Below are 288,358 nucleotides of genomic sequence, written 5' to 3'. Positions count from 1 at the left end.
CGCCCAACATCAGTGCCCAACCTCACTAATGCTCTTGTGGCTGAATGCAAGAAGGTCCCCGCAGCAAGAAGGTTCCAACATCTAGTGGAAAGCCTTCCCAGAAGCGTGGAGGCTGTTATAGCAGCAAAAGAGGGACCAATTTCATTTTAATCCCCATGATTTTGGAATGAGATGTTCGACGAGCAGGTGTCCACATACTTTTGGTAATGTAGTGTATATTCACACCTCCAGTGAGTAGCCTGGCTGGTGTCTAGGGACTCTACACACTCTTAGAAAAAAATATTATTTGGCTGTCCCCATAGGAGAACCCATTTTGGTTCCAGGTAGCTCTTTTTGGTTCCAGGTAGAACCCTTTTGTGTTCCTTGTAGAACCCTCTGTGGAAAGGGGTCTACATGGAACCTAAAAGGGCTCTTCGAAGAGTTCTCCTATGGGAACATCCGAAGAACCCTTTTAGGTTCTAGATGGTGCCTTTTTTCTAAGAGTGTAGATGGCTTTTCTAAGGCCAAGTGGCCTGGCTGGTGTCTAGGGACTTTACAGATGGCTTCTCTAAGGCCAAGTGGCCTGGCTGGTGTCTAGGGACTTTACATATGGCTTTTCTAAGGCCAAGTGGCCTGGCTGGTGTCTAGGGACTTTACAGGTGGCTTCTCTAAGGCCAAGTGGCCTGGCTGGTGTCTAGGGACTTTACAGGTGGCTTCTCTAAGGCCAAGTGGCCTGGCTGGTGTCTAGGGACTTTACAGGTGGCTTCTCTAAGGCCAAGTGGCCTGGCTGGTGTCTAGGGACTTTACAGATGGCTACTCTAAGGCCAAGTCCTGTTGCAAAAGGAACCAACTTAAAGCAAACCTAACAAAACAAAGCACCAAAGCTGATGCACAAGCTAACCTGCAATGACTCACCAACTCTGTTCATTAATCGAACGTTAGATCAACACCAAGCAATATCTCATTTCAACTATCAGATTTGAGGCACACTTGGAAATGTATGTACTTCAACCAGACCAGTTGACATACTCTAGCAGACCAGCTGAAAAATATTTTCGTCTTTTCACAAGATTAATAGGAATGATTGTGTTCACCGCATGACATCATTTATTGTGATGGAAAAAGAGTGCAAAATGATACAACCTAATTCAAATAGAAATGATTGGGGAAAACATCTCAGCAACAGCACAGGTAGTGTGAGTGGTAAGATGATGACTTGTTATGAGATGCAAAACATTACACTAATCAGATACCAAAATTGCCACTTCAGATACAAATGTGTCACCAAGCAAGGAGGGCTATGTGTAGCTAAATGTAGCTCCATGTAGCTACCACAGAATGTTTGTTTTTAGTGACAACGGTAGTTTTACCATGATGGAGCACTCTGAACCAATTGGGAACGAGGGCTAAGAACTTTGCTTTACACTCAAAGATTCTCTCAGGAGAAAGAAGTGGCGTGTTGAATATCAAATTTGCCATCAACTGCTTCCATCTTTTCTATCTCCCTCTACTTTCCCTGAGACAACCCCGTCATGCCACTGGTCCTCCCTTCTTCCCCTCCTCCTCTCTTCTGCGCCTTCCTTCGCTCCACTGTGTTAGAAGAGTGGGGGTTGATTCTCGACATTAGACCACCTCCTCCTTGTTAGCCATGCGTCCAGAGTGACGCAGGTTCTCCCCGATCTGTTGTCATCATGGGAGATGATTGCTGAAACTGGCAATTAACACCCACTGGTCTATTCCACCTCTTCCACAGAGTAGCCATGCATCTCAGCATTTGACCTACGGGCCCTGGGTTTACACATTTTATACGTATCTAATATATCTTTCTTCCTTTTTTAAAAGATTGAAATTGTAATAAATTAACGATTGCATTAACCGTAAATGTCTATTAATTACATCTTATACACGATTGAAGCCTTACTAATGTTGAGTTTATGAGGGTTATTGCCTTTGTTTTTAATCGTCTTTTGGAATATTTATTTGAATTGAATGCGGCGAGAAAGGTTTTTATTTGAGCTGCTCTCCGAAGAATATTAGTCACAAGAGTTTGTGAAGTGGGGTGCGATAAAGAACTTGAGAGAGCGCAGTTGCGTTTCAGGAATGGGATGAAGGGGTGTCCACTGAGGATCGGACTCCCCCATTCAATCTGTGCAATCTCCAATAGGCTACACTGAGAAATAAATTGCTTTTTAAATAGATTGCTTAGCTCCTATCGGGGAGCCACTGATGTGGATACATTTCATGTCGCCTGTATTTAAACGAGCTGCAGTGAATTTGATAGTGCCCCATTATTAAAGATACTGGTAAGTAAGACTACTTGTTCTGTTGCTCCTCTTGACACCTGAAATGAATCCCCACGAAATGAAAGGGAAAATATTACCGTCACGTAAATAAAATAAAATAAAATACACTTCAAAATGTTCAGAGAGAAAAGTGTGTCTCTGAGAAGAGTATGGGTTATTAATCTAATGGTATTTGGTCTATAAGCTCAGCTCTGTATTTTATTAGAGTAAATAGACCTCAGGATAATATCTGAATATATGCCTGCACTCACTGTCTCCATCTCTGTGAGAGGCACAGGCAGGCAAACGGAAATGCAGCACATTTCCTATTGCAGCACATTTCTAATTGATTAATACTGCAGATCTTGTTTGAGGAAACCACATTATGTTCCTGGAGGAAGGGAGGGGAGGAAAGAGGATGGGGAGTCGTTACCATAATGCACTAGACTGGAGGGAGAAAAAAGGAAAGAAGAAAAAGATGTCTAAAGATCCTTTTCAGGATATGATTATACAATGACCATCATTATTTTCGTATCTTATATAATCCATTAAATATTGCCTCTGCCTTTAGAGCCATAACAATTTTAGACAATCCAATGAAATGACTAGAGGTCCTCCGTCTTATACAGTATATCCACCTGTAATGAAAATGCATATTTAATTAGAGGGAAGCCTTGTTCAAATGAACCACCACTGTTTCCTGTCATTAAAGTCCATATCCTTAATAGTGTGTTAAATAAATAATGAGAGAGAGAGAGAGGGAGAAAGAGAGAGAGAGAGAAAGAGAAAGAGAAAGAGAAAGAGAGAGAGAGAGAGAGAGAGAGAGAGAGAGAGAGAGAGAGAGAGAGAGAGAGAGAGAGAGAGAGAGAGAGAGAGAGAGAGAGAGAGAGAGAGAGAGAGAGAGAGGGAGGCCTGGCTAAAAACAGGCCTGACTAATATCTAGGTGGGTCCCAACGTCAAACCGCCAACTCTGCAGAAATAGTATGGACAGGACATTTTAGAGACAGAGAAACTCAATACAGTTCCCATTATGTAGCATCCAAATTAACTAGATCTCATACTTACCTAAATCACTAATGTTTGTTCTATGAATTTAATCTGACAACGCAATTCCAATAGTTAATGTGCAATGGTAATATAATATATCTCTGTACAATACATCGCTTACCATAATATAATGCATCCCTGATCATAATATAATACATCCCTGTTCATAATATAATATATCCCTGATCATAATATAATACATCCCTGATCATAAAACAATACATCCCTGATCATAATATAATACATCCCTGATCATAATATAATACTTCCCTGATCATAAAACAATGCATCCCTGATCATAATATAATACATGCTAATCATAAAACAATACATCCCTGACCATAATATAATGCATCCCTGATCATAATATAATACATCCCTGATCATAACACAATAAATCCCTGATCATAATATAACACATCCCTGATCAGAAAACAATACATCCCTGATCATAATATAATACATCCCTGATCATAATATATTACATGCCTCACCATAATACAGTACATCCCTGATCATACCATCAAATCTATCTTTGGGTATTTTGCATGTAAGACCATAAAGGAAGGGTTCTAATGGGTAGGGCCCTAGAAAGCATTACACGTTTGGCTCTAATGTGAGGTGTATACTGGGTAGGGCCCTAGAAAGCATTACACGTTTGGCTCTAATGTGAGGCGTATACTGGGTAGGGCCCTAGAAAGCATTACACGTTTGGCTCTAATGTGAGGTGTATACTGGGTAGGGCCCTAGAAAGCATTACACGTTTGGCTCTAATGTGAGGTGTATACTGGGTAGGGCCCTAGAAAGCATTACACGTTTGGCTCTAATGTGAGGTGTATACTGGGTAGGGCCCTAGAAAGCATTACGCGTTTGGCTCTAATGTGAGGCGTATACTGGGTAGGGCCCTAGAAAGCATTACACGTTTGGCTCTAATGTGAGGTGTATACTGGGTAGGGCCCTAGAAAGCATTACGCGTTTGGCTCTAATGTGAGGTGTATACTGGGTAGGGCCCTAGAAAGCATTACGCGTTTGGCTCTAATGTGAGGTGTATACTGGGTAGGGCCCTAGAAAGCATTACACGTTTGGCTCTAATGTGAGGCGTATACTGGGTAGGGCCCTAGAAAGCATTACGCGTTTGGCTCTAATGTGAGGCGTATACTGGGTAGGGCCCTAGAAAGCATTACACGTTTGGCTCTAATGTGAGGCGTATACTGGGTAGGGCCCTAGAAAGCATTACGCGTTTGGCTCTAATGTGAGGCGTATACTGGGTAGGGCCCTAGAAAGCATTACGCGTTTGGCTCTAATGTGAGGTGTATACTGGGTAGGGCCCTAGAAAGCATTACACGTTTGGCTCTAATGTGAGGCGTATACTGGGTAGGGCCCTAGAAAGCATTACGCGTTTGGCTCTAATGTGAGGTGTATACCGGGTAGGGCCCTAGAAAGCATTACACGTTTGGCTCTAATGTGAGGTGTGTACTCCAATTACCCTGCTTTAACAGGATTACAACAGATAAAACATACTAAGATGCCCTGCGGCTGGGTGAAGAAATGAAATAGGATGTAATAAGGTGATCTGGTGAAGGGTGATAAGAGGATCTAAACAGAATAGCAGCCAACAGTAGATCAGCTATCACTGAACAGGGAGCAGAGATGGGCTCTGTCTGAAGGACTGCAAGACAGCCCTGGGTTGATGTGATGTCAAGAATGTACATGAACAATGTTGTGTATCTTTTGTGAAATTTTATTTATAGAATAAGACACTTTTACAATACATGGGTCATTGGCATTGTCGTTTACATTGCAGCTGTGTTTGTGTAATACATTATCACTAAAATAATGATATGCTATGAATTAAACACATCTAAATTAAAAAGGAAATAATGTAAACTATCAGATAGATATTGGGTTTAATGTCATTGGATTTCCAATGTATATTACTGTAACATATTTAGTGAATTTAAAGGATGTTAATAATTTGTTATAACAACAAATGTAGTAATTCTTAAAGATGTATAAACGTCATATTTGTATGCAAGTATACTTTGTAGGAAAGCAGAACATTGCTAGAATATATGAAAAATAAAATGGATCAATTTATAATACTATTCTTGTAAATGAAGATGTGTTCAATAAAGTTCATGCTCAATTCACTGAATCTATACATTTGACTATTGGCTATGACATTCTTACTGTCTATCAGGATAATTGACATTGTCTACTAGTAATATCATGTAAACGTGACAAGAGAAAATCCCAAAAGCAGGCATAGGTAAAGAATGGTTCAGCAGCTGAATTGATCAGGACCACGTGATCATGGTTAGGTAAAGATCGTGTCAGCAGCAAGGGCCTGGTTTGTTTCAAAACAGAAAATACAGAGATTCATTGAAGCACAACATATTAGACATATGTCTACCACCCTCTCTTTCTCCATGTAGATGTATTTTTGGAAATCGTTTAGATCCACTACAGAAGGTGAAATACAAAGTACATTCTGATAGGATCTTTATCAGATATGTAGTTTCCATAGTGGTGAAATATGGGGTCAACCAAGCTTCTGGTGTTTATTTCATTTTCCTACCGATTCAAACAAAGATTCAGTGGGATTTCTATCATTATAAATAGATTAATACTTATCAAGCGAGCCAAGCAGTTAACATATAATTGTGTACTTTTAAATATCTGAAATGGTATTAGTACAGCTAGTTTAATTAATTTGTATGATAGTAATCAAGACCTTTTGTATAGCTGTTGATTTTTTTCATTATTCTTAAAAGACAAAGAATGCTTGTAAAAAAAAATATATATATAGATTTAAATATAAATACCATACATTTAGTCTTTTATGACATTTAATGGACAACATTTTTTTTCTGGGGGGGAATTTTGAGTGTGGCTCTATAAGTTAACTTGTTCCTACTATGGTGTTTAAATGGATTTTACATGGGTGTTAGGGTTCAGAATGCACCCTGCATCCAACCAGGGGGACTGACTGATACATATTCATGGCATATACTATACATATGATAACACGGAAAACCCGGTTATGGTCCATTTGAGCCTGTGGTAATTGTTATCGAGACCCACTCTCCTCCAATGCATAAATTGAGCTCTCGCTAGAGCGGTGGACATTTTGTTGTCTGGGCTCCGGTGTGGCAGCTCTTTCGTGTGGAAAACCCAACGCGATAAATGTCATTTCAAAATCAATTTGCATAAAAAAGGAGAAGGAGGAAAAGAGTGCTTGGTCTGGACGACTGATAATAAATAGACTCGAGAGATTTGCATGAGAGAGGACCAGGGCCATGCAGTCTAACCTCTGCTATAACTGCACAACAACACTATCCTGTTGTATCAGAAGCCTATGAAATACACACTCACTGTAGCATATCTACCACACAATACAAATACATAATGCAGCATGAATATATCCAAATACACTTTCATATACTGGACATGATAATGGTCAAATAAACATGTGACATCTGAAACATCTGTGACAAAACAACAACATCACAGTATAAAAATTATGAAAAGGGTGGGGGGGGGGGGGGGGGGGGGGTAAAAAAAAAAAAATGCAGACGAGAGTGGTTGGTCGACACTATCTCAAGACTGGACAGCACAATCATCACTGAAACAGATAGGCAGCCGGCAGTGCTCTGTCTCATTGCTTGATAAATGGGCCTGGATGTCAGTCAGTCTCTACGGTTTGTGTTTCTGTGTGCCAACTCCTCAGTATTAAAAGGAAACAGGTAGGGGGGTGCTTCGATCTGATCAATAGTCCTCAGCTGCAGACGAAGACAGACGAAGAAGAAGAAGAGGACTCTCCTCGACTACGCGTATTCTTAAGCAATAACAACGTGATCCGTATTATACACCCAAGAATACCCGTCACCGAAGAGAATCTTAAACACAGAGGCAATAATGGGAATCGCAAGCAAGCGTGACCGCATCGTCAAATTCCTCAGTCGATCCCAATGGAAAGCAACACAGAGAAAGACACTGTATCAACATAATTGATTGAAGACGCCTTGAAGCACAACACAAAGCCCCTTCAAAGGTTTTTCTGCAAATAGAAATGAACAACAGTGCATTTTTCAATCCAAAGCCAAAAGAACAAAGTGGTGTAAACTATCTTCTCTTCCAAGAGTCTGCATCTCTCTCTCTCACACACGCCAGTGGTCAAATAAATGGAGCTCCATAAGAGAGGAGAGGTAAAGGGGTGGTGTGTGGGGACGCTTGCCCCCTCAGCATGCTCTTACCTGGGCCAGAGGTGGTCTGAAGCCCTGCCCTCCTTGGAAGTCCTGGTGGTCCTGTCCTCCAGGAGCGATCCATAAGGAGGAAGAGATGTCCATTTTAGCCCTGTCCTGCTCTCTCTCTCTTTCGCTCTCACTCCACACCAGCATATCCACACATAATGAAACCTCCTGGAAACACAGAGATGTAGAGGTTAAGGGTCACAACCACAACCACCCATGGCCTTTTAAACCATCCATAACACCACAGCCCTAGTACATCCCATTAACATCCCACGGTCAACCCAACCCCCTCCTCCTAAAGAATCTGGTCAAATCAAACAAACTGAGAGAATGCCAGGAGGCAGGTATAAAACTGGACTATTTGAAGATGATTTTGTCCAGAATGTCAGACTAACAGAGACAACAGGGGTCGCTTGAGATTTTATTCCAAAACATACACCAACTATTCCTATATTTAATATAATAAATTAAATGACATCTTTGTAAGGAAAAATGAAATCTGCACAAATTTGCCAGAATCAAAATAATATCGTTCTTTAAATTATTCTGAATAAAATACATTTTGAAATGTGTTGATATAAGATGTGAGGTGTGTTATTGTGAAATGTTAATTCACCAAAGGCCCTGAATTTTTGAAGATAATTTTCCAAATTAAAGTAATAATTAAATGCCGCTATGAAGACATAAATAATGTATGATAAGTCAAAGCAATTTCATTCCAACCGACTCTAATTGATTTGCTCACATGAATGCAAATAGCAGGCTCCAACTAAGCCTATCCAAAATCATTCCATTGATTCGATGTAAAAAAAAAAAAAAAATTGATTCAAGATCTACAATTACTTCATTAATCGTTTTGTAAAAGAAAAAGACTTCATCTGCATCTCCACAACCTCCAGATTTATATTAAGAAACTGTTATTCCCGACTTCACCGTTCAAACCTTAAAAAATGTGTATGTCTGACAATTACATTATGCATGACAGCCAGGATGAAATTCATACCAGAACTAACGATGGAAAAAGGAAAGCATTTAGACAGTTAACCACTGGAATAATCAAAGCAACCAATTTGAAGATAAAAAAAATATATCATTACAATCCACTCTTGGTTGGACCTGATAGAAAACGCCCTAAAAAGATACAAAAAAACTGAAATTGGGAAATCACCCTACAGTACTTAGCTAAATCACCCTACAGCTATAGCTACTATTCCAAGACAAAATAAATCATGGACAAGACTAACTGGATAACACAGTGAAAACCATGCAGCAATTTGTTCAGTTTACCTAAACCACAATTTGTTCAGCTTACCTAAACCACAATTTCGCCCCCACACTGAGGAAAACAGGGTGATGGAGACAAACAGACAGAGAAAGAAAGAATGAAAGAAAGAATAAAAGACAGAACAAAAAAAGAAAGAGGGGGAAAGAGGTGCTTATCCTTCAGTGTCTCTCGTTCTCTCTTCTACCCAGCGGTTAGTCTAGGAAGCTGAGGCACGGGGCACAACAATAGCAGCTCTCCAGCATCCCCTCTCTCCTCTTAGGCTGGACCACTTCTCTCTGGTCTCTAAAGCAGCCTGAAAGACCCCCCCCCCCCCCCCCTGTGCTGTTGAGAGCTGGGACATACCCCCCACACACTAGCCTTTGTACCCCCCTCCCCCCACACACAAGCCCATATCCGGGTGGATAACCCCAACCATCCACCCCCATCAATCTACCCTCCAGCCCTATGGGTGTTTCCACCCATCTTAGATATACACAGAATAAACTTACCAGGATCATTGATTCACCTAGAGAAACTCGAACCAAGAGTTTTTTTTACGTAGAAATGATGCTCATCAAAGAATAGTAAGATACATTTTCACTAACAAATGGATATTCTGTGCTTTTTTCACACATTATTCAATGTTCTACTAGGTATCTTTGGCTTGAATCCCATTTTTCAGCTGATTTATTTCAATACTCACAGATGTATACCACTGTACTTAGACCCCCACACGTTGCAGGCAGAGATGAAAAGATGAGTAGGAGAGCAGAGGGAGAAGAAGAGTGAAAATCTGTGCAGATTATTTTTTCTGCTGTGGTCGGCCGGAGTATCTCTGGATGAATCTGTATTCTCTTCCTCACTCCTCCTCACCTCCCTCCTCCTCGTCCTCTTCGGTCTGAGAGGCTCTTGCCTCGCGCCTCCGCCAGATGAAACCCCCCTTACTTGCTGGACCCTTTTTCTGATTGCAATTTAATTGCGGGAGTCCCATGAATATGGTAATACCTCACACCACACGAGACGAATCCAATGAAAAAAAGAAAGCCACCAGACAGTCAAACACACCAATACACACAACGGGACGACAAAGCACACAAAAAAACAAACACCAAGAAAAATGAACACCAAACTCCTTTTGTATGTACAACAATTTTGTACACTGTTGGTCAGTATACAGCAGAGAGAAAAAAACATGTCTGCACCAAAAAAAAACAAGAAAATAAAAATTGATCACAATTTTTACTTCTTTTTGGGATGAAAAAAGAAGAAGAGGGAATTGTGGCATATCCACTTGTGTTGAAGCTCTTACCCTGTGAGTGTTGGTCCAGGCACAGCCTTCCACAGAGCTACTAGCCAGGCTGGTGTCTGATCCCCTGCCTCAGAGAAGACATGCCGTGATTGTAAGGTATATCACCTTGTTTTTGTGTTGTCCACAGTGGAGAGTGGTGGATTGCAATGGGGTTAGTAGCCTGCGCGTCGACCAGCAGCGTTTGTTCACAGGCAGGTGTTCCCCATGCGCAGGCAGCCCCCTCACAGTCCCAGCGTGTAGCAGTAGCGCCTAACGTGTCAGCCAGTCGGCCAGCCAGCCAGCCAGCCATGGGGTTGTGCAGGTGGATGAGGCTGCAGTAGCAGCAGCATCAGCAGCAGCAGCCTCTCAGGGAGGGACGATGCTCAACAACAGGATCAAACCTCCTCTTTGCACAGTTGTTGCTCGCCACAGCGAATGAACTTACAGCTAGAGAGCGAGAGGCAGAGAGAGACAGAGAGAGACATGGGAAAGAGAGAGGGATGGGAGAGAGTGACAGAGAGAGGAGAGACTGAGAGAGTGTGCGAGTGGTGTGATGTGTGTGTGAGAGAGAGAAAGGAGGAGAGAGAGAGGTAGAAAGAGGAGGGAGTGGAAGGAGAGGTGGGGTTAGAGAGGGAGAGAAAGGAGGAGGGAGTTTGAGAGAGGGGAGAAATCGCAGCAAACCCACAGCTACAAGTCTGTGGATTGACATTGGATCCTCTCTCCTGCTCAGAGGAAGGGAAAGGAGAGAATAATTAGATTTGAGCTTCACATATGGTTCCAGGAGGCAGGCAGTAAGTCGTGGTGGGTCGCGGATCTCAGGCACCTAATGGTGGATTAATTGAGGGACATCTGACATGCTGCACGCTCTATGGGCCCCACGTTGACTGGTTCCCAAATGGGGGTAGGGGGTGCACGAGGGGCCATGTAACCCCCTGGGGACCGCTGTTAGTACAATGAGCTGAAAAAATACCACCATGAAAATGGTTCTATGTACTGTGTTCTTTCCTTCTCCATCCCTGATCACCAGCATGTGTTGTTTGATATAAAAAAAGAGAGGGATGAAAAGAAGGTCATTTCTCTTTGAGTTGTAAAGATTCTAATTTAATTTCCTTCTGGGGAGATAAGTCAAATGTGTGTTACTGTCATCAGTTGAAGAGGAAAGGAAAGTATTAGAGACGTCCTCAGTGTGATGACGAGTCGCTCGATCTTATGAGAGAGAGAGAGAGAGAGAGAGAGAGAGAGAGAGAGAGAGAGAGAGAGAGAGAGAGAGAGAAACAGAGAGAGAGAGAGAAACAGAGAGAGAGAGAGAAACAGAGAGAGGGAGAGAGAGAGAGAGACAGGGGAGAAAAGACAGAGAGAGACCACAAGCCCAATGCATTTCCCTGGAATAAAGGAGAGAAAAAACAAACACACCTCATTTCTTTCAGACTGATGTAAGGTTGTCTTAACGCCAACAAGCCTTTTAACTTCCCGAAATGGGGCTGCCTTTTGAATTTCAATTACGAGGGCCTAAAATGATTTGAAGAGGGATTTTTTTTCTTGGTAATTGTCTGATCAGAGATGATTCCCTGGTGATCAAAGATAAGATCTGTAAACACTCAAGCTGATCAATGGAAAAGTACTTTTGATGTGACACTGTTCTTAATCTTCTCTCAAAGACAACTTTTCATGTACTTAAAGCTTTCCCATTGATTTAAATTTTCAAAAAAAGTTCTGTGTAATATTCACTGTTTTCAAAATCAGTAGCACGTATAAATTATTGTTATATTATACACCGAACCTTCATTCTTAGGTGAGTAAATAAAAAAATCCAGGTCCGTGGTCTTAATTTCGATGAATTCCCCTTAAGTAAATGTCACACACAAACAAACACACAAGCTTTAGCCTAACTCTACAAAAACTATTTGTGTGAGGCTAAAACATTTTCACCAATCTTAAAGATATGTGGAAAAATTATATAAGCATTATCTTCTAGTATGATTCTAATACAAAGCAGACAAAAGAATGAAATGGGCAGAGTTCCACTCAGAGCACAGCTCTTTACTGCCCCCTATTGATCCCTGTGGGTCTGGCATCACAGACCCAGCAGCACCAGGCTCTGCTCGTTGTTCTATGAAAGGATGTTTCATTCTGAAGGCATTCAGAATGACACATAAGAGCTGAATAACAAATAATTCTTCATGCGGCAAAGTCATTCAGAGAGACAAACAAACAGCACACAAATGAAACAAAGAAAAGGCATGCAGAAAGCTTTCTCTCCTACTGGAAAAGTAAGGAGTGGAAAGGAGAGATGAGGGGCAGATAGATCGAGAGAGAGAATGAGAGGGGCAGAGAGCGAGAGAGAGGGAAGGAGAGAGATGGTGAGGGCATAGACAGAAGGAAGGAGAAGGTTTGAGGTAAGAGTGACTTTTGAGATGGTTCATGGTGGAATGAGCGAGTCACATAATCAATTCAGATTTGAAGCGCTGCAAGGCCAAGTCTCTTCTCCGCACAAAGTGTCGCCTCACGTCCACAAAAAAAATCCATAAGGCACTTTTTTTTTTAACAAGGTCTCAGTGAATATGAGTGTGTATGGGTATACTGGGGGAATGTACAGGGTTAAATCCTGCTCTCTGTTGTTGTACTGAACCCCTTGTTTGCTCCAGTTGAGGTAATTGAAATGGACTGTTCTTCATCGATTAGGAAGATACTTATATAATGCTATACAAAAGGTAAGTCTGCTGGACCTTGGTGTATTTTCATACACAGCCTATACTGTTCAGAAATACCACTATACATACCAACTCAGTGGCCTTGTGTTTAGAGTGTACACCCTGAGATTGGAATGTAGGGGGTCATTTAGTGACTGTGGTGTAGTGGAGAGTAAATGCAAGTAAACACAGCTAACCAACTTTTTTGTGGAGGGGGTCCACCTTTTGCTGAAAAATTACATTGAAAATATATACTAACGTTAGGTGCTAGGTGCTATCTAAAACCTAAAAGGGCTCTTCGGCTGTCCCTGTATGACAACCCTTTGAAGAACACTTTTTGGTTCCAGGAAGAAGAACCCTTTTGAGTTCCATGTAGAACTCTTCCCACAGAGCGTTCTACATGGAACCCAAACGTGGTTCTCCTATGGGGACAGTTGAAATAACCCTTTTGGAACCCTTTTTTTTCTAAGAGTGTAGTTAGGAACGGCGATCAGAGTTTACCCACCTATTTGCTTTAGCACCACATTACCGGTCATTAGGCAACAACATCTACTATCGCAGTTAGTCAGTCCATCTCTATTTACTCTCTCTGATATATTATTAATAATACATATTAATAGATGACCTGTATTTACAGCTTACTATTACTACTTGCTTATGACCTACTCTATGAATTGTTACATTGCCACTTTTAGCACCTGTACAGATCCCCTGACTAGAAATTATATATTCAAATTTGATTCACTCAATTAATTCACCTCATGGATCATGCTAGATGCAAGGATGCTGGCCTGCCACTACTCATGCAAAGCATACTGTAGGGACTTGGCAGTGTTTTGATTTAACACCCAACATGAGCACAAATGCTACCAATGCGTATCGACACAGATAAACGGTTTGAAATTACTTACAAAGGACACATACAAACACCACACACACCCAGACACACACATCCAGGCCCACACACAGACACACACACATACAAACACCACACACACCCAGACACACACATCCAGGCCCACACACAGACACACACACACACACACACACACAGACACACACACACACCCAGACACACACATCCAGGCCCACACACAGACACACACACACACAGACACACACACACACACACACACAGTTAGTCAAATGTTTTTTTTTGTACTAGTCTTGTGGGGACTTCTGGTCCCCGCAAGTATAGTTAAACACGCCCACCCCCCCCCACCCCCCCCCCCCCCCCCCCCCCCCGGCCCCCCCCCACACACACACACACACACATCTGAACCATTGCAAGTCCGGTACATAGCCTTCGCTCCACATATTTAAACGGACACAAGGGATAGAGAGATGAGAAGACTATGCCGCAAAGGCTAAACACAATGCAGCTGCAACATAATGGCCTTACATTCATTCCATTGCATTATTAAAGAGAGAGAAAGAACGCCTCAGGCGATGGCTGAGGGGAGAGGCAACAATAAACAAGAGAAAATGCACACATTTGAAAACAGACACTTAGAACATTTACCAATGTAGCAGGTGAATATTCAGCCTGCAGTAGGTAGTGGGTATGATAACACGCTAGACATATAGGCCTAGATGATATTACCCCACAGATACCAGTGCAAAAGCCTCATGGCAACAAAACACTGGGTACGGCAATATTCTGCATAGCAACATCAACACACTCTGCACTGCACTCTATTTGTGCATCCCAAATGGCACCCTGGTCCCTATATACAGTGCATTCAGAAAGTATTCAGACCAGTTCATTTTTCCCAGATTTTGTTACGTTACAGCCTTATTCTCAAATGGATTCAATTGTTTGTTTCCCTCATCGAACACAATTTCCCTCATCTACACACAATAGCCTATAATGACAAATCAATAACAGGGTTCTATAACTGAAATTTCACATGTACAGTAGTATTCAGACCCTTTACTCATTACTTTGTTGAAGATACTTTGGCAGCGATTACAGCCTTGAGTCTTCTTGGGTATGACTCTACAAGCTTGGCACACCTGTATTTGGGGAGTTTCTCCCATTCTTCTCTGCAGATCCTCTCAAGCTCTGTCAGGCTGGATGGGGAGCGTCGCTGCACAGATATTCGATTGGGTAAAAGTCAGGGCTCTGGCTTGACCACTCAAGGACATTCAGAGACTTGTCCCAAAGCCATTCCTGCGTATTCTTGGCTGTGTGCTTAGGGTCATTGTCCTGTTGGAAGATGAACCTTCGCCCCAGTCTGAGGTCCTGAGCGCTCTGGAGGAGGTTTTCATCAAGGATCTCTCTGTACTTTGCTCCGTTCTTCTTTCCCTCGATCCTGACTAGTCTCCCAGTCCCTGCTGCAGAAAAACATCCCCACAGCATGATGCTTCACCGTAGGGATGGTGTTGGCCAGGTGAGGAGCAGTGCCTGGTTTCCTCCAGACGTGACGTTTGGCATTCAGGCCAAAGAGGATTTCAATCTTGGTTTCATCAGACCAGAGAATATTGTTTCTCATGGTCTGAGAGCCCTTTAGGTGTCTTTTGGCAAACTCCAAGCGGGCTGTCATGTGCCTTTTACAGAGGAGTGGCTTCCGTCTGGCCACTCTACCATAAAGGCCTGATTGGTGGAGCGCTGCAGAGATGGTTGTCCTTCTGGAAGGTTCTCATATCTCCACAGAGGAACTCTGGAGCTCTGTCAGAGTGACCATCAGGTTCTTGGTCACCTCCCTGACCAAGGCCCTTCTCCTTGATTCCTCAGTTTGGCCGGGCAGCCAGCTCTAGGAAGAGTCTTGGTGGTTCCAAACGTCTTCCATTTAAGAATGATGGAGGCCACTGTATACTTGGGGACCTTCAATGCAGCAGAAATATTTTGGTACCCTTCCCCAGATCTGTGCCTCGACACAATCCTGTCTCGGAGCTCGACGGACAATTCCTTCAACCTCATGGTTTGGTTTTTGATCTGACATGCGCTGTCAACTGTGGGACCTTATATAGACAGATATGTGCCTTTCAAAATCATGTCCAATCAATGGAATTTACCACAGGTGGACTCCAATCAAGTTGTAGAAACATCTCAAGGATGATCAATGGGAACAGGATGCACCTGAGCTCAATTTCCGAGTCTCATAGCAAAGGGTCTGAATACTTATGTAAATAAGATATTTACGTTTTTTATGTTTCATACATTTGTAAAAATTTTAAAGACCTGTTTTCGATTTGTCATTATGGGGTATTGTGTGTACATTAATGGCAAAACACATTTATTTAATCCATTTTAGAGTAAGGCTGTAACATAACAAAATGTGGAAAAAGGGAAGGGGTCTGAATATTTTCCGAACACACTGTATTGCATTACTTTTGACCAGGACCAAAAGTAGTGCACTTTGTAGGGAATATGGTGCCATTTGGGCTGCATCTCCCTCTGACCTTTGACCTGGAGAAGGAGAGCTCGATTAAGTCATGGCACATCTGGTGCCATAGAACGACATTAGACCTCAGCACACAGTTGTAGCAGGAAGCCAGCAATACATAGAAGAGGGTGTACTCACCTCGAGTAGTAGTTGGAGAGAGGAGAGAGACAGTCCTTTGTTTCTTATACCACTATTAAGTAGAACCAGGAGAAAATGTTTTTTCACACACAAACACACACACACAAATTAGGAATGTAAATTGGTGGCTCTCTCATGCAAATGATTTGCGAGTTATGAAAAGAGACTGGGAGACACTCCTCCCTCTTGATTAGATTACAGAGAATGTGAAGGCTTTTAATAGGGAAGACGGAGGAAAACCTCACAACCAAATACAGACAAATATTGCTTTTATTTGACTCAGTTTAGAATTCCCATGGTGAATCTGTGCCAAAGAATCCATTCTATTTTCAATTTTTTACCTCTCAGGTACGTCAAATAAAACCTCAAGAATCGAGTAGAATCTTTCCTTCAAAATGTCTCTGTCTGGCGTTGTAACCTATCAGTCGTGTTGTCTGACAGCGCCCAGTGACGGTCGTCAGGGCGAGCCAACCAATCTCATCCCCCGGTTCCGTCTGTCAATACTGACAAAGAAGAATTATGACGTGTCATCAGATATTTATGTCCAGAGAGCTTTAAGCATACAGGATTGTTCCATATTATTTGCGTCTACTGTCCATCAATTGACCCGTGGATTGACCCCTGCCAGCTGCCATAAGTCCTGCTGCCTCAGACATGTCGTAACTCTGGTGTCGCTGGGGCGATAATAGTCATAAATCATCAGCCATATAAAAGGCTCCAACCTGACGCCATACTTAGAGAGCCAGCCGCCACAGCAGAATAAGTATTTTGTGTGTTTGCGTGCGTGTGTGTACTGTGTTCCAGCCAAGTGCTCGGACCCAGCATAGAGAATATAGTATCATTGTAAAATGAGGCACACCACTGAGGAGACGTATGCATGCATTTCCTAATCATTCTGCCATTTTTACAGTCTCAGCTTGGCCTGTAGAAGGCCCTTCTCTGATTGATGCTATATTTTCTCTCTGTCTGGATGAGATGTTGTCTGAGTGAATGTGCTAATCAAGATTTGTGTCAGGGTGAGGTCAACCACAATGGCATGCTGTGTGTGTATGCGTGTGTGTGTGGTGTGTTCATGTTTGAGCATCCATGCAAAGATGTGTGTATTGGTTCTGTAGATACATGTGCATGAGTGTGTGAGTAGGGTTTTCATACATGCATAGGCACATATGTGGGATGTAAATATCTTCTTATGCATGGCTTAGCCGGAGTGAGAATATATTGCCTTGATTGGCATGCATTGCTATTGTATGGTTGTCATTGAATATTATTGCTAGAATTCTGCTTACAAAGAAGTTGTTTAGGCATTTTGAAAAGGTAAACCAAGGTTAACCATCAAATTGAGCTAACTAACCATAGCAAAGAGTTGCATCACCCAGTCAGTGTCTGCAATCTGCATTGTGTCGTCACTCTCTCCATGGCTCATTACTGCAGTACTGGAGTCAGACTTGTCAGCTATCATACTGTGTGAAACCCAGAAACCAGGGTGACATTATCTTAAGACGGACAAGCAAGAAATGAGCTCTGCCAACTCCATGTTGTAGATAGAGAGGTGTGCATTCCAAATGCCACCACAACATTATTTAGTGGACTACTTTTGACCAGACTCCATAAAAAGTAGTGCACTATATAGAGAATAGCGTGCCATTTGGGATGCGCTCAGGGTGTAACTCTAACTCTAGCTAGAACTTGTGAAGCTTCTTTGTATGGTTGTACTTCGTGACTCAGTTGTCAACTGGATTCAGGAGTCTGTCCCTGAAGATGAAATAACAGAAAACTCAACCTCACTCATTGGCTCTGATTGCTTAACACTAGAGTTAATTAACTGTCACAAACCCTGTCATTCTTTCGTTTCTTTATTTTTTGCTTTTTTTGTTGTTGCCCTGACTGCATGATTTCTGTCTTGTTATTTGTTGGCACATTTACTTGTCATGTTCATACCCATGAACGTTCACTTATCAATCGTGCAGGAAGAGGAAGGAAATGGAGTTGCAACCAATTTCTTGACACGTCTTTGATATGTGCTGGCGGTTGGGGTGACATGATACGGTGTCACCAAGCGAAGCGTGATCAGAGGCTTTCCGGGAAGGAAATCTACATCGAAAATATGTCTTAAACATTTCCAAAATATGTCTAAAACATGAAACTATCCCCTAGTATTAAGATTGAAATAAGTGAAATGGCAGCTGAGCACAAACTGAATGGCAGTCTTGAAATGCTTATATACTTTTATCAAATGTACATACAGTCGTGGCCAAAAGTTTTGAGAATGTCACAAATATTAATTTCCACAAAGTTTGCTGCTTCAGTGTCTTTAGATATTTTTGTCTGATTTTACTGTGGAATACGGAAGTATAATTACAAGCATTTCATAAGTGTCAAAGGCTTTTATTGACAATTACCTGAAGTTGATGCAAAGAGTCAATATTTGCAGTGTTGACCCTTCTTTTTCAAGACCTATGCAATCCGCCCTGGCATGCTGTCAATTAATTTCTGGGCCACATCCTGACTGATGGCAGCCCATTCTTGTATAATCAATGCTTGGAGTTTGTCAGAATTTGTAGGGTTTTGTTTTTCCACCTGCCTCTGAGAATTGGCCACACGTTCTCAATGGGATTAAGGTCTGGGGAGTTTCTTGGCCATGGACCCAAAATATCAATGTTTTGTTCCCCGAGCCACTTAGTTATCACTTTTGCCTTATGGCATGGTGCTCCATCATGCTGGAAAAGGCATTGTTCGTCACCAAACTGTTCCTGGATGGTTGGGAGAAGTTGCTCTCGGAGGATGTGTTGGTACCATTCTTTATTCACGGCTGTGATCTTAGGGAAAATTGTGAGTGAGCCCACTCCCTTGGCTGAGAAGCATCCCCACACATGAATGGTCTCAGGATGCTTTACTGTTGGCATGACACAGGACTGATGGTAGCGCTCACCTTGTCTTCTCCGGACAAGCTTTTTTCCGGATGCCCCAAACAATCGGAAAGGGGATTCATCAGAGAAAATGACTTTACCCCAGTCCTCAGAAGTCCAATCCCCGAACCTTTTGCAGAATATCAGTCTGTCCCTGATGTTTTTCCTGGAGAGAAGGTGCTTCTTTGCTGCCCTTCTTGACACCAGGCCATCCTACAAAAGTCTTCGCCTCACTGTGCGTGCAGATGCACTCACACCTGACTGCTGCCATTCCTGAGCAAGCTCTGTACTGGTGGTGCCCCGATCCCGCAGCTGAATCCACTTTAGGAGACGGTCCTGGCGCTTGCTGGATTTTCTTGGGCGCCCTGAAGCCTTCTTCACAACAATTGAACCGCTCTCCTTGAAGTTCTTGATGATCCGATAAATGGTTGATTTAGGTGCAATCTTACTGGCAGCAATATCCTTGCCTGTGAAGGCCTTTTTGCGCAAAGCAATGATGACGGCACGTGTTTCCTTGCAGGTAACCATGGTTGAAGCTTCCAGTCTGATATTCGAACTCAATCAGCATGACAGAGTGATCTCCAGCCTTGTCCTCATCAACACTCACACCTGTGTTAACGAGAGAATCACTGACATGATGTCAGCTGGTCCTTTTATGGCAGGGCTGAAATGCAGTGGAAATGTTTTTGGGGGATTCAGCTCATTTGCATGGCAAATAGGGACTTTCCAATTAATTGCAATTCATCTGATCACTCTTCATAACATTCTGGAGTATATGCAAATTGCCATCATACAAACTGAGGCAGCAGACTTTGTGAAAATTAATATTTGTGTCATTCTCAAAACTTTTTGCCACGACTGTACACATGGCATTTCACATGTCACCCCATATCACCCAACCATATTTTGGCCTACTGTTGGGTTTGGCTGTGCAGTCAATTCCCTGGAGGTAGCCTACCTAAGCATGCCAAAGAAATGCCAATAGCTGCTCTATCCACTTGAAATGAGACACTGAACAGTGCGGCAGCTTCTGCATTTGGACTGATGAGTTCACATCTCCCTCTGTGTCCCAAATGGCACCCTATTCCCTATATAGTGCACTACTTTTGACCAGGGCGCATAAGTAGTGCACTATGTAGGGAATAGGGTGCCATTTGGGATGCAAACCTATCTAACTTGTCCTATCTCTCCACTCTGCCGGAAAGATTGTGCAGACACAACATTCAAATCACAATGACCTAATTTGACATCATTATGTCATCCACTGTACTTGATTTGATAATTTGATCAGTATTAACTGTCTGTGGACTAATTAATACCTGCTCAGAGTACAGCCATGTGTAATCCAGCTATACAGTTTATCTCACCTGCACATATTGTCCCTCCCTGCTTGTATCTTGCTAGACTCTTCACATCAGTGTCTGTTTGAGTCTAATACCATTTTCACACTACTGAGTCAACTGAGGAGAAGGCATTTGAGCCAATACAGTATTGTATGGTTAGGTTCGGCACGATAGTGTGAACATGATTTTGTGGGCCATGGTATAACCTCTCTCCTAATTGATGCTGCGACTGTGAGGCACGGTGAATCACGGTGATGTCGGTGAGAGAGAGTGCATGTGACGGCATCTTACCGGAACACAGCTGTGACTCACCCAGATGATGGCTGACAGAAACATGGCACCCTGGAGGATTACACAGCCAGCCATCTCCACAACTCCTTGCCTGTCTGCCTGGTCTGCCTGTCTGCCTGCCTGTCTGCCTGCCTGTCTGTCTGCCTGCCTGCCTGCCTGTCTGTCTGTCTGTCTGTCTGTCTGTCTGCATGTCTGTGTGCCATCGGCCCTGCAATATACTACAGCAGCCCGCCTGTCTGCCTTTCTGTCTACTGGCTGTAACAAGTATTTCCATCCTAGACCTGCTCTGCGCCTTCCAACTTTATTAGGTACATTCTCACCTTCCTTTCTTTCTCAGTATTTCTGCCATATGAATATGTTGGATGTTGTAGATGTACTGTAAGTGTTTCAAGCCAATACAGGTACAAGTATCTTTAAAATGCAAATACCTTCTTCCTCTCTGTTACTTTCTGTCCAACACTCTTTATCTAGTACCTCAACTGACTTCCCTGCATGCAGTTTTATCATTTGCTGCAGATTGCGTTCCATCTGGCCTTGTATCACGTTATCCTTTCCTTTCCAACATCTCTTTACACTCTTTATTATAAGAGTCTGAGTCTATAAGGCAGCTGCATTTTAATGTCCACAGTGGATGGCAGAAGTATTTCAATGTCACTACAGCTGTATGCTACTGGTGAAAGGGAGAAAGAACACTGCAACTATATACAGTACCTTCTCTCTCTCTTTCTCTCTCGCTCTCTCCTCCCACTCTCGTTCTCTCATTTCTCTCTTTTTATCTCACAGCCTCTCTCTCCCAGCCCCTTTTCGCTAGTCGTGATTGATCCCCTTGTGTTTATCAACTCTAATTAAACATTTAGAGCCATGGGCTCCCTGTTGTTCAATGTAATTTCCTCTAAATTCAAAAGTGGAGCAGCCCGAGAAATCTTTATTATTGGCAATGAAGGCTTAGCGATAATGAGCGAATGGGATGAAACGCCCAGTTTACCGAGACTCCAGCAGGCACTGTCTGAGAGAGCACTGATGAGAGAGGGAGGAGAAGGAGGAGGGAGGTGGGGAAGGGAGGAGATGGGATAGGGAGGTGTGGAGATGTAGTGAAGGAAGACGAAAAGACGAGACACAGATATGACTCCCTTATCACTCAGAGAGAAGATCAGAGAGAGGTAGAGGCCAGGCAATGACACCCTAAAGACCAGGGAATATTTCCATTCATGCAAATATCACTACTCCATATGCCTCATATCAAGTCATTCACATATAGAATAACATTGCTTTTTTTCAGGCTAACAGTGTTACCCTGGTATGATGTGGTTATCAAGCAAACAACGAAAAACCTATGTCCAGATTAATGTAATCTGATTAAGGGGAGATGTTGTATGTAATATAAAACCTCAGAGTATCGCTCAGCTTTTGGGACCTTGTTGCAATCTCCTCCTGGGCCAGACAACACAGAACTATAAACCACTAAAAGTTTGGAAATTTGGAAAGGTGATAAATAACAATCAAAGTGTTATTTAATTCGTTGTAGATAATCTAGACAGCCATTTTCAACGTATGGTGGTTCTCCCCAGTCTCCAGACATAGCCGGCTGCAACTAACCTTACAAACAAGAGTAACAGAATACATTTTAAAGAGATATCCAATTTGTTAAGCAAACTTTAACAAACAATGTTATGGCCATTTTACTGGAACAGATCTGATGAATCATTCTAGGAAAAGACAGATTGTGACCCATCTCTTTGCATGTTGGTCTGTGCTATTAACCGGTATTAGACTGAAAACAATGGACACAATAATGAATAGAATATGTATCACAATAATACACACACACAAATATATACGCTATATATACACAAAAGTATGTGGATACACAAATCAAGTGAATGGATTCGGCTATTTCAGTAAGTGCTGTTAATGTGAATTGGAAACGTCTAGGGGCAACAACGGCTCAGACTGCGACGTGGTAGGCCACACAAGCTCACAGAACTGGATCACGGAGTGCTGAAGTGGGTAGTGTGTAAAAATCATCTCTCCTTGGTCGCAACACTCACTACGGAGTTCCAACCTGGCTCTGGAAGCAAAGTCAGCACAATAATTGTTCGTCGGGAGCTTCATGAAATGGTTTGCCTTGTGGCTGCTCGGCCATGGCTAAAATCAGCATGCACAATGCCAAGCGAGGCTAAAATCAGCATGCACAATGCCAAGCGTCGGCTGGAGTGGTGTAAAGCTTGTCGCCATAGGACTCTGGAGCAGAGGAAACACGTTCTCTGGAGTGATGAATCATGCTTTACCATCTGGCAGTACGAAGGATGAATCTGGGTTTAGCGGATGCCAGGAGGACTCTACCTGCCCGAATGCATAGTGCCAAATGTAAAGTGGTGGAGGAAAATATGGTCTGAGGCTGTTTTTCATGGCTTTCATTAGTTCCAGTGAAAGGAAGTCTTAACGCTACAGCATACAATTACATTTCAGACAATTCTGTACTTCAACTTTGTGGCAACAGTTTGGGGAAGGCCCTTTCCTGTTTCAGCATGACATTCCCCCCGTACACAAAGTGAGGTCCACATAGAAATGGTTTGTCGAGATGGGTGTGGAAGAACTTGACTGGCCTGCACAGAGCCCTGACCTCAACCCCATCGAACACCTTTAGGATCAATTGGAACACCGACTGCGAGCCAGGCCTAATCGCCCAACATCAGTGCACAACCTCACTAATGCTCATCGTTGAATAGAAGTCCCTGCAGCAATGTTCCAACATCTAGTGGAAAGCCTTCCCAGAAGAGTAGAGGCTGTTATAGCAGCAAAGGGGGAACCAACCTCATATTAATATACATGACTTTGGAATGAGATGTACGGTGAGCAGGTGTCCATATACTTTTGGTCATGTAGTGTATATACAATATATACTGTACCAGTCAAAAGTTTGGACACACCTACTCATTCAAGGGTTTTTCTTTATTTTACTATTTTCTACATTGTGGGATAATAGTAAAGACATCAAAACTATTAAATAACACATATGGAATCAATAGTAACCAAAAAAGTGTTAAACAAATCAAAATATATTTTATATTTCAGATTCTTCAAAAGTAGCCACCCTTTGCCTTGATGACAGCTTTGCAAACTCTTGGCATTCTCTCAACCAGCTTCATGAGGTAGTCACCTGGAATGCATTTAAATGAACAGATGTTCGTTAGCTAACGTTACGTGACGTGTGTACAACACTCGTTGAATATGGCCGGTGTCAGTAAACGTCTGCAAAAAAGCAATGAAATTGTTGCCAGCAGAGCTGGTTAGGCTGTTTTCATGTTATCCAGAGGTAAACAAATCATCGGACAGAGCGTCAAGTGTACACTCTGAGAGCGAAAGGAAGAGCTCGTCACTAGATACCAAAACATTCAAAGGCCATTTTCTCAAAAGTGAGTTTTCAACTTTCAAAGCAGAATTACTTATCCATTGTTCCTCAAATGCAGTGTATGATATACCATTTTGTAGCTCTGAGTATCTACTTTTATCCAATGTAAAAAAAACACCTTTTCACATTTTGCTACATAAGACCGAATCCAGGTGGTGAGTCACATTTGTTTTTCAACAAGACAATGACCCAAAACACACCTCCAGGCTGTGTAAGGGCTATTTGACCAAGAAAGAGAGTGCTGCATCAGATGACCTGGCCTCCACAATCACCGACCTCAACCCAATTGAGATTGTTTGGGATGAGTTGGACCCAAAGGAAAAGCTGCCAACAAGTGCTCAGCATATGTGGAAACTCCTTCAAGACTGTTGGAAAAACATTCCAGGTGACTACCTCATGAAGCTGGTTGAGACAATGCCAAGAGTTTACAAAGCTGTCGTCAAGGCAAAGGGTGGCTACTTTGAAGAATCTGAAATATTAAATATATTTGGATTTGTTTGACACTTTTTTGGTTATAACATGATTCCGTTTGATTTATTTCATAGTTTTGATGTCTTCACTATTATTCTACAATGTAGACAGTAGTACAAATAAAGAAAAACCCTTGAATGAGTAGGTGTGTCCAAACTTTTGACTGGTACTGTATATATTGTCAAACAATTTGCAAAACACTATAAGACTTCCCACTTGTATTCCTTCTGAGTAACGTTGAGATAGAAACACCATTAGTCCTACTGTATTCTGCTGTTATTACCATGGGGGCATTTTATCAAATGTATATGTGTGTCTGCAGCCAATTTAACAAATCCAAAACCCGAGTAGCCTCCTCCAGCCGTCTTCCCCTAGTATTCCCATTAATATTATTAAAGTCAATCTGTTGGTTGGAGGGGTTAGCAGAAGGATGAGCATCGGACTATCTGTCTGTATCTCTCCCAGTGTGGGGCCTAATGGCTCTGATTGGCCTCCAAATTAAATTTAGACAGGATATTACTGTTACATGAGCTCTTTTCAACAATGCCATTTCCTTTTGCTTACACAGTACATTACCCAGCTTTCTCAACGCTGCTCCCTGCTCTTCGGCGTCCTCTCACTCGCTCTCTCTTTCTCTCTCTCTCTCTCACTCCTTCTCTCTCTGCTAAAACAAAAACAGGTCCAGAGCAATCTTACAGCCTCATGAACAATGGTGCAATGATTGGTGATATGAAACCGTACTTAAGAGCATGTAAAATCTTATTCCTGTCGCAAAGCATGCTGAATTGATTTGAATTTGACGCATTTGCATCATTCAAACATGAAAATAATTATATTGTGGTAAGAAAGAAAATTCAGGAGGGGTGGAAATATGAGAGGAGAAAGAGGATGTCGTAGAATACACCAAATGTATTAAAATATACACTTGTTAATGAACGAGAGAGAGAATGAGAGAATGACAGTGATGGTGAATGAAACACACTTCATAGTTGCCAGGGTCCATTGTGATTGGTCCTGGTGCTGCACAGACAGAATACAAGTTGCCTAGGCGAACCAGCCCTTCGCCAGGCACCAGGTACTGACTGCATTAACAAATAGCATTCCTATTCAAGTCAACAGAAAGGTTTTCAATGACAGCACGCGGGACAAAAGGTCATGAGAAGGCTTTGCGCCGTTAATTAAGTAAAATTGGTGAATGTCAGATCCACAAAGGTCACCACTAATCTCCTCATATTGTCATTCCTTCCTAGCTCATACAATGTGGGTTGCCAGATAATATCATTCCTTCCTAGAGCATACCATGTGGGTTGCCAGATATTTCTCAATCCTTACTGCATCCTACAATGTAGTTGCCATGCAGGCTGGTCGATATCTACGTCCATGACTATTTAAAGATGAATGAAGCTAGAACAACTAAACCACCTGCAAGGCAAGGAAAGAAAGTCTTCTGCCGAGGCACCATCGTCTGTTAACAGTAATACATTCAGACATCATGGATACAGATAAGCACAGTACATTTGTTAAAGGGTATATCCTTTCTCATTATATCAAACCAACAAATGAAGTTCCTCTGTGAATTATACAGTCGTACGTTATCTATCTTTCTCCAGAACTGAAGATAGATCATCTCTATATTATTATTAATAACAAAAATAATACTGTCCAATTTCGTAGTCATATTCGTGAGAGTGAGAGACAGTCCTGGGACTACAGGGATAGGTGGTGATTGGTTAGTGATGGTGATGGTGATGTACGTTGGCATCCTGTTTGATTATTGAGCCCCTCAGGGGACGAGGTGACATCGTGAGCCACATGTAGTTTATAATGAGACACAGAGTAGCTCGTTACTGGGATCTGTTATTGATCATTATCCTTCTGGGCAACACTGGTTGCGTCCCAAATTGCACACTATTCAATAAATAGAGCATTACTTTTGATTACTGTACTACATAGGGATTAAGTTGCCATTTGGGACACAGCCACTGTAATTTCTTATAGGATAAGATTGCTTGCTTTCTCTCTCTTCAGAATGGTAACTATCTCCATGTCGGTCAAGTTAGCAGGAGGATTGGGTACAGTAGGTTACTTTTTAAATGTAATCTGTTACAGTTGATAGTTACTTGTCCAAAATTGTAATTAGTAACGTAACTTTTGGATTACCCAAACTCAGTAACATAATCTGATTACATTAAATTGCTTTTAGAATACTTTCCCCTTAAGATGCATTAGAAGGCAAAAATGTATGTTACCTACTGACCAATGTCTATTGCAGGATAAATCAATGTTAAAGTTTACATAGCTGGTCATATATGGATGTTCAACTTTACTTCATGAGTTGGTTATGTAGGCTTCTTCTAACCCATCGCTTTCTACTACTGTCCATATAATAATACGATTAAATGTTATCTTTACATTAAAAGCCAAAGTTTATCAGAATTCCAATCATTCCAATAAATGATCTTCTTGATCTTCAAGAGTAGGACTTGGAAATATGAAAGTACAGATAAGCCAAATTGTTTTCCCTGAGCATAACACCAAAAATGAAGGACTCATTACTACTCTGTGGTTTATGATTTTTTTGTCATGGAGGACTGATTGGGCTCATTGATTTGAGTTGAAAAATAAATATTGATCTTATGGAATGGCATGCTTTGAGCACTACTGAAAATGTATATTTACATGTGAAAAATTAATGCCATCTGCTGCATTTGCTATAAGCCTATTGTTTACCTTTTTTTTGGTAATAGTTTGATATCTTGACAATAGGCATCCCGTCAACTGGACAGTTGTAAATCATGCAGCGCTGTGTGTCACAATCGCAGATTTTAGAGAAACAACAAATATCGGTACAAAAATGTGTCTCATCGGCTGAAAGATTCAATTATTGTTAATATAACTGCACTGTCCAATTTGCAGTAGCTATTGCTGCGAAAAAATGCCATGCTATCGAGAGCTCCTAACAACATGGCATTCTCTCAAACAGCTTCACCTGGAACACTTTTCCAACAGTCTTGAAGAAGTTCCCACATATGCTGAGCACTTGTAGGCTGCTTTTTCTTCACTCTGCGGCCTAACTCATCCCAAACAATCTCAATTGGGTTGAGGTCGGGTGATTGTGGAGGCTAGGTCATCTGATGCAGCACTCCATCACTCTCCTTCTTGGTCAAATAGCCCTTACACAACCTGGAGGTGTTTTGGGTCATTGTCCTGTTGAAAATCAAATTATAGTCCCACTAAACGCAAACCAGATGGGATTTTGTATCGTTGCAGAATGCTGTGGTAGCCATGCTGGTTAAGTGTGCCTTGAATTAAAAATAAATCACAGACAGTATCACCAGCAAAGCACCCCGACACCATCACACCTCCTCCTCCATGTTTCACGGTGGAAACCACACATGCGGAGATCATCCGTTGACATACTCTGCTACTCACAAAGACACAGCGGTTGGAACCAAAAATCTCAAATTTGGACTCATCAGACCAAAGAACAGATTTCCACCGGTCTAATGTCCATTGTTCGTGTTTCTTGGTCTAAGCAAGTCTTTTCTTCTTATTGGTGTCCTTTAATAGTGGTTTCTTTGCAGCAATTCGACAATGAAGAATTGATTCACGCAGTTCCCTTCTGAATAGTTGATATTGAGTTGTGTCTGTCAGCATTTATTTGGGCTCCAATTTCTGAGGCTGGTAACTCTAATGAACTTATCCTCTGCAGCAGAGGTAATTCTGGGTCTTCCTTTCCTGTGGTGGTCGTCATTAGAGTAAGTTTCATCGTAGCGCTTGATGGTTTTTGCGACTGCACTTGAAGAAACTTTCAAAATGTTCCAGATTGGCTGACCTTCATGTCTTAAAGTAATGATGGACTGTCATTTATCTTTGCTTATTTGAGCTGTTCTTGCCATAATATGGACTTGGTCTTTTACCAAATAGGGCTATCTTCTGTATACCACCCCTACCTTCTCACAGCACAACTGATTGGCTGAAACGCATTAAGAAGGAAAGAAATTGAACAAATTAACTTTTAACAAGGCACATCTGTTCATTTAAATGCATTCCAGGTGACTACCTCATGAAGCTGGTTGAGAGAATGCCAAGAGTGTGCAAAGCTGTCATCAAGGCAAAGGGTGTCTGCTTTGAAGAATCTCAAATCTCAAATCTATTTTAGTTTTGATGTCTTCACTATTATTACACAATGTAGAAAATCGTTATAAAGTTTTTTTGAATGAGTAGTTGTGTCCACACTTTTGAATAAAGAAGTGAAGACACTTTATACATAAAGAATGTATACAGTGCATTCGGAAAGTATTCAGACCCCTTGACTTTTTCTTCCACATTTTGTTACGTTATAGCCTTATTCTAAAATGGATTACATTTAAAAAATCTATGTACAGATAATACACCATAATGTCAAAGTGAAAACAGGTTTGTAGATATGTTTGCACATTTATTAAATAAAAAAAACAGAAAAAGCTTATTTAAATGCATTTTCAGACCTTTCGCTATGAGACTTGAAATTGAGCTCAGGCGCATCCTGTTTCAATTGATCATCCTTGAGATGTTTCTACAACTTGATTGGAGTCCACCTGTGGTAAATTCAATTGATTGGACATGATTTGGAAAGGCACACACCTGTCTATATAAGGTCTCACAGTTGACAGTGCATGTCAGAGCAAAAACCAAGCCATGAGGTTGAAGGATTTGTTCGTAGAGGTCCGAGACAGGATTGTGTCGAGGCACAGATCTGGGGAAGGGTACCAAAGCGTTTCTGCGGCATTGAAGGTCCCCAAGAACACTGTGGCCTCCATCATTTTCAAATGGAAGACGTTTGGAACCACCAAGACTCTTCCTAGAGCTGGGTGCCCGGCCACACTGAGCAATCGGGGGAGAAGGGCTTTGGTCAGGGAGGTGACCAAGAACCCAATGGTCACTCTGGCAGAGCTCCAGCGTAACTCTGTGGAGATGGGAGACCCTTCCACCAATCAGACCTTTATGGTAGAGTGGCCAGATGGAAGCCACTTCTCAGTAAAAGGCACATGAAAGCCCGTTTGAAGTTTGCCAAAAGGCACCTAAAGGACTCAGACCATGAGAAACAAGATTCTCTGGTCTGATGAAACCAAGATTGAAATCCTCTTTTGTAGCCTACAAAAGCCTATTCCTGCTATTTTCCTGTGATCCTGTCACGCCTATTTTTATGTCTCTGTTTGGTTTGGTCAGGGTGTGATTTGGGGTGGGTATTCTATGTTCTTTACTTCTATTATTTGTATTTCTATGTTTTGGCCGGGTAGGGTTCTCAATCAGGGACAGCTGTCTATCGTTGTTTCTGATTGAGAACCATACTTAGGTAGCCCTTTTTCCCACCTGTCTTTGTGGGAGGTTGACTTTGTTTGTGGCACATAGCCCTTTAGCTTCACGGTTGTTTTGGATTGTTTATTGTTTTTGTCGGCGTCATATAAATAAAGGAATATGTACGCTCACCACTCTGCGCTTTTGTCTACTTCTGTTGACGGCCGTGACAGATCCATCAAATACATAGTGGTCTCTGACTTGTGGTCAGACTCGCTCAAGTGGAACTAGCTTAAACTTGCTCCGTTTTTCAATGCTGATTTCAATATATTTGAGAAAAGAGAGAAGTGTCAAATATTTTTTTTCACAAACATCCTTTCTGAATTTAAAAGTAATCCTTGAAGTATCATCTAGTTTTTCAAAAGTTACTGTAATATGATTACAATATTTTGCTGGTAACGTAACGGATTACAGTTTCCGTTTCTTGGGTAATCCCTTACATGCAACGGATTGCATGTAATCTGTTACTCTCCAACCCTGGTTAGCAGATACCAGTGTTTGAGCAATTAATCTAGGTGTAAATTCAGGAGTAACAGGAAGGAGCAGGTGACCTTTCAACTTCTCATTTGTTGTCTGGTGGCGGTATTATGATTCAAAAGTTCAAATCCAAATCAAGGAATTGCTGTTTGTTTGTAGGTGTTATAATTTGAGGATTCATACTGCCTTTGTCTTCTTTCTTCTTCCATTAAGTTTTAATGAGGGTCAGATGGACAGACAGACAAACAGACAGATATAGAGAGAATGTGTCCATGCTATAGTATTTTGTCAAAGACTTTCAATGTGTTCTCAGTCATATATTACCCCTGTATTAGTTGTGAGTGGAGTTGCATTGTATTGGTGGTGAGTGGGCTTGTATCGTCTTGGTGGTGAGTGGGGCTGTATTAGGTCTGAGAAGGTATTGTTGTGCTCGACAGCTGGGGGCCTGTGTAGCACTGTGCTGCCTCGGTTTCCTCTGTGCAGAGCGGAGTGTGCATTAACTCATCAGGAGATCTGACAATCACACAATGGCTGACTACCAGCTGCTGGCCACAACCTAACTGCTAGCTCCACACTTGTACAAACATACTTTACATTACAATCAAAACAAATGGATTCAGGAGTGTGTTTGCACTGCAGGGGTTTAATGTTGCATCCCTCCTGGTCTCATATTGTGGTTATTTATGTGGCCATGTCCTTGTCCACCACCCACACGTCCTCCTTCACATGTGTGTGTCGTCCCTGAGATTGTAGGTTTTCAGCATTGTCTGAATTCATTGAAATGCTCTTGCAGCATTGGAGCGCGATGCTACGTTACACATTCATATAGATGAACATGTTACTAGGTGTGGGCTCTCGTTAACAGTGCTTTGTGGTCGCCGACCAGCAAGGACAACGTAAGCTTACAAGACTTCGATTTCTCTTAAAGCCACACTACCAATGTCCTCTGATCAGTCAAACACAGCAGGAGAACACCAGCCAGCCTCCAACCAGTCTGTTGTCAACCCAAACCATTCTGGCGCATAATAGCAACACACAGAGGAGACCTCGTATAGTTGGATGGGCTGATGCTCAACAACAGCTTGGCCCTTCACTGCCTGTGGACGCCATCCCAGATCTGTATTCTCTTAAGCTACAATACAGTGAGAGAGAGAGGTTATTTACAATTATGCCCGTCTACAACCCCGGGGACAAGGCAAGTCAATGTGAACGAACTAACATCCTTTATGATCCTGGCCCACGTGTGTTGGTTGCAGTAATTTCAAAAAACGTGTTTTTCTCTCACTCAGCATTTAAGCATGCATTATTTAAGCAGGTGCCCCAATGTATTTTAATCATTAGACACATTTAACATTGAACAGGGCTCATTTCATTAATAACTGTCAGCAGGGAGAGTATTTCCTTTACTCCTGTGTACATTTGAGTCCAAGCTGTAATTGCTCATTATTGCAGCCAATGATTAGAGGCCCTTGCTCCCAGTACACTATAGGAACAGGAGGAATGTGGAGAAAAGAAAATGATTCGTACTGCATTGCAAATCTAATTTGGGGACAACAGTTCTCAAAACCAGGGAAGGAACTGAACACTGCATATGTTTCTGTGTTGATTAAGTCAGGTTTTTCAGGTCTTCAACATTCCATGACTCTGGTTTGCAGCGTACCAAGAGCTCATACATGACAGGAGAAGCTGACCACATCACCTCAGCCCTTAAATTGGAAACAGACAGAACCCGCATGGTAAAACTAGCTAAAGGTGATTTTGTTCTATGCCTTTAACACAGAGGAAAATAGGGAGAAAATCCTGTCTGTTTTTTTTTTAAGATAACAACATGTACACAAAGGCAAGCATTATTCTACTGGGAGTTAGAAACAGCTGTGATGTGTCTGCTGTTGGAAATGCTAGTTTTGGACAGTGAGTTTGGACGGTGTGTGTGTGTGTGTTTGTTTGGATGAGGTGTGTGTGAGCAAGATATTTATTCTCAGATGGGCTGCCAAACACTTTTCTGCCCTCCCACCTCCCACCTTCCTCTCCCTCTATCCGTTCATAAATAATGCACCGGGTGCTCTGCTCATCTCCATCCAAGACAGCACCAATGTTATGAAGTGCAAGTTAATGGATGAACTCATTTCAATAAACAGGAGTGGTGTTTAATGCGCACGGGCACTCTAATAGTGAAAACAACACTAATTAGACAGTATTAGTGGTGTGACAGGGGGTGAGGGTGAGAGGGGGACGATGGGTGTGGGGAGGGGTGAGGAGGATGAGGGGTACTCCAATCATCAGAGGAGGGGGGTGACAGAGGAGGGGGTGTCAGTGGAGAGAGGGGAGACATGGTACCCTCTCTGATAATGTTCTTCACCAACAGACAGAACTGGGTGCATCTCTCAAAGGGCTCTCATTTTCTCTTTCCCATTGATCGGCTCGTAGCGTACCCAACACCCGACAGGGACAAGACAGATAGGTGCAGCCCGCCATTGTCATAAAGTGCTTTGACCTCTCCGTCACTCCCGCAACACACAGAGAAGCACTCATACGATACACACAAACACACACACACAATACAATGTACACACACACACACAAGCCAGTGCAAGAACTAATGATATTGACCTCTCCATAAACTCTCATTGCTTTTTGATGAGGGGTTTGTTCAGAAAGCTAGCTTCTGTGATGTGGTCTCACTACGCTGGTCCTTATTTGCATTAGGACCATCCAGGTACTGTAGCCTGAGTAATGGCTTTGTGGTTCAGGAGCAACACACGTCTTTGATGTAGGAGATTCAATGAGCCTCTTCACAACATCATACCCTCACAGAGAAGACTTCTGGGCCCATTTAGGCCAGGGCCATGAAACACACATAAAAGTAAGAGAGTACCAAATAAGGCAGGGAAGAATACAGCCTTGGGTATTGTATTTTCTTCTAGCCCGGGGTCGACTACAACACACTCTCTTTCTCATTGGAATTCAATATTGTGCATGTGGGATGCAATAACAGTTATCATCAGTGTGTTTTAGGTCGATTTTAGAGAGGAACTATAATTGTAAATAAAACCTTAACAACTGATCCATAAATGACACAATCTCAATTGCACTCCACACTGCCCTCACCCACCTAGATAAAAGGAATACCTATGTGAGAATGCTGTTAATTGACTACAGCTCATCGTTCAACACTACTGTCCCCTCCAAGCTCGTTACCAAGCTTAGGACCCTGAGACTGAACACCTCCCTCTGCAAATGGGTCATGAACTTGCTGACGGGCCGACCCCAGATGGTGAGGGTAGGCACATTGACCCTCAACACGTGGGCTCCACAGGGGTGTGAACTTAGTCCCCTCCTGTACTCCCTGTTCAACTATGGCTGCGTGGCAACGCATGACTCCAACAACATCATCAAGTTTGCTGACGACGTTGGTAGTCCTGATCACCAGCTATGATGAGACAGCTAACAGGGAGGAGGTCAGTGACACAACAGTGTGATGCCAGGACAACAACCTCTCCCTCAACGTCAGTTATACCAAGATTTTCTTTTGGGAGAGGTTGTTCATGTTCAACTGTGGCTAAAGGGACAATTTGTATAAAAGCACTGAGGCCCCCAGCACATCCCCAGCCGCCCAGGACTAGCCCTAACCTCATCATCCCGTGCTTCTACACCTGCATTGCTTGCTGTTTGGGGTTTTAGGCTGGGCTTCTGTACAGCACTTTGTGACATCAGCTGATGTAATAAGGGCTTTATAAATACATTTGATCGATTGATTGATCACTAGGTCCAGTCCAGACTCAGACCAAGAGCCAGTCTTGTCTGTATCCTAATGCTATAGTGTCTTGACTTTGTGATCAGTTCATTGCAAGCCCCGAATGTCTTTAGATTAGGAGGCAGGTTATGTAGCATTTAAAAACTAGGAGATAGTTAAGGCAGGTTATGTAGCATTTCAAAGCTGGGAGAGAGTTAAGGCAGGCCCCAGTGGATGTGTTGGTGTCAGAGCACCCTGCACTAGATTAACATAACGGCGATGACATGCCGACACCAAGCCAACCTCAGGCCCTGTTCCTAGGGAGGCTAATTACACATCCACACACGCTCACGCTCACGCACACACACAGTTTAGATCAATACCTCTGAGAGAACTCTGCTACGCCACTACAAAATCCACCCAAATTACACACGGCTCTTTTCTCTTCCAAAAGCCTCATTAGGGAGAGTGAGGAAGTGTTATCATTGTTACTATCGGTGCCTCTCTCTCTCTCCTTATTCTCTCTTTCCGCTGTTTATAATCCCACCCAATTCACCCGTTGTCTTAGCCGTGGCCCTCCTCTCCTTCCTAATACGCTGCTTTAAATTTTAATGCTTTGGAGTTGACACTGGAGGGTTGGGGAGTTGGGACGGGCCCCATAAAGGCAGAGAGCAGGAGCCAGATGCCCATCATCAGTGCCCCCAGAAGGATGTGGAAGTATTACATTAGATGGTAAATCAACACCGGCCTTGTTAATTATTTAGGGAAACAAAGTGCTGCAGTCCTAGACACTCTGCTGTGAGCATGGCAATGTTTAATCCACATAATGTATCTGGAGGAAGAAGAAAGATAAGGTACTGTAGGGAAGGAGGGATAGCAGGAAAGAGGGAGCGAGAAAAGGGAGGTAGGAGCAGGAGGGAAGGGATATAGGGACAAAAGAATGGTAAGAGAGAGAAGGGTAATAGGGGGCAGGAGAGGAGTAACATGGGGTAAAAGGATGAAGTGAAAGAGGGAGTTGATCAATGAAATGGTAAAGAGGGAGAATAGAGTAGCGTGAGCTAGATGACAGGGAGGTACATGTAGGAGGCTAAAGACAGGGAAAAGAGAGATTTGAGCAAAATACGGTAGAAAAACAGTGGTAAGAGAAAGGATGGAAGGGATAGATACAATTTATGGAGGAGATGCATAAGAGAGCTTTGAAGGAGGAAAGAGAGAGACAAGATACGGTTGTTTTATGAGGGAGAGGGCGCATGCAAAGTGCAGTTAAACCTCTTCATAAAGCCACAAACCACAGAAGCCTTTCTTGTCTTTAATCCTACTATTGTGTTAAAAGCCCTCTATGTCTTGCTTCACTGAACACAGAAATGTAATTGGTAATATGTTTAACAGTCACTTTCATAACAGAGAAAACAAAGAAAACTATCATAATCAGACATTTTTGGATTTGCTATTCTTTACTGCTTTCTGTAGCGTAGCTACTTTATGTCTTAAAATAAGTTGGTTCGAGTTAGGTCAATTCTCTCAATCAGTTCTATGTCTCTGTGTGCTGTAAGAGGAATGCATAACTTACAAATACAGATAATGCTTCTCACTTCTGCAATATATTGAAGGAATCATATTTCGTGAAATCACACTACCGCATAGACATTACACCCAGAATGAAAATACTGGTACTGTGGAATAGATGACCACCATCATGCGTATCCCAATATGCAGAATCTAGTGTGTGTTAAATTAGAGCGAGAGAGAGAGAGGTGGAAAGACAATTTGCCTCACGGTCTAGAACATGACTAAATATAGGAAAGGACAAAGAGAGGTGTGCGGTGTAGAAGCCATATGCCTAATTATTGAAATCATTGCTCTCACTTTCTCTTTCTCCTTCACTCCCTTTCTCTCTCACTCTCTCTCTCTATCTTTCTCTCCCTCTATCTCTCCAGCCCTGTGTGTCTGGTTACATGTAGCTACAATCTGCCTTCTGTTGCCTGCATTCGTCTCGTCAACTCACTGTGACCCCTCCGTCTGTCTGCCACTTCAAATACGCCACACGCTAAAGTTTGGAGAGGAAAAATAAAACCATAGGGAAAAATGGTCTGTTGGGATAACTATTTACCATGCTGCATATCTATTATGCCAGTCAATGGTTTTTCTTTGTCTTTCAGAACTAGTTCACTGGTTTTGTTGTGATTTTGAATGGTGAGCTGCAATTTTAGTTATGGTTAATCTCTTTTTCTGTTATTTTCTTTTCGACATGCTTTTTCCAACCTGAACAATTCATTCTATAACCAATTTGACTGTCTACCTGATGCACTTCACGTGTAGGATAATTCTAAATAATTCCACATGGTGAGTGCTGCACTCTGGTGCATGTTAGGCTTTCTGTTATCTATCCAGTTCAGCCCTCAATCATTGCATTTGCTATTTTAATTTATCTTATTTCTGCCTGACTGATTAGTAATGCTGTTTTTGTTTGTTTCTTCGGGAGCCTTAATTAGATTTCACAGGTTAAAGGTCTAAGTATTGAAAGTTCAAGATAATTATTTTTATTTTAATTGGGGGGGGCTGTCGTTGTTTTTATTTCATTTTCAAAACTGAACAGATCAGAGCCTTTCATTGGTGTGTGTCCCTGCTATCTGTGTGTGTGATGGAGGGAGCTGAGGTGGCAGGTGTATGTGTGTGTGTGTGTTTTAGTCCTGCACTATGAATGGCCAAAACAATGTTTGAAAAGTTCCAAGAAAGGCAGACACAATTTTATTCACCTTTGATACAGGTCACGAGGGAAAGAACTGAAGAATAAGAAGCCTTATTTAGATGATTGGAATACAGCCACAGTCAGAATCATAGTGAAACTTGTGGAATGAGAGTAGTGCGCTGTGACTGATCATTTACATGACATAAGTATAAGATAGAAATGTTCATAATGACAACGATAGTCATGACACACTTACTGTATTGGACACCTGGCAGGAATATAGGAATTTAGATGTCTTCCCATTTAAAACACATTTAGATCCTCAATCGCCTGTAATGGTCCTCACCTGAATTCTGCGCACCATACAATAATGTAACCAGGTAAACAACGGGTGGAAAATGTGATAATCAGAATAAACAGAAACACAGATATGAAACAATGCTTGGAACAACAGTGTGCCCTCAGAAACAGAGCAGTCCCAATGGCTCCAATGAGGCTTCAATTGGAAAGTAAAGCTTTTTTAGCCGGAAATAGATTTTCTATTGTTCACTTCCCGCATTCGTCCATTTCTTATATATCTCTCTTCTTCTACCCCCTCTCTCTGTATTGTTTTATTTTTCTTTTCCCCCTCTATTTAATGCAACATGTTTGTAGCTGAGACAGAAGCAGAGTAATAGATTTAACATTAGCAGGAGGTTAGGGGAAAAGAAATAAGAGGAAGCAGAAAAATAAGAGTTTGGGCCTAATTGTCTGTAATGCTTTTTACGTTACCCATTTTAGGACAACAGAGAGAAAACAGCCGAGCAGATTTTTTCTAAAGACACTGGTCGGACACACTAATGGCCCTGACAGGGCGTAAATGCAATTTTAAAAAGCTGATCTATGTAAACCATTGTTGAGGAGGAGTTGTGTGTGTGTGTTTGTGCCAGTGTGTGTGTGTGCCAAGGTTATTATAGTAAACGAAAACTGAAACGAAAATGGAAACTAAAACTGAAAAAAACTATTTAGAAAACTCAAATAAAAATGAAAATAAAAAAAACATTTTAAAAACTAAAATTATACAGAAACTACTATCGTTGACTGCAAAAAAAGCTTGATTTTTTTTTGTTAAAATAAAATAAAAACCATCATAATTATTTTAAGTTTTAGTTAATTTAAGATTTTTTTCCAATGGGGGTTTTTGAGCTTATAAATCTGGCTGATAAATGCTGTCAGTAGATGCCGATGTTTCAAATAGGCCTATGGAGCCGTTCGCAATTCACACACCCACCAACTTGCTGACCAGTGACTGGGCCAAGTTTTAGCAGCTTGTGAAGTTGCCACAACGACGAACTTCAAACTGACAGCTAGTTAATGTCTGATGTGGTGCTGTGCCTTCTCAACCTTGATTCACACTTGAAGCCAACTACTGTTGCAAAACAATTGCATGCATATTGAATCCTCTGGCAGCAAACTTCAATCCAACCCCTGCAGCAGCTTGCCTGACGGAACCAAGTTTGTCTCCCGCACTTCGCTCAACAGAGATGGAGCCACTGAGTACGATTACATGCACACAATAATGCTATTATTGTGGATACTCATATTCATATAATAGTTTGATTAAAATGTTTACATGCTTTACAAGAAGAACGACTTCCTTAATAATCCTGTTTACATGTACACATCTGAAATCAGGCTACCTGATGGCCCTTTGATAAATGAAAAAATCAGCAATCAAAATAAACATGCGATCACAGCAACCATATTCTTTTTGGGAAGTTTGTATGTGAAAACTACATTTTTTAAATAATATATATGCACAATCTACACATAATACCCCATTAACACAAAGTAAAAACAGGTTTTTTGAAAATAGAAATACTTTATTTACATAAGTATTCCGACCCTTTGCTGTGTGACTCGAAATTGAGCTCAGGTGCATCCTGTTTCCATTTATCATCCCTAAGATGTTTCTACAACTTGATTGGAGTCCACCTGTGGTACATTCAATTGATTGGACATGATTTGGAAAGGCACACACCTGTCTATATAAGGTCCCACAGTTGACAGTGCATGTCAGAGCAAAAACCAAGGCATGAGGTTGGAGGAATTGTCTGTAGAGCTCTGAGACAGGATTGTGTCGAAGGACATTTTTGTAGCATTGAAGATCCACAAGAAAACAGTGGCCTACATCATTCTTAAACGGAAGAAGTTTGGATCCACCGAGTCTATTCCTAGAGCAGGCTGCCCAGCTAAACTGAGGAATCAGGGAGAAGGGCCTTGGTCAGGGAGGTGACCAAGAACCCAATGTTCACTCTGACAGAGATCCAGAGTTCCTCTGTGGAGATGGGAGAACCTTTCAGAAGGACAACCATCTCTGCAGCACTCAACCAATCAGGCCTTTATGGTAGGGTGGCCAGACGGAAGCCACTCCTCAGTAAATGACAGCCTGCACATGACAGCCTGCTTGGAGTTTGCCAAAAGGACCCTAAAGGGCTCTCAGCCCATGACAAAGAAGATTCTCTGGTCTGATGAAACCAATATTTAACTCTTTGGCCTGAATGTCAAGTGTCACGTTTGGAGGAAACCAGGCACTGCTCATCACCTGGCCAACACCATCCCTATGGATAAGCATGGTGGCAGCATCATGCTGTGGGGATGTTTTTCAGCGGAACTGGGAGACTAGTCAGGATTGAGGGAAAGATGAACGAAGCAAAGTACAGAGAGATCCTTGATGGAAACCTGCTCCAGAGCGCTCAGGACCTCAGACTGAAGTGAAGGTTTATCTCCCAACAGGACAATGACCCTAAGCACACAGCCAAGACACTTCAGGAGTGTCTTTGGGACAAGTCTCTGAATGTCCTTGAGTGGCCCAGCCAGAGCCCGAACTTGAACCCGATCGAACATCTCTGGAGAGACCTGAAAAAAACTGTGAAGCGAAGCTCTCAATCTAACCTGGCAGAGCTTGAGAGGATCTGCAGAGCAGAATGGGAGAAACTCCCAAATACATGTGTGCCAAGCTTGTAGCATCACACCCAAGAAGACTCAATGTTGTCATCCCTGCCTGCCAAAAGTGCTTCAACAAAGTACTGAGTAAAGAGTCTGAATGCTGATGTAAATGTGATATTTCTTAGTTTTTTTGCAAACATTTCTAAAAACCTGTTTTTGCTTGGTTGCTATGGGGTATTGTGTGTAGGTTGATGAGGCAAAAAAAAACAACAGTTTAATACATTTTAGAATAAGGCTGTAACGTACATAATGTGGAGAAAGTGAAGGGGTCTGATTACTTTCTGAGTGCGCTGTATATACAGTACCAGTTAAAAGTTGAGAGACAGCGACTCATTCCATGTTTTTTCTTTATTTCTACTATTTTCTACATTGTAGAATAATTGTGAAGACATTCAAACTATGAAATAAAAAATATGGAATCATGAAGTAACCAAAAAAGTGTTAAACAAATCAAAATGTATTTTAGATTTTAGAGTCTTCAAAGTGGCCACCCTTTGTCTTGATGACAGCTTTGCACACTCTTGGCATTTTCTCAACCTGCTGGAATGAGGAATGCTTTTCCAACAGTCTTGAAGGAGTTCTCACATATGCTGAGCACTTGTTGGCTGCATTTCCTTCACTCTGTGGCCAAACTCATCCCAAACAATCTCAATTGGGTTGAGGTCGGGTGATTGTGGAGGCCAGGTCATCTGATGCAGTACTCCATCAAATCAAATGAAATTGTATTTGTCACATGCGCCAAATACAACAGGTGAAATGTTTACTAACAAGCCCTTAACCATCAATGCCTAAAGAAGTTAAGAAAAATAAGTGTTAAGTAAAAATATGAATAAATATTAAAAAAATAAGTATCCTTGGTCAAATAGCCCTTACACAGCCTGGAAGTGTATTTTGGGTCATTGTCCTGTTGAAAAACAAATGATAGTCCCACTAAGCGCAAACCAGATGAAATGCGTATCGCCATAGAATGTTAGGGAAGCCATGCTGGTTAAGTGTGCCTTGAATTCTAAATAAATCACCAAGTGTCACCATTAAAGCACCCCCACACCATCACACACACCTCCTCCATGTTTCACGGTGGGAACAACACATGCGGAGATCATCCGTTTGTCAATACTGTGTCTCACAAAGACATGGAAGTTGGAACCATAAATCTCAAATTTGGACTCATCAGACCAGGCTAGCTTTTTCAAGCAGAAATTTGCATCCTGTAGCACAAACTCAAAAAAGTTCTGGGACACTGTAAAGTCCATGGAGAAAAAGAGCACCTCCTCCCAGCTGCCCATTGCACTGAGGCTAGGAAACACTGTTACCGCCGATAAATCCACCATAATTGAGAATTTCAATAAGCATTTTTCTACGGCTGGCCATGCTTTCCACCTGGCTACCCCTACCCCGGTCAACAGCCCTGCGCTCCCCACAGCAACTCGCCCAAACCTCCCCCACTTCTCCTTCACCCAAATCCAGATAGCTGATGTTCTGAAAGAGCTGCAAAATCTGGACCCCTACAAATCAGTCGGGCTAGATAATCTGGACCCTCTCTTTCTAAAATTATTTGCCGAAATTGTTGCAACCCCTATTACTAGCCTGTTCAACCTCTCTTTCGTATCATCTGAGATCCCCAAAGATTGGAAGGCTGCAGCGGTCATCCCCCTCTTCAAAGGGGGAGACACTCTAGACCCAGACTGCTACAGACCTAAATCTATCCTACCCTGCCTTTCTAAGGTCTTCGAGAGCCAAGTTAACAAACAGATTACCGACCACTTCGAATCCTACCGTACGTTCTCCGCTTTGCAATCTGGTTTCAGAGCTGGTCATGGGTGCATCTCAGCCACGCTCAAGGTCCTAAACAATATCATAACCGCCATCGATAAGAGACATTACTGTGCAGCCGTATTCATCGACCTGGCTAAGGCTTTCGACTCTGTCAATCACAACATTCTTATTTGCAGACTCAACAGCCTTGGTTTCTTAAATGATTGTATCGCCTGGTTCACCAACTACTTCTCTGATAGAGTTCAGTATGTCAAATCGTAGGGCCTGTTGTCCGGACCTCTGGCAGTCTCTATGGGGGTGCCGCAGGGTTCAATTCTCGGGCCGATTCTCTTCTCTGTATACATCAATGATGTCGCTCTTGCTGCTGGTGATTCTTTGATCCACCTCTACGCAGGCAACACCATTCTGTATATCTCTGGCCCTTCTTTTGCCACTGTGTTAACTAACCTCCAGATGAGCTTCAATGCCATACAACTCTCCTTCCGTGGCCTCCAACTGCTCTTAAATACAAGTAAAACTAAATGCATGCTCTTCAACCGATCGCTGCCCGCACCCACCCGCCCGTCCAGCATCACTACTCTGGACGATTCTGACATAGAATATGTGGACAACTACAAATAACTAGGTGTCTGGTTAGACTGTAAACTCTACTTCCAGACTCACATTAAACATCTCCAATCCAAAATTAAATCTAGAATCGGCTTCCTATTCCGCAACAAAGCATCCTTCACTCATGCTGCCAAACATACCCTCGTAAAACTGACTATCCTACCGATCAATGACTTCGGCGATGTCATTTACAAAATAGCCTCCAACACTCTACTCAACAAATTGGATGCAACAAAGTATATGAGGCTCAACAAAGCCTCATATACTACCCACCACTGCGACCTGTACACTCTCGTTGACTGGCCCTCGCTTCATACTCGTCGCCAAACCCACTAGCTCCAGGTCATCTACAAGTCTCTGCTAAGTAAATCACCGCCTTATCTCAGCTCACTGGTCACCATAGCAGCACCATAGTAGCACGCGCTCCAGCAGGTATATCTCATTGGTCACCCCCAAAGCCAATTCTTACTGTTCTCTGCTGCCAATGACTGGAACGAACTGCAAAAATCACTAAAGCTGGAGACTCTTACCTCCCTCACTAGCTTTAAGCACCAGCTGTCAGAGCAGCTCACAGATCACTGCACCTGTACATAGCTCATCTGTAAATAGCCCATCCAATCTACCTCATCCCAATACTGTATTTATTTATTTATCTTGCTCCTTTGCACCCCAGTATCTCTACTTGCACATTCATCTTCTGCACATTCTACCATTCCAGTGTTTAATTGCTATATTGTAGTTACTTCGCCACCACGGCCTATTTATTGCCTTACCTCTCTTATCCTACCTTATTTGCACATGCTGTATATAGATTTTTCTACTGTATTATTGATTGTATGTTTGTTTATTCCATGTGTAACTCTGCGTTGTATGTGTCAAACTGCTTTGCTTTAACTTGGCCAGTGTCACGCCCTGACCTTAGAGATCCTTTTATACTCTATTTGGTTAGGTCAGGGTGTGATTAGAGTGGGCATTCCAGTTTTTCGTTTTCTATGTTGGCCTGGTATGGTTCCCAATCAGAGGCAGTTGTCTATCGTTGTCTCTGATTGGGGATCATATTTAGGCAACTTTTTCCACCTGTTGTTTGTGGGATCTTGTTTTTGTGTAGTGCCTGTGAGCACTCCATTACTTCACGTTTCGTTTGTTTCTGTATTTGTTTTGGTGAGTTTCATTTATTAAAACATGTGGAACTCTACGAACGCTGAGCCTTAGTCCATTTATTCCAACGATCATGACAGAAGATCCCACCACCCACGGACCAAGCAGCGTTCCCAGGAGGAGCAGGGATCCTGGGCCTGGGTGGAAAGCCAGGAGTGGAGGACATCCTGGACATGGGACGAAATAATGTCAGGAGACAAAAGCCTGCCATGGAAGCAGGCGGAAGCAGCGAAGGAGGGACAGCAACGACACTGGGGTTCGCGGCCACGACGTAGGCCCAAGAAGCAGCCTCAAACATTTTTTGGGGGGGCGTCGGCGACGCTGAGGTGTGAGTCAGAGACCATGGAGGAAGCGATGGATAAATTGAGAGAGAGTGAACGGAGGGGTGAGATAGAGACCTTCGAGGAGTGGTTGGCGAAATGTGAAGAGAGTGAAGCGGAAGAGCTGTTGGTTTGGCTGGAGAGGCAAGACAGTCGCCCTGGGGAGCGTGTTAGCCATCCAATGCCACCTGTGTCAGCTCCCCGTATTCATCCTGAGGAGCGTGTCATCTGTCCGGTACCATCTGTGCCGGCTCCACGCACCAGGTCTCAAGTGCGCCTCCACAGCCCAATACGTCCTGTACCAGCTCTCTGCACTTGCTTTGAGGAGCGTGTTATCGTTCCGGTACAATGTGTGCCGGTTCTACGCACCGTGTCTCCAGTGCGCCTCCACAGCCCAGTACGTCCTGTGCCAGCTCCCCGCACTTGCCGTGCGAATGTTGTCATCTGTCCAGGACATGTTGTGCCAGCTCTACGCTCCAGACTTCCAGTGCGCCTCCACAGCCCAGTACATCCTGTGCCGGCTCCACGCACCAGGCCTCCTGTGCGTCTCCCCAGCCCGGTACTTCCTGTACCGGCTCCATGCTCCAGGCCTCCATGTCTGCACTCCCCAGCCCGGTACGTCCTGTGCCAGCACCACGCACCAGGCCTCCAGCGACGGTCTGCAATCCAGGGCCTCCAGCGACGGTCTGCAGTCCAGAGCCTCCAGCGACGGTCTGCGGTGCAGAGCCGCCAGCGACGGTCTGCAGTCCGGAGCCTTCAGCGACGGTTCCCAGTCCGGAGCCTCCAGCGACTGTTCCCAGTCCGGAGCCTCCAGCGACTGTTCCCAGTCCGGAGCCTCCAGCGAATGTTCCCAGTCCGGAGCCTCCAGTGATGATCTATGGGCCAAAGCCTCCAGTGATCCATGGCCCGGAGCCTCCAGTGATGATCGATGGCCCGGAGCCTCCAGTGATGATCCATGGCCGAAGCCTCCAGTGATGATCCATGTCCTGAAGCCTCCAGTGATGATCCATGGCCCGAAGCCTCCAGTGATGATCCATGGCCCGGAGCCTCCAGTGATGATCCATGGCCCGGAGCCTCCAGTGATGATCCATGGCCCGGAGCCTCCAGTGATGATCCATGGCCCGGAGCCTCCAGTGATGATCCATGGCCCGGAGCCTCCAGTGATGATCCATGGCCCGGAGCCTCCAATGATGATCCATGGTCCGAAACCTCCAGTGATGATCCACGGCCCGAAGCCTCCAGTGATAATCCATTGTGTTTTGCGGGTACTACTTAATAAAGCTGCCAGTTGAGGACTTCTGAGGCATCTGTTTCTCAAACTAGACCTCTTGCTCAGTTGTGCACCGGGGCCTCCCACTCCTCTTTCTATTCTGGTCAGAGACAGTTTGCGCTGAAGGGAGTAGTACAATGTCTCCACTGTATTTCTGATCAATTTGATGTTATGTTAATGGTCAAAATGTTTTCTTTCAAAAACAAGGACATTTCTAATTTTTTACTTTTGAACGGTATTGTATATATATATATATATATATATATATATATATATATATATATATATATATATATATATACAGTTGAAGTCGGAAGTTGACATACACCTTAGCCAAATACATTTCAACTCAGTTTTTCACAATTGCTGACATTTAATCCTAGTAAAAATTACCTGTCTTAGGTCAATTATGATCACCACTTTATTTTAAGAATGTGAAATATCAGAATAATAGTAGAGAGAATGATTTATTTCAGCTTTAATTTCTTTCATCACATTTCCAGTGGGTCAGAAGTGTACATACACTCAATTAGTATTTGGTAGCATTGCCTTTAAATTGTTTAACTTGGGTCAAACGTTTCAGGTAGCCTTCCACAAGCTTCCCACAATAAATTGTGTGAATTTTGGCCTATTCCTCCTGACAGAGCTGGTGTAACTGAGTCAGGTTTGTAGGCCTCTTGCTCGCACATGCTTTTTCAGTTCTGCCCACAAATTTTCTATAGGATTGAGGTCAGGGCTTTGTGATGGCCACTCCAATGCCTTGACTTTGTTGTCCTTAAGCCATTTTGCTACAACTTTGGAAGTATGCTTGGTGTCATTGTCCATTTGGAAGACCCATTTGCGACAAAGTTTTAACTTCCTGACTGATGTCTTGAGATGTTGCTTCAATATATCCACATAATTGTCCCACCTCATGATGCCATCTATTTTGTGAAGTGCACCAATCCCTCCTGCAGCAAAGCACCCCCACAACATGATGTTGCCACCCCCGTGCTTCACGGTTGGGATGGTGTTCTTCGGCCTGCAAGCCTCCCCCTATTTCCTCTAAACATAATGATGGTCATTATGGCCAAACAGTTCTATTTTTGTTTCATCAGACCAGAGTACATTTCTCCAAAAAGTACGATCTTTGTCTTCATGTGCACTTGCAGGCCGTAGTCTGGCTTTTTGATGGCGGTTTTTGAGCAGTACACGCTTCTTCCTTGCTGAGCGGCCTTTCAGATTATCTCGATATAGGACTCGTTTTTACTGTGGAAATAGATACTTTTGTACCTGTTTCCTCCAGCATCTTCACAAGGTCCTTTGCTGCTGTTCTGGGATTGATTTGCACTTTTCACACCAAATTACGTTCATCTCTAGGAAACAGAACGTGTCTCCTTCTTGAGTGTTATGACAACTTCGTGGTCCCATGGTGTTTATACTTGTGTACTATTGTTTGTACAGATAAACATGGTACCTTCAGGCATTTTGAAATTGTTCCCAAGGATGAACCAGACTTGTGGAGGTCTACAATTCTTTTTCTGAGTTCTTGGCTTATTTCTTTTTATTTTACCATGATGTCAAGAAAAGAGGCACTGAGTTTGAAGGTAGGCCTTGAAATACATCCACAGGTACATCCAAAAATTACTTGTGTCATGCACAAAGTAGATGTCCTAACCGACTTGCCAAAACTATAGTTTGTTAACAAGAAATGTGTGGAGTGGTTGAAAAACAAGTTTTAATGATTCCAATCTAAGTGTATGTAAACTTCTGACTTCAACTGTATATATATATATAGATATACATATTTTTCACACCAGATATAAACATACGAATAATACCTTACAGATGATCACAAACAACAACTACACCTCATCTGCTCAGACCCACATGCTCACACTTCCATCCCAAGTGCCTGAATTATTGTTTGCCTCATGGTCTTAAATTGTACCAATTTGTTTTTCCCGGTCGCCCATGCTATTTCAATAATAAATCAATACATTTTTCCATTGTGTTAATGATGGCGCATTGAATGATTTTCTACGTTTTAGTATACGTTTTTTCAAGATGAGTGATGAGAAGAGAATCATCCTGTCACGCCCTGACCTTAGAGATCCTTTTTATGTCTCTATTTTGGTTGGTCAGGGCGTGAGTTGGGATGGGCATTCTATGTTTTGTTCGGTGTGTTGTATTTCTATGTGTTTGGCCTGTATGGTTCCCAATCAGAGGCAGCTGTCAATCGTTGTCTCTGATTGAGAACCATACTTAGGTAGCCTGTTCCCACCTGTGCTTGTGGGTAGTTGTTTTCTGTTTTGTGTATTGCACCTTGTAGAACTGTTCATTTGTCGTTTTGTTGTTTTGTTCAAGTGTTTCGTATTTATTAAAAGTAATATGGACACTTACCACGCTGCACCTTGGTCCTCTTCTCCTTCTCCCGACGACGTTCGTAACACATCCAGCCCATTGGGTATCTGACTACACTCCTATATGCCATTTCTATAGGAAAACTACTTATAATATGCATACATTTCGGTGTTCCTTTCTTACTTCACTCGCGCTAAAGAGGGAGGCTCGCTTGGCTGGTGCTTGCAAATGCTCAGATCAAATACTCAGCTGGAACGCCGATTAAAGTGTTTACATTTTTAATAATTAAAAACATTGCTCAGAAAACCAGGTGTTTTAATCGGCGTATGCTTACTTAAATTTTGCGGCGATTACGATAAGCAGAGCAAGGTGTTTACATGACTATTGCATAATCTGCCTACTGCCATAATCAGTTTACCATTGAATTATTAGTGCGGATGTCAACTTACTTACTGATGAGGGAAGAAGTGTCTTTTGTACTTCAGCAAATCAGAGAGTACAGCTGTGGAGCAGCCGTATCACCTGCAAGATGCCAGCATGTTGAATCCAACAAGCATCTCGACCACAGTTCTTCAGAAATATAGCTTCCTCACATTAAATATTGTTTCTGAGGTCACTGTCCAGCCAGAAGGTCAACCTGGCAGGGTGTTAAGTGCCCTGTGTGAGCTGTGGAAATAGCTAGAAGAGGTAAAGGGGGGCATGTTTACAGAGTCACCTCTCCAGTTCTGGCAGGCAAGAATGGCTGTTAATCCAAAACTGTGCCCTAAGGCACTGGATCTGGTTTTTGCCCCTGCATCCCTAACGTTTGTGGAGAGAATATTCAGCCTATCATTAGGCTTGAGAAACCAAACAACTGCCTCTCTGGAACACAGAGTCTTCTTGAAGATAAACCGAAACCGATAAACCGTGTTTTTCAGAAGTACACACACACACAAACTGGCTTGAGGTGAACTGATAGATTTGTGAAGAAGTGTTGTATTGCTTATGTTTTTGCTGTTGTTACAGCTGTTTTTATTAAGCCTATTTGAAGGGGTTAGTCAGTGATACATGTTTAATATCGCATAACCATAACACGTCAAATGTGCCAGGACTTCATGTTTTGTTTTTTCTTATCTCTTGCTTTCAGATAAAGGTAAAGGTTCTTGATTCTTCTTACATATACTACTAAAGTTAAAAAAAAAGAAAAAAAGACAACATTGGATTCGTGTTAACATGGGCAAGAGAGTTTCCTTACACAATATTTATTGCACTAGTCTAGGCGCGTATTCTTTTTTAAAATCATTGTCACATTAAGATTGTTTTATAATTTAAACCTAACCAAACCTATGTCCTGGCCATGGAATTGTATGGAGTCCCCTAGTGGCCAAAAGCCTGTGTTAATATGGGCAGCGGCATTGAGAACTTTCGACATTTTGGTTAGTCAACTGGGCGGGACTTCCAACTTGATTTGCTGATCTTCCTGATGTCCCAGTTGGCATGCCCTAATGACCTGGTTGGACTCGTGAATTCCAGGAACTTTCAATAAATTCCCTGGTTTTCCAGAAATCCTGGTTGGATGCTTTTTGATTTCCTGCTTATTCCCTCATGATTCTGGGAATCCTCCAACTGCGATTTTATTGAAAGTTCCCAGAATTTTGCAACCCTTGTTATGTCTATCAAAGTCTATGGTCCTGGACATCACCTTATGTATTACTGCCCCCCAGTGGCAACAAGTTACATCCCCCACCCCCCCACCCCCCCAAAAAAACAGAAATGGCTGTTAGCCTCCCATGCACACATTCTGTCCCTAACACCCACACTAAAGCTGAAACTAAATAATATAAAAACGAAATAGAAATGCTTCTATCAAACTAAAAGTAAATAAAAACTAGTAAATCAAGTATGAAAACTAACTGAAACTAAACTGATTTTAAAATAAAAATATGAAATCGAATAAAAACTAAAAACAAATATTTAACTACAAAACTATAATAACCCTGGTGTGTGTGCTTACTAGTGTGTGTGAGTGTGCATGCCATTGTGTGTGTGTGTGTGTGTGTGTGTGTGTGTGTGTGTGTGTGTGTGTGTGTGTGTGTGTGTGTGTGTGTGTGTGTGTGTGTACGGAGGGTAATGCTAATCTAATTATTTACTGCTACTGATGGAGCTGCAGCTACCTCACTACTTGGACATGAGAGCTGTGTAGTGGGCACGCTTTGGGACAGGGCCAAGACGGGGACAATGGGGCATCTCTTAAGTCAGCAGTGGGCCAGTGGTGAATGGGGTGGTTGCCAGCCCAGCATAGGATGGTCGCCAGCCCAGCATAGTCAGGGGTTTGTCTTAAATGGCACACTACTTCCTTAACATAAGAGATCGCGCTCCAGCTATTGTTAACAAAGAGACACACCTCTTCCCCTCTCAGCTTACCCGAGGCTACGATCCGATCTTGATGATGCATGGAAAAGTCAGCGAGGTGTATATTATTAATGTCCTTGTTCACCTACGGCTCCCAGAAACATAGGCTATTTAAGTTCTTCAAGTCTTGTTGATAGGATATTCTCGAAAAAGGAGCTCGTCCAGTTTGTTCTCTAGTGATTCCACGTTCTCCAACAAAACAGAGGGCAATGGCGGTCTAGATGCTCGACCGACGCAGTGTAATCATGACGCCGCCTCGCTTGTCATTCTTTTGCCACCGCTTCCTCTTTCGAATCCTCTTTCTCTTTAGGCCCAGGTGGGGAAGGTAGGCAACATTACCTCCTCGACACTGATTCTCAAGATGGGGGCCCACAAGGGTGTGTCCTCTGTCCCCTCAGATATTCTCTGTATACCCATAACTGCGTGGCCTCACACAGTTCCAACTCCATCATCAAGTTCGCTGTCAACACAACAGTCGCAAGCCTGATTACCAACAATGACGAGACAGACTACAGGGAAGAAGTAGGCACTCTGACGGAGTGATGGCAGGTAAACAACCTCTCCTTCAACGTTAGAAAAACAAAGGAGTTGATTGTGGTCTTTCTGAGGAAACAGGCTGGACACACCCCCATCTACGGTGCTGCCATCAAAACAGTCAATAACTTCAAATTCCTCTGCATACACATCTCAGATAAGTGCAGCCGAACCCACCATTGGTTGCACGCTGCATGCCCTACAGGACACCTACAACACTAGGTGTCGGAGGAAGGGCAAGAAAATCATCAGTGACCCCAGCCACAAAAGACATGCCCTGTTCTCCCTAATTCAATCACTCAGATGCTTTGAAAGGCTGGTCATGGCTCACATCAACAACATCATCCCAGACACCCTGGACCAACTCCCATTCGCATACCGCCCCAACAGATCCACGGATGACGGAATCTCTATTGCTTTCCACACTGTCTTCCCCCACCTGGACAAGAGGAACACCTATGTGAGAATACTGTTCATTGACTACAGCTCAGCGTTCAACACCATAGCGCCAGCAAGACAAAGGAGCTGATCAGGGACTACAGGAAATGGAGGGCCGAGAATGCCCCCATCCACATTGACAGGGCTGTAGTGGAGCTGGTCGAGAGCTTCAAGTTCTTTGGTGTCTATATCACTATAAGGAATTAACATGGACCACAGGAGGCTGAAAAGATTTGGCATGGGCTCGCAGATCCTCAAAAAGTTCTACATCTGCACTATTGAGAGCATATTGACTGGCTGCATCACCGCTTGGTATGGCAACTGCTTTGTATCCGACCGCAAGGCGCTACAGAGGGTAAACGTATGGCCCAGCACATCACTGGGGTCGAGCTCCTTGCCTTCCAGAACCTCTATGCCAGGCAGTGTCAGAGGAATGCCCTAAAAATGGTCAAAGACACCAGCCACCAAAGTCATAGACTGTTCTCTCTGCTACCGCACGACAGGCGGTACCGATGCACTAAGTCTGGACCCAATAGGACCCTGAACAGCTTCTACCCCCAAGCAATAAACCTACTAAATAGTTAATCAAATAGCTACCCGGACAATCTGCATTGACCCTCTTTGCACTAACTCTTTTGACTCATCACAGATGCGGTTGCTACTGTTTAATATTTATCCCGTTGCCTAATCAATTTACCCCTACCTACAAGTACATACAGTTGAAGTCGAAAGTTTACATAGGCCGTAGCCAAATACATTCAAACTCAGTGTTTCACAATTCCTAACATTTAATCCTAGTAAAAATCCCCTGTCTTAGGTCAGTTAGGATCACCACTTTATTTTAAGAATGTGAAATGTCAGAATAATAGTAGAGAGAATTATTTATTTCAGCTTTAATTTCTTTCATCACAATCCAAGTGGGTCAGAAGTTTACATAGACTCAATTAGTATTTGGTAGCATTGCCTTTAAATTGTTTAACTTGGGTCAAACGTTTCAGGTAGCCTTCCACAAGCTTCCCACAATAAGTTGTGTGAATTTTGGCCTATTCCTCCTGACAGAGCTGGTGTAACTGAGTCAGGTTTGTAGGCCTCTTGCTCGCACATGCTTTTTCAGTTCTGCCCACAAATTTTCTATAGGTTTGAGGTCAGGGCTTTGTGATGGCCACTCCAATGCCTTGACTTTGTTGTGCTTAAGTCATTTTGCCACAACTTTGGAAGTATGCTTGGTGTCATTGTCCATTTGGAAGACCCATTTGCGACAAAGTTTTAACTTCCTGACTGATGTCTTGAGATGTTGCTTCAATATATCCACATAATTGTCCCACCTCATGATGCCATCTATTTTGTGAAGTGCACCAATCCCTCCTGCAGCAAAGCACCCCCACAACATGATGCTGCCACCCCCGTGCTTCACGGTTGGGATGGTGTACTTGTGTACTATTGTTTGTATAGATAAACATGGTACCTTCAGGCATTTTGAAATTGTTCCCAAGGATGAACCAGACTTGTGTAGGTCTACAATTGTTTTCTGAGGTCTTGGCTTATTTCTTTTTATTTTCACATGATGTCAAGAAAAGAGGCACTGAGTTTGAAGGTAGGCCTTGAAATACATCCACAGGTACACCTCCAATTGACTCAAATTATGTCAATTAGCCTATCAGAAGCTTCTAAAGCCATGGCATCATTTTCTAGAATTTTCCAAACTGTTTAAAGGCACAGTCAATTTAGTGTATGTAAACTTCTGACCCACTGTAATTGTGATACAGTGAATTATAAGTGAAATAATCTGTCTGTGAACAATTGTTGGAAAAATGACTTGTGTCATGCATGAAGTAGATGTCCTAACCGCCTTGCCAAAACCATAGTTTGTTAACAAGAAATTTGTGGAGTGGTTGAAAAACAAGTTTTAATGACTCCAACCTAAGTGTACGTAAACTTCCAACTTCAACTGTATCTACCTCAATTACCTCGTACCCCTGCACATCGGTACTGGTACGCCGTGTATATAGCCAAGTGATCTTTACTCATTGTGTATTTATTCCTCATGATATTATTTTTCTATATTTTCCTCTCTCGTAAGTAAGCATTTTACCTGTTGTTACAAAGCATGTAACAAATAAAACTAGATTTGGAATAGGTTGTCATTTGGGGTGCAGCCAGGATGTGTTTGTTTGACCGTCTCGTACTGTACAGTCACAGTGCCATGGAATGCCACTGGCATGATGGCATCTCTAGTATTAAGCACTCTTAAATGGTGATGGATGAAAATTAAATCTAGTATTAAGCACTTTCACCGTGTAATTTTATTAAGGTGCTTATTATGTATCTGCATTAGATAAGAGCCCAAGCATTCAATGTTATATTTTACTAAAACGTCACCATATTTTGCAAAGTTATTGAATCAACAAAGCATTATATTAATCCATTTTAGCAACTTTACTCTGGAAAAATAGTAACATACTGTAACGCAGCCTATTTCAAAAGCTCCTACACTTTTTGTCATCACGCCTCAAAAATACACATTCTTCACATGCATCTGGAAATCAATCAGCGATAAACAGACAAATTATATGAAATATAAAATGGCAGCCGCCAGTCAGATAATATGAATGTGCTGCCTGTATGTGCTCTAGATTCCACCCAACAAAACCCTGACCTTTGTAGAATCATTATAATACCTTCTAATCTGAATAGTTGCTGTGGATATGGCCTTCCTTTTCCTGCTTGGTGGAAAGGGTACGCAGGACGATAATGGAACCATTTCAAGGGCTTCCTGCCTCTCTCTCTGCCTGCATGTGGGAATTTATGCCCGTCGGGAATGAAATTGACACAATATTTGAGTGTCACCCAGCATCATTATCATGTACATTTCAAAATGTACAGATAAGAGAGAGAGAGAGAATATGCCTTTTTTCTCACTAGACCAATAGTAGTGTGTTGGTGTCATCATGCATTCTGCATGCAAACATTATGTTTTAAAGCTAAAGAGGCTGTTGTATGTAGTGACTACAGTCATGGCAATACTCCAGGCCATCATAGTAAGTAAGAATTTGTTCTTAATTAACCTGCCTGGAAAAATAAAGGTCAAATAAATACAATTAAATAAATAGTGTGTTGTTAAGAAAAAGGGGGAGAAGCTGTGATATGTTTTGCTGCATAAACCTACTATGAATTATTAACTTTCAAATTATCCATTAATTTGTATTGATCAACACAACTATTTGGGGATAGAATCGTAGCCTACATCTTGTGGCCATTGAAAACGATCATTGACACACTCCTTAAAATATTTTATCCCCGTGAAACGGACAATTTCAGGAGCCAGATCCAATTTCGTAATTATAATAACGTCCTGACACCTTGGAATCAGATAGCCAATGCCCCTCTCTCTCTGTATTGCTTTCAGTTTTGACACATAGCCTACCCCGGAGAAAAATAAAGAATATCCTTTGTGCAACAGTGACATCTTTTGGTTAAAAATATCCCTGCTTGGAGTTGTAGAGGATGTGTGAGGTCCAGGTCAACAAATCAGCAATATATTCTGTATTAGGCTACTACTGTACGCTTTTATTGAAAAACCAAATCTCTGATTTAGGCTACTACTGTACGCTTTTATTGAAAAACCAAATCTCTGATTTAGGCTACTACTGTACGCTTTTATTGAAAAACCAAATCTCTGATTTAAAGATAAATAACTTATCTTAGAGAAACAATAAACACCAACGCATCCAGTAGCCTAAGACTTTAAAATAAAAATGCTACCTGTATAATAATTGCAATGTACTTTCTATAGTAGCAATATTGTAATATTGTAATATCCATTCCAGCCTCATCTCGGGTAACGCAGGACTCAAATGTCGCGTGATTGTTCAACTGCTTTTTATGTTTAGGTATTCTGCCCACGGTTTCCGCGAGCTACCACAGCCACAAAGTCAAAATTGCCTATATCGTAAAAATGTATGAAAACAAAAATGAGTTTTGGGGTTATAATTTAAAGTTAGGGTTAGGTATAAGGTTAGCAGTGGGGTTAGGGTTAAAGTCACATTTTAAGAAAATACATTATAGAAATAGGCGGGGTTCATGACTTGGCTGTGGTAATTAGTCTCTGCCCACGAAAAAAAACTGCCATAAAAGACTATAGAAGTAAATCCATGGCTATTCAAATTAATGCTAGTCCTTATTCCTTCACACAGGTCACAGTCATCACATGTAGTCATACTCTCCTACCATGAACATCAAAGGCTACATTTTGTTGCTTCTTCTATTCATAACAGTGACACGTAGCTATGTCATATAACATTGATGTCACATACTTTTACAGATATTATCTGAGATGTCAGATATCCATATCCTGACCTATCCAATTCAACTCATCCGTGGCCAACCCTCTCCTTTCCAGTGGTACTTCCGTTTCTGCGCAGTAAATTGAATTCACTCAAATTCTGAAATTATACTGAGTTTCAGCAGCAGCAGCGACTGCTGATGATGTCCCCGTAGCCTACATTGTCGGTGTAAATCTGGGCAGCTATGAGTAGAACTATCGACGCTGTTGTGTCCCCCACCCAAACAAATACAATACCTGCCGACATCTCCGGACAGATGTTAGATCTAGACGAGGACGACGATTTAGAAGTTTTCAGCAAGGTAAAAACAACACTAGCCTACTAATGTGGAACGTACAGGGAAGTTTAGAAACTGAGTTGGCGCAGGGGGTTGAATGCGATATTTCTGTGCTACGTGGATAGATTACATTTGACACTCAGTGGTGAGTTAATCGTTCAGGGAATGTTGTATTGCTTTTGTAAATCCAATGAAGTTTAGGCAGGAAAGTGAATTGTTAGGGTACTTTCTTTCCACTTGGATAGTCAAATGTATCTCTTACCAGTTTAAATCACTGTATTTTACGTAGTCTACATCAATGCACCCCGACTGCATCTTAAAAGTATATTTTATATCAGACATTGGCTCGAAACAGTATTACCCTTTTGAATTCTCTGCTGATGTTATGTTTTTGTCAGTTTCAAAGGTCACTCGATCAGGCGCTGTCATGCAAATATCATTAGGACTAATGCCGCGTTCAAAAAACTATGAACTCGTAATAATACGAGGTCAAATCATGACGTGTGATCTTTAGCTCGGAAAGTCGGAACTCTAAAAGAGGCCCGAGTTCCCGAGTTGGATCACCGTTGAAATACATTTTTCCCAGGCGGAACTTTTTCCCCCCCTCCAGTTCCGAGTTGTTTTCAACGCAATGAAGTCGGAAGTCAGAGATTTCCGAGTTCCAAGTTCCCAGTTGTTTTGAACACTGCATACTTTATATTGTTGCCATACACAGAGGCGTCATGCACATAAGGGGAACGTGCCCCCTTAGATTAGTCCTGCACTTTAAAAAAAAAACATTTTGTTTCTCTGATACTACTAGCCACCTAGCAATTTTATGAAGTTGTCTTTAGCTAGCCCAGTAAGGTTCACAATCTCCCAAAGTTGTAACTAGCTACCATTTCAGGCAATCATTGAAGTTAGAGTAGCTCGCTTTTCTATCTTAGATGGCATGCCAATTACTAAATGCTAGTGCTGAACAATTAACTGAATGTTGGTTCTTTTTTTTAAACAACTAATTGACCAAAGTTCAATTATTTGGAATTTCATTTACTTTAGTTTTTTTGTGAACTCAATTTGCACATTGCGCTGCAGTTTCTCCAAAGCTAAATCAGATCAAGCCCAAACTGTCCGAACTTGAAGGGTGTTGTAGTTTCCAACTGGCTGAAGTTCTATATAGTTTAGTGCAGAAAATCTGGTAATTAACTACAAAGACCATAATCCATGCGTGCCTATTTGTCCGGTCTATTTATTTTACACCTATGTAAAAGACTGAAGAATGCCTGATCAAGAAGTATAGAAAGTGGTTGCTTCACAATGTATCTCTACCTGAAAATACATGATCGAAGTGATAAATCGTATTCAGCAGTCCTAAAAGTATGCCTTATTTACTTTGAAGAACTAATAAAATAGTGATTTTTATCAGACAGAATGGGCAGCAGCTCTATAGTGATGAGATGACTTGGAATTAAATAAGTCATTAAAAAAAATAGTAGTATACACAACCTGAAATATTTTATTAAAGTAATGTGAATAAATTATGGTTTATAAGTGATACACAGTAATGGGCAGTCACTACCATCATGGGACTTTTATTAATTGTTTTATTCTGTGTTACAGCATTCAACCTTCATAATGCATAGTGCATTTAATGTTAAAAAAGTTATTATTTTGTAATAATAGAACTGAAACCGAACCAACCTTTTGAACTCCCAAGTGGCGCAGCAGTCTAATGCACTGCATCTCTTTGCTAGAGGTGTCACTACAGACCCTGGTTCGATTCCAGGCTGTATCATAACCTGTCGTAATTGGGAGTCCCATAGGGCAGCGCACAATTGGCACAGTGTTCTCCGTGTTAGGGTTTGGCTGGTGTAGGTAGTCATCAATTTGTTCTTAACTGACTTAAGTGGTTTGGATTTGGCAGAACAAATTGATAAGGGAACACTCATTTGGGGCGGCAGGTAGCCTAGTGGTAAGAGCGTTGGGCCAGTAACCGAAAGGTTTCTGGATCGAATCCCTGAGCTGACAAGGTAAAAATCTGTGATTCTGCCCTGGAACAAGGCAGTTAACCCACTGTTCCACGGTAGGCTGTCATTGTAAATAAGAATGTTCTTAACTGACTTGCCTAGTTAAATAAAAGGTTACTTTTTTTTTTTACCTCTCAGCGATAACCCAGATTTTAGCAAAAATATAGAGAAGCATATTTTGTTTCTTAAAAAAAGAACCACCAGTCAGAGAGCTCAAGAGGTATGCTTAGATGTGCAGAAAAGTAAAAAAAAAAAATCTAATTAAGCATAATGATTATGACTGTATATTGCAGGAAAAGGGTGTTTCAGGTGTTTGAAAAAAGCAAAATTCTCCAATTTACAGACGTGGACCTAGACTAGAGGTCGACCGATTATGATTTTTCAACTCCGATACCGATTATTGGAGGACCAAAAAAACTGATAGATTAAATCGGCCAATTTAAAAAAATATATATGTATTTGTAATAATGACAATTACAACAACACTGAATTAACACTTATTTTAACTTAAAATAATACATCAATAAAATAAATTGTCTAAAATAAATAATGAAACATGTTCAATTTGGTTTTAATAATGCAAAAACAAAGTGTTGGAGAAGAAAGTAAAAGTGCAATATGTGCCATGTAATAAAGCTAACGTTTAAGTTACTTGCTCAGAACATGAGAACGTATGAAAGCTGGTGGTTCCTTTTTAACATGAGTCTTCAATATTCCCAGGTAAGAAGTTTTAGGTTGTAGTTATTATAGGACTATTTCTCTCTCTACCATTTGTATTTCATATATCTTAGAACATCCAATAGTCAAATAGGTACTTTAGTATTGCCAGCCTAATCTCGGGAGTTGATAGGCTTGAAGTCATAAACAGCGCAATGCTTGAAGCACAGCGAAGAGCTGCTGGCAAATGCACGAAAGTGCTGTTTGAATGAATGCTTACGAGCCTGCTGCTGTCTACCACCGCTCAGACTGCTCTATCAAATGATAGACTTAATTATAATATAATAACACACAGAAATACGAGCCTTAGGTCGTAATATGGTCAAATCCGGAAACAATCAGTTTGAAAACAAAATGTTTATTCTTTCAGTGAAATACGGAACCGTTCCATATTTTATCTAACGGGTGGCATCCATAAATCTAACTATTGCTGTTACATTGCACAACCTTCAATGTTATGTCATAATTATGTAAAATTCTGGCAAATGAATTACGGTCTTTGTTAGGAAGAAATGGTCTTCACACAGTTCGCAACGAGCCAGGCGGCCCAAACTGCTGCATATACCCTGACTCTGCTTGCACAGAATGCAAGAAAAGTGACAATTTCCCTAGTTAAAAGAAATTCATGTTAGCATGCAATATTAACTAAATATGCAGGTTTAAAAATATATACTTGTGTATTGATTTTAAGAAAGGCATTGATGTTTATGGTTAGGTACACAGTGCTTTTTTCACTATTGTTTGTTAAATCACCCGTTTGGCGAAGTAGGCTGTGATTCAATGACAAATTAACAGGCACCGCATTGATTATATGCAACGCAGGACAAGCTAGATAAACTAGTAATATCATCAACCATGTGTAGTTAACTAGTGATTATGTGAACATTGATTGTTTTTTATAAGATAAGTTTAATGCTAGCTAGCACCTTACCTTGGCTCCTTGCTGCACTCGCATAACAGGTAGTCAGCCTGCCATGCAGTCTCCTCGTGGAGCGCAATGTAATCGGCCATAATCGGTGTCCAAAAATGCTGATTATCGATTGTTATGAAAACTTGAAATCGGCCCTAATTGGCCATTCCAATTAATTGGTCGACCTCTAGCCTAGACTCCCTCCGGATCACACCCCCAGTTATCCTCACTTTTGTGCCCCCTCAGATTGTTGGTCTGCATGATGCCCCTGTTGTCTAATGTAGCAATATTTTTGATACTCTTGTCACATTTTGTTGCCAAATCTGACTGTTGCATGATCATTGCTGGATGAAAGTTGTGGCCGCCAAGATCACACAACTAAGTTAACAGGGTTTTTGAAGTTCATCTGTCAGACTAGCAGAAGAATCAGCCACATTTTGCAATGAACTTTCTGCCTTGCAGCAAGAAAGCCACTCATGGTGCCAACTAAGAAATTCCATGAGGCAACAGGGAATCAAATCAAGTGCATATTTGATCTAAATCGAATTAATGTTTATTTGTAGCTTATTCTTTTTGGAAGATCACAGAGAAAGCAGTTAAGAATGACATCGTTGTTGTTTCAGCTTGTGCTGTCCCCATTGTTCTGCAGTGCACATCGCAGCCAGGGGAGTAGCCTAGGCAGCAGGCTATGCATTCTGCTGACCACAGTAGCCTCTCAGTTCAGTGTTATTACAGGAAGCGTCATGAAAGGACAATGATAAAAGCGTGTCGTGCTGCTGCCTGTGAACAATGGCACATCACTTCAAGTCCGCTGAAACGTTTGCATGTTGTACATGGCCTGTCCATCATTTGAATATGACAGCGACATTACCACTGGTTGTTGACCTCGGATTGTGGAAAGACAAATCATTTGTAAATGATGCCATACTTCTTGACAAAGTTCAAGGACCATTAAATAAAACTGACAGTTGAAAGTTCCTTATCAGACATCACAAACAAACTTGGTAGGATAGTCTACAGGTAGGTAGGACTGTTAGCCATTTTATAGGATCTGAGGACATCAGATGATAAATGCATTAAACTTACCTGACCCATCAAATGTGATGAATGCACAAATTGTCACAAATGATATGCTTACTTGTCCCGGACCTGATTTGACCCCTCTCTCTCTCTTCCGCTTTCTGACCTGCTGTCTCGACCTGTGAATTGTTGTCTATGAAAAGCCAACTGACATTTACTCCTGAGGTGCTGACCTGTTGCACTCTGTATAAACACCATGAATATTATTTGACCCTGCTGGTCATCTATGAACATCTTGAGGAACGATCTGGCCTAAATGGCCATGTACTCTAATCTCCACCCGCCACTGCCAGAAGAGGACTGGCCACCCCTCAGCCTAGCTCCTGTCTGGGTTTCTCTCTAGGTTCCTGCCTTTCTAGGGAGTTTTTCCCAGCCACTGTGCTTCTACATCTTCATTGCTTACTCTTAGGGCTTTTAGGGTTTCTGTATAAGCACTTTGTGACAACTATTGACGTGAAAAGGGCTTTATAAAATACATTGAGAATGGTTGACCAAGCAGGCAATGAGAGAACTGAGTAGGGTGATAAGGGTTTTATTTTCTACTGAGTAAGAGAAATAAAAAAAACAGTGCATAAAGAGGGTACTTAAAGGTCTATAAATGAATTAAAGTAAAACTGTTCGAACACCTCAAATCAAAGTTTGTCACGTGCGCCGAATACAACAGGTGTAGAACTTAGTGAAATGCTTACTTACAGGCTCTAACCAATAGTGAAAAAAAGGTATTAGGTGAACAATAAGTAAAGAAGTAAAAAGACAGTGAAAAACAGTAGCGAGGCTATAAAAGTAGCGAGGCTACTTACATACATCGGTTAGTCAGGCTGATTGAGGTAGTATGTAGATATGGTTAAAGTGACTATGCATATAAGATGAACAGAGGGTAGCAGTAGCGTAAAGAGGGGTTGGCGGGTGGTGGGTGGCGGGACACAATGCAGATAGCCCGGTTAGCCAATGTGTGGGAGCACTGGTTGGTCGGGCCAATTGAGGTAGTCTGTACATAATGAATGTGTAGTTAAAGTGACTATGTATATATGATAAACAGAGTAGCAGCTGCATAAGAGGGGTTGGGGGGGGGCACACAATGCAAATGGTACGGGTAGCCATTTGATTACCTGTTCAGGAGTCTTATGGCTTGGGGGTAAAAACTGTTGAGAAGCCTTTGTCCTAGACTTGGCACTTCGGTACTGCTTGCTGTGTGGTAGTAGAGAGAACAGTTTGACTGGGGTGGCTGGGGTCTTTGACAATTTTTATGGCCTTCCTCTGACACCGCCTGGTGTAGGTTTAAAACAAACTAGAATGGTCCAAAGAGGGCACGACAAAGCCCATTCCCTCTCAGGAAACTAAAGATGGCAGGCAGCAGGTCCTGGATGGCAGGCAGCGTAGCCCCAGTGATGTACTGGGCTGTGCGCAATACCCTCTGTAGTGCCTTGCGGTCGGAGGCCGAGCAATTGCCGTACCACGCAGTGATGCAACCAGTCAGGATGCTTTCGATGTTGCAGCTGCAACAACCTTTTGAGGATCCCAGGACCCATGCCAAATCTTTAGTTTCCTGAGAGGGAATAGGCTTTGTCGTGCCCTCTTTGGACCATTCTAGTTTGTTGGTGATGTGGACACCAAGGAACTTGAAGCTCTCAACCTGCTCCACTACAGCCCTGTTGATGAGAATGGGTGTGTGCTCGGTCCTCCTTTTCCTGTAGTCCACAATCATCTCCTTAGTCTTGGTTATGTTGAGGGATAGGTTGTTATTCTGGCACCACCCAGCCAGGTCTCTGACCTCCTCCCTATAGGCTGTCTCGTCGTCGGCCTACCACTGTTGTGTCGTCTGCAAACTTAATGATGGTGTTGGAGTCGTCCCTGGCCATGCAGTTGTGGGTGAACAGGGAGTACAGGAGGGGACTGAGCACGCACCCCTGGGGGGCTCCAGTGTTGAGGATCAACGCAGCAGATGTGTTGCTACCTACCCTCACCACCTGGGGGCGGCCCGTCAGGAAGTCCAGGATCCAGTTGCAGAGGGAGGTGTTTAGTCCCAGGATCCTTAGCTTAGTGATGAGCTTTGAAGGTACTATGGTGTTGAACGCTGAGCTGTAGTCAATGAATAGCATTCTCACATAATTGTTCCTTTTGTCCAGGTGGGAAAGGGCAGTGTGGAGTGCAATAGAGATTGCATCATCTGTGGATCTGTTTGGGTGGTATACAAATTGGAGTGGGTCTAGTGTTTCTGGGATAATGGTGTTGATGTGAGCCATGACCAGCCTTTAAAAGCACTTCATGGCTACGGACGTGAGTGCTACGGGTCTGTAGTCATTTAGGCAGGTTGCCTTGTTGGTATTACAGTTGGCATTACAGACTCAATCAGGGACATGTTGAAAATATCAGTGAAGACACCTGCCAGTTGGTCAGCACATGCCCGGCGCACACGTCCTGGTAATCCGTCTGGCCCCGCAGCCTGTATGTTGACCTGTTTAACTTCTTATGGCTGCAATCCCGTTAACGGGATCGATATGACAACAGCCAGTGAAAGTGCAGGGCGCCAAATTCAAACAGAAATCTCATAATTAAAATTCCTCAAACATACATGTATTTTATACCATTTTTAAGGTAATCTTGTTGTTAATCCCACCAAAGTGTCCGATTTCAAATAGGCTTTTCAGCGAAAGCACCACAAACGATTGTTAGGTCACCACCAACTCACAGAAAAATTCAGCCATTTTTCCAGCCAAAGAGAGTCGTCACAAAAAGCACAAAGAGAAAATGAATCACTAACCTTTGATGATCTTCATCAGATGACACTCAGGACTTCTTGTTACACAATACATGTCTTGTTCGATTAAGTTCATATTTATATCTAAAAACCTACGTTTACATTGGCGCCATGTTCAGAAATGCCTCCAAAATATCAGGAGAAATTGCAGAGAGCCACGTCATAACAGAAATACTCATCATAAACTTTGATGAAAGATGCATGTTTTACATAGAATTAAAGATACACTTCTTCTTAATGCAACCGCTGTCAGATTTCAAAAAGCTTTACGGCAAAACACAATATTCAATAATCTGAAAACAGCGTTCAGCCACAAAAGCAGCCATACAGTTACTCGCCAAATTGTGCAGTCAACAAAACTCATAAAAAGCATTATAAATCTTCACTTACCTTTGCTGATCTTCGTCGAAATGCACCCCCAGGACTCCCACTTCCATAAGAAGTGTTTATTTTTTTTCGGTAATGTCCATCATTTATGTCCAAATAGCTATTTTTGTAGCGTGTTTGGTAAACGAATCCAACGTCAGGAAAGTGCGTTCACTAAAACCTGACAAATGTTCAAAAGTTCCGTAACAGTCAGTAGAAACATGTCAAACGATGTATTGATTCATCTTTAGAATGTTTTTAACATAAATCTTGAATAACGTTCCAACCGGAGAATTACATTGACTTCAGATGAGCGAAGGAACAGAGCTCCCTCGCATGGTCAAAATGGTCAGATCATGGCAGACCTGACTAATTCCCCTCTCATTCGGCCCCCTTCACAGTAGAGGCATCAGACAAGGTTCTACAGACTGTTGACATCTAGTGGAAGCCGTAGGAAGTGCAAACAGATCCATATCCTACTGTGTTTTCAATAGGCGATGAGTTAAATCGACCAACCTCAGATTTCTCACTTCCTGGTTGGATTTTTTCTCAGGTTTTTGCCTGCCATATTAGTTCTGTTATACTCACAGACATAATTCAAACAGTTTTAGAAACTTCAGTGTTTTCTATCCAATACTAATAACAATATGCATATATTAACACCTATGACTGAGGAGCAGGCCGTTTACTCTGGGCACCTTTCATCCAAGCTACTCAATACTGCCCCTGCAGCCATAAGAAGTTAAGTGTTACTCACGTCGGCTATTGAGAGCGTGATCACACAGTCATCCGGAAAGCTGATGCTCTCATGCATGCCTCAGTGTTGCTTTTCTCGAAGCGAGCATAGAAGTGATTTAGCTCGTCTAGTAGGCTCGTGTCACTGGGCAGCTCACGGCTGTGCTTCCCTTTATAGTCTGTAATAGTTTGCAAGCCCTGCCACATAAGATGAGCGTCGGAGCCGGTGTAGTATGATTCAATCTTAGCCCTGTATTGATGCTTTGCCTGTTTGATGGTTCATCACAGGGCATTTCTTGTAAGCTTCCGGGTTAGAGTCTCGCACCTTGAATGCGTCAGCTCTACCCTTTATCTGTGGGAATGTTGCCTGTAATCCATGGTTTCTGGTTGGGGTATGTACGTACAGTCACTGTGGGGACGACGTCCTCGATGCACTTATTGATAAAGCCAGTGACTGATGTGGTGTACTCCTCAATTCCATCGGAAGAATCCCGGAACATGTTCCAGTCTGTGATAGCAAAACAGTCCTGTAGTTTATCATCTGCTTCATCTGACCACTTTCTTATAGACCGAGTCACTGGTGGTTCCTGCTTTAATTTTTGCTTGTAAGCAGGAATCAGGAGGATAGAGTTGTGGTCGGATTTACCAAATGAAGGGCGAGGGAGAGCTTGTACATATCTCTGTGTGTGGAGTACAGGTGATCTAGAATGTTTTTCCCTCTAGTTGCACATTTAACATGTTGATTGAAATTTGGAAGAACTGATTTAAGTTTCCCTGCATTAAAGTCTCCGGCCACTATGAGCGCCGCCTCTTGGTGAGTTGTTTCCTGTTTGCTTATTTCCTTATACAGCTGACTGAGTGTGGTCTTAGTGCCAGCATCTGTCTGTGGTGGTAAATAAACAGCCGCGAAAAGTATAGCTGAAAACTCTCTAGGCAAGTAGTGTGGTCTGCAATTTATCACAATATACTCTACTACAGGCGAGCAAAATCTAGAGACTTCCTTAGATTTCGTGCACCAGCTGTTGTATACAAATATGCACAGACCCCCCCCCCCCCCCTCGTCTTACCGGAGTGTGCTGTTCTATCTTGCCGGTGCAGCGTATATCCCGCTAGCTGAATATCCATGTCGTCATTCAGCCACGATTCCGTGAAACATAGGATATTACAGTTTTTGATGTCCCGTTGGTAGGATATTTGTGATCGTACCTCGTCTAATTTTTTGTCCAATGACTGCACGTTGGTGAGTAATATTGACGGTAACGGCAGCTTTCCCACTTGCCTTCTGCGGATCCTCACGAGGCATCCCGCTCTGTGCCCTCTGTACCTGTGTTTCTTCCTCTTGCAAGTAACGGGGATGTTGGCCCTGTCGGGTGTTTGGAGAATGTCCTGTGCGTCTTGCTTGTTGAAGAAAGAAATCTTTGTCTAATCCGAGGTGAGTGATCGTTGTCCTGATATCCAGAAGCTCTTTTTTGCCGTAAGTTACGGTTGCAGAAACATTATGTACAAAATAAGTTACAAATAACACGGAAAGAAAAACACATAGTAGCACAATTGGTTGGGCGCCCGTAAAACTGCTGCCATTTCTTCCCCCGCCATTTTATCTCAAACATAGATAAATGTGTGAGGTCTGCGTGGCAGAACAGGCTCAACACACAGGGTTAACTCAAGCCATAATGTTAGAGCACAGAATATACAGGGAGGGCCAGTTCCAAATATCTGAGGCAGGTAGGCTACAAAGATGCAAATAAACGATCAAGGATCTGTTCTTAAATGTTTGAGCATAAATCAGATTTTAAGCATAATTATTATTATGATATGTTTTAAATATATGCATTTTGAATAGAAAATTCTAGCATAATGTTTTAAACTGGGGAACTCCATTTCCCCTATGCTGGACGGAGGTGGTATCACCTAACACGCCCCTCCATTTCAGGATAATTGGACTTGCCAATTGGCGGCATGCTCTCTAACAAGTGCACCTGGCCTCTGTGCTGCAGACAAGGCACCAGAAAAGAGCTGCAAAAACTCAAATGGTAAACTTAGAAATAATTGTTAGAATTAATATATGCAGCAATTCAAAAAAGGTGTGTCTTTGATATTTGAAATGGAAACCACATGTTGGGTCATTATTTGATTGGACACTAAATGTTTGGTGCAAGTTGATGTTAAAGTACAAGGGAAAGGGCTTTTTAGCTGTGAAGGTACATGTGGTCGTCGCATCACAAGATGGTGTTGTGTAACAGTCTTACACGATGTACTGCGTTTTGGTTCTGGGTTTCTCCAGATGATCTAAATCAGTTCAGCCCTTCATGATTTGCTTTTCTAGGATTCGACTCTTGCAGACGGGAATATGTTCAACGCCTCAATGCAGACATCCCCAGGCTCCATGGTCAACCAGTGTAAGTTTGAGGAGGACGAGGAGGGTGACTCTAAAGACATCTTCATTACTGTGGACAACCCAGAGAGTCATGTGACTGCCATTGAGACCTTCATCACCTACAGAGTTCTGACCAAGGTGAGGGGGGTGTGTAATGTACTGTATGTCCTCTAGAAATTGAATTGCATCGATTGTACAGTATATACTAGACTGTATTTGCCAATAGAATTGAGTTAATCTGGTCTTCACTGTGTTTCTCTCTCTCTCTCTCTCTCTGCCTGCCTCAGACCACACGGAGTGAGTTTGACAACTCGGAGTACGAAGTCCGCAGGCGCTACCAAGACTTCCTCTGGCTCAAAGGGAAACTGGAGGAGGCCCACTCAACTCTCATTGTTCATGTATGTAGTGTCTGACCTGTGAAGGAATTGAGAATTTGGTTAAACTCCATACTATCGATGCACTGTACATATTTCTGAGCTCCATTTTAATCTTCCTTCCTGTCCTCAGCCTCTGCCAGAGAAGTTTGTGGTGAAGGGGATGGTGGAGAGGTTCAATGGTGATTTCATCGCCACACGGAGGAAAGCTCTCCACAAGTTCCTTAATCGTATTGCTGATCACCCCATTCTGTCCTGCAGCGAAGACTTCAAAGTCTTCCTTAGTGCTCAGGCCTGGGTAAGCAAGCATATACCAACCGCATAGTTAAACGTGCACCAAACACATAATCCATAAAAGCTTTCAGAGCACACAAAAGACAGATGTTACGCAGTCCGACTACACACACACCTGCTACGTCAAGCTAGTCTAACGTGCACATGGTATAGTCACGATGCCCTACCACTAAACCTGATTAGCATACTAGTTTAATGCCTTGACTTTAACTCTGAATGAATGCCTCCCTTGTGTCCCAGTGTCTTTAGCATGTTTTCAGTTTACGGGATAGTTTATACATTTTGTTGTACCATTTAAAAAAACAAGCACCCAATTTGATAAAGACATACACGCACGCACATGAGTAAAATCATGGAGGATAACACACAATAAAGTCTGGGACTTACTCCCATTGTGGTCTTCTTGTAACAAGATGGCTAGGCAAGATCCAACACGGTTGAACACAGTGACAGCGAGATAATAAAACAAAAATATCGATCTCATTGCAGTTACATCATAGGGGTCATTCATATGGGCACAGAAGACATCAAACAGTTTTTTAAACTTTATTTTCGAAGCTGCCCAGAGAGGATGTTTTTATGGGCAGAGGGAACTCATTCCACTCTAAGGCTCCAGTATACAAGAAAGTAGCTTTCCAAGCACACCTGATCTGGTGCTGTGATTGTGTGTATCCCTAACACGGGGAAAGTAATCAGTTAGATGTTTGGGCGCTGTTCTTAAGACAATCAAGTTTAGCCAACGCATATTATACTCTAATGTCATAGGCCTTGGCCTCAATGAGAACAGGGATACCACCACTGGGTTGTAGTTTAGGTTGAAGGGTGTTTTTCCTCATCTCATCAGGCATTTGGTGTGCTGTTTGAGTTTGTGGAACATAACATTTAATCCAAGGTCAATGTGACATGGGAAGCCATTTCTGTAACTTGATGACAGTGGAATGTTCTAGTCTAGAGCACATGTTATTGTTACAATGAAAGGATAGGATACAGTATCTGTCTCTGACATACATCATTTGTCTATCAATATTATATATATCAATATTATGTACATCTCACTCCTTCCAATGTAAAGCATAAGTAAGATCAAGGAATATAATTAGCTGAAATCTGCCATACTACAGGATGGGACTTTGTCACTGATCATTGTTTTTTCTTAAGCCTTTATTTGACACTTGTTTGTGTTGGTGTGTGCATGCTTGTCTGTCCGTCTGTCCCTGTAGGAGCTGACAACCTATAAGAAGCAAGGACCGGGGTTCCTGAGCAGGATGGGGGAAACGGTGCGAGCGGTGGCTAACTCAGTCAGAGGGGTGAAGAACCGGCCAGAGGAGTTCACCGCCATCCAGGAGTACGTAGAGGATTTCAGCAACAAGATCAGCTCCCTGGACAAAGTCACCCAGAGGATCGTCAAAGAACAGAAAGGTAAGACCACATATAAACATACCAACTATAAACATACCAACTAACTAGTTTATACTATTATGGGTACGCACACTGAATTACATGTGAATGTAGTGTTTTCAATCAGACTTGTAAATCGCTCCATTTCAAACAGAGAATGATAGAGGACTCTTGATCTTTGTATCTGTCCCATTATGGTGTCTGTGACCGCACGGGCAGTGACATTGAGACAATCTCTATTTTGAAGTTGTACATTTTCTTCTACTTCTGAGTTGGTAAAAAACTGAAATGGTGCATACTGCCACCTGGAGTGTGTATGAACAGGTATAAAGCCAAGCGTGGCTATTTACAGCCACCTCCAGTTATGGAATATTTGCTCATTGTCATCCTTCATTAACCCATAGGAAGTTCCACCCAGTTGACTACTTCAAAATGGTGAAAGTCATCAATGCCACTGCCCATGCCAAAACAGAGTCCTCTATCTCTATGGTCTCAAAGGACCTGGAGGAGCTGAAGGGTAGGGCATTGTGGGTAGGGTAGTTGACAGTACATATCCCTGTTCATGTCTCAGAGTACCTTGAGGAGCTAAAGGAGTACGGGCCCACCTACACCCTGTGGTCGGGCTCGGAGGAGGAGCTAGCAGAGCAGTTGAAAGGTGTAGCCGGCTGCATAGAGAGGTGCTGTAAAGAGACAGAGGAACAGGTCGGCCATCTCTCAGACACCCTGGTGCCTGTTTTACACGAGTATGTCCTGTGTGCTGAGACACTCAAGGTAAGTCAGCTCCTCTGGCGTAAGAGACTAATTAATGGAAGTCGTTTAACCAGCTGTTAAGTGGCGGTTAGATGTCATTAAGAGGCCAAATGACAGCCAAGCACTGTGCAGTACTTGCTAAACCTGTAATGTTGATGAAATTCGAAGCCTTTCATGTTAACTTGCCCCCATCACCCACACATAATTACGTAGTCTACGTACATACACATACCTACTGTGTACATAATATCAAGCCTAATGCATATTTTTGTTGGATTTTCAGGAATAAGCCATGATCACCCCTAGATCATTTTATTTTATTTTTTTCTAGGCAGTATTGAGACGGAGGGATAACATTCAGGCTGAATTTGAGGCCAAGAATGAAACTCTGGCCACCAAGAAAGTTGACCGAGATGCAGTAAGTGCAATATTGACTTTTTATAAATGTAAGTAATTTAGCAGACGCTCTTATCCAGAGCAACTTTGTTAGTTATCTTAAGATGTATACACTAAGTGGGACAACCACATCTCAGTCATAGTAAGTCTGTTTTTCCTCACAGTAGCTATTAGCAAAATCAGTGCTGGGGGGATTCGAGTGTTAGTTTAGGAAAGGTATGTTTTTATTCTATAATATCTTATACGTACCTTCTATAAGCCATCAGACGGCCTACCTGATGCTTCAGTGCAATTTCCCAGAGATTAGGAGCAATAAAGCTGTGCTGCGTGAACTGCCTCCTCGTCACCTCTCATTTTAAATCAAGCTGTCTTAAGCCAGAGGAGGAGCTTTGGCGATATTGGAAAAGGCCTCCTCTGAGGATTATCTAAATATCTCCAGATAGTTCAGGATGTCCCTCTTGAGCTCCTGGCACACTTCAGGAAACTGGGTGGTAAATATTGTCTAATAAAGCCTTGATAATCGTTGCGTAATGAAAACTCCCACATCTATCGACGTCTTACATCGAAATGCCACTGACTGGTGGTAAGATCTGAGATGGATGGAGAATAAAGAACAGAAAGGGGTAGAGTGGACAGAACTGTTAAGGATCATTGCTGTTCCAGTCCTGTGGGTGTCCCTGGTTCCCTCCTAGCTTAGCAGTGACCTTTTTACCCTGAGATTTTAATTAGAGAGCTGGCTAAGAAATCACCTATGGATTTCCAACAAAGCACTGTAATAGTGTGTGTGAAACAATGGGATCTAGAGTTCTAGAACAATGAAGGACTGAGGATAAGGTTTACAGTACTTTGTGAATGAGTCAGAATGTCAAACTTACTGTATGCTTTTGTTGCAGGTCCCAGTGTTTCACCTAATAAACACAATAACTGAGTTGGAGCTCTATCATGTAGTTTCACCTGAAAAGGCTATATGCAAAATAAGATTAGGCTACATTCATGTGACAGTCTGACGTAGTATGCCACCCATAGTATGTCATATAAACAACTAGGCATATACAACATATGTTGACAACTTGAACTTTTTCTGTCATTATGTATAAGATAGTCGAAATGAGACGGGGTCTATTAGTGCGGTCATCATCTTGTACTTTACTGTTCTTATGCCACTGCTTATTAGCAGATCTGGGATCAGCTTCCCCAATCCTAACCTTAAGATTTTAGCTGAGAAAATGACAAAACTGAAGCAAGATCAGCATCTAAGGGCAACTTCACCATGCGGACATGAGCATTCCTTCCTGTTCCTGTTGTTGTGGCTTTTGCTCTGTGACATCCTGACCTTCCTGTGATGTGACTGGAGGAGTCTAGTGATCTAGGTTTTGTGTGGGGGAGCCTGCTGGGTAAAAACCCTGAAGAAGCCAGACATCAGAGGCAGGAGAGACTTGATGGGGAGATTGAAGAGGTACAGCATGCAACATGCAACTGTACTACACATTATGGGCTCACCAGCTTCTGCTTAACTTGGCTTTGTGTGGAGCTTTCCCTTTGCTGAATGGATATGGTTGAGATGTTAGCTATTTCAAAATGAGCAAAAATATGACACTAGAAAGTCAAATAAGCTAATTATTAACACAATTTAATTATTAACACAACTTAAAATGCTACCAACTATCGACTTGTCCATTCAAGCAAGCAGTGGTTGAGCAAGTCTCCCCTTTTTCTAACAGCTTGTTTGTGCTGTACATAGTTCCCTGGACAGTAGTTCTAGGTTATCCTGAACCTAACCACTAACACTTTGGCTGGGTTCGTTGGATGCTGTTTCTGGCCTAACTCATAGATAGTGCATTTAACACGGACTGGCTGTGGTTTGAAGCAGGATGCCATATTTCCATTTCCCAGCACAACAGGTCTGGAGAGAGGATGTATAGTGCTCTTCTCAAAGCCTTGCCACGGTGCATGTAACGGGGAAACGGCTGGACATAGATTACAATTTTATTTGAACCAATAGATGGCAGTGATGCTTCAGTCAAGAAACAAAACACAGAAAAAAAATGAAACGTCTTCAATTGTTCACTTTCCACCCAACTTATAATGATTTGAGAAGGGTAATCTGTTGGGTTGTAATTATGGAAAAGGTTAACATAAGTGTGTGTGTGCGTGCGACCCTGTGTGCGTGCGACCCTGTGTGCGTGCGACCCTGTGTGCGTGCGACCCTGTGTGCGTGCGACCCTGTGTGCGTGCGACCCTGTGTGCGTGCGACCCTGTGTGCGTGCGACCCTGTGTGCGTGCGACCCTGTGTGCGCGCGTGCGACCCTGTGTGCGCGCGTGCGACCCTGTGTGCGCGCGTGCGACCCTGTGTGCGCGCGTGCGACCCTGTGTGCGCGCGTGCGACCCTGTGTGCGCGCGTGCGACCCTGTGTGCGCGCGTGCGACCCTGTGTGCGCGCGTGCGACCCTGTGTGCGCGCGTGCGACCCTGTGTGCGCGCGTGCGACCCTGTGTGTGCGCGTGCGTGCATGGCCCTGTGTGTGACCCTGTGTGTGTGACCGTGTGTGCGTGTGACCCTGTTCCTAATGATGTGTCCACATTGCCACCTGGGAGATAAATGCTGGTCCAGACAGACTGAGACCGGGGTTAAAGGCTTAGCTGCTATCTCCCCAACCTCCCTCGTTACACCTGACAAGCTCTCCTAATCAACACACACACCCCGTAAAGTCTCGCATCGATCCCCTCTTAACAGGACCAGAGCAGGAGTGCCAACGCCGCACAACCCTTATCAGCTCCACCTGTCAATATCCACCTAGTCTCAAATGGAGCCATGCATATCTGAGCACTGCTAATTTGACAGCGAGGTCTCCCTCAGGACCCTGTGTCTTCTCCCTGTTTAGCTGATTAATTATTCAATCATTTCCTCTGTGTTTTCTGATAGACAGTTGTGTGTTTCAGGGCTACGGACTGAGACTGTTGTACTCTAGAGGAAGTGCTTGTTTAGAGGAGAGACTGAGGCATTGGGCTGGTTAGGTAGGACCATGAGAGAACTGATGAATCAATAACACTGCAGTAAACAGGACCATTGAGAGAGATGGCTCTCCAGAGGGGTGTATGTGTCACAAAGTAGCAGGAGCAGCAAAGTTGGCCAGCTAACTTTGATAAACATTTACTTGATCACAAAGCATTATTAGCTAACGTGGATAAACATTGATGTATAGTCTACCTTTTTGATTTGTTTTAAATGTCAACTGTCCAAACTGGATTAGTACGTTAGCCAGCTAACTTTGATAAACATTCACAAGTTTTGATCATTAGGCTAGATCACACGTGTGCACACATAACCATCGGATGTGCCAAATAATACACCACTAGCTTAAAGGTTTTCGTTTTTATGTCAATGAAATGACAAGACCTGTATTATCATTGGAAAGCCTGATTTGGGATCCAAGGAGGAAATAATCTCAATTAGCCTTGCCTATGAATCCGATTAAAACACTATGTTACATTTACTACTACTGCCTCTGCGTGGTGAGACTATTCACTGCTTCCATCAGACCAGAAGCTATTCATCAGCAGTTTTCAGGGGCACGGTGGCTGTGTCCGAATACCCATACTAGCGTACTACATACTTAAATTGCATACTACACTGAAAAATATAAACGCAACATGGAACGATTTCAAAGATTTTACTGAGTTACAGTTCATGTAAGGAAATCAGTTAATTGAAATAAATTCATTGGGCCCTAATCTATGGATTTCACATGATTGGGAATACAGATATGCATCCCTTGGTCACATATACCTTAAAGAAAGGTAGGGGTGTGGATCAGAAAACCAGTCAGTATCTGGTGTGATCACCATTTGCCTCATGCAGCGCAACACAACTCCTTCAGCATAGAGTTGATCAGGTGGTGTTTTTTTTCTCCTGTGGAATGTTGTCCCACTCCTCTTCAGTGGCTGTGCGAAGTTGCTGGATATTGATCCAGAGCATCCCAAACGTGCACCTGTGTAATGATCATGCTGTTTATTCAGCTCCTTGATATGCCACACCTATCAGGTGGATGGATTATCTGGCAAAGGAGAAATGCTCATTAACAGGGTTGTAAACAAATTTGTGCACAACATTTGAGGAAAAATAACCTTTTTGTTATTTTAAACTATACTGTTCAAAAATATAAACACAATATTTAAAGTGATGGTTTCATGAGCTGAAATAAAAAATATCATACATTTTCCATACGCACAAAAAGCTTATTTCTCATTTGTTGCACAAATTTGTAGTGAGCATTTCTCCTTTGCCAAGATAATCCATCCACTTGACAGGTGTGGCATATCAAGAAGTGGGATCGTCTCAATGGGGGTGTTGAGTACTTCTGTTGGTAATAAAGCCATTTTGTGGGGGGAAACTTATTCCGATTGGCTGGGCCTGGCTTCCCCGAGGGTGGGCCTATGCCCTCCAAGGCCCACCTATGAATGGGCAGGGGTGCAGCCATGTGAAATCCAAAGTTTAGGGCCTAATGAATTTATTTCAATTGACTGATGTCCTTATATGAACTGTTACTCAGTAAAAATCTTTGACATTATTGCGTTTTAATTTTGTTCAGTATATTTTGGATGCAAGTATGGGTATTCTGACATGGCCACTGTCTTTAAATATAACTGTCCCTGTCACGTGAGGTCTTTGGGTGAAGGTCTTCTTGCTTCAAGTGTATGTCCAGGTTGTTGATGTGAAGATGTGGTTGATGTGAAGGGATATTGCACTGTAATATGTCATGTTGGTAGGATGATGATAATGATTATGATTGTGTGTGTTAGTTGAAGGAGGAGATTGATAAACTGGAGGACCGTGTGGAATGGGCCAACAACGCTCTGAAGGGGGACTGGGGCCGATGGCAGAGGAGCATGAGAGGAGACCTCAAATCAGCCTTCTTCTCCACCGCAGAGAAGAACGTAGACTACTACGAGAAGGTGAGATACAAGATACTCTGACTGGTTAGTGGGATGGATAGATGGAGGGAGGGAAAGTTGGATTGAGCCACTTGATATGGGAGAGAGTTGGATAGATGAATCGAATAAGAAAGAGAAGCAGGGTTGGGGGTGTGACTGGTATAAGCAGAGTGGGAGTTGGGGGCGATGGAAGAGAATAAGAAAAAGGTAAATTAGAGAAATGGAGAAGCACTTGGAGAAAATGTGAGAGACTAAAACAATTGTGTGTCAGGGAGAGAGAACTCCCCTGACTGATTCATTTTGGGGAAATGAGAGACAAATCTACACAACTAAAGTTGTTAGTGGTAATTTACAATGTATCTTTTATAGATATTTTTGGGATGGATTTTAACTGTAAATCATTCAATGCAGTTTCAGCAGAAATATGGTTCTCTGTGCTGTGTATTTCTAGTCACTGTCTGGACAACTGCCAGTAGAGGGAAGTAGTACTTCATTTTTATTCACACTCACAAATTACTGTCTGTTTATAGAGGTTGTCAATGCAGATAATTCCAGAATAAATTGATGCTTCATCTTATGGATATCGTAAATAGTATGTGGACATCAGTTGCGGTCGGTGACGTTTAAAATGAGGGAGGACGATCATTTTATTTAATGAGCATGGCCTTATTTCTATTAGCATATTGGATGACTGATATTCATATTTCATTCACCCAGCTCTGTAACATTGATAGGTTTAGGCTACTACGTGATACTCAAATTTTCCTTATACCCATCATGAGGCTGCTACAACCTAGCCTATGAATGAAAGTTTACGATGTAGGTGCACAGGTCGAGAGAAATTTGAGTAATCAAGGTGACACATTCAATACCACCTTGCACAATCTTGCCTGCATCTGGCTGATCTAAGGTGTAATCATTAGTCCTACAGTTGTAAACGAGGACAAATTCAGTTATGTTTATCCCCATTTGCTTCCTTTAAAAAAAATGTTTTTAAACAGAATCGGCGGAATGAATACACCCCTGATCACACACAAAAAAAACAGGTCACTTTCATAGCAGCCACATGCAAACAGCATGATCCCTTTGTTCGTTGGATAATTCCTTCTCACATCTATGTGCTCTCCTCTCACCGGTTCCCTTCGGTTGTGGACTTCAGTGCACATTACAACCGCTGTCTGTGACGAGGCGAAAAAACCTTTCCAAACATATCATCACCGCTAACCACTACACACAGCCTACATCGTTGTCACCATATTAGCTAACGCGTTAGTAAACCCGCTACAATCATGCAGTACAGTTGACAAGCAGTTTAACAGTTACGCAATGGCGGGCCCCGGTGGCAATACATTTATTAAACCAGAAGCTTACCTTGGCATGAAAGAGCTCTAGTGTTGGATAGCCATTACCAGCTGGCTAACATAACATCCCTCTCTGTTTGAGCCAGGTGTTTGAGTAGGCTAAACTAGCTAGCTGCATTGGCTAGCTAAGTGAACAAAAAATATATAATAATATAGCTAGCTCTCTTTCTCTTGCATCTCCTTAATTTTTCAGTAATGAATTTAAACTATTGTCTTTCTCTTTGAGTCAACTACTCACCACATGTTATACACTGCAGTGCTAACTAGCTGTAGCTTATGCTTTCAGTACTAGATTAATTTACTGATCCTTTGATTGGGTGGACAACATGTCAGTTCATGCTGCATGAGCTCTGATAGGTTGGAGGACATCCTCCGGAAGTTGTCATAATTACTGTGTAAGTCTATGGAAACGGGTGAGAACCACGAGCCCACTAGGTTTTGTATTGAAGTCGATGTACTCGGAGGAGGACGGAAATTAGCTGTCATCCAGCTACACCATGGTGCTACCCTACAGAGTGCTGTTGTCATTGCAACAGTGTGGTTTAATCAATTGTTTGTTGATGTGAATATATTTAGTGTAGTTTTATCTGAAAAGTATCACTTTTTTAATTTTTCACTATAAAATATGTTTTATGAAATTCACTGGGGAGGATGGTCCTCCTCTGAGGAGCCTCCACTGATGGACATTGGTTAGTCGGCAACCCAAGATTTGAACTATCTAAAACAAAGCTAAATGTCAATGATGGTAAGGTTTAGGAATGTTTGTTTATTTGATCTAGCTAAAAGCTGAATTGCCGTATACAGACAATAATAAATATTTATTTAGAGGAAAATCAAGAGTGATGGATGAAGAGTTGATTGAAGCAGTTCGGGATGGAGTGGAGGGAGGGACGTCAATATTATCAGTGGAGGGAGCGTCACGGTAGCAGGCAGGGGATTCAGATGATCAGTCAGACACGGACAAGTACAGGAGCCTCAGCTATGAATCTTGCAGTCACCGACGTAATGCCTTTCCATGTATAGCCACTTGGCTCAGTTGATATGTAGCTTATCCTCCAATACCTCCGATGGGTATTCAGTACGGAGTCCTCTCATCTCCTCAACCTCGAGCCGTTTTCATGGCAATGTCCCAAACAGTCCCATTCACAGCTAAAACAAACTGGTTTCGCTATCAAGATGATCGGATTGTAATCTAAATATGGTGTTAAACAGTGGATGAGGGGGGGGGGGGGGGGGCGGAAGTACAATCCTAAAAAAAAACCTCAATGTTCAACATTTACACGAATGATCAACTTCTGGCTGTCGTTACGGCACCATTGTGATAAAAAAGAAGAGACGTGACAAGTAAAATGTGTAACTATCCTTTTGAACTATCGTTTTTTTCAAATTCCCATTTTAGATATGTATTTAATAAAGCAGACTGTACACAGGGTACATATACAACAGAATGGAAGCAAAAAAGAATGTTCTGTCATTTTGAAGGGTAATTTAAATATATCATTAGATTGTTACATGCATACAATAATGTAACATATCTAGTTAGACCACAGTTGGAGCCTATTCAACCACCACTCCACTCCTCTGGGCCTGATGACCAGTGGGCAAACTCCACATAGCCCTGGCCTCTTTAAAGAAATCAAATGGAAACAAATACAGCTTAAACCTCTCATGGATAACCAATGCAACTCCATAAGATAGGGGCTTACAGTAGCTATTAGAATTACTGTGTGAACACTTTCTCACAGACAGTTATTTTGACTAAATTGACTAACTATCTCTTGAATGGGTCTGATGCTGCTATCATGTTATTTTGTTTCCCTTCAATCCAGTTTGCAGTTCTAAATGGTGTGTTGTCAACACACACACCCAGGTTCCCTTGTTTTAATGATACAAATCCAGACATTCTTCTAAATTCCATCATGGATGAATATCCGTCTTCTCCGCTGTTTATGATTACAAAGTTAGCACCCATTGCTATGCATTCCGCTTGACCAACCCCACCTGTGTTCTTCTTGGAGGAGACATAACAGCTGGTGCCAATCTTCCACCATCTGTCCAGACAGGGATTCTCGCAGAACCTAAGCCTGATCTGTAGCTGGTCTCTCTCCGTAGTCGTGGCATTTAGACTATTCCTGAACTGATCTTTCTCGGTGGTCATCATTTTAAAACTATTCTGTAGCTGGTCTTTGTCTTTTGTCAGGTTGTTGTAACTGGTCTGTAGCTGGTCTCTCTGTAGAGTAATGACCAATGATGCCATAGTAGACACTGGCCTGTGATCCCAACCAGCAGAAGAGCAGACAGCAGCCCGAAGCACACTGCAGCATCTCCAAAGGGTCTCTTCCACCACTGAAATTTTTCTGAATGTTGAGCAACAACTCATTTTCTTGGAATGGGCATGAAGGCTCTTACATTGTCATACATTTGGCCATAAATGTCTGTATTCTTTATTGCAGTAGGTTCATAGTCTTTTCAATGATTCCGTCTGACATCTTTACAAACTTGTGTTCAACTACAGAAACGTGGACTGTTACTTCAGCTCTACTGTAGGTCTACATGCATGTCATCTCCCTGCCATGCTTCTGTGACTTATTGGAAGTGACACTGTTTTATCTGTCAACCACAGGACTGTGGCTACCACGTGACTCCCATTGGCCTTAGCTTCTAATAAACATGTTTGTTTCCCATAGTGCACATTTATTTTAAACTATTATGATGAAACTGAGACTCAGCGATATGATGTTGCCACAAGCAGCGCCACAGACATTGAGATGAGCGCAATGCAAAACTTTTCTCTCACATAGTCGCACAAATGATCTGTGGGATAGCTACGGGACCAAAACAAGTGGTGAAGTTTAGCCTTGCGCTTCAGTGGCAGGGCTCCAGACTGCGAACATTTAGTTGCAATTTGCGGCCCTTTGACTTGGCTGTGCGAGTAAAAAAAAATGTATTGGTCTCATCTGTGCGAGATGCACGTTCATTCACCTCACTCAAAACGTTCTATTTATTAGGAGGCTAAAACCATGATTTGGTCAAACAGTAAAGTACAACTCTCAATTTTGAGCTCAATGGCAGCTAGAGCGAGCAAAATGCGCATTGGCCATTGCGAGTGCATAGGCCTCATTGGGTGGTAGGTTACAACATTTGTTTGGACATTACTGTTAGATTAATACATGGCTACTAGCAGTGGGTATTATATTTAAAGTTGGTGATCTAGCTAATGCGTTTTGAGTTTCCTCATACTCAGGTGTTGAATTAGCCCCAAATAAATTGGCAGGCAAATGAACCTTTTATTGAATATATACAGTATATATTTTGAATCCCAACATAAAGATGATGAAACAACTAATTTCTTCAATACCATCTCAGCATATTGGCTGATAAATCCCAAAAGAATAGTATATTTTTTTTATTTACACATCAGCAGAGCAGAGAAAAATACTCCTCACCACCCCTAGCGCTCTGAATTTGAGTGATTACATTTCTCCAGACCATCCATCAGCTTCTTACCGAAAAAGCGTCAGGGAGAACACTTTTTTGTTTTGTTTAAACTTCTGATTGCAGCTTTAAGCATTGAAGTTATATTTTAGCAGATAGAACAAAATGGGACCCAGTGAATTTGTACATGCGTCACATTGAAGTTTAGAAGCTAAGGTTGATGGGAGTTGCGTGGTGGCTAGAGTCCTAATCGATTGACACTTTCTCATTCACTGTGGTTGACACTGTTGGCATGTTTTGACACCCTCAGCCTTCAAACAGGAGTCACATTTTAACTTCCCCTTTCTAACATGCTGCCGATGGCCAATAAGGGGTATAACTCTTTGAAGAGTTATGTACAAGTGTGTGGTAATGTACAATACCAGTCAAAAGTTTGGACAACCTACTCATTTAAGTGTTTTTCTTTATTTTTTACATTGTAGAATAATAGTGAAGACATCAACACTATGAAATAACTCATGGAATCATGTAGTAATCAACAAGTGTTATCTCAAATATATTTTGATTTTTTTTTCAAAATATCTTTGCCTTGACAGCTGTGCACTCTTGAAGTAGGTGTCCAAACGTTTGACTGGTACTGTATGTCTGCTTTTTTTCTCAGGGGTTCTTCACACTGTGTGAAACCATCTGGCAACTTTGTTTAAAGGGGAACTTATGGAGATTTTTTGTTGTAAATGCTGGCATGACATGCTTTAGATGGATACGGACACTTTTTAGGTGAAATGGTTTGGTATCGAAAGAAGTACCGCAGCAGCCCATGTTACAATGTTTGATGCTCATATTCATCATGTTAACTATGTAGCACTATGTAGCCTACAATTTAACCTTAAATACATTACAATTATGCACTCGTGTCTGACGCCAGCTATAAACGGAGAACTTGACTCCAAGTGAACAAGCCGACAACTCACCTTAGTGTATTAGAGATGACTTTCTTAGGTCGGTTCCTCTACAATCATCTTAAGGCCGTGGGGGTTTTATTTTGGGGTAAAATGGCTATACATAACAGGCAAAAAAAGCGAACATTTTGCTGCACGTTTTGTAACTTAACTGAGCTATCCATTTTAATAAACGTAAAGGAAGGTTTCGGGGAAGACCTTGTGTTTTAGTACGTCTGTGGTTACTTTCCAAAAAATAAAAATGAACCTCCCTGGGGGCTTCTGAAAAACACTCATCATGCTATTCGAGTCGCCCCAAGGCTGGGCTCAACAAACACAACCCGCTTAAGCATAGAGAGAGGGAGGTGGGAGAGAGGGCAGAGAGATTGAGAGAAAGTGAGCGAGGGACAGGTGGAGGACATAAGTGTGTTCTGTCTTAATCAGGTCTGTGAGGTCAGCCCAGAGTGTACAGTCAGACTATCTGTTCCAGGTAATTCTGATCGGTAGAGAACACATGTTCTAATACACCTCAATCCCATGAAAGAAAAAGTTATGGGGGAGGAGTGTACTGTATCATGTGATTCACAATGTAGCATCATTTATGAAGGACAATTCTACAAGTATTTTTGTTGTAAATGCGACAAAATCTGGGAAACGAATACAGCCATTACCTTGCTCTCTAACAAGGTGCGAATATTGAGGCGAAAAAGAATTGAAGAGACGACGGTCACACTTTATTTAGCTGGTCCGATTATAAATTCTCTACAGATGACATGTATTTAACGTCTACTGAACATTTACAAACCATCTACTTGGGACTATTCAAATAGTCTTACTGAGATGACGATTTGAAAGTAGTTTTTCTTGGCTGCACATCAGAAGTTTGCTGGTGTTGTATTTAGTTTTGTGTACTTGTAGGAATACAAGGCAGCATGCTAATTGATCTAGATCCTCTAGACTGAATATGAACATGGCTTCAAGTAACTCATCCTTTAATACCAGGGGTGCAACTTTGGTTTTAGAAGTGGGAGGATTATTATAAAAAATATCTAATTATCCAGTCGGATAAACACTCCAAACATCCTACCCGGCCGCTCGGAGATGTCCGCAAGGTCCGTTGCCTTGTTTTGTATCACATTCCAATTATAAAACTGGGGTGGACAAAAATGCAATTTCATAATGTGTAGGGTACACGTCCCCAGTGAAAGTTGCACCCCTGATTATTACCCTGCAAGAATGGAGTCTTGTCTAGGCAAGATCCATATCCGATAAGCCCATCGCTCATATGTTTTCTTGTATGGCCTGAAGGTAGCATCATTTGTTTAATGCAATATAGTGTGGGAAAAACCTCTTCCGTTGTGGGATACTTTGAGACCGAGTCCTCAGCTGCAATGGGTTTGTTGTGTAGCAGAAACAGAGGTAATTTGTCTTGATTGGTTCTTGCTGGCGAATTGGTGCACCAAGTAAAGACTCTCTGCATCCCAAATTGTCCTCTATTATACTTATAGTGCACTACTTTTGACGAGGATCAATAGGACTCTGATTAAAAGTAATGCCAGTCGGGACACGTCCTTTGTCAGGGATTGAAGTGGTGGGACTTGGGATATGCTGTTTCCAATTTATTCAGAGGCTGCATTCGTTGTAGCTGGGGATTTTAACAAGGGAAATGTAAGGAGAATTCTCCTGAAATTCCACCAACACATCTCTTGCCCAACTCATGGGCCATTGTTATTCTGCATTCTGAGACAGATACAACATGGACTGGTTGATTTAAAGTAGGGTAATGTGTTTAAAAAAACGAGTTGCAGTTTCTGAATGGTGGTGTCCATCTATTTGTTTTGCTGAATGTATGAATGACATGTTATTTCCGTGCCAGTTGGCAACCCATCCCTTATGGGATTAATTGACACATTAACAAACATTACAATAATTCTCTGTGATAATTTAGTAATAATTCTTCCGGTGTTCTGTGCATTGCACACCGCATAAATCAATGCATAATCGTAAATAAGGTTATCAAGCAATAATTATAACCCTAGAGCAGTAAAATTACATAGATAAATACAAAAACAAGTCTGACACAAAGAGATGGTTCAAGTGTGAGACAGGCCTACACACAATCTATAAACTGTACATGCTTTCCATTTGTATATTTTTATAATTTAATTATAGGTCTCCCATTTTCCTTTTATTCTAGGCTTTATCATAAAATTCCGCGAATGGAAATACACAATGGACAAACTATTTCAGTTTCTTCTCATGGCTCAGCCACATAATGCCAGGGTACATCTGTTGGGCTTTCTGGAATAAGAGCAAGTGTATATCGTGGTAGAAAAGGCAATAGAGGATAACATTTTATTTCCTTTTCTATTTCTTCGAGGTCACAATAGTTACATAGTCTTCACCATTATACCAACCTGTTTTGGAGTCAGGCCTAAACTCCCAACATCTGTCCCTGACCTCACTAATGCTCTTGTAGCTGAATGGAAACAAGTCCCGCAGCAATGTTCCAACTAGATGTCGACCGATTAATCGGCATGGCCGATTTCAAGTTTTCATAACAATCAGTAATTGGCCTTTTTGGACACTGATTATGGCCGATTACATTGCAATCCATGAGGAAACTGCATGGCAGGCTGACCACCTGTTACGCGAGTGCAGTGTCAAAAGGACCTTGTGGCTGCAATGAGTCAAGGTAAGTTGCTAGCAAGCATTAAACTTATCTTGTAAAAAAACACAATCAATCTTCACATAATCACTAGTTAACTACACATGGTCGATGATATTACGAGGTTAACTAGCTTGTCCTGCATTGCATATAATCAATGCGGTGCCTGTTTATTTGTCGAATCACAGCCTACTTCGCCAAACGGGTGATGATTTAACAAAAGCGCATTCGTGAAAAAAGCACATTCGTTGCACGAATGTACCTAACCATAAACATCAATGTCTTTCTTAAAATCAATACACAAGTATATATTTTTTAAACTTGCATATTTAGTTAAAATAAATGCATGTTAGCAGGCAATGTTAACTAGGGAAATTGTCACTTCTCTTGCGTTCAGTGCAAGTAGAGTCAGGGTATATGCAGCAGTTTGGGCCGCCTGGCTCGTTGCGAACTGTTTCTTCCTAACAAAGAACGTAATTAATTTGCCAGAATTTTACATAATTATGACGTAACATTGAAGGTTGTGCAATCTAACAGCAATACATAGACTTAGGTTGCCAACCGTTCAACAGGATACGGAATGATTCCGTATTTCACTGAAAGAATGAACGTTTTGTTTTTCCGAAATGATAGTTTCCGGAATTGACCATATTAATGACCAAAGGCTCGTATTTCTGTGTGTTTATTGTAATTAAGTCTATGATTTGATAGAGCAGTCTGACTGAGCGGTGGTAGGCAGCTGCAGGCTCGTAAGCATTCATTTAAACGGCACTTTACTGCGTTTGCGAACAGCTCTTAGCAATGCTTGAAGCACAGCGCTGTTTAAGCCTATCAACTCCCGAGATTAGGCTGGCAATACTGAAGTGCATATAAGAACATCCAATAGTCAAAGGTATATGAAATACAAATGGAATAGAGAGAAATAGTCTACGTGTCATAATTCCTCTAACTACAACCTAAAACTTAACTGGGAATATTGAACCACCAGCTTTCATATGTTCCCATGTTCTGAGCAAGGAACTTAAACGTTAGCTTTTTTTACATGGCACATATTGCACTTTTACTTCTCCAACACGGTTTTTGTGTTTAAACCCAACTCAACATGTTTCATTTTTTATTTGAGACTAAATAGATTTTATTTATGTATTATATGAAGTTAAAATAAAAGGGTTCATTCAGTATTGTTGTAATTGTCCGATTTTTTTATCGGTATCAGCTTTTTTTGGACCACCAATAATCAGTATCGGCGTTGGAGAATCATAATCAGTCAACCTCTAGTTCCAACATCTAGTGGAAAGCCTTCCTAGAAGAGTGGAGGCTGTTATAACAGCAAAGAGGGGAACAACTCCATATTAATGCCCATGATTTTGGAATTAAATGTTTCAGCTTTTGGCCATGTACAGTACTCCTAAAACAAAATCAAACAATACCACAAACATGCATCTAAATATATCCACGTCTACCAGAGGAGTTATTACAATTATCTCTTGCACACATTCAACCTTAATCAAACAAAAGGTTCTCACTTTGGGTTGATGATTCATCTCCAACACCCATTTCTTTTCATATTGCATCATCAGTTTTTTAATAGCACCTATGACTCCCTTATTTTGTTTTTTGTACAACTGTTCAGTCACTGTTGGAAAAGGTCGGACATTTCAGTGGCCCAGGCTCCCCCTATCGATAGATCCCATTAAAAACTTAGCTGGGTATTCTGGCAATTGGTATATCCAACAGTCTATTCCAAAGTCTCACCAAATGCCTTCCATCACAGCTCACAGGGTTCCCGGCCCATGTTCCCAGTTAAGGTGCAAACTTGTCGATACCTAAAAAATAACGTGCTGCTCTGTTTATAGATGTTTGTTTTTTAGATGCCTCTTAGCACCCCACATTCCTGCTGAAAAGTCCAGAACAGGACATGCATGTCTGATACAGTTTGGAATACGTGGCATGATCAATGTCTTTGAGTGTGTTTTTGTTGTCCCTACTACTCCAAGAGCTCTACTTGCTGAGTCGGCCAGGGCACATATAGAAAGGTCATATGTTCAACAAAATAAAGACCTAAATATTTATAATTGCTAGTAAACTCAAGAATTTCTTCACCAAAACCAAACCGAAAAGCACTTATCTTAGTACCTGGGTTTGTAAAATGCAATGTCTGTGTGGGTTTTCTGGTTGATCATTAGTCTCTATCTTTTCAACCAGTTGACTGTACATAATGCAGTATTTCTGCAGGTCATGTTCAGTTTCTGCCATCAAAATAATGTAATTAGCATGTAAGAGGATACTTAGCATTTCATCATATCTTACTCCAATATTTAACTAATTTATTTAGCTAAATCATTCATTAACATAGCAAACAGAGGCGGTGTTAAGGCGTCTCCTTGTTTTACACCTGAGTGTGGGAAACCAATCGGTAGCATATTCATGACGCTGGGACAATTGTGCGCCGCCTCATGGTTCTCTCGGTCGCGGCCGGCTGCGTTTTCAGGCAACGTCTTTTTATAAAATGATTCCTCAAAATATTCCATTTTTGTTATCTGAGAACAAACTAGCCATCCTTTTCTCCCACTCATGAACTACCTGTGTAATCAGAGTTCACCCTCCCCTGCTCTTCCCTGACTTCCATTGGAATTTTCTTATGTCGTTTTGGTCCTAACTTATTTATTTTGGTTCCAGAAGTGAATGTTTCTTGTCTGTATCTACTCAAGATGTAATAACTGCACTCTCTGATATCTGTTTGAATAGGCCAAGTCTTTTATCAAACACATGTTGTTTTTCTCAACTCATCATTCCAATGAGGCCTTGTTCGGCTTGTAAACTTTCCTGGACTTACCCTATCACCAGCAGTCTACCAGGTGACGCACACTCACACAAAACACACGTACACGCTATCTTACACACACACCCACATCCTTGCTATGGCACCGATAGACGTTGCATCTCTGCTTCTAGCTCCTAAACAATTTTGCAGTATTGTTTTTGTTTTTTCTTAGATTATTAGCCCAGAATGTTTTTTTTTCTATCATTACATATAGCCGGAAATCAGTTTTTACAAGCATTTCGCTACATGCGCAATAACATCAGCTAAATATGTGTATGCGACCAATACAATTAAATTTGATTTAACACCTCAGTCACAAACACGTACACACACACTCACAAATATTGTATTCCCGATGTGGCTCATAGTAATATTACTACTACTGTACTTTGTATTTAATTACACTGTTTCTACACACTGCATATTTATCTACTTGATTCTTGACATAGCTCACTAATATATCTACTGCTGTACGTATCATTCTTAGTATGTCTTGTGGAAATTATTTTCGGTGTACATAGTGCTTTCAGAAAGTATTCCCACCCCTTGACTTTTTCTTACTGCCTGAATTGCAAATGGATTAAGTTGAGATTTTGTCAATGGCTTACACACACTACGCCATAATGTTTATGGAAATGTTTCCAAATTTAAAAATAAAGCTGAATATTCTTGAGTCAAGTATTCAACCCCTTTGTTATGACATGCTTAAATAAGTTCAGGAGTAGAAATGTGCTTAACAATTCGCATCGGTTGCATGGACTCACTCTGTGTGCAATAACGGTGTTTAACAATGATTTTCAAGCACAGATTCAACAACACAGACCAGGCGGGTTTTCCAATTCCTCGCAAAGAAGGGCACCTATTGGTAGATGGGTGTGGGGAAAAAGCTTAATTACACCTAGTCACTACAAAGATACAGGAGTCCTTCCTAACCGCTCAGGGATTTCACCATGAGGCCAATGGTGGCTTTAAAATAGTTTGTCTGTATGAGAACTGAGGATGGATCAACAATATTGTAGTTTCTCCTGAATACTAACCTAAATAACAGTGAACAGAATGAAGCCTGAGAGGTATATGATTTGGAGTCTCATAGGGCGGCGCACAATTGCCCCAACATCGTCCGGGTTTGGCCGGGCTAGGCCGCCATTGTAAATAAGAATTTTTTTCTTAACTGACTTGCCTAGTTAAATAACAAAATTACCTGAACCATTTTTTTTTTATGAGTCAACCTATCAGGGTAGTTACAAACAGCACAGGAATTTAAATCAACATGTATTGATCACATCTTTACTAATGCTGCAGAAATGTGCTTGAACGCAGTATCCAGATCCATCAGATGTAGTGATCACAATATAGTAGCCATATCTAGGAAAACCAAAGTTCCAAAGGCTGGACCTAATATAGTGTATGAGGTCATTCAATAAGTTTTGTAGTGATTCCTATGTTATTGATGTAAAGAATGTCTGTTGGTCCGTGGGTTGCAATGAGGAGCAAACAGACACTGCATTTGACACATTTATGAAACTGCTTATTCCAGTTGCTAATAAGTATGCACCCATTAAGAAAATTATTATAACTGGTAAATCCCAGTGGATTGATGAGGAATTGAAAAGGTGTGTGGTTGAGAGGGATGAGACAAAAAGAATGGCAAAGAAGTCTGGCTGCACAACTGATTGGCAAACTTATTGCAAATTGAGAAATCACTTGACTAAACTGAATAAAAATAAGCAGAAACTACACTATGAAACTAAGATAAAGAATGATAGTAAAAAGCTTTGGAGCACCTTAAATAAAATTCTGGGAAATAAGGCAAACTCAGCTACATCATTAATTGAAACAGATGGCTCATTCATTACAAAAACTGATATTGCCAACTACTTTAGTGATTTTTTTCTTTTTTTTCTTTGGCAAGATTAGCAAATGTAGGCATAACATGCCAGCAACAAATGCTGACACTACACATCCAAGTATATCTGACCAAATGATGCATTGTCATTTTAAATTCCTAAAACTTAGTGTGGAAGAGGTGAACAAAAATATTGTATATCAACAATGATAGGCCACCAGGGTCTGACAACTTGAATGGAAAATTACTGCGGAAGATATTGGCACTCCTATTTGCTACCTCTTCAATTTTAGCCTACTAGAAAGTGTGTGCGCTCAGGCTTGGAGGGATGCAAGTCATTCCACTACCTAAGCATAGTAAAGCCCCCTTTTACTGGCTCAAATAGCCGACCAATCAGCCTGTTACCAACCCTTAGTAAACTTTTGGGAAAAATGGTTTGACCAGATACAATGCCATTTTACAGTAAACAAATTGACGACAAACTTTCAGCATGCTTATAGAGAAGGACGTTCAACAAGCACAGCACTTACACAAATGACTGGTTGGCTGAGAGAAATTGATAATGTCAAGATTGGGGGGGACTTTTGTTAGACTTCAGTGCTGCCTTTGACATTATCGATCATAGTCTGCTGCTGGCAACTTATGTGTTATGGCTTTACACCCTTTGCCATATTGTGGATAAAGAGTTACCTGTCTAGGAATTCCCCAAGGCAGCGGTCTAGGCCCATTTACTTTTTCAATCTTTACTAATGAATTGCCACTGGCTTTGAGGAAAACCAGAGTGCCTATGTATGCGGATGACTCAACACATGTCAGCTACTACAGTGACTGAAATGACTGCAAAAGTTAACAAATGGTTGCAGTTAGTTTTAGTGGTTGGCAAGGAATAAGGTAGTCCTAAATATTTCTAAAACTAATAGCATTGTATTTGGGACAAATCATTCACTAAACCCTAAATCTGAACTAAATCTTGTACTAAATAATGTGGAAATTGCGCAAGTTGAGGTGACTAAACTGCTTGGGGTTATGCTGTATTGTAAACTGTCATGGTCAAAGCATATTGATACAACAGTAGCTAAGATGGGGAGAAGTATGTCCATGATAAGGTGCTGCTCTACCTTCTTGACAGCACTTTCAACAAGGCAGGTCCTACAGGCCCTAGTTTGGTTTCACCTGGTCAAGTGCCACAAAAAAGGATTTAGGAAATGTTTTAATTGGGGCAGCACAGGTAGCCCTTGGATGTACACAGAGAGCTAATAATAATAATATGCATTTCAATCTCTACTGGCTCAAAGTGGAGGAGAGATTGACTTCATCATTGCTTGTATTTGGGAGAGGTATTGACATGTTGAATGCACCGAGCTGTCTGTTTGAACTACTGGCACACAGCTCGGACAACCATGCATACCCCACAAGACATGCCACCAGAGGTCTCTTCACAGTCCCCAAGTCCAGAACAGACTATGGAAGGCACACAGTACTAAATAGAGCCATGACTACATGGAACTCTATTCCACATCAAGTAACTCATGCAAACAGTAAAATTAGATTTTTTTTTTTTTTAAGATTTAAAAATAACATAATGGAACAGTGGGAACTGTGAAGCAACACGAACATAGGCACAGACACATGCATGCACACACACAATAGCATACACACGATAGCATATGCACTATACACGCGTATACATGGATTTTGTACTGTGTATATGTGGTAGTTGTGGAGTAGGGGCCTGAGGGCACACAGTCTGTGAATGTATTGTAATGTTTTTAAAATTGTATAAACTGCCTTTAATTTTGCTGGACCCAGGAAGAGTATGGGGATCCATAAGAAATACAAACAAGGCACTAAAGTTAAACTGCAAAACATGTAACAAAGAAATTAACTTCCTGAATACAAAGTGATATGTTTGGGGGTAAATCTAACACAACACATTACTGGGTACCACTTCATATTTTCAAGCATGGTGGTGGCTGCATCGTTATGGGTATGCTTTTCATCGGCTAGGACTAGGGAGTTTCTGGGGGATAAAAAGAAACAGAATGGAGCTAAGCACAGGCAATATCCTAGAGGAAAACCTGGTTGTCTGCTTTCTAACAGACACTGGGAGATATTCACCTTTCAGCAGGACAATAACCTAAAACACAAGGCCAAATATACATGAGATGCTTACCAAGACAACATTGATTGTTCCTGAGTGGCCTAGTTAGTTTTGAATTAAATCTGCTTGAGAATCTATGGCAAGACTTGAAATTGGCTGTCTAGTAATAATCAGCAACCAAATTGACAGAGCTTGAATAGTTTTTATAAGAATAATGTGCAAATATTGTACAATCTAGGTGTGCAACGCTCTTAAAGACTTACCCAGAAAGATTCACAGCTGTAATCACTGCCAAAGGTGATTCTAAAATCTATTGACTCAAGGGTGTGAATACTTATGTATATTAGGTTTCTGTATTTAATTTTCAATACATTTGTAGAAACATTTTCTCTGTCATTATGGGTTGTGTGTAGATCAATTACATTTTGAGTTTAGGCAAAAACATAAAATGTGGAAATTCAAAGGGTATGAATACTTTCCAAAGGCACTATGTATAAGTTGCATTTTGATTACCGTTAGTGCCATTTGGGATTAATCCAATTTAACAACCCAACTTTCTTGATTTCAAATTTTTTTTGTACTTGTTTTTACTTGTTAATTATTCGTGTACTTGTTTGACTTTTTCCTGCATACTTAGGAGCTAGGAACATAAGCATTTCGCTGCACCCGCTATAACATCTGCTAAACTGTGTGCGCGACCAATAAACTTTTAGTTAATTTTATTCAGGTGTCGAAGGCGGCTGGATGATGTGTGCCGTGGGCTTTGTGAATGATTCATGTAAGACCTTTAATAACAGGAGAGTCTAGGAGGTCCGCACTCGACACTGAGAATCCAGGATGAGAGGTATGAGAGGTGGCAGCAGTAAGCCTGGGAGGGAATGCTCTGTGCCCCTCATCTACCTCGCACCATCACCCTACTGCATTCTTCACCCTGTGGTACCGCCAATGCAATAACCTGGCCCTACTGGCGAGACGCAAAAGGAGAGCAGGGATGGATGTGTGACACAGAGAGGGGTAGATAAAGGGAGGAGTTAGATGGAGGAACTGGGGGAAGGAAGAGGGGATGAAAGGAGTAAGATGAATGGAGGTTCGGACTGGGAAAGGGGGAGAGACGGAGGGAAAGGGCTGTTCTCGGAGGACACAGTGAGGTGTTTGCTCTTCCTGAGATGGAATATTAACATCAATTATGGGCTTGGATAAATCTCAGGGTGCATGCTTGTCTGAATCATCAGTTTGCCTGGGGGTTATAGACCCATATTCCATACCTGTCACATTCATTCTTCTCATGTCTGTAACCATACTGAGATACCCAGAGCCGCAGAGCTAGGTCACACAGAGGTCGTAGTTCAGTTCTCTGACAATTACTGTACTGTAATATAGACATATTGTTACTAGATTGTGAAAAGCCCCTCAGACCAGAGATTATATTTCTATGACTGTAACCACCTTGTACCTTTTTTATTTCCACACCAATGCCCTCTCAAATTGGTTGTAAACAGGATTTATTATTTCCTACAGATATCGTGTCTCTGCATAAACGCTGACGGAGAGGAATATAGGAATATTTTAGATATCTATTCTGATCTTAATTGCCCTTTGTTGGTGTACTATGCATTCTCTTTGCATTAGATTTAGAATCTGCCTGTTCATCACTGTGCCCTCTCTGCATACAGCACAGCAACTGTGCCTCGTTCTGTCAGGTTGCAACATAAGAGGAACGCCATGGTTACTCCATAGCAACTACTGTTTCTTCAATGATATTGTTTCTTCAACTAGACATGGTTTTACTAACAAGGTGGTGTTCCAGATTTGCAGCAATTATCCACCTTGTTCTTGTCACCTCTACCATGGCATTGACAGTCAATTCAACTCTTCTGAGTATCTGAATATTGATGTGACGGAAGTCTGTGCTGAGCTCAAGTCCATAACTTTCTTCTGGATTAGTGCGGCCGCTCTTGTGCATAAAGGTTTGTGTGTGTGTGCGTGCATGTTTGCAGCCACTGGTGTTCATATGTAATGCAGGCTGATTATCTCCGTTTACCTGTCTTCCAGCTAAACCACTGGAGCCTAGAGGGAGAAAAGGAGGATAGCTAATGATGTTAACGAGGCTAGCGGTCTCTTCCCCCCCCTTAACAATCTCCTTAATTAGCGTGCTAGTCACACTGCTACACAGGACCCATTACCTCAGCTGGAGCTGTCACAGGCTGTGTCAGGACCAGCACTGATGGAGCTCCTCTACCAGATAAACACACACACACACACACACACACACACACACAGGCACTCCCCTGTCGGCGGTAGAGTGTGTATTGACATTTGCCTCTTTGGTAATGCACCGATAGCCACCCCTGATTGGATGGCGACTTATCACCCCCGTGGAGCTCTGCGTCAGTGCACACGTCAGTCCAGACGTGCTGGGACCAAGGACAGATTATACCCTTCAATTTTGGGTCCAATTATTCACTTCGTTATAGTTCGGGTACCTGTACATGTTGGTCATGTCATACTAAATATGCACTGGGCATTATGTGTGAAGGCAGAAGTTATGAAATGAGACACCATAATGAACATCGGTCGTGCACAGGAGGATCACCTGCTGGGTGTCGACGAACAGTTGGCGATTCAACATGATGGCCGATGTTCTGTGGTCTGAGGCGATGGGATGGCCAACCGCTCATTATGGTGTCTTGTCCTTTACAGTGCTCAGGTGTGAAGTTCCTCTCTCTGCCTCCCACTGTGCTGCCATAGGCTTTTTAGTATTGCTTCAATCAGACAGTCATCCTCACAGCTCCTCTGCAAGGTATGAACTTAAAGGGCTTTGGATCTCCGGGAAGAATGCTGCGTTGGCGGCAGGGTTGTAGTTCTCTCCCAGTCGTGTCTTTAAATGGATTTAGCTGTCGCCTGATTTCCCCTGAATGTTTTATTCAACAGTCTGTTGTCTTATCTGTATTTGAGGGCTCAAACACTCCGTCTGGAAGGAAGGATAAGTTGGACTAACTATGTATCACTTTCTTCAACCACAATAAACCTTAAACAACAGTCTTATCTTGATAAGTACTATTCAAACCTGTTGATTGATCCCACAACATACTCTATTAAGTATAAACGTTCAAGTTTGAATGATTAGCTGTGGAAGTAAAAAAACATGTTTTTTATTTTGTCAGCCAATGTTTCACCTCTTTCCTCTGTGTCTTGGTCTTTCCTGTGATCAGCTCTGTACATCTGCTCCCATCTAGTATTCTAGCCAGCTGCTGAGTCAGACAGACAAATCTGCTATTCGCAATGTTTTCCCTCTGCTCGTGTGCTCTGTGTACCCCGTGTAGCTCACAGCAGCTCTGTCCCTGTGCTCTGTAAAGCTTGTGGCCCCAGGTCGAGTCTATGGTAACTTTTTCCGCCCTCTCGCTTTTCGCCCCTCCCTGTGCTGTACTTAGCACTGCTTGCTCTCTGTCCCTGTCCTTGTATAACCCATGGTCTCTAGTGTACAGCAACTCTGTTCCGGCTCTCTAGTTAGCCCTGTCCCTGTATAACCTATTGTATAAACCAGCTTTGTCCATACTCTGGTTAGCCCTAAGCTCTGTCCCTGTATAACCTATTGTGTAAAGCAGCTATGTCCAAACTCTGGTTAGCTCTGCCTTCTCTGGGCCCCGTCAGTGAGGCTGATAGGTAAAGGTCAGACTGAGTCTGTGTCCCGTGGTGAAGGTGTCATCATGATTAAGCACTAGTGACATGGCAGTCAGCTGGCTACCCACGAGAGCCTCTTGCCACTGTCATGTTGGCTAGGTTTGGAAGAGGAGAGAAGGATGGAGAGTGGAGTGAAGGGTTGGGTGGGTGTGGAAGATTGGGGTGAGAGGAGAACGGGAAGGGGATGTTTAGATGTTGGCTGGAGAGGGGAGGATGGAGACAGAGGGAATAGGGCTGTTTGGGTGGGTGCTTGGCTCTGTTTTGGTCAGAACATTAATCACAACCTTGTCAAGTGACAAATAGATGAGACAGAAGTCCAGGGAGCAGCCGGAGCCTGTGAACGAAATTGGCTGCTGAATTGAGGCATGCCATGTGTGTCTGACTTACGGCTGCCATTAAACAGACAGCTATTACTTTGGAAGTTTAGATGACAGAGCGGAAGGTTTTATTGATGTGTGGAAACATACTGACTGGCTGGAAAGTTCACAGACCTGCCTTTTCAACTGAATGATTGTGTGTGTGTGTCTTACCGGTCTGTCATAACCTGATGATGTGGGTGTTCTCTCCTCCAGTGTCTGGCAGTGTGGGAGACCTTCCTTCTCTCCCAGAGAACAGAACCCAGCGAGGAGACTGACAGAGACAACACCCCCTAACCCCCACGATGCACTTCTTCTCTATTACACAACCCTCTGCCCACCACCCCCTATCCAGAGGGCACAGCCAAAGACATCTTCCAGCACAACCTGGAGGACTCCTGGAATTGAACCCTAATCATTCCAATGAAGCTTCACTTTAAAGTCACTTTAGCACAGACTGTGATAAATTTGAGAGATCTTTAAATATGCATGATCAGCCAGCCGCTGCCTTAGGGCTTCTGTATGTACAGCCCTGGATCTGAGGGTAGATATACTGAGTACACTGATGGATCCACCATGATTTTCATAGCAATACGATGACATACTTTACTTGTTTACCTGTTTTACAATGACTCACTATGGTATTTTGATAACAGAAAATAAACTAGAGTGCCACATTTTTGTTTTTTACTATACACATTTTTCTCTTTGTAAAGCTTTAAATTGGGTTTTTAAGATGTTGGCATAATAAAATGGATTGCTACATTGCGTTTTCTCAGTGCATGGTGTTTTAATGGAGCCTAAGCTATTGGCTTGTAGTTAGTCTTTACAGCGACATCAATGTTATTTTCATGTAGGTGCTTTTCAAGATATTACGATCTGCGACGCTTATGACAAACACTGCCGTCTGAGAAGAAAACCATGCTAAACTTCAGAAAAATGCGTTCTTTTCCATTGATCATGAAATATAATGCATAATACATTTTCACATCAGTCTCGTTACATCAAACCAGAATCTCTACTATAAACGTCATAGTGCAAATTGTAATCGAAAATAGTTTTTTTGTGGCTCACGTTTTGCTTTGTCAATTGGGGGGATTTTCATGCTGTACGTGTGTGAGAACGGACAGTTGAGTAGAGATACATGTTCCCTGCTTAACTAGGTTACCCACTCTAAAGGCCTAATCACATTAAACATTAAAGAACCCTCAGAATAACAGTGCCCTGAAATTAGGCCCTTCATCCGCCCTTTATCTGCACTTTATTGAATATAGAACGAGCGGAAAGAAAAGCACATGCTTGTTAAACCAAGAGCTGAGCTATAACCAGAGGTACTTCCCAAATGGCACTCTATTCCCTATATAGTGCACTACTTCTGACAGGGCTCTGGTCAAAAGTTGTGAACTATAAAGGGAATGTGGTGCCGTTTGGGACACATCAGAACTGGCGTCAATACAGTGTTACAAAGCATCCCATTAGAATATAATATTAGATTGCGTGTGTGTGTTAATCAAGTTTAAACTATGGACCATGTTTGGCGATTTCTCATGGACTCCTTTACCTCCACAGTTCCAGCTGGTTCCTTTGATCAAGCCGTTCTGAATAACTAATAGTTTACCCCTGAGGTGAGGAGGACACATAATTTACCACCTCAACAGACAACCTGCACCTGAAATGGCAACCTATTCTGTATTTCGTGTACTACTTTTCACCAGGACCCATAGGGCTCTGGTCAAAAAGTAGTGTGCTACATAGGGGATAGGGTGCTATTTAGGATACACTTAACCAGATTTCGTTCTCTGGCTATGCTGTAGTGAACGCTGGCCCTGCCATGTGGGTATGAATATTCCAGTAGTTCAGAAGAACTTCCATGCGAGGCTGTGAGCAAGCATGGTAGTATGGCAGGGCTTTCCAAGATTCCCGACTGCCTGCCCCACTGCCAGGTCAAACAGAGGGGTGCAGGGGGAGTCTTCCTCCATTCGCTATCTGATTCAACATTAATCAAGATGGAGACACAGGAAGCTGATGAATGAATGGAGAGGTTTAGCTCTTTTAGTATGTGTCCGTAATGGCAACCTACTCCTTTTATAGTGCCCTACTTTTTACCAGGGCCTGTAGAGATCTGGTTTAATGTAGGGAACTATAAAGGGAATCGGCTGCCATTTGGGACACAAATGTAGACTGCTAATGACTGAGGGATGGATGTGTTCAAGTTTCTTTGCCATATTTAATGGATGCATTGAAAATCTTACTCATTCAATGATCACATAACAACCATATGAAATATAGGCTATAAATATACCAGTGCAACAACCAGCAATGAAATCAGTAATAAAACCAACTAGCAAAAGAATAAAGCTGGTATAAATCAAACAATGCATTGACTGGAGGGCTTTCTCACAGAGACGGTGTTCAATAAACAATACTTTATCTTTTTGACATATACGCCTCTCAGAAGACATCATCTGTGATTACGCAATACAAACATTGACATTTTTGCTTTGGGGAGAGCAGAGATGGGCACACGAACACACTGTTTTAGACAGTTGGTGCCCAGAACAGTCACGTAGTTACTCCTAGTGAAAACATTTGCATTTGATTTATACAAGAGGGCTATAATGGCAACAGGAGTGCCTATCATCACCAGCATCAGGTGTGCTACAATGTAGGCTGCTGAGGGCAGGATGGCTCATACAGTGATAATGCCTGCAATGGAGAGAATGGAATTGCATCAAATCATGTGTTTGATGTACTTTATACCATTCCACCTATTCCGATCCAGCCATTACCACAAGCCCGTTCTCCCAAATTAAAGTGCCAGCAACCTGTGGTGTGTACAGTTCCAGAGATGGATAGTTAACACATATAGAGGGATACAGCCCAGTTGGCGCAGTGTAACTCACACAGTCATTAGAACGTGCACTTGCCTCTATATCTAGCACTTCAAATAGCTTAGAGCTTTCAGTGGTGGTGAGGTGAAAAGAGAGAGGGAGGTATAGCTTACCATACACTACTGAATGGATTTTGAAGCTCTCTATTGCGGTGTTCATGAAAAAAAGAGTCTTAGGGGAGTGGGGAAGGCAGTGGGAGGAAAACAGAGAAAACAGAGAAAAAACAGACAGAAGGAACTTGTATTGTTCCATTTCATTTTTTGTCTTATTAAAATACCTGCACCAGCCTCTCTCCTCTCTCTCTCTGATCCCTCTGGCTCGGAGCGTCAAGCCAACTGTAACTGTGGCTAACTTCCTGGTTTCTGTTGTGTGTTGCGGTAATTAGAGTGGTGGGTGTGAAATTGATGCATGGCAGTCGCTGGCAGGCATCGTGGTCATGTCAAATCCCTGGAACGCTCCAATGTGCAGACAGCAGGAGAATGTTATGACAGAGAGACAGAGATGGGCTCTGGCAAAGGACAGCCTAAAGGGGGGGAAAGGTAGAACCTTATATTTTCTTATTTATTTGTCTATTTTGGTCTCTGGATGTAATTTTTTCAATATGTCAAAATATGCCTGTATACAACATGATGAAGCAATGGAACATTTCACTTCTAGGAACTAAACACTTAGTCATTTATCTCATCTAGTCATGTTATCGAAATAAATCATAAAATACATTTTGTGTGCTTTTCATTCAGTGCTGACGTGGAAAAGTATAGCAGATGTTCTAATGTGATCAGAATATTAAATCTTGGTCAGTGTACAGAGTTTGTCCTAAAGGCATAAGACCAGACTCCATCTGACGTAATAGGACATAATCAACTGGACCCACTAGGCACATGATGAAGTCCTGCTGTATTTCCACTGTGATTGGTGTCGCTCTGATTTTCTTCAATGAGCTTCTATTAGACAGCGCGTGCGTCCCAAATGGAGCCCTATTCTCTATAGTGCCATTTGGTACAAGCCCACTGAGTCTGGGTAACCCTGCCTTCTACAATCTGATATCATCACAGATTGCTCGTCTTCTCTAACCATTTAGTACAAATACCAACACCAGGAGAAAACTATTGGTAGGCTGTTTAGCATTATAAACAGCTTTTTGCTGTTTGTAACACACTTCCTTAGAATGGCAGTCAGCCAGTTAGACGAGGTTTTAGACCAGAGAAGCGGTTACCAACACAACAATACAACCCTACACCCGTGGTAGCCATTGTGAGGACAATGGAGAAAGTTTGGCATATCTGCTATACATCTACTGTTCACATTCAAGTTTAAATTAAATGTTGAGGAGCTGTATTCAATGAATGAGCAAGGACTTACAAGGGATAAAGATAGTATTTTCTCACATTCTGAAAATAAGCTTCTGAGTGTTCTGTACTTGAGGTGTTTCCAGAGGTGTTTCCAATGTTTTCATAGCACTATTTACAACAGCATCATCTTGTTCAAAACCCTATGTTGTTCACGTGACATACTTGAAGACTTAACTGCTGGGATGTTTTGAAACCTAATTGACAGGGGTTTTCAGAATGCATTTTGATTGTGGCGCCTCCTTATCTTTCTCCATATCCCTCTTCTCAGAAAAGATGAAAAGAGAGAAGAAGAATCCTCTGTGCAGCGCTTGGGAGGGTTCCGAGCCAGATAATGGACCCAGCGGTAAGTAATCAGAGTTTTTCACTCAGTCACCATCATTCAGTCTCAGATCATAACAAACCTCAATATCCTGATTCCAGCCTTTGCCTTTCCTGGAAGCGAAGCTGAACATTGTGTAATGGCAAAGCGCCATAAAACCAGAATAAAAGGAAAACACATCATCGTGTTCAGTAAATGTAACATGAATGGCTCATAAAGGTAGTCAACAGATGCCGACAGATGTCCCCATGTTTTTTTTGTATCTTGTTTGTGTGTGTGCCCGCAGATGTGTGTGCATGCTCGTGCGTGTTTGCGTGCATGTTTTTTGACTGATTGACGTCCCTATGACACTCTTATTTAATGTGGCTCTGTGTATGAACAGCAGGAGAGAGTGCAATAGCCAGTACTGTGTGTGTGTGTGTGTGTGTGTGTGTGTGTGTGTGGGGGGGGGGGGGGGACAGAGTGACACTGTGTGGGTTGGTTCACCTGCTGGGATAAATGATACTGTGGAACCAGGAAGCAGCTATTATGAACAGAAACACCCATATTGCTGTGCCTGTACATGTAGCAACATTCAGAAATACCAATATTAGAGATGCTGCTTCAGCCACCCTGCAAAACTCATCTTGACCTTCCAGAATACAACAAACACGTTTTCTACTGCCAAGGAGGTTCAAGACTTCTTCTATAAGCACATCAAGCCCAACAGACAAAGGGATGAGCCGACAGATTTAGGCTAACCCCAATTTGGCTGGCTCAATATTCAGGTATGCTATCCACGCACAATCACGCAGCCTAGCTTATGGCTGTGACGCAGCCCTCAGCATAAGACAATGATGAGGACACCCCCTCAATGGGGTAAAAGGAACACTATTATTATTGTTGTTGCTGAAGATTGGACTTCGTTATTATTATATTGCCTATGTTCCAGGGTATTTAGACAATGATGACTCCACGGCAAATTAATGAACAATGGACAACATATTGAAGTGCCATACAGACTGGGGTTGCTTCCTTGTGGGGCTACAGCACATTGCATCCCTATGGGATAAACTGTTTAGGATAGATTGTCAGTCCCCTATGGGCTTCCGCACAATTCCTTTATTACATTTTTATGTTTGACTTAATTTAGACCATATTGCTAATAACAATGAGGATATTTGTGACCCACCACCTGGATTCAGTCCTATGAAGCAAAATTTGAAATTGTGTTTTTTACATTGGATAAAAGAAGAGACACAGAGCTAGAAGATGGTATATCATACACTGCAGTTGAGAAACAATGGGAAAGTTATTCTGCTTTGAAAGTTGATAAAACTTGTAACCCCACTTTTGAGAAAATACAGTTCATATAAAGAAATCAGTCAATTTAAATTCCTTAGGCCCTATTCTTTAGTCACAGATACCTTAAAAAAGGTAGGGGTGTGGATCAGAAAACCAGTCAGTATGTGGTCTGACCACCATTTGCCTAATCCAGTGCGACACATCTCCTTAAGATAGAGTTGATCAGGCTGTTGATTTTGACCTGTGTAATGTTGTCCCAATCCTCTTCAATGGCTGTGCGAAGTTGCTGGATATTGGCTGAAACTGGAACATGCTGTCGTTCACGTCGATCCAGAGCATCCCAAACATGCTCAATCGGTGACATGTCTGGTGAGTATGCAGGCCATGAAAGAACTGGGAGATTTTCAGCTTAAAGGAATTATGTACAGATCCTTGCATGCTGAAACATGAGGTGATGGCGATGATGAATGGCACGACAATGGGCCTCAGGATCTCGTCACGGTATCTCTGTGCATTCAAATTGCAATCGATAAAATGCAATTATGTTTGTTGTCGGTAGCTTATGCCTGCCCATACCATAACCCCACCGCCACCATGGGGCACTCTGTTCACAAAATGACATCAGCATCATTCTGCCATCTGCCCGCTACAGTTGAATCCGGGATTCATCCGTGAAGAGCACACTTCTCCAGTGTGCCAGTGCCCACTGAAATCAGTTACGATGCCGAACTGCAGTTAGGTCAAGACCATGGTGAGGATGACAAGCACACAGATGAGCTTCCCTGAGACGGTTTCTGACAGTTTTGCAGAAATTCTTTGGTTGTGCAAACCCACAGTTTCATCAGCTGTCTGAATGGTTGGTGTCAGACGATTCCACAGGTGAAGCAGCCGGATGTGGAGGTCCTGGGTTGCCGTGGTTATACGTTGTTTGGGGTTGGGAGGCCGGTTGGACGTAAATCAATTTATGATGGAGCGAAATGCTAGTGTCTGGAAATACAATGTAAAGTTTGGTACGAATTGTCCTCCTACATCTTTCCCACTTTCTACATTTTATCCGGGATCGTTTACCTTGGCATATGCATTTTTAAGCCGCACTATGAATTTTATCTCAATAGCCAGAAGGGGGAGTCATGGGAAACATTGAACTATATGAAATTCAGCCATGGCAGTATATTCATTTTGACAATAGATATTCTGCCGGTTAAAGCAACTGGGATATTATTCCATCTACTAAGGTTGGATTGAATTGAGTGTTCTGTGAAAATTGCTGGCAATGGTTTTGGTTTTATCTCAAAAGGGAATTATATCTACTTACAAATATTTAAAATGGGAAACAATTGGGATTCCATAAGTAGAGATGGAGTCCTCCATCCGGGTATTGAGAGGCAGTAGGGCTGATTTGGTTAGATTCATTTTATAACTTGAGATGAAGCTAAATATATCTCTGAGCTTCAATGTGTTTGGGAGCGATTGAGATACATTGTCTAGATATATAAAAATATCACTGCGTATAATGAGATGAAGTCATCAGTATATTTTTGAGAAATTGGTGTTATTTTTATCGATTGACGAATTGCATGGGCCAGGGGTTCCATGGATAATAAGAATAGCAGAGGCAAAATTGGATCGCCTTGTCTACTGCTAGTGATTCTGAACGGAGCAGAGCAGATATTGACTGTTAGCTGAGGGATTAGCATATAGTATTTTAATTATATTAATGAAATTGGAGCCAATTCCCATATGTTCCAAGAAAGACCAGAAATATCACCAATTTAGGTTTAGCAAAAGCTTCTTCTGCATCGAGAGAGCTGTTGTTTCAAATTAGCCATCTAATGGAGGTTATCCGAGGATAAATGCTTTTTAACAAATCTACTTTGGTCAGTGTGGATCAATTTTGGTAAGTATGTCTCAAGACAGGACAACATTTTGGAAAACAGTTGAATATCTGTGTTTATCAAAGATAGGGGGCGATTGTGAGAACACTGGGTGGCATACTTGAAACAAACAGACAATCATAATATCAGTCAAAAAGAATATGCAACAAAAACCAACTTTATAAGAGGTTTTATAAATAGGTTATTTTCGGCACAAAATTCCATGACGTACAGTAAGGCAGAATTGTTGGCAGAATATATGGATGCAGTTCAATGCACGATTAATATAATTCACCAATATATTTCTTGGTACATTAGTTCAAAAAATATTCCTATCAGATTGTAAATCACAGCTGGCCTGGTACATTGTTTGCTGCCTCCACCCATTTGGAATGCACTGTTTCAGTGTCAATGACTCAATATTTTGGACATAAATGGACAAATGTAACTAATGCTGGGAATGTCAATACAATCAAACTAACATGGGCAATGATCCTAGGTCAATCATAATGTGGCTAATAGGCTAGTGTATCTATTTATCTAGCTATTTATTTAGCAAGCTAAAATCATGGAGCCTGACGTTAGCTAGCTAGCCAGCTAGCTGCTGAGAAGATGTCATGTTACCTTTCCCCTCATATAATATTTTGGTGGCTACAGCTAGAGATGCAGGTGTCCTTTGTTTAGCTAGCAAGAAATGTGAATTGCTTTGCTAGCTATGCTGAACTTAAATGACTGTTATCCAGTTAGCATATCTCTTGCGTTCATAAATTCACTCTGACTTACTCCGATTTCAGAGCACACATCTGAGTGTGCCAGAGTGCAATATAACTGATGCATTTACAAACACGCAACACCCGCTGAATATGACTGGCAAAAAAAAGTTATTCAATTGTTGCCAGCAGCACAGTTAGTCACTCACACTCTAGATAACATGAAAACAGCCTAACCAGTTCTGCTATGCCGAGTAAAATGGTCAGAGTGAGGTGTTCTCTCACTGGAAATAGCTAGCCAACTTTAGCCAGTTAACTTGTGTGCTTGACTGCCAACATTGTGAGGAACGCTTGGATCAACCCTACTCGTCGGCCAGAGAGTCCAGTGTCAATAGTGCAGTGTGCACCTGAACGCTCGGAGAGCGGAACGCGCTGAATTTAAGAACAGACATCTGACAATTCTCTGAATTAGTAATGACCTATTGCGCACTCTGACACACTTGAACAACTTAGTTTTCAATCAAATGTATTTGGCATCGATCAAATGAGTGGGCAGGCAGGCAAGTTCCCATTCAGTTGTCAAAATGTGGTTTTAGACAAGCTGTAAAATTCCCAAATCTAAGAGGACTCCTGTAGTATTTACATATTTGCAGAAATCCATTCAGGTGTATTTTGTGGCTTTTGGTGAATGTGTTCTGATGATCTAAAGTTGCGCTGTTGCCACCGCCTGTAAACACACAGTCCAGTTCAAAGTGAATGATGGCAGGTCCTACCGCCTGTAAACACAAAGTCCAGTTCAAAGTGAATGATGGCAGGCCCGTGTGGCAAATGGTTTATTTGCATAAAGGCCTACTGTAGCTCTGATTGGCTATGGCGCACCGGTCTGCATAAACTCTGGTCCTGGACAAGACAGATGTCTATATTAGGTTTTATTTACCACAGTGTCTATCAATTGTATGATCGCACGGCCGCTTTCCCACTCTATATTGCTATAGAATTTTCACAAATGCCTTACTCTACGTGATTCCCAAACATTCTATGAATTTATGAGTGCCAGAAAATGGCCATATCTAAGTGCTCACTTGTAAAAAAAGATGTCATATTCTTCCTGGGGATGTATATGAACAGATTTTTATAAGATTTCATGTTGCTGAAACACTGTCAGTTCCACTTTAAATATTCAATGCTTTCCATCTATTTTTTACTTAAAAATGATAGCCCCTTGAATCTCTTAATCAATCAGAGAAGATTACTGCTGGCAGGCAGCACTGCTGCGATAAATAGCATGGTTTCCGGGTGGGGAGGGAGGATGCGGGTGGGTGGATGGGGACTGAGGGGGGGAATGGGTTTGGGGTAACTTGAATGTATTTATTTGATTGGTTCTGTACATGTAACCTCCCTCTAAAAACAAAAAATGACTAAAGTGAATAAAAAGGTCACAAAAAAAAAAATGATACACCAATATTACTGGGGCTGGGCCTCCCGGGTGGCGCAGTGGTCTAAGGCACTGCATCGTAGTGCTAGCTGTGCCACAAGAGATTCTGCGTTCGAGCCCAGGGTCTGTCGCAGCCGGCTGCGACGAGGAGGCCCATGGGGCGGCGCACAATTGGCCCAGTGTCGCCCAGGTTAGGGAGGGTTTGGCCGGCAGGGATATCCTTGTCTCATCGTGCACTAGCGACTCCTGTGTCGGGCCAGGCGCAGTGCATGCTGACCAAGTCGCAAGGTGTACGGTGTTTCCTCTGACACATGTGCGGCTGGCTTCCGGGTTGGATGTGCATTGTGTCAAGAAGCAGTGCGGCTTGCTTGGCTTGTGTTTTCGGAGGACGCATGGCTCTCGACCTTCACCTCTCCTGAGTCCGTACGGGAGTTGCAGCGATGAGACAAGACTGTAACTACTACCAAAAGGATACCACGAAATTGGGGAGGAAAAAAAAAAAAATATATTACCTATACATGTAGCTACGTTCTGAAACACCGTACCTTAAATTACTGTCCCGATATTACACCTCTGTACCTTAAATTACTGTCCCAATATTACACCTCTGTACCTTAAATTACTATCCCAATATTACACCTCTGTACCTTAAATTACTGTCCCAATATTACACCTCTGTACCTTAAATTACTGTCCCAATATTACACCTCTGTACCTTAAATTACTATCCCAATATTACACCTCTGTACCTTAAATTACTGTCCCAATATTACACCTCTGTACCTTAAATTACTGTCCCAATATTACACCTCTGTACCTTAAATTACTGTCCCAATATTACACCTCTGTACCTTAAATTACTGTCCCAATATTACACCTCTGTACCTTAAATGACTATCCCAATATTACACCTCTGTACCTTAAATTACTATCCCAATATTACACCTCTGTACCTTAAATTACTGTCCCAATATTACACCTTTGTACCTAAAAGTACTGTCCCCATATTACACCGTTGTACCAAAAAGTACTGTCCCTATAGTATCCTAACAGTAACACTCACCTGCACTGCAGCAGGTGAGGGGTTAAATGGAGTGCGCCCTTGTCTATAAAACACTCCTAATTTATTATCCTGTGGTGGGATGGGAGCTTTAAGAGATGTCTTGTCCAGAGCCTTCTGTGGTGGACCAACCAAGCTACTGTTCCGGAAGACAGCCTTTGGCTTGAGTAAGTCATCGATCAGTGTTTGGGCCTGTGTGGACAGAGCACTGTAATTATAGTCAGGCTCAGTGATTCATCATGACTGCAACAGGACCAGGTTGTGTCAGCCATTCAAATGGGGCTCTCTCAATCTGTAGCTGGCTCTCTCAATCTCTAGCTGGCTCTCTCAATCTGTAGCTGGCTCTCTCAATCTGTAGCTGGCTCTCTCAATCTGTAACTGGCTCTCTCAATCTGTAACCCCAGTCAGTGGGGGGGGGGGGGGGGGGGGGGGATATGGTTATGGAAAAAGACCCACTGCTCTCTACTGATGAGGATTATAATGGAATAGTATACAAAAATGAAGAGAGCAATATTTAGGGGGAATTATTTAGATCAAGGTTGCGAGCCCTTATGGAAAAAAACATGATTTCACGTGTGAAATGTTCATGTTTTGAGATTTTCTTGTGATCAAATAACCTTTCACATGTGAAATCATGTGAAACCATGTGGTTTTGGAACACTTCACATGCGATGATATTTCACATGAAGTTTCACATGTGAATGTTTTCACGAGATTTCACAGGTGATGCCCAGCAAACAAAAATTGGTTGTTAAGATGTCCCTGGAACATCACGCATACACTATACAGTGCCTTTGGAAAGTATTCAAACCCCTTGACTTTTTACACATTTTGTTACGTTACAGCCTTATTCTAGAATTGATAAATTAAAAAAATCCTCAGCGATCTACACACAATACCCCATAATGACAAAGTGAAAAATGTTTTTTAGAAATTTTAGCAAATGTATTAAATGTTTCCATTGATCTTCCTTGAGATGTTTCTACAACTTGATTGGAGTCCACCTGTGGTAGATTCAATTGATTGGACATGATTTGGAACACCTGTCTATATAAAGTCCCACAGTTGACAGTGCATGTCAGAGCAAAAACAAAGCCATGAGTTCGAAGGAATTGTCCGTAGAGCTCTGAGACAGGATTGTGCCGAGGCACAGATCTGGGGAAGGGTACCAAAACATTTCTGAAGTTCCCCCAAGAACACAGTGGCCTCCATCATTCATAAATGGAAGAAGTTTGGGACCACCAAGACTCTTCCTAGAGCTGGCTGCCCGGCCAACCTGAGCAATCAGGGGAGAAGGGCCTTGGTCAGGGAAGTGACCAAGAACCTGATGGTCACTCTGACAGAGCTCTAGAGTTCCTCTGTGGAGATGGGAGAAACTTCCAGAAGGACAACCATCTCTGCAGCACTCCACCAATCAGGCCTTTATGGTAGAGTGGCCAGAAGGAAGCCACTCCTCAGTAAAAGGCACATGACAGCCCGCTTGGAGTTTGCCAAAAGTCACCTAAAGACTCTCAGACCATGAGAAACAAGATTATCTTTGGCCTGAATGCCAAGCGTCACGTCTGGAGGAAACCTGGCACCATCCCTACGGTGAAGCATGATGGTGGCAGCATCATGCTGTGGGCATGTATTTCAGCAGCAGGGACTGGGAGACTAGTCTGGTTCAAGGCAAATACTGTATGAACGGTGCAATGTACAGAGATCCTTGATGAAAACCTGCTCCAGAGCGCTCAGGACCTCAGTCTGTGGCGAAGGTTTACCTTCCAACAGGACAATGACACTGAGCACACAGCCAAGACAACACGAGAGGCTTCGGGATAAGTCTCTGAATGTCCTTGAGTGGCCCAGCCAGAGCCCGGGCTTGAACCCGATCGAACATCTCAGGAGACCTGAAAAAGCTGTGCAGCAACGCTCCCCATCCAACCTGACAGAGCTTGAGAGGATCTGCAGAGAAGAATAGGAGAAACTCCCCAAATACAGGTGTGCCAAGCTTGTAGCGACATACCCAAGAAGACTCAATGCTGTTTTTTATCATAGTGATAGACAACTATACAGAAAACGCTCAAATTGCTGAAATAAGTACATGAAATCAATGATGAGAGAATAGTCAGATTAACTGATTAGTAAAATAGCAGTGGAGATGGCACTCTTTTGCTTAGAAATGTAGTATAGGTAGTGAATGTGTAGGTGACTCCTGAGAATGTGGTGGAGTTTGTGGTGCAGGAAAAAGATCAGCATACTCTGAATCCAGAGGTTTTGGGTTTAAATCCCAGGTGGGGTCATATTGAAAAGTCAGCACTAAGTGATCATGTCAAGTGTATTCATATTGATTGAAGATGTTTACACTATTTTACCACTTACCTTAAAACATCCATACCATTTTATATTTTCATTAATATATTTTCATGAATCTCACATGTGAATAGTAGATTTACATGTGACATTGCAGTTTCACATTTGAAAAACTTTCATCTGTGAAAATGTTCAAAGGTTGGTGACATTTTGCATCCCCATGTCACATTTATTTCACATGAGATCTTGTTTTCACATGTAGCTTAATGTTATCACATTAACTTCACATGAGATCACGTGAAATTCATGTGGTTTTTCCGTAAGGGTGGTAACAGTCTTTTGGCTTTTGGGTCTGTTTGCTTGAGGGAATTTTTTTCCTATGCTATTTCTTTTCTAAAGAATGTGTGTGATCTAAACACAGTGAAAAGGCTGAGGGTGAACATCACTGACATTGGTGTCAAGGCTTTGTAGTATGGCTGAGAACAAACATATCTATCCTGTTTTATCATTAAATCCCTAACGATGGCATTTTCTCCATGTAAATTATTCACTTTGTCTTCTATCACTTTTGCATTTGTAATGAACTGATTTCAATGCGTTGGTTCGAGGGCTCGTGCTGTAGTCTAACACACTCCCACAGCTGAGTAGTGTGACAAGATTAGAGCTGTAAACATGAACATTCTCCCGTCATTTTTTTCTCCCCCAGATGAGAATGAATTTCACGGACGCCAGAGGGTTAGAAGAGAGTTCAATCTGAACTGCAGATGTTTGGATGTGAGGAATATCGTAGTGTCGTCCCATTTGATAACTGGGCCATGGTCCTATGCAGTAGAAGAAGTGGGGGATGGGATGGAGATAGAGGAGAAGCTCACTGCCAATCTCGTTCCTCTCCCAGTGAAATCTCCCAGACAGCTCCAAACTAACCCCTGCTGGGAGAGATTTAACACGTCCAATTCCAACTGTGCTCAGACGCATTCCCAAACGGGCGTCAACGATCCTCCGCCTCAGAAGAATAGAAAAGTTGCTGAAAGCAAAACATGTTCCTCACCACAATCTGAACAAACAAACATCAAACAACAGAGACTGAAGCAGCGACTGCTGCCACTGACCAGGTCCCATTGGGGCCCAGCCTCTTCATGTGTTTCACTGACCAGGTCCCATTGGGGCCCAGCCTCTTCATGTGTTTCACTGACCAGGTCCCATTGGGGCCCAGCCTCTTCACGTGTTTCGTGTGTAGAGCAGTCTGCAGAGGAACTAGCAGTGCCATGGCGGTGTAGGGCGATGGTGGCACAGAACCCTGAACCATCTCGGCTCCCTTCCAGAATCCTGCCAAACCTCCAAAACACAATTAGAGCATCTGGCTGTGAGATACTGGAGCTGTGCCGACGTATGTCCTCTAGGATGAACTGTGTGAACCATGTGAGCCCGACCACATCTGGAACTGGAACCAGACCGGTGGGTTGGAGGTTGCTTGGGAAGCCCGTCGGGGACGGCGGAGCACAGGTGCGGGTCGGTCAACCAGAACACCACTCCTGGAAAGTGAGAAAGTTCTCTGGGGCATCAGTTGACAGCCACAGTCTCACCAGCCTTCTGCATAATAGTGATTGTGGTTCTGGTGTATCCAAGGGCAGCCAAACTCAGACACATCTTCCAGATACTGGGCTCTCTGGCTGTGCTAAAGACAGCCAAGGAGCCAGCCAACAGGATGGACGGAAGGTCAGCGGCTCCAGGAGGGACCAGAGAAGTGGAGGTGGGGTTGGAAAAGGGAGACAGATGCCCAAAGAAGAATCCTTGCGGTGGGGTGAAGGATCGACATGGCCTTGGGTGAGTATTTCCACAGCTCCATAGCGACTCTCTCTGTCACTCCACTCAGAGTGTACACATCCTGCCAGACTGGCAGGTCAGCTCAGTACTGCCAGTTAAGTGCTGCCACCATCATTTACTAGTTGCATGTGCATAACAGAAGCTGCCCATCTGTCAACCACTCCTGTATTCTTCACCTCCAAATAAAATTGGAACGTAATTATCGTTGGAAAATCTAAATTCTAAATGAAGACCACATTGATACCTTTTTAATATCTCTCATCTATGTAAATGGCTGTGAATGGAAACATAATGACATCCTGCTTTACTGTAATAATATTACTATTCTTCCGGCTTTCTCGTCAAACATTAAGTATTCTCAGCAGCACCCTTTACAAAACATTTCAGTCTCAATTGAAACAGGTGCTTTCAGCTCGCAACAAAGATCACAAGGACATTGTTATATTTAGAATTGCTTCAAGTGAACACGATTCAAGACCAGAATATGAATGTCTTTCTTTATGTAGTACATTCTAATAGGTTTGTAATAACTCTATAGGTTCTTTAGAAACCCCAGGATCCATTTGGTCCAATACATCATTAATTTCCATGGCAACACAAAGTGGATCAAACGGGACATATGCTTGGAAAGTCTTTGAAGATTTGAAGTTCACATATGGATGAATGTTCGCATAGAGATTGAATGGGTGCGATTTTGTCAATTGAAGACATTGTATTCAGAACGACAGAGGCACTTCAAAGTCATGCAGAGAAGTCCTTCAAACTCATCATTCCTCATTCAGAGTGGATATTGTATGGTGACAGTAATAGTAAGTCTGAGAGACTCTGTTTTCTCTTCTCTATGAAATGGACTGTATTTGTCACATCACATATCATATATATATTTTTCTGGTATGTTCCTTCGAATAAGCGCTACTATAGCACTTTAAGTATTTCCGACAGACTAAAGTTAACAAACCGATTCCTTTCCCATGTGTTTTTTTTTTTTTACCAGAGGTGGGAATGCTGTTGTAAGTCACAGAGAGAGACTTACAACAGTTCGGGCTGTATGTATCAAATGTCTCAGAGTAGGAGTGCTGATCTAGGATCAGATCCCCACGTCTATGTAGTGTTATTAAAAGATGATCTAACAGGCTAAACTGATCATTAATCAGCACTCCTCCGAGACACTTGATACGTCCCACAGGGGACAGATAAGAAAGATCAGTGTTCCAGGAGATTCTATAGAATGAGGGAAATCTGTGTCACAAATGGCACCCTATATCCTATATAGTGCACCCTTAGGGGATTTGGTCAAAAGTGCTGTTTGGGAGGCAGACAACAGCTTCAGCAATGTTCTGTTCTACAGCATGTATCTCTACTCTGGTGACTGACTGTTGTAAATGGCTCTCTGCCGCTTGTTCTCTCTTGTGATGGATGGTTTGTTTGTTTGTTTTCTTGTCTGTCTTCCGTAGGACTCCGAGAGTCAGTCAAGGAACCAGCGGCAGAACGAGTCCCCAACAGACTGTGATGTCACCCTACTGCACATTGTACATCTTTTACAGTGTAGGTCAGTCAATCTGTCTCATGTCAGGGAAGAAGGACAATTTGGAGATGATTTTCAACATATCCTTCACAACAGACAAACTTGACTCAAGCAAATAGCAAGATATTTAGTATTCAGAGTAGGTTAGTGAATGGATAGGAGGAGCGAGCAATCTTGATATAATTCTTTTTTATTCCAAGACTGTAAATTGAATTTTGTCTACAGTGTAAAAGGTCATGATAAAAAGACAAAGGAATGAAATAGAAGTTTGGTAAAACAACTGGGTGACCAGAATATCAACAACATCCATACAAAATGATTCACTATGCTAAATAATGACAATGTAACAGTCTGACTTCAAACCAGGGAAGAACAAGAAGAAAAAACGGTCCTTTAAAAAAAGATCAGTAGCTAGGTTGCATGAAAGTCTTGTCTATGGACCAAAAGTTTAACCAAAAGGTATGAATGTGTAGTTTAACAAAAAGGTATGGATGTGTAGTTTAACAAAAATGTATGGATGTGTAGTTTGACAAAAAGGTATGAATGTGTAGTTTAACAAAAAGGTATGAATGTGTAGTTTAACAAAAAGGTATGAATGTGTAGTTTAACAAAAATGAATGAATGTGTAGTTTAACAAAAAGGTATGAATGTGTAGTTTAACAAAACAGTATGAATGTGTAGTTTAACAAAAAGGTATGAATGTGTAGTTTAACAAAAATGTATGAATGTGTAGTTTAACAAAAAGGTATGAATATGTAGTTTAACAAAAATGTATGGATGTGTAGTTTAACAAAAATGTATGAATGTGTAGTTTAACAAAAAGGTATGTAGTATAACCAAATGTATGAGTATGTAGTGTAACCAAATGTATGAGTATGTAGTGTAACCAAATGTATGAGTATGTAGTGTAACCAAATGTATGAGTATGTAGTGTAACCAAATGTATGAGTATGTAGTGTAACCAAATGTATGAGTATGTAGTGTAACCAAATGTATGAGTATGTAGTGTAACCAAATGTATGAGTATGTAGTGTAACCAAATGTATGAGTATGCAGTGTAACCAAATGTATGAGTATGTAGTGTAACCAAATGTATGAGTATGCAGTGTAACCAAATATATGAGTATGCAGTGTAACCAAATGTATGAGTATGTAGTGTAACCAAATGTATGAGTATGCAGTGTAACCAAATGTATGAGTATGCAGTGTAACCAAATGTATGAGTATGCAGTGTAACCAAATGTATGAGTATGCAGTGTAACCAAATATATGAGTATGCAGTGTAACCAAATGTATGAGTATGTAGTGTAACCAAATGTATGAGTATGTAGTGTAACCAAATGTATGAGTATGCAGTGTAACCAAATGTATGAGTATGCGGTGTAACCAAATGTATGAGTATGCGGTGTAACCAAATGTATGAGTATGCGGTGTAACCAAATGTATGAGTATAGAGTGTAACCAAATGTATGAGTATGCAGTGTAACCAAATGTATGAGTATGTAGTGTAACCAAATGTATGAGTATGCAGTGTAACCAAATGTATGAGTATGCAGTGTAACCAAATGTATGAGTATGTAGTGTAACCAAATGTATGAGTATGCAGTAGAGGTTGTAATACAACATAAATAGAGGAAATATTAAAGTCAGAGTACAAAAAAATCGGAACATAGTCATGTGTACTTGTATAACATGGTATAGCTATGTTAAAGTAATACTAGTCCATTAACACATGTACTGTACTTTTTGTGAACAAACACACACATACATAAAGTGCACAAGCATAAGAAAATAGACAGCCATAATGTCTGACAGAAGGATATTGACCTACAGTATGTGTACATTTTATACAGTTCACTTTTTCCATCATTTTAATATAATAACACTAACTGTTAGGTCTTGCGATGCACATGTTAGCAGATTTTACAAATCCTGAATGTTCTAGACATAATTATGTATATTTTCCAAGCAGCAGCGGTATGGGCGGCCATCTTGCCTGCGTTTTTGAGTCAAGCTTGATTTTAAAGTGGTGCTGTTATCATGTTCCTGTGTTGTTGTGTCCTTTATGATAGTTAAGTGCTTTAGTGATCATTACAAAAATATAGATTTCAGGGGCAACATAATGGGGACATCAATATTATGCTCTGCTCTTCTCTACTCATGGGCAAAACCGTCACAAAATGAATGTTATTGCTCCTCTTAAAACTATTTTCGCATCGACAGGGGTTGGTCGATCGAATTGCAGCTTGCATCCCAAAGTGCAGCGTTTTTTTCTGCATACTCTGAGGTGTCTTAGGTCGAAAGACCCTTTTCAAATTTCACCAGTGACAGATGTGGTATTGTTGCACCTCAGTTACATACATTTATATCTGAGAGAATCATAGTAAGACAATGACGTTTCACCATAACACAACAAATCTCAATATTGGCCTGTGAGACAGTGACACAGTTCCCTGTCACATGCGTTCATATGTATCAACAATAGACTTAAAGTAATTACTAAACGATTAGCGACATTGTACTCCTTTCACTGTATCCCTTCCACGAGAGAGAGAGAGAGAGAGACACACACGCTGACACACAGATGACAACCAACCCCTCTTCGAGCTCCAAGCGATGGCGTTTCAGCTTTAGGAACTGCCACATGAAGCAACATGAATAAAAGTGAAGCAACATGAATCAAAGTCTAACCAACATCATTGGTTTACATTTATCATAATCTGGGGTTGAAATATATGTCCCTGTATGTGGCAACAGGGCCATTTTTGAATCTACACATCTACAAATTCAACACAACATACAGTAGGCTACCTTTGAGAAAAAGAATGCTCCCGATCTTCCCATTATTTAGGATACTGATAATGTAACAATGCTTATTGTACACAAAATAGAGTCCAATGATGAAATATAATTTACATGGAGCGATGGCAGAATGAATAAGAATGTATCCGACCAACATTGTGGAAAAATGGATCAGTCCCTTCCACGATGAAGTCCTCTCTTCTACAGTATAAAGTGGCATCTGGGTCACAGCGTGTCAGCATTTCTGCTTATAATGACAAGTCGAGTTAATTCAAGTTGAATCAGGTCAATTTTCCTCATTTAGGGATTAAGTCCAAAAATAGATTAAATAAATGCAGCAAACACATGGAGAAACACAGCAAAGAGCTTCCCATCAAGCTATTGAGGAGTTTTTACACGACTGCGGCATAGGATAGGATACAGGGACCGACAAGACAACAACACAGACAGACCTTTACAGTAGCCGTACATAATGAGTTAGCGTTGCACCCCGACTATTACATTTTTGATTGGACGGTGAAGAGCGTTGATGTCCAATGGGTTTGCAAAACGGCCGATTCAACGTCATGTGACTTCAGCGAAGGTGATGTGATTCTAAAAGGAGGAAAGAAAGAAAACAATTACGTGAGACAAGTTACACAAAAAGTATTTCTTTTTTTATCTCAGAAGAAATTAAAGCTTTTGAAATGAGGCAGGGTTAAGTAAGTCTTTAAGAAGCTGAACGACATTTGCTCTAGATTCTAGTTGCTCTAGATTCTAGTTGCTCTATTGTAGTTGCTCTAGATTCTAGTTGCTCTATTCTAGTTGCTCTAGATTCTAGTTGCTCTATTGTAGTTGCTCTAGATTCTAGTTGCTCTATTCTAGTTGCTCTAGATTCTAGTTGCTCTAGATTCTAGTTGCTCTAGATTCTAGTTGCTCTATTCTAGTTGCTCTATTCTAGTTGCTCTAAAAGTTGCTCTAGATTCTAGTTGCTCTATTCTAGTTGCTCTAGATTCTAGTTGCTCTAGATTCTAGTTGCTCTATTCTAGTTGCTCTAGATTCTAGCTGCTCTATTCTAGTTGCTCTAGATTCTAGTTGCTCTAGATTCTACTTGCTCTAGATTCTAGTTGCTCTAGATTCTAGTTGCTCTAGATTCTAGTTGCTCTAGATTCTAGTTGCTCTATATTCTAGTTGCTCTATATTCTAGTTGCTCTATATTCTAGTTGCTCTATTCTAGTTGCTCTAGATTCTAGTTGCTCTAAAAGTTGCTCTAGATTCTAGTTGCTCTATTCTAGTTGCTCTAGATTCTAGTTGCTCTAGATTCTAGTTGCTCTATTCTAGTTGCTCTAGATTCTAGTTGCTCTATTCTAGTTGCTCTAGATTCTAGTTGCACTAGATTCTAGTTGCTCTATTCTAGTTGCTCTAGATTCTAGTTTCTCTATTCTAGTTGCTGTAGATTCTGGTTGCTCTAGATTCTAGTTGCTCTATTCTAGTTGCTCTAGATTCTAGTTGCTCTAGATTCTAGTTGCTCTATTCTAGTTGCTCTAGATTCTAGTTGCACTAGATTCTAGTTGCTCTATTCTAGTTGCTCTAGATTCTAGTTTCTCTATTCTAGTTGCTGTAGATTCTGGTTGCTCTAGATTCTAGTTGCTCTATTCTAGTTGCTCTAGATTCTAGTTGCTCTAGATTCTAGTTGCTCTATTTTCTAGTTGCTCTAGATTCTAGTTGCTCTAGATTCTAGTTGCTCTATTCTAGTTGCTCTAGATTCTAGTTGCTCTAGATTCTAGTTGCTCTATTCTAGTTGCTCTAGATTCTAGTTGCTCTAGATTCTAGTTGCTCTAGATTCGAGTTGCTCTATTCTAGTTGCTCTAGATTCTAGTTGCTCTATTCTAGTTGCTCTAGATTCGAGTTGCTCTAGATTCTAGTTGCTCTATTCTAGTTGCTCTAGATTCTAGTTGCTCTATTCTAGTTGCTCTATTCTAGTACTATCAAGCCCATGTTTTCCCCCATGCGGATTTGGGAAACAACATGTCAGTTTATTTTCTGGTTCTTTCATAAAACTTTAATGCATTATGATAGATACTGCGTCTGCTGCTTTCATCAATGAAGACTAGGGATGCTGTACTGTATGCCTATGAGCAGGAAGGGAGTCATCTTCAGGCAGCTTTTCTCAAAACAGCTCTGGCAGTAAAGCAAGGGAGAGGGGGAACCCGAGTGTATTTTAGTGGTCATACAGTACGCTTTCAAAAGTAGCACTTCAAGAGTAATGTGAGAGCCTTAGAACGACCCATACTAACGCAAGAGGGTGGGATGGCGGGGAGTGGGCATGCAGCAACAGGGGGGGCAGCTGTGGGTGAATAGGGGGGTGCAGGGATGTACTGTAGCTATGTGCTACCTTGATAATGTGGTTCAACTGCCATATAACCCCTGTCCGCTCCTGCCCAGATCTGAAACCAACCAAACGAGCCCGTGTCAGATGCAGTGGTCTCATTTTAAGCAAACTACAACTGTAAAGGCTTCATATGGTATTCATAAAGTCTTCATAAGCACCTTATAGAGGTTTTTAGAAGGCTTCATTAAGCCTTAAAAGTTGTGGTTTGTTTAAAATGGGACTGATGCAGTTATTTGTCAGTGTTGCTGGGTAAAGAGATGGTGGAAGAGTTACCCCACCACAGTCTGACTGCTGTAGTTGAACAGGCTGCTAATACGTCACATCACATTATCCATAGCGCTACTCACTAGCTAGTCACTAGAATTTGCAGATGTTATTTTCTTCCAAATAGGTTTCTTTAGCATACATTTGTGCATGCTGAGTTTGTTGTCAGATGTCTTGGGGCTATGTTTAGAACAGGTCATTTTCCTGCTGAGGGTGTCATTGGCAATGATGAAACATTGCTAGCCTTTTTTATGACATAACAAATTGAAGATGAGGATTCTATCAACACCCATAAACAGTGTTAATGTGGACTTCTGTGTGTTAATTCTTCAAGTACAATAACCTGTCATAGCAGCTGATTGAATATACACTACATGGCCAAAAGTATGTAGACAAAACTTCAAATTAATGGATTCAACTATTTCAGTCACACCCGTTGCTAACAGGTGTTTAAAATTGAGCACACAGCCATGCAATGTCCATAGAAAAACATTGGCAGTAGAATGGCCCATACTTTCAACATGGCAACGTCATAGGATGCCACCTTTCCAACAAGTCAGTTTGTAAAATTTCTGCCCTGGTAGAGCTGCCTTGGTCAACTGTAAGTAACATCTATGAGAACAACGGCTCCGATGGACGAATCTGGGTTTGGCGGAAGCCAGGAGAACGCAACTTGCCCCAATGAATAGTGCCAACTGTAAAGTTTTGTGGAGAAAAAAATCTGGGTCTGTTTTCAATGGTTCTGCCTAAGATCCTTAGTTCCAGTGTAGGGAAATCGTTACAGCATACAATATCAAAGCTACAACAATGACATTCTAGACTATTTTGTGCTTCCAACTTTGTGGCAACAGATTGGGGAAGGCACAAAGCAAGGCCATACATAAATCATTTTAAATAAATAATTTGTCGAGATCGGTGTGGAAGAACTTGACTGGCCTATACAGAGCCCTGACCTCAACCCCATCGAACAACTTTGAGATGAATTGGAAAGTTGACTGCGAGCCAGGCCTAATCAACCAACAATAGTTCCCGACCTCACTAATGCTCTTGTGGCTGAATGGAAGCAAGTCCCCGCAGCAATGTTCCAACATCTAGTGGAAATCCTTCCCAGAAGAGTGGAGGCTGTTATTGCAGCATTATATTGGAATGAGATGTTAAATGAGCAGGTGTCCACATACTTTTGGCCATGTAGTTTATATCAACAGAAACTCATCAGAAAGAGAAAAGAGAAAGAAGGAAAATAAAGCACTTCAACCAGGAGTTGCCAAATACTATGGACACTGAATAGTCAAATTCATCTTGGCCTGATTGGAATCTCCTTTGGCCCATTGGCTGCCTGTCTAACAGGCCCAGTTGGTCAGATGGTCAGCCAGTCTGTCTGTGTAGTGTCTGCGTCCCAAATGCCCCCCTATTTTCTACATAGAGCACTACTTTTGAACAGACTTTTGACCAAGTGGTGCACTAGAAAGAGAATAGGGTGCCATTTGGGATGTAGCCAATGTGTTCCAGAGAGTTGGCAGGCAGGCTCGGAGCCCTCACACAAACGGGTGCATACGTTTATTGCCTTGTGTTCTGCAGGTGCTCGAAGTGCCCAAAGCGGCCTCTGATCCAGCGAAAGAACCCCAGAATGCGCTCTTTGAACGATTGAGGAGTCTCATCCTCATCGTCTGTCTCCTACAGGAGTTTAGTGGTATGGATATGCATAGAATGTTTAAGTTACACTGAGTGTACAAAACATTAGGAACACCGCTTTTTCCATGACAGACTGATCAGGTGAAAGCTATGATTCCTTATTAAATCCACTTCAATCAGTGTAGATGAAGGGGAGGAGACAGGTTAAAGAAGGATTTGTAAGCCTTGAGACAATTGAGACATGGATGTGTGCCATGGACAAGACAAAATATTTAAGTAGCTTTGAATGGGGTTTGGTCGTAGTGTATTCTTAAAATCCACTCCACACAGCTTAGTTGTCAGTAGCCTAATCAATGACATGTTCACATAAACCAGTCTGTTAATAATTCAAATGGACAACTAGTATGACCCATATTACTGATTTCAAAATGTTATCTAATAATAACCTTGTGAAGAGTATAGCAATCCTAGAATATATTCATAGCGTACATAGGGTGAAGGGTAGAGGTACTCAACTCTTACCCTACAAGCCTGCTGGTTGTCTGTTCTACCTGATAACACCCACCTATTTATTGTCCCAGGTCTAAATCAGTCCCTGATTAGAGAGTGAACAAACATAGTGGAACTGGCTTCAATGGGGAAAAGTGTGACGCCAATCAGCCCACCGAGGACTGGAGTTGCCCATCCCTGGTGTAGGTTGTAGTAGGAAATAGTGTATAGGCCATGGGGTTGAGTACCTGCGAGGCGATGTACTTCTCCAGTGGGCTCTCCACTCTGGACATGTTCATCATGGGAGCATTAGGCATGTTGTCCTGCGGGGGGTCTTCACTGAGCAACAGCTTGCCTTTGAAGTTATGCACCACACACACCACCTAGAACACACACAGCAGGGGGAGACAGGAGTCACACACACACACACACACACACACACACACACACACACACACACACACACACACACACACACACACACACACACACACACACACACACACACACACACACACACACACACACACACACACACACACACACACACACAGGGTGGAAGGGAGGTACAATAGTCTCTATCAACATAACCATCCTCACACAGACAGAAGGAGACCTACATATAGGATTCTGCCCTCCATGATTCCTTAATGAGACGTTTCAATCTGCAATGGCTTGAAGCCAGAAGAAATTGCTGTAAAAATGTGTGTGCGCACATGCACGTGCACTCATGCCCAATATGTGTGTATGCGTGTCTGATGTGTGAGAGTTGGCCTCTTTAAGCTTGATATGCATGCCTATCCTGAAGCGAGTTAGCTCTCACAATGGATGGTGTATGACACACTCCAGTAAAGGCCAAAACCAGGCTTTAAGCTTCAAAATGAGGTGATCAATCTTACAGTTGCCGTTAACGAAACAGTGTGTGTGTGTGTGTGTGTGTGTGTGTGTGTGTGTGTGTGTGTGTGCGTGCGTGTGTGCGTGCGTGCGTGCGTGCCATTCCCTCCCGTTCTCATTCTTCTATACTGGATGCGTTTCGCCCTGCGGTGATAGGGGGAGAATAGAATACATATCTGAGCCCTTTGTTGCTCTAAATTAGTTGCTTTCTTTCCTTTCTCCTCTTTCGTTTCCCCAAGCCAATCCATTCCTTTATGCAACACACCATTCCAAAGCCTTTCAAAAGCCTAAAGCTTAATGCTCCCAATAAATTATCTAGCTCCTACTGAGCAGGAAGGTGTTGATAATTGGTACAATAAAAAGCACAAAGCAAAGAGTCGGGTAACGTATACATTTTTTTTTTTTGACCATTTACTCATCAACAACAATAACAATTGTTTTTCAACATTGTTTTTGTTGGATGGCGTTGACTGTGATAGTAGTGGTATTAGAGTGAGAGGAGAGGAAGACAGAGAGGGTAGTTCTTCCCAACGGTGGGTGTAGCTATGAGCACGGGTCGTATTGGAACTCCGGGCGCCTTACCATCAAGCAAGGAGAAAGATATCTACAGTCCCAAATGAGCTAACTCCAGCACTCCCTAAAGCTGGGGGTTGTTACAGTATGGTACTCAGCTATTACAATATAAGGGACCGAGGGCTGTGACACAGCGATGCCATAGTGTTGTAGTGGAGAAAATATATCTGTATTACTTCTCACATTTTCATATCTCCTCTTGCACTTCTTGTTTAAGGAAGACACTATTTATTTTACCTGTATTTAACTAGGCAAGTCAGTTAACCTGTTTGGGCTGCAGGGGCAGTATTGAGTAGCCAGATAAAAGGTGCCCATTTCAAACGGCCTCGTACTTAATTCTTGCTCGTACAATATGCATATTATTATTACTATTGGATGACAGGAAGTGGAAAGTCTGAAATTGAGGCTCTGTTCCAGGGGCTGCCTATTAAAGCCCTTGTTATTTATTAGTTTAGATGCACTTCATACGTCTTCCACTAGATGTCGACAAGGAGTGAGAGAAGAAATGGACTGTGTAACTTGATCTGGACTCGAATTACAGCTCATGGAATGACGTGTCCTCCATTTCCTGTTTTCAGGAAGGCGCGAAGAGAGACATGGATTTGCCTTCTGTTTAGCTATCGTTATAGGCGACTACTATCTCCGGCTTTGATTTTATTTGATACATGTGACCACATCATCGTAAAGTATGTTTTTTCAATATAGTTTAATCAGATTATTGAACATTTTTCGGGAGTTTTGCCGTGTTCCGTTCTCTGACTTTGTTGACGATGGAGCGATTCGTGCCACTTGGCTAGTGCGCTTGCTAAATCGGGAGGGAAAGTGCCGTTCTAAATCCAAACAACGACTGTTCTGGACAAAGGACCCCTTGTACAACATTCTGATGAAAGATCAGCAAAAGTAAGAAACATTTTATGATGCTATTTCATATATCTGTCGTACATGTGAACTAGTAGTCGGCGCCCAACGTTTGGGTACTCAGCTATACCGAAGATGGATGTCGAAATTAAGTTATTTTTTAGAATTCTAACACTGCGATTTCATTAAGAACTAATGGATCTATCATTTCCTATACAACATGTATTTTTTAGTTATGTTCATGAATAGCTATTTGGTCAGAATATGTGTGTCATAAAAAGTGTCAGAAAAATATCATTGCTGTTTAGATGTTGTGGAAAAAGTAGCTAAGTTAGCACAATGTGTAACCACTGATTTCAGCTCTAAATATGCACATTTTCGAACAAAACATAAGTGTATGTATAACCTGATGTTATAGGACTGTCATCTGATGAAGAATATCAAGGTTAGTCAAAAATTATATATCTTTTGCTTGTTTGTTACGATCGCTAACCTTTTGCTACAGGGAAATGGCATGTCTTTCTGGCTATTGTGGTAAGCTAATATAACGCTATATTGTGTTTTCGCTGTAAAACACTTAATAAATCGGAAATATTGGCTGTAATCACAAGATGCCTGTCTTTCATTTGCTGTACACTATGTATTTTTCAGAAATGTTTTATGATGAGTAATTAGGTATTTGACGTTGGTGTCTGTAATTATTATGGCTGCTTTCGGTGCAATTTCTGATTGTAGCTGCAATGTAAACTATGATTTATACCTGAAATATGCACATTTTTCGAACAAAACATAGATTTATTGAATAACATGTTATAAGACTGTCATCTGATGAAGTTGTTTGTTGGTTAGTTTGGTTGGTTCTTGGTTAGTTAGGTTGGCTTTGTGCATGCTACCTGTGCTGTGAAAAATGTCTGTGCTTTTTTGTATTTGGTGGTGAGCTAACATAAATATACGTGCTGTTTTCGCTGTAAAACATTTAAAAAATCGGACATGTTGGCTGGATTCACAAGATGTGTACCTTTCATTTGCTGTATTGGACTTGTTAATGTGTGAAAGTGAAATATTTAAAAATATATATATTTTGAATTTCGCGCCCTGCACTTGAAGTGGCTGTTGTCATAAGTGTACCGGCACCGCCCTGTAGCCATAAGAAGTTAAGAACAAATTCTTATTTACAATACACCTGCCAAACCCGGACGATGCTGGACCAATTGTGCGCCACCCTATGGGACTCCCAATCACAGCTGGTTGTGATACAGCCTGGATTCGAACCAGGGTGTCTGTAGTGATGACTCCAACCCGGAAGCCAGCTGCGCCACTTGGGAGACCCCTAAGTAAAACGCTATGCCAATTGTGCGTCGCCCCACGGACCTCCCGGTTGCGGCAGAGCCTGGGCGCCAACCCAGAGACTCTGGTGGCGCAGCTAGCACTGCGTTGCAGTACCCTAGACCACTGCGCCACCCGGGAGGCCCCAGTAAAACACTTCTAATATAAGCCTGTCTGCCCTCGATTCTCAATTTGATCCGCCGTGATATGAACCGACTTCCGACAGATTAATGACTTTACTCAATCAGATCATCAATGAATGTGAATTTGAGACACCTCATTAAAGTAGCATCTGATGATCAATCATATGCTTGAGCACCAACCTTGGAACGGTAAACAATAGCATCATTCCACAATAAGAGTTAAATCGATCTACACTTCTTTCATTTCAATGCAATCCTGAGAGGCAGCAAGGGTGCTCTGTCTATATGGATGTATATAGATGTATATGTATTTTAAGAATAGAAATCATTCAATATTATTCAAATCACACGAGGTTAACTCTCCTTAGACGATAACCAATGGAAACCTTAGAAGTAGAAGGATAAGATATAAATGGAGGGATCTAATGTGTTCGGCTCGCACCAAGTTTGATCAATTACAATCATTTAGGAAAGGTGGTACTTTATAGCATTGAACAGTGAGCACTAATATCGCTCAACAGTCTGGTAGGTTCAGCTTTAATGAAGAGGTCTTTCTTTAGAGTAAACGGCATACTCTCCTAGCCTAGCCCAGCCCACTTCCCTATTCATCTCGCTTCCTAGTGCTAGAGAGAGAGAGAGAGATAGAAAGAGAGAGAGCGAGAGAGGCGGAGAGAAGAGGAGGAGAGGCGGTTTGATCTTATTTCTCTGGATCCCCTATCTCTTTCATCCGCTGACATGCCTTATCTGAGCTGAGCGCTGATTACTGGAACTCTCAAACGCGTGTCTCACAGTCTAACATGCATGCAGCACAGACCGTGCACAGAGAGTGTTAGAAACAACACACCTGCACATACAGTGCCTTCGGAAAGTATTCCGACCCCTGGACTTTTTCCTCATTTTCTTACGTTACAGCCTTCTTCTAAAATTGATTTTTTTTTTTAAAAACCATCTCAACATTCAACAAAGCGATGACAAAGCGAAAACAGAAATACCTTTTTTATATAACTATTCAGACCATTTGCTATGAGATTCGAAATTGAGCTCAGGTGCATTCTGTTTCCATTGATCATCCTTGAGATGTTTCTACAACAGTCCACCTGTGGTATATTCAATTGATTGGACATGATTTGGAAAGGCACATACTTGTCTATATAAGGCCCTACAGTTGACAGTGCATGTCAGAGCAAAAACCAAGCTATGAGGTCGAAGGAATTGTCTGTAGAGCTCTGAGACAGCATTGTGTTGAGGCACAGATCAGGGGAAGGGTACCAAAAAAAGTCTGCAGCATTGAAGGTACCCAAGAACACAGTGGCCTCCATCGTTCTTAAATGGAAGAAGTTTGGAACCACTAAGAATCTTTCTAGAGCTGGCCGCCCGGCCAACCTGAGCAATTAGGGGAGAAGAACCTTGGTCAGGGAGGTGACCAAGAACCCGATGGTCACTCTGACAGCGCTCTAGAGATCCTCTGTGGAGATAGGAGAACCTTCCAGAAGGACAACCATCTCTGAAGCACTCCACCAATCAGGCTTTTATTGTAGAGTGGCCAGACGGAAGCCACTCCTCAGTAAAAGGCACATGACAGCCCGCTTGGAGTTTGCCAAAAGGCACCTAAAGACTCTCAGACCATGAGAAACAAGATTCTCTGGTGTGATGAAACCAAGATTGAATACTTTGGCCTGAATGCCAAGCGTCACGTCTGGAGGAAACCTGGCACCATCCCTACGGTGAAGCATGGTGGTGGCAGCATCATGCTGTGGGAATGTTTTTCAGTGGCAGGGACTGGGAGACTAGTCAGGATCGAGGCAAAGATGAACAGAGCAAAGCACAGAGAGATCCTTGAATAAAACCTGCTCCAGAGCACTAAGGTCTTCAGACTGGGGCAAAAGTTCACTTTCCAACAGGAAAAGCATAAAAGCAAATATAAAACGACATGTACATATAAAAGCATACAAAGAAGATCTGAACTGAAGCAGAATAACAGAGGAATGTTATGAACATGGCAGGATCTTATAGAGTTTAACTTAAAGGAATGGGAGCGATATGGGAATGGTGTGGCTGCTAATATCCACATTATGTTTCTCCTGTTCTGGGTACAGTACGGATATAGATAGTAAGGCCAATGACTGGTCCAGACATCTGGGACCCCTAGGGAGATGTGTTCACACTCCAACCCCAGCCTCATGGGCCTCCACTGGACTACCGAGCCAGAAACAGACCAGGAGAACTAGGTGAAGGGAAGATTGCAACAAATGTTCAGTGACAGCAGAAGTACAAACACACAACCACTGTCATTACTGTTCACTGTAAAATCCTTTGTGAGTGTTTGTGCATAATCGTGCACATGCATGCGCGCGTGTCTATATCTAAATTGTGCCTCTGCAATCCTTTATCATCCTCGCCACATTTCAATCTGCGTAAAGCCAACTCCTATTTGAGATCATTGCTCCACTTCACTCCATGCTTGGCTTCCCTCTCTGGCCATGATGGGGGAACATTACTGTGTGAAAGGGAAAGTCCATGTCTATGTGGAGCAGCAATACAGAGGAACTGCAGAGCAGCACAATGGGCTTTGCAGGGGTTCCAGCTCCAGTGGATCAGGGGAAAGGCTCTTAGACTCCATAGGAGGGCCCTTGGCGAGGAGGGACAGGTTGGAGAGGACCAGAGGAATTAAGTGGGGCAACTGCCAGTTTGCAGGGTTGGTCAAATCAAATCAAATGTTATTGGTCGCAAACACATATTTAGCAGATGTTATTGTGGGTGTAGCAAAATGCTTGTGTTTCTAGCTCCAACAGGTCAGTAATATCTAACAATACACAACAATACACACAAATCTAAAAGTAAAAGAATTAAGAAATATAGAAGTATTAAGGATGAGCCATGTCGGAGTATGGAGTATATATATATATATATATATATATATATATATATTTACATACAGTACCAGTCAAAAGTTTGTGGGAACCACACATGCGGAGTTCATCCGTTCACCTACTCTGCGTCTCACAAAAATCTATTTTTTTGACTCATCAGACCAAAGGGCAGATTTCCACCAGTCTAATGTCCATTGCTCGTGTTTCTTGGCCCAAGCAAGTCCCTTCTTATTATTGGTGTCCTTTAATATCTTCTGTATACCACCCCTCCCTTGTCACAACACAACTGATTGGCTCAAACGCATTAAGAAGGAAAGAAATTCCACAAATTAACTTTTAACTGTTAATTGAAATGTATTCCAGGTGACTACCTCATGAAGCTGGTTGAGAGAATGCCAATAGTGGGCAAAGCTGTCATCAAGGCAAAGGGTGAATACTTTGAAGAATCTCAAATCTCAAATATATTTTAATTTATTTAACACTTTTTTGGTTACTACATGATTCCATATGTGTTATTGCATAGTGTTGAAGTCTTCACTATTATTCTACAATGTAGAAAATATTAAAAAAGAAAGAAAAATCCTTGAATGAGTAGGTGTGTCCAAACTTTTGACTGGTAGTGTAAGTGTGTGCTGTGACAGGTAGGGTATGGGTTAACAACCCTATTCCCGTTATAGTGCACTACTTTTGACCAGAGCCCACCATGGTATAAAGTAGTGCACTAGATAGGGAATAGGGTACCATGTGGGACACAACCATACTGATGCTGATCCAGGTTCTTCAACTCAGTGGTATGGTGTCGAATTTAGGACAGCCTCACAGTCCCAAGAAGTTGGTGTTGATGCTGTCCTAATACGCACACCAGACATTGTGACAATTTTGATGCTGCTGCAGGACAGGTTCTTACCAGGAAGGTAGCAATGGCCACTCCTATGATGAAGCCAGCGATGACATCAGACCAGTGGTTCCGATACTCAGCCACTCTGTTGAGTCCTGTGAGGAAGGCCAGACACATCAGACCCAGGGACAGCACAGGCTTGGCTAGCCGCGTCCCTTTGGCTTTCACCGTGCACGTGATGTAACTCTGGTGAGAGGGAAGAAGAAGGTGGTTCAATGAACTTCACTGTTATTCCCTCACATTTTATAGACAACTAGATGCTTTCTACTAGGGAATGTACATATATTTATATTTCTTTCCAAAAAAGTAGACATCCTCCCAACCCTCACCTGCATACCGATAGACTGCACATAGCCAAATCAGTGCTTAATCTTCCTTGTACTCAGAAGTAACGGCATTGGTGTCATATCTCAAACAGAGAAAATGGGACCGCATACAACATGTAGGAACCATAGACATCTTGAGAATGTCAATACTATATTAACTCAGCAACAACAGAGTGTATCACTGCATGCTACAGTATATATATATATATATATATATATATATATATATATATATATATATATATATATATATATATATATATATATATATATATATATATATATATATATATATATATATATATATATATATATGTGTGTCCTCAGTGTGAATAGGGCTGTATAGAGCTGGGTCTCTATTCAAGTAAATGGTTTCTCATCTAAAGTACAGTATATCCGAGGTGGGTATAGGGCTGTTGGTGGATGTGTTGTTTCTAACTAACTGTCACCTCTTTTCCCCCCTGCTCTACCTGAGAGGGAGAGACAGATAGACACAGATTGAGAGAACGTAGTGTAGCGGTGGAAAAGAGAGAGAGAGAGACAGAAAATTTAAAAAAGAGGGTGGTGGGGTGTGGGAGTGACAGACAGACAGACAGACAGACAGACAGACAGACAGACAGAGAGTGAGACACACAGAGTACACAGCTGCCCCTGTCTCAGTGCTAAATTAGGAAGCCTGTGAGTCAAGCAGAGAGAAAGTGCCCGGAGTGGTGCCTCCCCTAACCCAGCTGGGACACAGATGATAGAGAGGGACTAAACACTGTCACTCCTCTTAATTGTTTTAATCATTCTGATATGACATGGCATATTGACAGTGGGACTCAAAATTGTCGAAAGTAACTTAAAAGTGACTGCAACATTAATTTAAACATGTTGCAAATTAACTTAAAAGGCAATTGAATGGCCATTAAAACGTAACTAAACGAACGGAGAGAAAACAAATGCCCATTGTCGTTACATGGCTGGAGAAGTAGAGGAGAGGAAACATGATTAAGAGTTTTGTTTTCCCTTGTTGTAGTCCTCTGAAGTGAAGCCACACGCTTTATAACGAATCCCTCATGTCAGAGCGGCAGATGAGTAATTGTATTTTTCATTAGTGCAAACTCTATGCTCTGAGGGTACATTACCCATTGTTCTCTCTCTCTCTTCCTCTTCTCTCTCTCTCTCTCTAGCTTCCTCTTCTCTCTCTCTCTCTCTAGCTTCCTCTTCTCTCTCTCTCTCTTGCTCTTCTCTCTCTCTCTCTCTCTCTAGCTTCCTCTTCTCTCTCTCTTCTCTCTCTCTCTTCCTCTTCTCTCTTTCTTCCTCTCTCTCTCTCTAGCTTCCTCTTCTCTCTCTATCTTCCTCTTCTCTCTTTCTCTCTCTGTTCCTCTTCTCTCTCTCTCTAGCTTCCTCTTCTCTCTCTCTCTCTCTCTCACACTCACACACACACACACACACACACACACACACACACACACACACACACACACACACACACACACACACACACACACACACACACACACACACACACACACACACACACACACACACACACACACACACACACACACACACACACACACACACACACACACTCTCTCGCTCTTTCTCTATGGACTCAAAGGTTGCATGCATCCTGACCCAGTTTCATTCCTTCTCTTCTCTGGGGGATAGAAAGAGATACACAACATTAGATTTTTTTTCTCTTTCTCTATCTCGCTCTGCGTTAGTTTATGACATCTCTACATGACATGAGTTGACGTCAAGTTAAAAAAAATTATGCACTGTTCCAAAGGCAGAAAATGCACTATGAAAGTTTGCCATTTTAAATCAGAGATTTTGTATTGATTTCCCCTGGGTTAATGATAGAAGTGATATATCATGATGATCTTCGTCATGGTTGATGAACCACTGTTTTACGAGACAGTCGTTCCTTCCTGCAGGATAACAAACTATGATGAATACCATCACCACCTCCTTCACCATATCTCCCCATGCAGAAAGAACCTGATTAAAATGAAATCCCAGTAAATCCCCCAAAAGGCGATAGTGGTTCAGTCTTACTGCTGATTGACCTTAACATTTGGAATGGTCCGGCCCATTATGTGGTGATTCACTGTATCCCCAGAGCTTTCATTAAAACAGTGACTGTACTGTGGTCACGGTAGTGGTGGTGTGTGTGTGAAGGGAAACTTTCTCCCACTCAGGTCAAGGGCATGGCTCACAGTCCTTCCCAGGGGCCACGGTTTGTACGTTGTTAAAAACGTATACATTTCACACATGACCACACTCTTACTATGTCCCTCCAAAAATGTCCTCCGAGACAGTAATCCAATCTACCCAATGGGTGAGGTCAACTTGATTTCAACCATCTAATAGCCTTACAGAATGCTCTACACAGGGATTGAAGCTCCGACCTACATTTTCAATTTAATGTCACATATTAAGTGACATTTGTACTGTCACTAATCAAGGCTTGTCAGTTAAATGGGAGTGTGACACTATAAATATATTCTGAAGAGATGAAGAAGAGTGACAATGTCCTTTAGTGACAACCTTTCAAAGATCAATCTCTCCCACAGAGTTAGCATGCTGTCATACTCTACTGACTGATTGGATATACTGTCAAACCCATCCTGTATAGATGTCTTAAGGTTTTAAAACCACAATCTGTACGTTTTGCACATAAAGTGTAAGTCAAATTACTTAATTCATTATATTTGGTTGTGCATACCATCAAAGAGTGGACTGCCATTGAATGTCTTTGGACTGCCTTTCAATGGGAACATACCATTCTCAGCCATAAGAAACTAGGTAAGCCTATAATACAGTACAGTATACAACTATCACATTGTCTCATTCAGATTATCCCATACAACAGATTCTAGATGATGTCCAGAAGCCAAGCATTTGATCCTGCTATGGGCTCATTACCAGCAGCCTGTAATAATGCTACAGACAATGAGGGAATAACAGGAGTAATCACCAATCTCCATAGTGCTGCTTTACAGTAGCATGCAGCAAGCTAACTTCTGTCAGGGGTTCACCTTGGGGTCATGATAGGGGCTGTACCAAATGTTTGATGTATTATAATAATTGATTTTGATTATGTTGTATAAATAGAAGGGGAGGGGTTACAAGACCCCTCCCTCCTTACATTTATAGGGTCCTAGACTACCGATTAACAATATGCACTGCTCAAAAAAATAAAGGGAACACTTAAACAACACAATGTAACTCCAAGTCAATCACACTTCTGTGAAATCAAACTGTCCACTTAGGAAGCAACACTGATTGACAATAAATTTCACATGCTGTTGTGCAAATGGAATAGACAAAAGGTGGAAATTATAGGCAATTAGCAAGAAACCCCCAAAAAAGGAGTGATTCTGCAGGTGGTGACCACAGACCACTTCTCAGTTCCTATGCTTCCTGGCTGATGTTTTGGTCACTTTTGAATGCTGGCGGTGCTCTCACTCTAGTGGTAGCATGAGACGGAGTGTACAACCCACACAAGTGGCTCAGGTAGTGCAGTTCATCCAGGATGGCAACTTGGGACCTTTTATATTTTGCAGAACTTACTAGGAAACATGCGTGCTATGTTCCTGTTGTCAACTTCTGTCTGCAATTGCATTATTAAAGGTTTTTGAATGATTCAATTAAAGATATTGTCAGAATGCTAATTTCACCAATGAGCCAATGATTGATAAGGAACAAGGAACGAACCCCAACACTTCTAACATGTGCTTTACAGTAGCATGCTAACCATTAAATACAATGGGTTTATGTAGCTAGCTTAAAGGCGCTAACTGCTAATAAATAATGTGCTTTACAGTATCATGCTAAACAATGCTAACAGCTACAAAACAATAGCACTGCTAACTGACCTACATCTCTAAATGGATCAAGGGGGGAAAAACAGTCCATTCAAACATACAGTTGAAGTTGGAAGTTTACATACACTTAGGTTGGAGTAATTTAAACTCGTTTTCAACCACTTCACACATTTCTTGTTAACAAACTATAGTTTTGTCAAGTCGGTTAGGACATCTACTTTGTGCATGACACAAGTAATTTTTCCAACAATTGTTTACAGACAGATTATTTCACTTATAATTCACTGTATCACATTTCCAGTGGGTCAGAAGTTTACATACATGAAGTTGACTGTGCCTTTAAACAGCTTGGAAAATTCCAGAAAATGATGTCATGGCTTTAGAAGCTTCTGATAGGCTAACTGACATAATTTGAGTCAATTGGAGGTGTACCTGTGGATGTTTTTCAAGGCCTGCCTTCAAACTCAGTGCCTCTTTGCTTGACATCATGGGAAAATCAAAAGAAATCAGCCAAGACCTCCACAAGGCTGGTTCATCCTTGGGAGCAATTTCCAAACATCTGAAGGTATCACGTTCCTCTGTACAAACAATAGTACGCAACACCATGCAGCCGTCATACCGCTCAGGAAAGAGATGCGTTCTGTCTCCTAGAGATGAACGTACTTTGGTGTAAAAAGTACAAATCAATCCCAGAACAACAGCAAAGAACCTTGTGAAGATGCTGGAGGAAACAGGTACAAAAGTATCTATATCCACAGTAAAACGTGTCCTATATCGACATAACTTGAAAAGCCGCTCAGCAAAGAAGAAGCCACTGCTCCAAAACCGACATAAAAAGTCAGACACGGTTTGCAACTGCACATGGGGACAAAGATCGTACCTTTGGAGAAATGTTCTCTGGTCTGATGAAACAAAAATAGAACTGTTTGGCCACAATGACCATCATTATGTTTGGAGGAAAAAGGGGGAGGCTTGCAAGCCGAAGAACACCACCCCAACCGTGAAGCACGGGGGTGGCAGCATCATGTTGTGGGGGTGCTCTGCTGCAGGAGGGACTGGTGCACTTCACAAAATAGATGGCATCATGAGGCAGGAAAATTATGTGGATATATTGAAGCAGCATCTTAAGACATCAGTCAGGAAGTTAAAGCTTGGTCGCAAATGGGTCTTCCAAATGGACAGTGACCCCAAGAATACTTACAAAGTTGTGGCAAAATGGCTTAAGGACAACAAAGTCAAGGCATTGGAGTGGCCATCACAAAGCCCTGACCTCAATCCTATAGAAAATTTGTGGGCAGAACTGAAAAAGTGTGTGCGAGCAAGGAGGCCTACAAACCTGACTCAGTTACACCAGCTCTGTCAGGAGGAATGGGCCAAAATTCACCCAATTTATTGTGGGAAGCTTGTGGACGGCTACCCGAAATGTTTGACCCAAGTTAAACAATTTAAAGGAAATGCTACCAAATACGAATTGAGTGTATGTAAACTTCTGACCCGGTGGAAATGTGATGAAAGAATTAAAAGCTGAAATAAATCATTCTCTCTACTATTATTCTGACATTTCACATTCTTTAAATAAAGTGGTGATACTAACTGACCTAAAACAGGGATTTTTTAAATTATTATTATTATTATTATTTTTATCCCCTTTTCTCCCCAATTTTCGTGGTATCCAATCGCTAGTAATTACTATCTTGTCTCATCGCTACAACTCCCGTACGGGCTCGGGAGAGACGAAGGTCGAAAGCCATGCGTCCTCCGAAGTACAACCCAACCAAGCCGCACTGCTTCTTTAACACAGCGCGCCTCCAACCCGGAGGTCAGCCGCACCAATGTGTCGGAGGAAACACCGTACACCTGGCCCCCTTGGTTAGCGCGCACTGCGCCCGGCCCGCCACAGGAGTCGCTGGAGCGCGATGAGACAAGGATATCCCTACCGGCCAAACCCTCCCTAACCCGGACGGCGCTAGCCCAATTGTGCGTCGCCCAACAGACCTCCCGGTCACGGCCGGCTGCGACAGAGCCTGGGCGCGAACCCAGAGACTCTGGTGGCGCAGTTAGCACTGCTATGCAGTGCCCTAGACCACTGCCCCACCCGGGAGGCCCAAAACAGGGAATTTTTACTCAGATTAAATGTCAGGAATTGTGAAAAACTGAGTTTAAATGTATTTGGCTAAGGTGTATGTAAACTTCAGACTTCAACTGTACCTTTAGGCAACTAGTCAGACACTGGAACCAGTAAAAGGGATATTTGCTACGTGGGATATACAGTGCCTTCAGAAAGTATTTACACCGCTTGACTTTTTCCACATTTGTGAATGACCGGCTCGATTCGGTCTTATGTAGCAAAATTTGAAATTGTGTTTTTTACATTGTATAAAAGTAGAGACTTAGAGCTAGAAAATGGTATATCATACACTACATTTGAGGAAGAATGGGAAAGTTGATATTGAAAGTGTCACGTTCCTGACCTATTTCTGTTAGTTTGTTGTATGTGTTAGTTGGTCAGGACGTGAGTTTGGGTGGGCATTCTATGTTTTCTGTTTCTATGTTGGTTTAAGGGTTGCCTGGTATGGCTCTCAATTAGAGGCAGGTGTTTGGCGTTTCCTCTAATTGAGAGTCATATTTAGGTAGGTTGTTTCACAGTGTTCGTTGTGGGTGGTTGTCTCCTGTGTCAGTGTTTGTCGCACCATACGGGACTGTTCAGTTTGTTTGTACACCGTTCTTTTTGTGTAGTCTATTTTCCCTGTTCGTGCGTTCTTCGTGTTATATGTAAGTTCGTATAGTTCAGGTCTGTCTACATTTGTTTTGTTATTTTGTTAATTATTTCAAGTGGTTTCGTTTCGTGTTTTTCCTGTCTTGTTTTATTAAAATTATCTCATCACAACCCGCTGCATCTTGGTTCAATCCCTGCTCCTCCTCTTCGGTTGAAGAGGAGGAGGAATACCGTTACAGAAAGTTGATATTCCCGCTTTGAGAAAATGGCCCTTGAATTTTTGGTACACCTACTGGAGAGCTTCTCTCTGTCTACCTCCATTCAGCATCGTTCACACACTCTTAAGCTTAGCCCCACCCCTCTCTTCAATGATTCACATGTGAGGCCATGTGCTACACAGAGTGAGTAGCAGTGGTGGGCCGTCAGGGCCTGCAAGGCCTTCTCTGCTGGCCTAAACATCATCAGAAGAAAAACAATTTTTAGATATATTTTCCCACAAATATGTATTAAATTATTCCCCAGAGTAAGAGTTATACTCTTAATTTCATAGCTTTCCTTTTGGTTGCACTGCTTCTAGCCCCAGGTTGAGATTTGGAGGGCTGGTCTTTATGTTAGATCTTTTATCCATTCATATTCAGCCATCATGTGTTGCCAGGGGTCTAAAATCTGCCCTCAGGCCTTCAGAATCAACAGTGCGGGCACTTGTAGCTTATAGTGAATGGAAATGAAGATTTTTTGTCAACCAATCAGCTTTAGAGTTGGCTATTGTACGCCTGCTGGCTGGCTCCAGGAGCCAGCTAACAGGCGTAGTGCGTGCACGTCTTTTGATTGGATTACCAATATTGAGAGGCAGGTCCTATGCAGATCTAGGGAACTGAATTTGATAAACAAATTAATTCGCGTACTACTAAGCTGTTTTTTCAACCCACAATGGCGGAAGGAGGAGAAGATATCGATTTGGTCGAGGATATAATTATAACGCCATTCTCAAGACGAACTTTTCAAGAAAAGTTAGACATTGTAAGGAGAGGTCGCCCGACGCTACAAAGCCTGTCACAGGCGGGAAATGGGTTCGTTCGCTCGCCACTTTCAAAGTTTCAACTACGAGCGCTGTCAATGGCTCACAGGCTCCTACAAGCAATGGTGCTTTTGAAAACTTTTGGGGTCACCGGAGTGGATCTACAGCTCAAAGAACAAGCGCGCAGGGCAACGGAGCTGCACAATGAAAAAGTGAAGGGAAATATTGAAAAGACTCATTGATTGTGTCATGTTTTTGGGTAAACACTGTTTACCCAAAAATGTCAATTTCAAGGTGACGCAACGCCTGGTTATACTGCGTTTCTGTCTAAATGTATAGTGTCTAGAGCCATGGCATCATAATGATGGTATTAAGAGGTGGATTAATTCGGGTGGGACTGTGTAGTACCTCACTGAAGGCCCAGGCCCCAGGCCCTCGGCACGCCACTGGTGAGTAGTGTACTAAACAACCGAAGATTTAAAGAATAAGGCTGGTTTATACTATGTATATCAACATGTCTGTAGACAGTTGTCACAGTGACATCATGAACATTCTATTGTCGTCTGAAATTAAACTTTTCGTTGTTGTCATGAAAAAGTATAAACACAAAAACGACAGGCTGCATGACATCAGCAGCCTTATTTTAACACCAATAAACCCATCCGTTTAAAAATGTATTTAGTATACAGTGGCAAGAAAAAGTATGTGAACCCTTCGGAATTACCTGGATTTATGCATAAATTGAACATTAAATTTGATCTGATCGTCTAAGTCACAACAATAGACAAACAAACTGTGATTAAACTAATAACCCTCAAATTATTGTATTTTTCTTGTCTATATTGAATACATAATTTTAACTTTCACAGTGTAGGCTGGACAAAGTATATAAACCCCTAGGCTAATAAGTACTCCAAAAGTTAATTGGAGTCAGGGGTCAACTAACCTGGAGTCGAATCAATGAGACGAGATTGGAGATTTTGGTTAGAGCTGCCTTGTCCTATAAAAAAATACTCACAAAATTTGAGTTTGCTATTCACAAGAAGCATCGTTACATATTCGTCGCCAAACCCACTGGATCCAGGTCATCTATAAGTCTTTGCTAGGTAAAGCTCCGCCTTATCTCAGCTCACTGGTCACCATAACAACATCCACCCGTAGTACGCGCTCCAGCAGGTATATATCACTGGTCATCCCCAAAGCCAACACCTGCTTTGGCCGCCTTTCCTTCCAGTTCTCTGCGGCTAATGAATGGAACGAATTGCAAAAAACACTGAAGTTGGAGACTTATATCTCCCTCACAAACTTTAAGCATCAGCTATCTGAGCAGTTTACCGATCGCTGCAGCTGTACACAGCCCATCTGTAAATAGCCCATCCAATCTACCTACCTCATCCCCATATTTTTTAAATGAATTTCTTTGCTCTTTTGCACACCAGTATTTCTACTTGCACATCATCATCTGCTCATTTACCACTTCAGTGTTAATCTGCTAAATTGTAATTACTTCGCTACTATGGCCTATTTATTGCCTACCTCCTCACTCCATTTGAACACACTGTATATAGACTATTTTTTTCTATTGTGTTATTGACTGTACGTTTGTTTATGTTCCATGTGTAACTCTGTGTTGTTGTTTGTGTCGCACTGCTTTGCTTTATCTTGGCCAGGTCGCAGTTGTAAATGAGAACTTGTTCTCAACTAGCTTACCTGGTTAAATAAAGGTGAAATTAAAATTTAAAAAAAATAAAAACATGATCCCTGTTAAATGTAATCCATTACTACCCAACCCTGAGCATATAATATAGCTCGGTATTAGTATTATTTCTTTTATATAGTCTTTTTGCTCATCTTTATCAAGGGTGGCAATCATTTTGGAGTTGACTGTACATACTCCTCCAGCAGAACAACTCAGAGACTAGAAGAAATCCATCTATACGCATATCAGCAGCCAGACAAAAAGACAGAACTGTTCAGAGACTTGGAGATGTCCATTTTTATGCAAATCTACCAGCCAGATAAAAAGCAAAGCTTCAGACCAAAACAATATAGAGAAAGTTGATCTACATACTGCGTGGGTGATGGAACAAATTTGATTGAAAAAAGTCAAATATCAAATGTGAAATCTTCAAACAATTGCATCTTACCCTCAGACACTCTTCGACCAATGAAAGGCTGCGACTCGAAACCAGCGTCCAAAACGAAAACAACATTTTGAGACATGACAGCCTAGGCCAATCTGACAAGAATTGATGAACAGATTAAACCTGTTTAGAGACTACCAGGATATATTTTGCAGTGTTCTTCGCATCTAGTCTGACTCATAGCCATCAAAGAACACCAGCCCATCCAAGACCGGCATCTATTGGGCCTACTCAATAAATCCACTTCAATCATTAAGATGTTCAAAAGCCTGTCCCTCACAGAATCTTGGAATTACCCTTTCACGCCTAGATGTCCCAGCAATGTCTATACAGTTCCGAAAGCCTATTTTGTATTCCTATTACTACTATATAATCCTAATATGTATTCCATAGTTATTACGTGTAATTAGTGAGCAGTTGTAACAGGGACTCACTCACTCTCTCAACATGTATCTTTGGTACATCGGTTCCTACTCACCGCGAGATAGAGAGCTGCGTAGACGCTGAGAGCAGCCTCTTTGGAGGGGAAGGTTTTACGTGCACGCAGGATATCCTCCTGGTTCCCGGTGCAGGCCTCTTGGTGGCTGATGTAGCGCAGGGCGTGCTGGCAGCCCAGGGCCGTGAAGTTGGGCTTACACACCGTCAGGAAGTGGGGGGACAGGTTGCCCGTCACCACCTGGCCCGCGTTTACAAAGATGTCCACAGTGAACAGCCCGAACGTGTACACTCCTGGAGAGAGAGCGAGATATACCTGTTAGAGGCTGAACGTGTACACTCCTGGAGAGAGAGAGACACCTGTTAGATGCTTAACGTGTACACTCCTAGAGAGAGGGGGCGATGGATTTGGCCTAGATTCTGGTTATCAGTTGTCATACTGTGTGGATAGATTGATGAAGTCTGCAACGGAAAGGAGGTCTAAAAGGACACTCATCACACATTATTGAAGGCACACTGAAAGGCAGAAAGATATACACTACCGTTCAAAAGTTTGGGGTCACTTAGAAATGTCCTTGTTTTTTAAAGAAAAGCACATTATTTGTGGACTTTTAATGGAGTCGCCTCTTCGCTTTTGACGTTGAGACTGGTGTTTTGCGGGTACTATTTAATGAAGCTGCCAGTTGAGGACGTGTGAGCCGTCTGTTTCTCAAACTAGATACTCTAATGTACTGATGTACTCCAACACTCTAAACACTAGGCTACCTGCCGCACCTAATGTACTTGTCCTCTTGCTCAGTTGTGCACCGGGGCCTCCCACTCCTCTTTCTATTCTGGTTAGAGCCAGTTTGCGCTGTTCTGTGAAGGGAGTAGTACACAGCGTTGTACGAGATCTTCAGTGTCTTGGCAATTCCTCGCATGGAATAGCCTTCATTTCTTAGAACAAGAATAGACTGACGAGTTTCCGAAGAAAGTTCTTTGTTTCTGGCCATTTTGAGCCTGTAATCGAACCCACAAATGCTGATGCTCCAGATACTCAACTCGTTTAAAGGCCAGTTTTATTGCTTCTTTAATCAGCACAACAGTTTTCAGCTGTGCTACAATAATTGCAAAAGGGTTTTCTAATGATCAATTAGCCTTTTAAAATGATAAACTTGGATTAGCTCACACAACGTGCCATTGGAACACAGGAGTGATGGTTGCTGATAATGGGCCTCTGTACGCCTATGTAGATATTCCATTAAAAATCATCCAGCTACAAAAGTCAGAGAGAGAGAGAGAGCAATAACAATGGGTAATGAAACACTGTTTTACCTGTGGAGAGAGATATTTAAATAAAAGGAGACAGAGAGATGGTTAAATAACATGCTGTAATGAAAGTGACCTTTCTTATATTTTGAGACACCCCCTGCATGATTCCAAATGCTGTAAATATCACATTATGTCTGAAAGTAGGAGTAGAAATTACTAGTCTCTTCTCACAGATGCAAATTCCTAGCACGCTAGCAACAACCCTGTGTGCCAAACATAAGCAAAACGACATTCTCCTCACGACAGAGCTTTGTTTCTAGAATTGTGTGAGGACGCATAAAGCAGTGTGATGCTCAAACACACAGGAGTAACATCAGATCCCTTAATAAAACGATATCCTCAAAGCACATCTCCCAGCTGAACCTACCAACACACACACACACACACACACACACACACACACACACACACACACACACACACACACACACACACACACACACACACACACACACACACACACACACACACACACACACACCGGAAGTGTGTCACTGAGCCAAAAGACATGTGGAGACACCACTGCCCATGACTATTGCTCTTAAACCAACACAGGCAGAGTCAGTGTGTCATAGGGCTCTCCAAAGGAGAGGAGATCCTTATAGCTCTGTCTTTCACTCTAACTCTCCACAAACAAGCCCTCGCTAGACACACAGCAAGAGACAAAGCCGGCAGGAGGACGCATTATATGCTGCAGCAACAATGGGGAGCTTTGCAATCACTGTCAAGACTCTGTGTTTCTGCATCTTAATGTGTCTTTCAGTTTTGAAACCCACTTAGCTGGAAGAGCAGAGGCAAGTCTTCGTTATTGTTGAGAGTGTCATTCTGTTTTTTTCTCTGTCATATTCCAGTCACCTCAGTCTCTTCTTCTTTACTCTTTCTTAAAGGGAACGAGGGAGCTGAGATGAGAGGAGGGGGTGACAGAAGATGCTGACAGACACATTTATACTTCAGTCATATGTATTGTTTCAACAGTGACTCACTAGATGAGCATTTGGCAGAGGATTTTAGAAGACATTAGCCTGACATTGTCCCACTTAGCAGCAAAAAATAAGCAGGGTTGACTGTCCATGGAAATGGCTACGTTTGGAGTTTGGTTTAATGACAGAAATACGTAGCTAGCGAAACAAATTCCTTAGCTGGCACTGTAGACGGGGTGGAAATCGTACTCTTATTAAGCAGATAAATGAAATTCGATTTGCACGGTTCAATAAAAAAGCAAAAACGTCAAAGGCTTTATCTTTTCAGTGTCATTGATCCCATTTCTTGTCATCAGCATGCGTGTGGTGGGTGGGAGGTGAATAGGAAGGCTGGGTGAGTAAAGGCTGTGTAGCCTTGAAAACTTTCATGCTGACTGAGGTTTCACTGCATCAGACTGCAGCAATAGGACAGGCTCTGGAATTAGATCAAAGTTGCAGGTGCAATGGCTCACTGACTGTCTCACACACACACGCACACATACACACACACACGTACACTATCGTTCAAAAGTTTGGGACACAAGTGCACTATCGTTCAAAAGTTTTTGATCACTTAGAAATGTCCTTGTTTTTGAAAGAAAAGCTAATTTTTTGTCCATTAAAATAACATCAAATTGATCAGAAATACAGTGTAGACATTGTTAATGTTGTAAATGACTATTGTAGCTGGAAACGGCTGATTTTTTATGGTATATCTACATAGGCGTACAGAGGCCCATTATCAGCAACCATCACTCCTGTGTTCCAATGGCATGTTGTGTTAGCTAATCCAAGTTTATCATTTTAAAAGGCAAATTGATCATTAGAAAACCGTTTTGCAATTATGTTAGCACAGCTGAAAACTGTTGTGCTGATTAAAGAAGCAATAAAACTGGCCAACTTTAGACTAGTTGAGTATCTGGAGCGTCAGCATTTGTGGGTTTGATTACAGGCTCAAATTGGCCAGAAACAAAGGACTTTCTTCTGAAACTCGTCAGTCTATTCTTGTTCTGAGAAATTAAGGCTATTCCATGCGAGGAATTGCCAAGAAACTGAAGATCTCGTACAACGCCGTGTACCACTCTCTTCACAGAACAGCACAAACTGGCTCTAACCAGAATAGAAAGAGTGGGAGGCCCCGTTGCATAACTGAGCAAGAGGACAAGTACATTAGGTGCGGCAGGTAGCCTAGTGGTTAGTGTTGGACTAGTAACCGCAAGGTTGCAAGATCGAATCCCTGAGCCGACAAGGTAAAAATCTGTTGTTCTGACCCAGAACAAGGCAGTTAACCCACTGTTCCAAGGACATCATTGAAAATAAGAATTTGTTCTTAACTGACTTGCCTAGTAAAATAACAAACAAATTACTTTTTTTTTAGAGTGTCTAGTTTGAGAAACAGACACCTCACAAGATCTCAACTGGCAGCTTCATTAAATAGTACACGCAAAACACCAGTCTCAACGTCAACAGTGAAGAGGCGACTCCAGGATCCTAGCCTTCTAGGCTGAGTTGCAAAGAATAAGCCATATCTCAGACTGGCCAATGAAAATAAAAGATTAAGATGGGCAAAAGAACACAGATACTGGACAGAGGAACTCTGCCTAGAAGGCCAGCATCCCGGAGTCACCTCTTCACTGTTGACATTGAGACTGGTGTTTTGTGGGTACTATTTAATGAAGCTGCCAGTTGAGCACTTGTTAGGAATTATTTAGAGACTGACTGTTTAAAGATTATTATATAGAACTCGGCTGTGATATAAACCTGCGCAGGCTCTAAAGACCACTATTGCCTACCCCTGGAGACCGTTAGTAGTATAGTCATATTTATTGGGATCCACAAGCCAGCGGCTACTGTTCCTGGGGTCCAAATAGGGAACAAAACAACAAATAAAACACATAATATACCGTTTTTTTATCACTTTGGTATTATTTTCACAAGTATGTGGTAAAATGTCACAACTCTTAATACAAAACTCAAAACAGATCATCAAAAAGGCTGTTTTTCAACAGTTTTTGCAAGTACAACACACAAAATCACACTTTTTCACTAAACCTAATCAGCATTTCATCTTGAAATAACTTTCATATAAAGTAGTTGCCTTTCACTGATTCTCTTCTCATTAAATACATTTGACCATCACTTAATCCAACTGCGCTTCATGGTTAATCACTTAACCGTTTGGTAAACCTATAGATTTTACTGGTTTGTCTACTATATATGGATGATTTTGAGAACTAAAGAAATAAAAGGTGTGTTTGTAAAGTATAAACATCTAAATTAAATGTATGATACATGATAACCATTCATAATGAATTCTAATTTTTGCTAACTGATTTCACATAGTGGTAACCACAATTGGTCACCATATAGAAGGGGGTGTGTGAACACCTGCCATTTCTTTCAACACAGAGAAGGATAGACAGCAAGGGAGAGGAAGAAATCAAAGAACTCGTGGACAAGGGGCCTGTCACAGAGGTGGGCATGGGCCCCGTCAAAGAGGTCAAAGAGATGGGCATGGGCCTTGTCAAAGAGGTGGGCATGGGCCTTGTCAAAGTGGTCAAAGAGATGGGCATGGGCCTTGTCAAAGAGGTCAAAGAGGTGGGCATGGGCCCCGTCAAAGAGGTCAAAGAGGTGGGCATGGGCCTTGTCAAAGAGGTGGGCATGGGCCTTGTCAAAGAGGTCAAAGAGGTGGGCATGGGCCTTGTCAAAGTGGTGGGCATGGGCCCTGTCAAATATGTCAAAGAGGTGGGCATGGGCCCCGTCAAAGAGGTGGGCTTGGGTCCCGTCAAACAGGTGGACATCAGAGAGAGGGAGGCAGATGGCAGGGAACTTGTGTCTAATGAAGTCCGGGCCATCGTCGTTGACCATGTGGTAAACAGAGGCCTTACCATGGCAGAGGCTGCCAGATCACCCCAATCTGAAAAGATCACCTGTCAATTCGATCATGAGAAAATTTTGCAAAGAAATTATCTATTGACAGTATACTCTGTTCTACCCTCAGAATTGACAGAAGACCACATGGTGATGGCCGTGGTGTGTGCTGACCGACCAGCAGAAGTGGGCAGAGTTGCAATGGTCAGGGCCAGGAATGACATATGGCTGTCCAAAACAAAGCAGGCCATTGAGGAGAACAATGACATCTTTGCCAATGTGGCATCCATCATCCTACTAACAATCGCCTGCCTTTTGAAGAGACACCAGGTATCTATGAAACACATTTTCCTGATGCCTTTTGAGAGAAACAGCGACCAGGTGAAACAACTGCGGGCCGAGTACGTTCAGGTACAGCACTTTATACTGTATTACTGTTACAATTTTTTTTTTTTTTTCAACTTTATTTAACCAGGTAGGCTAGTTGAGAACAAGTTCTCATTTGCAACTGCGACCTGGCCAAGATAAAGCATAGCAGTGTGAACAGACAACAACACAGAGTTACACTTGGAGTAAACAATAAACAAGTCAAAAACATGGTAGAAAAAAATAGAATCTATATACAATGTGTGCAAAAGGCATGAGGAGGTAGGCAATAAATCGAATAATTACAATTTAGCAGATTAACATTGGAGTGATAAATCATCAGATGATCATGTGCAAGTAGAGATACTGGTGTGCAAAAGAGCAGAAGAGCAGAAAAGTAAATAAATAAAAGCAGTATGGGGGGTGAGGTAGGTAAATTGGGTGGGCTATATACCGATGGACTATGTACAGCTGCAGCGATCGGTTAGCTGCTCGGATAGCAGATGTTTAAAGTTGTTGAGGGAGATAAAAGTCTCCAACTTCAGAGATTTTTGCAATTCGTTCCAGTCGCAGGCAGCAGAGAACTGGAAGGAAAGGCGTCCAAATGAGTTTTTGGCTTTAGGGATGATCAGTGAGATACACCTGCTGGAGCGCGTGCTACGGGTGGGTGTAGCCATCGTGACCAGTGAACTGAGATAAGGCGGCACTTTACCTAGCATAGCCTTGTAGATGACCTGGAGCCAGTGGGTCTGACGACGAACATGTAGCGAGGGCCAGCCGACTAGGGCATACAGGTCGCAGTGGTGGGTCATATAAGGTGCTTTAGTAACAAAACGGATGGCACTGTGATAAACTGCATCCAGTTTGCTGAGTAGAGTATTGGAAGCTATTTTGTAGATGACATCGCCGAAGTCGAGGATCGGTAGGATAGTCAGTTTTACTAGGGTAAGTTTGGCGGCGTGAGTGAAGGAGGCTTTGTTGCGAAATAGAAAGCCGACTCTAGATTTGATTTTGCATTGGAGATGTTTGATATGAGTCTGGAAGGAGAGTTTGCAGTCTAGCCAGACACCTAGGTACTTATAGATGTCCACATATTCTAGGTCGGAACCGTCCAGGGTGGTGATGCTAGTCGGGCGTGCGGGTGCAGGCAGCGAACGGTTGAAAAGCATGCATTTGGTTTTACTAGCGTTTAAGAGCAGTTGGAGGCCACGGAAGGAGTGTTGTATGGCATTGAAGCTCGTTTGGAGGTTAGATAGCACAGTGTCCAAGGAAGGGCCAGAAGTATACAGAATGGTGTCGTCTGCGTAGAGGTGGATCAGGGAATCGCCCGCAGCAAGAGCAACATCATTGATATATACAGAGAAAAGAGTCGGCCTGAGAATTGAACCCTGAGGTACCCCCATAGAGACTGCCAGAGGACCGGACAGCATGCCCTCCGATTTGACACACTGAACTCTGTCTGCAAAGTAGTTGGTGAACCAGGCAAGGCAGTCATTAGAAAAACCGAGGCTACTGAGTCTGCCGATAAGAATATGGTGATTGACAGAGTCGAAAGCCTTGGCCAGGTCGATGAAGACGGCTGCACAGTACTGTCTTTTATCGATGGCAGTTATGATATCGTTTAGTACCTTGAGCGTGGCTGAGGTGCACCCGTGACCGGCTCGGAAACCGGATTGCACAGCGGAGAAGGTACGGTGGGATTCGAGATGGTCAGTGATCTGTTTGTTGACTTGGCTTTCGAAGACCTTAGATAGGCAGGGCAGGATGGATATAGGTCTGTAACAGTTTGGGTCCAGGGTGTCTCCCCCTTTGAAGAGGGGGATGACCGCGGCAGCTTTCCAATCCTTGGGGATCTCAGATGATACGAAGGTGAGGTTGAACAGGCTGGTAATAGGGTGTGCGACAATGGCGGCGGACAGTTTCAGAAATAGGGGGTCCAGATTGTCAAGCCCAGCTGATTTGTATGGGTCCAGGTTTTCCAGCTCTTTCAGAATATCTGCTATCTGGATTTGGGTAAAGGAGAAGCTGGGTAGGCTTGGGCAAGTAGCAGCGGGGGGGGGGGGCTGTTGGCCAAGGTTGGAGTCGCCAGGAGGAAGGCATGGCCAGCCTTTGAGAAATACTTGTTGAAGTTTTCGATTATCACGGATTTATCGGTGGTGACCGTGTTACCTAGCCTCAGTGCAGTGGGCAGCTGGGAGGAGGTGCTCTTGTTCTCCATGGACTTTACAGTATCCCAGAACTTTTTGGAGTTAGAGCTACAGGATGCAAATTTCTGCTTGAAAAAGCTGGCCTTTGCTTTCCTGACTGACTGCGTGTATTGGTTCCTGACTTCCCTGAACCGTTGCATATCGCGGGGGCTCTTCGATGCTAATTGATGCACATGCTACTTTTGTACTATCACAAGTATATGTGTTGATGAAGCAGGCTTCAACCTGGCCAAAACTCAGGCCGTGGGCGGAAACTCATCGGCCAACCTTCCAAGTGCCTGGACAAGGTGGGGGAAACATCTACATGTGAACAGCTACAGTATGCCTAAAGATGGTGCGGTAAGACATAGACCATTGAAATTGAGCAGGCCTGTCAAGGTGAATAGGTGCATTCGGAAAGTATTCAGACCCCTTGACTTTTTCAACATTTTGTTACGTTACAGCCTTATTTCAAAATGTATTAAATCGTTTTTTTCACTCATCAATCTACACAAATATTATAAAAAATGTAAAACTTCAATATAAGATTTACATAAGTATTCAGACCATTTTTCTCAGTACTTTGTTGAAGCACATTTGGCAGCGATTACAGCCTCAAGTTTTCTTGGGTATGATGCTACAAGCTTGGCACACGTGTATTTGGGGAGTTTCTCCCATTCTTCGCTGCAGATCCTCTCACGCTGTCAGATTGGATGGGGAGCGTCACTGTACAGCTATTTTCAGGTCTCTCCAGAGATGTTAGATTGGGTTCAAGTACGGTCTCTGACTGGGCCACTCAAGGACATTCAGGGACATGTCCCGAGCCACCTCTGCGTTGTCTTGGATGTGTACTTATGGTCATTGTCCTTTTGGAAGGTGAACCTTCGCCCCAGTCTGAGGTCCTGACCGCTCTTGAGCAGGTTTTCATCAAGGATCTCTCTGTACTTTACTCCGTTCATATTTCCCTCGATCCTGACTATTCTCCCAGTCCCTGTCGCTGAAAAACATCCCCAAAGCATGATGCTGCCACCACCATGCTTCACCGTAGTGTTGGTGCCAGGTTTCCTCCAGATGTGACACTCGGCATTCAGGCCAAAGAGTTAAATCTTTGTTTCATCAGACCAGAAAACCTGCCCCCATACTCTCCTTTCCGCAACCCTATTGTGGAATTTTTTGCAGCATGGAGGTGGAAGGTGTACGATTGCCGTCCACATGAGCGTGCCACCCTCCTATTGGCCATGGATGACGCATGCGACAACATCAATGCAGACCAATGTCAAGCTTGGATTCGCCATGCCAAAAGGTGCATAAACATTGATGACATTCACTGCGATGTGGTTGAGAATTGATGGCCAAATGCTCAAGACAGGCTTGAAGCAAATTAATCAAATCAAATCAGATTTATTTATATAGCCCTTCTTACATCAGCTGATATCTCAAAGTACTGTACAGAAACCCAGCCTAAAACACCAAACAGCAAGCAATGCAGGTGTAGAAGCACGGTGGCTAGGAAAAACTCCCTAGAAAGGCCAAAACCTAGGAAGAAATCTAGAGAGGAACCAGGCTATGAGGGGTGGCCAGTCCTCTTCTGGCTGTGCCGGGTGGCGATTATAACAGAACATGGCCAAGATGTTCAAATGTTCATAAATGACCAGCATGGTCAAATAATAATAATCACAGTAGTTGTCGAGGGTGCAGCAAGTCAGCACCTCAGGAGTAAATGTCAGTTGGCTTTTCATAGCCGATCATTAAGTGTATCTCTACCGCTCCTGCGGTCTCTAGAGAGTTGAAAACAGCAGGTCTGGGACAGGTAGCACGTAATGCGTGCTAAATACTAAATGCTTATGTTTTATTTTCATTCATTTCATTTTTCATTTCATTTCTTACATTTGATTACAGACAGTACACCTATGTTGCAATTATATCAGCATTATTTTGGGGAGGTTTTCTATTTTGGGGGAATGCATGTTTGTAGAGGATGTCTTCATTGATCACATCTTTGATTACACATTGGATAGATAATATGGAATTACATATTTTCTGTCAATTTTGTTGGGTAACGTAAGTGTATTGCCTAATGTGAAAACTGTGTAATCTACTGTAATGTACAGTACTGTAGCATATCACATTCAGCACTTCTAAGGGCGAAATGAAACGCGTATCAAACATTGTTATATTTATTTTTTTATTTTTTAATTCAGGGGGTGGATCAGCTTTAATATTGCGGATAGATTGTAGCTTCCATCAATGTAATTGTCTGCATCATTTCCAATCCCCCATATATTTTTGGGGTAAATATATATACATATTTATATACATACACATACCCACATATATATATATATATATATATATACATACCTATATATAAATACATACCGTAATTGCTGGACTATTAAGCGCACCTGAATATAAGCCGCACCCACTGAATTTAAAAAATATATGTATTTTGTACATAAATAAGCCGCACATGTCTATAAGCCGCAGGTGCCTACCGGTACATTGAAACAAATGAACTTTACACAGCGTTTAAAGGAAACACGGCTTGTAACAAAAATAAATAGGCTTTTGAAACGAAACACGGCTTGTAACAAAAGTAAATAGGCTTTAACGAAACACGGCTTGTAACAAATAAAAAAAAAATAGCAGTAAACAGTAGCCTACCAAGAAAGTCATTGGTCACTATCTTCCTCCTGTGCACTGAAACCACTGAAGTCATCTCCTTTGGTGTCGGAGTTGAATATCCTCAGAATTGCTTCATCCGATGTTGGATTGTTTTCATTGTCGCTCTCGTCACTTTCATCCGGAGGCAAATTCCCCGCTGAGCTCATGCTGCCCTCTTCAATACGCAGCAGTCCAGCCTTTCGGAACCCGTTGATAATAGTGGATTTTTTTATTTTTTTGACAATGCTCCACGCTGTCAGGACCCACTGGCAGACTTGACCATAAGTTGCTCTTCGCACGCGGCCCGTTTTAGTGAAGGATTTCTCCCCACTTGTCATCCAAGCCTCATTTTCTAGTTCGGGCCATCTGCTTTTCTTTCCTCTGAAAGCTTTTATTGTCTTTTTGCACTGAGTCAGTTTCTCACGCTGCTGTTTCCAATGTCTTACCATCGACACATTAAGGCCAAGCTCCCGTGCAGCAGCTCTATTTCCTTTTCCAACAGCCAGATCGATCGCCTTCAAATTGAAAGCTGCATCATATGCATTTCTGTAACGGTCGGCGTAATCCTCCTCCTCGGACGAGGAGGAGAGGCGAGAAGGATCAGACCAATATGCGGAGTGGTTTGTGTCCATGATTATTTATTAACCAAATAAACGGAACACTAATGAAACAAAATGACAAAAGAGAAACGACCCGAATACAGACACGAGATACAAAAAGTATGATTCTCAATCAGGGACAACGATTTACAGCTGCCTCTGATTGAGAATCATACCCGGCCGAACACAAACAACCCGACATAGAAAAATAACACATGGGCAATCCACCCCAACTCACGCCCTGACCAACCAAATAAATACAAGATAAAGGAAAAACAGGTCAGGAACGTGACAATTTCTCCGTGTCTTTGCCATGATGAGGGTGACAAAATGACTACCGTAATCAGAATTATGGGAAGTTTGAGCGCCCTCGATTTACGTCACATTATGTGACGGTGCTCAGTTTTTTGGCGGCTTGAATCTTGTGAAAGCGGGAAAAATCCATAAATTAGCCGCGTCATTGTATAAACCGCAAGGTTCAAAGCGTGGGAAAAAGTAGCGGCTTATAGTCCGGAAATTACGGTACCTATATATAAATACATATTGTTTTAAAATATATTTTCCTTTATTATTCCCCGCACACCCTACCACCCCACCCCTAATTGGAGTAAACTAATAAACAATAACACTTAGGCTTCTACTTCCAGCTTATACATACTATATACATTTTACGGACACAACCTATTTTACAATAGTTATATTTTGTTTGTTTTCAGACCTAGCCTTCCTCTATTTCTGATGTCCATCCAGTTTGATTTATATTTTCCATATATTTTTAACTGTGCTATTTCACAAAAGTTCTGAACCTATATGCATTTTAAAGACACAGTATATTTTACATTTGTTATCTTGTTGTTATTAGTCCCACCGTTCAGCTCCATTCTGGCTATGCCAGATTAATTGCTATGACATGCTATTCTATAAAATAATTTCTCCGTAATTATAATTACCTGATTGAACTAATCAGGTAAATGTAATTAACTAGAGAGGGACACCACGAAATAATATTTATGGAGCTGTTATCTTCCGAATAAACTCTTAAAGATTTAGTAATATTTTACATCCATAGCAGTCACGTTAATCGTCATTTTATTCAGTCTCATCTGAAAGTGGTAAATCCTTGGTTATCTGCAAGAATCCTGGCTAACAAGTTGAATCAGCAATACAAAATTGGGTTTAATTATTTATTTACTAAATACCTAACTAATCACACAGAAACACACATACACAATTAAATCATAACTTGATTACAAAGTGCCGTCATAAAGAAAAACGTCCCTAGCGGGCGGAATAGATATGACAGCTTGTTACACAAAGGGAAGGGGCTGAGTTTTAGTGAAAGAGCGGGAGACTGGAACATAGGCGAAGCTGTACCATCGTAAATACCGTATCTTATGCATTCTAAATTACCGGCCATTTGAAAAAGGAAAATGCAATAAATATTTACTCTGAGCTGCGCTTCAGTAGGTTGGTGGTAGATGGAAGACCGTATCGCCAACCCGAGTCCTCTGTCCTTTGAAGAATGTCTCTGCTGGTCACTGGATACGTTGGAGTAACGTCGTGTGCAGTAGATGGGATACTCTGACTGTCCTTCCTAACCTACGTTTGTAGCAGCTGTTGCTAACTCAACGGCTAGGAGGTATCACTTCTGTAGTGAATACGAGTTCAAAGTTCATACCATTTACAACCAAAGTCCATGCTGATGTTGGCTTAGTTCTGTAGTTATTATCTGAACCATTCTGACATTGGATCGTCATCCTAAATGTACCCGGAACAGGAAGTTATATTTTTGTCAATGGCTTTTATAGTGGAGGGAGAGGGGTGTGTCTGAAAAGTTTATAACCCATGTCTCTTCACAGGGGCGGGCCCCTAGTTGAGCAGAAGCCCAAATTTATGAAAATCCAAATCTCTCATTTGGAAGCTAAAATTACATTTAATCTCTTCACAAATAATTTCATATTCAAACATTTAAATTAAACAACAATTCCATGTAAATCCGATACCTCTGACGTTTAGACTTTCCACAGTAGAGTTTATGTCATTCTATCATTGATGAGAATGTGTCAGAGGGCAACCGAACTGACATAATATACCTTAAGTACCACCGCATATGTTCAGTTGGTCGGATTACCAGAATATAGTTCATTTCCCCCCACTTCTGATGTTCCCAGAATCTCTATGTTAACCAAGGGGTTTTCTTATGTCACATCAGTTATAGTAGGGAGAGGGAAAAGGGGGGAAAGAGGTATTTATGACTGTCATAAACCTACCCCTAGGCCAACGTCATGACAACACCATCCATATTAGATTTCTATTTGCCATATATTTTTCAACCATGCTGTGTTGCTTCACAAAAGTTCTGAACCTTTCTATTCTCATAGTTTATAAAGATTGTAAATTAAAGAAAACATTTTTTGATAAAAGTACTATTATATTATTGATCGATTGACTATGACTTTTCAAATCACCCAGTAGTGCTATTTACATTTAAGTCATTTAGCAGACGCTCTTATCCAGAGCGACTTACAAATTGGAAAGTTCATACATATTCATCCTGGTCCCCCCGTGGGGAATGAACCCACAACCCTGGCGTTGCAAGCGCCATGCTCTACCAACTGAGCCACACGGGTCTGTAACGTTAGCTCCAGGTAAATGTTGTATTTCTTCAGCCATTCCTGGACCTATGACCAAAAACAAGCTACATATGGACAGTACCAAAATAAATGATCAAATGACTCTGCCTCCTCGCAACAAAATCTGCAGAGCTGGGAAGGTTGTATCCCCAATATATATATATATATATATATGTATATATATATACCCATATATACTGTATAACATTTTTGGGTTGCAAGAATTTAGTATAACAATTTAAATTGAAAAATTCTAAGTTTCGAATCTGGCATCATGCTGTGTGTCAATTTATAAACCATGTGCCATGGAATTGGTACATCGAAAATCTCTTCAACTATTTTGCAATCTATATAGCACTGCTGTCAATTATTTGGTCCTTAAATGAAACTGGTATATATTTTTATTTAGCACAATTTTCTTTCATGCAATTTTGGTCTTTAAGACAGACAAGTTCCTTACTTTTTCCCCCTTCCACTTGCCTCTTCCATTTTTGCGGTAATGCTGCAATTACTTGGTTGCAATTTTGGGTAGAGCATACATTTCCATGTTTGTAATAGCTGCAAGTGTGACAAAACTCCACCAGTCCTATTTATGATATAATTTACAAAGATTAAACTTTTTTTTAATCGAAAAAAAATTAAATTATGTTTGAGTTTCACCACAATATTTGTTGTATTATTTATTCTGTCTTTTCTGGTGGATTAAACTGAAATTGCAACCAACTTTCTATGGCTTCTTTAAAAATAAAGATATTTTGGAGATAATTTCATTTTCAAATTACCGAAAGTGAGCGATTGTAATCTGAATAAAAGGAAAAAGGCCATTCTTGAACATGACATTTTTACTAATTTGCTAGAGAACCTATTCGGATTTAGGTATAACCTATGTATGACTGACGCCTTTAATGAGAGGTCTAATGCTTAAATATTTCATCATTTCTGCCATCCGAAATCATAATCATTCTATAAATAGGCCCTTTTAATTTTGTCTGGCTTGCCATTCCAAATAGAATATATTTGCTCATGCAATTTAAGGTCGCTAGGTGTAGGCAAAACCATAATCAAATAGGTCAACTGTGATATGACTAAAGAGTTAATCAGAGTGTTTTTTCTACAAATAGACAGGTATTTTCCTTTCCATGGTAGCAAGATCTTATCAATTTTTGCTAACTTTCTATTAAAATGTATTGGAGTGAAATAATTTCTTTCTTTCAGGGATATGTATACCGAATATGTCCACATCCCCGTCAGATCATATTGGTAAACTACACGGAAATGTAAAAGCTGTATTTTTTGAGAATCCAATACGTAATATAGTACACTTATCATAATTTGTTTTTTAATACAGAGAGGTTAGAAAAAGTATCTAGATCCTCTAAACATCAATTGCACAATGATACCTTTGTTTTTAAGCCTTGGATTTCTAATCCCTTAATATTATTATTGGATCTGATTTTGATCAGCTAACATTTCGATGGCAATAATAAATAGATGTGCCGACAGTGGACAACCCTGTTTTACTCCTCTTGACAGTTTCAAACTTTCTGAGATGTAGCCATTATTTACTATTTTACACCAAGGGTTATTATACATAACTTTAACCAGTTTTATAAGAGATTCTCCAAAATTGAAATATTACCGGCATTTATATATAAACTCGTCGTACTTTATCAAAGGCCTTTTCAAAGTCAGATTTGAATACAGGCCTGGTTTCCCAGAAATGTCATTGTGTTCTATTGTTTACACTTGTCTTATATTATGTCCAATGTACATGATGTCCATGTAAAAAACCTGCCTGATTAGGATGAATAATATCCGACAATAACTTTTTAATTCTATGCGCTAAGCATTTAGCTAGACGTTTTGCATCACAACACTGAAGTGTAAGATGCCTCAAATTTATTTTATGGATTGGATCTTTATATTTACCACTTGGATCCTGTTTCAGTAATAATGAAATCAGATCTTCTTGTTGAGTGTCCGATAATCTACCATTTATATAGGAGTGGTTAAAACATGCTAATAACAGTCCTCTGAGTATATAAAAAAAGTTTGGTATACCTCCACTGGTATGCTATCCAGCCCTGGAGTTTTCCCTGACTTAAAGGCTTTAATTGCATCAAGAAGTTCCTCCTGTGTAATTTGGCCTTCACATTAGTTTTTCTGTACAGATGTTAATTTTACATTATTAATAAGGAAAAAATTCATACAATCAGCTACGGTTAGTGGAGATAGAGGAGACTGAAATGAAAACATATGCTTAAAGTGCTTTACATCCTCTTTCAACATATCATTTGGTGAATCATGGGTGACCTTATCATTTGTAACAAGTTTCAGTAAATTATTTTTGGTAGCATTTCTATGTTGAAGATTAAAAAAGAATGTTGTGCATTTTTCACCATATTCCATCCAGTTCGCTTAATTTTTTAATAATATATTACACTGGATCTTTCTTTAATAAGTTCCTCCATTTCTTTTAGTTTCTTTTCTCTAACTTACTCTGAGCCTCTGTGGTACAGTTTTTATTGCTATCTATCTGTACTGTTAGTCCTTGCATTTCCTTTGTTAATATGGACTCTTTTGACCTAAATTGCTTATGTTTTATAGATGAGTACTGAGTGCATGGCCTCTAAAGGCACATTTAAAAGTGTACCATACAATAATAGGATCTGCTGTACCTATGTCATGTCGGAAAAAGTCAGTTATAAATGATTCTGTCCTAGTTAAAAACAACGTATCATCTAGTAGGCTTTGATTAAATTTCCAATATCCTTGCCCATGTGGAAATTCTGTAAGAGTAATATGTATGCCAATTATGTGACGGTCCGACCGCATTCTGTCCCCTATCAACACTCTTTTTTAAAACTTTTGGTGCCAGAGAGAATGACATAAGAAAGTAATCAAGCTTGATTGAGCCTCCACCATGTATATCTCACTAGGTCAGGGTATTTAAGCCTCCATATATTCACTAATTCCAATATATCCATGACATTCATGATTCCCTTAAGTGCATGAGGGTGATAGTTTTTTGTGTGATTGCCTTTATGGTCCATAGCGGTATTTAAAACCATATTATAATCTCCCACCATAATATGGTCTTGTATTGCTTGTAGGGTTGATCAATTATTATATATATTAGCATGGATCATCATTATTTGGACCGTAAAGGTTAATAAGCCATATCTGTTTATGGTCCAATAATATATTTAAAATCCTCCATCTACCTTGAGGATCTGTTTGGACAATTTGCACATTTGGATCAAAATTACTGTTAATTAATAGCATCACCCCTTTTGAATTTCTGTTCCCATGGGAGAAACATATTTCGCCCCCCAGTTTCCTACACAACTAAAACGAGTTTCCTGGAAATAATAGATATTATATTTCTTCTCTTTTAGCCAGGTAAATACTGACTGTCTTTTCTTATTATCTACTAAGCCATTACAATTATTTCATTTTTACTTTGGCGTTTTACTAAGAAAAGGCTATGTTTTTTTTAAAGTAGTATGTGTTCAGGAAGTGGAAATTAGTCTAAGCTATAAGAAGTTTGTTAATGGATATTTATATTTTGTGTTTTAAGTTATCATTTCAGTTTTGCTTGGTGTTATCACTGTTACACACAGTTACAATTATTACAAACATTACAATTATAACTGGCTATACTTATTTCACCATTTACCAATATGAAATAGAAGTTTCAAATCTATTTATCATAATATATGTTTGTAAACTCACCATTAAAAAGTACCATAGTGATTGAGTGTCCTTTGATGATAACATGATATTTGCATTGCTACTAAATAAACCTCCAATTTGTCCCCGCTATTCTACCCGCTAAAACCCCTCCCCATCCCGAGTTGGGTTGTCATCCCAGTGACCGACAGACCACCCCCGACCCCCTGGATCCCATGGCCCCCGAGAGACCGGGACCCATCCTTTTGAAAAGAGCACACAGTGCCACCCACAGAACAGAAGCAGATCAGCTTTTCCATCGCCCTCACCTCGACTTGTATTTTATAAAGCTATCCAAAATGATATATATGCAGTATATATATATAACAACTGCTTATCTTAACTTCCATAAGTACCAACAAATATTTGTAATTGTGTAGGTAGTTTTGTTACCTCTTACCAGTATTGCCATTATAAAAATTACATTTTGGCAAGCAATTATTATTTTAGCAAACAATTATTGTGATTCATCCTATATTATCATTAACATCTTTACTCCCTAGCAACAGTTATGGGATACACACACACACACACACACACACACACACACACACACACACACACACACACACACACACACACACACACACACACACACACACACACACACACACACACACACACACACACACACACTCAATCCCTTTCCCCCACAAACAACCATAAACTCAGATGCTCAACAGTCCAAATCAAGAAAGGCCTTGATTTACGAATACATATACAGTTAAAGCTATATGAGAAGGCCTGCAAAATTGAGCAAAAATGGGGAGATTTTATTAAAATTGTCAGGTCCCCTGAAACACCCACACGTGGTCCTCCATTGTGACCATATTCCCAAGCATCTCTGTGCAGTCAGACCTTTGATGATTTTGTGCCACGAGGGCCACAATAACATGCCCCCTCTCAGAATGTCAGAGTGTGATCCCCCCCCATGGGTTACTGCAGCTAGTGTTGCCAGCACTGCCTAGGTGGGGGCACCCCACCAGAATCCCCACCGGCTAGATACAAGGTCGCCAAGGTTCTCATTGGCAGTTTTGAGAATTTCCTTGTATATTATGCTCTCCCATCAGGGGGCTTTGGCTTCGCAGGACCAACCCTGCCAGGCAGGCTCTTGATGGGGCGATGCTGCTTTAGTTGGTCTCTGACCACATTCATCTTTCTCATTTGGCTGCGTATAGGCTACTTACAGTAGACCCATAAAACTGATAATGATTTCTCCTTAGTGTATGGGTCTCTCAGGTGGGTGTCCAGGGTACTGTATAAGGTTGGGGACCATTCCATCATGATAGGACAGTAAATAAATAGATATTAGTAATTTATTTCAAAATGTATATCCCATATCTGCACAAAACTGAAAGCTCTCTCTCATAACCCCTGCTCACAAACACACATGGGCTCTGGGATTTGCAACCCCTATCATTTTTCACTCACTTAACTCCACACTTTTACAAACACAAAAAAACACACCCCACCTTCCATCACAATACATGCGCACATACCCACATACTGTGCCTTCTATGTCCTCTGTGTTTTATCTCTTCCATGTTGATTGAGTACTTTTGTGTTCCAGTTCCTTATATTTGAAGATGTATTATTTGGCTAATTATCCTTTCTTCTAATGCTGTCTTATCAATTTATAAAATACTATAAATGGAAAGTCTAAAACAAATTATTTTCCAACATTCCCTATCTAGAATGGTATAGTGTAGTTGTAGTTTATTTCCTTAACAATTGTTTTATTTTATTGCTTTTCTATAAAAAAAAATTATTACAATCCCTACCATAGTATTGGGTGTTCCATTATTTGACTCCTCTATGTAAACTTTGTAATATTTAGAATAGCCAAGGAGTAGTCTTTGTGTCTCGGAACATTTGGTTATCAATATACAGTTTATCGACTACGAGAGCTACACGTTTCCCTTTTAATCTATTTTCCTTGAAGATTGGATACAGAACTTTGCGCAGTTCTGCAATTTCCTTCGGGAACTGATCATTCATGCCTATTTTCGTGCAAGTCTTTTACCCAGGTTTTAACCATTATTTTATCTTTAAAGAAAGCAAATTTGCCAACGATTGGGCATTCACATCTCTGCCCTCACTGCCTGAAATGGTGTACGCATTCGATTTTGATTTTGTCAACAGCTTGGCGTGGGATCTGAAGCGCTGTAAGGAGGAACTCCCTAACTACACCCTCAGAAACTTCTCCTTCTTTCTCTTGGATACAAGTACCAGTTTTCCTCTCATGGATCTAGTCTGTATATCAAGTAAGGCTTCTCTCAGAAAGATGTTCTCCTTTTTAAGTTCATTAACATCGGTTTCAATCTTATTGACTGTCCCTTTTACTGTAGCTTGTTTGTTTCTTTCTCCATTGTCGCAGCTTTTTCATCACTCATCTCGAGGCTTGCCTTCAACTCCTTTATATCCTTACTGACTAATTCAAGTATGCCCAGTTTGTCATTTATCGATTTTAACAGATCGGTTTCCACCCTTACCATTCCCGGTGGTGAAAAGATTAAACCTTCTGTGTCTGACGAAGAGTTGGGTTTTCTTTTCGGGATTGGTTCTTTTTTTAGTCTCCGTCATGTTTGGGTGTTGATGGTTTTCGTAATATTTGTCGATACACTTCTCTAGCCTTATGATTTGTTTTGTTTTGTTATCCAGATTGAAGGTTACAACCCATCAGTTTGTGAAGTACTAATATTTAGTCTAACTTACCGATATTGAATATTACGTTTTTATCTTGAGGTGATCTACACTGCTGTCCGCCATCTTTTTTCACCCAAACATTATTTGCTTCTTCTTGCATTGTTTGCTATTGGATTAACTGGTAGTTAAAATGACTAAATTGAAAATATATAATTATATTGTTTGGTGATTAAACCAATGTTCTCATTACATTTCACAATATACGTATATTTTTTATCAAAAGTTGTGTGGTGAGAGATATTTACGATCCAAATGAATGCACAATGACTGGTTTTGAAGGAAAGTGTGACCAGTTTGGAGTTCTGTACTAAGAGTTGTGAAAATGTACCACATACTTGTGAAAATAGCACCAAAGAAAAAAACAACAACTGTAAAATACATAATATACATAGTGTAACACTACATAATACTACATCATCTCCTGCCTCTGCCTCACGCTTTTGAAAGAGGAGATGGCTCCTACCCTATGAGCTGTTCCTGCTGCAAGCCAAGGCTCGTGCAAGGCCACCCACCTACATGATACAACACATAATAGAGTGTAAATTACAATACAAAATATATCAAAATGGCTGTCTCTTCACAGTCCCTTTGTGTTGTTAGGTGCTTTTTGAATCAGGTTTTTAGCTTGGGTTAGCTGGGGTGGCAGAGAGTTCCATATATTCATGGCTCTATTTAAAACTGTGCGACTCCCAGCCTGTGTTCTGGACCTGGGGCCTGTGAAGAGACCACTGGCTGCATGTTTTGTGTGGTACCGATGAGTGTCTGAACTGTGTGCCAACTGCTTGAACATCAACACCTCGCACAAAGACCAATAGTGATGCAGTGAGAAATAATATGTTGGATTTCTCCAAACAGAAGTGGCTTATTTGTGAAGTTATTATATGCACTACAAAGTCTTCCTTTGTGTAACAGTATGTCTTAAGGAGTTCTCTAACAAGTGCACATCAACGCTCCGCTTTGAAGCTTAAAAACCTGGTGAGACAACAACAGCAGTGTCTCTCTAGGGTGCCTTTCATCTCGCTGGGCATTTATACTCCTAACACCCCTCCATCTAGCTTCCAATAGAGGGGAGCACTCTAAATAGCTTATCCTTTCACAATCAAGGTTCATGAGAGGGTGGAGAAATGCAAAGACTTTAAATCAGGTGGAAAAGTAAGATTAAGAGTTAAGAGCGATCTTGTTGTCATGACCTTCGGGCATGTTCAAAATGGATTTTCTCACAGAGCATTGCAAAGTGAGTCATTATCATTGGAACTCTAAATAAAACAGAGATGGGATGGAAGACGGCAGGTCGTGAGATGACTAGTGAGATGACTCGCACGCACACATACACACACACACGCACCCACACACACACACCTGTGTTTCTCGCATCTCTATAATATGAACTGACTAAACAAATCATGGACAAGGTAGAGATGAGAAAAGAGACAGAATCTAAGAGCTGTCAATCAGAAAGTAATCTTCCACAGCACGATAGCTATAGTACATGATATAAAACAATGTAATATTTCTCTCTATCTTACATTTGTAAAACATGCACTGGGCTGGAGAAGTGCACCACCATGCTCTGCAGACAGGTGTCTTTGACCTGTGTTGAAATGATCACCTTCCCACTGCAGTCTGCCAGGGAGGCGTATATGAAACTAGTATCCCTATCTGATCCCAAATGATAATGTCTTTAAAACATCTGACACGAATCCCTTGCTCTAGGTACCTCAGTCATCCATACCTCTACAGCAGGTGGCTGTGGTAGCTACTGCTGCCTACTGGAGCAGACATAATCTGCAGAACTAATTGTAACACTAACATAACACCAATGGGTTACTGTCGGACAGTCTAACAAAAGCAAAGTTGTCCTGTTAGACTGAGTTATCCATTTAACATCCTATGTGATATTTACAGTTGAAGTCGGAAGTTTACATACACCTTAGCCAAATACATTCAAACTCAGTGTTTCATAATTCCTGACATTTAATCCTAGTAAATACCCTGTTTTAGGTCAGTTAAGAGCACCACTTTATTTTAAGAATGTGAAATGTCTTAATAATAGTAGAGAGAATGATTTATTTCAGCTTTTATTTCTTTCATCACATTCCCAGTGGGTCAGAAGTTTACATACACTCAATTAGTATTTGATAGCTTTGCCTATAAATTCTTTAACTTGGGTCAAACATTTCGAGTCGCCTTCCACAAGCTTCCCACAATAAGTTGGGTGAATTTTAGCCCATTCCTCTTGACAAAGCTGGTGTAACTGAGTCAGGTTTTGTAGGCCTCCTTGCTCGCACACGCTTTTTCAGTTCTGCCCACAAATGTTCTATAGGATTGAGGTCAGGGCTTTGTGATGGCCACTCCAATACCTTGACTCTATTGTCCTTAAGCCATTTTGCTACAACTTTGGAAGTATGCTTGGGGTTATTGTGCATTTGGAAGACCCATTTGCAACCAAGCTTTAACTTCCTGAATGATGTCTTAAGATGTTGCTTCAATATATCCACATAATTCCTTTCTCGTGATGCCATCTATTTTGTGAAGTGCACCAGTCCCTCCTGCAGCAAAGCACCTCCACAACATGATGCTTCCACCCCCGTGCTTCACGGTTGGGATGGTGTTCTTCAGCTTGCAAGCTTCCCCCTTTTTCCTCCAAACATAACGATGGTCATCATGGCCAAACAGTTCTATTTTTGTTTCATCAGACCAGAGGGGGTGGACCGATCTTTGTCCGCATGTGCAGTTGCAAACCGTAGTCTGGCTGTAACGTTCCTGACCTGTTTTATGTTGTTTTTGTATGTGTATATGGTCAGGGCGTGAGTTTTGGGTGGGCAGTCTATGTTTTCTGTTTCTATGTTGGTTTTGGTTGCCTGGTATGGCTCTTAATTAGAGGCAGGTGTTTTGCATTTTCCTCTAATTAAGAGTCATATTTAGGTAGGGTGTTCTCAGTGTTTGTTTGTGGGTGATTGTCTTCCGTATCTGTGTTATGTCTTGCACCATACGGGACTGTTCGGTTGTTCGTTTCGTTTCGATGTAGTCTGTTCCTGTCCGTGAGTTTTACGTTTTAGTTAAGTAAGTTCATGTTCAGGTTTTTCGTCTACGTCGTGTTTTCTTGTTTTGTAATTTTGAAAGTGTTTTGTTTTTCGTGTTGCCATCGTGTCGTTTAAATAAAAGATGGCTTATTTCCCGAATGCTGCATTTTGGTCTGATGATCCTTCTCTCCTCTCCTCGTCCGAGGATGAGGAGAGAGACAGCCCTTACAGAATCACCCACCACGCTAGGACCAAGCGGCAAGGGAAAACTCAACGGAGTAAGGGACAGGAAAAGAAGGAGCAATGGACTTGGGACGATATCTTGGACGGAAAAGGTTGCTACACATGGGAGGAGATCCTGGCTGGTAGGGATCGCCTCCCATGGGAACAGCTGGAGGCACTGAGGAGAGCAGAGGCTACCGGAGAGAGGAACAGGAGTTATGAGGGAACGCGTCTGGCACGGAAGCCCAAAAAGCCCGTAAGTAACACCCAAAAATTTCTTGGGGGGGGCTAAGAGGTAGTGGGCCAAGGGCAGGTAGGAGACCTGCGCCCACTTCCCAGGCTTACCGTGGAGAGCGGGAGTACGGGCAGGCGCCGTGTTACGCAGTAGAGCGCACGGTGTCTCCTGTACGAGTGCATAGGCCAGTGCGGGTTATTCCACCTCCCCGCACTGGTAGGGCTAGATTGGGTATTGAGCCAGGTGTCATGAGGCCGGCTCAACGTGTCTGGTCTCCAGTGCGTCTCCTCGGGCCGGCATACATGGCACCTGCCTTACGCATGGTTTCCCCGGTTCGCCTACATAGGCCGGTGCGGGTTATTCCACCTCCCCGCACTGGTTGGGTGACCGGGAGCATTCAACCAGGTAAGGTTGGGCAGGCTCAATGCTCAAGAGTGCCAGTACGCCTCCACGGTCCGGTATTTCCGGCACCACCTCCCCGCCCCAGCCTAGTACCTACAGTGCCTACACTACGCACTAGGCTACCAGTGCGTCTCCTGAGCCCTGTTCCTCCTCCACGCACTCTCCCTGTAGTGCGTGTATCTAGCCCGGTGCCTCCAGTTCCGGCACCACGCACTAAGCCTCCTGTGCGTCTCCAGAGCCCTGTACACACTGTATCTTCTCCCCCTACTAATCCTGATGTGCTTGTCCTCAGCCCGGTGTCACCAGTGCCGGTACCTCGCATCAGGTATAGAGTGGGCTTTGAGAGTACAGTGTGCCCTGTCCCTGCTCCCCGCACTAGTAGGAAGGTGCTTATCCTTAGCCCGGTGCCTCCAGTTCCGGCACCACGCACCAGGCCTACAGTGCGCCGTATCCGGCCAGAGCCATCCGTCTCCCCAGCGCCATCTGAGCCATCCGTCTCCCCAGCGCCATCTGAGCCATCCGTCTCCCCAGCGCCGTCTGAGCCATCCGTCTCCCCAGCGCCGTCTGAGCCATCCGTCTGCAATGAGCCTGCAAAGCCGCCCGTCTGCCATGAGCCTGCTAAGCCGCCCGTCTGCCATGAGCCTACAGAGCCGTCTGCCAGACAGGAGCCGCTGGAGCCGCACGCCGGACAGGAGCCGCTAGAGCCGCCCGCCAGACAGGATCTGCCAGAGCCGCCAACCAGACAGGATCTGCCAGAGCCGCCTACCAGACAGGATCTGCCAGAGCCGCCTACCAGACAGGATCTGCCAGAGCCGCCAACCAGACAGGATCTGCCAGAGCCGCCAGCGAGCCATGAGCAGCCAGAGCCGTCAGAGAGCCATGAGCGTCGAGAGCCGTCAGCCTGCCATGAGCGTCGAGAGCCGTCAGCCTGCCATGAGCGTCGAGAGCCGTCAGCCTGCCATGAGCGTCGAGAGCCGTCAGCCTGCCATGAGCGTCGAGAGCCGTCAGCCTGCCATGAGCGTCGAGAGCCGTCAGCCTGCCATGAGCGTCGAGAGCCGTCAGCCAGCCATGAGCGTCGAGAGCCGTCAGTCAGCCATGAGCGTCGAGAGCCGTTCAGTCAGGATCTGCCTGAGGATATCAGCCGGGACCTGCCCCTTGTCCCGGTGCTGCCCCTTATCCCGGTGCTGCCCCTTATCCCGGTGCTGCCCCTTATCCCGGTGCTGCCCCTTATCCCGGTGCTGGTCCTTATCCTGGTGCTGCCCCTTATCCTGGTGCTGCCCCTTGTCCCGGTGCTGCCCCTTGTCCTGGTGCTGCCCCTTGTCCCGGTGCTACCCCTTGTCCCGGTGCTGCCCCTTGTCCCGGTGCTGCCCCTTCTCCCGGTGCTGGCCGTTCATTTAGGGGATGTTAGTTTTAGGGTGGTCATTGGGAGGGGAAGACAGAAGCGGGGAGTGACTATGGTGGTGTGGGGACAGCGTCCAGAGCCTGAGCCACCACCGTGGTCAACTGCCCACCCAGACCCTCCCCTGGACTTTGTGCTGGTGCGCCCGGCGTTCGCACCTTGAGGGGGGGGGTTCTGTAACGTTCCTGACCTGTTTTATGTTGTTTTTGTATGTGTATATAGTCAGGGCGTGAGTTTTGGGTGGGCAGTCTATGTTTTCTGTTTCTATGTTGGTTTTGGTTGCCTGGTATGGCTCTTAATTAGAGGCAGGTGTTTTGCGTTTTCCTCTAATTAAGAGTCATATTTAGGTAGGGTGTTCTCAGTGTTTGTTTGTGGGTGATTGTCTTCCGTATCTGTGTTATGTCTTGCACCATACGGGACTGTTCGGTTGTTCGTTTCGTTTCGATGTAGTCTGTTCCTGTCCGTGAGTTTTACGTTTTAGTTAAGTAAGTTCATGTTCAGGTTTTTCGTCTACGTCGTGTTTTCTTGTTTTGTAATTTTGAAAGTGTTTTGTTTTTCGTGTTGCCATCGTGTCGTTTAAATAAAAGATGGCTTATTTCCCGAATGCTGCATTTTGGTCTGATGATCCTTCTCTCCTCTCCTCGTCCGAGGATGAGGAGAGAGACAGCCCTTACACTGGCTTTTTTATGGCGGTTTTGGAGCAGTGGTTTCTTACCTGCTGAGCGGCCTTTCAGGTTATGTCGGTATAGGACTGGGTTTACTGTGGATATATATACTTTGTACCTGTTTCCTCCAGCATCTTCACAAGGTCCTTTGCTGTTGTTCTGGGATTGATTTGCACTTTTCGCACCAAAGTACATTCATCTCTAGGAGACAGAACTCGTCTTCTTCCTGAGCGGTATGACGGCTGCGTGGTCTCATGGTGTTTATACTTGCATACTATTGCTTGTACAGATGAACATGGTACCTTCAGGCGTTTGGAAATTGCTCCCAAGGATGAATCAGACTTGTGGAGGTCTACAATTCTTTTTCTGAGGTCTTGGCTGATTTATTTTTGACTTTCCCATGATGTCAAGCAAAGAGGCAATGAGTTTGGCGGTAGGCCTTGAAATACATCCACAGGTACACCTCCAATTGACTCAAATTATGTCAATTAGCTGTCAGAAGCTTCTAAACCCATGACATCATTTTCTGGAATTGTCCAAGCTGTTTAAAGGCAGAGTCAACTTAGTGTATGTAAACTTCTGACCCACTGGAATTGTGATACAGTGAATTATAAGTGAAATAATCTGTCTGTAAACAATTGTTGGAAAAATGACTTGTGTCATGTACAAAGTAGAAGTCCTAACCGACTTGCCAAAACTATAGTTTGTTAATAAGACATTTATGGAGTGGTTGAAAAGAGATTTAATGACTCCAACCTAAGTGTATGTAAACTTCCGACTTCAACTGTAGATGTAATTTAGAGCAACATTAATTCACTTTACTATACAGTGAGTAAAGGGAGGTTTAGCTGCGACTGAAAGCTCATAACATTAAGGAATTGTTACAATGAGAGGAATTGTGGTGTAAATTGAAGATTTAACAGGAAAGAGTGAGAGAGGGAGGAGTATTCCCTCGGGGATCAGCGTGATAATCCTCTTGGTTTCTGTAGACTTATCTAAAACAGGAACGTTTGCGTGAGAGCATAGGCGAGGAGACTACATACAGTACTGTACCATTCCTTTCCTAAGGATCCCACTCTTTCCCCTCAGGGCACGTGACAGTGTGCGTTTCTGTACGAGGAGACACTGGACATAAGGAGCTAGTTTTCAAGGACAAGACAGAGAGAATTTAATATATGCAATATGTGTCAATAAGCAGAGTGTCACGTTCGTCGTAACGATGAGACCAAGGCGCAGCGTGATTGGAATACATTCTTCTTTATTAAACGAAGAACACTTAAACAAACTAACAAAATAACAAAACGAACGTGAAGCTATAAACAACTAGTGCTGACAGGCAACTACACATAGACAACTACCCACCAATACAGGTGGAAAAAGGCAACCTAAGTATGGTTCTCAATCAGAGACCACACCCGGCCAAACACACAGAAATACAAATCATAGAAAAAGGAACATAGAATGCCCACCCAAATCACACCCTGACCAAACCAAAATAGAGACATAAAAAGCTCTCTACGGTCAGGGCGTGACACAGAGGCTTTTATCCGAAGTACAACCTTGCCATTGCACAATTGCCAACTGAGCCACAAAGTTGACTAATGTTTCGATAATATTTAGTCTGTATGACGTACCCAGAAAGCGAAAGGTCCTGCGCACCAGAGGGTTGAGGTAGCAGCAGTCTCCTGTCAGCATGGTCTTCTCCTGACTGTCCAGCTCTTTGGACGAGTATTGTATCAAGAACAGGACGGTCTCTGAGATCATGATCTAGAAAAGAAAGGGGAACAGAGAAGACAAATGGATGATAAACAAATGAGTATATTCTTATAAGTGTTGAATCATGAATCAAATATGGTTTAGTCAGTAAATCCATACATACTGTAACTCCCAACACACACACACACACGCACATATAAACACAAAACAGCACCATAATCTCTCTGAGAGACTATGTACACTTCTCAATGGCTGACATCTGCAAAGCACCCGCGGTATTAACGGAAAACATATTGAAGGAGAGGAGGGCTCTACTTAAGGCACTTCTAGTTACTGAGAGATGAGAACACACTTGTTTGTGTGCGTCTGTGTATGTGCGTGGGCGTGCGTGCACGTGTCTTGGTGTGTCTGTTGTGTTCGTGCGTGCGTGCATGTGAGTGTGTTTGTGTGTGTGGTCATTGGGGTTAAAAGATGGGCAGAAGGTGAATTCCTATTTAAAGCCAGAGCTTGACAGAGTACACTTGATTATCAACAGAATTACAACCCAGTGGGTGTTGTCAGTTATACAAAATACCCCTAATTGGGGGTAATAATATGATTCCAACACTGTTAAAAACAAAAACTAATGATAGCATGTATGTTTCATTGGTGGAATTTACAGTATAGCTTAAAGGCAAAAGATAATTCCTGTCGATGCCTGGTTCTTCCATGGGTTGGGATGAGAGGTTATTCTAAAAAGGTGATATCCTTGAGCTGTTAACATTTACAGAGGAGTAAAACTGTATAATTATAATCACATTTGCAGTTGCCATTGGTGACAGACGGTGAGGAGCGAGAGGGAGAGAGCAGAGGAAGAGAGAGAGAGAGAGAGAATAGGAAGAGAGAGAGAGAGAGAGAAGAGGAAGAGAGAGAGAGAAGAGGAACAGAGAGAGAAAGAGAGAATAGGAAGAGAGAGAGAGAGAGAGAAGAGGAAGAGAGAGAGAGAAGAGGAACAGAGAGAGAAAGAGAGAATAGGAAGAGAGAGTGAGAGAGAGAAGAGGAAGAGAGAGAGAAGAGGAAGAAAGAGAGAGAGAGGGAGAGAAGAGGAAGAGAGAGAGAGAAGAGGAACAGAGAGAGAAAGAGAGAATAGGAAGAGAGAGTGAGAGAGAGAAGAGGAAGAGAGAGCGAAGAGAAAGCTAGAGAGGGATAGAGAGAGAAGAGGAAGCCAGAGAGAGAGAGAGAGGGGGAAGAGGGGGAAGAGGAAGAGAGAGAGAGAAGAGGAAGCTAGAGAGAGAAGAGGAAGGAGAGAGAGAGAGCGAAGAGGAAGCTAGAGAGAGAGAGAGAGAGAGGGAAGAGGAAGAGAGAAGAGGAAGCTAGAGAGAGAGAGAAGAGGAACAAAGAGAGAAAGAGAGAAGAGGAAGAGAGAGAGAGCAAAAAGGAAGCTAGAGAGAGAGAGAGTGAGAGAGGAGGAAAAGAGAGAGAGATATGGAGTGCTAAACTCATTAAATACTGTAGATGGTAGGGATATGCATTTTTCCTTTCAAGATGATTTGATACGTATCTAGGTGCATGGGCTCCAATAGGTTACAGGAAAGATACGTTTTAGTTTGAAACGATTTGGTGCAATTCGGTTTGATTAGAGAGCAAATCGATGCGATTTGGTTTAATGCGATACGATACTATTTGAGGCATTAACATTTGTTGCATAAACACATACATTTTTAATTCTAAATTAAAATCTACTACTGATGGAGCTCATGAGCTGGGCCTCTCTGAGCTGGATCTGATGTATGATGTATGTCTATGGTATAATTAGGCACCTGAGCTGAGCCATAAGGGAAAATGGGCATCTACCACCCCATTATCTGATTTGGGGGGGGGTGCAATGTTTGCTTTTTGTCCACCCAATTTTGATCTGAAATCACCCACTAATACATTTCACATTTTTGCAGATTAAAACTGTTTGAGCTAGTACTCTACCAATATTTGTCAATGACATTGCTAATGAATATCTAGCACAACATTGGATTTCACCCCCACCTCAAAATTTAGAGTACAGTCGTGGCCAAAAGTTTTGAGAATGACACAAATATTAATTTTCACAAAGTCTGCTGCCTCAGTTTGTATGATGGCAATTTGCATATACTCCAGAATGTTATGAAGAGTGATCAGATGAATTGCAATTAATTGCAAAGTCCCTCTTTGCCATGCAAATTAACTGAATGCCCCCAAAACATTTCCACTGCATTTCAGCCCTGCCACAAGGACCAGCTGACGTCATGTCAGTGATTCTCCCGATAACACAGGTGTGAGTGTTGACGAGGACAAGGCTGGAGATCACTCTGTCATGATGATTGAGTTCGAATAATAGACTGGAGGCTTCAAAAGGAGGGTGGTGCTTGGAATCATTGTTCTTCTTCTGTCAACCATGGTTACCTGGAAGGAAACACGTGCCGTCATCATTGCTTTGCACAAAATGGGCTTCACAGGCAAGGATATTGCTGCCAGTAAGATTGCACCTAAATCAACCATTTATCGGATCATCAAGAACTTCAAGGAGAGCAGTTCAATTGTTGTGAAGAAGGCTTCAGGGCGCCCAAGAAAGTCCGGCAAGCGCCAGGACCGTCTCCTAAAGTTGATTTAGCTGCGGGATCGGGGCACCACCAGTACAAAGCTTGCTCAGGAATGGCAGCAGTCAGGTGTGAGTGCATCTGCACGCACAGTGAGGCAAAGACGTTTGGAGGATGGCCTGGTGTCAAGAAGGGCAGCAAAGAAGCCACTTCTCTCCAGGAAAAACATCAGGGGCATACTGAAATTCTGCAAAGGGTACAGGGATTGGACTGCTGAGGACTGGGGTAAAGTCATTTTCTCTGATGAATCCCATTTACGATTGTTTGGGGCATCCGGAAAAAAGCTTGTCCGGAGAAGACAAGGTGAGCTCTACCATCAGTCCTGTGTCATGCCAACAGTAAAGAATCCTGAGACATTTCATGTGTGGGGTTGCTTCTCAGCCAAGGGAGAGGGCTCACTCACAATTTTGCCTAAGAACACAGCCATGAATAAAGAATGGTACCAACACATCCTTCGAGAGCAACTTCTCCCAACCGTCCAGGAACAGTTTGGTGACGAACAATGCCTTTTCCAGCATGATGGAGCACCTTGCCATAAGGCAAAAGTGATAACTAAGTGGCTCGGGGAACAAAACATCGATATTTTGGGTCCATGGCCAGGAAACTCCCCAGACCTTAATCCCACTGAGAACTTGTGGTCAATCCTCAAGAGGCGGGTGGACAAACAAAAACCCTACAAATTCTGACAAACTCCAAGCATTGATTATGCAAGAATGGGCTGCCATCAGTCAGGATGTGGCCCAGAAGTTAATTGACAGCATGCCAGGGTGGATTGCAGAGGTCTTGAAAAAGAAGGGTCAACACTGCAAATATTGACTCTTTGCATCAACTTCATGTAATTGTCAATAAAAGCCTTTGACACTTATGAAATGCTTGTAATTATACTTCAGTATTCCACAGTAACATCTGACAAAAATATCTAAAGACACTGAGGCAGCAGACAAAATGTATATTTGTGTCATTTTTAAAACTTTAGGCCACGACTGTAGATGTTTGGAAGTCTTTAGGAGTGAGCTTCTCTTCTCCTCCACTTCGGCCATGCAGTGTGGGTAGCAAAAGAGATGACTCTTCTGGTTATGAAATGATCACCTTTACTCTGTATATCTAAAATCTAACGACAGTAAACCCCAATCAGCAGGTATAGTCAGATTAGATTTGTGTCTTGCAGGTATCTTTGGCTACTTAAAGCACAATTTTCAACAGTACATCTGATATTGATAACCTAGCAAATTACATTGGTTGTCAATCAACTAATAAAGCCTACTATCGCGCAAGCCATTTAACAAAAATCTGAATCCTGTAGGTGACTCGCAGACATGCAAGATCAGGTATAGGCCTACCTCTCGTTGGTCAGCGCACAAAGTTGTGCACAGCGTGCAGTTTGAATAAGCTCAGCATGCAAAATGACTTGTAGATCAAAGATTGTCAACACAGTTACATGCTTAGTTTGACACTGAAGGAGAGGACGCAAGATGAGAAGTACTTTCAGAAACGAAGTAAGAAAGTAATATGAGCAAAACATTTTAGTGAACTGGCGATTTGTAACATTTGAATCAATTTTCTGACATATGCATGCTACATTTGGATATATGTTGGGTTCCGCAGACACACATATCTTAAACATTTGAACAGGGGATAATGCATATCAGTGAATTGTTAGATCCCTAGTATATGGGTTTGCAGTGTTTGGTTTGCTATCATTGTAGTCCTATTTAAAATGTATCAATTGGGCACATCACTTTTTAAATAGCTATAAATACATTTCCAGTCTGTTTCGGTAGACTTCCAGCCATTGCGCTACTGCTAATTAGCAATGGACCGCAAAGCTACACTACCTTCAAACTGCTCACAGAGACATAAAAATGGTATCCATGAATTTATCTGACTCTAGGTAAGTAGAAAAAGTGCTTGGTTTCAGAAATCTCACACTGTCCCTTTAAACCTGCAACCTTGTGGCTCCAAAGACCATACACACACGTATGCACGCACACACACACACACACACAGGTTCCCAGGTTGCTGTTTCCCGCTTCACTGGCTACACAGATGCAGCAGGACCTGTCAGGGAGTCCAGTACTGAATGGCCGCCAGGGAGTGAAAGGGTTCAACACCGGAGCTTAGGGTTGCACTGTTTCCCCCCTAGCACAGGTGCTGCTGCCATGAGTGATTTATTTAACACTACTCTGGTGGAGGGAGGGAGTGAGGGAGAGAAAAAGAAAGAAAGAAAGAAAGAAAGAAAGAAAGAAAGAAAGAAAGAAAGAAAGAGAGAGAGAGGAAGAAAAAGCTAAGGTCTGCTGTATCAGGTCCGAGTTAAGAATAGTGAGAAAGAGTCTTCATCCTCCTCTTCCTGCTCCTCCTCCTCCTCTCAGGGGAACAAAACAGCCCAGGGCATTACTGAGGCCTAGCACTACCAGAATCGGTTACATCTAGGTTACACACATTGTACTGCTCTCGAGGCCAACTACGCCACTTCATCAACATTTTTTATGTGCTTCACTGTGTCATGTTTCTTTTGTTTGCTTCAAAATATCTCTTTAAGGGTGTATAGTAAAGAATCTGATTAATGAGGATATAAAATACTATGCTACAGCAGCATAGCTATTTCATTGACTATACTACACAGTATTATTACTACACTGTGATCCTTGTGACCTGAACTGATATGAACCAGACCTGGGTTCAAATACATGTATTTGTTATTACTTACTTGTTAATACTTTTTTTTCTGTGTATTTGAGTCTTTTCAAATTCAAGGCCCAAAACAAGTACTTTAACTTGAGTATTTGAATGTTTGTTTTGTAAAAAAATAAAATAATTGTCGACCACAATTTTATTTGAAAGTATTTTAAAATACTTATTTCAAATACTATTTTCAAATACATGGGTTAAATGCATTGGAGTGTATTTGAGTCAGTGTATTTGAGTATTTTCAAATACTTTCCAATTTTATTTCCAAATGCATTTTACTATTTAACTACTTGTTTTTTTTAATAAAGGTTGTCTGAATACTTGTTTTGAAATGTATTGAAAAGTAATTGAAATACCTGAAATAGTATGTGAACCCTGGTCTGATATTAACCACCATTGGGGATAGTTTTATCCAATGGTATTGAATGATTGCTATCTGTTATCTACTTTACAATCTGTCATCATCAAGGCAATAACATCCACTGCCTACAACAGGCATTAAAAAGCATACATGAAGTAAAAAATTGTCACATCTTTGAAATAATGTAGAGTTTGGTTTGATCCTAGCATTTATTCTATTTATTCAGTCATGGCAAAAAAATATTGGCACCCTTGCACTTTTTTAAGATAATGCAACATTTCTTCCAGAAAACTGTTGAAATTAAAACATATTTTGGTATCCATGTATGTATGTCTTTGGTTTGCAGTTGAACAAGACAAACAAATCTGAATAATTTACTAAATGTTAGCTTAATCCTTGTTCGAATGGTGGAGAAAGCACTTTCATCAACTGCCACATAGATTCAAGTTGACCTTCAGACGCAAAGTACGACAGTTTCAACTCGCACCATCCATCGTCAACTCAATGAAAGGGGGTTATACGGTAGGAGACCCTTGGGGGACCCCACTGCTGAGAGAGAGAGAGACGTAATAAAAGCAGACTGCAATTTGCAAAAACACACCGGAACATGAGAAAATCCTTCTGGGAGAATGTCCTGTGGACAGATGAGAACAAATTAGAGCTTTTTGGTAAAGCACACCATCTCTGTTTACAGAAAACAAAATGAAGCCTTCAAAGAAAATGACACCTTCCCTACAGTCAAACATGGAGGAGGTTCAGTGATGTTTTGGGGTTACTTTGCTGCCTCTGACACTGGGTGCCTTGAACGTGTGCATGGCATCATGAAATCAGGAGAATACCAAAGCATTTTGGAGCGCAATGTCAGACCCAGTGTTAGAAATCTGGGTCTCCGTTGAAGGTCATGGGTCTCCCAGCAGGACAATGACCCCAAACACACTTCAAAAAGCACCCAGGAACGGTTCAAGACAAAACGCTGGACTGTTGTGAAGTGGCCAGCAATGAGTCCAGATCTACATCCCATTGAAAACTTGTGGAGAGATCTGAAAACAGCAGTTGGGAGAAGGCACCCTTCAAATCTGGGAGAACTGGAGCAGTTCGCATAAGAAGTATGGGCCAAACTGCCAGTACAGAGGTGCAGGAAGCTCATTGATGGCTATAGGAAGCGCTTGATTACAGTTATTTTGACAAAAGGCTGTGCTACCAAATATTAAGTCTAGCGTGTCAATAATTTTGTGAATGCCATTTCTGTTTATTTTCTGATTAAAAGGATATATTAAGTTCTGAATAAAAAAAAAAGGTTCTGTAATATTAACAGTGAAATAAAGAATTGTGGAGACTAAGTACTTTGGTCAATTTCAACTTATTTTTGAGGAAAATTGTGAGTTACTTGAAAAAATATTTTTGGCCATGACTGTACTTACTGTCCTGTTTATGGCTGTTACGGTGACTGTATTACCGCCTCGTGGGTGGTCACGAGTCTTGATGGCAAGCGATTCCACGTGATCGTTTAGTCACGGTAATTAGGCTTTTCCAAGCTCTGATGCTGCTATATGGTCATTGGTAGCCTACCAAACTTGCTAACTGCCTGGTACTCCGGACTCTATTGTTCCTCTAATCACTCTGACACCACTACAAATGTAATCGAAAATCTAATCAAACACTTCATGAGAGCCTATGAGCTCATGTTGCGCAACATTTCTATAGGATATGCAATTGCGTGAGAAAAAAGAGTGATGGCCTCTATTAAAAAGAGCAGGATCCTATAAGCTTTCTATGGGCTAGGCCTACTATATTTATTTCTCAACTTTCCTAATATTAAGCACATTGCTTCTCTTTACAACAGGAGTATAGCCTATCTGGTTGGCATGAAAATGAACCACGTGAAAAGCGTCCTCTGTTCACTATTTAAGGGCATAGAAGACATGTCTTTTTTTCCGTGGCCCCTGTTTCGAGACAGGTGCATGATAACGGTCAATTCTAAATCAAAACAAATCTCACACATATATTATTACATATATTATTTAATATATGTAAATACAAGATTAAATCAAGAAGAGTGTGATGTGTGACAATATTAGCCTATCACTTGTGAATGATATATTATCACTTGTGAATGATACCCAAATCATAGTCGCACACATCATGTAGCCTAGCCCATAGACCTATATGCTTTGATAAGGTCTGTGAAGAGGCCAAATAACTTCTTAACTCATACGGATGCACCCCCTTTTTTCAATTTATAAATGACATTCCCAAATCTAACTGCCTGTAGCTCAGGAACTGAAGCAAGGATATGCATATTATTGATACCAATTGAAAGGAAACACTTTGAAGTTCGTGGAAATTTTAAATTAATGTAGGAGAATATAACACATTAAATATTGTAAAAGATAATACAAAGAAAAAAACATGCATTTAAAAAAAATTATAATTGTACCATCATCTTTGAAATGCATGAGAAAGGCCATAACGTATTATTCCAGACCAGGCGCAATTTCGATTTTGGCCACTAGATGGCAGCAGTGTATGTGCAACGTTTTAGACTGATCCAATGAACCATTTCATTTCTGTAAAATTGTTTGTATCAAGACTGCCCAAATGTGCCTAATTGGTTTATTAATACATTTTCAAGTTCATAACTGTGCACCCACCGACACTGTAGAGGTTCAAATCAAGCACATGAATCTGCTTTATAACGAGTGTAGAGCCTAAGTGGCATACATACACAGCTCGTGAGTTTAAAGTTTGGGGAAGATATTTTTCACCATAAAAATGCACCTTTATAATTATAGCAATACATACATAATCGCATTCGTGGTCACTTTTGAGAATGGTGTTTTCCTGCTAATGGAATATTGTTGCTTATAGCCTACTACCGTGTGCGCATTGCTGCGCTTATAATGGGAAGAAATAGTTTATCAACATTTTAAGCTAAACCTTCTAATCTGTTGTGTCAGGCTCATTGCTTAAAACAGTTTTTTTGATGCTAGTGGTTAAATTAATTTGGGATCTATCGCATCCCACAACTGTCTGAGACAATCTCACACAGAATAGAATAGGTCAACTTTTGTACTATGGGGGATAGTAGATTGACATAGGCTTTTGCTGTTCGGTAGGCCTACTCATCCTACTCAACACAGAAATTGGTTATTAGAACAGCACATAAATAGAACACAGAAATGAGTTATAAGAAAAACACAAACATAAAAAATTCTCATTACATATCCTTTCTATTTTATTAATATATGTTCAATTGCATTCTTCATACTATAAAATAATGCTGTAGCTGTTTACTTACCCCCACAAACCGATGCTGGCACTAAGACCGCACTCAACGAGCTGTATTGGGCCATAAGCAAACAAGACAATGCTCATCCAGAGGCAGTGCTCCTAGTGGCCAATGATGTTAATGCAGGAAAACTGAAATCTGTCTTAACTAATTTTTACCAGCATGCCACCTGTGCAACTAGATGTGAAAAAACTCTAGATCACCTTTACTCCACACACAGAGACGCATACAAAACTCAAACAGGAAGTAGCAGTGACGCTCTCAATACAGAAGTGGTTCGATGAAGCGAATGCAAAGCTACAGGGCTGTTTTGCTGGCACAGACTGGAATATGTTCCAGAATTAATCCGATGGCATTGAGGAGTTTACCACATTAGTCACCGGCATCATTAATAAGTGCATTGACGACGTCATCCCCACAGTGACCGTACGTACATATCCCAACCAGAAGCCATGGATTACAGGCAACATCCGCACTGAGCTAAAGACTAGATCTGCCGCTTTCAAGTAGTGGTACACTAATCCAGAAGCTTATAAGAAACCCTGCTACGCCCTCCGATGGAACATCAAACAGGCAAAGCGTCAATTCAGGACTAAGATTGAATTCTACTACACCAGCTCTGATGCTAATCTGACGTGGCAGGGCTTGCAAACTATCATGGATTACAGAGGAAAACCCAGCTCTCAGCTGCTCAGTCGATCCTACCAGTCAAGCTAAATGCCTTCTATGCACGCTTCGATGCTAGCAACACAGAACCATGCATAAGAGCATCAGCTGTTCTGGACGACTGTGTGATCACGCTCTCCGTAGCCAATGTGAGTAAGACCTTTAAACAGGTTAACATTCACAAGGCCGCAGGGCCAAACAGATAACCAGGACACATACTCAGTGCATGAGCTGACCAGCTGGCAAGTGACTCCACTGATATTTTAAACCTCTCCCTGACCCAGTCTGTAATACCTACATGTTTCAAGTAGACCACCATAGTCCCTGTGCCCTACAACGCAAAGGTAACCTGTCTAAAAGCATGTCTAAATCTCCCCATAGCATTCACATATGTATGCTTTGAAAGGCTGGTTATGGCTCACATCAACTCCATTATCCCAGACATCCTGGAACAACTCCAATTCACACACCGCCTCAACAGATCCACAGATGACGTAATCTATATTGCACTCCATACTGCCCTTTCCCACCTGGACAAATGGAACACCTAAGTAAGAATGCTGTTCATTGACTACAGCTCTGCGTTCAACACTATAATGCCCACCAAGCTCATCACTAAGCTAAGAACCCTGGGACTGAACACCTCCCTCTGCAACTGGATCCTGGATTTCCTGACTGCACGGCTGCGCACGACTCTAACACCATCATTAAGTTTTCAGACGACACGACAGTGGTAGGCCTGATCACAGATGACAATGAGACAGCCTATAGGGAGGAGGTCAGAGATCTGGCAGTGTGGTGCGATGAAAACAACTTCTCCCTTAACGTCAGCAAGACAAAGGAGCTAATTGTGGACTACAGGAAACTGAGGGCCGAGCACACCCGCATTCACATCAACAGGGCTGTAGTGGAGTGGGTCGAGAGCTTCCCGGTGTCCACATCAGTTCCCCGATGTCCACATCACTAAGGACCTATCATGGTCCAAACACACCACACAGTCATGAAGGGGGCACGACAACACCTCTTCCTCCTCAGGAAGCTGAAAGATTTGTCATGGGCCCTCAGATCCTCAAAAAGTTTTACAACTGCACCATTGAGAGCATCTTGACTGGCTGCATCACCGCTTGGTATGGCAACTGTTTGGCACTCGACCGTAAGGCACTGCAGAGGGTAATGCGTACGGCCCAGCACATCAATAGGGATGAGCCCCCTGCCATCCAGAACCTCTATACCAGGCAAGGTCAGAGGAAGGTCCATTGTCAAAGACTCCAGCCACCCAAGTCATAGACTGTTCTCTCTGCTACCGAAACGGAAAGTGGTACCAGAGGGCCAAGTCTGGGACCAAAAGGCTCCCGAACAGCTTCAACCCCCAAGCTATAATACTGTTTAACAGTTAATCAAGTGGCTAGCCTGACTATTTGCATTGACCCCCTTTTTACTTGCACTGGCTGTCTTTCACCGGCTCTATGAACACTCACTGGACTCACACTGTAACATATACTACACTGACACTCCAACACACACACACACACTACATGCACCGCTCACACACACAAAACACACATGCATATTGACGCCACACACACACATAGACACACCTTCACACTCTTTCACACTCTTCACATACACTGCTGCTACTCTGTTTATTTTCTATCCTGATCGCCTAGTCACTTTTACCCCTACCTACATGTATATATTACGTCAACTACCTCATACCCCTGCACATTGACTCGGAACTGGTACTCCTTGCATATCATCTAATTATTGTTATTTTATTGTGTTACTATTTCCGTTAAAAAATGGCAAATGTTTCTTATTTTTTAACTCTGCATTCTTGTGAAAGGGGTGGTAAGTAAGCATTTCACAGTAAAGTCTACACCTGATGTATTCGGCGCATGTGACAAATAAAATGTTATTTAATTTGATTTCTTTGCTAAGCATTGGAAGCCTGGCCTGGCCTGAAAACATCCCTGGCCTTTGTGGGTGAATCTGTGCTTGAAATTCACTGGTCGACAGAGGGACCTTACAGATAATTGTATGTGTGGGGTACAGAGATCGGGAAGTCATTATAAAATGAATGTGGAAAAAGTCAAGGGGTGTGAATAGTTTCTGAAGGCACTGCACATAGCACTTATAACTTATAGGGGACTTAGTATGTAGTACATATACCTGGCTGATAGAACTGAAACCAGACATTATGTTGTAGAGCAGCTTAGCTTCATTTACTGATAATTCTCTGAGTTAAATTGGCTTCATGCTAAGATATGACACAAACTGCATTGCTCACCCTGTCACAATCACAATACCACTTCTTATTCCATAACCACAGTGCCTAAAGCTTAAATTACAATCAAAAGCAATTCCAGTATGTTACAGTCTCTAAGTATTATGAGGACAGCAGTTAAACGAGTTAGTGTGGCTGTCTGTGTCTGCTTAGACTGACATTACTAGGCTGTTTAATGGCGTCTTGCTCAGCTGGCGTTCTACGTTTTGCTGATGTGATGTGAATGTATTTATTTCCTGGTTGGTGTTTGGCCTGGCCCTGAATCGATACTGTCTTTAACACTATCAAACTGACCCTTGTGCTGTGTGTGTGTGTGTGTGCGTGCGTGCGTGCGCCACCATTGATGTGGATTCCAATACTAACATTGCCCCATGCTGATGCAGAGGTATGTAGTTTAACACACACACACAAACACACACACACAGCTGTGAGCTGAGATGCAGATGGGTAACGGTCACTTTGCTACCCCGTCCCAGTAACATCACTTAGCATCACATCACCTTGACATGGGAGCACGACCGCCACGGCCTAACAGGCCACCCACGTCTCCATCTAGACGTCCTTCTCGGCACTAACACACACACAAACAAACACACACACATACACATAGAGGACCCGCTAAATGCCAACTACTGTTCCCTTAGCGACTTAGGCCATTTGTCCCAGTTTCCCTGTGACTTCTAAAGCCTGTCAGGTCCAGGGTGAGAGGAGAGCAAAATGGTGTTTTAACCAGCCCTCTCTCTGATGGCTTAAGAGGCCAGTATGACTCAATATGTCTTCATGTAGACCTGAAGTAGTACACCCGATGTGACCAATTTGTCCATTGTATCCTAATACGTTTGGCACTGAGAGGCTAAGTCACTGGCTGGACGAAGGATATTTGAAGTTGTCCATGCAGTCAGTCAGGCAGTCAGACAGTCAGGCAGGTATTCCATATTGATGAGCCAGATCCATCACATTGGAGGTTATTATTGAGGGTTATTGAAGTGTTTCATATGAGGAAGGATATATATACTCTGAATATTAATCCTTTGAAAGTTAGCTAGCTAGCTGTGGGTGTTGTTGCTCCTTGCTCTTGGGCTAAGTCCCCTCCCCCCATCTCTCTCTCGCTCTCATTACTTTTTAAGCAGATCACCACCACACAATGATATCTCATAGCCCTAAGCTAAACCATTGTGTGCCCTGAAATGCTAATCACATGTTCTTCAACGAAGATGGAGATTTGCATATTGGTCATAAATAAAAGATGGCGGTTGAGATTGAGCGTAAGTTTTTTTTTAACTACAACCAAACCCCAGGGGTTAATAGGACTTGCAGCAGAACAGAATCACTGATCGGCTTGGAAGAAAAATGAGAATGATTTATTTATTTTCAGTAGCCAACAGCCAACCTACATACCATGATCCTCATCAATCCACCATCAAACTGAAATTATGAGCTATGAAGGAGATAACATTGCCCTACATACCAAATACGTGGAATTCAAAGCATTCAATGCGGCCTAAATGAACAACTAGAACAGTAGTACTCTCTTTGAATGAATGACATCATAAAGAAATCGGTGAGAGTTTGAGAAAACTTGTATTTTTCACACAAAAAGTTCAAACCCATTTAGCAGAAATTGCAGAATGTTTCAATCAGGCGGTAGGAATAAGCACTGTATCTCTACCTTACATTACTCATGCTGTCTCGTTAAGTGGTGTGTCAAGAAGCGAGCACTGTTTTAAAGACATTCACCACCACTCAGCTATGCTCTGCTAAAAAAACTCACTTGTAACGGTCCTGACCTGTTTTATGTTGTTTTTGTATGTGTTTAGGTCAGGGCATGTGTTTTGGGTGGGCAGTCTATGTTATCTGTTTCTATGTTGGTTTTGGTTGCCTGGTATGGCTCTTAATTAGAGGCAGGTGTTTTGCGTTCTCCTCTAATTAAGAGTCATATTTAGGTAGGGTGTTCTCACTGTTTGTTTGTGGGTGATTGTCTCCTGTGTCGTCGAATGTATGTACCATACGGGACTGTTTGGCTGTTCGTTTATTTTGATGTCGTCTGTTTCCTGTCCGTGAGTTTACGTTTAGTAATTAAGTTTATGTTCAGGTTTCGTCAACGTCGTTTTCTTGTTTTGTATTTTTGAAAGTGTTTTGTTTTTTCGTGTTGCCATCATAGTTTTTTCAAATAAAGAGATGGCCTATTTCCCTACTGCTGCATTTTGGTCTGATGATCCTTCTCTCCTCTCCTCGTCCGAGGATGAGGAGAGAGACAGCCCTTACATAATCACCCACCACGCTAAGACCAAGCGGCAAGGGAATGCTCAACAGAGCAACAAGGACTCCTGGACTTGGGAGGAGATCCTGGATGGTAGAGGACCTTGGGCTCAGCCAGGGGAATATCGCCGTCCCAAGGAGGAGTTGGAAGCAGCGAAGGCTGAGAGGCGCTGGTATGAGGAGGCAGCGCGGCGACGCGGTTGGGAGCCCGTGAGTCAGACCAAAAAATTTCTTGGGGGGGGGGGCACACGAGGAGTGTGGCAAAGCCGGGTAGGATACCCGAGCCAACTCCCCGTGCTTACCGTGGAGGTAGAAGGCGTCGTACTGGTAAGACACCGTGTTATGCGGTAAAGCGCACGGTGTCCCCAGTACGCGTGCTTAGCCCAGTGCGGGCTATTCCACCTTGCCGCACTGGGAGGGCTAGGTTGGGCATCGAGCCGGATGTCATGAAGCCGGCCCAACGTATCTGGCCTCCAGTACGTCTCCTCGGGCCGGCGTACATGGCACCAGCCTTACAGGTGGTGTCCCCGGTTCGCCTGCATAGCCCAGTGCGGGCTATTCCACCTCGCCGCACTGGCAGGGCTACGGGGACCATTCAACCTGGTGGGGTTGGGGAGGCTCGGTGCTCAAGAGCACGTGTCCTCCTTCACGGTCCGGTAGACCCGGTGCCACCTCCATGTACCAGTCCTCCGGTGGCAGCCCCCCGTACCAGGCTGTCTCTCCGGGTTCTCTCTCCTGCTGTTTCCTCCTCTCCAGCGCAGCCAGTGCCTAGACCACGCACCAGGCTGTCTCTCCTTCTCCTCCCTACAGAGCCGTCCTGCCATGACCAGCCAGAGCCGTCCTGCCATGACCAGCCAGAGCCGTCCTGCCATGACCAGCCAGAGCCGTCCTGCCATGACCTGCCAGAGCCGTCCATTCAGGACCTGCCAGAGCCGTCCATTCAGGGCCTGCCAGAGCCGTCCAGCCAGGGCCTGCCAGAGGCCGTCCAGCCAGGGCCTGCCAGAGGCCGTCCAGCCAGGGCCTGCCAGAGGCCGTCCAGCCAGGGCCTGCCAGAGTCCGTCCAGCCAGGGCCTGCCAGAGTCCGTCCAGCCAGGGCCTGCCAGAGTCCGTCCAGCCAGGGCCTGCCAGAGTCCGTCCAGCCAGGGCCTGCCAGAGTCCGTCCAGCCAGGGCCTGCCAGAGTCCGTCCAGCCAGGGCCTGCCAGAGTCCGTCCAGCCAGGGCCTGCCAGAGTCCGTCCAGCCAGGGCCTGCCAGAGTCCGTCCAGCCAGGGCCTGCCAGAGTCCGTCCAGCCAGGGCCTGCCAGAGTCCGTCCAGCCAGGGCCTGCCAGAGCCCGTCCAGCCAGGGCCTGCCAGAGCCCGTCCAGCCAGGGCCTGCCAGAGCCCGTCCAGCCAGGGCCTGCCAGAGCCCGTCCAGCCAGGGCCTGCCAGAGCCCGTCCAGCCAGGGCCTGCCAGAGCCCGTCCAGCCAGGGCCTGCCAGAGCCCGTCCAGCCAGGGCCTGCCAGAGCCCGTCCAGCCAGGGCCTGCCAGAGCCCGTCCAGCCAGGGCCTGCCAGAGCCCGTCCAGCCAGGGCCTGCCAGAGCCCGTCCAGCCAGGGCCTGCCAGAGCCCGTCCAGCCAGGGCCTGCCAGAGCCCGTCCAGCCAGGGCCTGCCAGAGCCCGTCCAGCCAGGGCCTGCCAGAGCCCGTCCAGCCAGGGCCTGCCAGAGCCCGTCCAGCCAGGGCCTGCCAGAGCCCGTCCAGCCAGGGCCTGCCAGAGCCCGTCCAGCCAGGGCCTGCCAGAGCCCGTCCAGCCAGGACCTGCCAGAGCCCGTCCAGCCAGGACCTGCCAGAGCCCGTCCAGCCAGGACCTGCCAGAGTCCGTCCAGCCAGGACCTGCCAGAGTCCGTCCAGCCAGGATCTGCCAGAGTCCGTCCAGCCAGGATCTGCCAGAGTCCCTCAGCCAGGATCTGCCAGAGTCCCGGTGCTGCCCCTTGTCCCGGTGCTGCCCCTTGTCCCGGTGCTGCCCCTTGTCCCGGTGCTGCCCCTTGTCCCGGTGCTGCCCCTTGTCCCGGTGCTGGCCGTTTATTTAGGGGATGTTAGTTTTAGGGTGGTCATTGGGAGGGGTAGACAGAAACGGGGAGTGACTATGGTGGTGTGGGGACAGCGTCCAGAGCCGGAGCCACCACCGTGGTCAACTGCCCACCCAGACCCTCCCCTGGACTTTGTGCTGGTGCGCCCGGCGTTCGCACCTTGAGGGGGGGGTTCTGTAACGGTCCTGACCTGTTTTATGTTGTTTTTGTATGTGTTTAGGTCAGGGCATGTGTTTTGGGTGGGCAGTCTATGTTATCTGTTTCTATGTTGGTTTTGGTTGCCTGGTATGGCTCTTAATTAGAGGCAGGTGTTTTGCGTTCTCCTCTAATTAAGAGTCATATTTAGGTAGGGTGTTCTCACTGTTTGTTTGTGGGTGATTGTCTCCTGTGTCGTCGAATGTATGTACCATACGGGACTGTTTGGCTGTTCGTTTATTTTGATGTCGTCTGTTTCCTGTCCGTGAGTTTACGTTTAGTAATTAAGTTTATGTTCAGGTTTCGTCAACGTCGTTTTCTTGTTTTGTATTTTTGAAAGTGTTTTGTTTTTTCGTGTTGCCATCATAGTTTTTTCAAATAAAGAGATGGCCTATTTCCCTACTGCTGCATTTTGGTCTGATGATCCTTCTCTCCTCTCCTCGTCCGAGGATGAGGAGAGAGACAGCCCTTACATCACTACAAATTTCAACACTTCTAAGAAGTTCTGAGTAAACTGCGTCTGAGATCAAACTTTTGCAGTGTAGGGAGAATGCAGTATTTATTAGTGGCTGTGCTGTCGTGTCTGTAGAAATACAGTATCTTACAGTGTTGCACCTCTGGATAAGTAAGTAGAATAAGAAGTACAAGTTTAATTAACTTAACTGCAACAGGTCTAGTGCTGCAGACATTTGTTGAATACCATGTGCACTATGTACCATGATGTAGTGTTCCAGGCCAAAGCACGACTGGATTTAAACTTACCCCAGACTTCAATAGCCAATATGCAGTGTTGGCTAAACTGCAATCAATCAAATTTCTCATCAGTTTATCCGCTGAATGTCATTAAATTAGGCACTAACAATGGCTGTGGTGTGTGTGTGTGTGTGTGGTTTTCTTTTGTTTAGAATCGACCACAATGTTCGTGGTCATGTTTTTTTGTCCAATTCAAAAGCGCAAACATTCTCTAATCCCATGTAAAGACATTAATCAAACATTGATTATAAACTCTTAATAGTCACATTCCAATATATGATCCACACACACCATATGTAACGGCTTTCTTCCAGGGGTGAAGGAGAGGACCAAAGTGCAGCGCGGCTAGTGTTCAACATGTTTAATTAAAGAACAAGTGGAACACTACAAACAGCATACAAAATAACAAATGTGAAAAAACCGAGACAGACCTATCTGATGCAGACAAAACACAGAGACAGGAAACAACCACCCACAATCCCCAACACAAAACAAGCCACCTATATATGACTCAATCAGGGACAACGATTGACAGCTGTCTCTGATTGAGAACCATATTAGGCTGAACACAGAAACAGACGAACTAGACACACAACATAGAATTCCCACCCAGCTCACGTCCTGACCAACACTAAACAAGCAAAACACATACGAACTCTGGTCAGGACGTTACACCATACTTATAAATACTTATAACCTGATACTTCTAATCTAAACGATAAGAGTATTTACATCTTAATGTGGTTTACATGTCTGGTGATATTCAAACAAATTGATAATTTTAAAACATTAATATTTCTGGGTGGTGTTGATTATGTCAAATGGCAGTGGACCAATTTCTTAATTCAAAAGATCAATTTAAAGGGATATTGTATGTGGGATTATGCATGGTAGACGTAACAACTATAGCACACTGAAACTGCCCTGCTCAATCTATGCTATGTCCCAAAAGGCAACCTAATCCCTTTGTAGTGCACTGCTTTTTATCCCAAATGGTCTCTGGTCAAAACTAGTGCACTGCATAGGGAATAAGGTGGCAAGAAAGTCTGCAGCATATACAGTTTCAGTGTCTACCTGCTGTACATACCAATTACAATATATAGGCAACCCCACGTCTATTAAACTTCAGTACAACTTCTGCCGACCAATCAGAATCCTCTGGTTTTACTTCCACTGTAAATCCAATAAGACATTTCTGAGCAGCACATTTTAAGGAGGCAGTATCTTCTCTGCCAACACTACTTTGTAATAGATCCCCTGCGCACACACACACACACACACACACACACACACACACACACACACACACAGACACACACACACACACACACACAATGTGGCAGCAAGAGAGGTTTTCATCCAGCCTGGGCTGGAACTGAATGTGTGAATCTGCTTAGGTCATCATCCGTCTTACAGACACTTTCAGTCAGTTGGCTTAGTGTGTGTGTGCATCATGAGTACGTGTGTGTACCTTTTACCACAAAATCCCATATTCGGTCAGTGCTATCTCAAATAACGACTAGATTTTCAACATAGAATATATCAAAAAAACGTTTTTAGTATAATACAATTGTATATTTTAGATAACCTCAACATAAGTGAGCTGTAAGCACATAAGGTTGTTCATGAGAATCACAGTTACACTACAACACTGACATAATCATATGTCTCAACACCATCCTCCACATAACAAAGAGTAAAAAATGTCAGACAAATGGAAAAATGGCAGATGGGATCTAAAATATTTACATGAAAGCACAATGCATCTGAATGCATTGGAGACTGGAGACGCCCCAAGTCAAAACATAACATGAAAGAAGAGTCACTTACAACCACACTCAGTCCAACAGGGAATCCTGACAAGCAGCAACCTCTAAAATATGCTAGTGAGTCTCCAAAGTGATAACCTCTTTCAGGAATAGGGAACAACCACAGCATTGTAGGCTAGAGGGAATGTCCCCTATGAGCATCCTGTCAATCAAATACTTGTCATCTGCAGAGGCATGAATGTCATTGTGCATGGAGAACAGTGGCCAGAAACCATATTGGGTTTGGCTTGCAGAAAGAACCACGCTTCTTAATTTTCAACACTTTTCAAATACAGAAACTTGACACCCAACACCTTATAATCAAGACTTGAGGCGCTGCTCTAAAGCATTATTAAACCTTGTTATTAAATAGATTACAAATTGTGATCATTAGCCTGAGACACAATCCTTCATCAAATATCTGGGGTGGTAAGAGTCAAGCATAGGGTGCCATACTTGGGGTGGCAGGTAGCCTAGTGGTTAAGAGTGTTGGGCCAGTAACCAAAAGGTTGCTAGATCGAATCCCCGAGCTGACAAGGCAAGAATCTGCCGTTCCGCCCGCACCCACTGTTCCTAGGCCGTAATTGTAAATAAGAATTTGTTCTTAACTGACTTGCCTAGTTAAATAAAGGTTACATTATAATTCAAATGAAGTATAGCCTACAGAATTATCATGGTTATACCTGATGTATTAGCCTGCATTCTGCAGTGCTTTGAAGGAGAGGGTTTCTGTCATAGAGCCTGCTATATTATCTATGGTTTCTATATTAGGTTCCTGACTGTTCTGGAAGTGTGTGGGACGCAGCATGTGGGTGTTGTTATTTGTCTATGCAAGAAAAGTCAGGTATAGGTGTCAAAAAAGGAAGAACTCTGTGTACAGTCAGTACCAAGCTTGCATATACTGTATAAAAATAACTGGACTATAGCCATAGCCTGACTTATTACTGGAAAATATACAGTCAGTGGTGTTTTTTAAGAAGAAAGTATCACTAGAACTACATCACCTATTGACTAGAACACTCCAACTCAACTCTGGACCTAGAAGACTGTTCCACTGTGTTTTTTCATTGTTCCCCTCTAATCAGGGACTGATTTAGGGACACCAGATGGTGGCAATGAATTATCAGGTAGAACAGAAAACCAACAGGCTCCGGCCTTCGTAAGAGTTGAATACTCCTGGACTAGAACACCCTTGCCATAGACCACAGACCTATGCAGGGTCTAAAATGGCACCCTATTCCCGTGCACTACTTTACACTTGAGCCCTCTGGTCAAAACAAAAGCAGTGCACTATATAGGGAATAGGGTGACATCTGGGGCGCACAATACTGTCTGCAAAAGTGCAGAAGCTCCATGTTGACAGCTTGAATGGAATGAGGACATAATCTAGTTAATGAAACCATAAAATAGAGCAGGACATTCTAATAAAGCCTGTCTGGCATCAAAGACGGCATGGCCCCCAAGGTGGTATAATTGAGCCTAGGGAAAGTTTAATCATATGTAGGCACCTAAATATGTTTGAGTATTATTGCCCCTATACATGTGTGTTGTGCCAACACTGATGTAAGACTTCTAGCATTGTGCTGACGTTATAACTCATTTGCATATTTGATCTAGTCCTTTATGTATCTATGAATTAATCGATCCTGATTTAAAGATCAGATCAAAGGGCCAGTAACATGAAATACCAGTCTAAAGCAACTTGTATAAGCTACAGTAATTGCTTGCTATGGCAACTCGAGACAGGAATCAATTGCTGTCTGCAAGTGTTGTGATTTATATTCTAAGCACAGTCTATTTTCATCGATTGCATTATGCAAGTTAATTTCCAATAGACAAGCAAATTAAACAATTGTAACTGAAATTAGCCAATGAACGTTAACCTCTGGTAGATTGTTTTCAGAAAAATGTTAACAGTATAAATCAGGAGCCGATTCAAATACACCCACATCATAGAAATAGTGAATATAGACAAACTCACCACAAGTGTTGGGACCCCTGCCACGAGCGCATACAGTAGAGCGGGAGGGATCGCGCTGGACTCCTCCGGTCCGAGGTACGGCTTCGCGTAGGCATTGTCATAGCAGAAGAATCCTTGGACGTGCACGTTAAACGTGTCCGTGTACTCGAAGTAGTATGCCAGCATGACCGTCCCCGCCATGATCACCAACTGAAAATAAAGCATGTTCGTCAAAGGAAGAGAAAGGAACATTTAACAATCCACTTCACTGAGAGAAAGCCCCGCAACCTGTTTTCATTCCGCCTTCTTCGCCCCTAGCCTAGCGCAGCAGCTTGACCATAGCTCCTGTCAGCCCCACATTTCTCCTACTGCCACTAATGCTCGTTATAAGGCATTGCTGAATGGTGATGTTCACAGAGCCGTGTTCTGTCACCCCCGGTTGGTCACTGGAACCGGAATGAACGAGATAGAGATGAAAACGTGTGGTTTGGAGGGAGCGCACGCGGCGGTCTGTGTGTTTGTGCGCAGCAGCAGCCGCGCCGCTATTCACCGTGGGCAGCAAATGATGGAAAGAGGAGTGACAACGCACGCACGTTGCTGCTTTTCATCTCTCCTTTCAGCACCCGCAGTGAATGACTCTGAGCAACTTGTTAGAGCTTTAGATTCGCATCCAAGTCATCTTCACCGCAGTCAGAGTCGTGCGTCAGCTTTAGTGCCCTTTGGAGAGATACGCACCATTCCTATTCATTTTCATTATGCGAACGCCTGCATGTGTCCTAAAGACTCCTACAACAGAACACAGTAATCAAAGCTGACGTCAACCACATCAGTCTACTCTACACTCTTGTCCATGCAGTCCAGATATCTATATTATTGTAATTTTGTTGGAAGTATTTTGAGAGATATGCATGCAACATTCATATTCAATTCAATTTTATGCACGTGTTTTCCAAAGACTCCACCAAATTATTAATCAAAGCTGATGTCAACGACTGTTCTGTTGTTGGAGTCTTTAGGTTCACATAATGAAAATGAATAGGAATTGGCCAGTGTTGATTTTTCATTGTTACATTTCTAGTGTTGATTCGGGAGTTAAATTCACTCTGTAAGATTGAAATTAAGACTCAGTGGTGTAAAAGAACCCCCAGTGTTGGTGTTAATAACCAGAGTTATTCCTTTACATTGTGGATCATAAAACAGTCCAATCAAATCCAAGCCTGTCATTATCATATTTCCCAGCATGCTCTACTGCGGGTTTATTTTTTAGGATTTATTTTCATATCTGTTTTTGCATGTACATTAGTCAATCAATTAATCTTATGCTACACAAAGATAAATAGCAAAAATGTTTGTAAACTAATCCAATCAGTTAGTTTGATTTATTATACCCTTTACTGAAATGGTTGTTCCAGTTTAAATGGGTTTAGGTAGTCTCCTTTACCAATCTTGATAGTCATTCTGAATGCGGGTTGCGGGATAATAAAAATTCCAACGTTTGGATACCCAAACACTATCTGGATTCCAATAGGAATTACACATATCACTTTGCAATCCAGCATAAAGTGATATATGCAGACCTGATGTGGCCTTTAAGCCAAGAGTTTCCTAACACCACTGAGTTAGGATAAACTGTGCAACAAAGTCCTTATGATATACAGTATGTAATGTATAGTGTATTTTCATAGTTTAATTTTACTTATTACATTTACCTATGACCTTTTAAAGTAAAGTTTTTAACAACCATGTCTGTGCCACTAACAAATACAGCCATGGGTGGTAACTCCACAATTCACAAAAAAAGGCATCCTGGGAAATATGCAAATTTGGCTTTACTCCATACGCCATTGCATTATATTTCACTCCAGAGTAGAGTGAAATACTAATTCATTCACTCCAGTGTATTGTGAATTTCACACAGCCAGTGTACGGTTTCTATTCTGTATAGGGTTACAGAAACACTGTCTAAATGTTAACATTTTTGAAAGCGTGAAATTCACTCTGTCGAGAGTGGATGCATATACGCACTGCAAAAGTGTTAAAATTAACACTACAGCGAGTTAGTTTAACTGTCAGGTTCTGACCTAATTTCCTTTGTTATGTCTTTATTTTAGTTTTGTCATTGTGTGTGTTGGGGTGGGCATTCTATGTTGTTTTTTCTATGTTTTGTTCTATCGTTCTATTTCTATGTGTTTGGCCTAGTATGGTTCTCAATCAGAGGCAGGTGTCAGTCGTTGTTTCTGATTGGGAGCCATATTTAGGTATCCTGTTTTTCATTGTGTTTGGTGGGTGATTATAGTTTCTGTTCTGTGTTTTGTTTCACCGTACAGGAGTGTTCGTTTGTCGTTTTATTGTTTTTGTTCAGTGTTCATTATTCGTATTAAAACAATATGGACACTTACCACGCTGCGCATTGGTCCCCCTCTTCTTCCAACCACGACAAGCGTTACATTAACAGCGAGTTAGTTTAACACTTCCGATTTTCCTGTGTAGTCAAGACAACATTTTGACCAGTATCATAATGCCGTGGGATGCCGAGAAATGTATATCTTCTGTCTATTCTATTCTAATCTACAGTCATGGCATATGAGTCAATGAGGACAAACACACCAAACACTTAGACACTCCATCCATGGTTCTAATGGTATCATTCAGTTTGGGTGTAATTACGGAAAGATCTAACTATCAAAGGTACACAGAGGAGATGGAGAGATGTCAAAAGATCCAGTTTAAAGCAGGACTATGACATATCTGTTCTCTAGCTGTCTGTATTGTCTGGATCAGGGGAGGGAAAGGCTGTGTGCCATGGTGATTATAGTGGCATCAAGGATAATTTATATCCTTTACCATTAATGCCAGCCTAACGCAGATTTTACAGTCTCAAAGAAACAGACATTTCTGAATGTGCTCAAACTTTGAGGCTCTCTTATGGCTAAGCCTCATTGGCAAGAAATGTGGGCCAATCTTTCATTTTTATTTACCATTTTTAAAGGGTTTAGCCTTCCCAATATCCGCCCATTATTCCAGATGTACCAATGTGCATTACAGATCAGGGGTCTTTTTGTCAGAATCAAACTCTCCACGGGAGGCCAGACAATATGTGCCAGGCGATTCACAGTGGCCCATTACTTGAGCCGCATCATCGCACCGCTGCCACGGATCCAATCATGCGGAAGGATCTACAAATCTGTCCAATTACTGATCGGGACAGCACATGTCAGCTCTGAGGCACTGAGGTGTCGTGTTTACGAAAAGCACCATCTGAGGGCCACAGTCCATCTGTCACTCCAGAGATGTGAGTGAAGTGTTTTTGTTCCAATGTTGATTTCCTCCTAAGTTGGGAGGTCTAAGGTCACAATAAATCCAGTATAAAATGGGGTAAAGATAGAGCAGGACGTTTAGTTATTAAAAATCCTTAAGAGTCTATTGATGCACCCGTGAGTAAATCTAAGTGCCAAAATAAAAAAATCCCCATTAAAAATCCATCAATGTAAGCTAGATATCAGGCTTTTTGCATGACCTGCATCTCAATCCACCGCATCCGCCCATGGCGGCCTTCCATATCTGCGTTGGAAAGTGACCGAGCTACAGCGATGTTTGTCAGACCATGAGACATCCCGAAAATGGGTCTTCTCACTAAAACATATGTAGATTCCTAACTATTAGGAACCACTCTATGGAAAGGGGAGACTCTCACGAACACGATGGTGTTCTCTGTTTTGCTCTATGTGTAACGATATTCCTCTTCGTCTGATGAAGAGTAGTCAAGATAGGACCAAAACGCAGCGTGGTAAGTGTCCATGTTAAATCTATTTAACTCAGAACACTAAATAACAAAAAGACGAACGAAACCGAAACAGTTCTGTCTGGTGCAGACACAAAGACAGAGAACCTACCTAAGTATGGTTCTCATTCAGAGACAACGATAGACAGCTGCCTCTGATTGGAAACCATACCAGGCCAAACACATAGAAATACAAAACATAGAACAACATAGAACACCAGACATAGAATGCCCACCCAAACTCACGCCCTGACCAACCAAAATAGAGACATAAAAAGGATCTCTAAGGTCAGGGCGTGACAGTACCCCCCCCAAAGGTGCGGACTCCGGCCGCAAAACCTGAACCTATAGGGGAGGGTCTGGGTGGGCATTTCACCGCGGTGGCGGCTCTGGTGCGGGGACCTTTACCGCCGACCCCGGACTGGGGATCCTCGCAGCGGGCCCCAGACAGGATGGCGACTCTGGCTGCGCCGGACAGGAGGGCGACTCTGGCTGCGCCGGACAGGAGGGCGACTCTGGCTGCTCCGGACAGGAGGGCGACTCTGGCTGCTCCGGACAGGAGGGAGACTCTGGCTGCTCCGGACAGGAGGGAGACTCTGGCAGCTCCGGACAGGAGGGAGACTCTGGCAGCTCCGGACAGGAGGGAGACTCTGGCAGCTCCGGACAGGAGGGAGACTCTGGCTGCTCCGGACAGGAGGGAGACTCTGGCTGCTCCGGACAGGAGGGAGACTCTGGCAGCTCCGGACTGAAACCCGTCGCTGGAGGCTCCGGACTAGAGGGCGTCGCTGGTGGCTCCGGACTAGAGGGCGTCGCTGGAGGCTCCGGACTAGAGGGCGTCGCTGGAGGCTCCGGACTAGAGGGCGACGCTGGAGGCTCCGGACTAGAGGGCGACGCTGGAGGCTCCGGACTGACGGCCTTCGTTGGAGGCCTCGTGCCATAACTCCTCACTGGAGGCTTCGTGCCATGGATCAACACTGGAGGCTTCGTGCCATGGATCAACACTGGAGGCTTCGTGCCATGGATCCTCACTGGAGGCTTCGTGCCATGGATCATCACTGGAGGCTTCGTGCCATGGATCATCACTGGAGGCTTCGTGCCATGGATCATCATTGGAGGCTTCGTGCCATGGATCATCACTGGAGGCTTCGTGCCATGGATCATCACTGGAGGCTTCGTGCCATGGATCATCACTGGAGGCTTCGTGCCATGTATCATCACTGGAGGCTTCGTGCCATGGATCATCACTGGAGGCTTCGTGCCATGGATCATTACTGGAAGCTTCGTGCCATGGATCATCACTGGAGGCTTCGTGCCATGGATCACCACTGGAGGCTTCGTGCCATGGATCATCACTGGAGGCTTCTTGCCATGGATCATCACTGGAGGCTTCGTGCCATGGATCATCACTGGAGGCTTCGTGCCATGGATCATCACTGGAGGCTTCTTGCCATGGATCATCACTGGAGGCTTCGTGCCATGGATCATCACTGGAGGCTTCGTGCCATGGATCATCACTGGAGGCTTCTTGCCATGGATCATCACTGGAGTAGAGAGGCACACAGGAGGCCTGGCTCTGGGAGCAGGCACAGGACTCACCAGGCAGGGGAGACATGCAGGAGAATTAGGGCTTAGCACAGGCACAGGACTCACCAGGCTGGGGAGACATGAAGGAGGCCTTGTCCTTGGCCGAGCCACCGGATGCACTGGGCCGTGGAGGCGCACTGGAGGTCTCGAGCAACGAACCTGCACAACCAGTCCTGGCTCGATGCCCACTCTAGCCCGGCCGATGCGAGGAGCTGCGATGTAGCGCACCGGGCTATGAACATGTACTGGAGACACCGTGCGCTCCACCGCATAGCACGATGCCTGACCAGTACGACGCTCCACCCGGTAAGCACGGGGTGTTGGCTCAGGTCTCCTACCTGACTCCGCCAACCCCCCCGTGTGCACCCCCCCAAAAAATTCTGGGACTGCCTCTCGTGCACCTCTCCTCGAGCTAACTACACTTAGCGTCGCCGCTCCGCTTTGGCTGCCTCCAGCTCCTCTTTAAGACAGCGATACTCTCCCGGCTGTGCCCAAGGTCCCTTGCAGTCCAAAATTTCCTCCCATGTCCAGGAGTCCATCAATTTCTGCTCCTTCCTAACACGCTGCTTGGTCCTTTCGTGGTGGGTTGTTCTGTAACAATATTCCTCTTCGTCTGATGAAGAGTAGTCAAGATCGGACCAAAACGCAGCGTGGTATCCACCGCATCCGCCCATGGCGGCCTTCCGCATCTGCGTTGGAAATTGACCGAGCTACAGCGATGTTTGTCAGACCATGAGACATCTCGAAAATGGGTCTTCTCACGAAAACATCTGTAGATTCCTAACTATTAGGAACCACTCTATGGAAAGGGGAGGCTCTCACGAACACGATGGTGTTCTCCGTTTTGCTCTATGTGTAACGATATTCCTCTTCGTCTGATGAAGAGTAGTCAAGATCGGACCAAAACGCAGCGTGGTAAGTGTCCATGTTACATTTATTTAAGTCAGAACACTAAATAATAAAAACAACACTATGTCCCCCACAAGTGTCACTGAACTCATCTGAAGGTAACCCATACAATCGAATGGAAGTATAGAGGTAGTTTTGTACGGAAGAGTATATGGGCCAAGTAGTGAGCGACGGGTGGTGGTACTTGGCTTATTATTTTTTGCATGATAGTACTTTAAAAAAGTGACAACATTTTGAAAATAAAGTCTAAATTACATTTTGAGAATTAAGTGGCAACATTTCTAGAAAAAACTTAATATTTAGAGAAAAAAGTCAACATTTTATTTATAGAATAGTCAACATTTTATTTAGAGAATAAAGTCTCAGTTATATTTCAAGATAAACGGGGAATTGCATGTCTCCCTGGCTCCCTTCTGCTGTGCACACCCGCCACCGTTGAAATGCCTGCAGTTAGATGACCTGGTGAAACTATGCTTCAGAATTGGCTTTAGTAACAAGGAAATGATTTCTCTTTTAGCACATAATAATATTTTCAGAAGGAGGAACCATGGTTACATACATAGGTAGAGACGGCCGGGTTGTGTGTGTGTGTGATTGCAGGTGTGTGTGTGTGGGCAGTAAAAAGTAGGGACAAAACAAACAGATGGCCATCAATCCAATGATCTAAAACACTCATTCAAACAAGCTTCACTATTCACTCACGCTTATCAATCTAATTATCTAATAACTCGCACGCACACACAACAACACACACCAAGTTTCCCCCCTGGCAATTTCAAACTATAGGCATACACTATTTTAACAGCCATGGTGTGTTATGAGCACAAACAAAGGCCACGTACTGTAGGTTACGTGAGCACACCCAATAAAACAAATGATCTTGGGATCCTGGAGACCGGGGGCTATGCGTGTGTATGTGTCCCATGTCAAGCTGCTCTCCAAATTCGCTACAACACTTCTATTTTGCAACACATTATAAACCTATAGAGGCCCACTAAACTGAGAACAGTAACCTGTAGGCTAATCGTACGTTATAGTGAAAGTAAATTATAGGCCTATTCAATGGCTTATTCAATGGCTGTGGGAGGAATGAACAATGAAGCAGGGGTTTTACGCAGGTGTCTGTGGGAGGAGAGGCAACTCAAGGGCCACTCCTGCATGCGCAAACTAGCTAATCTGAGGCACTGTTTGAATATATGGTAACACTTTACTTGACACCCAGCGCCATAACACGCTATTACACAGTCATAACCATGTCATAATATAATAATAATATGTCATAACAGCTGACATAACGTGTCATAACCTGTCATAATATGGTCATAACACTGTCATGACACATATATTTAGACCTGTTGTAACATATACTGCGTTATTTTATGGCTGGTTATGATGCCTACATAAGAGTGTCGATACCCACAAAACCTACCACACAAGGCAAAAAATTCCATTACACCATAGCGTACTTGTTAACAGTATGTTAATGTTTTTAAAACATTTCTGAAATTGACCATGTTAAATTATCATTGTAATTGCATACACATTGATGTGTATGCACCTACCTCAATGCTGTATTTCTGATGACTGAGATGAATGGAGCAGATTTCAGGAGCAGGACAAGACACCCTCTTTTTGACTGATAGGTCTATCTGGCTTATATGATTATGATGGTCATAATGCTTCTTCACAGTGTCATTAAGTGTATTTTCTTTGTCGAAGAAAAGTGACACAGGATGACACATACTGACAGTGTCATGAAGTGTATTTTCTCCAAGTTATTTCAAACATGATGAAAAACAAACAGGACTTTAAAGAGTGAATTACAACAGCAACAAAGGACTTCAGAAACAAACTTTCAAATGAAAGGAAACTTCTTGGCAGGGAAATACTCTTATGCAGGTGTCATAACCAGCCATAAAATAACGCAATATATGTCACAAGAGGTGTAAATATATAGGTCTTGACAGTGTTATGACCATATTATGACAGTTTATGTCAGCTGTAATGACATACTACAACATGGTTATGACCATATTATGACAGTTTATGTCAGCTGTAATGACATACTACGACATGGTTATGACCGTATTATGACAGTTTATGTCAGCTGTAATGACATACTACGACATGGTTATGACCGTATTATGACAGTTTATGTCAGCTGTAATGACATACTACGACATGGTTATGACCATATTATGACAGTTTATGTCAGCTGTAATGACATACTACGACATGGTTATGACCGTATTATGACAGTTTATGTCAGCTGTAATGACATACTACGACATGGTTATGACCGTATTATGACAGTTTATGTCAGCTGTAATGACATACTACGACAGTGTTATGACCATATTATGACAGTTTATGTCAGCTGTAATGACATACTACGACAATGTTATGACCATATTATGACAGTTTATGTCAGCTGTAATGACAGACTACGACATGGTTATGACCGTGTCATAATGTGTATGGTGCTAATATGGCGCTGGGTGTCAAGTAAAGTGTTACCGAATATATTAATGGATGGATTCTCTCTTTCTTTATGGAAATATAGGTGAGATATTATTAGATAACTATTAGATAAATGATGATATTCTATATACAGTTGAAGTCGGAAGTTTACATACACTTACAGTCATTAAAACTTGTTTTTCAACCACTCCACAAATTTCTTGTTAACAAACTATAGTTTTGGCAAGTCAGTTAGGACATCAACTTTGTGCACGACACAAGTAATTTTTCCAACAATCGTTTACAGACAAATTATTTAATTTATAATTCACTGTATCACAATTCCAGTGGGTCAGATGTTTACATACACTAAGTTGACTGTGCCTTTAAACAGCTTGGAAAATTCCAGAAAAGGATGTCATGGCTTTAGAAGCTTCTGAATGGCTAACTTACATCATTTGAGTCAATTGGAGGTGTACCTGTGGATGTATTTTAAAGCCTACCTTCAAACTCAGTGCCTCTTTTTTTGACATCATGGGAAAATAAAAATAAATCAGCCAAGACCTCAGAAAAATAAATTGTAGAACTCCACAAGTCTGGTTCATCCTTGGGAACAATTTCCAAACGCCTGAAGGTACCACGTTCATCTGTACAAACAATAGTATGCAAGTACAAACACCATAGGACCACACAGCCGTCATACTGCTCAGGAAGGAGACGCGTTCTGTCTCCTAGAGACTTTGGTGCAAAAAGTGCAAATCAATCCCAGAACAACAGCAAAGGACCTTGTGAAGATGCTGGAGGAAACAGGTACAAAAGTATCTATATCCACAGTAAAATGAGTCCTATATCAACATAACCTAAAAGGCCGCTCAGCAAGGAGGAAGTCACTGCTCCATAGAACTGTTTGGTCATAATGACTATCGTTATGTTTGGAGTAAAAATTGGAGGCTTGCAAGCCGAAGAACACCATCCCAACCGTGAAGCACAGGGGTGGCAGCATCATGTTGTGGGGGTGCTTTGCTGCAGGAGGGACTGGTGCACTTCACAAAATAGATGGCATCATGAGGCAGGAAAATTATGTGGATATATTGAAGCAACATCTCAAGACATCAGTCAGGAAGTTAAAGCTTGGTCGCAAATGGATCTTCCAAATGGACAATGACCCCAAGCATACTTACAAAGTTGTGGCAAAATGGCTTAAGGACAACAGAGTCAAGGTATTAGAGTGGCCATCCCAAAGCCCTGACCTCAATCCCATAGAAAATGTGTGGGCAGAACTGAAAAAGGGTGTGCGAGCAAGGAGGCCTACAAACTTGACTCAGTTACACCAGCTCTGTCAGGAGGAATGGGCCAAAGTTCCCCCAACTTATTATGGGAAGCTTGTGGATGGCAACCCGAAACATTTGACCCAAGTTAAACAATTTAAAGGCAATGCTACCAAATACTAATTGAGTTTATGTAAACTTCTTACCCACTGGGAATGTGATGAAATAAATAAAAGCTTAAATAAATCCTTCTCTCTACTAGTATTCTGACATTTCACATTCTTAAAATAAAGTGGTGATCGTAACTGACCTAAACCAGGGATTTTTTACTAGGATTAAATGTCAGGAACTGTGAAAAACTGAGTTTAAATGTATTTGGCTACGGTGTATGTAAACTTTTGACTTCAACTGTAGGCTATAAATAAATAATCACTGATCTGGCATGACTTGGTTGATAGCCTAGTGTAATACTGTATCTCCTTTCACAATCCATCTATCGGTGATGTCTTCAAGGATAGGAGGAATGAAGGATGCATAGGTTATCCCAAAACAGGGGCATCGTCTTCGTCATAGGCAATTTGTCTCAGCTACACCGCTAACATAGGCTACCACTTACTCACCTTATAGAGGCTAGAGGCTAGACCGGTTGGTTGTTAGATTATAGTAATGGAAGTTTGACTCCCGAATGGCTCAGCAGTCTAAGGCACTGAGGCGCCACTGCAACCTGGGGTTCGATCCCGTGACCGGGAGCCCCATAGGGCGGCATGCAATTGGCCCAGCGTCGTCCGGGTTAGGGGAGGGTTTGTCCAGGGGGATTTCCTTGGCTCATCGCGCTCTAGCGACTCCTTGTGGCGGTCAGGTCCCCAATTATTATGTGCCAAAAGAGAAAGGATTTCCTGGTTACTAAAGCCAATTCTAAAGTATAATTTCACCAGGTCATCTAACTGCAGGCATTTCAACTGTGGCGCACACAGTGACAGTTAACCAAATCATCTAACTGCAGAAATTTCAACGATGGTGCGTATAGCAACAGTTAACCAAATCCCCTATTTTAATCTAGAAATATAACTGCCACTTTATTCTCCAAATATTGCCACTTTTTTTGAAGTGCTATCCTGCAAAAAATAATATTCCAAGTACCACAGCCCATTGCTGTTACATTTTTTCCCCCTTCACTTCTCATCACAGTTGTCACGATCGTCGTAAGCATACTCGGACCAACGCGCAGCGTGATATGGGTTCCACATGTTTATTCAATGAAACACATAAAAACAATAAAGAACAAACGAAACGTGACGTTTTGGAGTGCTCACAGGCAACAACACAAAAATAAGATCCCACAAAACACAGTCGGGAAATGGCTGCCTAAGTATGATCCCCAATCAGAGACAACGATAAAAAGCTGCCTCTGATTGGGAACCATACCAGGCCAACATAGAAATAAAACAACCTAGATTACCCACCCTAGTCACACCCCGACCTAACCAAAATAGAGAATAAAAAGGCTTTCTATGGTCAGGGCGTGACAACAGTTTTGTGACAAGAAAAATAATGGGTTAAATATATGTCTGAAAAAACTACAATATTTCCTGAGCTTTCTTATATCTCCTAGATATAGGACAGACACTTCAAAAACGTATTCCTTATGATTCTTTGCCATTTATGAATGTGTTATTCAATACATTTCTCTGGGCTATAGTAGTAAAAGCCAAATTCAATACAAATTAAATGGCTAAGACTTTTTGAGGTTTTAAGCCTCATATGATTTTAACACTATTTTCAGATTACAGATTACATATTACTGTATTATTATTATTATTTGTTAGTTTGTTTGTTTATTTGTTGTAATGTATTCTAATATATTACACTGTTCATAAGCAGGAACTAAATCGATAGTGTTCACAGACATCCAGCTGTTGGAATTACATTAACCCTGTAAAACAACAATTCATTACAGTGTGTGTGTGTGTGCGTTTGTGTGTTTGTGTCTGTGTGTTATGGCACCTGTCAGCATCCGTTAAGGCTGTGGCAGAACTAATGATAAGTACCACGCAACTGTCTGTCTGTCGTTTGCATTATTGGGCCTGTCATGCTATACAGTAAGTTTGGGTCTCTGTCTGTTACTCATACTGTGATTCCAAGTAGACACCTGGAGAGAAAGGTATCTGATTCCATAACCTGGGTTAGTCAATTGACATCACTGACTGCTCTCCACAGGGCTCTAGTCAAAAGTAGTGCACTATATTGGAAATAGGGTGCCATTTGGGACTCAAACACTGTGCGCGTATTGAAAGAAACCCTACGACTCAGATAAGTTCCTTATCACATTGATTTATAAACCTCTGAATGCTGTGTAGCTGTAACTGTGTAACGACTGCCTTTGCGAAAAATGGTTACTATTATTTTGTCTGAAGAATCTGTTGGACTGTCACTGCATACGACATGATGCAGAATTGGATATCAAAGGAAATGGCTCTCTGTTGTGGGCTCCATTCTGTCCCATCTCCCCTACGTGGGGGCTAACTGGGTATCAACTTGTATACGCCAGGGCCAGTTAATGAGCTGTGTGTGTGTGTGTGTGTGTGTGTGTGTGTGTGTGTGTGTGTGTGTGTGTGTGTGTGTGTGTGTGTGTGTGTGTGTGTGTGTGTGTGTGTGTGTGTGTGTGTGTGTGTGTGTGTGTGTGTGTGTGCGTGTGTGTGCGTGTGTGTGCGTGTTTGTGTGCTACAGAAACTTCCCCAATGGTCCAATTGAAACGGGACTAAATTAAAACATGAAAGGGTTGAGATCGTGATTGACAACATCTGGCTGTATCCAGCATGAGACTCCCCTCTGAGTCTCTCTGGTTCCTCCCGAGGTTTCTTCTCAACAAAAAAGAGGATGAAAAGAAAGCTCATCAAAACACGTTCAACTTTTAATCTTACGACACGACACCATCATTCTATCTGCAAATCATTCACCATAAATAACAATTACTGAAAATGACTCTGAGATTCTGGTACCTAAACATATTTCATAAATATGGATAATGTTTTGTCCATGACACAGGCAAAATACTTACATTATGTTTCTCTGAAGCAGGGATGGGCATCAATTACAAATTACTATTACAAAAATACAACTACAAAATACACTAAAGACCAATGTATCTAAGTAAAATAAAACATAATTTTGCAAAGTATTGTATTTAACTAAAATACATGTATTTTTTTATTTTAAAATACAAAAATACATTTGCAAGTAGCCGGCCGAACAGCAACAACATTCTCAGTAACGGTTACAGAAACATCTTACTTGCTATAACTACCTTAGTTGAATGCACTGTCACTCTGGATAAGAGTGTCTGATAAATGACCAAAATGTTAATGCAAACACTGAGCGTACAACAGTATAAACACCTTAAATCCACTTCAATCAGTGTAGATGAGATAGGTTAGATTTTTAAGTCTTGAGACAATTGAGACATGGATTGTGTATGTGTGCCATTGAGAGGGTCAATGGGCAAGACAAAGGATTTAGGTGCTTTTGAACAGGGTATGGTAGTACTGTAGGTGCCAGGCGCATCGGTTTGAGTGGGTCAAGAACTGCAACGCTGCTGGATTTTTCACACTCAACAGTTTCCCGTGTGTATCAAGAATGGTCCACCTCCCAAAGGACATCCAGCCAACTTGACACAAATGTGGGAAGCATTGGAGTCAACATGGGCCAGCATCCCTGTGGAACGCTTTCGACACCTTGTAGTCCATGTCCCAACAATTTGAGGCTGTTTTGAGGGCAAAGGGGGTGCATCTCAATATTAGGAACGTGTTCCTAATCTTTTGTACACTCAGTATATGTGAAAGTGAACAACTGCAAAGCACACTGGGTACTGCCATTGGCCTTGTTTTGGGGTAGAGCTCATTTAAGTAAAACTCAGCATGCTTTGCAATTGTTTAGTTTGTTTTGTTCATTTAGTAGACGGTCTTATCAAATACATTTGATTTGATCTTTTATAAAGAATACAACAAATACAAATAACAACATCATACAAACATCACAGCTGCCCAGACCCACTAGTACACAACCCCATCTCTAGCGCCCGCTTCACTTTCCGCCACATGGCCTGAAACTGAACCATTTTGTTTCTCTTCGTAGCCCACGCACTTTCAATATTTCAACAATAAATCATTAGATTTTTCCATTGTGTTAATGATGGCGGCTTGATTGATTTCCACGTTTTTAGTATATGTTTTCAAGATGAGTGATGAGAAGAGAATCATCCAGCCCATTGGATATCTCACTACACCCCCATATACCATGTCTTTAAATGTCACGCCCTGACCTTAGAGAGCCATTTTATTTCTCTATTTGGTTAGGTCAGGGTGTGATTTGGGTGGGCATTCTATGTTTTCTATTTCTTTGTTTTTGGCCGAGTGTGGTTCCCAATCAGAGGCAGCTGTCTATCGTTGTCTCTGATTGGGAATCATACTTAGGCAGCCTTTTTCCCACCTGTGTTTTGTGGGTAGTTCTTTTCTGTTTAGTATCTGTTTACCTGACAAAACTGTTCGCTTTCGTTTTTTCTACTTTGTTATTTTGTTGCGGTGTTCAGTTTTATAAAAAAAATCATGAACGCCTACCACGCTGCACCTTGGTCTCATTCTTCAACCCACGAGAGTCGTTACATTAAATATGCAAATAAAATATTTGTCACATGCTTCGTAAACAAGAGGTGTACAGTCGTGGCCAAACGTTTTGAGAATGACACAAATATAAATTTTCACAAAGTGTCTTTAGATATTTTTGTCAGATGTTACTGTGGAATACTGAAGAATATTTTTAAGCATTTCATAAGTGTCAAAGGCTTTTATTGACAATTACATGAAGTTGATGCAAAGAGTCAATATTTGCAGTGTTGACCCTTCTTTTCCAAGACCTCTGCAATCCGCCCTGGCATGCTGTCAATGAATTTCTGGGCCACATCCTGACTGATGGCAGCCCATTCTCGCATAATCAATGCTTGGAGTTTGTCAGAATTTGTGGGTTTGTGTTTGTCCACCCGCCTCTTGAGGATTGACCACAAGTTCTCAACGGGATTAAGGTCTGGGGAGTTTCCTGGCCATGGACCCAAAATATCGATGTTTTGTTCCCCGAGCCACTTAGTTATCACTTTTGCCTTATGGCATGGTGCTCCATCATGCTGGAAAAGGCATTGTTCATCACCAAACTGTTCCTGGACGGTTGGGAGAAGTTGCTCTCGAAGGATGCGTTTGTACCATTCTTTATTCATGGCTGTGTTCTTAGGCAAAATTGTGAGTGAGCCCTCTCCCTTGGCTGAGAAGCAACCGCACACATGAAAGGTCTCAGGATGCTTTACTGTTTTCATGACACAAGACTGATGGTAGCGCTCACCTTGTCTTCTCCAGACAAGCTTTTTCCGGATGCCCCAAACAATCGGAAAGGGGATTCATCAGAGAAAATGACTTTACCCCAGTCCTCAGCAGTCCAATCCCTGTACCCTTTGCAGAATTTCAGTCTGCCCCTGATGTTTTTCCTGGAGAGAAGTGGCTTCTTTGCTGCCCTTCTTGACACCAGGCCATCCTCCAAAAGTCTTCGCCTCACTGTGCGTGAAGATGCACTCACACCTGACTACTGCCATTCCTGAGCAAGCCTTGTACTGGTGGTGCCCCGATCCCGCAGCTGAATCAACTTTAGGAGACGGTCCTGGCGCTTGCCGGACTTTCTTGGGTGCCCTGAAGCCTTCTTCACAACAATTGAACCGCTCTCCTTGAAGTTCTTGATAATCCGATAAATGGTTGATTTAGGTGAAATCTTACTGGCAGCAATATCCCTGCCTTTGAAGCAATTTTTGTGCAAAGCAATGATGACGGCAGGTGTTTCCTTCCAGGTAACCATGGTTGACAGAGGAAGAACAATGATTCCAAGAACCACCCTCCTTTTGAAGCTTCCAGTCTGTTATTCGAACTCAATCAGCATGACAGAGTGATCTCCAGCCTTGTCCTCGTCAACATTCACACCTGTGTTAACGAGAGAATCACTGACATGATGTCAGCTGATCCTCTTGTGGCAGGGCTGAAATGCAGTGGAAATGTTTTTTGGGTGATTCAGTTCATTTGCATGGCAAAGAGGGACTTTCCAATTAATTGCAATTCATCTGATCACTCTTCATAACATTCTGGAGTATATGCAAATTGCCATCATACAAACTGAGGCAGCAGACTTTGTGAAAATGTATATTTCTGTAATTCTCAAAACTTTTGGCCACGACTGTAGGCTAACAGTGAAAAGCTTACTGCATTCCTAACAATGCAGAGACAAAAAATATATAAATAATAACACAAGGAATGAATACACAATGGGTAACAATTACTTGGTTATATACACAGGGTACCAGTACCTAGTTGATGTGCTGGGGTACGAGGTAATGGAGGTAGATACTGTATGTACATACAGTATAGTTAGGGATAACTGGGAAACAGGATAGATAATAAAAAAGTAGCAGAAAAAGAGCTAGTGGAAAAAGGGTCAATGCAGATGGTCCTGGTTGGTTAACTATTGAATTAACTATTTAGCAGTCTTATGGCTTGGGGGTATAAGCTGTTCAGGGTCCTGTCTGTTCACACCATAGCGCCACCAGACTTTTGATAACAATACAGGGTGAACGGGGCCGCTATAAAGAAATGGTATAGAAAATACTCAGAAGTAATTAAAATACTTATCTTAAATACATGTAACAGAGATACTTCCCATCTCTACTCTGAAGTACTATGCCCAAAGCTGTACAATTACCACAACATTATTCCTGTATTGTACAGAACTTAGAATTCAAGAACGTCTAAACTACAGGGTGCAATCTTTTCTTTCAAATGCACGTTGACTTCTTCAACAACATAGCCAACTATGTACCTCATGTAAGTAAATCAGGAAGGTGCAAAATAGACTGTAGCTAAACACATCTATAACTTCAGATATCCCGAGGCAGACAGTCTATCCACCATGCCGTTTACTGTTCAGCATATATTTGATTTCATCAGCGCATCTGAATAAACACCACTTATAAGAAGGCGAAGCAACGGAGGACAACTTCAAAGTTTCACGCTTCAAGCAGTTGAGGCTTATCTGCCGTGCCACACTTCAAAAGAAATGCATAACACTGTCTATAACACAACCTAGAAGATATGAAGGGATCCTGTTAGCTATTTTATTTAATGTAAATATTAGTGGCAGCCAGGCTGAGGAATAGTGAAACCAAGAAGCATTGGGAGAAATGGAAAAGGTCCATGCTCTCCTGTTGTCACTGTAATAGGAGTCAGAGGCAGTTTGACACCTGAATCTGTAATGTGACTGCTGTGAATGATAATGTGACTGCTGTGAATGAATAAACATGTGGTGGTGCCTCTTTCTGTGATGACTGTTATCATTAGCGTTGCCTGTGAATCTTAATGAGCTAAACTAGGGTAAATCATTTATATACTGTGAAATTTGGCACATATATTTTATTAGAAGTACTCTGTCATTAGTTTATAACAACTGCTTCCTTTATGGCAAATAACCAACATGTCTGTTTGTTGCATTTACAGTTTTCACAGTCTATTTTGTGTGATCATGCAATATAGAAATGTATATGTACAGTATAGTGGTTTATACCAATACAGTACTGATTCAATCTGGTTGTGTTAGCAAAACTACCACCTATACAGCACATACTGTGTTATTTAAATTGAATAAACAGCCATTCATTCTTTACACAATATATTACTTCTGTGACATGGTAAAGGAGAAGGTCAAGTGTCTTGGTTATGATTGTTGTCACGTTCCTGACCTGTTTTCTCTTGTTTTTGTATGTGTTTAGTTGGTCAGGGCGTGAGTTGGGGTGGGCATTCTATGTTTTGTGTTTCTATGTTTAGGTCATTGGTAATTAGCCTTATATGGTTCTCAATCAGGGACAGGTGTTTGACGTTTCCTCTGATTGAGAACCATATAAAGGTAGGCTGTTCACACTGTTTGTTTGTGGGTGGTTGTTTTCCGTGTTTGTGTCTGTGCACCACACGGGACTGTTTCGTTTGTTCGTTCGTTTGTGTAGTCTGTACCTGTTCATGCGTTCTTCGTGTATATGTAAGTTCTCTAGTTCAGGTCTCTCTACGTTCGTTTATTTGTTTTGTAGTTTGTTGAAGTATTTTCGTGTTTCGTCTTTACTTTAATAAATATCATTATGTCATATCACAACGCTGCGCTTTGGTCCAATCCCTCTTCGGACGAAGAGGAGGAGAACGACCGTTACAGAACCACCCACCTAACAAGGATCAAGCAGCGTGAGAGGAATCAGCAGCAGCGGCCAAAAAAACAGGACTCGTGGACTTGGGAGGAAATATTGGACGGAAAGGGACCCTGGGCTCAACCAGGAGAATATCGCCGCCCCAAAGCTGAGCTGGAGGCAGCGAAAGCAGAGAGGCGGCGTTTTGAGGAGCTAGCTCGGAAGCAGGAGAAGGATCTGGGCTACACTACGTGGGAGGAGATCGACAGGTGGGCGATCGACCCAGGGCGAATGCCGGAGCCCGCCTGGGATTCTCTGGCGCAGTGCGAGGAGGGATACCGGCGAATGGAGGCAGCACGAAGACGCGGTAGGAAGCCTGTGAGTCAGCCCAAAAAATGTATTGGGGGGAGGGGGGATAAAAGGGAGTGTGGCGAAGTCAGGTAGGAGACCTGCACCTACTCCCTGTACTTACCGTGGAGAGCGAGAGTACGGGCAGACACCGTGTTACGCAGTAGAGCGCATAGTGTCTCCTGTACGTGTGCATAGCCCGGTGCGGTACATACCAGCTCCTCGTATCGGCCGGGCCAGATTGAGCATTGAGCCAAGTGCCATGAAGCCGGCTCTACACATCTGGCCACCAGTACGTCTCCTCGGGCCGGCTTACATGGCACCAGCCTTACGCATGGTGTCCCCGGTTCGCCTACATAGCCCGGTGCGGGTTATTCCACCTCCCTGCACTGGTCGGGCGACGGGGAGCATACAACCAGGTAAGGTTGGGCAGGCTCAGTGCTCAAGGGAGCCAGTACGCCTGCACGGTCCGGTATTTCCGGCGCCACCTCCTCGCCCCAGCCCAGTACCACCAGTGCCTACACCACGCACCAGGCTTCCAGTGCGTCTCCAGAGCCCTGTTCCTCCTCCACGCACTCTCCCTGTGGTGCGTGTATCCAGCCCAGTGCCTCCAGTTCCGTCACCACGCATCAAGCCTCCTGTGCGTCTCCAGAGCCCTGTACGCACTGTTCCTTCTCCCCATACTCGCCCTGATGTGCGTGCCCTCAGCCCGGTACCACAAGTGCCGGTACCACGCACCAGGCCTATAGTACGCCTTGAGAGTCCAGTGTGCCCTGTTGTTGTTCCCCGCACTAGCCTGAAGGTGCGTGTCTTTAGCCCGGTACATCCAGTTCCGGCACCACGCACCAGGCCTACAGTGCGTCTCAGCCGGCCAGAGTCTGCCCAGCAGCGCCTGAACTGCCCGTCTGCCCAGCGCGCCTGAACTGCCCGTCTGCCCAACGGCGCCTGAACTGCCCTTGCCTTCCCAACGGCGCCTGAACTGCCCGTCTACCCAACGCCGTCTGAACTGTCCGTCTGCCAAGCGCCGCATGAACTGCCCGTCTGTACTGAGCCTTCAAAGCCGCCCGTCTGTACTGAGCCTGCAAAGCCGACCGTCTGCCATGAGCCTTCAGAGCCGTCCGCCAGACAGGAGCCGCTAGAGCCTTCCGCCAGACAGGAGCAGCCAAAGCCTTCCGCCAGACAGGATCAGCCAGAGCCTTCCGCCAGACAGGATCAGCCAAAGCCTTCCGCCAGACAGGATCAGCCAGAGCCTTCCGCCAGACAGGATCAGCCAGAGCCTTCCGCCAGACAGGATCAGCCAGAGCCGTCAGCGAGCCATGACCAGCCAGAGCCGTCAGCGAGCCATGACCAGCCAGAGCCGTCAGCCAGCCATGACCAGCCAGAGCCGTCAGCCAGCCATGAACAGCCAGAGCCGTCAGCCAGCCATGACCAGCCAGAGCCGTCAGCCAGTCCGGAGCTGCCCCTCAGTCCGGAGCTGCCCCTCAGTCCGGAGCTGCCCCTCAATCTGGTGTTGCCCCTCAATCTGGTGTTGCCCCTCAATCCGGTGTTGCCCCTCATTCCAATGTTGCCCCTCATTCCGGTATTGCCCCTTAGTCCGGTGCTGCCCCTTAATCCAGTGGGGTTAATTTGGAGGGTGGTCATTGGGAGGAGGCTAAAAAAGCGGGGATTGATTATGGTGGGATGGGGACCACGCCCAGAGCCTGAGCCGCCACCGTGGACAGATGCCCACCCAGACCCTCCCCTAGACTTTTGGTGGTGCATCCGGAGTTCGCACCTTGAGGGGGGGGTTATGTCACGTTCCTGACCTGTTTTCTCTTGTTTTTGTATGTGTTTAGTTGGTCAGGGCGTGAGTTGGGGTGGGCATTCTATGTTTTGTGTTTCTATGTTTAGGTCATTGGTAATTAGCCTTATATGGTTCTCAATCAGGGACAGGTGTTTGACGTTTCCTCTGATTGAGAACCATATAAAGGTAGGCTGTTCACACTGTTTGTTTGTGGGTGGTTGTTTTCCGTGTTTGTGTCTGTGCACCACACGGGACTGTTTCGTTTGTTCGTTCGTTTGTGTAGTCTGTACCTGTTCATGCGTTCTTCGTGTATATGTAAGTTCTCTAGTTCAGGACTGTCTACGTTCGTTTATTTGTTTTGTAGTTTGTTGAAGTATTTTCGTGTTTCGTCTTTACTTTAATAAATATCATTATGTCATATCACAACGCTGCGCTTTGGTCCAATCCCTACTCCTCCTCTTCGGACGAAGAGGAGGAGAACGACCGTTACAATTGTAAACATACTGAATTAGGTATCTCTCCCCTGGTCTCTATTGCTATTTCTATCTCTATCTCTGTCTTGGTGTAGACACTGTATCTCTCTTCTGTAGTCTACTGTATTTATATAGCTATCTCTATCTTGGTGTAGACACTGTATCTCTCTTCTGTAGTCTACTGTATTTATATTGCTATCTCTGTCTTGGTGTAGACACTATCTCTCTTCTGTAGTCTACTGTTTTATATTGCTATCTCTGTCTTGGTGTAGACACTGTATCTCTCTTCTGTAGTCTACTGTATTTATATTGCTATCTCTGTCTTGGTGTAGACACTGTATCTCTCTTCTGTAGTCTACTGTATTTATATTGCTATCGCTGTCTTGGTGTAGCCACTGTATCTCTCTTCTGTAGTCTACTGTATTTATATTGCTATCTCTGTCTTGGTGTAGCCACTGTATCTCTCTTCTGTAGTCTACTGTATTTATATTGCTATCTCTGTCTTGGTGTAGCCACTGTATCTCTCTTCTGTAGTCTACTGTATTTATATTGCTATCTCTATCTTGGTGTAGACATCACTGTTGTAGCAGGGATTTTTTCTAGTGACTGATAGATACTGTAAGAAGATAATTACTAAGTAGATCAAGCTCATCAAGACTCATCCCTGGGGTCATTAACTGTGTAATTAATAATACATGCAAATATGTTGAACGCTCCAAGCCAACTTATTTTCTCTCTGCCTGTTTACGTACACTTTGGCGTCTCCTTCCCTTGTGCAAAGCTTAATTCTGTGAAAACTTAGAACATGGGAGAACTCACATGGAACATCTACAGTTCTAAGGATGTAGAAATTATACCAGACATTCTACTTGTTGTCTCAACAGGAAAGGGTTTCAGATTGTTACAGATTCCAATCATGAGTACAATCTCTACCACTGCGGATCTTGATTCTGTCTGCCTTAAGCCATTATTACCAAGATCAAACAACCTTCCTTCGACAATCACATCCATAATAGGTATTGCAATAAACATGTCCTTTATTGGACACAATTGTGTTTCGGCAGCAGTTCAAATTTGTTCTGCAGAATCTCCAAGAATAAACTATTATCGTACATGATAAGATTATGTATTGCCTTTATCTTGGAGATGCAATATCTTACCCAAAATGATGGGGATTTTGCAAAGCGAAAACTAGTTGTGACCACCATTGTGGTGTAAGACCTTTCTGCCGTTTTCCTCTGCATTAACACCCACCACCAACCACTCCGTGCAGGAAATGTCACCTACAGAGAACATTCATTACCACAAAGGTACAATGTACTATTGGAGAAAGACTGATGCAGTCTTTGTTGGGTGATTCTATAGTTATGTGAATGGGATGGTAAAGTTACATAAAGTTAAACATGAAGAAGTTACATAAGAAAAGCAGTTGTTGCTATTAATTCTCCTATTCAGAAACAAGTTGCCTACAGTGCATTCGGGAAAGTATTCAGACCCCTTTACTTTTCCAACATTTTGTTATGTTACAGCCTTATTCTAAAACTGATTAAATACTTTTTTCCCTCATCAATCTACACACAATACCCCATAATGACAAAGCAAAACAGGTTTTTAGATTTTTTTTCTTCAAATTTGTAAAAAATAAAATACTGAAATATCACATTTACATAAATATTCAGACCGTTTACTCAGTCCTTTTTTGATGCACCTTTGGCAGTGATTACAGCCTTGAGTCTTCTTGGGTATGAGGCTACAAGCTTGGCACACCTGTATTTGGAGAGTTTCTCCCATTCCTCTCTGCAGATCCTCTCAAGCTCTGTCAGGTTGGATGGAGAGCATTGCTGCACAGCTATTTTCAGGTCTCTCCAGAGATGTTAGATTGGGTTAAAGTCCTAGCTCTGGCAGGGCCACTCACGGACATTCAGAGACTTACCCTGAAGCCACTCTTGCGTTGTCTTGACTGTGTGCTTAGGGTCGTTGTCCTATTGGGAGGTGAACCTTCGCCCCAGTCTGAGGTTCTGAGCGCTCCGGAGCAGGTTTTCAAGGATCTCTCTGTACTTTGCTCCGTTCATCCTTGCCTCGAGCATGACTAGTCTCCCAGTCCCTGCCGTTGAAAAACATCCCCACAGCATGATGCTGCCACCACCACGCTTCATCGTAGGGATAGTGCCAGGTTTCCTCCAGACGTGACGCTTGGCATTCAGGCCAAAGAGTTCAATATTAGTTTAATCAGACCAGAGAATCATGTTTCTCATGGTTTGATAGTCTTTAGGTGCTGTTTGGCAATCTCCAAGCGGGCTGTCATGTGCCATTTATTGAGGAGTGGCTTCCGTCTGGCCACTCTACAATAAAAGCCTGACTGGTGGAGTGCTTCAGAGATGGTTGTCCTTCTGGAAGGTTCTCCCATCTCCACAGAGGAACTCTGGAGCTCTGTCAGAGTGACCATCATGTTCTTGGTCACCTCCCTGAGTAAGGCCCTTCTCCCCCGATTACTGAGTTTGGCCGGGTGGCCAGCTCTAGGAAAAGTCTTGGTGGTTCCAAACTTTTTCCATTTAAGAATGCTGGAGGCCACTGTGTTCTTGGGGACATTTAATGCTGCATAAAAAATGTCGGTACCCTTCTCCAGATCTGTGCTTCAACACAATCCTATCTCGGAGCTCTACGGACAATTCCTACAACCTCATGGCTTGGTTTTTGCTTTGATATGCACTGTCAACTGTGGGATGTTATTTAGACAAGTGTGTGCTTTTCCAAATCATGTCCAATCAATTGAATTTACCACAGGTGGACTCTAATTAAGTTGTAGAAACAGCTCAAGGATGATCAATGGAAACAGGATGCACCTGAGCTCAATTTCAAGTCTGATACCAAAGGGTCTGACTACTTATGTAAATAAGATATAAAAATAAAAATAAATCAATTTTACAATAAGGCTGTAACCTAACAAAATGTGGAAAAGGTCAAGGGGTCTGAATACTTTCCGAAGGCACTGTATGTACTTTAGAATTACATATGGGCAATCTCACTCTTACGGAACACAAAATTAAACAAGATATGGAATAACCATTTTGAGAAGATAATGGCAGACTGCTGCTTTCAATATCAAGCCTACATATTATAGACATGGCGACTGATTGAAGCTCAGTGTTAAATTATAATCTCCCTGCCATCATAGCTAAGCCAATATGACACCAATCTCGATGAAAATGTGCAAATCAACTTGACAACACACTCCCTGCCTCTCGTCATGAGCCATCTGTCTTTTAAAGAGAACCACGTACCGGATTTTTAACAGGGTCGTTAGCATTAGGGTCACCAGACAATTTTTTCCCCCCAGAACTAGCTGAATATTTAGCTGTTGGATAAGAACAAGACTACAGAGTCCATAATGTAACCATTTGACGTGCTACCTTTTGGACTAAATACGTTTGTAGGGGCAACAGTTTTGATTATATTTATAATTTATCGCTCTCACATGCTAATTTTTGTCTGTTAAGAACCAACGATGTGCTAACTTTTTGTAGTATTTCTGACAATGCTAAAAACAAATCTGCCAAATCTCAGAGTTCTAACACTAGGTCGGTTGTTCGGCAACAACACAGCTGCTTGTGCCATGCTGGCAGTTATAAGAAGTGTATGCGAACAAACCTAGGCTACTGTATATAGCTAGCTATATGGTGGTTTTCAAGCTGAGGTTAATCAATAAATTCAAGCATATATTTTAATTAGCTAGGTTACCTAGCTAACATTAGCTTGCTTGTACAAAGTCCAGCAGTTATCCTCTGTAGCTAGCTAGCACCAGTCAGCTGAAAGCTAGCTAGCTAACAAACAGGCAAATACAGTAAAGGTATCTAGCCAATAAATGTACTTTTGTTTTGATTAGCTAGCTAGCGAAGTAACTAACTAGTTAGCTCTCATCTGGCTGATAGAAGATTAGCTAACGATGGCTAGGTAGCTAACCAACAAACAAGGAAAGCTAGGCATATCGTCAAGCTAGGCATGTTATCCAAAAAGTTATTCTTTTGACTCATCTGTCCACAGAACATTCTTACAAGAGTCTTGATGAGCATCCAGGTGCTTCCAGGTGCTTTTTGGCAAACTTGAGTTATCTTTTTGTATGAGATGGGTCCCATTATGTCTGGCAAAAACCAAACACTGCATTCCAAAGTAGGAGCTTCATACCAACGGTCAATCATGGTGGTAGTAGTGTGATGGTTTGGGGATACTTTGCTGCCTCAGGACCTGGACGACTTGCCTTAATAGAAGGAACCATGAATTCTTCTCTGTATTAGACAATTATACCGGAGAATTTCAGACCATCCGTCTGTGAGCTGAAGCTGAAGCACAGCTGGGTCATGCAGGAAGACAGTGATTCAAACTACATAGTCAAGTCTACATGAAAATGGTTAAAAAGCAACACATTTGAAGTTTTGGAATGGCGTAGTCAAAGTCCAGACCTAATCCCAATTGATATGTTGTGGCAGGACTTGAAGCGAGCAGTTCATGCTTGAAAACCCACAAATGTTGCTGAGTTAAAGTAGTTCTGCATGGAAGACTGGGCCAAAATTCCTCCACATGATGTGAGAGACTGATCAACAACTACAGGAAGCATTTGGTTGCATATTTGTTTTGTTTCTATTTGTAAACTCAGGTTCCCTTTATCCAATATTCGGTTTCGGTTGACGATCTGATAACATTCAGTATCAAAAATATGCAAAAATAGAGAAAATCAGAAAGGGGGCAAATACTTTTCACCACATTTCTCTTCAGAGTTGTGTACTCGTCTAATGACTTTGTGTTTTGTAGGTTTTCCTCAGCAGTTTGTCATTTGTTACAGTGTTTGTATCAGGAGTTATCAAAATTGCTCTTGACGATCCACAGGGTTATGCAGGCTTTTCTTGTATAAGCCCAGTGCTACTGTAACAGGAGTTAGTACTGCATTGAATATTCACAAAATCACACATTTTTCATAATTTTTGGGGGTTGAATCTCCTACTGCTATTTTTTGGGCTCTATGTGTGACATCAGCACTGTGCGTGCTAGTTCGTTCAGAGCTGTTTAAATCTGAATGAGGTAGGCTGTGTTCTCTCCCGCCTCCCCTTTTTAAGTACAATACTCACTAAATGGACATTGTAACCTCCGAAAACGTTGTACTTTACTCGTAACACTATTGGTCACATATTGTACTGTGTAAACAATGTCTTTGTGTGGTGTCAATATTTCATGTTATAAGTTTGTCTTCCTGAGGTAATAAGCTGAAACTAGCTTGCCAGCTTGCTGGCAGGCTAATGTTAGCACCTCGATAGTGCTAGTTCAGTGTCAGTGGTTGAGCTACCGTTGGTTCAGCTTCGTTTTCATCTTCTGACAGGCGAGGCACAGCAAATATATAGCCTGTACGACATCCAGCCCTGATGTCCCCTTTCCTTTTCCCCTGTGATCCAGGTACGGAGATTATGTTTGAAATATGTGTGGGCGGGTTTTTGTCTATTCATGAATCAGTTCTGTGTCAGATTCAATAGCTATTTGGCTAATTGGCTCATTCATTGAGCCTAGGTTACAAGGTCTTTTCATTGAACCTCCTTTTTAGCATAGGATTTTGATATTCTATTGACGGTATTAATTGAGAACATGGTTCATATTTGTTATGCTGTATTATAAACGGGGTGGCTTGAGACCTGAATGCTGATCAGCTGAAAGCGGTGGCATATCAGACTGTATACCACAAGTATGACAAAATATGTATTTTTACTGCTCTAATTTCATTGGTAACCAGTTTATAATAGCAATAAGGCACATTGAAGGTTTGAGGTATGGCCACTAAGGGCTGTATCCAGGCACTCTGCTATCCAGGCACTCTGCGTTGTGTCGTCCAGAGAACCGTCCTTAGCAGTGGTATATTGGCAATATACCACACCCACTTGTGCCTTATTGCTTAATTATAATGTTTTATAAAAATGCTGCATAATCACCCCTCGGTGTAAAAAACATGGAAATTAAAAACAAAAATTAGGAACACCTTCCTAATACTGAGTCCCTTTGCCCTCAGAACAGCCTCAATTCTTCAGGATATGGACTCTACAAAGTGTTGAAAACATTCCACAGGGATGCTGGCCCATATTGACTCCAGGGCTTCCCACAGTTGTGTCAAGATGGTTGGATGTCCTTTGGGTTGTGGACCATTCTTGATACACACAGGAAACTATGGAGAATGAAAAAACCCAGCAGCGTTGTAGTTCTTGACACAAAACAGTGTGCCTGGCACCTACTACCATACCCCGTTCATAGGCACTTAAATATTTTGTCTTGCCCATTCACCGTCTGAATGGCACACATACAGTGCACACTCCATGTCTCAATTGTCTCAAGACTTAAATACTTTAACCTGTCTCCCCACCTTCATCTATGCTGATTGGAGTTGATTTAGCAAAGGACATCAATAAGGGATCATTGCTTTCACCTGGATTCACCTGGTCAGTCTGTCATGGAAAGAGCAGGTGTTTTCTACACTCAGTGTATATAATTTGGCTGTATGTAGTTTTAGATTTAGGCCTATTGTAACTATGTATTATTGTTGCATCGCTATCTTTATTGCAAAAAATGAATTCAAGTACAAACAGTGACATTATCTTGACAGGGGTAATGAAATGTCTATTGATCGGTATTTTATTATGATTTTTTGTTGTTGTGACATGTATTACTAAAATAAAGGTTGAAGGAAATACATGCATGCACCACATTATTACAAAAGAAAACAGCTCAATCAAGCCTGATGGTCTTGTACGTACAAAAACAAAGTTGTTTTCATTTCATACAAAAAGCATGAAAAGGTAACGTAATGGGATAATATCTTACTGAGGTTTGTGAAGAATCCAATACTTTCCCTTGTATGTGGTACAAGTCACATTATTGTGGAAGCAACTCCACTAAGAGTATGAATTAAGCTGTTTGAGAAGGTTTGAATCCTAAGCAACCTGCCTAACAATAGTTTGAAGTACAATACCAACATAGCTACTTTAGTAGGTCAAAGCTATGTGCTGGAAAACCTTGGTAGAGCATGGGTGGAATAGGCATTGTGGTGCTCGTGAATTTCCTTTCTTTTCTGTTTCAGACCAATGCCTCTTCTCACTTACAACTTCGTGTTTTGTTTTGAATTGTCTAATATAGCGATTACAGTACATTTGGGACCTTTGCCTAACAAGCTTGAAATCACTTAGTGTGAAGCACGCAGATTAATGAGGTGAATGAGAAAGTACTAAAGTCTTACAAAGTCGAGTGGATAATCAGTTTTGAAGTGCATGAGACAAGTGTGAAATTCCACAACCTCATAAATCGAGTCTATGAAAGCGCAAGATCAACGCCACAGTATTTTACTTTTAGTCACACCTAGACTATGTTTGATAGATTAAATGAAGAGTTCATTGTGCTGGCCATGTGATAAGGTCACAGTGAGATGTATGAGGGAAGGTCTTGGTGACTATGCGTATAGCTTAAAGGAGAGTAACAAATGCATTTGTTATATCTTATTCTCTTTAAAGAGGTCGCCACGGTGCAATGCTGGATTATATTCGAGGAAAATTAATTCCAGTCTATAATGTTACATATACTGTATATTATGCATATATACAATATAACTATATGAATAGCAATGAAACACACCCTGGTTCAATATTGCTGTAATATTTCAGAGGCAAATGAGAGAAATACAGAACAGCAGTGCAACCTCTAGTGGATTAAGACTGAAATGCAGATACAGTGCCTTCAGAAAGTATTCACACACCTTTACTTTTTCCAATCTCTATTTAAAATGGATTAAATAGAGATTTTCTGTCACCGGCCTACACACAATATCCCATAATGTCAAAGTGGAATTGTGTTTGTGGAAATGTTTACAAAATAATACAAAATTAAATGCTGAAATATCTTGAGTCAACCCCTTTGTTATGGCAAGCCTAAATACGTTAAGGAGTTATCTCACATAATAAGTTGCATGGACTCACTCAGTGTGCAATGATAGTGTTTAACATGATTTTTGAATGACTACTGTACCCCACACCTACTGTACAATTATATGTAAGGTTCCTCAGTCGAGCAGTGAATTTCAAACACAGATTCAACCACCTATTGGTAGATGGGTAAAAAAAAGCAGACATTGAATATCCCTTTGAGCATGGTGAAGTTCAAATCAAATCAAATCAAATTGTATTTGTCACATACACATGGTTAGCAGATGTTAATGCGAGTGTAGCGAAATGGTTGTGCTTCTAGTTCCGACAATGCAGTAATAACCAACAAGTAATCTAACCTAACAATTCCACAACTACTACCTTATACACTACACTTTGGATGGTGTATCAATACACAGAATCACTACAAAGATACAGGTGTCCTTCCTAACTCAGTTGCCAGAGAGGAAGGAAACCACTCTCGGATTTCACCATGAGGCCAATGGTAACTTTAAAACAGTTACAGAGTTTAATGGTTGTGATAGGACAAAACTGAGGATGGGTCAACAACATTGTGGTTACTCCACAATACTAACCCAACTGACAGAGTGAAAAGAAGGAAGCCTGTACAGAATAAACATATTGTTTGCAACAAGGCACTAAAGTCCCTATGTCCCTGTGTCCAAGAACACTAAGGTAACCTGCCTGTATGACTACCGACCCGTAGCACTCACGGCTGTAGCCATGAAGTGCTTTTAAAGGCTGGTCATGGCTCACATCAAATCCATTATCCCAGAAACCCCACTTAAATTTGCATACTGCCACAACAGATCCACAGATGATGCAATCTCTATTGCACTCCACACTGCCCTTTCACACCTAAACAAAAAGAACACCTATGTGAGAATGCTATTTATTGACTACAGCTCAACGTTCAACACCATAGTGCCCTCAAATCTCATCACTAAGCTAAGGATCCTGGGACTAAACACCTCCCTCTGCAACTGGATCCTGGGCTTCCTGACGGGCCGCCCCAAATGGTAAGGGTAGGTAACAACACATCTGCCACGCTGATCCTCAACAAGAGGGCCTCTCAGGGGTGCGTGCTCAGTCCCTTCCTGTACTCCCTGTTCACTCATGACTGCATAGCCAGGCACGACTCCAACACCATCATTAAGTTTGCCGATGACACAACAGTGGTAGGCCTGATCACCGACAACAACGAGACAGCCTATGGGGAGGAGGTCAGAGACCTGGCTGTGTGGTGCCAGGACAACAACCTCTCCCTCAACGTGATCAAGACAAAGGAGATGATTGTGGACTACAGGAAAAGGAGGACCGAGCACACACCCATTCTCATCAACAGGGCTGTAGTGGAGCAGGTTGAGAGCTTCAAGTTCCTTGGTGTCCACATCACCAACAAACTAACATCATCCAAGCACACCAAGACAGTCGTGAAGAGGGGATGACAAAACCTATTCAGGAGACTGAAAAGACTTGGCATGGGTCCTCAGATCCTCAAAAGGTTCTACAGCTGCACTATTGAGAGCATCCTGACTGGTTGCATCGCTACCTGGCATGGCAACTGCTCGGCCTCCGACTGCAAGGCACTACAGAGGGTAGTGTATACGGCCCAGTACATCACTGGTGTCAAGCTTCCTGCCATCGAGGACCTCTATACCAGGTGGTGTCAGAGGAAGGCCCTAAAAATTGTCAAAAACTTTTGCATCCCCTTTTACTCTGCTGCTAATCTCTGTTTATTATCTATGCATAGTTTAATAACTCTACCTACATGTACATATTTCGTCAATTACCTCGACTAACCGGTGCCCCCCCCCCCCCCCCCCCCCCCACACACATTGACTCTGTACCGGAACCCCCTGTAAGTACCCCCTGTATATAGCCTCGCTATTGTTATTTTACTGCTGCTTTTGAATTATTTGTTACTTTCATTTCTTATTTTTTGTAGGTATTTTTCTTAAAACTGCATTGTTGGTTAAGGGCTTGTAAGTAAGTATTTCACTGTAAGTATTCAGTGCATGTGACAAATAATGCATTACTGAGTACCACTCTCCACTCTACATGTTTTCAAGCATAGTGGTGGCTGTATCATATTATAGGTATGCTCATTAAGGACTTGGGAGTTTAAGAAATGGAATGTGGCTAAGCACAGGCAAAATCCTAGAGGAAAACCTGGTTCAGTCTGCTTTCCACCAGAAACTGGGAGATGAATTCACCTTTCAGCAGGACAATAACCTAAAACACAAGGCCAAATCTACACTGGAGTTGCTTACCAAGAAGACAGTGAATGTTCCTGAGTGGCCGAGTTACAGTTTTGACTTAAACCTGCCTAAAAAATTTCTGACAAGGCCCGAAAATCATTGTCTAGCAATGATCAACAACCAATTTGACAGAGCTTGTGTCTCCTGACCGCTCCTGTCTCAGCCTCCAGTATTTATGCTGCAGTAGTTTATGTGTCGGGGGGCTAGGGTCAGTTGGTTATACCTGGAATACTTCTCCTGTCTTATCCAGTGTCCTGTGTGAATTTAAGTATGCTCTCTCTAATTCTCTCGTTCTCTCTTTCTCTCTGAGAACCTGAGCCCTAGGACCATACGTCAGGACTACCGGGCATGCTGACACCTTGCTGTCCCCAGTCCGCCCGGCCTTGCTGCTATTCCAGTTTCAACTGTTTCTGCCTGCGGTTACGAAACCCCTACCTGTCCCAGACCTGCTGTTTTCAACTCTTAATGATCGGCTATGAAAAGCCAACTGAGATTTATTCCTGATTATTATTTGACCATGCTTGTCATTTATGAACATTTTGAAAATCTTGGCTCTCTCTAATTTTCTCCTTCTCTCTTTCTCTCGGAGGACCTGAGCCCTAGGACCATACGTCGGGACTACCGGCCGTGGTGACTCCTTGCTGCCCCCAGTCCGCCTGGCCTTGCTGCTATTCCAGTTTCAACTCTTCTGCCTGTGGTTATGGAACCCCTACCTGTCCCAGACCTGCTGTTTTCAACTCTTAATGATCGGCTATGAAAAGCCAACTGAGATTTATTCCTGATTATTATTTGACCATGCTTGTCATTTATGAACATTTTGAAAATCTTGGCTCTCTCTAATTTTCTCCTTCTCTCTTTCTTTCTCTCGGAGGACCTGGGCCCTAGGACCATGCGTCGGGACTGCCGCCCGTGGTGACTCCTTGCTGTCCCCAGTCCGCCTGGCCTTGCTGCTATTCCAGTTTCAGCTGTTCTGCCTGCGGTTATGGAACCCGCTCCTGTCCCAGACCTGTTGTTTTTCAACTCTTAATGATCAGCTATGAAAAGCCAACTGAAAATTATTCATGATTATTATTTGACCATGCTTGTCACTTATGAACATTTTTGAACATCTTGGCATAGTTCTGTTATAATCTCCACCCGGCACAGCCAGAAGAGGACTGGCCACCCCTCATAGCCTGGTTCCTCTCTAGGTTTCTTCCTAGGTTTTGGCCTTTCTAGGGAGTTTTTCCTAGCCACCGTGCTTCTACACCTGCATTCTAGCTGTTTGGGGTTTTAGGCTGGGTTTCTGTACAGCACTTCGAGATATTATCTGATGTACGAAGGGCTATATAAAATAAAATTGATTGATTGATTGATTGAAGAATTTTGAAAAGAATAATGGGCAAATGTTGCACAATCCAGGTGGTGGAAAGTTCTTAGAGACTTACCCAGAAAGACTGACAGCTGTAATCGCTGCCATGTATTGACTCAGTGGGTTGAATGCTTATCTAATCAAGATATATTAGTGTTTGATTTATGTTAAAAAATGTCTTCCACTTTGACATTACAGAGTATTTTGTGTAACCCGTTGACAAAAAATGACAATTAAATACATTTTAATCCCACTTTGTAATTTAACAAAATGTGGAAAAAGTCAAGGGATGGAATACTTTCTGAAGGCACATTGATGCTGACATGAAAAAGGAGGACACATTTACTTGTCACGTAGACACTAAAATAAAGCAAGATCATGTTTTAAGGAATCACAATAAAATATGCAATTAAATATTCAGTATATTTTCTTAATTCCTTAAGCATACGTGTACGTTGAGTATAGAAGGGAATCACTGGGAATCACACCCATTGGCATAATATGAAGTTCATCATGATCAAAGTAATCACCATCTGAAATGATTTGAACTGAGTTGATAGAGCCTGGCAAAAATAATTCCCATTGAACACATAATTCATCACACTAATCACACATTCCAGGGGACGATTCTATGAGTTCATAATGCCCCAGTACTCTGATGTAGCACAATCTGGCCTCCATAATGATGATCACCACTTGAAATTGATAGCCATGACGGTTTACAAATATCTACTAGCTATTGTTTCCCTGCTTGTTCTGGGATCGCAAACCACCACTGTATATTCCAGTAGGCCACTGCGACACCCAGATTAATGAGAGGGAGAGAGAGCGAGAGAGAGATGGATATACTGTAAATAGATAGAGAAAGAGAGAGAGGGAGAACAAGAGAGAGAGATGACAAGGCATATCATTAGAAACTGACAACCACAGCATTTCGTATGGCGATCCCAAGTACCATAGAGAGAGAATTGGAGTGTACACACAATCAAATTTAGAAAATTGTACCAGATAGGGGTTGTTTGGCTAGTAACCATAGCATAATCCTTTTTGGTGCTACATAGAACCCATGTTTTAAGGTTCTATAAAGAACCATGCTCATAAGGTTCTAAATGGAACCTGTATGGTGCTATAAAGAACCCTTTCTTAAGATTCTATAATGGTTCCATTATAGCAACAAAAAAAAGAGTTATGTTATGGTTACAATCCTTTTTGTGGCTAAATAGAACCATTTTTTAAAGGTTCTATAAAGAACCATGCTCATAAGGTTCTAAATGGAACATTTATGGTGCTATAAAGAACCCTTTCCTAATGTTCTATTGTTCTATTAAGAACTCTTACATTCTTTTATATTATAGCACCAAAAAAAGGGTTCTGCTATGGTTACAATCCTTTTTGGGGCTATGTATAACCCTTTTTTATGGTTCTTTATAGAACCTTTATGGAGAATGGTTCAATAAATAATCTTTATCAATCTGAAAGGTTCTTTGTAGGTCCTTTTGAATAACCATACAGGTTTTCTATTCTGGTCAGCCGTATTATATTGTTATAATTCCATAGGTGTTATTATTGTGTTAAATTGAAGTTGAATCTAGTGCACTAACTCTGGAACAGCTGGGGGTCCCTGAGGGAAGAATTGAGAACCACTGACTGATTTAGTCAACCGTTCTCAATTGACACAAGGCCATATGTAAATCTTCCACAAGACACCATCACTGGCCATAGTCATGTATAATATGTAACGGCATAAAACAACACATTCGATAAACTGAAATGACACACTCACTCACGGTTGTACCGAACACCAAAATATTTGAATAAAAAATTATAATTATAATGTTACCTTTATTTAACTAGGCGAGTCAGTTAAGAACAAAATCTTATTTAAAATGACTGCCTAGGAACAGTGGGTTAACTGTCTTGTTCAGGGGCAGAACTACAGATTTTTACCTTGTCAGCTTGGGGATTTGATCTAGCAACCTTTTGGTTCCTGGCCCAACGCTCTAAACACTAGGCCACCTGAATGCGCCGCTGCCACTATATTTTAATTATCACTAAAATAGCAAAGAAACATTGAAGAGCTCAAAGGGTTATTTGAGTCATTATGGTTCCATATAGAACCATCCCCCTTAAGGAACCCTCATTGTTTTGTGTGTAGAGACCAAACTCAACTCAACTCACCACCTCAGAGACCAAACTCAACTCACCACCTCTGTCACCAGCTTCATCAATAAGTGCATCAACGACGTCATCCCCACAGTGACCGTACGTACATATCCCAACCAGAAGCCATGTATTACAGGCAACATCTTCACTGAGCTAAAGGCTAGAGCTTCTGCTTTCAATGAGCGGAACACTAACCCCACTGTGCCCTCAGACGAACCATCAAACAGGTAAAGTGCCAATACAGGACTAAGATTGAAACCTACTACACTGGCTCTGATACTTATCGGATGTGGCAGGGCTTGCAAACTATTACGGACTACAAAGGGTAACCCAGCCACGAGCTGCCCAGTGACACGAGCCTACCAGACGGGCTAAATGCCTTTTATGCTCGCTTCGATGAAAGCAACACTAAAGCTGCATGAGAGCACCAGCTGTTCCGGACATGTGATAGCCGAATGTGAGCAAGACAGACCCAACGATGACACAATCTCAATCGCAATCCACACTGCCCTTTCCCACCTGGACAAAAGGAACATGTATGTGAGAATGCTGTTCATTACAGCTCAGCGTACAACACCATAGTGCCCACAAAGCTCATCACTAAGCTAAGGACCCTGGGACTAAACACCTCCCTCTACAACTGGATCCTGGACTTCCTGACCTGCCGCCCCTAGGTGGTAAGGGTAGGTAAAAACACATCCGCCACGCTGATCCTCAACACGAGGGCCCCTCAGGCGTGCATGCTCATTCCCCTCCCGTACTCCCTGTTCACCCACGTCTGTGTGGCCAAGAACGATTCCTCCTCCACAATTAAGTTTGCTGACGACACAACAGTGTTAGGCCTGATCACCGACAACGATGAGACAGCCTATAGGGAGGAGGTCAGAGAACTGGCAGTGTGGTGCCAGGACAACAACCTCTCCCTCAATGTGAGCAAGACAAAGAAGCTGATCGTGGACTACAGGAAATGGAGGGCCGATCACGCCTCCATTCAAATCGATGGGGCTGTAGTGGAGCAGGTCGAGACTTTCAAGTTTCTTGGTGTCCACATCACCAACAAACTATCATGGTCCAAACCCACCAAGACAGTCGTGAAGAGGGCACAACAACGCCCTCTCCCCCCTCGGGAGACTGAAAAGATGTGGCATGGGTCCGCAGATCCGTAAAAAGACCTACAGCTGCACCATCGAGAGCATCCAACCGTAACGCTCTACAGACGCTAGTGCGTGCAACCCAGTACATCACTGGGGCCAAGCTTCCTGCCATCTAGGACCTACAGTATATACTAGGCAGTGTCAGAGAAAGGCCCCAAAAAAGTGTCAAAGACTCCAGTCTAGGTCCAAAAGGCTCCTCAACAGCTTCTACCCCCAACAGCTTCTACCCCCAAGCCATACGACTGCTGAATAATTAATCCCCCCCTTTGTTTTTAAACTGCTGCTACTCGCTGTTTATTCTCTATGCATAGCCACTTTACCCCTACCTACATGTACAAATTACCTCGACTAACCTGTACCCCCGCACATTGACTCGGTACTGGTACCCCCTGTATATAGCCTCGTTATTGTTATTTTATTGTATAACTTTTTATTTTAGTTTTTACTTTAGTTTATTTAGTAAATATTTTCTTAATTCTATTTTCTTAAAACTGCATTGTTTGTTAAGATCTTGTAAGTAAGCATTTCACCTTTAGTATTCGGCATATGTGACAAATAAAATTTGAGAGAGAGAGAGATAGAAAGATAGAAAGACTGTCACTGGCGTGGACCTCCTGGGCCATCTCTTGTATCCTTCTTTTCTTTTGAAGTGCTTTCTGCCCGAGTGGAGTTAGGCTGCTGACGGAGTGAGTTGGGAGCTAGTGGGAGAGGATTGGTCTCTGTGGTGTCTTTTACAAAGGAAGCGAGGAGGAGAGCTGTGTGGAGCTTTCAGGGAGCCCTTAAGTTGATGGAGGACTGTGATGATCTAGTGTATTAAATAGGCCAAGCTGTGCTACTGGGAGCCCAGAGAGACTTGGTACTACGTTGTCTGGGAGAGGGCCCCTGTGTTCTTCTGTACTGGCAGATTCAACACTTCAAATGTAGGCTGCTAAAGTACATTGGGTGTGAATGCCCTGAATGTACTGTATGCAAGCTCGTCAGGGGTCATCATTTCTGAATATATACAAATAGTTAATGGAATGTTTCTGAGATAATAACCAGGCATGGTGTCCACAGTTTAGGTGATAACAATAACCTACAATAAACGCAAGGAAAAGCAGAGAAAGCAATATGCTCATCTCCAACATCCAAGCAGCTTTGGCACGTGGGTTTTTCTGTTGCTCATTAGAAAAACAACATTCAGGCTTGGAGGTGTGTATTCTAACCGATTCCACGTTTGGTTAATGACGTTTGTCCCCCACGAGACACTGTAGAGGCAGTAGCCTATTTCAATGCATCAAAATCCCCAGAATGAATCTCAGATAACTCAAGAAATCTGTAAATTATTTTGACGTTTTTGCCGAAGATGATTTAGTTTCACAATTTTACATCTAACTAAGGTCTTTGGTGCAGTATTTCTCAAGTAAAAAAAATGTGCAATGTGTTGTCTTATGTAAACTAAGTCGGGCTGCTGTGCAGGTCTGTATCATTATGCTATTGGATAGAGAGCAATCACTGCAGCTGTTCACCCCATGTTAGTGGGCAAATGTACATCATCAAATCAAAACCCAACCATCATTTACCCGTTGTGACGCACAGATGTTCCCAACTCCGTTTTAGACAAGACTTTATGACCAAATTATTGTATTTACACTTGTTAGTCAATTCTGACACTAGAATAACTGTTTATGACTCATATTGATGTCACATAGGCCATTTTCAAAGGGATTAGTTTCTTTTAAAGGCAGTTGCTCTAAAGAAAATAGAAAATATGTGACTGTCAGACTTCTGCCCCCTCAACCATGTGTTGAGGGGGCAGACTGCTCCCCACTCTCTTTCTCTCTCTCCAGAGCCAGGACTGTTATGTGTTGTTTATGTTCTTCCGTCTGGGCTGAGGGAGAGAGGAGAGGAGCGGTGGGACCAGTCAGCCTCTACTTCAACCTCTTAGGCTCTCTTTTGCTCCCACTCCCACATCCCTAGCCCCCTTAACCCCTCAGAGGACCACAGGAGTGAAGCCTCAGGGGTAGAATGATGTGCAGCATTTACTGCACCAACAAGGCTTGTGCTACTGGAAGAGTGGGTCTATCTATGAGTTGACAATGACCTTCAGTTCACTTCTCTCCCACACATCCCCAGCCTAACCCCTCAGAGGAACACAGGAACAACTCGACGCCTTCAACAGCCCCTAAATCCACTCCCTCCTAGCACCAGCCTGGTTGGCCCAGTAGGTATTGCAGCACGTCAGTCTCCTACTCCCAGCATATGTATGTGGGCAGTCTTTACCCACCGGTCTAAAGTACACTCACATCTCCTCAGATGGCAGGGACATTTCTCATTAAGGCTTTCTTTGTCTCCTTATTTCATTAAAATGACATTATACATGTGTGCCATTACATAGTACAGGCAAATTACGGACAGGAACCTTGCATGACATGCACATAATTCATATGTATTGGGATGTTATATTTTCTGAGTGGGGAGTAACTGAACCACGTACACAGATATATGTATAGATGCCAAGCACAGTTGATGCATGGCAAAGATGCACAGATGAATATCCACTGGATTGGTAGATACTGGTGAATAACGATGATATCTTTCATTTCAATTTACGGAGAAACTGTGGTGGTTAGTCATCAATAAACACAATAGGACTTTCCTCTCAGTAAACATGATGATATTTAAGTGGGTTTTGTTAGCAAATAACTGTTTGTGTTGGGTCTCAATCATTTGTGAGGATGCCAAAGTGGGCTATAATTGTTCACACTTCTGACAAATTGAGAGGAGGAGAAGAGAGAAGGAGCAGGCTCATTTCACACCTAATGTGAAACGATTAGGCCGATGATTTTGGTGGAGTTCAATTATGATGATGGTGGGGATGATGTTCTTTCAGAGAACATGTGATGCTAATAGAGTCGTGATTAAACAGCCGTCCGTATTCTGCAGGTGAAAATCACAGCGTTAATAACCCGCAGAGCCAGCTCAGTTAATTTGCTGGGACATTTTCACATATCCCGTCTCCTCGTTCTCCCTCATAAATATGTGTAGAGATGAGTTACATCTCTGAGTAAAACTGAGAAGTTCAAGGCTACGTCATTGTGTTTATTGTGTTCAGTGTTTCCTCGGGGTACAGGAAATGAAATTAAGAGGAAATATTTTCAAGATGGAGCTGAAGTTGTTAGAAATTAATTTGGATTTACAATCGCTCCAATTAACAGAAAATAAACTGTATAAACAGTTTGAACAGTATAACCCTGACGGAAAAACCACATGAACTCACGCGAAAATATTTGTTTTCGGGGACACTTCACGTGACATTTTACATATGAAAACATGTATTTTTGGAACACTTCACATAATGAGTCATTATGACACACACAGTGCTTTTAACATACAGTGTTTCATTCTACATATTTGACATACATGACATGTTTATTCATACAGTAATTATTACTCAATGCGTACTCACCTGGGCTTTGAACTCACAACCTCTTGGTTCACGGCATTCTGATACTTCTGCTACCATGTCTGTGTCAATGCCTGGTTTCACCTGTATTCCTACACTTTTGACTTCTAAGTAAATATCAGCTTGGTTAAAAATACACTCAAGAAAAACTATTATATTTGTCATTGCGATTCAGGAGTAACATTGAAACAGAATAATATGCCTGCCAACATTAAACTATACAGAGAACGGTGAAATTTCTGAAATAGGTCAAGGAAATCAATGATGAGAGAACAGTCAGATTAAGTGCTAACTGAAATAGCAGTGCAGATGGCACTCTTTAGCTATGTGCAGAGATGTATTATAGGTAATGAATGTGTAGAGGAACTCTACAGACTTTGCAGAACAGCAGAAAGATCAGCACACCTTGAATCCAGAGGTTGTGTGTTCAAATGTAGATGAACAGCGTACTACTTACTTTAAAACTCAATACCATTTCATTACTTATAATGTTTTGGGACCATCTGAGGCCATCACGTGAGGTCTTGACGACTGGTAAAACAAATGTCCTGAGAACATCTTACAAAAATGCTAACATGGTCCTTGCCCTTATGGAAAAACAACATGAATTTCACGTGTGAACTAATGAGATCTTATGTGAAGTTAATGCGACAACATGTGACAACATGTAAAGCAACATGAAACTAAATATGTGAGGGAGGTACACCCTTCTCATATTGAACAACAATCTGCGCTGCTCGGTCATGTTGTGAACAAGGCAGCATGATGCATCATTCAGAAACATACAATGTCTCTTTTCCATAAAATATTGACATTTCAAACAAGTTTTCATTGAGAAGGAAGATAAAGCGTATTTATCAAAAGCAATCACTTTTGCATGTAAAAACACAGAATTCGACTCGATACTCCATGTGCTTAACCTACGTCACTTTTGTTTTGAGCCAACTTCGGCGTTGGCTTTGAACGGGGAACCTGGCTCACCTGGCTCTTACTGTGATTTTAGCTGTGCTTTTGAATGTGTGCTAATGGATATGCTGTGTGTATACATCTGTGTGTGGTGTGTTTTTAGAGTCAACTTTATGTGATGTGTATGTTTTTAATGATTTTATGGAACCCAAGACTCCCTGGAAAACAACACAATTGTTTCTGAGTGGAATATCCTGGCTAAAATAAATACAAATTGAGAAAAATATTTCCAGGGAGGCAGCCTGGTTCCAAAATCAATCACTTTTCACCCGGTGCCAACTCCTCCCTCCTCCCACCGGGGAAACCTGTGCCAGATAATCGAATCGCCTCAATATCTCATGTGAAGTGTTCCAAAAACACGTTTGCAGATAATTTCACATGTGAAATTTCACACGTGTGAAGTATTCTAAACACACATGGTTTCACATGATTCCCAAAATACATTTTAACATGTTAAACGTCACGTGAAATGTTCCAAAAACATGTTTTCACATGATTTTACATGTGAAATGTCACATGTGTAGTTTCATGGTATAACATGTTGACATTTTACATCCCCATGTTGTCACATTTATTTAACATGAGATCATGTTCTCACATGTGCTCACACAAGATCACATGTGTTAACATGTGGAATTCATGTGATTTTTTTTCGGTAAGGGAACAATTCTCCATAATAATACAATCTTACCTCCACAAGCAGGTAAGTGAAGAATTTCCTCTTATCTCTTGGCTCCCATCTTTCTGCGACTGCAGGCATGTTTCCGTACACCAAAATGTGGCATTAACTGTAAAATTGTATACAAAGGGACACTAATTAGATTTCCATCCAAAAACTGAATGTATGGTGCCTAAACCTTTATTTACAACTACTACAGTCAACCACTAGATGGAGCCTGTAAACAATCTTTGACACGTTATCACTACTATCATAGAAAACAAAAGGGTTTCCTCCTTTAGAAACCTGGGGCCGTATTCTAAAAACAACTAAGAATAGAAGTCCCGTATTAATTATGATCAAACAGTTACAACTTATCCTCGATCAGCACTCCTACTCTGAGACACTTTAAGATTGCAGATCACAGATTTTTTTTTTTTTTCAATGTACTCATTCTAAATGTTTGGCATGAGTTGATATGATGTTATGTTGATTCTCTATATAAGCTTTTGACAGGATTACACATTATTCTGGTCCTTAGCAGGCTATACATTGCTATTATATTCATTACCACAAGGGGGCATTGGGGAGATAGCTGAAAAGTATCTGTCATATACAGGGACATGTTTATGATGTACAACATATTTCAGTGAATAACCTTGTGTTCAACTTCTCATGAGAGAAAGAGAGAGAGAGAGAAATGTATTTGTTTGGTTTAGTAGCTCAAAGAAACACTGTCTACGAGAAACACTGTCTAGAAACACTGTCTACACAATCAGGCTACAATTGTTACAGGTATAAAGCACCTTCATATGAGTGATGTGAATTGAATGAGCAAATGTTAAATTAAACTTAACAACATAACACTGACCATTTTCGACCAATTAAGGATGGATTTAAGCCCAACAAACTTAGAGTGAATCACGGTGCTTTGCCTCTGGGGCATTACATTTTTAACCTTGGCCCTGTGCTTGAGTGTGCAGCATGCATCTCGATACCCTCTATGAAGTTATGCATATTAACTGAGCAGACAAGCACGGTACATCTAAAAGCAGAGACCTGATTCTAATTCCACAGCAGATGAGAAGGAATACATTCTCCTGTAACTACCAGCTCAGAATGAGATGGGGAATCATTGTGATTCAGTCTATTCCAGGACCCTTCCATAACTATACTATTCTTAACAACTGTCTCCTCATTGTTTAAACATTTTCTGCTTCTACTGTATGGTGGGCCAAACCTTGCTCTTTAAAGAGGAGGTTTTGTTTACTTGTCTTTTATGTCAGAAGGCAAAAGCTAAGTACATCAGACCAGATCACACCAGAAGAGATCAGACCAGACCAGGTTTCCCAAAATAAATCGGGCCCTGACCAGCCCAGAAACAATGTGTGAGCAGATAGTTTTGTTTTGCAGTGCACTGCACTGCTAATGCAGACAGAGTGGGTGTGTGGTGTACCCCGGTTTCAAATGCTATGTACTATAGGAACAGTCAAGGTGGGAAAGAGTGTTCTCCTCAGACACAACTTTTGTCTAGTTCTGAAAGGCCACTTATGCTGAAGGAAGAATTCAATTTTGAGCAAGATTATTATTCTATTGTATTGTATTCGATCATTGGAGTTTTTGTCATGAGAAGCCTGGGAAAAGGGTTCAATTTGGGACACAAAACAATCTCTCTCACTTCAGCAGGGAGAGCTGTGCATTTTAGCCTTGAGTTATTATGGTGTTTCCATATACCTCAAGCTTCTGTATCTCAGTTTGTGGCAGTCTTTAATCCATTTCCACGGCACCCTGATCATTGATCTTCTCGTGTTTTATCACCTAGCCTTAGGTAGAAAGTTATCTCAATCTCTAGAGATTCAACAACTCCTAGATCTAGTGTAGTTTTTTCCCATCGTGTTTGAGATACAGTATAAGGGTCTTATTCCATTGTGTCATAAAAGCCCATTATTAGTAGATATCTCTAAACACACAGTGCCTTCTAGGCAGAACTTATTATTCTTAGGCATATTTGTTATGTTCACCTTACTGTCAGGAAAAAGTATTGTGTGTCAAATATGAAGACATGTTAACAGTCTCAACCGTAAAATAGCAATCATCAGGTAAAAAGATAAATAAGGGATTAGGCATGAAACATTTTCATATGAAATTATTGCTTATGGGCAAGGGCACAACTTTCACTGGGGACAGGGGGAACATGTCCCTCCCACATTCTGAAATTGCATTTTTGTCCCCAGTTTTATCATTGGAATGTGATACAAAACGAGGCAACGATGTGCTTTAGGACCATGCGGACGCCTCCGAGTGGTCAGGTAAACTATTTGGAGTATTAATCCAACTGGATAAACCCCAAAATATATATATATTATTATGATGTCCCCCCCCCACTTCTAAAACAAAATTTGCACCACTGCTTATGGGTACCTTTATATATGTGTAAAATATGACTGTTCTCAGATTTTAAATAGATTTTAGGTGTGTATTAAAATGTGTTTTCTTTTGCAAAATGCTATATCCATTGTTTAGCTGGAATGGAATGTTTGTATTATGTATATTTGACTGTGATATGTGATTGTCTCACCTAGCTATCTTATGATGAATGTAAGTCGCTCTGGATATGAGCATCTGCTAAATGACTAAAATATAAAATTGACATTTTTACATACAGATCTCACAGGACTGTATTTAATTATTGATTTTAAAATATACAGTACCAGTCAAAAGTTTGGACACACCTACTCAGGGTTTTTCTTTATTTTTACTATTTTCTAAGTTGTAGAACAGTAGTGAAAACATCACAACTATGAAATAACACATATGGAATCATGTAGTAACCAAAAAAGTATTAAAAAATCTAAATATATTTTAGATTCTTCAAAGTAGCCACCCTTTGTCTTGATGACAGTTTTGCACACTATTGGCATTTTCTCAACCAGCTTCATGAGGTAGTCACCTGGAATGCATTTTAATTAACCTTTACTGCTCAGGCGTTCCGCCAGCGAAACTCCTCCCACATTCCACTGAAAAGGCAGAGCGCGAAATTCAAAATATATTATTCAGAAATATTTAACTTTCACACATTAACAAGTCCAATACAGCAAATGAAAGGTACACATCTTGTGAATCCAGCCAACATGTCCAATTTTTAAAATGTTTTACAGCGAAAACAGCACGTATATTTATGTTAGCTCACCACCAAATACAAAGAAGGACAGACATTTTTCACAGCACAGATAGCATGCATGGAATGGAATGCCAACCTAACTAACCAAGAACCAACCAAACTAACCAAGAAACAACTTCATCAGATGACAGTCTTATAACATGTTATTCAATAAATCTATGTTTTGTTCGAAAAATTTGCATATTTGAGGTATAAATCAGTTTTACATTGCAGCTACCATTACAGCTACCGTCAAAAATAGCACCGAAGCAGCCAGAGTAATTATAGAGACCAACGTGGAATACCTAAATACTCATCATAAAACATTTCTGAAAAATGCATCGTGTACAGCAAATGAAAGACAAGCATCTTGTGAATCCAGCCAATATTTCAGATTTTTTAAGTGTTTTACAGCGAAAACACAATATAGCATTATATTAGCTTACTACAATAGCCTACCACACAACCGCATTCATTCATCAAGGCACGTTAGCGATAGCAATAGGCACGTTAGCGTTAGCGAATAAACCAGCAAAAGATATTAATTTTCACTAACCTTCATAAACCTTCCTCAGATGACAGTCCTATAACATCAGGATATACATACACTTATGTTTTGTTCGAAAATGTGCATATTTAGAGCTGAAATCAGTGGTTATCCATTATGCTAACGTAGCTTCCTTTTCCCAGAATGTGCGGATATTTCTATTAGACTCTCACCTATTCTGACCAAATAGCTATTCATAAATATTACAAAAAAATACATGTTGCATAGGAAATGTTAGATCCATTAGTTCTTAATGCAATCGCAGTGTTAGAATTCTAAAAATATCTTCATTACGACATAAGGCTTAGGTTATAGCGAGAGAGTGGCCAAAACCTGGGCGCAAAACTACTAGTATACAGTTCGACAGATATATGAAATAACATCATAAAATGTTTCTTACTTTTGGTGATCTTCCATCAGAATGTTGGACAAGGGGTCCTTTGTCCAGAACAGTCGTTGTTTGGATTTAGAACATCGTTTTTCCCTCTTGAATTAGCAAGCACACTGGCCAAGTGGCGCGAAGCTCTCCTTTCTGAACAAAGGCACACAACGCAACACGCCTAACGTCCCGAATAAATTTCAAAAACCTAATAAAACTATATTGAAAAAACATACTTTACAATGATATTGTGACATGTATCAAATAAAATCAAAGCCGGAGATAGTAGTCGCCTATAACGACGGCTTTTCAGAAGGCAATTCCAGGTCCATCTGCGCGCTCTCCAGAAAACAGGAAATGGATGACTCGTCGTGCCAAGAGGATATATTCCACCTCAGACCAAGATAAACACTTAATTTCTTCTCTCACTTCCTCTTGACATCTAGGGGAAGGTGTATGACGTGCATGTATACTCATACGTATCATGCCCATTTATAGGCAGGCCCTTGAACAGAGCATAATTTTCAGACTTTCCACTTCCTGGTCAGAAAGTGTGCAACCAAATGAGTTCTGTTTTACTCACAGACAAAATTCAAACGGTTTTAGAAACTAGAGAGTGTTTTCTATCCAATAGTAATAATAATATGCATATTGTACGAGCAAGAATTGAGTACAAGGCCGTTTAAATTGGGCACGTTTTTCCCCCAAAGTGAAAACAGCGCCCTCTGTCCTCATCAGGTTAATAGGAGTGCCTTGTTAAAAGTTAATATGTGGAATATCTTTCCTTCTTAATGCATTTGAGCCAATCGGTTGTGTTGTGAAAAGGTATGGGTGTTATTCAGAATATAGCCCTTTTTGGGAAAATACCAAGTCCATATTATGGCAAGAACAGCTCAAATAAGCAAACAGAAATGACAGTCCATCATTATCTTAAGACATGAAGGTCAGTCAATCCGGAAAATGTCAAGAACTTTTAAAGTTTCTTCAAGTGCAGTCACGAAAACCATCAAGCACTATGATGAAACTGGCTCTCATGAGGACCACCACAGGAAAGGAAGACCCAGAGTTACCTCTGCTGCAGAGGATACGTTTATTAGAGTTACCAGCCTCAGAAATTTCAGCCCAAATAAATGCTTCACAGAGTTCAAGTAACAGACACATCTCAACATCAACTGTTCAGAGGAGACTATGTGAATCAGTCATTCATGGTCGAATTGCTACAAAGAAACCACTACTAAAGGACACAAATAAGAAGAAAAGACTTGCTTGAGCCAAGAAACACGAGCAATGGACATTAGACCGGTGGAAATATGTCCTTTGGTCTGATGAGTCCAAATTTGAGATTTTTGGTTACAACCACTGTGTCTTTGTGAGACGCAGAGTAGGTGAACGGATGATCTCTGCATGTGTGCTTCCCACCATTAAGCATGGAGGAAGAGGTGTGGTGGTGTGGGGGTGCTTTGCTGGTGACACTGTCTGTGATTAATTTAGAATTCAAGGCACACTTAACGAGCATGGCTACCACAGCATTCTGCAGCGATACGCCATCCCATCTGGTTTGCGCTTAGTGGGACTATCATTAGTTTTTCAACAGGACAATGACCCAACACACCTCTGAGCTGTGTAAGGGCTATTTGACCAAGAAGGAGAGTGATGGAGTGCTGTACCTGATCTCCACAATCACCTGACCTCAACCCAACTGAGATTGTTTGGAATGAGTCGGACCGCAGAGGGAAGGAAAAGCAGCCAACAAGTGCTCAGCATATGTGGGAACTCCTTCAAGACTGTTGGAAAAGCATTCCAGGTGAAGCTGGTTGAGAGAATGCCAAGAGTGTGCAAAGCTATCATCAAGGCAAAGGGTAGCTACTTTGAAGAATCTAAAATCTAAAATATATTTTGATTTGACTATTTTTTGGTTACTACATGATTCCATATTTGTTATTGCATAGTTTTGATGTCTTCACTATTATTCTACAATGTAGAAAATTGTAAAAAATAAAGAAAAACCCTTGAATGAGTAGGTGTGTCCAAACTTTTGACTGGTACTGTATATAGTATTCACACCTCTTAACTTTTTTGTGTTACAACCTGAATATAAAATGGATGAGATTTTTTGGTCACTGGCCTACACATAATATCCCGTAATGTTCAAGTGGAATTATGTTTTTCTTATTTACGTTTTTTTATTATTAATTATAGATGAAAAACTGAAATGTCTTGAGTCAATAAGTATTCAACCCCTTTGTTATGGCAATCCTAAATAAGTTCAGGAGTAAACATGTGCTTAACAAGTCGCATAACAAGTTGCATGCACTCACTCTGTGTGCAATAATGGTTTAACATGATTTTTTAATGACTACCTAATTTCTGTACCTCATACATACAATTATATGTAAGGCCCCTCAGTCGAGTAGTGAATTTCAAACACAGATTCAACCACAAAGACCAGGGAGGTTTTCCAATTCCTCGCAAAGAAGGGCACCTAATGGTAGATGGGTAAAAAAAAGCTGACATTTGAACATGGTCACTACAAATATACAGGCGTCCTTCCTAACTCAGTTGCCCGGAGAAGAAGGAAACCACTCTGGGATTTACAGTGTTTAATGGCTGTTATAGGAGAAAATGGAGGATGGATCAACAACATTGTAGTTACTCCATAATACTAACCTAATTCAGAGGGGTTGGGTTAAATGCGGAAGACACGTTTCAGTTGAATACATTCAGTTGGACAACTGACTAGGTATCCCCCTTTCCCTTTCCCTAATTGACAGAGTGAAAAGAAGGAAGCCTATACAGAATAAAAATATTCAAAAACTTGCATCCTGTTTAAGCGGCACTAAAGTAATACTGCGAAAAAATTGGCAAATCCAATACAACACATTACTAAGTACCACTCTACATATTTTTAAGAATGGTGGTGGCTGCATCATGTTTTATGGGTATGCTTGTAGTTGTTAAGGATTAGGAGTTTTTCAGGATAAAAAAGAAACGGAAGAGAGCAAAACTGAGGCAAAATCCTAGAGGAAAAACTGTTTCAGTCTGCTTTCCACCAGACACTGGGAGATTATTTCACCTTTCAGCAGAACAATAACCTAAAACACAAGGCCAAATCTACACTGGAGTTGCTTACCAAGAACACAGTGAATGTTCCTGAGTGGCTGAGTCACAGATTTTGACTTAAATATACTTGAAAATCTAGGGCAAGACCTGAAAATGGTTGTCTACCAATGATAAACAACCAATTTGACAGAGCTTGAAGATTTTTTAAAAAGAATAATGGACAAATGTTGCACAATCCAGGTGTGGAAAGCTCTTAGAGACTTACCAGAAAGACTCACAGCTGTAATCACTGCCAAAGGTGCTTCTGCAAAGTATTGACTCAGGGGTGTGAATACTTAATATAAATGAAATATTTCTGTATTTCATTTTCGATAAATGTACAAATATTTCAAAAAATATGTTTTCACTATGTCATTATTGGTTATTGTGTGTAGATGGGTGAGAAAAAAATATATTTAATCAATGTTGAATTTAGGCAGTAACACATCAACATGTGGAATAAGTCAAGGGGTATGAATACTGTTTTGATGTCACAAATGTATCATTTGTACATTTATTTCTTTAAAATGTAGTTATTTGTTACATTTGGCTGTGTAAAACCTAGCAGTACAACTTATTTATCTGAGAGTTTGACGATTATATAGCATTTAGCAAAAACATGATTATTTGACTCTGTATTTAAACCCTAAACTGATACATTTTAAACAAATACATGTCTGTCGTTGAACAACCCTATGCCATGATCAGATTGTGAAAAAACACACCAATCTCTTTAATAATTTATTTTAAAAATAAAAGCAAATTTTCTAACATTTTTGAAAATGGATATAGTGATTTGGAACAAAACTCTTCAAATGTAAACACTCTCAAATTCATAGACAGAGCTATGGATGCAAGGACTGACCATCCGTTATATCAAAATGATAGTTTTAATCATGTTTAAGGTTTTATATTGGTTTGCAAACATTGGAGTAAATACAAGCTTATATACTGGGTTCTGGTGGGGTATGACAGTTGAACTAAGCTCATGCCATATGTAAGTTATATTCTTCAATAATCAATCGGTACATATTTAATTTAAGTATTTAATTAAATTAATGGATGTAGCAACAGCTGATTACCTCTTTAAGGGCATATTCAAATACGTCTATAAACTGCTCCAGATGAATTGCATCATCAATGTTTCACTGTGCACTGTAGTACAGTGTAGGTTGAAGATTGTATCAGGGATCCATGGGTACAGTAGCCTAGCCTACAACACAATAATGATCAGAGCACCTGAAACTGTAACAAGACAGATCGTAATAAGACTATAACAACGAATGTAGTACATTGAGCCTCATTTCAAAATGACAATACTCTGAAACTCTACCGATATGAATGTTTTGGCGTTTTCTTAGCTTCCCTCCTCGATGCACAACACCACACGTCCTTAGAAAGCATAGAGCCATAGGCTATCATATGTGGTGCATTGCTGTATTTTCTCATTCTCTGCACGAACCGTAGCCTACCTAACAAAATGCAGAGCAGTTACGACTGAACATCTACCCTGCGAAAATTGCGACAGTCTCTGCAGTGCTGACGGGATAACGGGAAAAAGTCCTACCTTGGACTGCTCAAGGAGTTTTAGCGACTCAACAGCTTCAGAAGTCTGAACGTGATAAATAAACAACCAGACGTGATTCATATGTTTGTATCTCTACGGACGTTTGTTTCTTGGATGTACATTTCGTGTTCTACGAATTTCCGAGGTCCCTTCTGGTGAAAATAACTCATTAATTTCAATACTTTCAGTGTCTCCGGTATGTTGTCAATTACCTTGGTGGATGCAGCTGATGCGCTAGTGCGCATGCGCAACCAGGCCAGTTTTTTTGCTGTAATGTCATGGACATGAAGGCTAGTTTACACCACTGTTGCTATCGTCCCATCCCCCTTCACCTCTAACTCTTTCTCCTAGTAAAAGGTGTCCTACAGTGGCAAGAAAAAGTATGTGAACCATTTGGAATTACCTGGATTTCTGCATAAATTGATCTTCATCTAAGACACAAACATAGACAAATACACTGTGCTTAAACTAAAAACACACAAGTTATTGTATTTTTCTTGTCTATATTGGATACATCATTTAAACTTTCACAGTATAGGTTGGGAAAAGTATGTGAACCCCTAGTCTAATGACTTCTCCAAAAGCTAATTGTCGTCAGGAGTCAGCTAACCTGGAGTCCAATCAATGAGACGAGATTGGAGATGTTGGTTAGAACTGCCCTGCACTATAAAAAACACACCAAATTTGAGTTTGCTATTTACAAGAAGCATTGCCTGATGTGAACCATGCCTTGAACAAAATAGATCTCAAAAGACCTAAGATTAAGAATTGCTGACTTGCATTAAGCTGAAAATGGTTACTTAAGTATCTCTAAAATCCTTGATGTTCATCAGTCCATGGTAAGATAAATTGTCTACAAATGAAGAAATTTCAGCACTGTTGCTACTCTCCCTAGGTGTGGCCGTCCCGCAAAGATGACTGCAAGAGCACAGTGCAGAATGCTCAACGAGGTAAGAAGAATCCTAGAGTGTCAACTAAAGACTTACAGAAATCTCTGGAACATGCTAACAAAAACACAGAAGTAAATCAACAACAGAATGGCTTGAACAGAAGAAAATACGCCTTCTGGAGTGGCCCAGTCAGAGTCCTGACCTCAACCCGATTGAGATGCTGTGGCATGAGCTCAAGAGAGCGGTTGACACCAGACATCCCAAGAATATTGCTGAACTGATATAGTTTTGTATAGAGGAATGGTCCAAAATACCTCCTGACTGTTGTGCAGGTCTGATCAACAACTACGGGTTCACATACTTTTTCCGCTCTGCACTGTGAATGTTTACACGGTGTGTTCAGTAAAGACATGAACAATTATAATTGTTTGTGTGTTGTTAATTTAGGCAGACTGTGTTTGTCTATTGTTGTGGCTTAGATGAAGATCTGATCAAATTTTATGACAAATTTATGTAGAAATTGATAATTTATGCAGAAATCGGTAATTCCAAAGGGTTCACATACTTTTTCTTGCCACTGTATTCAGGAATATAGGTCACACACTAGGCATGGTGTCCGTTTGCTAGTCAGATACTATAGTGACATAAACTTCCAGGTAGCCTACATTTAGAGTGGCTAATATTTAAACATATGCTGTAATAATGGGGAGTCTCTGCACGCTGTCAACTGTCATGTGGTTCTGAATTAACATTAATGGTGCTGAATTACCGCAAGTGTCTTGTTTTCTAAATGTAGGCATATTTAACAGATTTGGATCATTCTTATCTTCTGACCGTGGGCCCAATTAATAGATATTTGAAAAATGAAAAAATAAATCAGAGGTTGTGAAAATGGTCTGAAGATAGTTGAAAAGAGGAAGATTGAGTTAATTAATTATGATTGTCCTCTCCTCCCTGAGGAGAGAACAATCATTATGGGAGTCCATTAATTACACCCACTCTGTATCAATGCCAGTAATAGATAGCCTATATCTTTAATGAGACTATCAAGCTTTTACACTATTTGTGCTGCACAATATTGCTACACTTGAACCACAGTCAAATCAAGCAGCCATCTATCCAGCCAAGATCAATTGGCAGGGCCAGCTCCAGGCATAAGCAACATAAGTGATTGCTTAGGGCCCCAGGCCGTTAGGGGGCCCTAAACCCCATTTATATCTTTTGGAACTCAGTCGGGGTCTCAACTTACTGTTGAGAATTAGAATAGTGGAATTCAGTATGTACAAGTTTGAAATTTGGTTGTGCTTCAGCTATTATTTGTTTCTTGTTATGTTAGTCACTAACCATGTTTCCATCCACAGTTTTCATGCGAGTAAAGTCATTCCGTATGAAAAAACAAAGACGACTGCTGTGATGGAATCAGGACGTTTCGGTACAATTGTATAAATGCCGACAAATAATTTGTCCGTTCGACATGGTGGGATTATTTTCTGTCCGTAAAATTCATTATGTGAGAAATAGCGGTGTAAACAACTTTATGCGCAAATATTGATATAATAACCATCATATCGAAGTAAACTTGGAGTCACACGATAATATGGTGTGTGGTCCTCCCACTACGACTCGGTAAACCATTCAGTTTATTAGGCTATAGATGAAAATTTATGGTCAACTTCACAGGGTGGTGTAAGTGCACGGTGATCTTGATGCTCCTTTCCAATAAATATTGAGGGTCTGATTCTGGTGACATGATGATCGATGCTTGGCTGCCATTTGACAAATAAAAAATATTCTCACTCTTATCCATAATAGTCTCATCGTGTAAACTAGCCTATCTGCACTGTATCTGTGAGCTGTTGGCTAGAGTGCACGTGCCAAGACCAGAGTAGGAACATTTGTTATTTTATGCAACAGTTTTTGTGACAAAACTATCGGTAGAGTTGAAAATGCGATGAAAAGCATATTTTCTTTATGCAGAATTTTTTATAGTCACATGGAAATCTAGGGGCAATTGGATGGAAACCTAGTTAGTGATAGTCACTCAATTAGCCTTGTCATTTTTTTTTTTAGATTGATAAATTAGTCTAGCCAGTTATCTAAACGTATAGTTATCATGGCCAAATACCAACCAGGCACGCAGAGCATGTGCCCAGAGGCCCTGAACTCGGCTCCTTTGATTGTGTTAGTCACTCTCACGCTCACATATCATGGCATAGACATAGCAAAATATGCAGAATTGCTGGAAGTTAGCTGTAAAACTGCAAGAAATGTGTCTCTGCCCCATTGCAAAAAAATATTGAATTACATGGAATTTGCCATAAAATTGCTAAATGTCTCCCCGCCCCATAGCATAATGTATAGAATTGCAGAAATGTCACTTTAAAACGTCATTTATTCTCTCTGAATTTAAAATGGGGGGCAACCAAATCTCGTTTAGGGCCCCCAAAATGCTAGCAATGGCCCTGTTGATAGGTATTGCTAGAAGACATTTGCAGTAGAAATTGATTGATTCATATTGTCATTTGGAAGCTACTGGACACATAAGCCGAATAAACAGACAGGTCGAAATCTACTGTATACTGTGACTGTTTTACTGCTGAGCTAATTAAAATGCTGTCAGTTCATGTTTATGAATGCATGCGTTCCGGAGTGCATGCGTTCCGGAGTGCGCCTGCGCCTTTCCCTCAAGCGCCAGAGTGTAAAACAGGAGAGCACTGCTGATGTCATAGCAGCTTTCCAAGGACTTTACTCGGTGACTGCTCGTGCGGCCCAAGTGTATGCCAAGTCTTTATCAAGAGATGCAAATGATCTGCTTTTGATATTAGCAACGAGGATACTTTCTAAAAATCAGGTTAGGAGATTCTGTGTCTTTTTAAGAGAGTCTTGTGAGGTGCATGCCGACTGTGGTTGCAACCCGCACTCTTCATCCACGGTATACTTCGGAATGAAGCGAGGGGCAGTCGTGCGCGTATGATATTGGCACCCAGGTGTGACAGCAGTATTGGACATTTTACCATCTTACAGCAGGTTACCGCTATTATTTCATCATTTTATCGAGTATCGGGGGACCAATCATGTCTTCAAGAGAAAGACAAAAAGGAAATATGACGAAAGACAGCGTCAGCTTGCTGCCCTGCTTCTATTTCGTTGAGGTAGGTTGATTCTCTCTTTTTGAAGACTGTCTGGGCTGACTCGGAGAATAACAGGATAGTTACATTAATCATGACTATGAAAACATGATAAAAAAAGACACCTCATTTCATTCGAAAAAACAAAAACAATAATGTTGCATGAATAGGAGGGCTGCAACGAAATATCAAAAAACAAGAAACAAAGAAATAGGTAAATCAGATGAATAATGATAATAGGCTATTGCAGTCATGGAACAATAAATGCCAGCAGTTCAATTTCAAATTATGTACATGATGTGTATGAATTACATATATTGATTGGTATTGATGTTTGGTTTCAATACACATGATCGAACACATGTTGTTGATGTTCTCTGGATGCAAGCACCAAACGATTCACTATGCATCAAACGATTCACTATGCATCAAACGATTCACTATACATCAAACGATTCACTATGCATCAAACGATTCACTATGCACAAGATGAACAAACAGAGATATCACTCACAAACATGCACATTTACTGTGTGCATGTGTGTGCGTGTGCACTCTTGTGTGTGCGTGTGTTTGTGTGTGTGTGTGTGCATTTTTGTGTGTGGAAATCTGGACCTCTGTGGTAGGCAGTAAGTAGCATATATGACTCTATCAGACACTGAACATTCAGGACTCAGAAGTCAGCTCAGCTCTATTTAACCGATTCATGTCTCCTATGAAGCGTGGCTGCCAAATACCATATATTACTGTAGATCTAGAATTTTTTAACACAGCCTTTCATCGCAGTTCAGCATCCCTTCTCCACACCAATGGGACATGCACATTTCCTGTGATGTCTCTGCATATTTAAACTACACAACCTATATCAACATGTCAGGTGCAGCAAGTAACCCTTGTCCGAGCCAGAACGGCGAATAGTCCATTTTAAGGGAGTAGTTATTTTGAGGAGCGTCTAGTATCTTAACCATGGCTTCACTTTTAAAGAACCTTGCTTATTGATTCTATTAAGATTCTGAGTTATAGTGGCCTTGTAGAGTTTGTCTTGCCTGAGGCTTGTGTCTCTAGTGGAACCAATTTGAGCACACAGTGTAGTGAAAACCGGTTTTAGATTAAACAGGGGGAAACTTTATGTTCAAAGGATGGATCAAACACATGGAGTGTACTGTACTGCACTGTACTGCACTGTTCTGCACTGTACTGTATTGCAATGTTCTGTTTTGTACTGCACTGTTATGTTTTGTACTGTATGTACTGTAGTACAAATCTGTCATCTTTTGGAACCTGTTCTCTGACTGGAAAGCCAGTTTAGTTCTCCCCTTTGGTCTAGCAGGAAACAAGGGCATCACCCCATACAGTGCAGAATGGAGCCAGTGGGGCTTATGCTGGGGAATACATAGCTCTTGAAATATAGAGCATAAGCAGAGCATTAGGCATACCTAGGCTACATGTAGATGTTGCAATGTATACACAGAGGGAGTTGCAAAGAAGTGTCATATTTGTTCATTCTCTTATTCATTTGTTCATCTGTTTGTTAATTCATCAATTCATAAGATCTTATTTTTGGTAAATGCCCCTCTCACCTTAAAGAGCATGTGGAAAACCATCCCACTGCTCCTGACAGCTACCTTTACAGCACTGCTGGAGAAGGAGAAACCACATGGCTGCACCACAACACACATCTCAACTGCAGGCAATATTGACCACATCATGTCTCTGATCCACTGGCTGTTTCCAATGTCCACATGAACATACACACCATACCACTCAGTATGAAGTCATGGATTAGATATACATTATGAGTGCTATGCTTATTAGTTTTTTTGGAACAGAACACTTGTTTCCTCTCAACTGGTTCCTATGGTTTGATTATTATTATTATTTTTATAATGACAGTCTTATAGGGCTGTAATGAAATGCGTATAGGGCTGTAAGACTTAAATGTGTGTGTGCAAGACACCCATGCTTGGTTTAATTACAGTCTTATAGGTCTGTACGTACTGTTGTGTACAGTAAGACATTCATCAAACCTCCATCATCCTCAGAAGGACACCTTTGCTGCCTTGTGAGATGATACCTTTAGTCAGTGCTGCAACACAGGGTTTGGAACCGGTTCAGGGAACAGAACCAAAAACCGGAAAATAGCTAAATTCCATTTTTTTTTCGAAAGGAACAGAATCAGGAACCGGTTCAGGGAACAGAACCAAAAACCGGAAAATAGCGAAATTCAAAAAATAGCGAAAGGAACAGAATCAGAACCAGGAATGAACGTGATCTGTACTGTTCCGGAACAGAACTGTTATTTTAAAAGCATGGGAACCAGTTAATAATGTTATTTTATTTTCCAGGAATTTTTTTCAGTCCTTAAAAAATCCAACAAAGCGCCTGTGAAAAACCCTGACTCAGTCACTCAGAAAATTATTCCTGTGTCAGCCTGCCAAATGAAAATATTTTTTTCCAGTGCGTGTGTGTGCTGCGTCTCCCCCTCCAAAGCATAGGCTACTCTAGCCTACTGAAGTGCCGTTCTGCACATACAAGCTTTTTAGCTAGCTAGCTGTGGTCCGACATTAAGCCAACTCTCGGAAGTTCAAAGACATTCAAAATTCCTCCATAGAAGCAACTCCTCCATAGGTATAATTATGTGGGCCTAATTCAGTATAATGCATGTCATAACAATATACCCAGCACTTTAAGCCAAGCCTCCTCCTCCATTCTCTTTCGCTCATTCCCCACCCACAACATTTCAGTTGCATCTCGCTCCCTACACTCCTGTCCATCACGCATGTAAACAACTATAGCTTGACCTGTCTTGAGCTGCTCTAGCCGCACTGACTGGTGAAGTAATTTAATGTCAAGATAAATGTACAAAAAATGAATTGATTTCAGAGGTTTAAAAGGAACAGAAAGGAACGATATAAATCAGTACTCTTTTTGGTTCGAACCGGTTCAGAACTATATTTTTCAGGTTGGAACAGTGGAACAATAAAATCAATGGTTCTGTTCAGAACGAAACAATTTTGGTTCCAACCCCTGCTGTTACATGCTATAAATAGCCCACACCGACCAACCAGTCCACTTTCCATTTCTAGCCATCCATTATTTAACTTCATCTGTCACTTCCCTGCCTTTCATTTCTGTAATCACTGGATCTGAGTTAAAGCAGAGTGAGATTAGAGGTACAGTCTTGTCTGGCAGTGGCAAGATAGGGGACAGAAATAGGACTGTTTGTGTTACCAGCATATTCATGTTCATTAGACTGCATGCACCTGGGGTTTAGAAATGGTAAATGTTGCAGTCTAATTATGTATGTTTTTAGAAAGACTAATGTACATGAATACATCCCATGTGAGAGTTTTCGAGGGTTCTCCTTTAGGGCTTACTACTAAAGGTGTACTACGTTGCTGGTTTAGATTAGGGAGAGGATCCTAATCCAGGACCAGATCTTTTAGTTCTGAGGATCTGAGTCTGCATTCTCGCAGTATCTCACAGGAATTTGGGACTTCAGTCATTTTTGTCATGCTAAAACCAGATTAGCCACATAGTGAAATGCAAACAGATGATATTTACAAGGTCATTAAGCAAAAAACAAACAACCAAAACATCAATAGCCACTACAATGTAAAAACATGATTTTGTCATGAGTTCAGTAGCATTAGCTTGATTTTGCGCATCCACGACTAACTGGTATCGTCATTAAAGCTTGCTAGCATGCTAGTCATGCTAGCGACGCTAGTCAGCAACGCTAGATAGCATACGCTTCTACAACAGGGACCCCCTCCCAGGCAAACCGGCAACCCAAAGTATGTTAGCAAAATAATTATGATTCACATCTTGTCTCATCATCAGGTGAATGATCATTTTAAAATGAAAATATTTGTGAGATTGTTTTTCATTATTTTGACCTCCCCAGATTATAATTGGTAGAGGAAGTGTAGGCATACACTCTACATGATAGTCAGCTAGATCTAGTAAAATGGGAACTGATGCAAACCTGGGAACCAATGCAAAGATTGGTTGTAGTAATGTAGCTAGCTAGATGATTAGCTAGATGATAAAGCTTGTGAAATTGTAAATTGGTAAATTTATATTACACACTTTTCTTACAACTTACTTACAGTTGATGTCGGAAGTGTACATACACCTTAGCCAAATACATTTAAACTCAGTTTTTCACAATTCCTGACATTAAATCCAAGTAAAAATTCCCTGTCTTAGGTCAGTTAGGATCACCACTTCATTTTAAAAATTTAAAATGTCAGAATAAAAGTAGAGAGAATGATTTATTTCAGCTTTTATTTCCTTCATCACATTCCCAGTGGGTCAGAAGTTTACATACACTCAATTAGTATTTGGTAGCATTGCTTTTAAATTGTTTAACTTGGGTCAAACGTTTTGGGTACCCTTCCACAAGCTTCCCACAATAAGTTGGGTGAATTCTGGCCCATTCCTCCTGACAGAGCTGGTGTAACTGAGTCAGGTTTGTAGGCCTCCTTGCTCGCACACGCTTTTTCAGTTCTGCCCACAAATTTTCTATAGGATTGAGGTCAGGGCATTGTGATGGCCACTCCAATACCTTGACTTTGTTGTCCTTTGTAAGTACAACTTTGTAAGTATTCTTGGGGTCATTGTCCATTTGGAAGACCCATTTGCGACCAAGCTTTAACTTCCTGACTAATGTCTTGAGATGTTGCTTCAATATATCCACATAATTTTCCTGCCTCATGATGCCATCTATTTTGTGAAGTGCACCAGTCCCGCCTGCAGCAAAGCACCCCCACAACATGATGCTGCCACCCCCGTGCTTCACGGTTGGGATGGTGTTCTTTGGCTTGGAAGCCTCCAGACCATAGTCTGGCTTTTTAATGGCGGTTTTGGAGCAGTGGCTTCTTCCTTGCTGAGGTGCCTTTCAAGTTATGTCGATATAGGACTCGTTTTACTGTGGATATAGATACTTTTGTACCTGTTTCCTCCAGAATCTTCACACGGTCCTTTGCTGTTGTTCCGGGATTGATTTGCACTTTTCGCACCAAAGTATGTTCATCTCTAGGAGACAGAACGCGTTTCCTCCCTGAGCGGTATGACGGCTGTGTGGTCCTATGGTGTTTGTACTTGCGTACTATTTTTTGTAAAGATGAACGTGGTACCTTCAGGCGTTTGGAAATTGCTCTTAAGGATGAGCCAGACTTGTGGAGGTCTACACTTTTTTTTCTGAGGTCTTGGCTGATTTATTTTGATTTTCCCATGATGTCAAGCAAAGAGGCACTGAGTTTGAAGGTAGGCCTTGAAATACATCCACAGGTACACCTCTAATTGACTAAAATTATGTCAATTAGCCTATCAGAAGCTTCTAAAGCCATGACATAATTTTCTGGAATTTTCCAAGCTGTTTAAAGGCACTTAGTGTATGTAAACTTCTGACCTACTGGAATTGTGATACAGTGAATTATAAGTGAAATAACCTGTTGGTAAACAATTATTGGGAAAAATACCTGTGTCATGCACAGAGTAGATGTCCTAACCGACTTGCCAAAACTATAGTTTGTTAACAAGAAATGTGTGAAGTGGTTGAAAAACGAGTTTTAATGACTCCAACCTAAGTGTATGTAAACTTCCGACTTCAACTGTATGTCCTCTGTGTAAATTGCCCTATGGGCCCTGGTCAAAAGTAGTGCACGTTATAGGGAATACAGTGCCTTCCGGGACGCACCTTAGTACAGTAAATATCAACCTGGCAATGGATAGAGATGAATTGAAGTGAGCTTCCGCCTCCTGACAGATTCTGCGTGGTTTATCATCTAGAAAGAAAGGTGGCACAGTACCACTGACCTATATTTATCCTAGCTGAACATGACAGTGTGTGTCTGTGTGTGTGTGTGTGTGTGTGTGTGTGTGTGTGTGTGTGTGTGTGTGTGTGTGTGTGTGTGTGTGTGTGTGTGTGTGTGTGTGTGTGTGTGTGTGTGTGTGTGTGTGTGCATACGTGCATGAATGTGTGTTTGGCCAGGGTTGACTATGCTGAGGTCATCATACCTCCAGTTCCCTTATTCAAACTCATGTTTTCCAATTAAAATGGTTAAAATATTTCCTTCCCTATCAATATTTTGTTGTGGGCTAACAAGCTCAGTCATTACATATCCCTAACATAAATATTTAAAGATTGCTGGTCGAGTGAAAAATGCTGGCTGGACAGTTTTTGATGCATGGAAGGCACTGCAGATGTGATATACAGTGCCTTCGGAAAGTATTCAGACTCCTTGACTTTTTTCCACATTTTGTTACGATACAGCCTTATTCTAAACTGGATTAAATAAAACCATTTCCTCAGCAATCTACACACAATAACCAATAATGATGAAGCAAAAACAGGTTATTAGAAATGTTTGCACATTTATTAAAAATAAAAAACAGACATACCTTATTTACATAAGTATTCAGACCCTTTGCTATGAGACTCAAAATAGAGCTCAGGTGCATTCTGTTTCCATTGATTATCCTTGAGATATTCTGCAGCTTGACTGGAGTCCACCTGTGGTAAATTCAATTGATTGGACATGATTTGGAAAGGCACACACCGGTCTGTATAAGGTCCCACAGTTGACCAAAAACCAAGCCATGGGGTCGAAGTAATTGTCTGTATGTAACGGCAGTCTAGTTCTTCCTCCTCCTCGGACGAGGAGAGGCGAGAAGGATCGGAGGACCAATGTGCAGCGTGGTAAGTTTCCATGATTTAATATACACGAAAAACAAGACACTATACAAAATAACAAACGAACTAACCGTCACAGTCCCGTGTGGCACAAACACTGACACAGGAAACAACCACCCACAAAATCCCAACACAAAACAAGCCACCTATATATGATTCTCAATCAGGGACAACGATTGACAGCTGCCTCTGATTGAGAACCATATTAGGCCGAACACAGAAACAGACAAACTAGACACACAACATAGAATGCCCACCCAGCTCACGTCCTGACCAACCCCTAAAACAAGCAAAACACATAAGCACTATGGTCAGGACGTGACACCGTAGCGCTCTGTGACAGGATTGTGTCGAGACACAGATCTGGGGAAGGGTACCAAAACATTTATGCAGCATTGAATGTCCCCAAGAACACAGTGGCCTCCATCATTGTTAAATGGAAGAAGTTTGAAACCTCCAAGGTTCTTCCTAGAGCTGGTTACCGGGCCAAACTGAGCAATTGGGGGAGAAGGGCCTTACTCGGGGAGGTGACCAAGAACATGATGGTCACTCTGACAGAGCTCTAGAGTTCCTCTGTGGAGATGGGAGAACCTTTCAAAAGGACAACCATCTCTGCAGCACTACACCAATTAGGCCTTTATGGTAGAGTTGCCAGACGGAAGCCACTTCTCAGTAAAAGGCACATGACAGCCCCCTTGGAGTTTGCTAAAAGGCACCTAAAGGACTCTCAGACCATGAGAAACAAGATTATCAGATCTGATGAAACCAAGATTGAACTCTTTTGCCTGAATGCCAAACATCACGTCTGGAGGAAACCTGGCATCATCCCTACGGTAACGCATGGTGGTGGCAAAATCATGCTGAGGGGACGTTTTTCAGCGACATGGACTATGACTATTCAGGATCCAGGGAAAGATGAACGGAGCAAAGTACAGAGAGATCCTTGATGAAAACCTGCTCAAGAGCACTCAGGACCTCAGACTGGGGCGAAAGTTCACCTTCCAACAGGACAACGACCCTAATCACACAGGCAAGACAACGCAGGAGTGGCTTCAGGACAATTCTCTGAATGTCCTTGAGTGGCATAGTCAAAGCCTGATCGAGCATCTCTGGAGAGACCTGAAAATAGCTGTGCAGCAACGCTCCCCATCCAACCTGACAGAGCTTGAGAGGATCTGCAGAGAAGAATGGGAGAAACTCCCCAAATACAGGTGTGCCAAGCTTGTAGCGTCATACACAAGAAGAGTCAAGTCTGTAATCGCTGCCAAATGTGCTTCAGTAAAATACTGAGTAAAGGGTCTGAATATTTATGTAAAAGTGTATTTCAGTTTTTTATTTGTAATAAATTAGCAAAAATGATTATTATAGTGTACTGTGTGTAGTTGATGAGGGGAAAAAACACAATAAAAAAAACTAAAGGGGTCTGAATCTCCCAAAGGAATTGTATAAGAGGACATCAATAGGTAGATAGATCAAGATAGATAGATAGAAAGAAAGAAAGAGTGGAGTCACTTTAACACTCTGGCATCAATAAGATGTCCTTCTGTTCCTCTAGCAGTGGAGTACTCTGTCACAGCCTCCTTTTAATGCTAGCTGGCTTTTTAAGAGCTGAATGTGGAATTACTGCATCAGGATGGATGCCCAAGGCCAAACACAGACCACATGCTGTACAGCACTGCATCCCAGAGAGCTACCGATTTTACATTTAATTACACATGTATTTGGCTTCACGTGTGACTTATTTACTGGACTGTAAGTCGTACAGACTTTCAATGGTACACATTGACATGTTCAGTAAGCTACAAAACATTGACATTTGCCGGCTAAAATTACATCTGTTTTTCAGTCATTCATGTCTCACTCTGTATATTAATTGTGTTGGATCCCCAGTGTTTACCCAACATTACACTGCAGTACTACCAACTAGGTATAGCAACCTAGCCTGTTCCAAGACCATCCTGACTGCTGCATTCTTGTTAGCAAAGCAGAATGTAAGCTTGGGAGATCAGGATGGTTTGTACGAGGCTAATATCAATATCAAAATCTCTGTGGGTACACTATTAAATCCCAATTGGATTTATCATCATCATTTATTTGGCTTTATCAGGTGACCCCTTTTCCTAATGAGATTTTCTCCTAGTGTGTGGCAAACCTCTTTCCTTTCTGCTTTAGGAGATGGTGTGGAATGTAATATCCTGTAAAAAAAAAACGTGTCTTTACTCTTTGGGAACCCATCCTCCCTGAGCACTTAAGACATAATTACTTGGATGAAGACAAGGGACAGAACTGAACTGTGACAGGTCGATGTGAAATCAGTTCAGTGATGATTCCTATCTTAGCTTACAAGACTAGCTCTTTTAATGCATGTTCTACTGGTGCCAATTTTTCTCCAGTAGTTCCTAGAACCAACTAGTCTCTGAAATCCCAGACCATTGGAACATTGTGGGAGGTAACCCATCTGTCTAATACTAGAGACTAAGAACCAACCACTAAGAGTTCATTAGAGTAACCTGTTTAATTCCCTACTTTTGTATGTCTTTGATTCATGGCAGCGATCAATGAGTTGTATTTCCAAATGATGTATTAGCTTTCTAACTAGGATTCGTTAACATGAATGTAGTGTTTTTTGCACTTTCATTGTGATGAAAGGTGGTGGACATACCATAGTTACGATTTGAAACTTCCCCTTCACCAGGTCACTAAAACTGAGATATTGACTCAGAATACATCGTCTCCAGTGGAATCAGAGTAATGAGTGAATCGAACCACGCAATGATTCTGACATATCATGTTTGTTGTTTTGCCTCTCTGTTTATCTGTTTGTTTGTTTGTTTACCCGTGGGCAGCTCCCCATCCTGGTGTCGTCGGTGGTGAGTCTGTACTTTCTGGAGCTGACAGACGTGTTCAAGCCGGTCCGCTCGGGGTACAGCTGCCACGACCGCAGCCTCAGCCTGCCCTACATAGAGTCCACTCATGAGATTATCCCCCTGCTCATGCTGCTCAGCCTGGCCTTTGCTGGACCCGCCATCACGGTCAGTAACACACACACACACACACACACAAACGCAGGCACACAAATGCATGTGCACAAACACACACACAGGCAAATGCATGTGCACAAACACACACACAGGCATGCTCGCACGCCCACACGCGCACACACACATGCAAACATTCGCTCATGTGCACACATAGTCACACATGCCAGTGACATTATGTCATCCTGACTTGTCACACTCTGCATTTTATTTGAGGGCTGCCTGTAGGCCTACTTGGTTATTCTTCCAGCAGAAATAGGCAGGCCATGTTTTTAGATATGGTGTTATGTCTGAAGATCCTAGTGTAAGATTGGCATCTTAGGAGGAAGAGAGTTTAGGTCAGTATGATAACACTAAGTTGACCCAAAGCTGGAGGTCTTTACATGCTAAGATGAAGGGTACAGTGATCTGACATTCAATTTCATCTGGTATCACTGTTGATGCCTCTTCCCCACTAGCTAAAAGACTGAGATTACTGTCTGCTAAGGAGTTTGAAGATGTTGTCCGAAGTATGACTAATGATGTGTTTGAGAAGTTTGACTTGTCGAAACAAAACTCTAACTCTCATCAAAATATTTTCTCTATCCACCAGAATCCTCCTGTATTGATCTGAGACACTTATAAAAAGAAAAGGCACTTATCACAAATAGCATCTTCAACTGCACTATACAGTGCAATCGGAGAGTATTCAGACCCCTTGACTTTTTGAACATTTTGTTACATTACAGCCTTATTCTAAAATGGATTAAATATTTTTTCCCCTCATTGATCTACACACAATATCCCATAATGACAAAGCAAAAACAGGTTTTTGGACATTTTTGCAAATGTATAAAAAAATATACTGAAATGTTACATTTACATAAGTATTAAGACCCTTTACTCAGTACTTTGTTGTCGCACCTTTGGCAGCGATAACAGCCTCGATTATTTTTGGGTATGACGCTACAAGCTTGACACACCTGTATTTGGGGAGTTTCTCCCATTCCTCTCTATATATCCTCTCAAGCTCTGTCAGGTTGGATGGGGAGTGTTGCTGCACAGGTATTTTCAGGTCTCTCCAGAGATGTTCGATCGGGTTCAAGTCCGGGCTCTGGCTGGGCCACTCAAGGACACTCAGAGACTTGTCCCAAAGACACTCGTGCGTTGTCTTGGCTGTGTGCTTAAGGTCGTTGTCCTGTTGGAAGGTGAACCTTCGCTCCAGTCTGAGGTCCTGAGTGCTCTGGAGCAGGTTTTCATCGAGGATCGCTCTGTACTTTGCTCCGGTCATCTTTCCTTCGATCCTGACTAGTCTCCCAGTCCCTGCCGCTGAAAAATATCCACACAGCATGATGCGGCAACCACCATGCTTTGAGGTAGGGATGATGCCAGGTTTCCTCCAGACGTGACGCTTGGCATTCAGGCCAAATAGTTCAATCTTGGTTTCATCAGACCAGAGAATCTTGTTTCTCATGGTCTGAGAGACTTTAGGTGCCTTTCGGTGAACACCAAGCAGGCTGTCATGTACCTTTTACTGAGGAGTGGCTTCCGCCTGGCAACTCTACCATAAAAGGCCTTTGGTAGAGTGCTGCAGAGATGGTTGTCCATTTGGAAGGTTCTCCCATCTCCACAGAGGAACTCTAGAGCTCTATTAGAGAGACCATCGGGTTCTTGGTCAACTCCCTGAGTAAGGCCCTTCTCCCCCAATTGTTCAGTTTGGCCGGGCGGCCAGCTCTAGGAAGATGGAGGCAACTGTGGATTGTAGACCGTCAATGCTGCAGACATTTTTTTGTACCCTTTCACCGATCTGTGCCTCGACGCAATCCTGTCTCGGAGCTCAACGGACAATTCCTTCAACCTCATGGCTTTTGCTCTGACATGCATTGTGGGTCTTTCCAATTAATGTCCAATCAATTGAATTTACCACAGGTGGACTCCAATCAATTTGTAGATACATCTCAAGGATGATCAATGGAAACAGGATGCACCTGAGATGATTATCAAGTCTTATAGCAATGGGTCTGATTACTTATGTAAATAAGGTATTTCTGTTTTTTTATGAATATAAATTAGCAAAAAAATCTAAAAACCTGTTTTTGGTTTGTCATTATGAGGTATTGTGTGTAGATTGCTGAGATTTTTGATTTCTTTAATCCATTTTAGAATAAGGCTGTAACATAACAAATTGAGGAAAAAGTCAAGGGGTCTGAGTACTTTCCGAAGGCACTGTAATTACAAAAGTACCTTAAAATTTGTGGATTCGGCTATTTCAGCCACACCCATTGCTGACAGGTGTATAAAACCGAGCACACAGCCATGCAATCTCTATAGACAAAAACATTGGCAGTAGAATGGTCTTACTGAAGAGCTCAGTGACTTTCAACGTGGCACCGTCATAGGATGCCACCTTTCCAACAAGTCAGTTCGTCAAATTTCTGCCCTGCTAGAGCTGCCCCCTATTATTGTGAAGTGGTAACTTCTAGAAACAACAACAGCTTAGCCCCAAAGTGGTAGGCCACACAAGCTCACAGAACGGGACAACCGAGTGCTGAAAAAATAATAATTTGTCCTCGGTTGCAACACTCACTACCGAGTTCCAAACTACTTCTGGAAGCAACGTCAGCACAAGCAGCCATACACAAGTCTAAGATCGCCATGCACAATGCCAAGCATCGGCTGGAATGGTGTAAAGCTCACCCCCATTGGAGTCTGGAGCACTGGAAACGCCTTCTCTGGAGTGATGAATCACGCTTCACGAACTGACAGTCCGACGGACGAATCTGGGTTTGGCGGATGCCAGGAGAACGCTACCTGCCCGAATGCATAGTGCCAACTTAACATTTTGGTGGAGGAGGAATAATGGTCTCGGGCTGTTTTTCATGGTTCAGGCTAGGCCTCTTCTTTTTAATCAATAAAACTTTATTTACCCATTTTTCTCCCCAATTTCATGATATCCAATTGGTAGTTACAGTCTTGTCCCATCGCTGCAACTCCCGTACGGACTCGGGAGAGGCGAAGGTCGAGAGCCGTGCGTCCTCCGAAACACGACCCAACCAAGCCGCACTGCTTCTTGACACAATGCTTGCTTAACCCAGAAGCCAGCGGCACCAATGTGTCGGAGGAAACACCGTACACCTGGCGACCGTGTCAGCGAGCATTTTGTCAAGGACAACAGGAGCCGCTAGAGTGCGATGGGACAAGGACATCCCGGCCGGCCAAAACCTCCCCTAACTCGGACGATGCTGAGCCAGTTGTGCACCGCCTCATGCGTCTCCCAGCAGTGAAGGGAATTCCTAACGCTACAGCATACAATGACATTCTATATGATTCTGTGGTTCCAACTTTGTGGCAACAGTTTGGGGAAGACCCTTTCCTGTTTCACCATAGCAATGCCCACGTGCACAAAGCAAGGTCCATATATAAATGGTTTGTTGAGATCAGTGTGGAAGATCTTGACTGGCCTGCACAGAGCCCCGACCTCAAACCCCTCGAACACCTTTCGGATGAATTGGAACACCGACTGCGAGCCAGGCCTAATCGCCCAACATCAGTGCTAGACCTCACTAATACTCTTGTAGCTGAATGAAAGTAAGTCCTTGCAGCAATGTTCCAACAACTAGTGGAAAGCCTTCCCAGAAGAGCGGAGGATATTACAGCAGCAAAGGGAGGACCAACTCCATATTAATGCCCATGATTTTGGACTGAGATTTTTGACGAGCAGGTGTCCACATACATTTGGTAATGTATTGTATCTGGCATCAGTGGAATTCTACTGACTTTAGTTGTCTGATGACGCATTACTTCACAGAGATCTCCTAGCAAAGCTCGGTACTGTAGCAAGCAGATCTTGGGTTTCCAGTCCTCTGTCAGACTCTCTCTCAGGTGAATACACTGTGGCTGACTGTTCTCACAGGTGCGTACACTGTGGCTGCTACTGTCAGCCACCATTTGACTGCCAGCCACCCCAGAGTAGTCTCTGTAGCTAGCACTCTCTTCCAGACTTCTCCTGACTCAGTCAATGTGTTTTTGTCACTGGCTATGGAGTTATCGCTATCTAAAGGTCCCCAGGTGAACTTACAGTTTGGGGTCCTCTTTTTTTGTTCTGTGGTTTAAGTGGGTGTTATGAATGAGTGGGTCTTGCAGTGTTTTGTTGTGTTTTCAAGCAGGCTGCTCATGCAGAAACGCGTTGATTAGTTCACACTCGACTTCCTGGGAGTCCTGGAGGCATGTTGCTGTGTTTGAAAAATGACAAGAAGACTAAACTGTTCTGAAGTGTGAACTATTCTCTCTCTTCTTTAAAACGTCCCCTCACAATGGTGTTGACTAAGGTGCTTTTCTAAGCATCTTCTCAGACTGACTGTAAGGTGTCTACCCACTCTGCCCAGAGTAGGTAAAAAAGCACACATTTCACATCCTTATGTTATACTTTTTTTTTTACCAAGTCAAAAAATGATTGTTCATGTTCTGAATTGTTCAGTGGGGTCTTTCTTTAACACATCATTAACACATTAACATGATATCCAAAAAGTGAGATTTCTTAACCTAATACATCCAATAATAAGCACCGAGGTATGTTGACAGAGCGGGACAGCTTTCTCACCAAAACTGTTGAGGTTTTTACATTTTGTGGTTGTCGTCTTACAAGTTGTGGGTCGCAAATAGCAAAATCAGCGTGACACAAGTTGAATTAAATGTAAAAGGCTTTGAAAATAAAAAATTGTGCGGTATGCTCAGTGCTCCCTTGACATTTCACAGAGATACGCTTGTTTTTGTGAGAAGTCTTTTAAAAAAGAACAGGAACTTCACATTAATATGAAAAGCATATACTAAAATATGAAAATACTACATGTCATGTCTCAAAATCAATATCTATCTTACCTCCATATTGGTTTATGTCCTCCGGATTTGAGAAGAAAGATGACGAGTTCAATGGTAAGCCTGTCAGGTAACCTTAATTATTTTTCAGATTTTTTACCACTTTTTTCTCTGGCCTCCATTGATTTAGTCACCCTAATTTTGACCATCCTACAATGGTAAAAACTGCAATAAGTTCAGGAACGGATTATGATAAAGACATGAGGTTTGGACCATGTTTGACTGTGACTGCATGTCAGAGCACATACTTAACTACTGTACCCCTCACCCTTTTCTGAAAGGTAAAGATGACTCAATTTCTCCTGTCCATGTTTACTACTGGTCTGGTGCTTTCGGACATGTACATACAGTACCAAATAAAATTCCAGTTCATTAGCAGCACTGTTCAAATCAGTTACATTTAGTGAGATGTACTAGCTGATAATAAATACTGATTGGGATTAATAAATAATAAACATCACGGCACTGAGACAGAAATATATCTCAGGGCATATGGGAGTGTACAGTATGTTTAATGTTCAGAATGCTAACATTGTAAATCCATCTATATTCCGTCTGCAATCCATTCAGATGCAGTTCCCAAACATCAGCTAATGCTGTGAAATATTTGTACGTATAGGTATAGTCCTAGCCTAGCGTGCCACAATAACAACATGTGAAATGATAGAACAGTTCAATACCTCATCAAACAACAATAAACTTGCCTACTGTAAGTATGATAATGCTACAACATTCTATTAGTTCAGATGACCTAGCCGTTTTCACCATCTCTATCGGAGTGCTGTGTATTGGTTTATTATAGAGCACATGTATCATTAGAAAGGAAGTACCGGCAGGTAGTGCAGGGTCCTGTGGTTCGGCCAGTTGTCATAGCTCAGTGTTCTGTTGTTCTGTTGTTCTGTTGTTCTGTTGTTCTGTTGTTCTGTTGTTCTGTTGTTCTGTTGTTCTGTTGTTCTGTTGTTCTGTTGCTCTCTCTCTCTCTCTCTCTCTCTCTCTCTCTCTCTCTCTCTCTCTCTCTCTCTCTCTCTCTCTCTCTCTCTCTCTCTCTCTCTCTCTCTCTCTCTCTCTCTCTCTCTCTCTCTCTCTCTCTCTCTCTCTCTCTCTCTCTCTCTCTCTCTCTCTCTCTCTCTCTCTCTCTCTCTCTCTCTCTCTCCTCTCTCTCTCTCTCTCTCTCTCTCTCTCTCTCTCTCTCTCTCTCTCTCTCTCTCTCTCTCTCTCTCTCTCTCTCTCTCTCTCTCTCTCTCTCTCTCTCTCTCTCTCTCACACACACACACACATGCATAGAGACACACACATACACGCATAGAGACACACTCACACTCTCAACCTGTCAGATGGGCAGAGTGTGCTGCCATGGTGATAGCTGCATGATACCTGGCCCCTCATTCACGTCACAGTGTGACAGCAGACCCGACGCCAAAGGCTTAGTTAGACCATATTCCAGTACCCACAACACCCTGGGGTTTAGCCCTTACTTCTCACAACACCCTGCCTGTGCCAGACAGGACAGGGTGTGGATCACTGCTGACATCAAACACACAGCCCCACTGAGATATACACTCCTCATGCATTTACACTGACAAACAGAAGAGGGGTTATTATAGACTAGTAATGACTGTATCAGAGCTGTGGGAGAGGATGTACCATTGGGATTCATGCTTTATTCAAGTTGTCATGGCGTGGGTAGTCTCTTGTGGTAGCTGGCTGGCCCACAATATTTGGTTCTGAGTTCTGAGATTATGGATCGGGTAACAGAGAAAGATTCTGATTGATTGACAGGTGTGGTGATGTGTGTGTGTGTTTATTGTTTCAGCTCCTCTGAACAGAGCAGAGGGGATTGGATTGTGTTTGAAGGTCAGTGTGAGGGGTTTATTCAGACACAGATGACAGCCAGGTGTCCTGTGGTCCTGTTTGTCAAAGTTCCAGAGACAAGGGAGAGACTTACTGTACACCTAGGGGGCTGAAGTTATTCATGTTCTATATTGGAAGTAGGGTTGGGCGTCATACCGTTTCTGTACCATATCAGGGTATATGGTATTACCGAATGTGCACACAAGGGGCGCTATTTGTTTTTTTTTAAAGAAAATGAATGTCTCTGCTGTAAACGAGAAGCTTGATCTTGACATCTACCCACTTAGCTAGCAAGTTAGCAAACCAAATGCATCGCTGGAGCTCCAAGCTGGATATCATTTATTTGACACATCTTAGATTTCTTATAGTTATACTTAACTTATGGTAAGCAGTGGTGTAGCGCTCACCTCCTCAGCCTACGCAAGGGCTAATTATTATTATAATATTTTTTTTTACGGTATTGAAAATCATACCGTTGGTATTTCGAAATACCCCTGTAAACGGTATGTCGCTCCAAGCCTAGTTGGAAGGTATTGTGATATTGGTCAGTCAGGTGTTTGTGGGTTATAAAATCATTATTACCACAGCTGGTTAGTGCGGAGAGTTGTACATTGGAATGGTAGGCCATACTGCACTCCATACTGCAGGGAAAGTGTGCCTTGGCCTTTCCCTAACCTTTCGTCTGGGGCTATGCCAAAGACAGAGAGCTTTACTTTATCCCGAAAACAGAGCGCTGAGAGGAAAGGCAGTCATTTGAAACAGAGGTAGACAGAGTTCATGGGAAAGGTGATCTCTTAATCCTACTGTGTGTGTGTGTGTGTGTGTGTGTGTGTGTGTGTGTGTGTGTGTGTGTGTGTGTGTGTGTGTGTGTGCTGTAAGTGTGTGTGTGTGTGCTGTAAGTGTATGTGTCCACAGTGATGACCGTGTCTCTGTCCACAGATAATGATCGGAGAGGGGATCCTGTTCTGCTGTCTATCCAGAAAAAGGAAGGGTGTCAGGGCAGAGGCAGACATCAATGCAGCAGGCTGTAGCTTTAACTCCTTCATCCGCAGAGCTGTCAGATTTATTGGTAATTTTAATTTGGTTTACCTGATGAGACTGTCTTAAGTATGTATTTCTATGAATAATGAAAAAATGACATGACAAGGCCCAAGTATAAAAATAAATATATGCTAACTGGGTGTGTGTGCATGTGTGTGTGTGTGTGTGTGTGTCATGCGTGCATGTGTGTGTCTCTGCCAACCAGGCGTCCATGTGTTTGGCCTGTGTGCCACAGCTCTCATCACGGACATCCTCCAGCTAGCGACGGGCTACCATGCGCCTTACTTTCTGACTGTGTGTAAACCCAACTACACCACGCTCAACACAACCTGCAACGAGAACACCTACATCCTGCAGGATATCTGCTCCGGGTCCGAAACGGCAGCCATCAACCAGGGAAGGTTTGTCACATTCACCTTTCACCTTTAACCTCTAAAGAGCTCTCAATGTGTTTCTGCTCCACCAACCTGATGCTAAGGGGTCAGGATTATGGCTAGGGTTAGGGTTGATCCTGGATGAGGACATAAAGCTAGGGTTACGGTTAAGGATAGAGTTGTGGTTGAGGCTAGGGTTAGATTTGAACCGGGATGTGGACATGCAGCTTGGGTTAGGGTTGAGGGTTAGGGTTGAGCCAGGGTGTGGACATTATTCTTAGGTTAGAGATAGGGTTGAGGCTAGGGTTAGCGTTGAACCGGGCTATAGACATTAAGCATGAGTGGGTTACTTGGTAGAGTGGCTCACTTGGTAGAGCATGGTGCTTGTAATGCCAGGGTTGTGGGTTTGATTACCATGGGGTACCAGTATGAAAATGTACGTACTAACTACTTTAAGTCGCTCTCGATAAGAACGTCGACTGAAATGTTAGGGTTAGTGCTTCATTGTAATCTATGGAAAATAGAGCTAAAGCTCATTCAGAAGTTTCTGCATTTTTCTTACGATATTATGATCCTAGAGTTATATTATTCAAATATCTACACTGTCAATCAAAGCACATTTTGTCTGCAAGTTGTATTGATGTGTGAGTTAATCTAATACCTCCAATTATTCAGTAGCAGCAGACTTGAGTCATTAGCACAGTTCAATGGGTTATTTTTCCGGGGATTACGCGGAGTTTGAGTTGTTCAGTTCTGTTTGGATGTATAAACACAAGGACCCAGACAAGACAAGCAGCAGCAAAGCTATTTTGGTTTCTAATTATGGTTATCATGGCTGTAGAGTAAAGAGAACCTTTTGATGTTCTCGCTAATGAGGTTGGGAAAGGGACTCTTTTGCACATCAGCAAATAGCTTGTGTGGATTCAGGAAAAATAGATGTATGGAGTTTTCATCTGGAGTGAGTGGTTAAGGCAAAGCACATGGTGAGATTTGAATTAAAAGTATTATTAGGATCCCCATTAGCTGACGCCTTAATGTCAGCTAATCTTCCTGGGGTCCAACACAAAATTAAAAAGACATTACAAACAATTACAATTTACATTCAGACGTTACAAACTTTTAACAAGTAGACATTACAGACAATTAAAATACCTGTGTAACGGTATTCCTCCTCCTCTACAACCGAAGAGGAGGAGTAGTGATTCGACCAAGGCGCAGCGGGTTGTGATGACATAATTTTAATAAAACAAGACGGGAAAAACACGAAACGAAACCACTTGAAATAATTAACAAAATAACAAAACAAATGTAGACAAACCTGAACTATACGAACTTACATATAACACGAAGAACGCACGAACAGGGAAAATAGACTACACAAAAGAACGATGTACAAACAAACTGAACAGTCCCGTATGATGCGACAAGCACTGACACAGGAGACAACCACCCACAACGAACACTGTGAAACAACCTACCTAAATATGACTCTCAATTAGAGGAAACGCCAAACACCTGCCTCTAATTGAGAGCCATACCAGGCAACCCTTAAACCAACATAGAAACAGAAAACATAGAATGCCCACCCAAACTCACGTCCTGACCAACTAACACATACAACAAACTAACAGAAATAGGTCAGGAACGTGACATAACCCCCCCCTTAAGGTGCGAACTCCGGGCACACCAGCACAAAGTTTAGGGGAGGGTCTGGGTGGGCATCTGACCACGGTGGTGGCTCAGGCTCAGGACGAGGTCCCCACCCCACCATAGTCAATCCCAATTTGCTAATCCCCCTCAGAATGACCACCCCTCTCTTCCACCCACCTAATATAGGCAACACAAAATAAAGGGACAGCTCCGGGACAAGGTAGCTCAGGACATAGAGGTAGGTGAGAATGGAGAGGTAGATAGAGAGGTAGCTCAGGATAGAGAGGTAGCTCAGGATAGAGGGGCAACTCCGGACTGAAAGACAGCTCCGGACAGAGAGACAGCTCTGGACTGAGGGGCAGTTCTGGATTAATGGCCGCTCTGGGCTGAGGGGTAGCTCATGACTGGCTGACGACTCTGGACGCTTATGGCTGGCTGACGGCTCTGGACGCTCATGGCTGGCTGACGGCTCTGGACGCTCATGGCTAGCTGACGGCTCTGGACGCTCATGGCTGGCTGACGGCTCTGGACGCTCATGGCTGGCTGGCGGCTCTGGACGCTCATGGCTGGCTGACGGCTCTGGACGCTCCTGGCTGGCTGACGGCTCTGGACGCTCATGGCTGGCTGACGGCTCTGGACGCTCATGGCTGGCTGACGGCTCTGGACGCTCATGACTGGCTGGCGGCTCTGGACGCTCTTGGCTGGCTGGCGGCTCTGGACGCTCATTGGCTGGCTGGCGGCTCTGGCAGATCCTGTCTGGTTGGCGGCTCTGGCAGATCCTGTCTGGTTGGCGGCTCTGGCAGATCCTGTCTGGTTGGCGGCTCTGGCAGATCCTGTCTGGTTGGCGGCTCTGGCAGATCCTGTCTGGTTGGCGGCTCTGGCAGATCCTGTCTGGTTGGCGGCTCTGGCAGATCCTGTCTGGTTGGCGGCTCTGGCAGATCCTGTCTGGTTGGCGGCTCTGGCAGATCCTGTCTGGTTGGCGGCTCTGGCAGATCCTGTCTGGTTGGCGGCTCTGGCAGATCCTGTCTGGTTAGCGGCTCTGGCAGATCCTGACTGACAAATGGCTCTAGCGGCTCCTGACTGACTAACGGCTCTAACGGCTCGGGACAGACGGGCGGCTCTAATGGCTCGGGACAGACGGGTGGCTCAGACGGCGCTGGGCAGACGGATGGCTCAGACGGCGCTGGGGAGACGGATGGCTCAGACGGCGCTGGGGAGACGGATGGCTCAGACGGCGCTGGGGAGACGGATGGCTCAGACGGCGCTGGGGAGACGGATGGCTCAGACGGCGCTGGGGAGACGGATGGCTCAGACGGCGCTGGGGAGACAGATGGCTCAGACGGCGCTGGGGAGACGGATGGCTCAGACGGCGCTGGGGAGACGGATGGCTCAGACGGCGCTGGGGAGCCGGATGGCTCAGATGGCGCTGGGGAGACGGATGGCTCAGACGGCGCTGAGGAGACGGATGGCTCAGATGGCGCTGAGGAGACGGATGGCTCAGACTGATCCTGTCTAGCGGAAGGCTTTGTCTGCTCCTGTCTGGTGGAAGGCTCTAGCGGCTCCTGTCTGGCGGAAGGCTCTAGCGGCTCCAGTCTAGCGGAAGGCTCTGTAGGCTCATGGCAGACGGGCGGCTTTGCAGGCTCATGGCAGACGGGCGGCTTTGAAGGCTCAATACAGACGAGCAGTTCATGCGGCGCTTGGCAGACGGACAGTTCAGGCGCCGTTGGGCAGACGGCAGACTCTGGCCCGGCTGAGACGCACTGTAGGCCTGGTGCGTGGTGCCGGAACTGGAGGCACCGGACTGGAGACACGCACTTCAAGCCTAGTGCGGGGAGCAGGGACAGGGCACACTGGACTCTCAAAGCGTACTATTTGCCTGGTGCGTAAAGCCGGCACTGGTGGCACCGGGCTGAGTGCACTCACATCAGGACGAGTACGGGGAGAAGGAACAGTGTGTACAGGGCTCTGGAGACGCACAGGTGGCTTAGTGCGTGGTGCCGGAACTGGAGGCACTGGGCTGGAGACACGCACCATAGAGAGAGTGCGTGGAGGAGGAACAGGGCTCTGGAAACGCACTGGAAGCCTGGTGCGTGGTGTAGGCACTGGTGGTACTGGGCTGGGGCGGGGAGGTAGTGCCGGAAATACCAGACCGTGCAAGCGTACTGGCTCCCTTGAGCATTGAGCCTGCCCAACCTTACCTGGTTGAATGCTCCCCGTCGCCCGCCCAGTGCGGGGAGGTGGAAAAACCTTTACCGTCCATAACATCCTCCCATGTCCATTCCTCCTTCTTGCGCTGTCCCTTCCTCCCGTTACACCGCTGCTTGGTTCTGGTTATTTGGTGGGTGGTTCTGTAACGGTATTCCTCCTCCTCTACAACCGAAGAGGAGGAGTAGTGATTCGACCAAGGCGCAGCGGGTTGTGATGACATAATTTTAATAAAACAAGACGGGAAAAACACAAAACGAAACCACTTGAAATAATTAACAAAATAACAAAACAAATGTAGACAAACCTGAACTATACGAACTTACATATAACACGAAGAATGCACGAACAGGGAAAATAGACTACACAAAAGAACGATGTACAAACAAACCGAACAGTCCCGTATGGTGCGACAAACACTGACACAGGAGACAACCACCCACAACGAACACTGTGAAACAACCTACCTAAATATGACTCTCAGGCCTGGTGCGTGGTGCCGGAACTGGAGGCACCGGACTGGAGACACGCACTTCAAGCCTAGTGCGGGGAGCAGGGACAGGGCACACTGGACTCTCAAAGCGTACTATTTGCCTGGTGCGTGGTACCGGCACTGGTGGCACCGGGCTGAGTGCACTCACATCAGGACGAGTACGGGGAGAAGGAACAGTGTGTACAGGGCTCTGGAGACGCACAGGTGGCTTAGTGCGTGGTGCCGGAACTGGAGGCACTGGGCTGGAGACACGCACCATAGAGAGAGTGCGTGGAGGAGGAACAGGGCTCTGGAAACGCACTGGAAGCCTGGTGCGTGGTGTAGGCACTGGTGGTACTGGGCTGGGGCGGGGAGGTAGTGCCGGAAATACCGGACCGTGCAAGCGTACTGGCTCCCTTGAGCATTGAGCCTGCCCAACCTTACCTGGTTGAATGCTCCCCGTCGCCCGCCCAGTGCGGGGAGGTGGAAAAACCCGCACCGGGCTATGTAGGCGATCCGGGGACACCATGCGTAAAGCTGGTGCCATTTAAGCCGGCCCAAGGAGACGTACTGGTGGCCAGATATGTAGAGCCGGCTTCATGGCACTTGGCTCAATGCTCAATCTAGCCCTACCAGTGCGGGGAGGTGGAATAACCCGCACTGGGCTATGCACACGTACAGGAGACACCGTGCGCTCTACTGCGTAACACGGTGTCTGCCCGTACTCCCGCTCTCCACGGTTAGCCTGGTAAGTGGGCGCAGGTCTCCTACCTGCCCTTGGCCCACCACCTCTTAGCCCCCCCCCCCAGAAATTTTTGGGTAGTACTCACGGGCTTTTCGGGCTTCCGTGCTAGACGCGTCCCCTCATAACGCCGGTTCCCTTCTCCGGTTCCCTCTGCTCTCCTCAGTGCCTCCAGCTGTTCCCATGGGAGGCGATCCCTTCCAGCCAGGATCTCCTCCCATGTGTAGCAACCTTTACCGTCCATAACATCCTCCCATGTCCATTCCTCCTTCTTGCGCTGTCCCTTCCTCCCGTTACACCGCTGCTTGGTTCTGGTTATTTGGTGGGTGGTTCTGTAACGGTATTCCTCCTCCTCTACAACCGAAGAGGAGGAGTAGTGATTCGACCAAGGCGCAGCGGGTTGTGATGACATAATTTTAATAAAACAAGACGGGAAAAACACGAAACGAAACCACTTGAAATAATTAACAAAATAACAAAACAAATGTAGACAAACCTGAACTATACGAACTTACATATAACACGAAGAATGCACGAACAGGGAAAATAGACTACACAAAAGAACGATGTACAAACAAACCGAACAGTCCCGTATGGTGCGACAAACACTGACACAGGAGACAACCACCCACAACGAACACTGTGAAACAACCTACCTAAATATGACTCTCAGGCCTGGTGCGTGGTGCCGGAACTGGAGGCACCGGACTGGAGACACGCACTTCAAGCCTAGTGCGGGGAGCAGGGACAGGGCACACTGGACTCTCAAAGCGTACTATTTGCCTGGTGCGTGGTACCGGCACTGGTGGCACCGGGCTGAGTGCACTCACATCAGGACGAGTACGGGGAGAAGGAACAGTGTGTACAGGGCTCTGGAGACGCACAGGTGGCTTAGTGCGTGGTGCCGGAACTGGAGGCACTGGGCTGGAGACACGCACCATAGAGAGAGTGCGTGGAGGAGGAACAGGGCTCTGGAAACGCACTGGAAGCCTGGTGCGTGGTGTAGGCACTGGTGGTACTGGGCTGGGGCGGGGAGGTAGTGCCGGAAATACCGGACCGTGCAAGCGTACTGGCTCCCTTGAGCATTGAGCCTGCCCAACCTTACCTGGTTGAATGCTCCCCGTCGCCCGCCCAGTGCGGGGAGGTGGAAAAACCCGCACCGGGCTATGTAGGCGATCCGGGGACACCATGCGTAAAGCTGGTGCCATTTAAGCCGGCCCAAGGAGACGTACTGGTGGCCAGATATGTAGAGCCGGCTTCATGGCACTTGGCTCAATGCTCAATCTAGCCCTACCAGTGCGGGGAGGTGGAATAACCCGCACTGGGCTATGCACACGTACAGGAGACACCGTGCGCTCTACTGCGTAACACGGTGTCTGCCCGTACTCCCGCTCTCCACGGTTAGCCTGGTAAGTGGGCGCAGGTCTCCTACCTGCCCTTGGCCCACCACCTCTTAGCCCCCCCCCCCAGAAATTTTTGGGTAGTACTCACGGGCTTTTCGGGCTTCCGTGCTAGACGCGTCCCCTCATAACGCCGGTTCCCTTCTCCGGTTCCCTCTGCTCTCCTCAGTGCCTCCAGCTGTTCCCATGGGAGGCGATCCCTTCCAGCCAGGATCTCCTCCCATGTGTAGCAACCTTTACCGTCCATAACATCCTCCCATGTCCATTCCTCCTTCTTGCGCTGTCCCTTCCTCCCGTTACACCGCTGCTTGGTTCTGGTTATTTGGTGGGTGGTTCTGTAACGGTATTCCTCCTCCTCTACAACCGAAGAGGAGGAGTAGTGATTCGACCAAGGCGCAGCGGGTTGTGATGACATAATTTTAATAAAACAAGACGGGAAAAACACGAAACGAAACCACTTGAAATAATTAACAAAATAACAAAACAAATGTAGACAAACCTGAACTATACGAACTTACATATAACACGAAGAATGCACGAACAGGGAAAATAGACTACACAAAAGAACGATGTACAAACAAACCGAACAGTCCCGTATGGTGCGACAAACACTGACACAGGAGACAACCACCCACAACGAACACTGTGAAACAACCTACCTAAATATGACTCTCAGGCCTGGTGCGTGGTGCCGGAACTGGAGGCACCGGACTGGAGACACGCACTTCAAGCCTAGTGCGGGGAGCAGGGACAGGGCACACTGGACTCTCAAAGCGTACTATTTGCCTGGTGCGTGGTACCGGCACTGGTGGCACCGGGCTGAGTGCACTCACATCAGGACGAGTACGGGGAGAAGGAACAGTGTGTACAGGGCTCTGGAGACGCACAGGTGGCTTAGTGCGTGGTGCCGGAACTGGAGGCACTGGGCTGGAGACACGCACCATAGAGAGAGTGCGTGGAGGAGGAACAGGGCTCTGGAAACGCACTGGAAGCCTGGTGCGTGGTGTAGGCACTGGTGGTACTGGGCTGGGGCGGGGAGGTAGTGCCGGAAATACCGGACCGTGCAAGCGTACTGGCTCCCTTGAGCATTGAGCCTGCCCAACCTTACCTGGTTGAATGCTCCCCGTCGCCCGCCCAGTGCGGGGAGGTGGAAAAACCCGCACCGGGCTATGTAGGCGATCCGGGGACACCATGCGTAAAGCTGGTGCCATTTAAGCCGGCCCAAGGAGACGTACTGGTGGCCAGATATGTAGAGCCGGCTTCATGGCACTTGGCTCAATGCTCAATCTAGCCCTACCAGTGCGGGGAGGTGGAATAACCCGCACTGGGCTATGTACACGTACAGGAGACACCGTGCGCTCTACTGCGTAACACGGTGTCTGCCCGTACTCCCGCTCTCCACGGTTAGCCTGGTAAGTGGGCGCAGGTCTCCTACCTGCCCTTGGCCCACTACCTCTTAGCCCCCCCCCCCCCAGAAATTTTTGGGTAGTACTCACGGGCTTTTCGGGCTTCCGTGCTAGACGCGTCCCCTCATAACGCCGGTTCCCTTCTCCGGTTCCCTCTGCTCTCCTCAGTGCCTCCAGCTGTTCCCATGGGAGGCGATCCCTTCCAGCCAGGATCTCCTCCCATGTGTAGCAACCTTTACCGTCCATAACATCCTCCCATGTCCATTCCTCCTTCTTGCGCTGTCCCTTCCTCCCGTTACACCGCTGCTTGGTTCTGGTTATTTGGTGGGTGGTTCTGTAACGGTATTCCTCCTCCTCTACAACCGAAGAGGAGGAGTAGTGATTCGACCAAGGCGCAGCGGGTTGTGATGACATAATTTTAATAAAACAAGACGGGAAAAACACGAAACGAAACCACTTGAAATAATTAACAAAATAACAAAACAAATGTAGACAAACCTGAACTATACGAACTTACATATAACACGAAGAATGCACGAACAGGGAAAATAGACTACACAAAAGAACGATGTACAAACAAACCGAACAGTCCCGTATGGTGCGACAAACACTGACACAGGAGACAACCACCCACAACGAACACTGTGAAACAACCTACCTAAATATGACTCTCAATTAGAGGAAACGCCAAACACCTGCCTCTAATTGAGAGCCATACCAGGCAACCCTTAAACCAACATAGAAACAGAAAAAATAGAATGCCCACCCAAACTCACATCCTGACCAACTAACACATACAACAAACTAACAGAAATAGGTCAGGAACGTGACAACCTGACCGATAATACATTTAACATTTAGGAGATGCTGTCTGGCATTAGTATCTGTGCAGTCATATGGTCGATCGCATTAGATGTTCTGTTATTGCTTTCTTGAAGGTGGATTTACTTTTTGCCTGAGAAATTGGTAAATAATTATATTCAGTGATGGCTCTGTATATGAGCAGCTAACTGATCACTGCAGCTGGTCATAGTCCATCTGTAAATAGCCCACCCAATCTACCTACCTCGTCCCCATATTGTTTTTATTTACTTTCTGCTCTTTTGCACACCAGTATCTCTACTTGCACATCATCATCTGCTCATTTATCACTCCAGTGTTAATCTGCTAAATTGTAATTACTTTGCTACTATGGCCTATTTATTGCCTACCTCCTCATGCCATTTGCACACACTGTAAATAGACTTTCTTTTTTTCTATTGTGTTATTGACTGTACGCTTGTTTATGTTCCATGTGTAACTTTGTGTTGTTGCTTGTGTCGCACTGCTTTGCTTTATCTTGGCCAGGTCGCAGTTGTAAATGAGAACTTGTTCTCAACTAGCTTACCTGGTTAAATAAAGGTGAAATAAAAAAAATCATAAATATAACTGTTTGTCCTCGGGGGTATCAGATCATCTGAACTTCCTGTCTGGTGTTGTGGTTATGTTTGTTGCTAGTATACACTAATTGGTCTGAAAAAGACTGTGGTTTGTTGAAAATGTTACATTCCTAATGAAAATCAGAAGACTGTATAGTAATTTGCTTTCAATTTGGCGGCATGAGAGATTCTGATGCATTCAGTTGACATTCATACAGTTAAAACAATGGCAGCCCTGTTTTGAGCAAGTTGGAGCTTTTTTGTTTATTTTTTGCTGCAGATGACCACATGACAGGACAGTAATCTAGGTGTGATAGAATCTAAGATTGAATCACCTGATTCAGAGTGCTGGATGTTACATACTCAGAACATTTTCTTGTTATAGCAATGCTCTTATCCGTTATAATTACAATGTGACCCACTATATATCTTCTTTGTCTACACCTATTCAGCATCATTCACACCCTCTTAAGCCCCACCCATCTCTTTAAGGATTCACATGAAAGGCCATGTCCTAAACAGAGTGAAAAAGTAGTGTTGTAAACAACCAAAGATTTCAATACTAAAAGTGGTAAAATTATTAAGAGGATCCTTACCCAGAGACACTTGTCTAAATTGATGGGCCATGTGAAATAAATTCTATAACCACCAACCAGCCACATCTAGCTAAAGTAAGTGGATGTGTCACACTTGTGTACTAGACATGTACACATGTTCATGAAATACAATATATGGCCGTAATCACCCCCAGACACACCTGGCTAACTTGTTGGATCGTGTAATCATCTGGCGAAGTGGAGTCTTTTGTTTAGACACGTAGCTAGCTAGTTTAACAATAAACCATAATCCCAACCCATAGCTACAATACAAACTTATTGTCATAGCTAGCAAACATGCATGAAATGCTGGAGTATGAATCTGCATGGAGCTAAAGCTAACCAACTAGGTGTTAGCTAGCTAGCTAACAGTAGGCTATAACTAGCAATACAAATGACTTTCTGAGATATAAATTATATTACTACACAGATCATACACATAATGTTAACTAGCAAGCCATCAAGTTAATGCTTGCTAGCTAGCTAACAGTACACTTTAACTTGCAATGAAAATTACTTTGGCAAAATTAGAAACGTATAATATCAGAAAATGTAGCTAGACTGTTACCCGTATACATGGATGAATGTTTCATGGCAGCGTATCTTTTCCATTTGATTTGTAGTTAGATACAGCTTGTTTGGCCTGTCTCACTGATCTTTGTCAATAGTGTCTGCTAAATTATGGCCACCAATGTTTTTGAGAGTAGTAGCAACACTTTTGCAGTTCTCCAGGGTTAAAGTTATGTCTTTCAAAAAAGCTGCTGTAGTAAGGATTATCTACACATACTGAGCAGCTCATGTTATAGACAGAAGCATGCTACATGGCAGACCAATCCGAACCCATCTCTCGGCAAGTCCAGCCTATCCATTATCTCAGCCAGGTTCCTGTCTTTTTCTGTGGCTAAACCAACTAGGCTTGTAATGTAAATGTTTTATTTGTATTTACAGATGGAATACAAGTTTGTTATTATGGCACATGAAAGTTCACATGTTCCATTTCTGGCCAAAAACACATTTAGATTTTTTTTTTTTTAAATGATGTTCAATTGCCTCTCCTGTAAAGTAGTGACGTGTGACATACGCCTAACTTCTTGAAAGGGGTCACATATGTTCAGACCAGGATAGAGCTGTGTCCAATGTGACACCAAGTAATTTGGTATTTTTTACTTGTTCTACAGGGAATACATCCATTTACAAGTGTAATTGAAGGTCATGAGGCAAGCATATATCTTCGACCAAATACAATGCATTGTGTTTAAGAAATGTATTCATGTTAACCCACTCAAACACAGTTCTTAGTTCTTTGCTCAGTACTGTTAGCTCATTATACAGTGTGTTCATGCAGCGCTATACATTATAGAGTCATCAGCATACATAACCACTCTTGCTTTATTCATTATTTTTTTTATAATTATTTTTTTATTTATTTTTAGCCCATTTTCTCCCCAATTTTTTCGTGGTATCCAATCGCTAGTAATTATTACCTTGTCTCATCGCTACAACTCCCGTACGGGCTCGGGAGAGACGAAGGTCGAAAGCCATGCGTCCTCCGAAGCACAACCCAACCAGCCGTACTGCTTCTTTAACACAGCGCGCCTCCAACCCGGAAGCCAGCCGCACCAATGTGTCGGAGGAAACACCGTGTACCTGGCCCCCTTGGTTGGCGCGCACTGTGCCCGGCCCGCCACAGGAGTCGCTGGAGCGCGATGAGACAAGGATATCCCTACCGGCCAAACCCTCCCTACCCCGGACGACGCTATGCCAATTGTGCGTCGCCCCACGGACCTCCCGGTCGCCGCCGGCTGCGACAGAGCCTGGGCGCGAACCCAGAGACTCTGGTGGCGCAGTTAGCACTGCGATGCAGTGCCCTAGACCACTGCGCCACCCGGGAGGCCCTTTATTCATTACTGAGGGTAAATCATTAGTCAAGATAGAGTAGAGGAGTGGGCCTAGGCAGGTGTCTTGAGGAACACCACAGTGTAAATAATTACTGTCCAAAAATAAATTAATGAAAACTTTTAGCCTTTTCCTGGATAGATAGCTTTCCATCCAGAGCGGCAGACGTAAAACCATAACATTTTAACATTTGAGATACTATCATTCAAAAGGGATGTGTTGTGTTCAATTGTTTCTCGCTACTGTCTCCCATTAATTGAATTATCGAGGTTTATCAAAAAAGTATTCCCATTCTCCTGTAGAGCTGAAGACAGACAGTGCCATTACCCATGAAAGATGAATCTGTGTATCTGTGTCTAATATTGTTGTGCCCCTCTTAGTCATTCCAAGACTAATGTATAGCCTTTATGGTCTTATTCATCCTGTGAACAGACAGATGAAACGGACCATTAAATTCAGCCTGCACTATTAAAAGCTCAAAACTGACAGTAGCTCAGGGCATAAACAGTCTCTGTTCCTCTCTGTGACATCCTAGCCCAGTGTCTAACAGTCTAACTCTAATGAACTATATAAAGACCCCTAGAAGAGATTGGTACAACAGTTCAATGTTTTTCTCCTCTTTAGTATTCATCTTCAGATCTGAAGATGGCGCCGATAGACATGGCAGCTCTGCTTCTAGCTCCTAAGCAATTTTGCAGTATTTTTTACATTTTTTGTGTTATTTCTTATATTATTAGCCTAGAACGTTTTACGTGTTATTACATACAGCCGGAAATAACTTTTGGATATCAAAGCAGCGGTAGCTCCGACCAGAAATAAGACTTTCCTGAATTAGATCCTTTGTTCGTACCCCCCAAGGCAATTGAACTTATCGAATACAAACAGTGCAGTTATGCCCTCCGTAAGGCAATCAAATAGGCAAAACGTCAGTACAGAGACAAAGTGGAGTCGCAACTCAATGGCTCAGACACAAGACGTATGTGGCAGGGACTCCAGACAATCCCGAATTACAAAGGGGAAAACAGCCACTTCGCAGACACCGACGTCTTGTTCCCAAACAAGCTAAACACCTTCTTCACCCGTTTTGAGGATAACACAGTGCCAACAACGCAGGCCGCTCCCGGGGACTGTGGGCTTTCATTCTCTATGGCCGATGTGAGTAAGACATTTAATTAATCATGTTAACCCTCGAAAGGCTGCTGGCCCAGACGGCATCCCTAGCCGCGTCCTCACAGCATGTGCAGACCAGCTGTTTAGGGATATATTCAATCTCTCCTTATTCCAGTCTGCTGTCCCCACTTGCTTCAAGATGTCCACCATTGATGCTGTACCCAAGAAAGTAAAGGCAACTGAACTAAATGACTATCGGCCCGTAGCACTCACTTCTGTCATCATGAAGTGCTTTGAGAGGCTAGTTAAGGATCATATCACCTCCACCTTACCTGACACCCTCGACCCACTTCAATTTGCATACTGCCTCAATAGATCCACAGACGATGCAATTGCCATCGCACTGCACACTGCCCAATCCTATCTGGACAAGAGGAATAGCTATGTAAGAATGCTGTTTATTGACTACACGTCTTCCTTCAACAGCAAAGTACCCTCCAAGCTCATCAATAAACTCGGGGCCCTGGGTCTGAACCCCTCCCTGCACAACTAGTTCGTGGACATCCTGACGGGCCGCCCCCCATGTCGTGAATGTAGGAAACAACACAAGGGTCCCCACAAGGGTGCCTGCTCAGCCCCCTCCTGTAGTCTTTGTTCGCCTATGACTGTGTGGCCACGCACGCCTCCAACTCAATCATCAAGTTTGCAGACGACACAACAGTAGTAGGCCTGATTACCAACAGTGATGGGACAGCCTACAGAGAGGATGTGAGGGCCCCAAAAATAACCTCTCCCTCAACGTCAACAAAATTAAGGAACTTATCATGGACTTCAGGAGACAGCAAAGGGAGCACCCCATCGATGGGGCCTCAGTGGAGAAGGTAAAAAGCTTAAAGTTCCTCGGCGAAAGCATCACTGACAATTTGAAATGATCCACCAACACAGACAGGGCGGTGAAGAGGGTGCAAAAGCTGAAGCTGAAGAAATTTGGCTCGGCCTGTAAAATCCACACAAACTTATACAGATGCACAATTGAGAGCATCCTGTCGGGCTGTATCACCGCCTGGTATGGCAACTGCACTGCCCGCAACCGCAGGGCTTTCTGGATGATGGTGCGGTCTGCCCAATGCATCACTGGGGGCACACTGCCTGCCTTCCAGGACATCTACAGCACCCGATGTCACAGGAAAGCCAAGAAGATCATCAAGGACCTCAGCCACCCGAGCCACGGCCTGTTCACTCCGCTGTCATTCAGAAGATGAGGTCAGTACAGGTGCATCAAAGCTGGGAACAAGAGACTGAAAAACAGCTTCTATCTCAAGGCCATCAGACTGTTAAATAGCCATCATTAACCGGCCATCACCCACTACCCTGCCCTGAACTTAGTCACTGTCAATAGCTGGCTACCACCCGATCACTCAAACCTGCACCTTAAAGGATGCTACCCTATGCACATAGACATATACCGTATGTACTGTATTCTAGTTACTGCCATCCTATTCAGGTTTTGCTGTACATATACTATTCTATCCTAAGTATTCTACAGATCAGTGGATCTCATCAGTGCTGATGGGAGGAAGGCTCATAATAATGTCTGGAACGGAGTAAATGGAATGGCATGGAAACCATGTGTTTGATGTATTTGATACCATACTACGTATCCCCCCCCCCCCCCCCCAGCCATTATCCCGAGCCCGTCTTCCCAATTGAGGTGGCACCAACCTCCTGTGCTACAGATATTCTAAATAGTCTATCCACATACTGTCCATAATGTCTATACATCCCATCACACACACACACACACACACACACACACACATATATATAATTTAACCAGAATATATATGTATATATATTATCCGTACTCCTAATATTTATGTATTTCTCAAGTTAATTATTTCTCATTTAGATTTGTGTGTATTGTTGTGAATTGTTAGATATTACTGCACTGTTGGAGCTAGGAATATAAGCTTTTCGCTTCACCCGCAATAACATCTGCTAAATATGTGTAGGCGACCAATAAGATTTGATTTGAATTGATACCCCTTGAAATATTCCACATTTTGTTCTGTTACAGCCTGAATTAAAAATGGATCAAAAATATTTCTTTTTCTCACCCATCTACACACAATACATAATGAGGTACAGAGATGAGGTAGTCATTGTTAAAAAATTGACCTTATTTAGGCTTGCCATAACAAAAGGGTTGAATAGTTATTGACTCAAAACATCTCATATTTTTATTTGTAATTAATTTGTAAAAATGTCTTAAGTCATAAGTCCACTTTTACATGATGGGGTATTGTGTGTAGGCCAATGACAATGAATCTCAATTTAATACATTTTCAATTTAGTCTGTAACACAACAAAATGTGGAAAGAGTCAAGGGGTGTGAATACTTTCTGAAGGCACTGTATACAATGGATTAACCTGTGCTTTTCAATGAGTTACACCAGTCAAAAAGTGGGTTTTTTATGTTGAAAGAAGCTCATGTGCACCTATGAAAGTATATGTTTTGTAGTTATGTTACTGGATTGTGTTTTCCAAATGGTTAACGGAGTGTGCAAGGCTGTCATCAAGGCAAACTGTTTTGGTTACTACATGATTCCATATGTGTTATTTCATAGTTTATGATGTCTTTAATATTATTCTATAATGTAGAAAATAGTAAAAATAAAGAAAAACCCTTGAATGAGTAGGTGTGTCCAAACCTTTGACTGGTACTGTATATGATGTACTGCAGCATTTAGGAATGTTTCAGCTCAATAGAATTCTCTCACCTACTGTACAAACATGCCATAAGATATAATATATTTTTGAGATTGTAAATAAAGAAAGTACCATTGCGCTCTCCCAGATGTTCGGTTGGTGTGTTCAACCCGTGAATTCAGATAACTAATGAAGTTTGATGGGTCCGCACTCAAAGTTATGTCACACAAAGCTTCATTCATTTTCCATTTAATTTGTATTTTATACTGCATCAGGATAGCATACACAGACGTTTCGGTGTAACAGCCTTCTTCAGTGTGTAGGTAAAAAAAAATCAATCATGAACAACATTTGTAGAGAACACAGATTGTACGTACCTATTTTGTGAGTTTGTTTGATGGTCGTGGCATAAAACTGTGTCCTCCACTGATTTGTACAGTCCATGTTGGCTCAAACACTAAACTATCTATTTCTGTCCATCCTCTCCTCTTCCCCTCTTTCCTTGTTCCTTTCCAGAAAGTCTTTTCCGTCTCAGCATGCCACACTGGCTTCCTTTGCCGCCGTCTACATCTCTGTGAGTAACCATCACACTCACACAAACACTCTACAGCAGTGGTTCTCAACTGGTATTGCCTCAGGACCCAAATTTAACCAGGTTGTCTCAGTCCTTGATCCAATATTCATATCGCAATTTTGTATTTGTTGTCCAAATACAATCTGGAAAACTATGTTTAATGCTATATTGATAGTCAATGTACCAATTATATGACAAGGGAACAACAGTCCCACTTTTTCATTGTCAATAATTACATTTTCAATAAATAAGGTATTTCTGTTTTTTATTTTGAATACATTTGCAAAAATTTCAAAAAATCTGTTTATCCTTTGCCATTATTGGATATTGTGTGTAGATTGATGAGGGAAAAACACTTTTTAATACATTTTAGAATAAGGCTGTAACTTAACAAAATGTAGAAAAAGTCAAGGGGTCTGAATACTTTCCGAATGCACTGTTATATATATTTGAGAGGGGGTGGGTTGGGGTCATGGTGAAGAACCTACATATGATTTAGGCTTCCAGACATTTTCCATGCATACACAAAGCATATTTCTCTCAAATTTTATGCACAAATTTGTTTACATCCCTGTTAGTGAGCATTTCTCCTTTGCCAAGATAATCCATCCATCTGACATGGATGTGTGGCATATCAAGGAGCTGAATAAACAGCATGATGATCACACAGATGCACCTTGTATTGGGGACAATAAAAGGCCACTCTAAAATATACAGTTTTGTCACACAACACAATGCCACAGATGTCTCAAGTTTTGAGGGATTATGCAATTGGCATGCTGACTGCAGGAATGTCCACCAAAACTGTTGCCAGAGAATTTAATGTTCATTTCTCTACCATAAGCCGCCTCCAACATCGTTTTTGAGAATTTTGCAGTACGTCCAACCTGCCTCACAACCGCAGACCACATGTAGCCATGCCAGCCCAGGACCTCCACATTTGGCTTCTTCACTTGCAGGATTGTCTAAGTTCAGTCACCCGGACAGCTGATGGGTTTGCACAACCGAAGAATTTCTGCACAAACTGTCAGAAACCGTCTCAGGGAAGCTCATCTGCGTGCTCATTGTCCTCACCAGGGTCTTGACCTGACTGCAGTTTGGCGTTGTAACCGACTTCAGTGTGCAAATGCTCACCTTCGATGGCCACAGGCACACTGGATAAGTGTGCTCTTCACGGATGAATCCCGGTTTCAACGGTACCGAGCAGATGGCAGACAGCATGTATGGCATTGTGTGACGAGCGATTGTCTTATGTCAATGTTGTGAACAGAGTGCCCCATGTTGGCGGTGAGGTTATGGTATGGGCAGGCATAAGCTACAGGCAACAAACACAATAGCATTTTACCGATGGCAACAAGCATTTCGCTACACTCGCATTAACATCTGCTAACCATGTGTATGTGACAAATAAAATTTGATTTGATTTGACAAATAAATTTGATTTGAATTTGAATGCACAGAGATACCGTGACGAGATCCTGAGGCCCAATGTCATGCCATTTATCCTCTGCCATCACCTCATGTTTCAACATGATAATGCAATTCTTGGATGCTGAAAATGTCCCAGTTCTTCCATGGCTTGCAAACTCACCAGATATGTCACCCATTGAGCATGTTTGAGACCAACAGATGCATATCTGTATTTCCGGTCATGTTAAATCCATACATTGGGGCCTAATGAATTTATTTCAATTGACTGATTTCCTTAAATGAACTGTTAACTCAGTAAAATCTTTCAAATTGTTGCATGTTGCGTTTATATTTTTGTTTGGTGTATCTTGATTAGATAAGTATTCAACCCCCTGAGTCAATACATGTTAGAATCACTTTTGGCAGCAATTACAACTTTGTCTTTCTGGGTAATTCTCTAAAAGCTTTGCTCACCTGGATTGTTAATTATTTGCCCATTATCCTTTTAAAAATTCTTCAATCTCTGTCAAGTTCATTGTTGATCATTTGCTAGACAGCCATTTTAAAGTCTTGCCATAGATTTTCAAGCCCGATTTAACTTGACTGCATCTAGGTCACTCAAAAAAATTATATGTCATCTTGGTAAGCAACAAAATCTTGGAAAGCAGTGAATATTTGGTAATTGTTCTGCTGAAAGGTGAATTTATCTCCCAGTGTCTGCTGGTATGCAGACTGAACCAAGATTTCCTCCAGGAGTTTACCTGTGCTTAGCTCTATTCCGTTTATTTTTATCTTAAAAAACTACCTAGACCTTGCAGATGACAAGCATACGCATAAAATGATGCAGCCACCCCCATGCTTGAAAATATGAAGAGTGGTACTCAGTGATGTGTTTGATTTGTCCCAAACATAACACTTTGTTTTCAGGACAAAAAGTAAAATGTTTTGCCACATTCTTTGCATTATTACTTTATCCTGTGCAAGCTTCCTTCATTTATGTTAGTATTGTGGAGTTACTACAATGTTGTTAATCCATCCTCAGTTATCTCCTATGACAGCCATTAAACTCTGTAACTGTTTTAAAATCACCATTGGCCTCATGGTGAAATCCCTGAGCGGTTTCCTTCCTCTCTGGCAACTGAGTTATGAAGGGTGCCTGTATCTTTTTAGTGACAGGTTGTATTGATACACCATCCAAAGTGTAATTAATAACTGCACAATGCTCATAGGGATAATTTTTTTTATCCATCTACCAATAGGTGCCCTTCTTTGCGAACCATTGGAAACCTCCCCTGGTCTTTGCTGTTGAATCTGTGCCTGAAATTCACTGCTCGACTGAGGGACCTTACATATAATTGTATCTGTGGTGTAGAGATGGGGTAGTCATTGTTAAAAAATCATGTTAAACACTATTATTGCACACAGAGTGAGTCCATGCAACTTATTATGTGACGTGTTAAGCACATTCTTACTCCTGAACTTATTTAGGCTTGCCATAACAAAAGGGTTGAATACTTATTGACTCAAGACATTTCAGCTTTTGATTTTTAAAATGTGAACGACCGGCTCGATTTGGCCTTATGTAGCAACATTTGAAAATGTGTTTTTTACTTTGGATAAAAGTAGAGACTCAGAGCTAGAAAATAGTATATCATACACTAGAGTTGAGGAACAATGGGAAAGTCATTCTGCTTTCAAAGTTGATAAACTTGTAAAATCACTTTTGAGAAAATGGCCCTTAAATGTTTTGGTACACATGCTGGAGAGCTATTCTTTGTGTACACCCATTCAACATCGTTTACACCCTCTTAAGCTTTAGCCCCAGCGATCTCTTTAAGGATTCACATGTGGGCCATGTACTAAACAACCAAAGATTTCAAGACTAAAGGCTGGTTTATACTACGGGTGTGTTTGTAAATTTTATCTGGAGTGCAAGAGTGTTTTCTGGGCGTTTGTAAACTCAGAGCGTTGTCAGATTGTCCATTCATAAATTTAGAGTGTTTCACTCTCGGAGCGTTCAGAGCGCACACTGGACGCTCTGGCCCAGGAGTAGAGTTGATTCGAGCGTTCTGACCTAACAGCAGCTGTCAGGCACCCAAGCTAACTGGCTAATGTTGGCTAACTTGCTAGCTACTTCCAGACACAAATGAGAGAACAGGTAACTCTGATCATTTTACTCACCCTAGCAGAGCTGGTTAGGCAGTTTTTATGTTATCCGGAGCATTGGTGACTGCAACTGTGCTGCTGGCAACAATTTAATTATGATTTTTGCCAACGTTTACTGACACCGGCTATATTCAACGGGTGTTGAGCGTTTGTAAATTTGTCAGTTATTCTGCACTCTGGCACACTCAGACGAGAGTACTCTGAAATTGGAGTAGATAACCAGAGCGAATTTACCAGCTACGTCTATCGACAGTTGTCTCAGTGATATCATGAACATTCTATTGAAATGGTTACTTGCATAGTGGAGTCTTTTATTTAGAAATGTAGTTAGCTAGTTAAACAATGAACCATAATCCTAACTCATAACGTTACTACTCTGCATTAATCTGCAGGTAGCTAACAAACCAGATTCAATGTTAGCTAGCTAACATTAGACTGGCAATAGCATTACAAATGGCTATGAGAGACGAATAATATTACTACACTGAAAAACTAGCTAGCTAGACTCTCTTACTCGTCCGTATACATGGAGGGACGCTTCACCCTCTCTGTCACGGATGCAATGGTTGCCCTTAGTTTGAAGATGTAATCCGGTCCTCCAGAGTGTGGAGAGCAACACTTATGCAGTTCTACTACATTAAATGTTTCAAAAAAGCCGCATTAGAAAGGATTACCTACACATTCTGACCAGCTCATGTTATAGACAGAAGCGAGCTACATGGCAGACCAATCCGAACTCACCTCTTGGCTTGTCCAGCCCCCTCATTATCTCAGCCAATCATGGCTAACGGGAAGGTTCCCCTCTTTTTCCGTGGCTAAACCAACTAGGCTAATAATTTAACAATTGTTTTCATATTTACAGATGGCATAATTTGATATTAAGGCACATGAAAGTTCACATGTTCCAGAAGGCATTTCTGCAACAAAAAAAACGCTTTATGATAAATAAATAAAAGTTTACATTAAAATGGCTCTCCTATGAGGTATTGACGTGCGACATATGCCTAGTTTCCTGAAACGAGTCACAATTCATTTGTAAACATTTCTAAAAACATAATTCCACTTTGACATTATGGGATATTGTGTGAAAATCAATGACACAAAATCTCAATTTAATCTATTTTAAATTCAGGCTGTAACACAACAAAATGTGGAAAAAGTCAGGTGGTGTGAATACTTTCTGAAGGCACTCTAGGTTCGCTATGTAGTCTATATAGTATTTTAGTTTTCACATACAGCACATCCAATACATCACACTGTCAGACCAAATAACTAGTAAAGGCACCCATAATCCTCAAGGTTAGACTAACATTTTTTTTTTTCCTGCACCACTATAGTAGATGAGTCTGTAAACGCTGACAGGCACTAAAGAACTCAAAGCCTCAGGTGCCTGAGGGTAGATGATGCATGCCGCTAGGCTGCATTAGCCACGACTCACAGGAGAGACAGTAGCATACCTGGGTTCAAATAGTATTTGTTGTGTTTCGACAACTTTAGCTACACTTGATCAAGCTTACCTGGTGCATTCGAAACCAAAGGAATTGTCCCAAAAGTGCAAAAAATATATAAATAACATCCGACACTCCAGGAAGACTATATCAAACGCTGAAAATATTTGAACAAAAATACTATTTGAACCCAAGTCTGAACAGTATCGAGCGCTGGCTGTGTCCACAGTAGGGTCTGGCAGTAATAAATCTGCTGTAATAAAGTCGCTCTGAGGGGGAGGATGCTGGATGCTGACTCACAGCTCTGGAACACGACCATACTATACAAATTTACAGAATGTGTCCCAAATGGCACCATATTCCCTACGTAGTGCACTACTTTTGATCAGAGCTCTATGGGCCATGGTCAAACGTAGTGCACAATTATAGGAAATAGGATCCCATTTGGGACGCACTCGGTTCCTTCTCATAGGGGGAGAGAACATGCAGCAACATCTAAGCCTAAATGAATGTATTTGTATGGAGCTGTGTTGTTTAATGTGCTTAGTTGAAATGTTTAAATGGAAAGACATGGCAATGTTATTCATTCATGTAGGCCTAGTTGTGGTTTGGAATCTTGCAGACAAATGTGGATTGTTCCATAAGGATTTCAGCCACAAGCTAATGTGGCTGAGTCAATTGCAATTGTTGTTGATGATGATGATGATGATGATGACGACCTCAACGACGACAACGAGGTTGCTGATGATGATGATAAGGACATGAACGACGATAATGATAATGATGCTATTGATGATGACAATGCCTTTGTGTCCTTGGTCTGTCTGTAGATGTACTTCAACAGCACGCTTACTGAGTCTTCTAAACTACTGAAGCCTCTGCTGGTCTTCTCCTTCGTCATCTGTGCCATCATTTGTGGGCTGACCCGGATCATCCAGTACAAGAACCATGCTATTGATGTCTACCTGGGCTTTCTGCTGGGCGGGGGAATCGCTGTCTACTTAGTATGTTCTGCTGATACCTTCTTAGAGATACTACTTATTATTAGTGTTTTTCGGTAGAAAGACTGTTACAGATAACGCTTTTACTGATGAATAATCATCATTTGATGTACAGTTGCTACAGTACTTGTTTGTTTAAAAGGATTTGGACTAAAGAGATTGTGTGTATGAGAGGTAATATAGTAAAGCTCCGTCTCACCTCTATCTCCAGGGTCTTTACGCAGTGGGGAACTTCCAGCCCAGTGAGGATAGCTGCAGCTGCCCTCCTCCCCAGCCCCGCGATCCCTGTCCTTTACCCCACATCAGCCAGGAGGCAATGCGCCATTTACAGGTGAAGAGCTGCAGTGGCAATATGGACGGGCTCTCTACCTCCCACTCCGAGGGCATCCTCCACCATAACCCCCACCACCGAGATCCCTCCTCTGGCTCCCTCACCAACCTGAAGAGGTCCAGCGCTGACGTGGAGGTCATCACCTCGCCCCGCAGCCCCATGGGAAAGGAGAGCATGGTGACTTTGTTGATTTTATTTAATTAGTATGCAGATATTCAACATACTTTACTTTACTCTATTGGTCTTTCAGTATTTTTACAGGTTCCTAAAAATAGTTATTAAAAACATTTTGCCGTGACATCATTTAAAAAATGATTTTGAATCAATAAAGTTAGAAATTGCTGTCCTCAGGTGACGTTCAGCCACACCCTCCCACGTGTCCACACGCCAGCGATGGATGATGGCACACGCCGCAACGCCACCATCCATCACAGTCACCATGCCTCCATGGACTCCTCCCGCTCCAAACAGCTCCTCTCTCAGTGGAAAAGCAAGAATCAAGAGAGCCGAAAGCACTCCCTGCAGGTTAAACAATTCATACAATTTACAATTGTTGTAGCCTACTAATGATATATGCTTTTATAATGCTTGTTTCTTCTAATGTTTAAGCACATTGAAACGCGTATTTCTGAAATTAAAAAAGCAATAAAAGTAAATAAATATGTTTTTGTCTTCTTATTTTTCTTCTTCTTATTAGGTGATGGAGGGTGAGGCGGCGGCCCAGTCACCCCACCACCGGGGGAGCATAGACTCCATGAGGTACAGCTCTGAGCCCTCAGCCGTGGGGATCAACGGGGTCGATCTGCCAACGCAGTATGTGAAGCTAGCTACCGGGGCCAGCACCACACTACCCAGAGACTGCAGCGGCATAACAGGAGGGGCCAGAGTCTCTATGCAGTCTCGACCTGGTTCCTCACAGCTGGTCCATATCCCAGAGGAGACCCATGAGAACTTCAACAACCCCTCGCCCAAGATGGGTGCGGGAGATGTAGGCGGCGGTGATATATGCAATAGTGGAGCTCATGTAAACTGGGTGAAGGCTGCTGAGAAGGCAACTGCCCCATGCAGGACTATGAATGGCAGCCAGCAGCCACGGATCATGCAGGTGATTGCCATGTCCAAACAGCAGGGTCTGCTCCAGACTCACTCCAAGAGCATGGACGAGGGCTGCATGGACGGCTACACAGGAGGGTCCCTCCGCTACAGAGCCCTGAATGAACCAAATCCCATGGGCACGACTTGCAGCACGTTGGGCAGCTCCGCGGGCAGCATCTCAGGCAGCACTGGAGCCATCGTGAGGGTGGACGCCCATCCTGAGAACAACAACAACCGCCCCATGGTTCACGCCCCTTCGACAGATATTAGCAGTGGGGGTTCCTGGAAGACCTGGAGGTCCCAGGACCAGTGTGGGGGTGGTGGTATCGGTGGATGCAGCCAGGGCCAGTCATTCGAGCTGAATGACCTGAATAGAGATTCAGAGAGCTGCGAGTCCCTATCCATGAGGGACGGCTCCATTGGCTCCATAGACAGGAGGAGACATGCAAATCCCACTGCTGCCTCCAATACACAAAACGCAGGGGGCGGGGAGCACTCCCTCCAACAGCAGCAGGGGCTCACCACCATCAGAGTGACCCCAGTAGAGGGGGGTGAGGTCCCCTCAGAGCCCCACTCTGTGGCCTCCAGCCGGGACTCCACACTCCGGAGGAAAGGGAAAGGGAACATCATCCTGATCCCAGAGCGAGGGAACAGCCCGGATAACACCAGGAACGTTTTCTACAAGGGGACTTCGTCAACACCTGGTTTGTAGAGGAAGATCGTTGTCACTTGGCTGTGTCCCAAATGGAACTGTATTCCTTATATAGTACCTGCTTTTGTCCAGGACCCATAGGGCTCTGGTCAAAAGTTGTACACTATATAGGAAAGAGGATGCCATTTGGGATACTGCCCTTGTTCACTTGGATGTTCACAGAATTTTCAAGAAAGGAACAGTCAGTGGGAGGGATTGTTGCTCTCTTGGGGATGTTGACCTCTTCCACTGCATCTGTGATAAGAGCCAATCCATCGCCAAACGTTGTATCCAGATACATTTCATTAGACACAAAGCAGGCTTTATTCAGCATGATATTTGTAATTGTTCCCACAAAAGCACAACCTTTTTGGTGTTGTAGAGCGGTTTACTATGTTCTTATGTACTCTAATAGACATATAATAGCACTGGAATTGTGTCCAATTTGAAATATTTTCAAAAGTGGGTTATCAAAGTTTTTGTTTTCCTTTTTTCCCAAAAAGTTCAATGCTTTAGTGGGATATTGCAAAGTTGTGTACCATAACGGTGGAAACGATAATCCTTTAATTGTCTGCATCGTAAATCGTTTTGAACTGTGTGCTAAACCACCCACACTATTTAGATTAGGGGTGTCAAAAGCGATTTTGCCCCTGGGGCCACATTTGGTCTTCAAAAATGTGTTATATTTCCACGCCATCAAAATTTGCAAGACATATCCAGCAATTTTGGAATTTTCCATGCTCCCTGACTGTCTGGCTTTCATTTTGGGGATTATTAGCAAGCTGGACACAGTCAAGAAACGGTATGAATGTAGGTCCTTTATCATTTCTACACAGTTTTGATTTAGTTTTAGTAATTTAAAGTATATTGAGTTCTTACTCAGACCACCCGCAGGCCGGATTGGACCCACTCTTGGGGCCGTATGTTTGACACCCCGGATTTAGATGAAATACTGTGCATAGAGTACAAATAAATAGAGAGAAAATTTGGAACTTGATATAGTTAGAGAAATACTTTTTGTATTATTTGCTGTATAGATGCCACATTCCCTAGAGAAAACTGTGTTGATGACCATAAGTGCTTAGCATTCCTACTGTAGCTAAATTAAATATGCTGTGAACTGCACAAAAACTGTGTTTCCTACACCTTTATATTCAATGACCAGGTTGTGTTTGTTCTATCACAATAACACTGTTTGGATTTATTCTACCAACATACTGTACATGATTTTTCATGGTTTCTACATCCCAAATGGCCAACTTAGACTCAGGGGTAGACATAGTACATTCAAATCTGTCTCCCTCCATTTGGTATGACGCTTTACATTTTGTATGGTATGTATTCATTTGTGGATGTCCATCATCCATTTCGTATGATATGTTACGAATTGCAATTCCTACAATATGTTACAAATTTGCAATACGCATGATATGTTACGAATTCCAATTTGTTGTGGCTAACATTAGCTAGTTAGCTGGCTAGGTGGCTAACGTTAGCTAGGCTAGGAGTTAGGGGTTAATGTTAGGGTTAAGGTTAGGAGTTAGTGTTAGGTGGAAGGGTTAGCTAACATGCTAAGTAGTTGCAAAGTAGCTAAAAAAAAAATGGGTATTTGCAAAGTTGCTAATTACCGAAAATGCTAAAATGGTCAATGTGACTCAAACATGCAACCTTTGAGTTGCTAGGCATTTGCCCTACATGCCGAGCCATCCACCCGAACCAACCTCTGTCCATTGGTTTTTGGCTTAAGGAACCTTATCTCTTATGTAACCATACCAAACGTAACATGTCATACTAATTTGACTGTCACAGGTTTATGTTTACTACAGTATGTTACGTCTAGTCTTTGAGGCTAGGCTGAAATGGCACCCTATTCCTGAGATAGTGCACTACTTAGTGCACTATGTAGGGAATAGGGTGCCATATGGGACTCAAAAATCTGTGTGTGTGTGTGTGTGTGTGTGTGTGTGTGTAAACTGTCATGCAGTTTTTTGTCCGGTTTAAAATGCTCTTTCTAATTTCTTTACACATCTTTCTTAGTAGCATTTGACTCGTAGGCTTTGGGTATCATGACTGAAACTGTCTCTGTAAAGCACTGTGCTTCTCTGTGATATAAGTTACACTGTAGCAGAGGACAGAGGTATTCTGTTCACTCCTTGTATATTTTACAGTTGAGTAGACACAGTAAAGGTAAAGGGGTGATACTTGTACATGTTATCTATTGATGACAAGAGTGTACTTTTACTCCAGGCTTTTTCTTCTGCTTTTGACTTAAGCTTTATCTTGGGTTACAATTCCATTTTATATTTCAGAGAATTTTCCATTGCAAGAACCTTAATACTGTATGAATTATTAAACTGTGCATATCAGTAATATCTAATTGAGGCTTTATTCATAGTTACAATGAGAAGGATTTGACCTAATGTTATGAGACTGTGATCTATGAGGTATTTTTAGACTGCTTTTCTTTCCTTTTATTACTTTTGAATAATGAACTATTTGTGCCAAAGGCTATCTTTAACGGAACGTATTTATATATCAAGCCTATTCTACATGACTAATTTAAGCTCTGTATCCCTCTGCATGGTCATTTTGAGATGCTGTAGAACATAGAGTATTATTGTAAATAATGCCTTTATCCAATTGTTCGTATAAAAAAAAAATAAGTTGATTGACAATCTTTTTAACGAAATATACAGCATATTATCATATCAGGTCCCTATTTTTCAGGTTGTTTTTTAATTTGATAGGTTGTAACTGAAAATGAGAACTGGTTCTCAATCAATGTATGAAATTGTAGGCAATGTTTGGTATCTAAAAAGTGTGCTGTTATTATTACACTGTGGTCAAAGAGAAGGTATTTAGATAAAACTGGTGCAAATTGAGAATGAATGATTTCTGCATGCTTTCTGGGATGTCCTTGGCTGGTTTATCTCCACAAATCCTTCTGAACATTCAGTGCACATGTATCAGGGTAGATGGCAATAGTGTGATGTCTCAATATTGGAATAAATGTTTGCTATAGAGAACCCAGCATTCCTGCTCCTCTGTTTTGAAGTGCAATATTGATGCAAGTTACAACCCAAAGTACATCTTGTGAGTTGCATATCACTGATCTAGTGCTTTCCTGCAGTTATGTTGTCTCATTGTAGAGCATGGAGCTTCTACTGCTAAACATGTCAGATTCTTTAGGTGGCAGCTCTTGATGACAAACCTCTGGCTTCTTCACTGCCTGGAGGAGTTAGTGGTGGTGATGTTTTATCAGAGCATTCAGTGTTATCAAAGACCTGCTTTGTGCCTCCTCCTGAAAGACTCAGGATTACCTAGGTCAGATAACAGACAGATCTCGGTTGTGTGCCAAATGGCACACTCTATTCCCTATGTAGTGTGCCACTTTTGACCAGAACCGTATGGGCCCCGGCCAAAAGTAGTGTAGAGAATAGAGTGTCATTTGAGACATAGATCTCCTCTCCTTTCTGCTCCTGTATTGGATAGCAGGGGAGACAAACACCAAAGCCATTCATACCCACAAAACGTTTTATGACACTTCAGTAAACTAGCATTCATTTCCCACTTATTTGAAGGCAGATCGGCAAAGAAGAAAAATATTATCTTAGCTACTCTCACGGCACACTATCTCTCTGTCACATGCTCTTTATTTCTCTCTGTCCATCTCTTTCTCTCTCTCCTCATCTCTCTTTGTCTCTCATACACACGGGAATCTCACAGAGTGTATAGGAGAAGCAGGCCTGGTTAGCATTGCCATGTGTAATTATCATTATTGAGTCCAATGTAGGTCACTGAATTGACCTACATTAAAGGAGAACGCTCTCAGGGAAATCTTATCTTGGAGAAAGAAATGGAATGATCTCAAGAAGAAGAGAGGCTTCGTGTAAAAACCTGTATGGCTGCAATACAACCACGCACATGTGAACTGGGTTTGGACACACACGCACAGGCACACACACCCACACAACCCTTACATGATCTTATGTGATCACATGTGAGTTTATGTGAAGTTAAAGTGATTACATGTGTCAAAATGGTATATAGCCAAGTTATCATTACTCATTGTATATTTGTTGTCATTTTTTCTATGATTTTTCTCTTTTTCTCTCTGCATTGTGGGGAAGAGCCCGTAAATAAGCGTTTCACTGTTAGTCTACACCTGTTGTTTACGAAGCATGTGACAAATACAATTTAATGTAATTTAATTTACCTAGTTAAGCAATTTGAGGGATTTCAGGATAGTTGTCTAATGTTGGAGGGACATATTATTTAGTTTTAATGTTACTCATTAATCATTATGATAAATATAATAGTTTTTCGTGAGTGTATTTTTTAACAATATTTACTTTACTTCAGTCCAAAGTGTAGGAATACAGGTGAAATCAGTCATTGCTGCAAACATGGTGGCATAGCAGGAAAATCTGAATGCCATGAACCAAGAGGTTGTTAGTTCAAATACCAGGTGAAGACATGTTGAATAATAGTTACTGTATAAATGGACATACACAATGTAATCAAATATGTAAGTTTTGTTTGCCAGGCATCATGTGTTAAATTTGAAAATTCTAAAACCACATTGTTTTACATGTGAACATCCACATGTGAAACTAAATGTAAAATATGATCACATGTGAAGTGCTCCAAAACCACATGATTTCACATGAAAATCATGTTGTTCTTATGTAAGGGACACACACACACACCATATTATTTATGTAACCTTAATTTCTAACAATTCAAAACACTGATTTCCCTATCCCCCAACCCTAATCCTTACCCTAACCCCAAAACCTAACCTTAACCCTAAACCTAACTCCTAACCCTAAAACTAACCCTAACCTTCAACCTAATTCTAACCCTAACACTACTCTACCGTAACCCTAAACTGCCTAGAAGAAGCATTTTAACTTGTTGCGACTGACACAAATATTTTTGTTTGTTTACTGTTCTTGTGAGGATATCTGGTCCCCACAAGTATAGTTAAACACATCCACACACACACACACACACACACACACACACACACAGACGGTCATTAATGTGTTATCCAATGCTGAGGATTGTGTCACTAGTTGATTATGTAAAAACAGCCTGCCATGCAATGTCCTCTATACCTTGGGCATGCTGTCATGGTCATTCATGGTAAGTGGAAAGAGGATCCCTGTGTGTTGGGTTAGAATGAAACAGGAGCAGGGTTTCCTCTGAAAGACAACCCTAACCCTTGACCATGCTAGTGCTGTGTAGATGTGTTTGTGGTAGTTCTTTGGTCAGTAATCCAATGTACTGTATTTGTGCCGTTTCACAGTTCGCTTTACAAAGACACAAAGCCTTGGAAATAAGCTTTTATTTTGGTTTTGGTTAATGGTGTGATAGTACCCAATATGGCAGCTTCTTACAAAGCGCCACACAGCCAAGTTCACCCACCCACTCTCTGGACGCAATATAGGCCAGGAAGTAATGCACTCTTAAATAATTTGGCAAACCCTGCATCTTTATGAATGAGATAGTTGATATTTAGAATGTGTACTTTTAAATTATGAATCGTAGCTCTTTGAATAATTTACTGTTCACTTGCCATCAAGATAAGTCTAGTTTGGGAAGCTGTTTGATGTCTTATTCAAATATGTATATTTCTGAGGAACTATTCAATAAAATATATTTTAACTACTTTGATAGAATTAAGTATTAGGACATTGCTCTTATCAGACTAAACTTGGACGGCAGGTTTTGGCTCTGCTAAACCATCTTACAGTAGTTCATCGACTACAGCTCAGCATTTAACACCATAGTTGCCTCCAAACTCGTTATCAAGCTCGAGACCCTGGGTCTCAACCCCGCCCTGTGCAACTGGGTACTGGACTTCCTGACGGGCCACCCCCAGGTGGTGAGGGTAGGTAACAACATCTCGACCCCGCTGATCCGCAACACTGGGGCCCCACAAGGGTGCGTTCTGAGCCCTCTCCTGTACTCCCTGTTCACCCACGACTGCGTGGCCATGCCTCCATCATCAAGTTTACAGACGACACTACAGTGGTAGGCTTGATTACCAACAACGATGAGACGGCCTACAGGGAGGAGGTGAGGGCCCTCGGAGTGTGGTGTCAGGAAAATAACCTCATCGTCAACAAAACAAAGGAGATGATCCTGGACTTCAGGAAACAGCAGAGGGAGCACCCCCCTATCCACATCAACGGGACAGTAGTGGAGGGAGGGTAGAAAGTTTTAAGTTCCTTGGCGTACACATCACGGACAAACTGAATTGGTCCACCCACACAGACAGCGTGGTGAAGAAGGCGCAGCAGCGCCTCTTCAACCTCAGGAGGCTGAAGAAATTTGGCTTGTCACCAAAAGCACTCAAACTTTTACAGATGCACAGTGAAGAGCATCCTGTCGGGCTGTATCACCACCTGGTACGGCAACTACTCCGCCCACAACCGTAAGGCTCTCCAGAGGGTAGTGAGGTCTGCACGCATCACCGGGGGCAAACTACCTGCCCTCCAGGACACCTACACCACCCGATGCCACAGGAAGGCCATAAAGATCATAAAGGACAACAACCACCCGAGCCACTGCCTGTTCACCCCGCTATCGTCCAGAAGGGGAGGTCAGTACAGGTGCATCAAAGCAGGGACCGAGAGACTGAAAAACAGCTTCTATCTCAAAGCCATCAGACTGTTAAACAGCCACCACTAACATTGAGTGGCTACTGCCATACATGTAAAAAATGTATCACTAGATACTTATAACAATGCCACTTAATATAATGTTTACATACCCTACATTACACATCTCATATGTATATACTGTACTCTATACCACCTACTGCATCTTGCCATCTTTATGTAATACACGTATCACTAGCCACTTTAAACAATGCCACTTAATATAATGTTTACATCACCTACATTACTCATCTCATATGTATATACTGTACTCGATACCATCTACTGCATCTTGCCTATGCTGTTCTGTACCATCACTCATTCATATATTTTTATGTACATATTCTTCATCCCTTTACACTTGTGTGTATAAGGTAGCTGTTGTGAAATTGTTAGGTTAGATTACTAGTTGGTTATTACTGCATTGTCGGAACTAGATGCAAAGAATTTCGCTACACTCGCATTAACATCTGCTAACCATGTGTATGTGTGACAAATAAAATGTGTTTTGATTTGATTACAGATTTATGCAGACATAAAGAATATGCTTCACGCGACCTCTTCTGAAGGTACTAGGAATGATGGAATCTCTTTGGAACCGAATGATTTAATAGACCTCCTAATTTACTTCCATAACAACGCAACACAAGTGCAACATTTGCTGAAGGGATTTACATCAACCTTATCAAATGACCTTATTGAGCCATTAAATGGATGCATCTGATTACACTGTGTCGCCATCTCTGTATAATGTCATACTACTTACAACTCATCTTATTTTGGACTCAATATTTTACCACAAAACTGCCTATGGCTGCTGTCAGCGGTTAAAGGTTAAAGCACAATTTGCATCCCAAGAACATCTAGAGTCTCTGCGCTAAATGGACCGGTCAACAGTGAAGGAGTCAAGGAAAATGGTGTGCCAATGATGGTGGAATGTAATTGGTTGTCCTATGCTCCACCAGTGAAGCCAATTTGTCATGCTCCAAGGGTACCAGGTCAGTCCCACAGTGCTGCAGTCACAGATGGCTTCTTCACAGTGTGTTGGACTGAAGGTCTCTCTCTGGAGTCCTAGGCACTGACTGTAGCCTAGCCTGCTTTATGTACACATCAGTGAAGGCTAATTTCACAAAAGCGCAAATGTTTTCAGAGAGGATATGCTCTACACATAATTTATATCATCACACTTCTGGCCATTGTATTGAGAGGCTTTGTGGCACAGAAGCAGCAGTACTGAGGCATTTGAAGAGTCTTTGAGTGTGTCCAGTGAACTGTATGTTTGTTGCAATGATACTCTGTGGACTTAGCCTATTTAACAATTTCCCCCATCGTTAGAATTGTCTGCTTACATGCTCTGAATCTAAAAGAGATTTCTCCAAGGCTAAACAGATGCAAAGGATGACGTAGAAGAGAAG

At 42.4% G+C, this 288,358-nt stretch overlaps 4 protein-coding genes and 1 long non-coding RNA gene across 13 annotated transcripts; 3 read left to right on the top strand and 2 right to left on the bottom strand.

The window, feature by feature from the left end:
* Window positions 1–5,028: 5,028 nt before the first annotated feature.
* Window positions 5,029–10,815, bottom strand: LOC129822898 (uncharacterized). 2 transcript variants are annotated; one of them, XR_008754545.1, is made up of 3 exons: window positions 9,529–10,808; window positions 7,565–7,729; window positions 5,029–7,368 (listed from the first exon to the last, which is right to left on the bottom strand). It is a non-coding gene; the product is annotated as an uncharacterized LOC129822898 (long non-coding RNA). The 2 variants fall into 2 exon arrangements; XR_008754544.1 differs by having other exon boundaries at window positions 5,029–7,729; window positions 10,135–10,815.
* Window positions 10,816–55,249: 44,434 nt separating this feature from the next.
* Window positions 55,250–94,507, top strand: snx7 (sorting nexin 7). Of its 3 annotated transcripts, none has more exons than XM_055881407.1 (10): window positions 55,250–55,463; window positions 66,338–66,526; window positions 66,676–66,786; window positions 66,896–67,060; window positions 68,277–68,475; window positions 69,026–69,225; window positions 69,536–69,622; window positions 70,955–71,056; window positions 74,398–74,550; window positions 93,956–94,507. In XM_055881407.1, the coding sequence occupies exons 1-10, from the start codon at window positions 55,347–55,349 to the stop codon at window positions 94,034–94,036; spliced, it is 1,404 nt and encodes a 467-aa protein (XP_055737382.1). In that variant the 5' UTR covers window positions 55,250–55,346; the 3' UTR covers window positions 94,037–94,507. The 3 variants fall into 3 exon arrangements, with proteins under 3 accessions (XP_055737382.1, XP_055737383.1, XP_055737384.1); XM_055881409.1 differs by lacking the exon at window positions 55,250–55,463 and adding an exon at window positions 65,964–66,044; XM_055881408.1 differs by lacking the exon at window positions 70,955–71,056.
* A 12,857-nt stretch (window positions 94,508–107,364) lies between these two features.
* LOC129822894 (uncharacterized) lies at window positions 107,365–110,411 on the top strand. Its single transcript, XM_055881399.1, has 2 exons — window positions 107,365–108,780; window positions 110,235–110,411. The coding sequence occupies exons 1-2, from the start codon at window positions 107,629–107,631 to the stop codon at window positions 110,409–110,411; spliced, it is 1,329 nt and encodes a 442-aa protein (XP_055737374.1). The 5' UTR covers window positions 107,365–107,628.
* A 66-nt stretch (window positions 110,412–110,477) lies between these two features.
* LOC129822895 (phospholipid phosphatase-related protein type 5-like) lies at window positions 110,478–234,331 on the bottom strand. 6 transcript variants are annotated; one of them, XM_055881400.1, is made up of 9 exons: window positions 234,080–234,331; window positions 225,361–225,457; window positions 184,533–184,721; window positions 163,490–163,622; window positions 135,926–136,176; window positions 125,435–125,611; window positions 118,112–118,246; window positions 115,482–115,533; window positions 110,478–113,701 (listed from the first exon to the last, which is right to left on the bottom strand). In XM_055881400.1, the coding sequence occupies exons 2-9, from the start codon at window positions 225,427–225,429 to the stop codon at window positions 113,682–113,684; spliced, it is 1,026 nt and encodes a 341-aa protein (XP_055737375.1). In that variant the 5' UTR covers window positions 225,430–225,457; window positions 234,080–234,331; the 3' UTR covers window positions 110,478–113,681. The 6 variants fall into 6 exon arrangements, with proteins under 6 accessions (XP_055737375.1, XP_055737376.1, XP_055737378.1 ...); XM_055881401.1 differs by having other exon boundaries at window positions 234,292–234,312; XM_055881403.1 differs by lacking the exon at window positions 115,482–115,533.
* A 3,337-nt stretch (window positions 234,332–237,668) lies between these two features.
* Window positions 237,669–283,301, top strand: LOC129822893 (phospholipid phosphatase-related protein type 4). The gene is made up of 9 exons (XM_055881398.1): window positions 237,669–238,121; window positions 247,644–247,829; window positions 255,480–255,609; window positions 255,787–255,982; window positions 272,076–272,133; window positions 277,988–278,161; window positions 278,370–278,666; window positions 278,841–279,014; window positions 279,187–283,301. Exons 1-9 carry the CDS (start codon window positions 238,044–238,046, stop codon window positions 280,294–280,296), a joined length of 2,403 nt encoding a protein of 800 aa, XP_055737373.1. The 5' UTR covers window positions 237,669–238,043; the 3' UTR covers window positions 280,297–283,301.
* The last annotated feature ends 5,057 nt before the right edge of the window (window positions 283,302–288,358 follow it).

The sequence above is a fragment of the Salvelinus fontinalis genome, chromosome 25 (genome assembly GCF_029448725.1).
Source record: "Salvelinus fontinalis isolate EN_2023a chromosome 25, ASM2944872v1, whole genome shotgun sequence".
Lineage (NCBI taxonomy): Eukaryota > Metazoa > Chordata > Actinopteri > Salmoniformes > Salmonidae > Salvelinus > Salvelinus fontinalis.
Note: the sequence above shows the minus strand (reverse complement) of the source record. Positions and strands in the feature narration are given on the sequence as shown.

Bases quoted from the DNA above. Each gene is read 5' to 3' on its own strand.
- snx7 (XM_055881407.1), top strand. From the start codon at position 55,347: ATGAGTAGAACTATCGACGCTGTTGTGTCCCCCACCCAAACAAATACA. The intron at 69,226-69,535 runs GTAAGTCAGCTC...ATTTTTTTCTAG, and splicing joins TGTGTGCTGAGACACTCAAG to GCAGTATTGAGACGGAGGGA. The intron at 71,057-74,397 runs GTACAGCATGCA...TGTGTGTGTTAG, and splicing joins TTGATGGGGAGATTGAAGAG to TTGAAGGAGGAGATTGATAA.
- LOC129822894 (XM_055881399.1), top strand. From the start codon at position 107,629: ATGAACATTCTCCCGTCATTTTTTTCTCCCCCAGATGAGAATGAATTT. The intron at 108,781-110,234 runs GTGAGTATTTCC...TGTCTTCCGTAG, and splicing joins AAGGATCGACATGGCCTTGG to GACTCCGAGAGTCAGTCAAG.
- LOC129822895 (XM_055881400.1), bottom strand. From the start codon at position 225,429: ATGCCTGCAGTCGCAGAAAGATGGGAGCCAAGAGATAAGAGGAAATTC. The intron at 125,612-135,925 runs GTGAGTAGGAAC...CCCTCTCACCAG, and splicing joins ACGCAGCTCTCTATCTCGCG to AGTTACATCACGTGCACGGT. The intron at 115,534-118,111 runs GTACTCAACCCC...GGTTGGTTTCAG, and splicing joins AGAAGTACATCGCCTCGCAG to ATCTGGGCAGGAGCGGACAG.
- LOC129822893 (XM_055881398.1), top strand. From the start codon at position 238,044: ATGTCTTCAAGAGAAAGACAAAAAGGAAATATGACGAAAGACAGCGTC. The intron at 255,610-255,786 runs GTAATTTTAATT...TCTGCCAACCAG, and splicing joins CAGAGCTGTCAGATTTATTG to GCGTCCATGTGTTTGGCCTG. The intron at 278,162-278,369 runs GTATGTTCTGCT...CTCTATCTCCAG, and splicing joins GGGGAATCGCTGTCTACTTA to GGTCTTTACGCAGTGGGGAA.